The 288,358-nt window shown below is 39.6% G+C and overlaps 8 protein-coding genes, 1 non-coding gene and 1 pseudogene across 13 annotated transcripts; 5 read left to right on the plus strand and 5 right to left on the minus strand.

Moving 5' to 3' along the window:
- Positions 1-279: 279 nt before the first annotated feature.
- Positions 280-60,096, minus strand: jmjd1ca (jumonji domain containing 1Ca). 3 transcript variants are annotated; one of them, XM_022672850.2, is made up of 27 exons: positions 59,661-60,096; positions 49,827-49,979; positions 32,840-32,953; positions 19,180-19,279; positions 18,558-18,682; positions 18,114-18,251; positions 17,946-17,987; positions 17,605-17,731; positions 15,732-17,500; positions 14,381-14,535; positions 11,646-14,200; positions 10,955-11,156; positions 10,410-10,639; positions 9,867-10,019; positions 9,672-9,761; positions 9,434-9,564; positions 8,650-8,761; positions 8,001-8,164; positions 7,059-7,349; positions 6,779-6,947; positions 6,390-6,480; positions 5,875-6,005; positions 5,615-5,737; positions 4,653-4,792; positions 2,928-3,131; positions 2,327-2,458; positions 280-1,309 (listed from the first exon to the last, which is right to left on the minus strand). In XM_022672850.2, the coding sequence occupies exons 1-27, from the start codon at positions 59,814-59,816 to the stop codon at positions 1,211-1,213; spliced, it is 7,896 nt and encodes a 2,631-aa protein (XP_022528571.2). In that variant the 5' UTR covers positions 59,817-60,096; the 3' UTR covers positions 280-1,210. The 3 variants fall into 3 exon arrangements, with proteins under 3 accessions (XP_022528571.2, XP_022528570.2, XP_022528574.2); XM_022672849.2 differs by having other exon boundaries at positions 19,180-19,282; XM_022672853.2 differs by lacking the exons at positions 19,180-19,279; positions 32,840-32,953; positions 49,827-49,979; positions 59,661-60,096 and adding an exon at positions 19,088-19,177.
- A 4,155-nt stretch (positions 60,097-64,251) lies between these two features.
- On the plus strand, positions 64,252-67,878 carry LOC103036382 (dr1-associated corepressor). The gene is made up of 6 exons (XM_007252529.4): positions 64,252-64,413; positions 64,487-64,559; positions 64,696-64,789; positions 64,885-65,001; positions 66,496-66,604; positions 66,794-67,878. The coding sequence occupies exons 1-6, from the start codon at positions 64,372-64,374 to the stop codon at positions 66,833-66,835; spliced, it is 477 nt and encodes a 158-aa protein (XP_007252591.1). The 5' UTR covers positions 64,252-64,371; the 3' UTR covers positions 66,836-67,878.
- Positions 67,767-74,985, minus strand: ahsa1b (AHA1, activator of heat shock protein ATPase homolog 1b). The gene is made up of 9 exons (XM_007252531.4): positions 74,764-74,985; positions 72,414-72,604; positions 72,055-72,137; positions 71,520-71,637; positions 70,510-70,598; positions 70,260-70,385; positions 69,753-69,854; positions 69,542-69,593; positions 67,767-69,433 (listed from the first exon to the last, which is right to left on the minus strand). Exons 1-9 carry the CDS (start codon positions 74,841-74,843, stop codon positions 69,261-69,263), a joined length of 1,014 nt encoding a protein of 337 aa, XP_007252593.3. The 5' UTR covers positions 74,844-74,985; the 3' UTR covers positions 67,767-69,260.
- A 1,285-nt stretch (positions 74,986-76,270) lies between these two features.
- On the plus strand, positions 76,271-82,893 carry amy2al1 (amylase alpha 2A-like 1). The gene is made up of 10 exons (XM_007252532.4): positions 76,271-76,506; positions 77,157-77,303; positions 77,497-77,694; positions 77,807-78,037; positions 78,128-78,261; positions 80,897-81,019; positions 81,161-81,260; positions 81,476-81,597; positions 81,681-81,806; positions 81,909-82,893. The coding sequence occupies exons 1-10, from the start codon at positions 76,339-76,341 to the stop codon at positions 82,096-82,098; spliced, it is 1,539 nt and encodes a 512-aa protein (XP_007252594.3). The 5' UTR covers positions 76,271-76,338; the 3' UTR covers positions 82,099-82,893.
- Positions 82,894-82,990: 97 nt separating this feature from the next.
- Positions 82,991-92,360, plus strand: gpr132a (G protein-coupled receptor 132a). 2 transcript variants are annotated; one of them, XM_007252536.4, is made up of 3 exons: positions 82,991-83,187; positions 85,246-86,300; positions 92,252-92,360. In XM_007252536.4, exon 2 carries the CDS (start codon positions 85,251-85,253, stop codon positions 86,289-86,291), a length of 1,041 nt encoding a protein of 346 aa, XP_007252598.3. In that variant the 5' UTR covers positions 82,991-83,187; positions 85,246-85,250; the 3' UTR covers positions 86,292-86,300; positions 92,252-92,360. The 2 variants fall into 2 exon arrangements, with proteins under 2 accessions (XP_007252598.3, XP_049320037.1); XM_049464080.1 differs by lacking the exon at positions 82,991-83,187 and having other exon boundaries at positions 85,046-86,300.
- On the plus strand, positions 92,256-93,527 carry LOC103037952 (SERTA domain-containing protein 2-like; annotated as a pseudogene).
- A 1,256-nt stretch (positions 93,528-94,783) lies between these two features.
- Positions 94,784-101,837, minus strand: si:dkey-229e3.2 (uncharacterized). Its single transcript, XM_007252537.4, has 6 exons — positions 101,708-101,837; positions 100,596-101,199; positions 98,975-99,132; positions 97,371-97,509; positions 96,146-96,214; positions 94,784-96,033 (listed from the first exon to the last, which is right to left on the minus strand). The coding sequence occupies exons 2-6, from the start codon at positions 100,824-100,826 to the stop codon at positions 95,935-95,937; spliced, it is 696 nt and encodes a 231-aa protein (XP_007252599.3). The 5' UTR covers positions 100,827-101,199; positions 101,708-101,837; the 3' UTR covers positions 94,784-95,934.
- Positions 101,838-105,807: 3,970 nt separating this feature from the next.
- eprs1 (glutamyl-prolyl-tRNA synthetase 1) lies at positions 105,808-129,315 on the minus strand. 2 transcript variants are annotated; one of them, XM_007252538.4, is made up of 34 exons: positions 129,173-129,315; positions 124,470-124,554; positions 124,245-124,344; positions 123,962-124,118; positions 123,602-123,744; positions 123,354-123,454; positions 123,129-123,255; positions 122,012-122,204; positions 121,744-121,915; positions 120,688-120,921; positions 120,498-120,582; positions 120,336-120,395; positions 118,582-118,602; positions 116,845-116,955; positions 116,466-116,602; positions 115,615-115,822; positions 115,379-115,491; positions 115,083-115,194; positions 114,594-114,968; positions 113,131-113,358; positions 112,199-112,444; positions 111,866-112,096; positions 110,682-110,950; positions 110,353-110,404; positions 109,798-110,007; positions 109,554-109,706; positions 109,334-109,435; positions 109,090-109,245; positions 108,391-108,588; positions 108,110-108,283; positions 107,823-107,983; positions 106,696-106,774; positions 106,537-106,601; positions 105,808-106,389 (listed from the first exon to the last, which is right to left on the minus strand). In XM_007252538.4, the coding sequence occupies exons 1-34, from the start codon at positions 129,213-129,215 to the stop codon at positions 106,239-106,241; spliced, it is 5,052 nt and encodes a 1,683-aa protein (XP_007252600.3). In that variant the 5' UTR covers positions 129,216-129,315; the 3' UTR covers positions 105,808-106,238. The 2 variants fall into 2 exon arrangements, with proteins under 2 accessions (XP_007252600.3, XP_007252601.3); XM_007252539.4 differs by lacking the exon at positions 118,582-118,602.
- Positions 113,479-113,577, minus strand: LOC125781149 (small nucleolar RNA SNORA47). Its single transcript, XR_007424279.1, has one exon. It is a non-coding gene; the product is annotated as a small nucleolar RNA SNORA47 (small nucleolar RNA).
- Positions 129,316-131,567: 2,252 nt separating the features above from the next.
- LOC103047093 (GTPase IMAP family member 9) lies at positions 131,568-137,264 on the plus strand. Its single transcript, XM_022672846.2, has 4 exons — positions 131,568-132,139; positions 132,243-132,343; positions 133,619-133,655; positions 134,607-137,264. The coding sequence occupies exons 1-4, from the start codon at positions 132,121-132,123 to the stop codon at positions 135,557-135,559; spliced, it is 1,110 nt and encodes a 369-aa protein (XP_022528567.2). The 5' UTR covers positions 131,568-132,120; the 3' UTR covers positions 135,560-137,264.
- Positions 137,265-288,358: the final 151,094 nt, after the last annotated feature.

Raw genomic sequence — 288,358 nt, forward strand, 5'->3', positions numbered from 1 at the left:
GCAAAAGCACACCTCAGGCGACTCTGTTTGTGGCGTGCTTGCAGAAATGGCTTCTTTCGCATCACTCTCCCATACAGCTTCTCCTTGTGCAAAGTGCAAACACCCAAATATTTAGAACTAAAAATGATTAACATTAATAGGGGTGCCCAAACTTTTTCATATGACTGTATTTGGCAGATATGTGTGTTAACAATGGTTACAAATGGGTAAGAGGTAAGGTTAAAAAGCTATTCAGTGAGTACATATTGAACAAGTATCATTTGTCAGACACAAAACATATACTGACCGATCCATTTTTAATGGAAAATGTAAAACATCTCTTTAACTTCAATGTACATACAGTAGCAAACAACACATACAGCAATTAAAGCACACCATGTTATAGAAAAATCATAATTAATATATTATATATGTATATTCTGCTATTTACATAATATATTTCAGCTGAAAATCTCTCACAAGATCTTTTTTTTAACAAACACATGATATACTGCAAATTCTTTTGTATTCTCCTTCTGCACAGTGAATACCTGCCAAACTATTAATAATTTAATATCGCCATTGAAATAAACAATAACAGCTAACAGCTTGGCGTTGGCTGACATAAAGGAATGCTGCTATGGTTGTTGGGCTAGCTGCTCCCCCACCTGTCTGAACCTTAGCAGACAGAGTAACTAAACTGTTAGCAGCATGATAAGATAACTACTGATTAAGAGTATGTCTTAGAGCATCTTTATCTGAAAAAAAAAAAAAAAACGAAACAAAACAAAAACAAAGAAACATTGCAGTTGTTCTTTTTCAATGGTTTCTTTCCCACAGCCTAGTATACACACAGCGTGTGAGACTGAAAGTGCTGTGCTTAGCAGTTCACTACTCTTCTTGCCCAGCAGCATTACAGCAGCTACTTGCTCGGAAGAGAGAGATGAACTTCCTCTGTCCCTCTGGTTCAGTCATGCCTCAGCTCCTAATCTCACTTCCTGTCCGAGCAGGAAGACATCAGGGAGGAGGAGAAGAGAATCAGATCAAATGAGAAGACAGTGACATCATGGAGGAAGTGATGCGTCTTTGCAATGGAAGCAAAAGTGTGTTTTCGCTTCATTGGTGTGAAGTGTGCAGCTCCAGTTTTGGGTCTCAGGCTACTGGTTTCCTCCATTAAGAATGTGAAGACTCATGCTCCTAGGGACTGGTCTGAGGAAGAGGAGGGGTGCTGTCAGGACTCTTCCTCCTTAAACTCATCCACTTGTTCCTTTAAGTGCCTGCTCAGTGTAGCTACAGCATCTTTCACTGAGTGGTAGATGATGTTCTTCACCTGAGGAAGAGAAACAGATGTTATAGTGAGTCTACTTGTATTGCATTGTTGCAGATTGGTTGTGGATCTTTTCTTAGCTTTTAGTTTTCGTCTTCAGTACGTTGATTATCAACGTAGTTTAGCTCAGGTGACTGACTCTGCCATATAAGAACATTCCATATGTTTCTGTTGGGTGGGTTTAGCTCTATTTTTGAGGATATTTTCCATCTGTATTGTTTTTTTCAGGTCTTAACTGAATCTGAGCAGAGGGTAGCTCTACACCCTACATAATTGATCATATTAGGAATATACTTCTAGCAGTCAAATCAATAAACAACAAGTCAACATTAGAGTGTCTAATCATATATTAACAGATGTTGTGAATGTTGAACAGATAATGATGCCCTTTTTTAATTTTCCATACTTAGATATAAGCTTATTTTGGTACCATGTGTCAAAGGAATCCTGTTATGCAACTTGGCAGCCTTTTCTATGTGTTTTCAAGCAGTGTAATCTAACCAATGGTACCAGAGATTTGCATTCTGAAGTAAACACACTGTATTTACATTGTAAATCTGGTCACTGCTGACATTTCTGCTATCTCTCTGTTAGGTGTATTTAGCTTTTCATCCTAAGAATGACCCTCTTTTTTGTATCAGCACCTCTTAGGACCTCAGACTGAGAAGTTCAACAAGATCAACTCCAGACCTCTCCCTAATTAAAAAAATCATGCAACTGGCCATAAAACTGCTTATCAGTCACTGTCTACTGACTTTTGAGCCTGGTTAAATTAAGGGTATTTGGAGCAGATCACATGTAAATGCAAGAATGTATTGTTAAAATGTTAAAAATTAAATTAAATCTGCATAATACTGACACCACACACAATTATTCACACAATATTATCACAATAATAATATCCTTTATGCCTTCGACTGACATTTTTTTTTGCCAGAAGTATGAGGGTTTTGCTACAATTACTGCCACAAAAGATAAACATAAAAGACAAAAAGAAGGAGAGTTGAAGAGAACTGGCACCTGCAGTTTGTCCTCATAGTTGACTTGGTCTTTGAGGGGGCGGAGCTCCTGGGTCAGGTAATAGGAGTTGTGGGCGTGCTCAGGGGAGACAAAGTCCACATTTACTTGGATGCAACTGTGCAAATTCATAACCTGCACACAGTGAACACAACCAAACACATGAGGAGCTTTCCACCAACTAATGGAAGAAATATGACCAGTCAATGTGAATTGATAAGATATTTGAAATACAAGTATTTTTTTTTAAGTTTAAGTATGCAGTTCCCAGTTAAAAGGTACTCTTTAATTTAAATGTAATATATGCCTTTTTTCTCATGATTAGATAGTTTGTTCCCACTATATATAAACACATTCTAACCCAACAATAATATTTAAAGAATAGTAGAAGCTGTGGTATGAGTCTATGTCAGGGTTAAATTGCCTCAGACCTTCACACACAAGGCTGACCACAGAAATAAGATTAAATGTCAGGGACCTGCAGGTTCTAATATCCCTGCCCTTCCATTGTATTCTGTCACTGTGTCCTTTAATAAAGCATGCCACAGGGTTTGATGAAAAAGCTGTGTGAAAGAGAATAAAGAGGTGGCGGTGTGAAGAGGACCTGGTGTAGTGCCCCAGCCGGAATGATGACGGCGTCTCCATAAAACTGGAGCAAAGTGCGGCTCTCCACGCCATGCTGCTCCAGCAATCTTTGTCGTAGTCTAGGGCTCAGGTACCAGCCGCCTTCTCGCAGGGGGTCCGCTTCACTCTCACACTCTGCATCAGAGTCAGCTTCAGTATCCGCTTCACCATGCTCTGCTGAAAGCTACACACATCCAACAACAACACACAAAACAGACAGATAAGAACAAGCACTGTTTTAAAGTTACATTACAATTCAAAAGTTTAGAAAAGTCAAAAATAATTAAATTATTAGGCAGATACACTATATGAATAAATGTATTGGAGCATCTGTTAATGCATTGTTTCTATTCAGGAGACTGGATTATCCCCACCTCATCAAATTAAATCAAACCAAATGTATTTATTTAGCGCTTTTTTAACTGATGTTGTCACAAAGCAGTTTTATACAAATGTGGTAGCAGGACAGAGACAAAACATTGAACATACAACACTGAACCCCCAGTGAGCAGCAGATGCAAGTAGATCTCCCTCAGAGCTGAAGGGGAGGAATCAAGGTTCACATATACCACATATCATCCCTGACTTCCAAATGATAATTATTGGATAGCGCCCCATCATTCTAGAGAAAACAGATCCACTGCTTCACAGATCCATAGTAAAGGGCTTTATATACCCCTCTAACACAGGCTTGGCATAGAGCCACTAGGTTTATATTATTTTCTACATTGTAGATTAATACTGAAGATATCAAAACTATGAAGTAATGAATATGCAATTATAAAGTAAACAAAAAAAATTGTAATCAAGCCAAACATGTACTTGCTTTAATGCCATCTTTGCCCACTCTTGTCATTCTTTCAGTCGGCTTAATCTACAATGTAGTAAATAATAAAAATAAAGAACAAACATTAATTAAAATGTGTCTCCAAACTTTTTACTGCTATTTACTATATACAGCTCTGGGAAAATTAAAGACCACTTCAGTTTCTGAATCCGTTTCTCTGCTTTTGCTATTTATAGGTATATGTTTGAGTAAAATGAACATTGTTGTTTTATTCTATAAACTACAGACAACATTTCTCCCAAATTCTAAATAAAAATATTGTAATAATATTATTTGCAGAAAATGAGAAATGGCTAAAACAACAAAAAAGATGCAGAGCTTTCAGACCTCAAACAATGCAAAGAAAACAAGTCCATATTTATAAAGTTTTAAGAGTTCAGAAATCCATATTTGGTGGAATTACCCTGGTTTTTAATCACAGTTTTCATGCATCTTTGCATGTTCTCCTCCACCAGTCTTACACACTGCTTTTGGATAACTTTATGCCACTCCCAGTGCATACACTCAAGCAGTTTAGCTTTGTGTGATGGTTGTGATCATCCATCTTCCTCTTGATTATATTCCAGAGGATTTTAATTTGGTAAAATCAAGAAAAAACATCATCATTAAGTGTTTTTTTTATTTTATTCCAGATCATATACACAGTTGTGTCTGTATGCATTAATCAAAAGCCTCTATGTAGCACTCAGATAGTAGCCAGCATGCAGGCCTATTCTATTACACCCACTCAAATAGACAATGTAGCATTAAATCAGTGGTAATAGACTGATGGCCACTGAATGTCTAGGCCTTAGAGGAATCACTGTATTTTGGTTCACTGCGGTTAGCCAGTGTTAAAATTAAAGAGCAGTGCAGTACCGTTTGAAGGAACTCCTGGATCTTGTGGAGGTCTTTACTCAAGAAGATGTGCCACAGTGCGCCTGGAGTTTCATTGGGATCTTTCAGCCTCTTCTTTGCACTTTCATCCAGAACCTCTCTCTCTAAGAGTTTCAATACTCCTAAAACACACACAGTTACAGAAAGATTAACAGAGTGATACACACACTATAGCTAAGAAACACTCAAGCAATGATGTGCTGTCAGAAATACCAGTATTCCAAGATTACCAAGATTTCATCACAGCACCTCAAAAGACACTTTTCAACAACAGACATGTGCTTTAAGTCTGTGTTTTTGTTTTCATTGTTTAACTCTCAGTAGGCTGCAGGGAAAGCTTGTTGCGGGAAAAGCACAATTCTAGAAATACAGAATAAGACTACAAAAATAAGGTTTACCATAATACTGAACAGGTTTGTGATACATCTCTCCTTTCAAGAGCCTTACCTTGCATTATTTCAGTTTTTGCAGAGTATTGGAGGAAAAGTGAAACCTATGTAAAATGTCTTTCTAAATGATGTCAACTGCACCGGTTTCAAAATGTTAGAATCAATTATGAGCAACTTAACCAAATTTTCTCACTAATTTAACTAAGTCAATTATCCCACCCACTCACTCACTCTCAACCCAAGACACTATCATTTGCAATGCTCCTGACACAAGGAGGGTAAAACAAGCATATCTCTTTGAACTGACACCAATACACTAATTATCCACTAATACACTAATAATTTAGTATTTAATTATATATTGATGAAAACAATAAAAACTACAACAGTCATATTAAACTAAATCACTAAATCAAGTTATTACCTGTTTAGAGAAAGATTTTCTTTCCAAAACTATTTAATTATGAGCTTTATATTTTTAATTAACATTTTAATTGAACACATTATTTGATGCCACAGGATGTTCTGAAGTCACATCCACAGTAAAGGTCTTACCTGTTTTAGAGAGAGCTCCTGTGCCTTTGGCTACGCCCACATAGACAAGAATATTCATGGTGTCAGAGATTTCAACATGCAGATTGCTGGTTCCAAAGTCCTGCTCTGGGCATGCTGTCACACCTGCGCACACACACACAGAGACAGAGACAGGGAGATTAGAAGCAATCAACTCACAGGCCGGCTTTCTAGAAACAATGTGCTCAGTATATCATGGTGAAAACAGTAGCTAGAGCTGAGGGACAAGTCTAAGGAGATACCATGAGCACAGCAGAGGCGAGGGCCCAGGTCTGGCCGGATAAAGAATGATGGCAGGCGTGAGGCCAGGTTGAGAGTGCCATCCGGACCAGTGTAATCCGGAACCGGCAGAAAGCTCATCACGTTTTCATACCTAACAAAAGAAAAAAAAATATATATATTTTTATCATAGCTAAGATAACACCAAAGCTTAATAACTACCAAAGCAGCTGAGGTTCACCATATCATCATAGCTGAGACTGGTAAAATTATACACTCTTATCTGGCAAAATACAAATCATCTGAAACTCCTGTTAAACACACCTGTTATAAATACATGTAACTGAAAACTATAACAGTGTCTTTAACTGATTAGACTGTAAAACAGCGAGTCTCATTCTGAGGTTAATGCAGTGGTGTATTCAAATACAGCTGAAAGTGTATTCAAAAACTAGAACAGATATGTCTGAGCACAGGAATTCTATTCAAATATGGAAATATGGGTTAGCTGGGAAATGTCAAAGGCATAACGCCCTACCTGGATGGCATGAGAGCCAGGAACTCCTCCCCAGATGGCCAATCCTTCAGCCTGTATACTGCCGGGTCACCTTTAGCAGATTTAGGCCTCTCTGATGAAAGACAGGAACAAGTGTTTAGTTTAGTAACATAAGAGAATACTAAAGACCTGGAGTCTCTGAAAGCAGGTCAAGCTTTTATTATTAGTGAATACAAAACATCAGACAATTAAAAAAAATATTTACAGATTTTTTTATATTTTATATCTTCCCCCTTTGTGTTTATTGTAACTGATTAATTTAAACTATAATGTAAACATAATTGTAAACATTATTCAGTTAAAGTACTGTATAATGCCAATAACAAATTGAAGAAGAGAAAGTACTATTGACATGATAGTAGAACACTCACTTGATACATCCTCAAATCCATCCCAGAATTCTTTGACACGGGAGTTTGTGATGCTTCCATCACGGCAGTTGTAGATGTCACTGTGGAGAGCGGAGAACTCTTTGCTGAAGTGCTCCGGTTTCCAAAGACTGGCATTCAGACTCTTCTGCAGTCCAGAGACCAGCACCGGCTGCAGCAACAACATCAACATTAAAATTAAGATCCCAACACACACTAAATACCTTTCTACAATTTCTATTGTTAAAATCACTGCTTTCAACTTGTGCGCAGTAACACAAACCTGCTCTTGTGTCCAGTTCTCTTTGAACAGTCTTTGGTTGCCTAGGTGACGGTGATCTTTAAGCCAGAGCAGCCGGTGGCTGCCGAGCCAATCATGAGGGACACTGGCATGGGGGTCAGCCAATGAGAGTTGTTCGGGCTTCGCCTCCTCCAGTCCTAACTCCACCTCCTCTTCCGTCAACAAGTCCTGCTTCAGCCCTAGTCTGGCTATCTTGGAGGCGGGAATCTTGTTCTCTACTACCGAGGCTATGATGTCATCAAGGAGATTGGGCATACGAGCGTTCTGAGTGTTCTTAAGCATAAACACAGTACACAAATTAATGACTTTATAAACTGAATATTAATTAGTGCAATGTTAATGTAGTGCCTTCTCCACCCATATACAGTTCTGGAAAAAAATAAGAGACCACTTCAGTTTCTGAATCAGTTTCTATGATTTTGCTATTTATAGGTAAATATTTGAGTAAAATGGACATTGTTGTTCTATTCTATAAACTACAAACAACATTTCCTCCAAGTTCTAAATAAAAATATTGTCATTTAGAGCATTCATTTGCAGAAAATGAGAAATGGCTGAAATAACAAAATGATGCAGAGCTTTCAGACCTCAAATAATGCAAAGAAAACAAGTTCATATTCATAAAGTTTTAAGAGTTCAGAAATCAATATTTAGTGGAATAACCTGGTTTTTAATCACAGTTTTCATGCATCTTGGCATGGTGGTTCTCCTCCACCAGTCTTACACACTGCTTTTGGATAACTTTATACCACTCCTGGTGCAAAAATTCAAGCAGCTCAGCTTGGTTTTATGGCTTGTGATCATCCATATTCCTCTTGATTATATTCCAGAGGTTTTCAGTTTGGTAAAAATCAAGGAAAAACATCATGATTAAGTGGTCTTTCTTTTTTTATTTTTACAGAGCTGTATGTGCATTACTCTCACCTGATCAGTACTGTTGTAAACAGGTGCAAAGGCTATTCCAGGGCCAGTAGACCCCAGGCGCAGTTTCCCAGCTGTAGAGGTCAGAAGGTCACGCAAGGTGGATCCCTGCTCTGGACTGCTGGACTTCCTGCCTAGAACCTCCAAGCCATCACAGTCTGACTTTCCTAAAGCACATAAACACATAGTGCCATTAAAAAACTATAACACTGATGTACAAGGGTACCAGAAGGTGGATATATTCTTTTGTTACTCCAAAAGAGCTTCTACAATGCAGTCATGTGTTGTGAGTTTATTTTTAAAAATCCCCTCCAAAACCTAGTCAACTAATGGTGAGATTCCATGATGCATTAAAAAGTCTCTTGAGAGTTGCTGTCAAATTGAATCAAATCTTTTTACACCGCTGTGAGCAAATAATTAAAGCTCAAGTCTTACGCACAACACAAACATACAACTACACTACAAATTCCAACTCAAATAATAAGCTTAATTTCCCTAACAAGAGAGTGCACTTGTTTAATCTTTTGTCTCCACTTTAAGCTAGTGTGTGTAAGCCTGGCTTAATGCAGGCTGATGTAATGTGTAGCAAAGAACCAGGGGCTAAAAAGATGGCTGGGGTGTGAGCGACTGTATGCTTGTGTGTTTTTCTCACCTCTCCTCTCTGTGGGGGTCTTGTGAACTGCGTCTTGTGCACTCTTCTGTTGATCAGGGGCTTTTGGTGAGCTATGCTGGCTTTTCGAGTCACACTGTGTTTTCTCTGAAAGCTGAAAGCAGTGACACAGTCACGCAACTTTCTTCACGTGTCACAATTTTTTTTACTATATAGCTCTGGAAATAAGAGATCGCTTCAGTTTCTGAATCAGTTTTTCTGATTTTGCTATTTATAGATATATGTTTGAGTAAAATGAACATTATGGTTTTATTATAAACTACGGACAACATTTCTCTTAAATTCCAAATAAAAATACTGTCAATTAGAGCATTTATTTGCATAAAATGAGAAATGGTTGAAATAAAAAAAAAAGATACAGAGCTTTCAGACCTCAAATAATGCAAAGAAAACAAGTTCATATTCATTAAGTTTTAAGAGTTCAGAAATCAATATTTGGTGGAATAACCCTGGTTTTTAATCACAGTTTTCATGCATCTTGGCATGTTGTTCTCCACCAGTCTTACACACTGCTTTTTATTTACTTCATGCCGCTCCTGGTGCAAAAATTATCATCAATCTTCCTTTTAATTATATTCCAGAGGTTTTCAATTTGGTAAAATCAAAGAAACTCGTCATTTTTAAGTGGTCCCTCATTTTTTTTGGAGCTGTATAGTACAATAAAGTTGCAACTAAAGGCTTGTGTCAATGTAATGTAAATTTAATAGTACAGTTGGTGCCTTTAACTAATAATAATAATAATGAACAATTCAGAAATGAAAGTCACCAGTGAGAGGCCGTTGGTCGTGATGGGTTTGGGAGAGAAGGCTGGGAGAGAACTCCCAGAGCAGGAGCAGTGGGAGGGGATGCCATATTCTCTCCTTATGGTGTGTATGGCACTCTGCAAACCTGTCAGCACTGCAGGACACAAAGCAGAAACATAACAAAATTACAAACTGACACATTCTAATTACTATCACTGATCGTAACGTCTCAGTCGCCGTCAGAAACACACAAGTGTTCACCTGTTTCTGGGATTATTTGGGTGGGCATTAGATTCTTCAGGTCGTGGGGCTGGTTTTTTACACACCTGACCCAGGCATACAGTTCTTTATCTGAGAAATAGAAAAACACCATTAATACACAGAATATCATTTCAGAAACACTATTTGCAACTATATTACAAAGCTGTCATATACAGTACTGTGTATGCTGCAAACCTTTGGCACTCTTCCTCTCGCGGGCTTTGTAGCAGTCCATGCACACTACAAAACCACACTTGTGACAGGCCCAGTGTATGTTGAACAAAGTGGCCTCACACGCATCACACATCTCTCTCACACCTCGCACTGCCCGCTTCCACATCACCTGGGCTGCACACACACACACACACACAGAAAGAAAGAAAGGGGAGGGAATTAAAAGAGCAAATACAATTATTGTTATTATATATGAATATGAAAACGGGTGGGCAATGTGCAATATTTTATAGTAATACATTTTTTTATTTTGATACATATACTTTCTAAAGCATATTGTCTATCATCAGTGCTTAAAATACATTGACCACTTATATTTAAGTAAAAATAATTCATTTAATTCTAAATGTTTTATAAGAGAATGTAAGTAAAGTATGAACATGTCCTGGCATGTAAAAAATATGTAATTCTAGATCTATCCTACACACTCAAAAGTGCACAGCCAAATCTCCTCTCTTTTTTACCCTGAGAACATTTGGTCCTCACTAGCACACACAAACTCACTTTCTTTTTTGACCCAGGTTACAGCGATGTTCTCAGTCTTGACTAGCAGGCAGAATTTGTCTCCTATGAGTGTGAGGATATATTTGGCCAAGTTCAGCTCCATCTCCTTTTTATTCCACTCATCTTCAATCTCAAATCCAGCCATCCAGACCCTCACTGCATCCTCATCCGTGTCCTCGGCAACAGAGAATCCATCCACACGAACCACTCCATTCTTGCTGTATGACAGTCTATGACAGAGGAGAAGAATAATGTAGAATTTGCTTTGTTTCTAAAAATATTCTTTTTGTTTGCTTTTTTTTAGTCTCCCCACTAAGGACAGGTTAATTCTATGCAGGTCCTACACCATTGTGATTGTTTATAGTTGTAATGCTATTGTTGTATGAATGGGTGTATCTACGCTGCTATGCAATTACACCTCCAAAACACTAGTGTTTTAAACATGCCCAACATGTTTCAAACATTACACAATATAGTGATACATGTAAATAACTTAGGGTAAATGAATGCATTTTTGACAAAGTATGAAAATGCATAAAGCTCACCGGCGGAAGTAGTAGAAGCGACAGAAGACTGGAGAGATGGCAGGCTCCTGGGCTTTGCGAGAGCGGTCCAGCCGGCACTCGCGACACTTTTGCACATTGGCACCGATCTCAGCGCACGAATCATCCTGCAGGAAGGCTTCGCCACTTTGCTTCAACTTTTTCACCTTCCTCCAGTCCTTCAGCACTGATCGAGGAATGCCATCTGAGGAGAGAAAGAACACAAGCAAAAGCCTCTGTCAACTCATGGAAGTCATGGAACACCGTGAGATTGCTATTTTCTTCTCTCAATTTGTCAATCTCTTTCAATTGGATGATGTCACAGCAGGAAATAAGGGACTGTTGATGGTGGAAGGCTCCCTGACTTCATATTTTGGTTGCACCAGGTTGCATATTCTGCAGTAAGAGGCTCTAAAATGTGGTTTTAGAATCTAAACCTGAATCTATTAAAGAAAATCTGCTGGTGGCTGAAAAAAGATATGGTATTGGAAATTTGCTTCGCTTACAGGAGGACTGACATTAATATTTTTCAGACTGACATGAAAAAAAAAATAGGTTAAATGTTATTTTCAGTTGAAGCCAGGCCAATTTAATGGTCTTACTCTTACAGCATTATGAGAGTCATTATTAGTGAAGACTGATTTACAGTCTTTAAAGTTTTAAATCAGACTTTATAACAAATATGAAATCTTACTGGTGTTGGGCAGCCGGTGCAGAGATTTCTCTTTGGTCGTTCGGAGATTTACATTAGACTTCCCCTCTTCCTCTTCTTCATCCTCCTCGTTCTCCTCTTTTACATGATCTCCTCTCTTCTTCTGCTGCTCATTCTGCTTCTTTATGTGTATCGATTTCGGCTGGCGTTTTCCACCATTGACAGATTTGCGATTCTCGCTTTCATTGCCCGAATCCCCATGTTTGTCTCCACAATTGCCCTTACCCTTTTCTGTCTTAACGGTGATGGGGGTTGGTTTCTTTTCATCAGCACACACCTTCTTGTTTTGAGAGCTCGGTTTCTTATCCTCCAAGTTACCATTCCTGTCCAAAATGGGCTTTATATCTTCTAGGGTAGCTTTCTTGTCGCCCATGACAGGTTTCTTGTCATCAGTTTTAGTTTTTGTATCACTTCCATTGGACTTCCTGTCCTCTGGTAGGCATTTTCTTTCCAGCGACTTAGACTTTCTCTTGTCCATACAGGATTCTTTGCTCTCTTGGTTGGACCATTTGTTCTCCAGGCCATTTACCTCCTGTTTTATTGGTGGAGTGTTATAGCTTGTGGTAGTGATGGTAGCATCAATCTGACTGCCTCCTGCTACCTGTGGGTTGGCACTACCCCTGTCCTGCTCAGAGTGGCGGGTCAGCCAGGCCTTTTTTAGCTTGTGGTAGTTGTTCTGACCAGACTGTGCGGGCTGGTTTGTATGGACCGAAAGAGCTGGTGGATGACCTTTGGTCACTGAGCAGGGCTTGCTAGTTTCCCCAACACTAGGGACTTCGGAGGATAACCTGGGACATTTTGGAGGGCTAGGATTGAATACTGAGTCTGTCTCTCTGTTCAAAGCATGTGCAGTACAAATGGTGTGTGTGCTGTGTGTAATGTAAGTACTATATCTACTGTGTGGCATTTGTAAAACATTCTTGTTAACATTCAATGTTTGTGTAGTGTGAAGGGGCTGAACTGTATATGTGTTATGTCTTGGTTCTGGGGCAGCTAGTCCAGCTCGACGTTTCTTCACATGGGGTATGTCTCTAGTAGGGCAGCAGGAGACGGATGAGACATCCAGATTTGGCTGAACTACCATGGCCTCCTTTTTACAATGTTCAGTTACTACATCTGCTCGTGAGTAAGGTGTTTCTATATTTGCTGAATATTTTACTCCACGACTGTTAAAATAAGTGGAATTCATATTTTTAGTTGTCATATTTAAGGGTACATTAACATCCTGCTTTGAAGTGACCATGTTGACTGGGTGAACAGTGTCCACAGGGGTCCACAGGACACCCCTCTTACATTGCACACTACTACTTTCCTTTAAGTGTGTAGTTGGCACACTTTCAAATGTCCGCACATGTTCACAGTGAGCTTGGGGAAGCGACCTTTCACTGACAGAGTAGTTCATGGGTGCATGCACGTAGCTGGATGGTCGAACAATAACAGAAGCTGTGGCAGACTGTGGAGTAATCATTCCTCCATTTGTCGTTTGACCTCCCACCACTCTCTCTCGGTTGTGCAAAACTCCACCTCTCTGTAAATCATATGTTTGGCTCGTAACATTTATCGGCTCAGGGGCCATCCTTTTACCGGCAACTGCTCCATGTCTAAGTTCTGGCATTAGTGTGGGTGGTCTCTGTTGATTCTGAGCTTTTCCAGATAAGCTCATTGGCTGGATAGGTGTCAGTGTGGGTGGAGACAATCTACCTTGTCCTGCCTCTTTAGAGGCCACAACGGGTGGAGCAGGAGGGTGGAAGATGGGTGCCCTGTGCAGAGAGTGTACAGCACGAGAAGAAGAGTTAGAGATGGAGATGAGAGAAGTGGAGGAGCCCTTTCTCTCTATACAGCAGTGTTCCACTGGCTCCACTGAGATCATTGATTTGGCTTTACAGGCCAACTGTTCTGCGATCTTGCCCAGGAGCCCTTCCTCTTTCTCAGGGTGGCGCTTTACAAGGGGTGGGGGCCTGGCCTTGACTGTGCTCTGTGTGCTGGCTGAATGGAGGACAGAGGGAGCAGTGTTGGGGCCACTCAGCCTCTCATACAGCTCTTTGCTGGGTGGGGCCCTGCGTGCTGAAGACTTGTTCTCCACACCTCCAGTCACAGGGGTGTAGTAGTTGGTCTGGGTGTGTGTGGGGGAAGGGTGGGCTGATTGTGGTCTGGGTGGCAGACTGTGTCTGAACACATGCATCTCTCTTTCTTGCTCCTTGTCTCTTTCACGCTCCCCCTCTCTCTGTTTGGAATGAATCACAGGACTCTTGGAATACTTTGCTTCTCTGTCTGAACCCAGTTTGGCTGTAAACGGCGCCACTTCAATGCTCTCCTGTAAAATGCGCCGGCTCTCCTCTTGGTAGTGGCTGGTTCGATCGCCTGTGAGGTCGTAGACCACCTGAGGCTGTTTTGGGCAATTAGAAGGCGACTCCGGGGCAACTGGGCGGTAGTTGTGCCCATTCCTCTCCACTGTGGCCCTAACTCTTTCTTGTTCTATCTTTATAGGTGTGTGAATCATGCGTTGGGTCTCTGTGAAAGCCCTCCTCTCAAGCTCCCTAGATAATAAGAAAAAAAAAAAACAGTTTGGTTACATCTAGGAGTAAGTTATGCCCTTTTAGACTACAGTGTTTGTTTTTGCTAATAGTTGTTGCTTAACAGAAAAGCTGCATCTATCAGATAGCATATAATAGAGTGAGTGTCATTTCATACTTGCCACAATTTAAGTGTAAACTCACTCTGTGGTTTTTGAGGTGGGGGTGCTGGGCTGGACAGCTCTGGACACTCTATGCGGGTCAGCACTCGATGGGCGCACAGGCAGTGGTGTTCTTAACCCCTGACCTTCTGCACTGGCTACAGGAGTGGGCTGAGGAAGCCAGGGGCTTGGTGTGTTCTGTAAGCACACACACACACACACACACACACATTACATTACATTACATTACATTTGGCAGACGCTTTTGTCCAAAGCGACTTACAATATTGAAGTGCAAATAATAGAAGAGGTTAAGTACAAAAATAATAGAAGTTAAAATAAGCATCTTTGGATAGGGCCTTAAGGAGGTCAGAGGGAAATAATGGGATAGAGGAGTAGAGAAGAGGAAGAAGGAGATGAGGTTAGAATTAGTTAGTTTGTTAGAGGTGTTAGGAGAGTAAGTGCTCTTTGAAGAGCTCTGTCTTCAGGAGTTTCTTAAAGATAGCGAGAGATTCTCCTGATCTGGTAGTGGAAGGTAGTTTGTTCCACCATTGGGGAACTCTGTATGAGAACAGTCTGGATTGCTTTGTGTGAGTGTTTGGCAAAGCGAGGCGACGTTCATTGGAGGAGCGCAGCAGCCGGGAGGTGGCGTAAGCCTTCAGGAGCGAGTGCAGGTAGGAAGGAGCCTGTTCTGTCATCACCTTGTAGGCGATTGTAAGCGCTTTGAATTTGATGCGAGCAGCAACCGGTAGCCAGTGGAGCTCAATGAGCAGCGGAGTGACATGTGCACGCAAACAAACAAAAAAGACTTACTTATTGTACAACAAGTCTGACAAAATATAAAAGCTAAGAATTATAGCCGTGTTTATGGAAAGAGCAAACAAATTTCTGCAGTAATCTAATAAAGATAGAATAAGACATTAAGAACATAAATCAATCCTATCCCGCCAGAGAGAAAGGGTCAGGAACATGTGTGGGTAACAGAATCCTTTGTTTATAAAATACGCATAAAATGTGAAACATACAAATAGATATCTCAAGGGTGTCTAGGAACACATTTAACACAGACAAATAATCTATCTCCATCTGCAGGGCTTTTATTCACTTGGTTATTATTATTATGATTTTTTTTTGTAATTCAGTGCTTGTGCCTTCTTTCATACATTCTCTAACACTTCCCCCACATGCACACCCTCTGCTTTAGGCACCACTACTATGATTGCAATGCACAGAACTAACATGTATTAACTATACTCATATAAGTCATACCAAACCTTACACTTAAAATGTATGTGCTTCATGTTTTTATACATCTTTATGTATTTAATTTGAGCACACATATTTTTCATATTGAGAAAATCAGGTAAACATCCTTAAGGTAATAGTAATCTTACCCTTCTCAAGTTAGCCTCATACATTCCAGCACTCTCTGGTGGTGCCCATTTAGAGCCCTGGAGGCCCAGACCATAGTTGTGGGCTCCATTGGGGAACGGTGGCCAGAGAAGTGGGTACAAGCCCAGTGGTGCCAGGTGGCTGGTTCCTGCGCTTTGGGCTAAGAGAGAGGGTGTGGGCTGCAAAGCTAGTGGGTGATGGGGGAGACCTAGAGGCCCCAGCCGAGTGTGACCAGCCAGGAGAGCTGTTGAGGGGGGCAGGCCAGGCAGCAGGGAGGGTAACAAGTGGGGATGAGGGATGGAGGGGTGTGGAGAGCAAAGAGGAGTCTGGGAAGGAAGGGAGAGGTGGGGAGTGGGGCTGAGAATCTTAGCATGGGAAGATGTTGAGGTGAGGTTAGGAGAGCTTGAGGACGGCGGGGGGCTCTTCAGGTGGTGTTTGGAGTGGGGGGTTGGTGGTGTGTGTGCAGGTTGGATGTAGGTTGGGTGGTTCTCTAGCTCTTTCCTCACGAGTGCTGGGTCTCTGTAGACAGTGAAGGGCTCGTTCTTGTCGATGATCAATGGGCTCTTAGTTGGTTTATCTAGAACAGCAGAAAGATTCTGTGGAGGAGTTCTGGACCGGGCTGGTTGGTCAGTTGGAAGAGGGGGAGATGCATGGCTACGATTCAGGATTGTGGAGCAGGTTACTTTGGGACCAGGTGTACTTTTAAGGCCAATGAGAGCTTTTGCTGTAGTAACTTTAATAGGAGAACTGCTCTCTTTGATTCTGCTAACCTCAGGAGATTCATTTAGCCTTAATCTGGATGCTTCTGTCACTACAGGTGGTTTGGAGATGATCTCTGGAGAGGAGCAAGGACTGGGGAGCACAGTGGGTTTGTGGGTCATTTCTGAAACAAGTGCAGTTTTGAGCTCAGGACCACTACTAGCTCCCGGAGACTGACTCAGTTTAGCTACCTTCCCAGCTTCTACCTCCGCATTGCATGGCATGATGGGAGACTGAGTCAGAGCTCCCCTAGACTCTTCCTCTAATGAGGCTGCTGATTCACTTCTAGAGGTGGCGGCTTCCGGGTGGTTTAGAGCTGATCCTCTGACCTCTGGATCATTCTGTGGATTCTCCTGGTCACCCTCCACTGCTTCACACTCTGGTGATGATGTGTGCAGCAACACACACGCCGTCTCCATAGAAACCAGCTGCTCACTCTCTTGGGATGCCAGTAAGGCAGACACAGCCTCTGAGTCCTCCTGGGACGCTCCTTCACTCCTGTCCTCTAGTACCTCTCCAGCACCTCTCTCCTCCTCTGTTTTATCACACCCTGGTCCCTCAGTGCACTGTGGGTCTGGAACTCCAGTGCTTTGAAATGTTCCATTGCATGATGGGCTGGGTAAACGGACTTCAGAGTGAGGGCTTTCCCCCACCCGCTGCCCATCAAGCTCCGAAATGTGGCTGGGAGAATGCTCCTTGCCTTTAGGGGAGGAGCGAGTTATCAAGTCCTGCACCGTACGCCCCACAGGAAGACTATGAGCTGTCTCGTGGTCAGCTGGCCTGTTTGAAATGCAGCAGTTTCTAGGTAAGTTGTTTGACCCCACAACACAGGACATTTCCTGCAGTCTGCAGCTGCTATCCTCCGAATCACTGCCATCAGACAGGTCAGAGCCACTGCCGGCTTTAATCCTCTTTAGGCCAACTCTTCTCTTCTCCTTTTCATTCTGCTCTTCCTCCTCCCCCATTTTCCTCCTCTTCCTCTCCACATGGTTTATCCTATTTTTGGAGGAATCTAGTAATGAGCAAAAGAAAAAATAACATTCAAACAGATTGAAGTTAAAAAATGTAAACATTTAAAGGGCTGTTAATATCAGTTTAATGTACTGCTACCCTTACCTGCTCTCACTTCATCAGCTCTCTTATTCTCCCTCATCTCCTCCGCTTCGTCCTCGGCCAGACTGCAGTTGGAGTTCTGTCGGCACAGTTGAGGTTGTTTCCTCTGCACTGGCCTGGAGCTACACGCCTGCAGGAGAGAGGAGGAGGGAGTAGCAGAAATGATGAATATGTGCGTGTTTCTGCACATGTTTGTGTGTTTTTCTGTTTGTATTTGTTTATGTGCATAAGTGAGATTAATCTGTTGCAGTGTATATATGTCTGTCTATACTGAAGTTCCTGTATTGTGAGCCTGATTCTGTGTGTAGAGGGGTATGTGTATATAACACAGATATCTGCAATACCTGGTCAGTCAGTGTAGTGTTGTTTGACCTGTTTATTGTGTTCTGTAGAGAGAGAGAAAGAGTCAAAGAAAGAAAAGAAGCCCTGTTTAGCAGTTATACTCATTTACTTAGAAAATCTAACACAAACCCATAATAAACATCAATGTAAAATGAATTAACTTTCTTTACCAACGTAGTCCTGTTGATCCTGACGTGAGGTTTGCATTTAGTAGTGGAGTTTTCTCCCAGCAATAATGACTGCCTGATATCGTCCAGGAAAACCACCTGTGTAAGTGCTGGGTCTACACTCAGAGGAGGCTCTGATACCTACAGAAACACGAGAGGAGACAGGAACATATATATGACATATGTTTGCACATTAAAACTTTTGTATAGTAATGATTGTTTTCCACTGTGAATTTTCTGATAAAACTGATAATGTTTTGCCACAAGGTGCCACACAGGTGCCAACATAAAAGAAGATGAATCCAAATCGTTTTGTCTTACTATGTAGACAAAGAAAGAAAGAAATTTATTACAAACATCTTGCAAAACTAGATGTTCTCAAACCATAACCTTTACACAGCAATGTAGGCTTAAAAAGAAAGTGAGAGAATGATTATGTTTTCCTACCTGGTCGCTCAAAATAGTCATGGTTCCGCTGTTGTGATCATGGTGACTGACGGTACCATAGAGCCACTGGGGTTTGGAGTCATGTCTGAACACTTTTACCCTAAGGCCTTTCACACAGCCGTGCCCTGTAAAATACAAGCACCAGCTCAAGAACCTTCATTTCATATTGGCCACAATGTCCATGCACAAAAACTGGCATGCACTGAATAGAAACAAAAGTAATACAATTGTGCACTGTAGCCCTGTCTCTTCCCACAGGTTTGTGAAAATCCCATGGTGATTTTTAAAGTTCTGACCTATTCAACACGGTTAGACCAACACTAGTCCAAACATTCACATACAAATATACAAGGGAGAAAAATATGCATTAAAACAATCTGACAGACGAAAAAATGTGCTTGATGGCAGGGGCCCACACTCAACTTTGGACTGAGCTGACAACTTAAACAAACATTAATTGGAAAAACTCAGCCAATTTTTCAACAGCCCTGACCAACAGAGCCCAGACAACACGTCCACCAGACACCCACCATAACCAGCGAATTATCCCCGCCCACAGTCAAAGGATTCAAGAAGAGGAATCCTCCCTCCTTCATGCAGAAGAGAGCAGAGGCCAGAATACCTAGCTGAAGAATGTGCTGGAGCTGCCGCTGTCTGAGCCAGGCTTGGACCTGCTCCCGGCACGAAGTATCTTCTCTGAGGGCTGAGTTGTCCACTTCACTCTGCTACAACACACAGAGAATGTATACAGAGTTTATGGCTTTCATTAAGTCTTAAAAAAGGATGTGGGAAAAATACACACAGGCAAAAACATTCTATACAGACAAAAAATATTGAGAAACCTACACATTACACAAAAATTTGGATAGTCTTCATACACTTGGTTAGTTCAATCCAAAAGTGTTTGATACGAGTTCACAGCTCTGTGCAGGCAATTTAATGTACTCTACACCAAACTAACTTGCCCATCTTTTTCTGGGTTACAGTCATGCTGGAAGAGAAAAGCACCTTCCTCAAGCTGTTGGAAGTTGGAAGTCTATTTGTCCAAATGTCTTGCATTAACAGCCCTAAGACTTCCCTTTACCCCACTGCACTATTCCTCCTCCTCCACCAGGGATTAGAGTTGGCACTATGCAGTCAGGCATGTAACGCCCTCTTGGCATTCGCTAAACCCAGACCATCTCTGTCCATCAGACAGAAAGGAGATAGAGAGTTGTCACTCTACAATGCATGTTTCCACTGCCCCAGAGTCCAGTGTCAGTGTGTTTTACAAGCTTTGCATTGTGTTGTGGTTGTAAGGCTTGCATGCAGCTGCTTGGCTATGAGCTCAGTTTTTGTGCATATGTTAATGCCACAGGAGGTGTAGAAATCTGCACTCAGTGATCCTGCTCTAGTCTGTACCTTTATGTGGTCTGCCATGCTTGCACTTTTCAATAACTACACAGGTAGTGAAATGGGCAGGGCTAAACTGTGGTAAACTGAATGGATATGAAATTAATTCGTTTTTTCATGCCATGAAAGAATTTGCTTGTTTAGATCAGTTTCCATCTGGTATCTATTTATGTCAACTATTTATTGACTTTTTAAGGATTTATGATTTAATGCAACTCTAACAGCATAATAATGCAATTATGCCAATGCCCACACATCCAAATCACTATTCACAAACTTTACTGAAAGAATATGTTGCTGAATTCCAGCATGGAACCATGATGGGATGTCACCTATGCACATTATAAGGACATTATTAAGTCCAGTCACCGTTAGTACTATTATAACGAAGTGGAAGCAACTGGGAACAACAGCAGTTAGCTGATGCTGAGGTGCACTGTGCACAGAGATCGCCAACTTTCTGCAGAGTCAATCATCACAGACCTCCAAACTTGATGTAGCCTTTATAACAGCTCAAGAAAAGTGCATTAAGAGCTTCATGGAATGGATTTCCACAGCAGAGTAGCTCCACCAAAGCCTTTAAAGCTCATCAAAAACAATGCAGCCAAGATGTTTGACAATATAGCGTAAATAAAATGAAAAAAATAAAATAAAATAAAATGAAATTTAACAAAGGTGAAATCCCAGGTCATTCAGATGTATAGGTTTCCCTTGCTAAGAACACAAAATAGGCAGTAACTAGGTCTACAAAAATGACTGAGGACATTATTATATTGCATGATATGTCAATAATGAAATTATTGTGAAAGGTCTAGTTTCTATATATGGATTGTAAAGTCCCAAGGAGAGAACGGTGGGTTTTGAAACTTTAACCTTGTTTACATTTACTAAATATAACACTTCATTTTATTATATAAGGTAATTCAGTTGTCCATGAAAAAGAGCCTTGGTCATTACAGACCAAAAAAATGCAAAGGGTGAAAAAAAAGAAAAAGAAAAAGAAGGGTGAAGTATAGAAAAAAAGTAAAGAAATAAAGTAAATAAATAAAGTATAAAAGGAAGAGAGTGTGAACAGCAGTGAGCAAAATTTAGATAGAGAGAGTGCAAGACAGAGAGAGAAAGAGAGAGAGAGGGAGAGAGAGAGAGAGACAAAGGGGGAGGTTGTTAGTGAAGGATGTTGGGCACAGACACAGACACGCAAATGCAGGCACACATGGTATTACTCATCCAGACAGAGACACACCCCCTCAGCATGTGTATGCACTCACCCACACACACACGTCCACAGACAGACACACAGACAGTCACACGCATTCACAGAAGGCTGGAAGTTATGTAAGAGAAGCTGTAGTGTAGACGGATATTCAGCCGAACTCTCGCTGAACTCCTGTGGCCTTTATTGCTTTTTGCAGTATACACTTAATGCCCCCCCCCCCCACACACACACGCATTGAGAACATATACAAACAACCCTCACACAAAGCTGACCACAAATATCTGCTTTATACACTCACATAAGCACACACAGGCATGCATACAAACATATGTTTTGACATTCACTAAACCAAGACAGCATTACTCCTTTAACTAAATACCCATCAAACTACTTCCACTTACAATAAAACTATAAACAAACACCCACACACACGCTCTGTTTCTCTCACTCTCTCACTTTTCACTCACACAAGCAACCACACACACATACACACACACCCACTAACATTTTCTCATGCTTTCCCTCAGGATTAAGGTTGATCCCTCCAACTCCAAAAGGTCAAGCTTAAGTCAGGTCTTAACACTATTAGCTACTCAGAGGGTTAAAATGTGTGTGTGTGTGTGTGTGTGTGCATGTTCTTGAGAAAGAAGTCCAATTCAATCCTTTCTATTAACATTATCATTTTTCTCCAGCTCTCCCTCGCCCACCTCTCCTTCAGTTTTAATACCTACTGCTTCAAACCTCAGTCCGGTTGCAATGACTTTTAGTGACACGTTAAATTGCCCTCTACATCAACCACACACACACACACACACACACTCTCTGTTGCTTTTTCTGTGTCTGTGGGTGAGTAATCTGGCATGGGCATGTATATTTATAAAGAGTGTCAGATAAAAACAGCATAAAAACATCCTTCCATTGCAGAGCTGTGGTTAGAACACAAACCAACACTGCTTAACACAGAGCTTCTTCTTCATGATTTGCCATTATCTTCTACATGATGTGCAAGAGTGTCTCTCACATGGTTAACGTCTACCAAAAGTGTCTAATTTGTACAAGACTGGTATGCTTAGTTGGCTGTTCACTTGTTCAGATATGCTAATATTTGTTAAAAAGGACTGTTTATTTATTTACTACATTGAACTCAAGATAAATAGGTCATTCCAGTATGCACAGTACTATAAAACCAGTTAACTGCAACAAACAGATGTGGAAGTTGGCTGAAGTAAAAGCATTTAATAATTAGGATGTGGTTTCACCGGTACTTTTAAGTTTAGTTAAACTGGATTCATGTTTGATTGAATCCAGTTTTGATTTATTTGGGAAGGTATGGATACAGTAATGGATGCAGACCAGAACAGCTGCTCCGAAACCCCCTAAGAGGAGGTGGTCTGGAGCAGGTTGTCTTTGGTTAAAACATGATCTGACCTCGATCTGACTATCAGCTATCAGGTGTACATTAGAAGTTTGAACTTAACAACTGCTGTGGCCAGAAAATGACTTTTATTTCATTTTGAATAAATGCCACCTCTGCCGCTGCACCTTTTTAAACTGCACAGAAATCTACATTAGTCCAGAACACAGCGCCATCTTCCTGTATTTACTCTTTTTCTCCATGCCCAGATGGGTCTGATTAATAAGTGGAAAAAGCAAACCAATCCAAAGGTAAAATGTACCATGTTTACAAAACCATTAATTGATTCAGACCAGAGCAAACAAAAATATAGGTTTATTCACATTTTTAGAAAGCATCACAAATATAAGGGTATTTAATCACTTTTTTTCACTTTAAACCAATTAATCTTGTAAATATTTAACCAAGTGTGTAAATTTGTACAATTGGAATGTAATGTGTTTAACACAAAACAAAAAGGTTCGACCAGTGCCTGCAGCAATAGAGTAATAGATTCTTAATCTGTTTTGCTCATGATAATTATCCTGTTTTTTTTGCAACACTAATCATCTACACCTGATTTTCACATTAAGATGCTGAAGGCTGGAACAACTGAAGCAGGTGTGTTAAATTAAGATTTTGTAAATAACAGAGATAATAAACCAGTCACGCATTATCATCAAACTTCTCTGGTTAAAATATACACTACATGACGATTATTGTTTTCCCGGCTGAGCATACCCCTGATACATGACAAAAAGCTCAGCAGCATTTTAGAGCATCTGAGACTGGGCTCTGTACTTTCAGCACACACACACACACACACACACACACACACACACTGGGCAAATTCCTCTGGTTCATTAGAGAGCTCTGTGATGAGCAGCAGTGGCTGGGAACAGAAGCGTCTGAATGGGATGCAGTGGGTACGGCGCTAAATGAAACACATTAAACGCGGCCCTGTTGTGATTAACTGCCTGCGGAGGCCAAAAACTGCACAGCTGATTAATAAGTTGCTCACTAAGAGGTCTTTAGAGAAACCCATACAAAATTGAGACCCAATTAGAGATTTTACCTTTTATTTCTAAAGAAGCCTGTTTGGGTTCAAGTGTGGCAATAATTCTGAACAGCATTATCAGCTGCAATAAATATTATTATCTGTTTAATTCAGCGCTAATCAAAAACAGCTTAAATTCCAGGACAGCTAGGGAATTTGTGGCTAGGTAAAAAGTGAGTGCATGTTTGTGTAGTGGGTCTAATAATCTCAGTGCATGTGTGTGTAAGACAGACCAGGCATCTCTGATTCCTATCTGACCTTGCATATAAGACACATGGTTATGTGAGAGACTGAAACAGAGAGGAGAGATAGAGGAAGAGAGATAGAGGAAGAGAGCAGAAAGAGAGAGATGGGGAGTAGAGAGAGTAAAGACACAGAGAGATGGAGAGAGACAGACAGAAAGAGAGAGGAGAAGGAGAGGGAGGAAGAGAGGGTGTGTGTGTGTGAGAGTGTGTGTGTGTGTGTGTGTGTGTGTATTACTCATCTGTGCCTCAGTTCTCAGGACGAAGGGAAGACATGATTTATTCATTTACCCGCAGGCAGGTTTTGATCTCTCTCTCTCTCTCTCTCTCTCTCTCTCTCTCACACACACACTTTCACACACATACACAAACACACACACTCTCTCTCCCTCCCTCATCTCCTCTCTCTATCTTTCTCTTTCTTTTTTTCTCTCTCTCTGTTTCTGTGCCTCTCACCTCTCACTCCATTTCTCTCTCTGACAAAAACATGCACACACACACACACACACACACACACACACACACAGCTCCAGCACTGCTTCAGTGGCTTTTAGGAGAAGGGGGAGGGGAGGAGGACAGAGGAGAAATGAGAGGAGAGATAATGGTGTGTGTGTGTGTGTGTGTGCGTGTGTGTGTGTGTGTGTGTGTGTGTGTGTGACTGGAGGCAGCACTATGTGGGCAGGGTGAAGGGCGAATGGAGCTAACGATGACAGTAAGGTTAATTAGTGTTAATTAGTGCGTTACACTGCTGCTTCATTTGATTGGTGGGAAACACAGATGCTAACATTTTCTGATCTTTCTATCTTTTAAGCCCTAGCACACACACACACACACACACACACACACAGGTGAATAAACAGTCATTAATTTACACACACACACACACACACACACACATACTGTACACGCAAACATGACAAACACACATACTCATATATATTAGCACTCTGTGCACTGAAACCCATTCCTGTACACACTGGTGCACACTCATACACAAATCCACCTACATGCACACACTTACGTTAACAGCCTCTTTTTCCTCTAACGACCCAGACTAACACACATTCTCATTATCTCACTCAGCACTTGTGTGCGCACCACATACACACACACACACACACACACACACCTAAGATAAACATGCAGCTGCTGACAACCTGACTGTACCCCCCAACCCCACCGCCCCCAACCTGACTTCAGCACACTAGAAATACTCCACCATTTTGGCCTGGAATTAATCAAACTAGCAGAGCTGTGGAAAAAACAGCCCTGCCCACACATACGCTACTCTACTGAGCTAATACAATTTACAGCATGCAGCAGAGCACTAACACTTGCTGATACTTGGCATCAGCTCTGGACTCAAACAGCACTGAAGCGCTCCTCCTTGGCATAAACATCATAATTTAACTCAAATTAGCAAAACATGATATATGAACTACAGAATGATATTAGCAGAGTCAAGCTGCTTTTTAAGGGTGTTTTCACACCCGCACTTTTCTGTCTGATAAAATCTGACTTTTTAGATTTGTTTTAACCCTTGGTGTAATTCGTATGGACAGGTGTACATCAGTACAGTAATTGGCATTAACCAGTAGAGGTTTGTTAATGGAACACAAGTATATATTCTATATAGTATAGAATATATAGTATATATTCAGTAGGACAAACAAGGTGGACAACAGCTGGAGTAGATAATGCTAGGGAAGGGATAAGGCTGGGAAATAAATAAGACACCTAAAAACACTAATGAGAAGGCAGAGACAAGGGAGGGACAAGACTGAAACAAAATAGTGTCATCTAGTGGCACGCATTCGTGTCAGTAACTGCTTCATGGTATCAGTGTATAAAAAAACACTGTTATTGATGCATTGATCATTGTTCACCAGGTACACTTTTCATACACATAGGATGTTGCTACTGCTCACAGACTTCCATGACATTCATTCTTATGTCAACAAACACAAGTAGACACAATGGTTAATACTGATGTCTGCAAAAAATATTGAGGTCATGTCTATATATTTTACTAAAAGTACCCTTGAGAGGAAGTGGTTTCGGTCTGGTAACAGGCTAACTCTGGAGCGGTTCACTTGTGGTGAGAATGTGATCTGATCTTGTACTCTGCAAGTTTGAGCTTCACAACTCTGCAGGTGTAGTTTAATTTGCTCTACTATATAAATGCCATCTCTGCATTTGCTTCATGTTATATCGTACATAAATATGCGTTATATATGCACTAATCAATTATAAGCATCAAATCGAGTTAAGATTTTCTCAGTGTGAAGTGAGCTTTTAAACCTATTTACCCAACATATTCTTCAGATCAACTGCAAAAACGGGGGTTCAAGATCCCAGTTTTTACTCTGTGAACTTTTGGTTCCTACCCTGTTTCATTCCTAGTCTCAAAAATGCATATTTGCACATAAAGAGGGAATAGTTTTTGAATTAGTTTTGTGAAAAAAGTAAAAGCTTCATTAGCCATCATGCTAACTGGCCACGCTCATACAACCCAAAAGTGTCAATGTAAGCAGCTGTTAATATACCAACAAGAGTCAAACTTATAGCAAAGCCCGCCTTTGTGAACGCAGAGTGAAGCAGAAAAAAGTAAACAGAGTTTAGTCTAAAAATCTGATATCAATTTGCTAGTCTTGGCCATCTTACAATGTTTTCTTTTCCAATACACTGCCCCTCCAGGCTTCTGCATTATGTAGTGCACTTAAAATATTAAAATGTGCTTAACTAAAGTCAATCACAAATTCACCGAACTGCGCACTGTGCTCAGGTCTTTCTCGATCAATTCTTAAGCACAAATCTCAAGTCACGTTAAACATGATCTGCAGCGCTAGGTCTGCTTGAAAACATCCACACTGCAACCAGGAAGATCAATGTTCCTCACAGGATGCAAATACCTTCTGGCATGTCTAACCTCAGACGGGGTTATCCGCATTTTAAAATGATTATCTGCCTGTGGAGCGTGGCAGACACTCTCAAACAGCAGAGTTACACCGAGCTTCACACGCTGGTGCAGCTCCATCACTGGAATAACTCTGCAGATTACAGTTTACAGTGTGATTTCAGTGTAACCCACAGCAGGCACAACTGAAACCTAAAACACATCACTGCTGGGATAATCAGTCTAAACAGCTGTGTTCTCATCAGCATGGCCTTATTTTTTAGAGACACAATAGAATAGCAAATGAAAATGCATGTGTTTTTAAACAGGAATATACATGGGTTGTTTGTGTGGAAATAGTTTGTTATTGAAACACCATAATTAACAGAGCAGCATTATGACTTTAATTCACTATCTAAAATTACATAATCCAGTACAGTTTACTAAGCCAGTGAAATAATTACTTTCATACACAGTTAGCTATTTACTATTTAAATTTACCATATGTTTTATTTAAGGTGTTACATTAAATGCTGATGCTTTAAGAGTATACTGTTATATATATTGTTATAGTTTCATTGTATCGTATATCTTATGTAGCCATGTCCCTAAAGTTTTTGTCATATTGCCCAGTCCAATAGTCCAACACAACAGGTTACAACTCTTAATGAAGGGGGGTCAGCAGACCCTGCATGCAGAGATGATTAAAACTGTTTGTTAGTTGTGGTTTTATAGAAGAGATAAATATCTGAAAACTGGACTGGGCAGTGAACAATCTGAGGGTTGCGTTTTTTAATCTTCCCAGTTCCTGGGCAAACACCATTAACTGGCTATGAAAATGATATATAGTGTGATCAATATTTTGAAATGAGCCTGACTGACACAGTTATCTAATAAGTAAATTGCTTTGACATCTCATTAGCATGACTCTATAAGTAACCTTTTCCCAAATGAATCCTGTTTGTATTTATCTCCACTGAGCTGATACATACACACACACATCAGCCTGGAGCAAGAGAAACTGCTGCCAGTGACTCTGAGAGAGATCAGGCAAAAGAGAGAGAGAGAGAGAGAGAGAGAGAGAGAAAGAGAGAGAGAGATGATAAAGTAATATCAAAGAATGAGAATGAGATGACCTCACTCTACCACTCTGCCAAACCATCACCACGGCAACACAGCCAAGAGAGACAGAGCGCTGATCCAACTATTGCATCAGGAGAAAAAGAGAGAGAGAAGGAGGAGAGTGTCTGGAAGAGAAGAAGAGTGAGAAGCAGACAAATACAGGGGAAAGAGAGAGAGGGAGAAAGAGAGAGAGGGGGAGAGAGGATGAGCTAGATTGTCAGAGAGGAGAGAAAGAGAGGAATGAAGAGAGAGACAGATCAGATAGTGAGAGACGAAGAGGCAGAGAGAGACAGATCAGACAGAGTAAAAAAAAGAGTGAGTGAGAGGAGAGGTGTGTCTGTGTGTGTTTGTCTGTCTATTCACATTTATAAGAGAAAGATAGCAAGCCTGTGCACACACACACACATACACACACAGAAACACACATATCTGCAAACACACGTGTGTGATGAATGAACAAGGAAAAGAGGGAAGTGGGGGGGGTGATGAAGCTGTGTATGGAGTGATAGAGATAGAACTAAATGAAGCCTATGAGGCTTCATCACATTTGAAGAGGAATGGGAGGGAGAGAGGGAACTAAGGAGGCTCTGTCCGTGTAGTGTGTGTGTGTGGTGCTGTGTTTTCTAATCAATGTCTGATTAAAATAGAGAAAGAGAAAAACAGAAGAAAAGAAAGTATATAGAGAATTAAACAATTGAACACAAGAAAGAGGAGCAGCAGATGCAGAACAAAAGACAGAAGGAGACACAACAAAAACAGGGAAAAAGAGAAGGACAGAGTGAAGGATGAAGGTGAGAGAGAAGGGGGAGAGGGGGAGAGTGAAGAAGTGGTGAGGTAATGACAAACAGAGGAGGGAAAGTGAGAGACAATTCGAGACAAGAGAGAAGGAGGAAGAGAGATGAAGAGACAGAGAGAGTGCTCATAAAAATCAATGAAAGTGTCTGAAGAGAAAAGCCTGTCCTTCAGTAACCTGCCCCTGACACAGGACTGAACACGGCATCAAAGACACTAACAGAGAGAGAGAGAGAGAGAGAGAGAAAGAGAGAGAGAGAAAAAGAGAGAGAGAAAATTAGATGTGAGATGGAGGGGAGATAAAGTGCTAAAGTGCTTAATGACAGACTTTGAAATGAGAGAGAGATATAGACAGCGAGAGGATGGGAAAAAAGAGAGAGAGAGAGATAAGGTGATTAAAGGTGTAGGTGTCTGAGTGTAATAAGGCTGTGTGAATGTCTGCTGTGTTTGTGAAACAGAGAAACACAGGCAGTTTGTCCTCATAAACACACACACACAATGACTTTTGTGTACGGTAAGTTATTGAATCTGTGTGTCTGGCTCTGTGTCTGCATAGTGCATGTGCAGACATTGTGTTTGTGTGTGTGTGTGTGTGTAAGTATGTGTGTGTGTTTGACTGTGTTAGTGATATCCCAATCCAAACCAGTAGGAACAGCACGTTTGAACCAGAGCAAATCATACCTTCGTTCTTGGCCAAGGCTCACTTTTTTTGACATTAATTGACTGAAGTGTTTTAAAGAACTGGGTGCTGAATGGACAGGTTGGCTGGTCAGAAAAGATTTTATGGTACTAAACTCCCTATAAAGTTTTAAACAGCCATTTTTGACTGTGATATTTCAACTTAACAAGCAAAAATCAGTTTAGAATGTCTCATTATAAGCCTTGTGAACTTTTATGCAGAATGTCCAGTCATTTCATATTAAATGATGTATGTTCATATCGTATTTAAATGTGTCCTTCCGCTAAAATTCACTTTTTCTTGCTCTTTCTGAAAACGAGTCGATCTGGAAAATCACCTGTGTCTGCGTCAACCCGTAAACTAGTATTCACGGCTCGCCCACCTTAGCTCGTGACCGCACAGAGGCAGAGCTGAAGCCAGACAGCGACAACTTCTCGTCATACAGGAGCTAACGGTATTAGGAACAACATGGCAGTTTGTTCCTGTGTTATTTTGCTTTGCCCAGTAATTTAGAGCTAAGTAACAAATGGTATCATGTAACTAGGTTTACATAGGATCTCCGGTGGATTTCGTGTTTTAACTCTGAGACTAGGTCAGAGGCTGCACTGCACTTAGCAGGGCCTTAGTAATTGCAAAGACTGTTACTAGTGTAAAAATGTCTGTTGTCTGTCTCACTGCCTCCTGGTGTTGCAGTGCTGTTAGCCAATCAGAGGCAATATGTGTGCATGTATGATGGTCTGTAAAACCTCATGTTTTCAAAACAAATGAAAGCAAAAGATGAGCAGACAGAGAGGCTTTTGGAGTCTAATGTGAGGTTTGGGAGAAGGTGTAATATTACTTGTTCATAGTAATACAGAAGTAAATGAAGGTCTTCTCAAATATAGCAACGTATGTGTGTCTATGTGTATTAGGGAGGCTGGGTGTGTGTGAGTTTGTGTGTGTGTGTGTGTGTGCTGTTCTCCAGCTTCGGGGTGGCTGACTCACAGCAGAGTCTCTTTCTCACCACAGCCTCAAAAGGGAAAGTGTTCCACACAGGCTAATGGAAACCACTCTGCCTGCTTTTCCCTACACTAAACCTAAACCCTCTCACACACACACATTCCCATTTCCACTCTCTCTAACACATCCACACAAGCACTCATATTCTTTCTCTTTTACTCTCTTTCTGTCTGTTGTTCTCACCAAAATATACACATGTTGAGAGGGAGTGAGAGCGAGAGAGAGAGAGTCAGAGAGACACAGTCAGACACAGAGAAAGTGAGTGTAAGAACAAGAGACAGAAAAACAGATGGAAAGACAAGAGTCGGAGAAGACAGAAAGAGTCTGAGAGAGAGTGAGAACAAGAAGAGAGAGAGTAGGAGAGAGAGCATGTGGTTTCCTAAAAACAGCTGCACTCTTCCCGTTTCGGCTTAACAGGTCAACAGTGCTTAACCCTTCCCTCACACACACACACACACACACACACCATTTCTCACCCCTCACATACACACTCACAATAAACCAGTGTACACTGCTTGCATACCTTCACAAACACACACACACATACACCTTACACAGGCCTCTTACCATGTGCTAAGTAAAAACACAGCTTTAAGTTGTCAAGGAAACGGCAGTAAATACACACAGTCCCAAGCCTGTGCTCCAGCCCCCCCTTCCTCTCTCTCTCTCCCTCTACCTTTACTCTCCCTCTGTCTCTCTTCCTCCGCTCCCTGTCTGTCCTCGTTTCTCCCTCTGCTCAGTAATTCACTCACGCCTTGAGCTCAGAACAGCAATAGTAAGTAGGAAAAGAAGCCTAAAAGAAAGCATTGTGAAGTGCAGCGGCTCTGACAATACAGTACAGCAGAAGAGAGAGAGAGAGAGCAGGAGTGGGAAAGAGAAAAGAGGAGAACAGAATAAGAACAAGAGAGGAAAAGAGAGGAGAGGAGAGGTAAATTGTTATGATTGTTTTTTCAAGGTTTTTTTTCCAGAGCCTTCAGAATTGCAGTGTTCAGAACACATTAGTGTCATGTGCCAGTGCTGTATCCACAGTCACACACTCAAACCTCACTCACTCTCTCTCCCTCTCCCTCCCTCTCTCTCTGCCTTTTTTTCTCTTGTCTTTTTCACTCACAGCTTGCTTGCCCACCACAGCTCCCCCCTCTCTTGCTTTCTTTTCACACATACACAGACACACACACACACACACACACACAGATGAAAGAGCGGGACTCTCCCTTTTATCATCCATCCACAGGCATCAGAGACTGGGAGTGATGAAATGATGCAGCAGTGTGTGTATGTGTGTGCGTGTGTGTGTGTGGTGTGTGTGTGTAAGAGAGGGTGTCAGAACACTGTTTCTGCTCAGCACATACTGTATTTAAACTACTTCACAGTCATGATGTGTTTTCCCACTTAAAAAAAAGCCATTTCATACCATTGTTAAAAATAAACAACAGAATTAGGGTCTTTAAAGAAAGGATGATTCAGACTAAATTCTCCAATGAGATGACACTCAATATTAGTATTAGTCATATAATCATTAGTAAAGTCATTAGTACAATGGATGTCCAACTGAGCAACATGGCTACTACTGGCTTTTAAACAAGGTCCATTTAAAATGTGTTTTAATGTTTAATATTAATGTTTTCATTTTGATTTGCAGCTTTTAAGCTTTTTTAAAATGTGTTTTTACTTTTTGTTTATAATTAACAAGCAAAAACCTATTTTTGCCTCTTTTTTTAAAATAAGAGGGTTTGATTACTCGTTTACACCCGGCCACTTCATATGACGATTATCTAGGTCATTTGCTGATAATATTTTAGCCACATGCATCGGAAGCTAAATGCAGCTGTAGTTAGACTAAAAATTAATGTACATAAAAGTTGCTGTTGTATTTTTGTTTTGAGCTAAATCTCATGATGATAGTACCAAAAGAAATTGCAAAAAAAAATACAGTGAGTTGGCACTTGAGATTTTTGTGTTACAGAGATCAAAGCAGGCAATCCAGTATGTCTCTACAGTCTCTACAGACTCACACACACACACACACACACACACACACACGCGCGCCACAAAAATGCTCCATAAAAGTGTCAACAAGCATCATGCTTTTCTAAGCTCTGCAAGGGTGACACTAATAACTAGTCTCGCCTGATCCAAGATTAAATACTCAGTTAGAACTGGTTTTCATACTGCAGCGCTTAAACAACTATAATATTATATCAACACACAAGAAAATCCTTTCAAATCTGCTAAACTTACTCCACATTAATCAGGCTTATTAACCTGACTTTGGTTGTTTTGATTGGATTGTTTTGATGTGCTTCTTTTAAAATCACTACAAATATAATCACGTACTGTATTTTAAATGTCTACCAGACAGAATCCATGTTTCCATAAAGGAAACTATTTATTCTGTTTTATATTTTAGACTTTTCTTTCAAAACAATCCAAGGCAACTAGACAAACAGACAAAACCATCCCAAATTAAAGCAATAAACCCTGGCACACAGACCTCAAATGGACGCAGCTCTTCTTGCTCTGTGTAGAACTCCAGTTGTCGATCAGACACAAACTCCACCACTGACATCTCACCCACTCTGTCCTGGCCAATCAATGGCAGGAAAACCTGAAAGACAAACACAACAACCAATTGGTCCTTAAGTTCAACAGTTTATAATCACAAAAATCTGAAAAAAAAAACAGATCTTAGCTTATCTTAGAAAGCTATGTTTATTACAGTAGATAAATGTAAAAAAAGGAAAAAGGCAGAGCTTGTTTTTTAAAACAGTAGTCTTAAGGTTTGGAGGCAGGAGTTGCCACAGCAGAAAGTGGGTAGAACACCTTGCAGTGACTACAGTGACAGCAAAGCGAAGCACAGTAACACTTTGATCTTCCATCTGCACATCTCTGTTCTCTCCTTTCCCCATCTTTCTTTCTGAATTTCCCTTGTTAGGTTACTTTTCACTTTCCCACAACACACTCACACACACACTGGAACAAATACAGAGTCGGAGACAGAGAGAAAGGCATTCAATAAACAATAAACAAGTACACACTCACACATACACACACTTCTCTACACCTGCCATTTTGCTGAGCTGTATACTACAGCCTGTACCAGCTGGTGCAGTACTAATGTGTGTTTGTGTGTGTGTGTATGTGTGTGTGTGATGAGGCATAGTGGGGTCTTGGCTGAGTTAAGCAGAGTGTGTGTGTGTGTGTGTGTGTGTGTGTGTAATGTGGGATAGTATTGGAGTAGAGCAGCTGTCTCGTGAGAGATCACAGTCAGATTGTCATTGATTTAATCCCTTTCTGTATGCACAGCTTCTATTTATAGATATAGTAGGACAGTGCAGTCAAACTTTCCATGTCTGATAGCTTGGACAGTGTGTGTGTGTGTGTGTGTGTTATGCAACATAAGAGTTTTCATCTCTCTGAGGTACTCAGAAGTGAAATTCAATCTAAATGAGGACACAGTGGTGTGGGGCGTGTGTGTGTGTGTGAGTGTGTGTGTGTGTGTGTGTGTGTGTGTGTGTGTGTGTATGAGTTACTGTGCTCATGGGTGTGAGTTCATAAACCATGAGCTGGAGGGTAAGGGGACAAACAGTGTGTGAGCTATTTTTAGACCCCTCCCTGCACACGCGCACACATACACACACACGCAGACACACCCACACACACACACACACACACTGCAGTTCAGAGACTCACTTCTGTCAGTGAGCCAGACAGATGTAGACAGAAAGAAAGGACAAACAGCCCCAGCACAGCCATTACCTAACATATCATTCTAAAACTTAACACATTCTCATTGGAATATTGTTCACTAATGCACAATGATGAACTACTTATGCAGAAAAGTAAAACTATTTAACATTTACACATTCATCTTTCTCAGGGATTCAAAATCAAGTAACTAAATATAGGGCAGACAGAATATTAGGATGGAAGTAAACAGATATATAATCAGTGTGGGCAGTACTCAGGGTTCAGCTTAGCATGCATTAAACATGTTTACACCTTCTGCATTTGATCCCCCTTTAAGAGGTGATCCTGGTCCAGACTAACTGCAATTATTCAACTCTCTCATTTGATAACATAGTGTTGTCCGAAACACTCCCACCTACAAATCAATCAATGTCAATTATAAAGAGATGCAGTCCACACAGATGTTAACTATAAGTAATAGCAAAGTTCTTTAAATCACTTAATAAACTGCCGCGTGAGAACTAACCAGACAAAATATGCAAATTGTAACATAACATGAACCTTGGTTCAGACTTTTGTGCAGATTTTCAGGTTTGAAAACACACTTAAAGGAGTACTCCGGTATATAATTGACTTTTGGTGTACTAAAACATGAAATCCAGAAATTTTAACAGTTTGTCCATACACCCTTCAGACTGGGTGACACTGGGCATAATTTGCCCCGATAAATCCTTTCTGCCACCATTATCCAGGTTAAAAATAACTCCACACCTGTTTGCTAGAATCTGGAGAGCCCTATGAGAGGGTATGTAGAGTCCCTGTAGCGTAGCAGCCGGTGCCAGGAGTAATGGTGGCGCTCGGAGCTCAAGCTCGCATCATAGGATGTAAGCAGTGGTTTTAATAAGCTTCTTGTGCATTTTTTAAAGTTATTAATGCCTCGTTTTAAATGTTAGGGCTCTCCAGATTCTAGCAAGGAGGTGTTGAGCTACTTTTTATCATGTTTAGCTACACCAAAAGTTAATTTTACACCGGAGTTATAATATATATACACTTACTGACTAAAAACACCAAGGAGTTGTTGGAATCAAATGAAACTTTGAGTGAATGTTATGTTGATAAAGGTTAATTACATTAGATCAAATGGAAAATGGTAACAACAACATATGAAAATATATGAACAAACCAAACAGCCTACAGCTTGTCCAGGCATATTTAACACATTTTTAGAATGCTCACGTGTGACTATGTGTAGTACTTAATTATGACCATGTCAGTGCTGCTGTTTGGGAGCTAAAAGAGCCAACTCTAATTGATTTGCTGAGCTGACCCAGAAATGCCTACCACTAGCTGAACACACATAATAAAGTAGCAGGTTACTCAGGTCAAAATTAACTCTTAAATGGTACACAAAAATTATTGTGTACCATGTCCTGTCTTGTGTACGTAACATTTTTTTAAAAAGCCTAAATTTATTGCAGTACTTTTGTACTGGCTTTCCATTTTTTTGGTCTCAAGGTAAGTGCTTGTTCAAAGAGAATTGGCCTAAAGATCTAATAAAAAAGCAGCATGCATGCAATCAATTTCAAAATTCTCAATGAAGCGCCTAGAAAAAAATTAAGCACCCTCTTAGTAGAAGGACCACTTTTCCAGCATATCTACTCATATAATTTTAAGCTGATGACTTCATATGGCACTGCATTGTGACACTTTTCACATACTCATACTTTTTTATGATTTCATCATAATTTTTATACATGTTTTCAGGTGTAATTTAAAGTAGGCCTGCCACAATAAATACATAATGGACCATTGCAAAATATATGGAAACAACCTCATTTATTTTTGCTGACCTCAATATTACACAATGTGTTTACTTAGTGAGAAGAGGACATTAAGTATGGTGACTCACAGCGTTTTTATTTCACTTATGTTTTGTGTATTTAGGATAAAAGTGGATGCAAAATATGTGGAAATACATCAAATGAAAGAAGCATATATTTTATATTGTTTATTGTTCCAATGCAAAGCCACTGGGAAGGTGGGAGATGCACCAAAATACCTGCATACAACTGAGAGACACTGCAGCTATATTTAGAATGCAGCCCAATCTCATTCTAATGACATTCAAATTCCTCATGAAGGGACAGCTCAGAGCCAGTGAGAACTGCTCCACCCTGAGTCAACACACACACACACACACACACACACACACTCTCTCTCTCTCTCTCTCTCTCTCTCACACACTCTCCCTCTCTCTCTCTCTCACACACTCTCTCTCTCTCTCTCTTACACACACACACACACAAATGAATCTTGTCACTCAAGTGCATGTTTTATCAGTAGTAAGAGGAAGTGTATGCACGCCAAACTCATATAGGATCATAAAAGCAGATGTGAGAGAACTGAATCTCCTGTGCTTTCCATTACTCTCACTTTCTCTCTTACTATTTACCCTCTCTAGCTTACTCTCTCCTCGTTCCTCTCTCTCTCTCTCCCCTCTACTCCCTGTCTCTCTCTTTTACACACATACACACACACACACATACACATACACATACACATACACACTCACACAATCTAGGTCACACACCTGCTGAAGCATGGCCATACACCCACACTCTTGGCAGAGCTCACAGTGTTGCCATGGTTTTAGTGTGTGTGTGTGTGTGTGTGTGTGTGTGTATGTGTGTGTTTATGTGTATGTGTGTGAGCATGTGTGTATTATAGAGAGAGACACAGGGAGCAGGGGAGAGAGAGCGAGAGAGAAAAAGAGTGTGAGAGAAAAAAGAACAGAGAGCACGCTACAGAGGGAAAAAAGAAAGAAAGGAGAGAGAGAGAGAGAGAGAGAGAGAGAGAGAGAGAGACAGAGAGAGACAGAGAGAGAAAGCAAGATAGCAATAGAAAGAAAGTATGTGTGAGAGAGAGGGAGGGGTGGAACATTAAGACTTCATTAAGCCTTTAAAAGCTGCTTCAATCCATCTCCACACATGCTTAAGGAACAAAGTGTGTTTGTGTGAGAGAATGCATGGGTCAGTGTATTTGCAAGAGAGAACTTTTGTATGTGTGTGTTTGTGTGTGAGTATACACAGCAAAGAGAGGAAGAAGTGTGTGTGTGTGTGTGTGTGTGCACGTGTGTGTGTGTGTGCGTGTGTGATTAGAACAGTCTGCTGAGCACCCGTAATAAAACAGGTTAGAATGAGGGATAAGGACACATAAGGAAACCACAAACACAATAACACAAGCTACTGCTGCTAAACATAATGGCTTAGATTAATACAGTTATGCAGCAAAGTACACATCTATCCACAACCTAGAGAGAGAGAGAGAACCTGGAGAGAGAGAGAGAGAGAGAGAGAGAGAGAAGAAATAAAGTAACAGAGAGAAAGAGAAGGAAAAATAAATAAAGGGTAAAAAGACAACACAAAATAGAATAGAATACTCTCTCATTTTAATAAGTGTCTCAAACATTGTTGTATTAGAAATCTCACAATAGCGATTGCCAGAGAGTGAAATTGTGAGTGAAATCCAGTGAAATTACATCACTAATATAAACACACTCTGTTTGAAAAGTAACAGTGTAAAAGGAACCACTGTGAAACCACACTGTCCACTGTTTCCACAAGCTAGCTGACAAAGTTACAACAGTAAGCTAATGAATAAAGGTGATACTCATGTCTAAAGCTCAAGTAAACAATGTACCCCATCTCGATTTGGGCTGAGAACCCTAACTGGAACCTCTTCCAGTGGAAATGGTGTGGAAAGTCTGACCACAACCGTTTGCAGGTGTGAACAGAGCCTTATCCAATTTGTAGATGTCTGTGTATTGATGATGTCATCAACTGTCTTCAAAGTATCTATACATGCAAACTGCTTTTTGCCGTGATTAGAGTTACTGAGTGGTGCAGTTGTTGTAGCAGCACATTTATTCTGCACTGTCACATCGCTTTGCTCAGCTGCTGGTGGGTGTTCCCAACATTTCTTCTGCTTGCACTCAGACTGGAATTTGGAACCAATTTCAATTGAGTACTACAGATACTGTCAAAAACTAGTGCCGTTCTGTTTTATTACATTTTTGCATGCAATTCTCGCTAGTTTTGGCTTATGTGACATATCCAATTTCCTTAACTTAACATCCATGGGTACACACATAAAATACACACACACACACCAACAACAAACTACAGAAAGCAACTTCAGCCCATAGACAATTTATGCAGAGAATAAGAAGAGAATTGAAAGGAAGCAAAGCTTCATCTCCCTTTCTGTATCTCTGACTTTCATTGTGTGTGTGTGTGTGTGTGTTTGTGAGGCTGTGTGTGTGTGGGTTTGTGTGTGTGTGTCTCAGAACCTTCTTTGTTTTGGCTCTCCAAGTGCCTGACACACAGCCAAGAGCTAGACAGTACCTCTGTGTGTGTGCGTGTGTGTGTATGTGTATGTGTGTGTGTGTGCGAATGAGAGAGAGACAGAGAGAGAGAGAGAGAGTAGAGCGAGGGAAAGAAACACAGAAAAAAGGGAAAAAAAGCGGATGAGAAATAGAAAGAAACAGACAAAGTCGACGGGTTGATGGAAAAAGCGTGAGACAGAATGTGTGTGTGTGTGTGTGTGTGTGTATGTGTGTGTGTGGTGGGTAAATTTATGTCCAGCTGAGTGAGTAATAGCGGCTTCCACAGACACAGCTCTCTCTCTTACATACACGTGACTGCACTCACTCTCTCTCTCTCTCTCTCTCTCTCTCTCTCTCACACACACACACACACACACACACACATCTCTCATTTCCCCTTTGCCACAAATATAAACACACACACGCACACCCACACACTCCTACCTTCAGAAAAGGTGTAGTTACTACACACAGGCACAAGCAAATCAGGTGTAATAAAAATAACTTGCGTGACCTTAACCCTCTGCAGTACACTGTCCATCACAAACACACACACACACACATACACAAATATACACACACTGCTTGGCTAACTGCTGTGGATCTAGGTCAAGTTCGTCTCTCTGGACACTGGTTTTAAACACACACACACACACACACACACACACAAAAACACACACACTTACACACACAAATCACTCATTACCTCCACTACTAAGGCAGCCAAATCACTGGCCTAACTGATGTTGCTAATGGCAACTTGGAGAGACATCCAGAAGGGCAGTGATCCAACCCAGAGAATCTGCTCCTGCACTCACCACTGTGTGTGTGTGCGCGCACCGCACATGTGTGTGTACATTCTGTCCCCTTGTTGTTTGCTCAGTGGTGATGTGTTTCTTTTTTTCAGAGTGGAAAATTATGTGTGTGTGTGTGTGTCTCTGTGTGCGTGTGAGTGAGTCAGTGAGTGAAAGACAGAAACAGTGTCTGTTAATGATCAAATGTGAACAGCTCAAAGGTGTTTTTGAGTACTCTGTCTTGTCTGTCTCTAATGGTTCCCTATCTGACTGCTTTTCTCTGTCACACACACACACGCACACACACACACACACATATTCTCACTCTCTCTAATGGAGTCACTTCCTGCCTGAGTCACAGAGCTGATTAGTCATTTGGCAAAACCAAACCAGTGAGCATGTATGCATGTGTATGTGTGTGTGTGGGTATGTGTGTATGTATGTGCATGCCTGTGTATGCATGTGCATGTCTATGTATACATGTGTGTCTGTGTATGCGTGCGCTGTGGAAATGATCAGGTCTCAGGAGTGAATGATTCTCTTACAGTAACAGGATCATAACAACTATAGCTGACTAATGCACAGGGAGAGAGGCACTGATAGAAAAGATTAAATCACAGCATCTTGTCTGAATATGTCACGTCCACAGCAAACAGAGGGATACAAAGCTGCTGAATAGCAATAATACGAACACGGAAAAAGATTCAAAGGGAGGAATGCGACACAGCTTAGCACACCAGCAATCACAATAATCACAGTAATCAAGGCACACTCTACTGCTTTATTTATGTATACATAAATTTCACACTCAGTAAATTGTCAAATCAACTTGATAATCTTCATGTGGTATGCCTTTCTGTATGCCAAAGACGAATATTAGAAGCGATCATCATACCATCGTATTATTCAGACAATCTGAACACAGGATTGTGCCAATACGGTGTGGTGGTCCGGTTATTTATTATAATGCTGCGGTGAAACCACTTCACTTGTTCCTTTTCTCATTTTAAATTGCTCCAATATGCAGAAAGTCATTTCTTTTATCAGCTTGAAGTGACTCTTACTGCAATGTGTGTTTTCATTCAAGGCAAAGAGCTTAAGTGCAGTCAAAACACAGGTAATGCAAATATTACCTTAAGTGGCTACTGGGCAGTTTTCTTTTTCATATGTTAAATGACTGTTGAAAAGCTCTCTAAAGATAACAACACGTCACTAGTGCCTCTGCTTGCTGGTTGCATATTTTTTTTTCCTTTTATTATTTTATTTCTAGTTTTTCCCATTTTCTCCCCAACTTACATTGGCAATTACCCAACCCACTTATTAGGACTCTCCCTATCACTAGTGATGCCCCATAACACCAGGAGGGTGAAGACTAACATATGCTTCCTCTGATACATGTGAAGTCACTGTTTATTTCGAGCAGCTGCTGATGCAGCATTACCGAGTAGCATCACAGCGCGCTTGGAGGAAAGCGCAACGACTTGGTTCTGATACATCAGCTCACAGACGCCCTGTGCTGCTGACATCACCTTTTAATGATGTGGGGAGAGAGCGCCATCTACCCACCTGGAGGGAGCGAGGCCAATTTTGCTCCCTCTGAGTGCCGGAAGCTTGATGGCAAAGCTGCATGAGCGGGGGTTCGAACCTGCAATCTCCCGCTCATAGTGGCAGCGCTTTAGACCGCTGGACCACTTGGCGTCCGCTAATTGCATTATGATGTGCAGCTCTGCCCATTCCAATATGTTTCAAAAGACAAACCAGTCCAACTTTCATTTAACTTTTCTTCTTTTCTTCACTTTCTTTCTCCAGTGTGAAATTCCAATGGCTCTCTATGTACTAATGGTGGCATATGTTTTATGTTTTTTGCACAAAAATATATTTTTTTAAAGTTATTCGGGTATATCATATGAAGTACAGAGAAATACACTTACTGGCAGTCTGTACTGAACATACCTTCTAGATTAAAGGAAGTAATTAACTTGTCATATTCAAACTTAATGAAGGAGGCCTGAGATGCTTGGTCTGTGAGAAGTTGGTGGTTTTACCAAATAAGTAAGAATCTATGGACTCTAGTTGCAAATTTCACAACATGGTAGACATTCCCTGTTTAATTTCTACAGACTGGAAAGCAATGGAACACTGCATTCATGTTTTATAAAGTCGTTGCTTTAAATAGCTCCACACTGCAGATGATTAAACCATTTGTCAATGTCAGAAAACAGTGCCTTACTGCCGAAATCTGGTCCATTTCGTCACCTTCACCACAGTGAGGTACAATCTTTAACAAAGAATTATAATAGGCAGTTTGCAAATGTTCTGCTAACACTAATCTTGTGCCCCCTATTTATTGCTGCTTTGTCCATCCACCTTTAGATCAGTGTAGGTAATATAGATCACAATTAAGTCATCAGTGTATTTCTAACAAAAAAAATACTTAGAAGGAAAACTATGTTCTGTGTTCTTGGATTAAAGGTATGGTGGTAGAGTTCATTTATGCGCTTATATGTTCTTTTAATGTGAGATATTAAAGCAGCAGTTGTTATTATTTTGTACATATTTTGTACATACAAGTTATGTCTTTTTTAAATGGAATCATAAAACTCTATAAACTGTATCTAAAGTATAGTGAGTTCTTCAGTGTTTTGGAAGTTTGTCTAAATTCTTTTGTGAAAACTCATCCAGGAATTCACTGTTCTTTGGAGGAATTTTGGTCAGTTCTGGAAAGATTCACTACTTAATTAGTAGATAAGAGCTCTCTGTGGTTTGCTGGTGTAGCAGAGACTTAGATATGTCTTTTTAACCCTTTCTAAACCAACACATTGTATGACTTTCTTTTTCTACTGGAATTGCTTTTGATTGTGCCATGGTTATCTGTTTGTTGAGACCTTTTACATTACGAGGCCACAGTAAAAACTGTGGCATATGCCATAGTTGTCTGCTGGAAACATTGGGAAGTATATTAAATTAAATTAACCCACTTTGTCAAGTAAGTACATTTATCTGTGTAACAATCATGGCATAGCAAGTTATCTTGTGAGGGAGGATGAATAGGGTGCTCATAGCAAGGTGACGTCAATTATCAAACTTTGGGTGAGGCCTGATAGTGGGCGCCAGCTTACATTTTTACATTCCTTAACCCACAGTGTCAAATGGAATAGAAGGCATTACTACCCACAGTGGACAGTGCAGTGGGTAGAAACGATTGTGACTATAATCACATCCACATTCAATGCAGGGGATCTCACTTGAATATACCTCAGACCAGTGTGGCATTCTGTAACTTCTGCAGGACTTGAAAAAAGTAATGGGACACAATATCTCTTTAAACACAGTTTGTATGTACAAATATACTGTATGTACATGTAATTATTTATAATTAGTATTTCTACTCATCATGCATTCAGTGGAATCTAACTAAAATAATTTATAATTTTAACATGTGATTGTTTTCAGGCCAACAAATACGAATGCCAAATGAAAAGTGCCATTGTATAATTATGCATAATGGATAGTTACTTTTGATTTAATAAATAAATTTAAAAAAAAAATGTAAAGTAGGTGCATTTTTCCCGTTTTGCTAAATTCGACCTAACAACTAAACAATTTTTTTCATACTTTTTATAGAACCTTAAACTTAAAAGCAAAAATAGCAGCACAGTCTTAATGTTATCCTGTTAATATTTGCTATTTTTGTCTTTAATATGTGTGTTTATGTGTGTGTAAAAGAGACAGAGAGAGAGAGAGAGAGAGATGTAGAGTGGATTATGAGTGTTTAAATCTGATGCATAAGGTCATGTCTCTCTAGTATTATTATGACATCATCTGTACTGGCTGGAGTTTATCACAGACTGAATTATCACACACAAACACACACTCCTTCTCTCTGTTCATGGTGGCGGCATTATCATCCATAAACTTTGTTCCATTTCACAGACTACATGTGCTACTATTAGCACAGTGTGTACAATTGACCGACCTGAAATGGGTTTGCAGGGGGGGGGGGGGGGGGGGAGAGAGAAAGAGATGGAGAGTGTGAGTGTGACACAGTGCAGAGTACAGACACATATGTAAACAGTGCAGGCTGGATGAATAGTTTAGTGTGTGTGTGTGTGTGAGTAAGTGTGGGGAGAGAGAGAGAGAGAGAGAGAGAGAGAGAGAGAGAGAGAGAGAAAGAAACAAAGTGAGAGAGAGAGAGAGAGAGAGAGAGAGCAAGCGTCGATGGAAGATGTCGACATGTGGTTAGGCCGTTACAGGCAAAGAGCCAATAGTAGACTAGAGGGTAGGGGTCTCTCTCTCTTTCTCTCTCTCTCACACACACACACACACACACACACACACACACCAGTGAGGGCACACACACATAAGCACGCACACAAACAGCTAAATATAGAGTCCTGCTGAGGCCTCACTCTCACATGTACGTGTTTGCAGCCGAGTACAAACAAACACTACACACACACAACACCCTACTCACACACGTGCAATGCACATACACACAAATACACACACACACACACACACACACAGACACACACACACACACACACACACACCAACACCCGCAAGATCAAAAAGATAAAGAGATTGAGGCATTTCCTTTGTCAACAGCAAATAGCACCATTCATTAAACTGTGTGTGTGTATTTCAGTGTGTGTGTTTTTACACAATTGTGTGTCTTTCACTTTTGAAGCTTTTCAACAACACTCATTCAGTCCTGAGTAGCTGTGACCAGCGAGAGAGAGAGAGAGAGAGAAGCGGGGAAGAGAGAGTGTGAGAGAGAGAGAAAGGTACAGAATGAGAGTGAGAGTGAGAGAGAGGTAGAGTGAGAGAGAGAGAGAAACACTACACCCCCAGAGGAAATAAATTTTCTATCTCTCTCCCTCTCTCATGAACACACACACACACACACACACACAGTTGACCTGTTATTCTGCAGGGTCACAGAGTAATGTAAGCTCTGCAGCTGGTACATAAATATGACTTTGAGAGCAGAGTCCAAGGTAACTCAACACACATTTACAGCTGCGTGAGAACACCACACACACACACACACACACACACACACACACACGCACCCTACCTAGGAGCTCTATCCTACAGTAAGTCCTGTGAAGCAGGTAAGTAACAAGGGAGCAGAAGAGGTGAGAATGATGAAAGCCTAAATGAAAATAGAGTGCTTCTCCCCCTCACACTGTCGTGGCTGATTAATGTGTGTGCGGCTCTAACAGTGACACGGCTCCGGAGTATACCACAGAAAATTAAACAAGATAGGGAAGTCACAGCTATGAGCTGTGTGGGTCTCGTATGACTTGAGCAACACTGAACATGTGTGTATAAACATACACACACTAGCGCTAGAGTTGCACACACACTGACTAAGGTTTTCATCAATACCACAAAGTTAAAGTCCATACTGCTGTAATTCAATGAGAGGTATAGGTATAAACAAAAGTGTCCAACAGTGATACTGCCTTTTCTACAATAGACATTACAGCACTTTCATTTTCTGTAGTCTAGTCACGGAGTGTAAAAACTTGCAGACTCGCAGCAGCACTGTGTAAAAAAAAAAGCAGGGGCTTGAGGGGCTTAAAGCCCCCAGCACTGAGTTGTGGACCAGTTGAGCTGTGTTCTTTAGAGTGATAGTGCTCCATCCAATACTTGGCATGTGAACATCCAGAATTCTGACCCAACCCAAGCTCTTTATGTTGAATGCAAATAAATCCTAACAGCAATACTGCAACAAAAGCATGATAAACAATTTTTTATTATCTTTTCTTTCAGAAGAAACAATAAACGAGCGGGTACCTCAGTACTATTTGTCCGGATAGTGTTATTGTGTATGCGGACCTTTAAGCTGCATAGTTGAGTACCCCTGCTGTTCTTTGTTCAACTGCTAGATGGAACTACGGAGCTGACTCACAGGTGAATACGCTACTACCATCCAGTGCTTCACTTCTCTGATTCCTTCAGCTCAGCTCTTGCATGTTTTGTCTCAAACTCTACATTTGTAGAATGTGTAAGATTAACACGCTTCATGGAAGAAGCACAGTAAAGGCTTTTATTACGATTAATTAGATACACCACTTGAAATTGTTTGTTTCAGCCCACAGAATGAGTAGCCATTAGTACAGCAATGCAGCAGAGCTTTAACCACATGTAACCACCACCAAAAGTACAGCAAAATCAGTCAGAAAGATAAAGGAATCATGTTTAAAATATTGTAGTTTTTAGCATTGGATAGCAGTCCTTTTTAACAGTGTTTCCACTTAAACTCCACAGTGCAGTTCTGAAGCTATGGGGATTCACAGACTCATGTGGCATTTAGCCTCACCCTAGATTCATAATAGTGATCGGCTGACCAAGCTAAAAGACAATCTGTGATCGGTACATTTTTTAATTTGATTAAAGTACATAAGTAAACACTGCATGTAACAGTACGGCAAATTCACGTTAAATGGTAAATTACAGATGTAGTATCCATGCTCTGGATGACGGCTAATGCAAAACCAAAGCTACACCCAGAAACCTTAAGCAGTAAGACTACACTTAATACATATACTGCAAAGGATATAATATATCTAATAATATATCTTAATACATATACTTAAACAATATATTGTGCATTAAAAATTCACAATATACTTATCGGAGCATATTATAGTCAGAGCTTATATAATGATTTCATTAATTATAATTACAAACACACACACCCGTTAAGTGTGCTAGTGTGCCTGTGCTTACTCTCACACAGACAAAGGCACACACCCACACACACACATACTACCAAGAGCACCAAGCCACAGCAAAAATATCTGTCTGATTTAAAAAAGAAAACAGAGATAAGGAGAGAGAAAGAAACACAACACAATCTGCATTGGTGTGTGTGTGTGTGTGTGTGTAGGTCACTGTGATAGAATGCTGCTGCTGAGTCAGTGATATTCCACAGCTGAGAAAGTCACCAGCATGCTTTTTGTATTTGATCGCTGCCACTAAACATTAGCTTAGCACAGTGAGACTGAGGGAGTGTGTGTGTGTGTGTGTGTGTGTGTGTGTGTGTGTGTGTGTGTGTGTGTGTGTGTGTGTGTGTGTCAAAGGGGGGAGTTGAAGAGGTTTTTGTGTGGCACTGAGTGAGACATGAAAGAGAATGAGGAAAGAATACAGAAAAAAGAGTGTGAATGTAAAAAAGTGAGAGACTGAGAGGCGGAGAAAGGAGTGTTTGAGTTCGAGTTTGTGTGTGTATGTGTGTGTTGGCAGTGGGAGATAAATGAGAACAGAGGGATCAGTAGAAGCTGTAAAATCTGCTACAGAGCCTCCTCTTTCTCTCTCTCCCCCCCCCTCTCTCCCTCTGCATTACTCTCTGTCTCTACAGTAAAACACAGTATTAAAATCACAGTGTAAACATTTTTAACTGCTTGGGGGTCATCTTTTTCTGAGAAAACAACTGTTGTATGGTGATTTTTACCGAGCTCTCCTAATCTAAATAATGCATGCAAGGATAAAACGATTGTTTACCAATTATTAAAACTAACTTGCCTTTTTTCATTTAGTTTAATGATTTTCCTATAAATACTTTGCGTTAATAGTTTTGGAAATGTTTATAAAACGTTTTTTATGTGAACATCCAGAATTCTGACCAAACCAAAGTTCTTTATGTTGAATGCAATTAAATCCTAATAGCAATATTTTTTATTATCTTTTCTTTCAGAAAAAACAATAAAGGAGCGGGTACCTCAGTACTATTTGTCCAGATAGTGTTATTGTGTATGCAGACCTTTAAGCTACATAGTTGAGTACCCCTGCTGTTCCTTGTTCAACTGCTAGATGGAACTACGGAGTAGTATTATTGTATTATTTTTAGTATAATATTTTATACATTTATAAAAATAAAAACACAGAGTGTTATTTTAAATAAACACTATTAAAAGTTGTTTTACCTGTGGAGTAACATTTTTTAACACGGATGAGTGTTACATAGAGATAATATATGACCCCATATGGTGTTGAATTAACTAAATTAACTAAAATATTAACTCCTGATAATTAAGTATATAATACTATCTGTGTATTCTCTCACTCACTGTCTCTCTCTTTCTCTCTTTCTCTCTCTCTCTATCTGTCTTTCTCCCATACGCTGTACTATATACTCAATCTCTCTACCACTCACTGTCTCTGTCTCTTTCTCTCTCTCTCCCTTTACTCTACTCTCTCCATGTACCACTTAATCTCTCGCTCTACCCTACTCATTCTCTTTACCACTCACTATCTCTCTTCTTCTCACTCTCTCTTGCACTCTACACTGCTCTCTCTCTTTCCCCTATCTTTCCTCCCATCCACTATCTCTTCTCCCACACTTGCAAGAGAATCATCAGTGAAACTGACCACCATGTACACACAGCCCACTACTGAACACACACACACACACACACACACTTCTGTTTCTATCAAACAATCCATAAGTACACACAAACAAACACTGAGCAGAATTTAAAGTAAGTACACACATACACACATACACACACAGACAAAACAAGACATACTCTCTTATCTCTGCAGTCCGTTGGCCCAACAGAGCCTGGTTGCTACGGTTACCCCATTTAGCCATGTAAATGGCCGTAACCCATGGTTACTCCCTGTTACGCACAGTAACCCATAGTAACACACGGCTAGCCAGTAGCCACAGTAACACACAAGGTTACATAAGTGAGCCCCAAAATCCAGTACAAGGAGCACTGCGGCAGGACACAGATCCAGCAGAATCCCTTCAGAGAGCCAGGGCTTGGAGCACGAGCTGGAAAAGCTGTTCAACTGAATCTGTTTTTTCTATCTCTACAGCCCAGGAGTGTGTGTGGGAGAAAAGTGTGTATGTGTGTATGTGTGTGTGCGTGTGTGTGAGAGAGACAGAGGGAGAGATGAGTGACTCACTCTTTAGAGCTGAAGTCTGGCAACAGAAAATCTTTTTACACTTTGACAGCGAGTAGTACACACAACCACATATGGGCACACACAGTTACAGTCAGAAACACACACACTCACACACACAGGTTTGTTTTTAACACAATGTGGAGACAATGTATATAACACAAATACCATATGCACTGTGTTGCACACACTTGACAACATCTATTAAAAAGTATGTAATAAGAATACTTTTAGCCTAAATGCAACATAATATACAAGGTTTGACTTTGGATTTACTATATAAGATCATTCTTGCAGAACACTCCTATCCTAAAAAAACATACAAGAACAAATACACATGAAAAAACAAACAAGCTCTTTGTCTCCTTTTTTATTTTAAGTGTCTGTGATGTTCAGAATTGTGACAAAAACTGACAGATAACAGCTTAACTATTAACTATTCTGGATAAGAGCCCTGAAGGAAAACCAGCTCCAAACCAGTTCAAATCAAGCAAAGTCCAACAACTTGGCTGTGAAAACACATTCAATATTTGTGACATCCACTCACATCAATGATTTCTTACTTGACAAGATCTAGATGCTCTCTACTCTCTCTGCCTCACACACAACTGAAGAAGAAGAAGAGAAAAATCTATATTTATCATATCCAACTACTGTCTAAGCAGCTGCAGTAGAAGCAGAAGTGTGATTTAAGATGTGTGTGGGTGGTTAGTATTAACCATTTCATCTTTAAGGATTTATAAATTCCTTATTATAACCACTTATAGGTCTGTAAAGATAATTATATTATCAACATTTAGCACAGACATAGCCTTGGTAATTTTCACAGACCCTGATATTGTCTGTTGTGTTAACTTGTGTGCACTGTAGCCAGTTGCCTATTTATGTTCAGTTATCTGTTTTCTGTTTAAAGCATACATGACATCTATCATGTGTGCAAAGACCAAATGATTAATATAACTCTGATTAGCATGCATGTGCACAACAGATTAACTGCCAAAGTTTAACCATCATAGTGTGACATACAGTTTTACTGCTGCTGTAGTCTTTCACACTGTTAATTCAAACCATACTCAGACATCTGAAGCTTGTATTCCAATGCATGACGAACAGAAACTGTTTTTGCTGCTAGTGTTTGTGTATGTTGTTTACACTGTGAAACATGCATCACAGAAGCACTGTGTCTGACCTCATGGAGCATAGCTGTAACACCATGTTGGATTTTGCTGTACGTCCAATGGAAAACATGTTGTCAGTCTGCCAGTTTTTTTGAAAAATCACCCAATGCATGACTCAAGAATGCTATGTTTTATCTATATACGATATTTAACCATTTTTTATATTCCAATTCCTATTTTCTAAATGTTCTTATTTGTTTAATTAACACCTAGTTACCTAGTTTATCTAATCTGTCTTTTATTTATAAATTAGGTGAGCTGCTGATGAAACTAAATAAATCCATTCAGTGACTGGACCTAGCAGAGCAGTCAGGAAACATACTATTGAATACTAGTTTTAAAAACACTATTTACTGACTAGTTTTAACCCTTTTTTATGAATGCTAAGGGGTTTGCACAGTGCTGTAAATCATAAGATTAAGGTAAATAAAATAAGCATTTAAGCTAATAATAAAGTTTGCAGCGGGAATGGGTGTTATAGTCATTAAATGTCTCATTTAATGTGTCTGTGCTTACCAGTGCAGGTTGCAGAGAGCTGTTCTCCTGCGAGGTGCTGTTTTTCCTCTTGGCCCAAACCAGCTCCTGCTCCACCACAAACACCTCCCATTCCTCTTTCAGCCTCCTCCAGTGACGCTCAGCTCCCGCCTCACCATCCCATTCCACACACACCTAACACACACATGCAGAAAGAGAGAGAGGAGTTGGGGTGAGATGTCAGAGGCGTGAGACAATATCATTAGCTCTCACACAAACACACTCAAACACACACACACACAGGTGTTGGTTGCAAAAATACACACAACCACATAGACACATACATCATACATCACACATCAAACACATCCTCATTTTCACAGCTCACACACAATCTCATTTCACTTGATTAATGTAATTAATAAAAGCATAATGGAGTGGGGTAATTACGAACAGACCCCCCCCCCCCCAACACACACAGACAGAATTACATCCTGCTGTTCAAGCTTCCCAGTCTGAGATATACACACACACACAAAGAGATAAACATTCAGAGATGATTACTACTGTGAAAATAGGCATAGCAGTAAAGGTGTATTTGTCATTTATATCAATACAACAACACAACCTTAAAAAGTAATCTGTTACCTAGGAATGTAATCTGGCTACTGCAGACGTTAACACCAGGGTAATCAGTTAACCACAGGAAAGGAAAAAAAACAATGTCTGGAATTAAGGTGGGGCAGTTGACTTACATTTAAGGTGACAACACTGGTATGAAGATTTACTTACCAACACAAACAAATTCAGTTTTTTACAGTCAGTGTTTTCATGACTTTCTAATGGCTGATTGAGTACCTAAGTACAAATTAGACAATTTGTCTATTTTTTATATAAGCTTAGATAATAGATTAGAACTCTTTAAAGAAGATAAACTTGCAGCTCTTGGCACCAGGCCTAACACCAATCATGGAATAGAGGGGTATAAAGCCCACCATTACTGAGTTGTGGAGTGGAACTGTGTTCTCTGGAATGATGCCACTCCATCCAACACAATCAAATCCTCACAAAAATGCTTAAAATAGAAAAATGCTTAAACAGAAAGCCCTCCCTGTGCATTAGACACAGTTACTCCAACAAAAGGCAAAATAAACGTATGTCTACACAGCATATGTTGCCTAACCACAGCTCACGACAGCTCTCATCCACACTTCAAACCACCAATGCTGTGCTAACTTAAGCCCTCTCGCTGAGCTTTTTATACTCGCTAATCACATTATTCAACAGATGTCAATGTTATTAATAACATGATGTCATGGCTGAAGTAAGGGTGGCTGAGCGAGTCCATAACACATTTCTAAAACTGAAGCAAGGGTAAGAACAGGGCAAATATAAATACATGCTTATTATCATTCCAACCTCATAACATTTATATGCACAACTCAGTAGGTATAAGTGCAGTTGCATCCATGCAGTGTCGGCCTTTTTCTTCTCTTTTTTGTTTTCTTATTAGACAATTTTACAGAAAGTGTAAAAGTTGACCATACAAGCAACAGACTTGTTGGTATACTGCAGAGAAGCCTATCCTCCATGCAGCACTAGTGGTACAGCTAAGGACCTGCTCTGCAAATACAACCATACCTAAAAAAAAAAGTAAGCAGGCTGTATCAGTGTGTGACTTAACACTCAATCGTCACAGTATGGTGGTTTGATTTACATAGTATGCATGAGCATATGTAATGTACAAACAAGTTTATACATTTTTGTAAATGATTATAACAATGATACAGTGACACTGATGTAAAACATCAAAAGCTCTTTAGTATTTAGGTAATAACAGAAGCCCATAGAATATAATCTACAGTTTGCTTGTAAAAAACATTCTAACCTATATTTGTCTGGATACACATTGTGAATATTACACACTTCCTGAATACCTAATGAAAAAAATGGTTACTCAATTGTATTAATGGTAACCGCATAAAGCAAACACTGAGGTACTAGTGTCTCACTCAAATTTTTTTTTTGTCTGAATGATAACCCATGATTTTAGTGTTTTCATCATTATATACATTGTGATGAGGAGGATGAAACAATATATTGTACAGCTCTAAACTAAGATATAGGTATGTAACACTACCTGTTTGGTGATGTGACACTGAATCATATTTCCATGATAAACACATCTAAATAACTAATAACATCAGATATAACAGCACTTTTAAACTAAATTTCCCACATGCAGCAACAAAAAAATCTAATTATGCTATAAAATGTGCTTTTTACTGTGTTTATAGGAGGATTAGAGAAGGAAATCATTCATCATATTATAGCGATATCAAACATTGTAATCATGCATTGTATTTTTTTGCCATATTTTCCATATTGTGAAGCCCTTTTCTAACTGTACCAAATCGAACTGAATTATTGGGAACTTTAAGTTGTGGGGTAAAAGCTTTATACTCCTACATGTTAAAAAGCCAGGGTTTAGAAAGGTTATTGTATTAGTTCCAAACATGACCAACAGGCAGATAACACATATGTGTCTGTTCTCCTTAGCAAACACATGACAGACGTTTCACATTTCTCTGTTTTTTTATTTTTACAATTAGGCCAAGCCAAGCATGTAAAACTAACTTGGACACAGACGATATTGACTGCACTGATAAGGGCTGCCATTACACAGACACTGGCCATTCATAGTCCTCACGCCATTCTGCTTCCTCTGGAACAGCAAACTTCACACATTATTAAACACACTGATAGGTGTGTGCGCACGTGTGTGTGTGTGTGCGCGCGCTCTCATGTCTCAGGCGGCTGATTTGTCTCGCACTTAACTGAGGGAGAAGAAAAAATAGTGCTTAATATATTGCAGGGATGCTGTCATTGGTCAAGATCATCACAGTGAGAGAGATAGGAGAGAGAGAGAGAGAGAGAGAGAGAGAGAGAGAGAAGAGATAGAGAGAAGGAGACTGTGAGAAAGAGAGAAAAACTCAGGGTTTTTGAGTTGCTATGCTACAAACAGCTCCATCTCAGTCTCTCTCTGTCTGTCCCTCTATCTCTTACGCTTTCTCTCTCTCACACTCTCTCTCTCTTTTTCTACACAAACCTATTCTCCTTCCCTCCCTCCCTCTTCTCAGCTTCACTTCATCTGATTCTGTTCACTCCCCCCTCCATGTAACACACACACACACACACACACACCCTGCGTCTCACACCCTCACCTTTCCCCTTCATCTCCTCTCTCTCTCTCTTTGTCTCCCTCTCTCTCACTCACTCACACAAGCACACAGACACAGACACACACACACACTTTCTCTCTGGTGTAAGGATGCGTGTCGGACACAGAAGTGATTTACGTGCTCTCTTGACATTATCTCAGAGGTGTGTGTGTGCCTCTATGTGTGTTTGAGTGTCAGTGTGTGTGTGTGTAGTAGGTGTAAAAGGAAAACAGCAATTATTCATTTAGAGATCATTAGTCATAAGAACCAGTCTGACTGCCATTTGAAATATCACACACACAGACCTTCATCTGTGCTGTGAATTTTAAGTGCAAGCACTGGATTATGTTGTCACTGTTCACACTGAATGTTTTCTGCAGCGTGTGTGTTATTATAATGATGTGTTATGGTTTTATAGCCTATCTGTGTATGAGTTTGTGTGTGTGTGTGTATCTGTGTGTGTGTCACTGTATTTATAAGAGTATGCGAGATAACAAGAAACATTTCCCTGCTTCCCTTCTGTCCAACACGCATGTGTTTGATGAGGTCTGTTTGTGGCTCCCTACTCATCTGTCTATGTGTGTGTGTGTCAGTGTGTGTGTGGCTATTTGGCTATGAACCACAGACAAGCTGTAACAGGTCATGGAAGCCTTTCCTACACACACACGCTCCCACACACACATATATAAATATAAACATTGGCATGTACACACCCCTAAGCCAGCTTCAACACTGTAGGTACACACACACTTACACACACACACACACACTCCTGCAGTATCTCTTATTGACAGACTGCCTCCTTTCTCACTCAGTAAACTCTTGCCTGCAGGAAAGAAACATTACATACATACGCGCGCACACACATACAGACACACACACACACACACACACACACACACACACACACACACACTCTCTTTCTCTCTTTCTCTCTTTCACTCTCTCTCTCCCTCTCTCTCTCTTTCTCTCTGTAAACACTTCCTCCAGGCTTGTGGGAGGGAAACATTCAGAGGCATCAGATTTCAGCTTGGAACATAGCCAACACCAAGGCTGAAAAGTGCTTATAGCATCAGCATTCACACACACACACACACACACACACACACACACACACACACACACACACACATTTACACACACACCCACAAACATTCCCTTACCTTTCTCTTTCCTAATTTACACATACACAGGCACAGTGAGACTCTACATGATTGCAGCAATTGTTAAAGCAATTATTACAGCAACACAATAAGAACAACACCAAGAATAAATGTGTCTGTGAGCAGCTGTTCTGTATATGCATGTGTGTATGAGAGAGAGGGAGAAAGAGAGACAAAGAAAGAGAGACTGTGAGTGAGTGATTGTGAGAGAAAGAGAGAGAAAGAGAGTCTGGGGGAAAAAGCACCCTGCCAACATTAGTAGCATGAGACTATCATGTGACTCACTGGTGTTTGTGTGTTTTGTACATACTGTCTTATGTCCTTAGCTCTGACACCAAACATGAATGCACACACACACACACACACACACACACACAAACACTGTGATCCAGAGAGGCGCCTCTCTGATCAATAATTCACTGAGCAGGAGAGAAGCAGAGTGAGAGAGAGAAAGAAAGAAAGAAAGAAAGAAAGAGAGTATTTTTTCTGTTCCTTCTCTAAGGTTGGTTTAGTGCAGAAACTACAGTGCAGTGTCTGTCATTACTGAACTACAGTATAGAGTGTACTGGAGTACAGGAGTGTAACACACTCTAAGTAAAGTGCAATCTTTTAATGTAAACTTTAAATTTACTTACATTTTCATTAATTAATTACTGTAATTACAGTGTTACATGGGGTCTTCATGCAATGAATGTGGATGTGATTTCTGTTAGAGGTGCTTGTCTCTTTACACTGACAATTCTAGCCACATACCAACCACTGCACTGTTCCTTCTGCGACATATTCTGAAACATGTTACACTGTAAATCAAGGAATGTTAGATGCATGCACAACTTCAGAAATTAAATGTCCCATCCATCTGATACCCACTATCATGCCTGATTCAAACTCCAATAATTTGCGTCACCATACAATGAGCACGCCCATCAGTGTTCAACCTTACACACAAGATAACACCTCACAACATACACAGCTGTAGACATTCCCAAGCTGTCCCATGACACATTATTATCAATTTACATACTGCTGTCCCACAACTTTTGGTATGCAGTCTTGCACTGAGCTTTAATTTAGGTCCTGAATGGTACTATGTAAAATGAACATTTACTCTGTATTTAGATTTTTTTATAATAGCTCATAAAACAATTAAGAGGCTAAATAAATCAAACACACACACACAGTTTTAGCTAGACACCTTGTAAGCATGTAAATCTAGGCCACTGCAACCACCCTCCTCATAACTCTGATTCTGCCATGCATGCCAGTGCTCCAGCTTAAACAAACCTCTCTCTACACACACACACACGCACACACACACACTGACCAAAGCTCTTTGGGCTGCTAACTCAGGCGTATAAAATAATCACACTTCTTGTCTCATCCCCTTCCTTTCTTTTTCACCTGTGCACACACACACACACACACACACACACACACACACACACACACACAAACACTCTCACTCCCTCTTTCACAGACGCACATGCCTTTGTTAGTTGCACATTATTAAGGAACAGGATTGAAAGATTGAAGGCTGAAAAGCTGACAGAGAGAGACTCAATATGTGTGTGTGTGTGTGTGTGTGTATGTGTGAGTGTGCTCCCTCAGCACAGCTCAGATCTATTATCACACTCCCTGAGCTGGACTCCTCATGTCTTTCTGGAGATAAGCTACAGTGTTCACACACACACACACAAACACATACACACACACACACATGCACACACACACACACACACACACAATCTGTCTGGTCTGCAGAATCACAAACGCTTCCCTGGCAGAGCTTCAAACCATCTGCCAAAGGTGAAGGGTCAAATGAAAAGAAACCCATATATGGATCAGTGCATGCACACACTCAGTTTGGTTGTTACACACAAACATTTTTACACACCGCATTAAACACAAACACTTGCAGAGCATACACACAGTCTGCCACATAAATACAGAACCATACAAACAAGCATACTGAGAGACACTTATCAGTTTATAGAGAGAAAGGGGGGGGGGGGGGGGGGGCAAAGTACTGAAGCTCTTTTTTCCTGTTCTCTGCAAGTGAACTGATGAAATACAACCTGTGCCTCTGACACTGCAGAATCATATATCTGTGTGTGTGGGTGTGGAGACTGAGGACACACATGCTTGGAGCTGGAGTACACACACTCACAGATGGGGGGTGTAATGAGGAGTGCTTAAATAGAGCACAGTACAAACGCACACACACACACAGCCGCAGAGAGAGAGAGAGAGAGAGAGACAGACAGAGAGGGAGAGAGAGAGACCGCGTAGGAGTGTGGGAGAGAGAAATAGAGAGAGATGAGGTGGAGTCGAGTCCAAACAAAGACATCTGGCTTTACTTAATGCTGTGCAGAACAAAATCAGAACACTATCAGAGCAAGCTGACAACACACACACACACACACACAATCACGTTATTGTACGATAATAATATGACACAACATATCACTATACAGTAGTTTTACATCAGGCATTTAATAACAGATGATATGGCCCCAGTGTGCCATCACTTCTGTCTCATGCCTGGAGGTGGACAAGAGTCATATATTACACATACAAACACACACACACTCACACCCTTACTGCTGAAACCATATACCCACACACTTTTACTATAAAAACGCACACACCTCTTCACTCTCCACCAACATGGTCAATCCAGACTAATATCACTTACGCTATATACATGTCATCCTGTTGAAAAGACCTATGTCTCAGAATTCTATATATTACTATTACCCCAGCCGCAAGAAAAAAAAAAAAAAGATTTTCATCACCTGCTTACGGACACACCTGTTTAACTCTCCAAACACCTATATTTCTGTGTACATCTCTTTTAATAAATACATTCAGGTGACACATAAGTACAAATGCATATACAGCACAGGGCTTGTCTCTCCAGTCTCTCTTGTAGAGAAGAGAGTACTACCAATAGAACATGACTCTCTGGAGCTTGACATGAACCTATTGGCGCTATGCCTACTGCCAGGTGTGGGCTGTGGGGGGGGTATAAAGCATATGTACATAAATGTTACACATTTTACATGAACATATACTTGAAGCATCTCATGTTCCACTGACCTCTATGTTAAATCAAGGTAGTTTTATCGTGTTCCTACTTACAGACTGCTTCTGAGAGGAAAGGTGTTCTCACAACAGTGATGATTCCCTTTTTTATTGACATGGCACTAATGTATCAAATGCCTTTATAAAGCTAAGCAGGCAAGCAGTGCAGCACTGCAACACCAGTGCATACATGAAGCTGTCAGTGCGATGTGCACTGAAGTTGACGGCTGAGCTGCTAAACCTTCACGAGTAAGGCGCACTGCACACTGAACCAACAGGTCAGAATGGAGATGAGAAGCATTACAAAAGTATGTGAGTTTATGTGTGGGTGGGTGTGTATGTTTGTGCGTGTGTGTGTGTGTATGTGTGGGTTCTCAGCATGCTCTTCAGCACGGCAGGTGGTTGTAACCCAGGGAAAGCTGTCAGTTGCACGGCTAAGCCGTTGTTGCCACGGGGACGGCAGCTAGCCAATGGTGAGGGACCTGATTCCCCAAAGACAAACAAGCACAAACATAATCACACCTTACACATACAGACAAATATGAGCACACACTCTCACACAGAGATAGAGAGAGAAATTCAACTGAGAGAAGAGTTCTACAAACACATTCCTTTAACCACTCACAGATACTCAAACACACACAAGGTGTTGGAGACTGAATGGAAAGCGTCATATGTTTGCACAGCTCATCTGAGCGTGTTTCCCATGACCGTATCAACATTTACTAACATGAGTTCAGCCAGGATAACACACCAGAGTGATATAAAAATCCCCCAGTGAACAAGAATACACAGCACACACAGACACAGGCAAAAGACACATACAAGACATACAAATACATTCATTCGATACAATAGCAAGAAAAGCCTTTCTACCCAGCCTAATGACCTGTTATTAGCAATAATAATGGAGTCAAATTAACTGCAGGGCTATACAAAAGAACACAAAATACACTAGCTACAAAAGTTAGCTAGTGTGTACAGTAGTTAACAAATACCATGATCTTATCTATGTCAATTTATTTCTACAGCTCTGGAGACCACTTCAGTTTCTGAATCCGTTTCTCTGATTTTGCTATTAATAGGTATAGGTTTGAGTAAAATGAACATTGTGGTTTTATTCATATTCAAAACGTTTTAAGAGTTCAGAAATCAATATTTGTTTGAATAACCCTGGTTTTTAATCACAGTTTTCAAGAATCTTGGCATATTCTTCTCCACCAGTCTTACACACTACTTCATGCCACTCCTGGAAGAAAAAAATCAAGCAGTTCAGCTTGTGATCATCCATCTTCCTATTGATTGTATTCCAGGTTGTATTTAATTTGGTGAAATTAAAGAAACTCATAATTTTTAAGTGGTCTCTTATCTTTCTTCCAGAGCTGTAACCTATGTGATTTTACTAAAACTGTAAAAGAGGTAAGAGCACATAGGAGTGGGGAGTTTTCACAGAGTGAAATGATTAATATGCTGTCCATACAGGTACACCTCCGCACACCTCTCCACACACACACACACAAAACACACACACACACATCCTGCTAATAACACCCTCCTTCTGTGTCTCATTTCCACCACCACCACCACCACTACTCCAGCCTACTGTCAGTCCATTCAGAGCTAAGTTTAGATTCCTTCAGCAGATAAAGAGGCCACACACACATACACACACACAGGTATGCCTACACGTAGATGTATACACGTATATGTACATGTACCATATGTGTGTATGTATGTATAGATAGATAGATAGATAGATAGATAGATAGATAGATAGATAGATAGATAGATAGACAGACTCATGCTCTCTTACAGTAGTAGTGTATACTTTAAGGTGATTATGGCTCATGAAGATCTAAGTTAATGTTTAATAAAACGACCTGCCTATAAACACACTCACATTTTTATTGGCAGTCGATCTGAACTCACTGCTTAAGCGTAGTACAGTCATTACGCGCTACAGCAGCAGTGCAGTCAACTGCCTCAAAACAGCTGATTAGTACAGAGTAGTCCCGCTGAGCCATGGCCACCTACACACACACACGCACCCACACACACACACAAGCAAGCAAGCTTAAGCACACATACAAGCAAGCACGCGCACGCACGCATACACACACACACACAGACATGCAAACAGTTGTTTTTTTTTTTACAGTCGTAGTAACACGCCCAGTCCTTAGTAGTAATAGATCCGGTTTACTCGATCATGTTGTGAAAGAATGCGAAACCCAACTTTTGTGTACTAATATATATACAGAGAAAGAGACAGTAACTCTGCCACACAGTAACAGCTCAACTTCACTCAGATGCAATAGCCATAAATAACAAGCTCACGCCATGCGAACTTTCTGCCAGAACTGAAATAATGCCCTCCTCCTCATCCAGCTTCTCTCAGACTCTCTTACCGCTAGCCTCGGGCTCTCCGTGTCGCGCGTGCTCACGCCGCGGATGACCCCGGCTCTCCAGTTCCAGCGCGAGATCTCGCCGAGCTCCAGCGTCCCCGCGCCGCTCGCGCACACGAAGCGCCGGCCCGCGAGCTCCGGACGCGCTTCCAGCGCCATATAGCCCCGCGCGGAAAGTGCGACAGGAGAGAGAGAGAGCCGCGGGATAAGAAACTTCCAGAGGAGCGCGTTCTACCGTATAATCATATTTATCTTAGTATTAAATATTAATTAAAAATAAATACAGACTAATAATCCGGAAACAGCACAGAAACACTTGTTATGTGTGTTAAAAAAGCTGAGGGGTGTTAAATTCCCTGCCCGGGTCCTGGTGCGAAGGTGGGGAAATCGCTCTGATTTACACTGGGAGTAGTAACAGTCATTATGGCTCCCTCTCACTCACTCACTCACTCACCCTCTCTCTCTCTCTTACTTACTCACTCACTCAGTGAAAAACACACACACACCGTCACACAATATCTCTAGTGGGCTATGTGTACACACACACACACATACAGTCACCACACACTCTCAGTCACACATGCTGTATTCATCCGCCCGCGCTGAAGCACGCAGGACAGACCGCAGCGGGCAGGACTTTGTCCATCCGCCAGACAGAGTTCACTCGCAACGGGAGACTCGTTTTACTCCATTACAATCTACAGCAGAAAAACTAGTCCCTCGTCCAAAAGTACATTTCTACATCCCGAGTTTGTCGGGGCTCACCAAGACGGTCTCAAACTAAACAGTGATTCTTTAAATGCCGTTTTTAAAACTGTACACCAGCGCAGTTGAAAGGACTAGATCATGGCAAGATTAGCTCACACTATTAACTCCTAACTGACTGACTAAGACTGGGTTTGCAGTAGCCGCATAAATAATGCTTATTAAATAGCTTGAATAAATGACTGAAAGCTATATGTTCAGTATTTTGCCATAAGCAACTTGTTTTAAACAAAGTGCAGTAATGCAGTGCAGTATCTTTAACATATTTACATTTAACTCTTAACTGACTGACTAAGACTGGGTTTGAAATAGTCGCATAAATAATGCTTATTAAATAGCTAGAATAAGTCGCTTATTAAATAGCAAGAATAAATTGCGTTAAGCAATTGCCTTGTTTTCAACAAAGTTTGATCTGCTCTTAGCCCAGCCATGTGCACAGACAGGTGATAATGATGATAGATACTTTATTAATCCCCACAGGGGAAATTCATTTGTCCAGCAGCAACAACTATACAAAAATATACAAAACAAAACACAAACCACAGAGTACACACGTCAACAAGAGGTGTTGTACAGCCTTATGGCAGTAGGAATGAACGACCTTCTGAACCTCTCAGTTTTATGTCGCAGCGAAAGGAGCCTGTTACTGCGGCTGCTTTTTTGAGCAGCCAGAGTCTCATGTAAAGGGTGTCTGTTGTTGTTAAGGATGGTTTGCAACAGACACCTCACCCTCTTCTCCACCAGATCCCCCACATAGTCTACTTTCCCACCCATCACAGAACCACACTTTCTGATCAATTTATCCAGCCTGTTACAGACTGTGTACATATAACAAGTAATTAGACAAAAAAAATACCTGTAATTATACTTCATTTAAACATTTAACGTGGGACTGGGGGTGCTGGTTTCATGTTAAGTGCTTTTGCAGTGTACCTTTCAAATGAATTGTTTTTTGTGCTAATCACACAATGTAAATTAATCACAGTTTGATATGAGGTCAGATGTGTTTGTAATACTCTCCCTGTTGTGTTTTAGACCTTAGATGATACATGGGAGTAGAGCTTTGACACTTATAACCAGTTATCCAGCAAATGTTGCTAAATGTAATCTTACCAGAAATACTTAAAAAAAAAACACTAAACCAATTTCCTTTAGTTAGCAGTAGCATCCTGCATTACATATGTGTTAGCTGGCTATAGCAGCTTGGATATAGTATTCATGATGTAACTCCTAAACAAGCTTATATGCAATAGGATCCAATGACATTTGGGTGGGGTGTACATGGTACAAAGCATGTCAAATGTGCAGTATTTGTATTTATCACAGGTGATATCTGCAAAATATTTCCAATGATAATAACAGACTACAGTTCTTAGTGTGGATATGGCACATAAATGAGGACATATCTGTAATGATACATGAAACAAGCGTGGGGGGAGGGGGGGAGGGGGGTTATTGGTATGTGGTATTCCTTTACATTTGTCATATACACTTTATGTCCTGTGTGACATTTGTTCTTTAAAAAAACTACTCTGATTGCTTTCATAACGTAGGGTCTTATTAACACATTAAGGACTAGAAATGACACTACCCTACAAACTACATTGTTAAAAGATCTCTGTGTATCATTAGCAACAAGGTTGTTTGGTGAATTTCTGGTAGAATAATAATTAGAATTCAGGGTCTATTTATACTAGATTTAAATGTTTCAAGTGGCCACTGTAAATGTAAACATCTCTAAAATCATTAGGCAAATACTGTCTCAATATGAAACAACTGACCTTAACTTACCAGTATAAATTACTTAATTAAAATTATTAAAATGAGTTATTATGCTGATTTGTGATTGAGCTCTTAAACAGCTCCTCTTGATTTGCTGGGCTGAGTTAAGTTTGAAATGATTATTGACTGGTGCTGGTCTGGCTCATGCTGGTCTGTTAGCTAGGTTGTCATTGGTTTTTGAATTTTAATTTGTGAATGTATCTTCAAGCACATAATCTCTCTGAACTAGCATTAGTTTCTTAAACTATTATAGAGTCATTAGCATAATATTATCTGATATTGAAGAGCCCTGTTAAAAAACATTTCATGATATTTTACAGCAGTACACATTTTTAATTAGCATTGATTTGTAGACAAAATATTTTATCATGACATTGTCACTCCACAGTTTTATCAACAAATTTTCCAGACACACACAGTAGACTTGATGCAGACACAAAGCAATAAGAACATAGTTCGAACATTGTTCTGCAGAGTGCATTTGCACAGAACCTGAAAGTGTTACTGAAAAAAAGCCCAACAGTAATTCCTGCACAGTCATTACCACGACACTCACTCAACACTGCTTCTTAAAAACGCTACACTCACTGAGTCAGAGCTATAACTGCTTACACACACACACACACACACACACACACACACAAACACCTGCTAAATGAAACCTTCGCCACACGTCTCACTATTAGTCCGCTGTGAGTAAAATTTCCCCTAGGGGGTTACCAGTATCTATTTTGGTGCTCTTATACGGCTGTCTCAGCACTGGTCAGTCCATTAAATCACTACGCAGGAGTTTACAGATCAGAAACGTGCTTTATAAAACAATTTATTTGCAACTGCATTTAAAGCTTCAATACAGTATAAGAAACATATGGATGAAGAAAAATATTTCTTATATATTTATGTATTTATTGAAAAATATTTCCTTTTAAAGTTAATTGAAGTGCAATATTTATTTCCAAACGTTTTTTTATATGCTAACCAGTTTGTTGTAATAGTGATACACCAAACATAATCAAGACCGTGTCTTTCAGTTTATGTCCACTAGATGTCGCAGTGTTTGCTCTTCAGACAATTGCGTCATTACGCAGTAATTCTCGACTGATTAATTGAACTCTGCAGTTATTGTGCCATCTAGTGGTGATCTGAAAAAGCAATGCACCTACTTTATCTGAACGATTTATAGATTTGGGCGATGCATGTGAGAGTCCTCTGTTTTAGGGCGGCTGTAAAGGTCCGATTGTAAACAAATGCACGTGCAATGTTGAGATATGCAAGTCGAGCCTTTACTGTTAGCTTATTTATAGAATAAAAACTAGGCTCAAAACTCTTAAAAGACCATCCAATATTATGGATTTATTATGAAAAAATTTATTTCAAAACATAGATGGGATTTGGAGTCACAACAATGCAAAAAAAAAAAAAAAAAAAAAAACATCTGAAGGATTTTAGTGTTTATAGTTCATGGTAAAGCTTATAGTTACAGAGTGTAACATTTCAATAACAAATGCATTCTTTTCAGTGTTCTATGCAGATTTTATTAATGCTTGTAATTACATATCTTACTTTTATCTTACGTACTACCTTGAAATTAGATCAATGCACAAGACATTATGCTTAATAATAAAATGTATTTTTAAGTTATTGTTTGTGTACATTTATACAACTAATTTCCTGGGGACAGAAATGACACCCATTCGGTGGAATGGCCCATATTTATAATGTATACATACAATGTATGGAATTACACGTGTTGAAGGGAAGAAAAAAAAGGAAACCAAAACAAAAAACAAAAAAAGTACCAAAAACATATTTAATACAAAGTTAATAAAATTACAGAATTATATAATCAACTGTAGATAGCTACATAAACTACAGTAACTCTAACTGGATGCTGGACGAGTGAACACACGTTTACGTTACATTCCTTATTTTAAAAAAAGTAAAAAAGAAAAAAAAGAAAGAAAGAAAAATAATAATAGAAATTTTAACACCTTGTGACCCACCTTACGTCATCCGGGGCGTCACCTTTCTAAGATCTCCTGAACTTCTCAGCTTTCTTCATTTCTGCTTCAGGACTTCCTGAGAAAGGTAAACAAATGGCAGACCAAACGCCAAGCTGTCAAACTACCCAAAATGTAACCCGAAAACGGGCATTTAAAGGACCAAAATGCCTGGACAGAAACGAAAATACAACGTTCGCTTTCCACCTGTGAGTAACTTGTTTGTAAATTCGAAGTTTGGTGAGTGCTGTTTGTAGCCTAACCTTTCTCCTTCCCAAGCAGGGTCGCATCAAGAAAATCATGCAGAAAGATACAGAAGTTGGTCGAATGGCCACTGCCGTTCCAGTGATCATCTGTATCCTTTTAGAGCACTGTCTACTGTTACTGCTCTTCTATCACGATAAGTAGCTCATCTTATTTTAGTGAATGCCACAGAGACGTACCCCAATGCTAAAGTGTGCTCAGTTATGTTCCATTACTCTAACGTTTAGCTAAAGCTTTGGAAATGTTCCTGATATCATTCCTCACCAAGACCAGCTTAATCACCCACTCAAAGAACAGCAGAGTCATGTCCGTCAACCACATGTGAGTTCAGTCCATTCATCCCGTCCATTCATCCAGTCATATGTGATTAATCTAGAACCCTAACAGTTCTCCATGCACTTGAATGTTCTCTGTAGGAAGCAGTGCATTGAGTCTGAGAAGTTATTTGACTTTCTGAAAGACCTTGCGGTGCAGGCCTGTGGAGCATCTACACAGAAAGAGGTCAAAGCCAAGGGGAAGTGTCCAGGGCAGAGGTACAGAACAAAGTGCAGTGTAGGTCACTGCCTGTATACAGCTCTGGAAAAAATTAAGAGAACACTTCAGTTTCTGTATTTGTAGAAAATGAGAAATGGCTGAAATAACAAAAAAAGATGCAGAGCTTTCAGACGTCAGGAATCAATATTTGGTGAAATAACCTTGGCATGTTCTCCTCCACCAGTCTTACACACTGCTTTTGATGCCACTCCTATTGCAAAAAATCAAGCAGTTCAGCTTGGTTTGATGGCTTGTGATCATCCATCTTCCTCTTAATTACATTCCAGAAGTTTTCAGTTTGGTAAAATCAAAGAAACACATTTTAAGCGGTCTCTTATGTTTTCCAGAGCTGTAGTTCACTTGCATCCATATTATGTACATGCTTTTTATGTCATTATGCATCACCTCAAAAATAGAGATTGTTCCAGTGTCTGAACTTTATGTAAACCACTTTAGATGTATACATCATGTACTAATTTTCAATATTTCACATGATGTATTTTACTTTAATATTTTAATATCTTTAAAGATTGTGGCATTCTTTACCACTGTATGCTATATTAAGCTGTTTGGGAATTTGTCAGTTGGTTGGCCATAAAAAAATCATCACCTGGATTCAATTTAGTAAAAGATCTGGGGTTGCTGCAGTTGGTCAGGTCTAGGTTCAGCAACAGTATGTGCTGAAAGAATGAGGTCAGCTGACTCCTTAAATATACTGAATATAGTCCAAGTTATTCCATCAATGGATTTTTTCCATCTTCCCTGATGGCACGAGCATATTCCAAAGTGACAATATCAGGATTCATCTGGCTGGAATTGTGGAAGAGTGCTTCAGGGAGCATGAGATCATTTTCACACATGGATTGGCCACCACCGAGTACAGACCTTAGGCCAGGCAGTGTACCAGTGAATTAAAATGACAGACATTTTAGTTAGTGGACCCACCCACTCTGCATCCACTATGTTATTACAGTTTACAACAGTGAGTAGATTTGTGTTACAAATTAAAATAATGATAATGCAAGAGGTATTTGAACAATGGCAAATATCCCATGTAGGGGTGACACAGAAATATCATGATATTAAAAATCCATATCATGATAATAGGGATGTTCTGTCTTAAAAGTAGTCTATTATTTACTGTGAAGCTTTAAGTGAATGTATTGTTTAATTGTTTAAGTTTGCAGTTTATATGCATGCACTAAATATTAAATATATCTGCAATATTTTTTGCGGCATTATATTTTTATTTTGCTATATTATTTATTTTGCCACATTATGATTATACTGTTAAACTATTATACTATATTCGTGAACTTAACAAATTAGTTGTTTTCCTATATCGCCAAGTATATCGTTATCGCAAAAATACCCTGAAATATCATGATATTATTTTAGAGCCATATCGCCCACCCCTAATCCCATGCTATAAATCAGTTAAATATAGGCTATTAAAATTATATACTAACTTCTGAAATCTCTTCTCACCCCAGATGGAAGTGGCACACCAAGCCAATTAAACCCAGATCCCCTGAGAGGGCCAAGAGTGCCAGGAGTGAGCCAGCCAAGAGTGAGCCAGCAATCCACAGTGACTCGTCTAGTGTAGGAAACCCTTGATAATGTTGATTATGAAGAAATCCGTTCCTTGCATATCATGTGTTGTTAGCTGTTATGATCTTATTTTTCAGACACTCGTTGAGACTAGTTTTAATCACAGTCAATGGGTGCTCTCCTTAAAATGATCTATTGTGCTTTGCTATTAACGATCTTGTGTTTGGTTTGTTTTGCCAGGAGTCCGAACTTGTCATCTGTTTGGAGACTCCATCGCCTTAACAATGGCTACTGCAATAGTGAGTCTCATCCAACCGTTCGTTACGAGTTCAGTCCTCTGTATGTGCTAACAAAGGACCATTCAACCAATCATTTGTTGTGACATAAAAACCTGCAAGAAAGTTATAAATGGAAGGTAATCTTCATATGCTGTGTTTGTGATATACTGATTTTATTCTTGTAGCAGTGTGTAGCTCCTACTGTTTACCTGAAATAACATTACAGAAATATTTATGAAGACCCAACAAGTGTTTTTTTTTATTTCCCAGAGAAAACATTTTAATTTGTAAATTAAATTTGTTAATTTTCTTTTGGAGTGAAGAAAGTAAAATATATATAAAAAAAACCTAAATGCCACAAAAGGCCAAAAATTGTTTAGAATGATTAATATTAAAACAGAGTAATTTGTAACATGAGTATATTGTAGAAAAATGTGCGTATGAGTATTTAATGTCTACGTTTTACTTCCCTATATATCAAAAAAAAATAAATTATAATAGGGTATTTGTTTTCTGTTGGATTCATAATTTATTGTATTGTTAATTTCTTAAGTGAGTCAAACATCATTTTTAAGCTGTGGGTTAGACGCATACTGCAAATATGACTGACACTATCAAAGTAGAGTACAGCTTCCATCCGTTATTTAATTACCTTTCAGTATTAATTCACCAGCTTTACCAATTATGTAATTTAGAAGATAAATGAGATTAGTTAAGATGCCTACAGCCCTAAATTAATGTGGTAAATGTATTTTATAGCTGCACGTGTTGTATGTAATGTTTTAAAATGTCCAGTTCACTGAATGTTGAATGTAAACTTGGAGTTTCTGCTCTTAATTAATATCTATGATTAACTACATGAATACACATTACAAAACAGAAAGGTATACCAAACAGGATTAAACAGTGGACTATGAAATAAGTGCATAAAAATGTATAGATGATGCCAGGGCAATTTTATTTTAAGAAAGTGGGTGATGTAAATTCACATGTTTACAAAATGTGGTGCTTATGGACAATAAATAAAATCGGATTTCTAAAAACCTACAGCGTGTCGTCCTTTAAAGCAAGAAAAATAATTATAAATATTTTCTGCATTAATGAACAAGTCATGAATTATTTGAGCATAATCCTGGGAGCCATTCATTTGTGGAGAAAAAAAACCCTACAGTGGAATTCAACACAGTACTTCAAGCCTGAAGTAAATATAAAAGCAGTCTAACGAAGGAATGCCCACTTGTGCCTCTTGACACACATTTTAATATGGTCTAGTCCAGAGCATGTCAAACCCTAGTTATGGGGACCTACTGCACTGCATGGTTTTAGCTATACCTAGGCCTGTCAAAATAATTTAAATTCATTGTACAATAAATAGCCATTACATTAGTAATTTGCCTTAATTACCCATTGTGTTTACTTGCATGTTTAAAAAAATATTTTGGACAGTCACACAATGGCCAATGCATCAATAACAAGAGGTAAAGAAAAATGTATACATCTCTTATTAACAGATAAAGGTTCATTGTCCTCTGATAGGGTGTAATTGCACCATTATGGTATTGTATCTTCATATCAGTGGCATTAAATGGTCAGTGAAATTAACATCAGATTGAAGTGACAATTTTATCATAATTATTTCAAACAAAAATCGTGACAGGCCTTGTCAATACATCTTAATGCAGCTTATCAGCCAATTATCATTAGGTGGATCAGATGTTCAGGGGGCAGAATAATACCAAAACTGTGCGGGATACAGAGTCTTCGAGACATGTGGAAATTTTTTCCCTAAACAATATGAAGGACATTGGGTATTTCAAGCTTGATTCAAGGATTTGCAGGAAGGTAGCAGTAGCATTTACAACAGTCATGAAATGATATATGATATGATGGACTTACAGAAATAAACCAACCTCTGCTAAAAAATACAATGTCATCTCATACACATAGGCAAGAAATTGTTTACTGAAGTGGTATAGGAGTTTCTGTTTATTCTTCTTTTCCCAAACCTCCATGAAATCCTTAAGTGGGGGACATAACTTTTGATAGAAAGTAAAAAAGTTTAGTTCCAAAAAGAAAAAAAGGCACCATTTAACGCTGTACCTCTCCAAGCCAGGGTAGAGTGCCAAATGGACAAGTTACCATGCTACAATAAAACTTTAATTTATTACACACATATGCAGATAACACATCAATACATGACTCAAGCCTCCAGTTAGTCCTTCTCTCTCTGTATTTCCTATTCATTTGTCATTTTCTTTTGTGATGTTTGGATTTTTTTGTAAGCCTCAAAAACCCAAATCTGAAAGAAACATGTAGAGGAAGGAGCAATGCTAAGTCTCTTACTCAGTAGAGTCACATTCCACTGCTCTCATTTGTACATGTGGACCAGAGAAAAACAAATAAAAAGTAGCGAATGGTGTAGCTGAAGCTCAGCAAAGTCGTGCGCCATAACCAAACGTCTGTTTGATGGCCTGGCAATAGTACCTCTGCCAGCCCTCTCGCGTGCGTTCCTCCTCACTCTCAGGCACAGCCCGACACTCTATCTTCAGCTCCGTTTCATTTCCTTTGTCTGTAAAAGTCAGGGTCACTGTCGCATAGTGCTCTACATTCCCACACAGAGAAAAACATTGGGAAAAGAAAGGTAAGAGGCCACTCAAACAAGAAATAAATACTAATTAATGCTGTCAAATACAATATTTTTGTCTCTTACCACTTGGCCATGTGTTGTATCTCCATTTCATAACTATCTTTTCCTCAGAAACCTGCAAAATATCACAAAAGAATTCAGCACCTTCTTTATGACCTTATTTACTTTTGAGAAGATAATATACTACTACTACTACAACTACTACTACAACCACCACCACCTATTAGCAGGTATTAGGGCTGCATTTAGAATGTCAAACAAGAAGACATCTCACCAGCTCTTGGAACTCTCCAAATACATTCCCACCCAAAAGGCGGAATTTTCCTCCCTTTTCCGGCTCAACCACTGCAGCAGTATGCGTAAATGCCTGCACCATCTTCACAAGTCAAAACACACATAAATTACTGCTTTTGAGGATTCACTACAGCAACATCACAAGAAAGATATATTTAAGATAACCGTAACAGATAAGACCATTAAAAAGCTCTTTCCATGTATTGCAGTAGGGGTTCTTAAGCTCTATTCGATCATGTGTAAAATATCTGGGTCTCAATGCAGGCACAGCAAGCACATAAATGAGTGAATTTATATAATTACTATTCTCAAATTTTTAGAAAGCAGCAGTCGTTTGTTTTTTTTGTAGTTTTTTTTAAGAGGGAAAAGTGTGAGGTGAGGAGGGTGTGGCCAGTTTGGAAGGTTGTGTAACATTTTAAACCATAAAAAAGGGGGAGGGGGTCATACTGTAAAAAGGTTAAGAATATAATAATATTACACAACTTACTTCCTGGTTGAGGAAGACTCTGTAGAGATCCTCTGGTGAGGTGAGAAATGTGTCCCTTAGTGAGAACTTACAGGTAGGAATCTTAACTCCAGTAGAAATGGGAGCAGCTGTGCTGCTAGAACCAATCTAAAAACAGACAATTATACAACTGATGTCATTATAAACTGAAATATAAAATGTATTTTATTATTGTTTACTTTGAAATCATACATAATTTCATGCAATAAATTTCAACATGACAAATGCCCACCTGAGTCTTGTCCATTTTGACTTTTGCTTGAGATGTCGGTTGCTTGCTCAAACCGTTGGCTGTAGGCAAGATCATACCCTGTGTGAACTCTGAAAGACAGGACAAGAGAAAGGTCAAAATGTACATAGCCAAGTGTATTTAATAAAGATTTTCTGCATTCCTTTCTAGATTTTCTGTTCCTGTTAAAATTTGTACACATGGTATGATTATGGAAATAAATTGGGCATGGGGGCGTGCGTAAAAGGAGTGTGGACACCACAGAGCAGGTGTTATTTGGGTGGTGGGTCATTCTCACATCACATCATCATGTGGCCATAGTCCTGTGACCAGAATAAGAAACAAAAAATGAACAGAAATAGATGAGCTTCTGTCTCTAACTTTACATCTACAAGCTGGAGCAGCTAGGTAGTAATGTCTACTAGAGTGGACAGTGAGTGAACACAGTGTTTAAAAACTCCAGCAGCACTGCTGTGTCTATCCACTCAAAACATCACAACACACACGAACACACAACCACCAAGTCAGTGTCACTGCAGTGCTAAGAATGACCCACCAAACAAATAATAGCTGTTCTTTGGTGGTCGTAGGGGTCCTGACCGTTGAAAAACGGAGTAAATGTATGCAGAAAAACAAGACTATAGTCTGTCATTACAGAACTGCAAAGAGCAACAAAGAGATGGTCATAATATTCTTTCTTGACTGCGTGAAATGCATTTAAAATGACTGACACTGTGAGTGAGGGGTGAATTAAAAGTGTATGCACATACTTAATTGGAGCACCCATTCAATTAATCTTTTTTGCTGCAGTTGTAGCACCACTTATTCAAACAGCTAAGATAGCAACGTTTATAAAGCATAATTATCAGCCAAGTGTGTCACAGATAAACCACTTTAAGTGTGGAAAACTGTGCAAACATTTAAATGTGCATTGTTTTTACTGAAATCCACAGTGATCACATTTGTAATTTCATTTTGACAGCCAGACTAAAGATTATGAGAATAACCCTTACCTGTTTTGAGAAGACCCACATAGCTGTCAAGTGCCAAGCGGACTTTATCAGCTCCTTCTTTCTTCATCAGGTCAGACAGTGGCGTGTCAGGCTCGTCTTTACAAAGGCTCACACTGATCTGTGCTCCCCCAGAAACAAAAGCCAAAATGAATTAAAACATTAGAAACATTGCATTTTGTAAATACTATATTACACTAAACTTTTTGCCTATAAAAGCTTAATTTTACTTAAAGCTACAAAAAACATATAAACATAACTTTATATAACTTACATACATCACAGTATTCCACTATACATGTTGAATATGTATGTCTTTATATTGAATTCTGGCACAACATTTGAAAACAAAAACTAAGTCTAAGTCTATCTGACTTATCAAGTGCATAGTAACAGGTGTGCTTTCTGTCTGACATGCAGAGAATATCAGATAAAAGTAACATAAAAAAAAATAATTCAGGGAGAAAATCAGATTTGGGTCACTTTACCTGCTCTGTAAATATACTGAATTGTGAATCTACAAACAACATTAACTTACATCAAGATCATCCATATCATTTTCATCTGATAGATTTGGAACTTCAATATTTCCTTTATACTTGATTCCTGAAGTGGATATCCCTACAGAAAAATAAAAAATAAAGAACACAAACGGACATTCAGAAACATTGTTTGTATGCATAGACAGTGTATATAGTAAATGTTAATATATTACTTTGTAATTCACAATAAAATTAATTATTTATCACATGTAAATAATTTAATATTAAAATGTATCAGGGCAGAAGTGCTTGTGTTAAAGTGTCACAGCATTTTTCTCTGTTCCTATAAAATCTGCTACAAACACTTGCATATCTTTTCATTAGATGTTTGACCAGTTAATTGACCACCTCTCACCTTTCCATTTGGCCTTTAAGTTCCACTCGTAGAAAAAGATGAGCTTTCCTTTGCGGTTGTTAATGGAAGCCTCACCTTCCAGCTTTGACACCTCAGTGATCTCACACTTGCCATCATCGTTCTCTACACTCAATCCCACAAGCAACTCTTTTAACTTCTCTGAAGACCAGTTTGTAGCGTCCCTCTCAGTCCTGCCCAAGAAAACGACAACGCTTAGAGTTACCAAACCAGTTCTCATGGAATAGTCCACTGACTACATTGTCTTGACAGAGCAGGAGTATAGCAACTTCTCCAAGCAGTACATGAAACAGATCTTCCCCAACACTTAAATAATGTAAATGTCTGAAATCAACATCATTTCCACACTGGACAATCCAATAGAAACATCTGTGATTTTGGAGATGGAAAATAATTTATCTAAGCCTACTGTAATAGAAAATGAATCTGTTTCAATAATGGTAAATGTTCATTTCAACCACATAAAAATTGCACATTATTTACAGGGGCTGTTACTAAATGTTGTTTGTTAAAAGGAGAATTACATGAACTGCTAATTCATTTTGTGTGTAGGTACAAAAATCTGTTCATATCAACATCGATCAGAATTATATTGTGATACAAATTCTGACATTTTCATCCATCATTATTGTGAATTAAAACAAAACATGTTAAAAACACACACACACACACACACACAAACACACACACACACACACACACACACACAAACAGGTAGTTACTTACATACAGGGACTCAATCAACTTTCAGCTCCAACACCATGCTTTGCCTTATGTAAATTGAGTATATCTATATACTGTAGCTTTACAGTTAAAAAAAGGTGAGCAACCAGCTTAGCTTTGTTCATTTGTATGTGATCTGAACAGCAGCTGCGTGATAATGTGCTACTTTAAGGTTACATTTAACTTAGAGACGTTGTACTTGTGTGTCAGTAAGTGAGAAATTAGTGAATTTGCCAAATTTACACATGAATTATTGAATTAGTTAGCCAATCTACCTATCTTGTATACCTACCTAACTATCAAGATTGGTACATCATGCTACAGCCGGGTTCAGCATGTTAGCTACCGAATCAAGTTTTCTAGAATATTCGTTGAAGTCTGCAGCAGAGAAAAGAAACAACGAGAGACCGCCGCCGGGGGTGTTCCGCCGAGTTATGTTACCTATCGATACGTGCTTCCTAAAGACACTGGGCATGCGCTGAACTACAGTTATTAATTATTTTTCGTGTTTTTTTGTTGTAATAAATATTCTTTTGTGTGTTTTAAACAACATGGACTCACTGTCATTGCACAAAACTGTAAATGGAAATGAATAATAAAAAATGATAATAATAAATACAAAACAATTATTATTATAAAAAATACAAATGCAGTTTGTAATGACCTCTGATTGTCATAACTTTAATAAGATAAAGTGATTTACGATATCTAAATATACTAGCTATATCTACCGGGACTTCGACTGGGAACACGCTCTATTATGGTGCTTCTTTTGTATTTTACAGGTAATTGTCGGTATATCTTATTTTATATTATATTTTATTGTATTATTCTTCTTGTAAACATTGTTCTCTGCACATTGGAGGGAATCTGCACCCACGTTTTTCACTCACATGTACACCTGTACTCTGTGACGTGACAATAAAAATCTTGAATCTTGAAATACACACTAAGGTAGCGCGGTTTGACATGGTAGCACTCTTGGACAGAACACCGACCTCGGCTCTGGACATCACTTCACTGCTGGTAGGTTAGGTTAGGTTAGGTTAGCTAACGCTAGTTTAATCAATTTTACTAGCTACAATCTCTCAGTCTGTCCTGAAACGTGCTGGAAACCACGGATTAGACTCAGTCCAATAATCGGGACTAAGATATTTTGTACTGATGGGCCTAAAATGAAGTGAGGGTCCGTAGCTAAGAAACCCAGAGAGGGTTCATGCCATTATTAATGCTGCTAGGTTAGCTAATAGAGCTAACGCTGCGTTAGCCAACCTAAACTGGCTAGGATAGCAGCGCAACAACACAGCGCCCCGGTTCCGCTAGACTCTCTCTCGGCTAAACACCCAGGGCTACACGACCCTCAGCATCCCGAACATCCAGCGGTTCAGCAGCGCTGACTGAAATATGCCTCTCTGTGGCGGCGGCCACACCACAGCCGCTGACAGCCGTAATCTGACGGGTTTTTAAAGGTTATCCGTTAGCTAGCTCGAGCTGGGTGGTTCGGCCGGTACTCCACCACGCTGCCTCTCTCTCTCTCTCTCTCGATTCATGATGGCTAAAGGCTAATGGGAGGCTACACACACCGGCTCCCTCCGTCCCTCTGTCTCACCAGTGCCAGTTGTTGACATTCGTGGCGTCCGCTCTTTCCTCCACGATCCACCGAGGGTCTCCTTCTCCCCACTTCGCCATACTGTGGCCCGGATGCCGGTAACGGTCGCGGCGCGTGAAGCAGAGCGCACTGCGAGCGGCTCTCACGCGACTTCTGGAAGCGTCTGGTCTGTTCACGCGCCTCCGCTTTTACTGCTCGTGGAAATTACTGGAAGCCGACCTGCGTGTTACCGTCAAAACCCTCCGTACATGCACCAGAGCGGCTGAAGTAACAGTCCGCTGATGTTTTTGTCAATCGCTTAAAAAAACGAACCGATTAATCACAAAAGTATTATAATAGTATTATATTTATATTAGTAGTGGCAATTTTAAGTTCGTAATCAAAAAATGTTTTAATCACGACAATATTCTATGAAGCGCATTTCCGCATCTTGAAAAAATAAGAATCCAACCCTTAAGACATAATTTCTGAGATAATAAACCCGATTTACTATATCATAACTATGACCTAATATCTTTATTAATTATTAACTTACTATATAGTAACAATGATTTTGTATGATAATTATGAGTTTGTTTGTGGAGTAGCATTATTTCTTTTTCAAGTGTCGGAAATTGGCTTCCATAATATTAATCAATATCATGGAAAAAAAAAAAAAAAAAAAAAAAATATATATATATATATATATATATATATATATATATATATATTTATTTATTTTTATTTTTATTTTTTTTTTACCTCAAGTAGTGACCAAACAATACCATTGGAAACAAGGGAAACCTAATTGATTAACCCACAATGATCCCGTCTGGGCAAACCGGTGTAAAACACAAATACACTACTTTCGTGGTTAGCCCAATTGACCCTATTGTTCTTTCTCATTTGGAACCCTACCACATTAGTGAAAAGCCCATGCGGTGTCCAAGCCCAGTTTACGGCCAAATCCCTTGTGGGTCCCAAGTCTTAAGGTCGCTATAAAAATGAAAGTCCTAAATAATTCGTGGTACCTCAGTCTTAAAGTCTTTGTCGGCATTGTTAGCTTTTTTTGAAAATATAATTTATAGTAAAAGCTATCCTACTACTAAGTAAGCGTGACTACTATTAATTATACTACAACAACAACAACTAATAATAATAATAATAATAATAATAATAACAGCCCTCTGTTAATATCCTGATATTAAATTTAGTCTAGAAATGGAAGAACGGCAAACAGCCACTGAATGAATGATTCTGTATGTGACATATGCATCTTCAATCTGTTCCTGTTGTCTCTCAACATTATCAAAAAAAAGTAAAAAAAAATAAAGAGATATATTAATATCTGTAGGCCGAAAAACAAACAAAAAAACAACTAACTGAATGGATAAATTGATTATTCAAATTGTACCACTATGCCTTAAATTCACTGGACCTGAAAATGTAAAAAAAAAAAAGGCGGTTGCACCTTGAACTTAAGATAAGAATTTATTTATTTTTCGTCATTTACTGTCAACCCTTGAATGGTATTTCCAGACAGCTCGTGCACTCATCCTGAAAACATTATCCTCTTCTCTTTTTAACAGAAGGAAAATGAAGCTCGTGGTCTTGGCAGGACTTTTTGGGTTGACCTTTGGACAGAATGATCCTCATATGAAACATGAAAGAACATCTATTGTTCATCTGTTTGAGTGGCGCTGGGAAGATATTGCCACTGAGTGTGAAAGGTACCTAGCTCCAAAAGGTTTTGGAGGAGTTCAGGTGAGGATACTATACATTGATTTTTTTACTTAGGTTAAACTTGAAACTTGAAAGTGAAATGTACTGTTTATTAATGTTATTCATGTTTGTGTGTAGATATATAACCAAAAGCCAATAGCTGGAAGCTGTTAGCTGGCTGGTAATATTTATCTCTGATGAATGCATATTCTTTGTGTCTGATAAATAACATATAGATTATAAAGCAACAGATTTGTTAAAAAAGTAATGAGGAGGAGCTATCTGCCTCAATTTCCCTTTTAAACATGGCCCAATAACACCTAGGTGCAGTTACTTATCACTGTCCTTTCTACCTGCTAGTCTTACCTATGACACCAGTAACCAGTAGAGACACATAGGAGGTCATACCACTTACAAAAAGTCACAATGCTTTGTTTAGAGCATAATACATGGTATGTCAGGAAAAATGCTGAAATGCTGAAAGATCCCACTTTTGTTCTCCAACATAAAAAACAACATAAATGTAAATTTTGCTCTTTCTAAGACTTAAATCTACTTGTTTTATTCAGCTGTATTTTGTTCTTGTAAAAAGTACTAATATTGGAGGTTGTGCTTATGGACTGTGTCATGTAATTGTTGACAGAACATGGTGTTGATCTTTGCAAATATTAATGAGTTTCATCCTCTTGTAGATCTCCCCTCCCAGTGAGAGCATAGTGGTAACCAACCCCTGGCAGCCTTGGTGGCAGAGATATCAACCAATAAGCTACAACCTTTGTTCCAGATCAGGAACTGAGGAGGAGCTGAAAGATATGATTACTCGCTGCAACAATGTTGGGGTAATGTCCCCTAATATCATTATGTAGGCTTTATAAGCCAAATGCACAGGTGGGTGGGGAGTGAGTAGTGCACTAGTGCACTAGTGGCCTTGAAGACTTCTCGGTTTTGTAGCCATTGTATGTGCTGTTTTAAATAAGCATGATTAATACTTGTTGGAATTGCAATCTGAAATTATTTCCTGTGTGCTGTTAGGTGAACATCTATGTGGATGCTGTCATTAATCATATGTGTGGAGCAGGTGGTGGAGAAGGCAATCACTCCAGCTGTGGCACTTACTTCAATGCCCACAAGAAAGATTTCCCTTCTGTTCCCTTTTCATCCTGGGACTTTAATGATGGAAAATGTAAAACAGCCAGTGGTGAAATTGAGAATTATAATGATATTTTTCAGGTAAAACATTTTAGTAAATAACCAGAATTTAAAATGACTGCATTTTGTATTCACTTACAGGGTTTCCACACTCTGATCAATGTTTTCTTGTTTTTTGCTTTTTTCCAAACAGGTAAGAGACTGTCGGCTGGTGAGTCTCTTGGACCTGGCCATGGAAAAGGATTATGTGAGGGTAAAAATAGTTGAATACATGAACAAGCTGATCGATATGGGTGTGGCTGGATTCAGAGTGGATGCTTCCAAGCACATGTGGCCTGGTGACCTTAGCACCATTTTTGATAGACTGAATAACCTTAGCACCAGGTGGTTTCCAACTGGTTCCAAGCCTTTCATTTACCAAGAGGTATCTATTTATGGCATTCATGATAGTGGGCTTAGTGGCTCTATGCTGAATATAAAATATTTTGAGTTTAAATAATTTGCTTTGTTTTAGGTTATTGACTTGGGTGGGGAACCAATCCAAGCGAAGGAGTACTTTGACCTTGGAAGAGTGACAGAGTTCAAATACAGTAGCAAACTGGGTGCTGTTGTGCGCAAATGGAAAAATGAGAAGCTGTGCTATCTAAAGTATGTTGTGAACATCCTAATGGAATACTTGATTGAAAAAAATGTGTTTATCTCTGCATTGTTTAAATTGATGGTCATTGATCATTTATGCTTTTTTCATACTACAGGCAAATTGTTTTGTTTCTTAAATCTCAAAACATTTTGACCCTCTTCACACTCAAAATTTGATCAGAATCAATCCTGATATTAATCTATGCAAAAAATAAAATTTGAACTGGTAGTTTTTCAAAATTAATTTTTAACCCCCCCCCCCCCCTTTTGCTCCCCAATTTGAAAATCCAATTCCCCAATTCCCCATTCATATGAACACCCTCTACCACAAGCAGGGGCGGATCTGGCCCTAGGCAAAATATAAACAAGGGGCCCTCATACTTGAAACACACACATAAACCAAATAACTAGAGATGGAACGATCGATCGGCAGTGTATCGGTATCGGCCGATTTTCAGCCAAAATACGGTATCGGCGATCGGCAGATATTCTTCTGATTTTAGCCGATCTGATTCAGGAGTTTAGGGTTAAGCAGTTTATCAGAGCTGTGTGTGTGGATGAAACTGGTGAAACCGGTGAAACTGCTCACTTACAGGAAGCTGCAGTTCTTCATCCAACCACTAGTCGGAGCTGCAGCAGCACAAGCCCCGCTGTCTTAACTCAGTCCGAGCTACAGCCCAGCCACGGGCTACAGGGCTCAGCTGAGCCAGTCTGGAGCGTTTTTTTTTACAGTTTTCAGTTCATCTGTGTAGGAAATAAAGGTTTTAACCACACTAACCGGATAATACAGTTCATCTTTCAGCCCAATCAGCTAACAGCAGCAGTTTAGAGCATCCGTCACGGAGTCACTGCTCGGATTACATTATAAACAGGTCAGTTAGCGCGCTGCTAACCTCATGATGTTTATAACTACGGAGTTTAGTGGACACACCACGGCTGCAAGGTTAGACTGTTGAAGGCTACTGGAGACTATTAAAGGCTATTGGAGGTTATTGAAAGGGTTATTGGGGCAGAAATCAGTACAGGCTGGTTAGATAAGGGATTCACGTCCTCGTCCTTTGCTGCGGTGAAACTGTGACTAGCGCTGCCACAGTGATGTTTATTAACGTCATTAAAACAGATTTTATCAGGTATTGTCTTATTAATATTTACACATAACGTATATCTCTCCTAAAAGCGTTTATTTTGGTCAGTAACACTCGTGTTTATTTACTATCAGCGTAAATTACCAGTGTTTGCTTAGGCGTGGATGTAATTACGGGAATCTGTACCAGGTTTGTCTGGCACCTGTGTGGCATTAATGTGGCATTTGGCCCCGCCCAATATCGGTATCGACGATTGGAATCGGCCCCAAAAACACTGATCGGTCCAGGAGGTGTAAAAAAGGAGGTGAATTTGTCAGTGCATCTGCGATTCTTTTGCTCTCTGCCCGTTTCTTTCCTTTAGCAGAACCACTTTCATAACAGCGCTTCATTTTCACTGTGACAGCTGTCACTCTTGTCGCATACAGTTCCCGCTGTTTTGGTTTGAAGTCACGTCGTGTGGCACGTTGCTACGTCATCATATTATGGACTAGTTCAATGCAAGCAATGGAGGGGGGTATGTGTGTTTGGACAATTAGTATTTAGACATTAATTCGGTATTCTACTGATATTTCTGTTGTTTTTTTAATAGAAATATGTTTTTTCTTTACTTTACATAAGTAACAAATTAACATTGTTTTTGGTGTATTTACTGTAGCTGGGATGGTCAGATTTGGGGGCCCCTATGGAAGACAGATTTGGTCGAGGCCCTAGGCAAATGCCTAGGTTTGCCTAATTAAAGAACCGCCTCTGACCACAAGTAATGTCCCCAACACAAGCAGGGTACATGTAAAGTCAGCCAACACCTCTTCTTAAAGCTTAGATCAGGTCCGAAACATCCGACCCAATCCGGCCCAAGCCAGTGCACGTTCTGCCTGAGCCTGACCCGACCCGCCCCATAAACTGGCATTATGAGCTCAATCCCGATTTAAAACACAATTTTTTTTTTCCCACCCGAGGAAAGTGGTGGGAAATCTTGGCCCGACCCGGCCTGATTTAGAGTCTGGGCTCACATTAGAAGCGATGTAGGGAGACAGCACCATCTACACGCTGTTTAGAGGGCAAGGTCAATTGTGCTCTCTCGGACTCTGGCTGCTGATGTCAAGTCCTTTTGGGCTCTACCATTTCTTATATTGTAAGCACTGGCAGTTAAGTCTGTATTTATTTACTTTACTACTTTTAGCTTCCTATCCAACATACTCATGTAGGGCTCTTATTGGTAGAATTTGGTCTAGGTGGTTTTCAGGTGGGCATCAACTCTGAGTGGGTTTGTACATAGATTGTTATTAAGACCCGTTTGGACTTCCCAAATATTTAACCCCTCCTGTACCCATCATTGAATCTGGTGGGCATTTATATGTGGGGCCAACATAGAACCTGCGGACAAAATTTAGAGTTCCATGGTCTGCTAACCATGATATAAAATTGCTTTTGCTGTACCTGCTGCTTGTTTCATGCAACGGGAGAACTGGATTTGCTCAATTATAGACTCTCTGCACTTTCAGTCTGCTCTGCCTCAACATTAGTGTTATTAAGCTGTGAGCTCACTTGTTTGTTTTTAGGAATTGGGGAGAGGGCTGGGCTTTCATGCCCTCTGATAAAGCTGTGGTGTTTGTAGACAACCATGATAATCAAAGAGGTCATGGAGCTGGAGGAGCTTCTGTCCTCACATTCTGGGATGCCAGGTAAACTTAGTCTGAGTTTAATATAATCTATTTAAACTTTATTCCAGACAGCCTTAAAAAAAATAAAGTTTTCAGGTTTTCCTACTTTTCTAGCCCATACCTTTAGCTTTGTCATATTGGGATGTGGTATCTTCTTCACAGGCTTTACAAGATGGCTATGGGCCTAATGCTGGCTCATCCCTATGGCTTGACCAGAGTGATGTCCAGCTATCAGTGGGACAGACGATTTGAGAATGGAAAGGTAAACAAAGATATTCAGACAAAATGTACAGTATGCTTGTGGATGGTTTTTAGCATATATTTGAGCAAACTTTGAATGATTTACAGATATAATGAGCTAGCAAGATTTAATATAGGAATGTAGCGTAATTTGGAGCAAAGTAGCATGCTGTGAGTTACCCTGTGACTGTTAGGGCCATGTATGAACACAACGATTACCAACTAACTCTGTTTTAGGACCAAAATGATTGGATAGGCCCACCGAGCCATGGCAATGGATCCACCAAGGCAGTGCCTATCAATCCAGACACCACGTGTGGGGACGGCTGGGTGTGTGAACACAGATGGCGCCAGATCAGGTTATGATTGTTCTATAACTCCGCTAACATCCTGCACTTTAACACTTTAAAATCCACTATAACATTCTGTTCTCACTGTGCAGGAATATGGTGGCATTCCGTAATGTTGTCCATGGACAGCCTCTCTCTAACTGGTGGGACAACAGTAAGAATCAGATCGCCTTTGGCCGTGGGAGCCGGGGTTTCACTGTAATCAACAATGATGACTGGTGTGTTAAACAAAATCCTCGCTTTAGTTCAATCAAAATGCTGCATGTTACACCACATAATACATTACTGGGCCTTTTTTTTAACTGTGTATGCATTACCAGGAACCTGAGTGAGACCCTGAACACTGGCCTGCCTGGAGGCACCTACTGTGATGTTATCTCTGGGGATAAACTCAGTGGTGGGTGCACGGGAAAGCAGCTAGAGGTGGACAAAGATGGAAGAGCCTACTTCTTCATCAGCAATAAGGATGAGGATCCATTCATTGCTGTTCATACTGACTCTAAACTGTAAATTAATGAAAACGTATATAATTCTTTACTGTTCCCAAGAACATGCTTTACATTTCAGAAATTCAAACCATTATTAGTTTCACCATAAACATAATATCAGTATTAAACAGAGTATTGAAACTGAGTAGAGATACAGAGTATCTGGAATTCACAACTAAAGTTGTGGTAACTCTAAAAGCCTGTAAATTAGATGACCTTTTAATGTGTATATGTAGGGTTTCAATCAAAATGGTTCAACCCCAGTGTCAAATTAGGATTGACCAGAAACACTGTTCTGGTCATAATTATCAAGTTTGTTTGTACCTTGAGAAATGTAGCAGAGATGTGCAAGTTGTTATTTTACAGTATACAGTACTGTGACAAAATGTAGGCGCCTACTCACAATTATAAAACAGTGTTTAAGCATTCAGAGTTTTACCACCAGGGTGCGCATTCTTGCAATAATTTATGATTGATAATATTACAATATTTTCATAAGTGCCCGTCTTATAGTTAAGTGTTCCACTATATTTCCATCTTTTTTCTTTATTCTTGCCTGTCTGTTTTTTCATCTCTCTGCCTCTCTGCCTGCCGATCATTAAAACTGCCATTCATTCCATCTGACAGTCTGTCCAACTGTCTGTTTATTTCATCTGACTCTCTTCCTGCCTGTTTTTCAAACTGGCTAACTTTCCATCTGCCTGACAAATGTATGTGCTTATTGTTTTAACTTCCTTTCCACCTTTAGTGTGTGGTTGCTCAAAAAGATGTCTTTTGAGAAACGTTGTTTTATAAATAAACTTGACTGTCTTCTCAATTCTTTGTCTTCTCCAAGTCCTTCTCCTTACCATTAGATACATAAGGGAGTCTTAAATAAGTGAGGACATACATTTGCAATGTCTATGAACCAAAATGCTATTATAATGTTATATTTTCATGTTGACCTATTTAAAGCAGGTCGAAAAGTTCCTGCACACTGTAAAATGTCAGTTGTGAGTTAGAGGGGGAGTTCAGCATGACTGGCTCATAAAGGCGTTTTCCTGTTTCATCAAAATCAAATATCAACTTCCACTAAAGAGCACGTGGTGTTGTAGGCTACACATCTATTGAGGTGAGTAAAAATACTAATTTCAGCTTAATGAATTTTAAGGTTTATAAAATATATTCTTTGTCAAATGTGTGTTAAATGCTTTGTTAATTGTATAAATCATGTGTACATTTGATATGTAAGCAGAATGCTATAACTTCATTGTAAAGTTATGAGAATGGTAGAGCAGCTTTTGACTGCTAAATACTAGATTAAAATCAACACCAGCATAAATCCCATATATTTTATAACAAGTTCGGTAACTGAAAGTGTTGTTTAGGCATGTATTGTAAACTGGACTAAAAATAAGAAAATGGATTGGGTATTTCTGACAAATGTAACCTGAAAATATTTCAGAGAATTCAGGATAGACTTAGCATGCACACTAAAAACAGAGGTAAAATATAAATACTTTTTTGTACTTAAAGGTACACTTTTCATAATTGTAGCAAAGGTATACTCAAAGGTAAAATCTTGGTCTTTACAAAGGTATAATCCGGGTCAGATGTGTTCCCTCTGAAGTATAAAGTCTTTCCTACAGCAGGAAATACATGTTTGTACCAGCTAAAAGGTACATTGGGTATTCTCTATCAAAGTACTTATAAACAATATATATTTTGTTTGTATATTTTTTATTTGAAAGCCAGACAATTAACACATATTCAGTTGATTATAATGTTTATAATCTTTACAGGTACCAAAAAACATGGGTATAAAATAGACTTTCACTGAAAGGTACTTTATTGAACCTCAATATAGGGTACAGCCCCAGCAACTACATGGATGGATAGATAGACAGACAGACAGATAGATAGACAGACATTTAGAAATATAAAATGTTTAGTGCTTCTGCTACTGAAAAGTTGGCGGGTTCCTTGATGACACACTTATATTAACGTTTGACCCCACTCACAGTAAAGATAACGTCTTAACTTTCATTATTACTCATTGCAGTTTTGGAGGGTTTTTCATTATTTCTTTACAAAAGCAACAATTTATTTAATATATTAACCAATTTTCAGTTTTAAAGCAGTACCCAGATATTAAACAACCAGAGGAAAGTGTCGTTGTCCTGAGATTAGTTTTAACTAAACTGTTGGGCTATCAGACCGGAGTAGAGATATTATGTACAGATTGAAAAACATCATTGTATATATTTATAAAATTTTATTTAATAATAATTGTATTATTTATTATTTCCAACGTCTTATACAATTACAATATTTTTTATGTCCAATTGTTATTATTTTCATGTTTATGGAATGTATTTTTAAACAGCCTTTTTATAAATACAATACATTGCTAAGGAAATATAGCATGGATACTCCCCCAAAACTTCCTCTTTGTTCATTTTGCTGACAGTCTGTCAGAGGCCACAGATATAGCTGCTATTCTCACCTTATGAGCCTGTGGACTGTTTCACTTAGTACAGCATTTTGGTGCAGTTAGTTAAACACAAAATATAACAACAATGTTCATAGGATTGTCTTATAATTGCCACATAGTTAATTTACTTGCCAACACAATAATATATAACCCAAAATCAGACAATTTGTGACAGTATGGAAAATGCAGCTTACTTTGACTTTTTAAATATTTAATTGCAGACAGTATGAACTAAAGATATTTCATGTTTTGTCTGATCAGCTTTATTTAATGTATTAATCCACATTAATTTCTGTATTTTAGTGGTAAGTGGTACACATTGTTCATTTTTAATAAAGTTAATTAAATTATTATTATTGTTTTTTTATTGTAGTTAAAATTCTGTTTTTTTTTCATCTATTCTTGCTTGGAAAGGTATGATTTGTCATATTATGCATTATTGCATGCATTACTGATTACATTGTTTTTAATGTTATACTGCTGTCCTTTGATCTTATTCAGATTTTTATAGATGGCATAATGTTTGCTTCCAGAGTTTGCTGTTATTTTTATAATTCTTCCTACTTTCTATCAGTGTGTCACTGGCTGAAATAAGACCAAAAATTCACAATTTCTCCTGGTATTTAATATAATATAATTTAATATAATAAAATAATTTACTCTTTCTCTTTGCTTCTTTTTGTGTCTTTCGTCTAGTGACCATGGCCATGACTAATGGAACCTTTTTACCAAACTCAACAGACAACTGCCTCCTTCCATATGACAGTGACCGACTTCCTCTCTTAATTGTGTACAGCATCGCCCTCATCATTGGTCTACCCGCCAACATTGTTACAGTCTATCTCACTTTTCTTCAGGTGCGCCGGCAGAACGTGTTGGGAATATACTTGCTGAGTTTGTCTGTGTGTGACCTCATGTATTTAGGTACACTGCCCATGTGGACCATATACATAAACAATGGCCACTGCTGGACCCTGGGCTCTTTGGCTTGTAAGGTCACAGGCTACATTTTCTTTAACAACATGTACATCAGCATCTTTCTCCTTTGCTGTGTCTCCCTGGACCGTTATGTGGCAGTAATTTATCCAATGGAGTCTCGAGTTCTGAGAAAGAAAAAACGTGCTATAATAGTCACCACAGTCATTGTGGCAGTAGTTGCACTGGGACACATTCCAGTATTTACCATGAAAGAGGGAGAAACTGAGAACAAGGAGCACAAGCGTTGTTTCGAGCCTGGAAAGACTAATCTGACTCTGACAGGCTTCAACTACTCCCGATTTGTGATTGGATTCTTTATACCACTGTGTGTTCTGGTAGTCACCAACCACGCTGTCCTTACCAGAGTAAAAGAAAGCACTGGCCTTGGGTCAGAACAGAAGATCAAAGTTCGTTATCTTGTTGTGGCAGTCATCTCAATTTTCCTGGTCTGCTTTACTCCATATCATGTCATCCTCTTGTTACGGGCTATCAGTTACCACTACTCAGGATGGGATTGTGGCTTTCAGCAAAAGCTTTACACTCCTTACACCATCTCTCTGGGCCTCTCAACTATTAACAGTGCCATGAACCCCCTTCTTTATGTCCTGGCCAGCGACAACATTCGCAAAGAGATCTGCAAAAGTGTCAGCAGCCTTTGCAGCGGCCGGTTCTTCAGAACTCATCTCAGAGACCACAGCCTCAGGAACTCTTCAGGTGGACGCAGTAAAGATGCAAGCAGAACTGACAGGAAGACTCAGCACTGACAAGAAATGGTAAATATAAAAATTCATCTTCTTTGTTTGAAGAATTTTTTTAACGTTGCTTTTTTCATGTCTAATTTTATTTTACAGCCCTTCCCTCTTTGTGGTGGCCAAAAAAAAATACAGTACAAAGCCAAAACCAAGAGCAAAAAAAAATGTCTATGTCACTTTGAGCCTAAAGGGTCATGACATTTTCTCTGAGGGGTTGCATGGGTGATGCTATTTAAATGGCATTTTCTGCGCAAACCACCAGACATTATCCAGAGTTAATAATGTTTTATTTGCAGCTCTACTTGAGTTTTGGACTGAAGTTGATTCAGGTTCACTCATGTGTATCGCAGGTCTGCACAAACGGGTTGGCTTAAACAATCTAACCTACACTTTAATGGTCTAGGTGGTTAAAAAGCTGGTCACCCAGAAGAAAACATTACCTATTATGGTTAAACTGGTTAAGCAGCTTACCTCCTTAACAGCACAGGATGTGCTACTGAAGGTTACGTTGGTATTTTACCACAACCAACTTAAGCTGTTTTTAAAAAAAAAAAAAAAAAAAAAAACAATAAATAAATAAAATTAACAGTTTTTAAACAGCTTTGTATATCTGTAACCACATAAGGTTTATTTTAAAAATGATATAGTTATTCTGTTAATGAAAGGATAATTAACAGTACTTTTAGAATTGACAGTTACATACATTTACTTTGATTTTATGTTATAGTTTTGCACTCAAACTCTATAGAAACATAAATAAGGGCTACTACTTTTACTGAAATAGTATTTACAGGAACTGTGTCTGGCATTTGCTCTTGTCAGACATATTATATCCACACTAAACAGTCCCAAATCTCCAGATTTAGTACAGTAAATGAGCCATTTGCCATCAGGTGAGTGTCTGACCAATATATAAATATAAAAGCTACAGCCTACATGTTCTCTGGGAGAACATCATATTTTAAAGGTGTTTGATTATATGATAATAAAGATTGCAATATTTAAAGAGAAAGAAGAAGCTTTAAGAAGAAAGAAGAAGTCCATGTAAGAAGATTTTATTCAAAGACAATTAGTATCATGTTATTACATGTTATTAGTCTATTTATTATGTATGTTCTACACAATGTAAAAAATAACAAATATCAGATTCAAATTACATCAAAAAGTGAAAAATGTAAAAACAGAAAGATACTGTAGAAGGTTTGATTTTAAAATAGCTGTTTGACATAGCTGATATGTAGAACACGTGGCTAGACTGGAAAAACTGACATCAAACCACATATTTTGTTACAGTCTAAGAAAAGGAAATGGTTAGAGGTTTGGAAGGTGCTGATAAGTACAGAGAAGAGAAGTTGGCTTTTTTCTTACAGGTGTGCTACCAGACACGTACACAGTCACAGTATGAGTCTGGACTGATACATTAAGAATTGCATTTTGAAACTATATTGTGACAACAGACAATAATGTCATATGAAATAATTCTACTTCTGTGTTGCTGACATCTACTTAACAACATGCTCAAGTCAATGTCTTTGTTGTTATTCTATCTGTGTACATGGTGAAAACAGATCTCTCTATTAGATGTGCAAATACAGAGCAAAGACAATACAATAAGTACAATAAATATGACAGACCTAGTTCATTACATTTACACACATTTCTTGAACTACACAGCTACATGTTTCTATGACATGGCTTGTGTAGGTGGTACTTGTACTTTTAGTTTGGTTATTGGTGGTACATGGTCCAAGAAGATTGGGAAACAATGTTTTGGGTGAAAGTTTTTGAATTTCATAGGTATGGCTTGTTAAGTCAATGAATATTCTATTTTTTTTTTCAGTGTTGATAACTGCAATTTGTTTTGTGCCAGTGTTGACACTGCACTTGCAACATTTTCCACCATTTTGTTTCTAATTTTGTTCCAGATGTGACAAGGTATATTTCCATTTTGCATTAAATTATGAGATAATACTGTCCATTAAAGCTACACTCAAGAATCAGTCAGGTCTAAAGTATGTATCTTGGATATTTGAGTGTACTCAACTTTGACAGTTTTATCTATACTACATATTTCATACCTTCATGTTAGTCTAAAAAATAAGTATGCAATTGAGACCATTGACACCCATGCACTGTTGTTTAACAGATTACTCTTAACTAACGAAACTCTATTTGTCACAGTTCCTGTGTGAAAATATGTGATTAGAAAGCCTCTTCCGTTCATCTCTGCTCTAGATGCGTTGTAGTCAAATGTTGATGGGTTCAAAAGGCAAAAAAAAGAAAGATGTAGACAGCTGATGAGAATAAAGATGTGATCACTGGTGTGCACATGTGATTGATATCTAACTGTGTCAGCGTCCTGCAGTCCCTGAAGTTCTGCTCATGTGTCTAGCAATGGCCATGTGTGTGCATGTCTACAGGCATATGCTGCAGAGGCATTTCTCTGAAACTATTTTGTTTGTTCAATAATTTAACATATTAGAATTAACATATTAGAATATGTTCAGAACAATGAGCAGTGTTACTTTTTAGCCACACAAACCCTTTTGTATTTAGGCCAAAAAGTTCAAAAAACTAAAAAGGTTTCAGCTGACCACAGCACCTTCTACCACGTTTGCTGTACAAACAGCACTTATCTTTCTTTCAACAGTGGCTTTCTTTTTGCCACTCTTCCATAAAGGCCAGATTTGTGGAGTGCACTACTTACAGTTGACATTCTTCCTCCTGAGCTGTGGATTTCTGCAGCTCCTCCAGATTGACCATGGGCCTCTTGACTGCTTCTCTGACCATTTTTTTCATTTTTGGATGATAATAACCTAATAACCTAATCCTGCTTGAAACTTCTCCACAACTTTATCACTGACCTGTCTGGTGAGGTCCTTGGTCTTCATGATGCTGTTTGTTTACTAGTGTCCTCTAACAAACCACTGAGGTCGATACAGAACAGCTGTATTTATACTGAGACTAAATCACATAAAGCTGCACTCTCTTACCTTATTCAGTGACTTCTAAAAGCAATTGACTGCACTGGATTTTATTTAAGGGTTCAGAGTAAAGAAGGCTGAATACTTTCGCATATCACACTTATCAGATTTTTAATTTATAAAAATCTTGAAAACAATGTACCATTTTCATTTTACTTTACAATTATGTGCTACTTTGTGTTGGTTTGTCACTTAATATATATATATATATATATATATATATATATATATGCAAGTCATGTTCAGTGGGGACGTGAAGTGCTGCAGAGTATGATCTACGTAATCTTCACACATAGACCAATAACTTCATCTTTCACATCCTATATATAACTGTAGGCGATAACTGTAGAATACAGTCAAATCAACAGGATGTGTATCTACTATCCATAAACAACCTCCACATATTATAGAAAAAAGTCAAGAAAGTTTTAGCACACCACAATACAGTAAATTAGTTTACGGTGACTGCATTTTGGTTTTTTAAAAAGGGGACACTGCTTGTTGTGGCTGATGGTTTTGTGGTTGCTGTTGTTGCATGGGTGCTTTGAGTAAGCCTAAGGTGAAGAATCATAACAGTCCTAAATCAGATAGGTATCCGATCTATGGACATGCGACATTAATGTAAATGGTCAAATCTGAATTCATGTGTCTTTTTGCTTTTAGGCACGCACTAAGTGCTTCTCTCTCGTACCCACACATCTCTTGGTGCAGCTGTGCCGCTATTGCTGCAAAAACAGCAAAAGCAAGGCATCTGCCCCTTTTTCGCCTCCTCGACCTGAGCATGTACTTCAGACCAGCTGTTTACTCTCCACTCGAGCGAAAGAGGCTCCACATATGAGCTGCTAACACATCCATTTCCCTTTATAAAGCTACGAGTCGTCTCTCAAATATGACGTTTTTGGTGTCGGTGAAGAAGGCAGCTTTTATACATGCATCAATGTGCAAATGTGAGACGGTTCAGGGAAAGATTAGTTCACATTACACACAGATACAGGTCACTTACATTTGGGAATGTGAACCATAAAGATATGAGCACCTATCCGATATGAGCAAAAAATCGGATTTGAGCAATGTGGCTTGTACTGTGAACGTAGCCAAAGTGACTCAAATCTGTTTTGAACAAAAAAAAAATTAAAATAGTATTTGCCATGTTCACACAGCCATGAAAAAATCAGATCTGAGCCACACTGAGCAAAAAATCAGATTTGAGTCACTTCAGCCTTTTTTCTTTTTTTTTGTAATTTTTTGTTGATAATTTCTGGAAAGAAAACAGATAAATTAAATGTATATTACTTAATTAAAACCAAATCGAAGCAATGCTGCATTTAAACCTAGCCTTTACTAAAGTTTACTAAATGCCTTTCCTTTTAAGCAGGAGAGGAAGGCGCACATTCAGAGCCTCGTGAATCCTGTTTACTGCCTACTTTAGGAACTCTAGGGCGTAAACAACTCACGCGCCCAGGGGCACGGACCAATAAGCGACCTCGGAGACGATTACGACCCCATAAACCCCGCCCCCTGTAATCCCAGCACTTGTACACAGACCAGCCCCAGCCTGGGAGCTCGTGAGTTCTGAGCGGTGGGTTGTGTGGGGCTACAGGCGGGATAGCTTCTGTTCTCTCTCTGATAACTGCGTTATTTATTCAGTGCTGAGATTTAAAAGAGGACGCGCTGATAAGAGAGGCTGGTTAAATATGAGGGAGGAGTCCAGGGGTGAGCGTGCTGCTCCTGTGGAGGATTTCTGTAAGGCTGCTGGCGGTGAGTGCAGTATGTGTGTGTGTGTGTGTGTGTGTGTGTGTGTGTGAGACTGTGGAAGTGCTGGGCTCTGTTAATAAGACGGGCTGTAGTGATTTTGCTGAGCCCTCTCACGCACTCGACGCGCGTCAGTCAGAGCTTTAAAGGTCACTTTAAAAGGTAGATAAGAAGAGAAGCTGTGTTACTCTATTGAGCTGTGTATTCAAACGCTTTAACACAATCCAGGTTGTAGTTTACTCAGAGGAAACACTATACCCTCCCAGTTTACATATTAAAAGACCATACTGATACCCAGGGATCCCAACTATTTGTTTTAAAATGAACATAATTGTTTTATTCTATAAACTACGGACAACATTTCTCCCTAATTCCAAATAATATTGTAATTTAAAGCATTTATTTGCAGAAAATGAGAAATGGCTGAAATAACAAAAAAGGTGCAGAACTTTCAGACCTCAAATAATGCAAAGAAAACAAGTTCATACACAAGTTTTAAGAGTTCAGAAATCAATATTTGGTGCAATAACCCTGGTTTTTAATCACAGTTTTCATGAATATTGGCATGTTCTCCTTCACCAGTTTTACGCACTGCTTTTGGATTACTTTATGCCACTCCTGGTGCAAAATTTCAAGCAGTTCAGCTTGGTTTGATGGCATGTGATCATCCATCTTCCTCTTGATTATATCCCAGAGAGATTCAATTTGGTAACATCAAAGAAACTCATCATTTTTAAGTGCTCTCTTATTTTTATTTGTTTTTCAGAGCTATAATGGGCCTGCTGATACCTTAAATTATCTAAAGCAGTGTTTCTCAAACTGTGGTTCAGGTAACACTGAACACAATCTATAAAGTTTCGGTCACCTGTTATATTCCTTACACCAGTCTCATGTGAGACTACCCACCTGGAACCCACCTAGCTCCTTTTCCCACCCATGTAAACATGTGGTACATGTGCCTTATTTTAGGAATCACAGTGCTAGTGTGTGTGCACCGCAGTCCTTATTTGTGTAACAAATTTGTCCATGTCAATTAGCAATTTGTTGCTAGCTAATTTTGCCCTGAAATACTACTACCTCAGTACACTGCATCTGTTCGTATTTTAGCAACTTAAACCTTTTTATGGCTAACCCTGATAAAGCTGACATGATACTACTAATGTATGTTGATAATTTACACTAGTCTAATTCATAGTAAGATTATCTAAACTTCTGAAATGCATATTTATTTTTCAGATTCATGTGCATCAGTGTCCCGTGCAACAGCAGCTTCTAGGAGAAGATGATGGTGGAAAATAAAGATGGCAAAAGCTGAAGCTCAGAAGACTTGTTACCTGCAAGAGAGGCAACAGATGCTTCGTCTGTGCCTGGATAAGCTACATGACAGCAGGATGCCCAGCCTCCATCGCTCTGTCCTCCTGGCCAACACCATGAGGCACATCCAGAGGGAGATGACACAGGAGAAGGGTGACCCACCAGCATATCTCTGCAGCACCACAATACCCCATTCTCAGGTGTTCACCCCTCTTTGCACACCTGAACCTCAAATTCAATCACTTGATTGTATTCCCACTTTAAGTGATATGGACCAAGGGTATGTGGATCTTACCTGTTCCAGGTGTGCAGAAGAGGTGGAAATGGAAATCGATGTGTCCTTTTTTCCTTCAGCTTTTGCCACTTCTTCATCTTCTACGCCTTTCACAGACAGCAGTCTGCTTGGTCTGACATCCCTTCTTGAAGCAGGCAACACTCTGGGCTATCTGACAGATTTGTCTTTAGATGATATCTTTGAGGACATCGATACGTCCATGTTTGACTCCTCTGAAGCAGCCTCAATAAGGACCTGTGTGCTCTGCAGTGTGAGCCACCTGCTTGCTGGGGATGAGGAAACCAAAGTTCTCTCAGATTGCCCCTCCACAAGCCCTCTGCAATGCAGCCATAATGACTTTAATGACCTGGATCACATTATGGAAGTGTTAGTGGGCCTGGTTTGACGTGGAAATAGTATTGAATAGTATGCAATCTTTTATTAGAGATGTGCAGATCTGATACTCAGTATTGGTATTGATCCAATACTGGATTAAGTATTGTGGAAAAACTATAATATATAAATATGATATATTTTGTAGAGTGTATAGGAATTACAATATTGACATTATGTCATTAAGATGGCTATGTTAAGCAATGTGCATTCAGCCCTATTCAGATGGGAATAGTTTTACCTGGAGGAGTTGGAGTAATGTATTTTGTCTGTAAAATTTCAAACTTCAAACTGTATATGAAATCTTGGTATAAATGACAGAGACTGAGGAGTCTCCTTCGGCTCATATTCTGGACTCCTCAAATATTTTACAATTTACAATGAATTTAAATGCCTCCTAGACTGACTCTATACCAAACTAATGAAAAGCTGAGAAAAACTCCTTTCCACGGGATATAATGGAATATCTCCTCACATGTTAATTACTATGAGATTAATGTAACATGAGGTTTTTTATGGCTTGTTTTTTTTAGAATGTAAAAAGAACATGTGGACAGAAATACAAATCACTGAGAAACTGGTAATAGTAACTTCACCCCATCTTCCCATGTAAAATTAATCCTGTCCAAATAGTTTAGTTAAGGAGAGGGGGAAAAAGTAAAAATTATATCTGATTGATCTTGGTATTGTTCGATACACAAGGTTGCAGTATCTGGATCTGTATTGGGCAATCCTTAACGTTTACATTACATTATGTGGAGAAAGAATTTTTTTTTTCTCTATAGCATACGTCTGAAGAATGCTTTTAACTGTGTAGTAAAAGTGTTAATTATTAAAGCATATGTTTTTTAATATATATAATGTATAGATATTTTAGATACATTTTTATAACCCATGATTTTAGATGTAATATAAATTATTTATGTTTATTTTGCAGTTTTTTTTTAAATATATATAACATTATATATATAATACATTAAAATCCTTTTGATTTATCTGCTTGATCTGCTTAACATGTATTTGCTGTTGTTAACACTAAAAAGCAAGTTGATGACATTAGGTGACATACAGTGCCTTAAAAAAGTATTCATACCCCTTGAATAGTTCCACATTCTTTTATATTACTTCCACAAACCTAAATTTATTTTTTTTGTATTTTAAGTGATAGAACAACAAAGAGGAGCATGTCATTGTAAATTAAAAAGAAAATAAAACAATTTTCATATTTTTTTAAATAAATAAAAACCTGAACGTGTTGTGTGGATTTGTATACAGTCCCCTTGTACTCTGATAAATAAAATCAGTGCGAACAATTGCCTTCAGAAGTTATCTATTTAATTAATAGATTCCACCTGTGTGTAATTTAGTCTCAGTATAATTACACCTGTTCTGTGCAGGAACTAGTGGTTTGTTAGAGAACACTAGTGAAAACCAAGGAACTCACCAGACAGGTCAGATGCTGAATCAGTGCAAAACTTAAATCCCAAGCTATGAACATGTGGGTCCCTGATGGACAGGACATTCATTTCTCAAGTTGTGCAGGCATTAAAAAATATGTGTGCCCCAGGAATATGTAATAGAATGCATCATCACCCATGGTGGACAGTGCAGTAGATTATAATGATTGTGACTAGTGTCTCTTTCTACAATTGCCAGTGTGAACAAACAACTTTGACAGAAACCACATCTACATTCAGTGCAGGAAGCCAGACATGAATATTAATCAGGTTAATAGAGCTTTCATTGGTTTTCATGACAAAAGTAAGGAAATGACACTGCAAGAAATATCCAAATGCAAAGTTTTATTAGAATTTTTGTAACATACAATGTAGTGTTTTTTTTTTTGCTTACAGATTTCCATTGCCTGTTTTACCCAGCAGGTGTTGCAAGAGACAAAGTGCTTAGATAAAAACAAGCCTGTTTAAGTAATTGATCACATCATCAGATTTTGTACATTTATTTTACCTTCAGTTCTTTTAATAAAGGATGCCCATTATTAATTTGTCCATAGTAGATATAAAAGTTCATAATTGCATAGTTTTATTCACAGATTTATCCTCACAAAACTTCCAGGCAGCAGTAACCATCACCCTCACGTATATTGACCTACCATACTTAAAATGGTTATAACTTAATACTTAAATACAGATCAGTGTTGCAGAAATATTACATATAACAGTCAAATCATTTCAAGTAAGGAAATACTTCTGCTCCTTCAGTTCTCAGTGATCGTCGACTGAAAAATCCTCAGTCAATTTTCTAAAACAAACAAACATTCAAATACAGTATCTTCAGATTTACATTTTTAACAATGGCAAAACATGTCAGCTTGTCATATACAGAAATAAGTGCAGGCAGCATTGCAAAAAAGTTATATGACTTGTTTGACTTGTTCTTAGCAAATCAGCTGCATACAGTATGGCCTCATGGAAGAAAACATTGGAAACTTATTCATAGATTCGTGCTTGTTATGAAACAAAAGCAATATTTTACATAATGCACACTTCATATCCATACACATTTTAGGTGTAGAAATAAAACATAATAAAAACCAGAAATTTTAGTAACATCCTTTTGGGTAGCAAGACAAGAATTTTGTGCATAGAAATGAAGCCTGAACTAGATTTATCTTTATGTGACTCTTCTTGAAATGGAGTAGTGGATGGATACATTTGATGTGCATTCAGGACATTCTCAGATCGTTGTAACAGCCTGTACAAGTAGCTTGTAACATTGTAAGTAGCTTGTAACATATCTGCAGTGTTTAATTCTTCAAAAATGCTTCATAAAAGCTTGTAACAAAATTACAATAGGAAAAGTAAGAATATAAGTACAAATTTAGCTTTTTTATTGTGTGAAAGCACAGCTTCCCTGAGCTAATACACTGAGTGCGTGGTGCAGTACAGTGTTTTATTGATTACAGCAGGACCTGCTTGTCCTAATGTGGTAGGAGATTCAAGCTGTTCTGGCTGAGCCACTGGCGGGAGATCTGGTAGAGGTATCCTGGTTTATTCTGGCACAGGGTGGGCACCATTAGCTACAATCACAAAAACAAGGTCACAGTGTGAGAGGTAGGCAAAGGAGATCCAAAAGCACTTATGTTTTTTTTTTTTTTTTTTTCAATGCACTAAAACAAAACAGACTCATACCTTAGTCTGGATGAGAGCAGCCGGAGAACTTTCCTGCTCTTCAAAATCCTGATCAGAAAAGTCTGTATTCTGTGAACATAAGACAGTAGGTTACAAATGCTTACTTTCTTGCCTGACGTGTACCCTTCAGTGAACATACAGTACCAGTCAAAAGGTTTGGTCACAGCTTAAGTTCAGTGTTTTTTCATTATTTAAAAATTTTCTTAATACTAAAGTCATCCAACCTTTGAAGAAAAACATATGAAATTATTTAGTAAACAAAAATATAAAGTGTCACCTGGAATAGCTTTTAGTTAACAGCTGTGCTGAACTTGTCAAGAGTTAATTACTTGAATTTCTTGCCCTGTTAATGTGTTTGAGAGCATCAGTTGGGTTGTAAAGAGGTGGAATAAGAGTTGTCTCTGTTGCACAGGATAAGTTCATTAGAACTTACCAGCCTTACCAGCCTCAGAATCCGCAAGTTTACAGCGATATGAAAAAACACTGAATAAAAAGAATACACTACTGCCACAAAATGATTTTTTTTATTGCATATGATATGATATATGATATGGCACACCCCTAACTGAGATATTAAAAAAATACAAGAATTTTATCAGATTTGTAACAAAAATGAATGATCCAGAATGTCATGATACTAATAATGCACTCCAAATATCTCCATATATCCAGGATTTAAGTAAAATAGATTATACTGGACAGATATAATCCATCTCTAGTAGATATATAATGGGAAATGAGAAGAGTGTGAGTTTTTCTTTTGCAAAAACAAAACAGCAAATAAGTAATACCCTGATGTGATAATTAGGGGTGGGTGATATGACACGACATTCAAAAATGTTTGCAACATTATTGCACACGATACAATATGGCACAGCCCTACTTCATATTTGAGTATTTTGGTTTGTTTAACACTTTTATTAAATGATTCCTTATGTATTCCTTCGTAGTCTGGATGACTACGAAGAAAAAAAAGAAAAAGACTGAATGAAAAATTGTTCAAACTTTTGACTGGTACTGTATATATATATAAAAAATTGTGTTCATATTTATAGAGAAAAAACCCAATATTTATCCACTAAATTCTACTTGGTCATCCACATTAATCCACATCTTATCTAAGATCATTATTTGTAACTATTACAGTCAGTCAACTGCTGAACAAACCTCTGTACTGTATATTATTTTATATTTTATTTTAAAAGATGTACATCTCTTCACTCACTTGGAAGATGTTTGGGTCTGAGTTTGTGAGATGGAGTGTGTTGATCAGCTGTTTGTAAGAGTGTAATCTGGGTTTGGGACCCGAGAGGCTCAGACAATCTGGTTCACACAGCAGCCGCTGGCACAGGTTGGCAGCCGCACTAGAGAGAGCAGAGAGCGAGAAAGTGAAAGACAGAGAGAGAGAGAGAGGCTACATATGTGTCAAAGGCAAAATAATTAGTAATAATAAGGATATTAATTAGGTTTCCTAAGCATATGTACTTTCAAATGTGTGTATCATCAACATAACTAATCAACATGCTCCACTCAAACCCAGAGGTCTAAGGGAAACAGGAGAGGGTGCCAAAACACAGAAAACAGTGCACACACGTCCTCCACAAATCAACCTTAACATGTGTTTGAACATATGGCTGCTTGTGTTGGCAGTGCCAACAGCCAGGTAAATGTCAGAGATAATTAACCACGAAAAAGTATCAAAGAAAGCTCTGCCAGACTGTGGTACAACATGCATTTTACTTGTTGACAGTACAATATTACTGTCATAACATCTTATACTTCATTACCTTAAAAAGCAGCTTTACAAAACAGTTGAAACCCCCCCCCCCAAAAAAAACAAGGATTAGTCATAACATTAACACCATTTCCTTGTTTCTACTCTACACTGCCCATTTTATCAGCTCCACTGACCATACACAGTAGCAGTTTAAAATACATAATTACAGACTGTAGGTCTTCTGTATCACTTCTGCATTCTTTAATCCTGTTCTTCAATGGTATTTGGTCCACACCAAAGCCAATATTATTTGGGTTATTTGGGTACTATTTGGCAAATGACACTGACAATGACAGGGGTGTGTTAATGTGTGTTGTGCTGGTACGAGTGGATCAGACAGCAGTGCTGCTGGAGTTTTTAAACACTGTGTTCACTCACTATTCACTCTATTAGACATTCCTTCTAAGCTGCTCCACCATGTAGAAAATCAGAAACAGACGCTCATCTGTTGTTGTACAGTTTCTTTTCTTCTGTTGGTTGTCCTCTAGTCCTTCATTTTTGGTCACAAGACACAGCCCACAGGACAACGTTTGCTGGTGTATTATTCTCAGTTCAGCAGTGACACAGAGCTATTTAAAAAAAAAAAACTCCAGCTGCACTGCTGTGTGATTCACTTGTACCAGTGAAACAAACACTATCACCATATCAGGTGTGACTGCAGTGCTGAGAATAATTCACCATCTAAATAATAATAGCTGCTCTGTGGTGGTCCTGTGGGGTCAAAGCAGGTTACCAAAATCTACAGAGAAACAGAAGAACTACATTCCATAATTATAGAACTACAAAGAGCTAAGAGCTAATTTAGTGCAGAATGAATGAGTGTACAGAAACAAGGAGGTGTTAATGAGTTAATGTGATGTCTGATGGCTTCAATTAGATGCATCTTTTTTTATTTATTAGGATATTTATCATTATAAATGTATAAATGTGAATTGTAATGAAAAATCATTTGATAATGTTTTGTTTTATTCAAATTTGGAAAAAATTAAATACAACAAAATAAAAAAGAGAAGTATAATGTTAATATATTTAAGGATTCTCTGCAGGTGTACCTTGATAGTGCTGCTGGTTGAGGAGGTGTAGATGCTGAGTTGAGCAGCAGTTGGGACAGTGGTGGGATCTCCATTACAGCCGTATCTTTTATGGTCTCCTCAGCATGGAAGCAGTCATAGAACACAGACGAGGATCTGAGCTTGTTACTTTTCTCCACCTGCCCAAATAGCAGCTTTAGTCACTTTACTGAGACAACATTTACACTCATTCAAACTTATAGGATATTTTGGTGTGGTGGACAATCCGACAAGCCATAATACATATCTAAGCTGAAGCAAGGGTGAGAACAGGACAAATACATGCTTATTATCATTCCAACCTCATAACATTTATATGCACAACTCAGTAGGTATAATTGCAGTTGCATTTATGCTGTGTCAACTTGTTTTCCTTTCCCTTTCTTTTCTTATTGACCAGTTTTAAAGGAAAATATAAAAGTTAAACAGCATATTTGTTTGTACACTGCCTGGCCTAAAAAGGTCTACACCTGAATGTAACGAAGTAGATGATCTGGAGTTGCTGCAGTTGGTCAGGTCTAGGTTCAGCAACAGTATGTGCTCAAAAATGAGGTCAGCTGACTACTTGAATATACTGAATATAGACCAGGTTATTCCATCTATGGATTTTTTCTTCCCTGATGGCACAGGCATATTCCAAGATGACAATGCCAGGATTCTTTGGGCTGGAATTGTGAAAGAGTGGTTCAGGGAGCATGGGATCATAATTTTCACACATGGATTGTTCATCACAGGGTCCAGACCTTAACCTCATTGAGAATCTTTGGGATGTGCTTGAGAAGGCTTTGCGCAGTGGTCAGACACTACTATCATCAGTTGGTAAAAAAATTAATGCAACACTGGATTGAAATAAATCGTGTGATGTTGCAGAAGCTTATCGAAACAATGCCACAGCAAATGTGTGCCGCAATCAAAGCTAAAGGCGGTCCAACAAAATGCTTAAATTATGTGACCTTTTTTTTGTGGCGACTTTTTTTGGCCAGTGTAGCAGCAAAAAACTACTTTCTGGGAAAAGATATAGTGAAGCAATCCTGAGATTCATTACATTTTTGGTCTTATTATAGCTGGTCTACCCAGGTGTGCATATTAACTTAAGCCCTCCCCAAGAATTCCCCTATACATGGCAGAGTGTATTACAAAACATTCACATTAAAGTGACCATCCAAATATACCTCCACCTAAAAACTTCAGCAGCCAGGATCCACAGGGTTGGATCTAGTTTATCTAGGCTTGTTTTTTTTAAGTTGATGTGATTAAACTGCAGTGCTATTAGCTGGCCTTGGCAGGGCTGAAGACACAATGTTACCAGATACAGCATATGTGCTCAGAAGGTTTTGGAGAAGATAAATCTGTGATACTATTCTAGTTTTAAAAAAGTGCAGGGTACATTAGTAGTACTGATAAGAAATTCTAATTCTAACAAAAATAGGTGACTTCGTAGAATATTAGGGACAAATTCTGTCTCATTTTTAAATGAAAAGGCCTCTAAGGGGTGTTTGTGTCCATGTACAACACCAAATGATGGTACACAAAGATAACTTTCTGAATACTTTACAGCTTGTCTACTGGACAAACAGGTTTTACATCATGGTGGCAAAATTACCTTGTGTGTGTGACCAGAACGTCCCTCTTCTGGAGGCGATTCTGAGCTTGCAGGTTCTTTGTCTTTGCTGAGATTACTATTAAAAGTACTCCAGTCCCCAAAACTGTTGCTGCTGTCCTCCTGATTCCCATTCCAGTGTACAGGGCTGTAGGAGGACCAATCTGCAAAGCCCTCACAGCTGTGAAAGCCATCTTCACTGAGGTTTTCCAGTACGGCACACTCGCTCATCATATGGTTAGTGAGTTAATGAAAAGTTTTAATCCTCCAATACTTCTTTACTGTTTAAACAATATCTTGCTCATGAAAGACTGTCTGTTTCCAACCAAAGCTCCTCAGTAGACTGGTAGAGCCTGGTTCTTTCTGTTTGACCTATTTAGATAACTACTGCTCATCTCTTCTCTGTTCACACTGGGAGTGGATTAAGTGCTGTGTATCTGGTGTATCTCTTGTATCTGAGAAAAAGCAGGAAGTTTCCATTGTGCTTCAGCTGGGAGTCTGACAAAAAACACTTCCTTCCACTGGCTGGGTGAACCTCTGCATTGCCTCCTCTGGTGTCGAGGCTGGATTTCCAGGAATACAATCTCCTGTAGAGAATCTGGAGAGTCTGAAGGACATGACAGTTGTTGACAGTTAATGTTGGTAGTGTCAGCTTTGACTCGACAGCAGATATTAGTGATTAGTGATTAAGGTAACAATTATTAGAACAATATGAATCTAAACTAGTCTACCTGTCAAATGTAGCTAACTTAGCTAAGCTAGCTAGGTTACTACAATGAAGCTAAGCTGCTCCAATACCAAAACTGACAGCAATAAATATCTTCTGAATATCTTCCACAAAGACTGAGGAGAAAACAAAGTAACGTTAGCTAACAAAACAAGAAAAGCAGATAACGCTAGCTTTATAACTTTTACAGTTACAGCTATCTAGGTTAGCCTAGCTAAATCACGGAAACTGCCTGTCAACAAATTAACTTAGCTAGGTTGGCTAATTTAACTAACTAAGCTAGCTAAGGTTAATAACACAGGAGATAAGGCCATAACTGCTGGTGTCTTTCTACACTATAAAATCAGAACGTATAAAACCGATAAGGAAAAGAAAGAGTTAAACCCACTTCTTCTCTGTCGATGAGATCCACAGGTGTGTATCCAGTGTGTAGTATAGTACTGAACACAGAGCCGCTTCCGCCCTGCTGCTGCTGCTGCTTTAGCTCTGACGCAGAAACAGAGGGAGGAGGAGGAAAAACAGAGGGAGGAGGAGAAACAGATGGAGGAAGAGGAGTGTACCTGACCTGGCCTGACCTCCACACACACTCACACCCAACACAGGCATGACAGACACCCCTGCCTCACTGAACAGACACAAACATTTAAAAACTTTTAAAAGTCTTTTAAAATTGTTTAAATTCTTAATTTGTGTTGATTCTAGATTAAATATTATTACAAAGATGTATAGTAAAAAAAGTAGAACTAAGTTACTTGTACTGTGCTAGTTATGAACATATTTATGTTGTAAATACCAAGTACTTAAAAACTCAATAAACAAAGCTTAAAACATAAAATATGAAGTAATCCTCCTAAAATTTCCTGTTATTTAAATACATTTTTTCGAACAAATTGTAAATTTCACTTGTATTTGCGCTATAGTTCTTTTTGCTCACATGTACTAATTTTTGTTACAATATGTTTTTTTAATTGGTGCAAGCTGATTGGTCCAGTTGCAGCCTGAGTAGTGGGCGGGGCTATGAAATAGCGAGAGAGAGAGAGAAGAAAAAAAAAGAAAAAGAAAAAAAGACTAGATTCGTGCCCAAAGCATGTCCCTAACGGACAGTTAAACCTCCGGTGTGACACTTTAAATCGTGGTAAGTTGTATACAACAAGATGCACTAGTGTAAGCTTTTTCAACGTAAAAAAGCTATCCAAAATGACGAGTATTCAGTTGCTTAGCAACCATGCTAGCTATCTCAGTATGGTTAAAGTTCGCTGTGTAACGTTAGCTGCTTGTGTGTTGAAATACGGTTCAAGTTTGGGTAGCTAAGCATAATTGTGTAAGTTAATTACACAGTGTTTCTGGAAAACACAGTGAGCTGCACAGAGCTTTTAAAAATACACCAAAATGCTCCACTTATGGTGAAGGACCCACACCATTTTAATTTTTCCGAGTCAGTCGCTGATGTGGACACTGCACTGCATCAGTCAAATATTGGACTTCAATACTTGACAAAAGTATTAGCTTGAAATATAGCATCCTACAGCTAAACCACAGCAACACTGGTGAACTGCACTCTGGTTTATTATGTGTGCTTTTTACCTTGTACTTTCAGATTTTAGGGATTCCTGAAATACTTTATCCCTCGGGAACACCATCCCACAAAGAGAATAAATGTCCTTGATTCTACTCTGCACTTCAGTTAAAGCCAGGCGGACACTGTGCGATTTTAGCCCGATTTTAAGCCCGATCTGGTCGGATGCGACTGAATTTCATGATCGGGCCGAATTTTAGCTTGATCGTGCGTCGTTTGTCGTGCAGTGTGAGAGGGGAAGCGATGTCCGATTAATTGCCCATAGGAGCTGCGAATGAGCAGTCGGACGCGACCAGGGATTTCTGACATGCCAGAAATTTTGGTCGCTTGTCTCACAGTGTGAGCTGTTTTGCGGGCCGATTTCTTAACGTCACGACCTGTTTTCCCAAAAATCTGCACAGTAACTATAAATAATTATTAGTCATATTTATTTCTGTCAGTTATAAGGATTTATATTTATGTTCGGTACACAGACTTATAGCTTAATATAGCAGACACAGGCATTCTGCTGTTTAAGAATTTCAACAGATGCTTATTCTCAGTCAATAGCTGGAGTTTTTGAAAAGAAAAATTAAAAGAGAAAATATCTTTGACAAACATAAATTTATTTTATTTCACTTTGCTATTATATCTGAAAAATAAAGCACATTGTCAGCCTCTGGTGCTGCCCGTCAATTATATAAAACTTAAAACATGCACAGAAATATAAAGCTATATTTTATAATTCGTTTCTTTTCGCCAGGGCAAATTTATTAAAATTATAAATATGTTAATTTATTAATTAAAATCTCGTCCAGTGCTCCAGAATATTAGCCACGCAAAGCCAGCTTAGCGCAGCGCGTGGCATTGCGCGCGGCATTGCCCGCATAATAACCTCTGTCTTCTAAAATAAACGTTTTAATAAATAAGGTCGGAGAAGTGTAGTAAAATTAGTGCTATTAAACTTACTAAAGCTAATAAATGTACTGATAATTAATCAAGATAAATCAGACAAAATGCGCTGCGCCTCTCTCTCGCTCTCTTTCGCAGCGCGGAGCTGAATTCAGCGCGAGGCTACAGGAACTCAGTTCAGTTGAATAAAAATAAGTAAGGGCCTGTAAGTACAAGCAAAGGACCTGTAAGTAAATATAGTCAAATATAAAGTATAGTTTGAGGTTTTGGTGAGCTGTTTTCATGATTTGAAACTGAAACTAACTGAAACTTTGATTATTCTGGAGAAAGCCTGGGTTATTTTAAACGAATTTTTAATGAGTTTATATTTTATATTTTTTATTTATTAATTTAAATTATTTTTCTTCTTTTATTAATCAAATCATTAAATATATATCTTCATAAGATATAATTTTTTTCCCTTTTATGTCAATTTTTATGATCTTTTTTTAAGGTCCTATTTTTCCTTTTTTACGTATATATTTTATTCGTCTATAATAAATGTCAGTTTTTATTCCTATTTTTTATATATATTATTAATCCCTTTTAAACTGTTAATGCTCAGCGGCACTGTAAATGAGGGTCCCTATCCAGTGTGAATAACCGATTGCTTGTTTAATATTCAGTGTTGCAAAACCAGTTTTTACATAAACAATAAACAGAATAAAAAATACAATTATTTTATTTTATTTAAGCTGCTGGTGTTTCTTTCGCAGCCTGACGCGCAGTCATTTTTCTATGCGCTCTCCTTCTGTAAAACGGACAACCCGTAGAGTCCACGTCGCCTCAGCCACCTGCGAGTCCATGTACGTTTCTTCCGTGGACTTTCAGCGCACAACAGGGCACAAATAAGCAAAGCTAGCGCTTTCTTTTGCAAGGCGTTGTGTTGAAGCGAGAGTTTGTACGCAAAGAAAGCTCCGCCTACGGGCTGCGTTTAGACGTGCAGTGTAAGCTCCCCCGTCGCAGCAGGTCAGTCGGACCGTACAGTATGTGCAGATGAATCGCAGGCGTTGTTCATACACGACAAACGATTCAAACGTGCTGTTTGAGCTCTCCAGAACGCATCCGATTAAAAAAATCGCACAGTGTCCGCCTGGCTTAAGCCCTACTCCCTTGGGGGGACATTTGATTGGACATATCTTTGCTTAGCTGGAACTCTGTTTTGCACTTTCATAAACTGCAGTCTGGTTCCCCCACAATATACCATTCACCCACCAGCTCTGTTCTCATCTCCAAACGGTTGGTTGTTCTGTGTAAAATATGTTCTCTTTATTAGAAAGGGTGACATGTATTAGATAATGTTTGAGACAGAAATCTGTGTTATATTTATAAACACCATCTTCTCCACAGTTTTTTTTTTTTTAAATCAAACCATTCAAATTTGTTCTCTTTATTTGAAAGGGTGACATTTATTAGATAATGTTTGAGACAGAAATCTTTGTTATATTTATAACACCATCTTCTCCAGTTTATTTATTTTTTAATCAAACCAAATCACATATCAGAGCCTCTTTCCCTTAAACATGTGGAATGCTTGCTTGCTGTGTAGTCTCTGTGTTTCTGTTTATACAAGTTAAAAGCCTTCAAATCAGGCATATGGTCACCCTACATTAAGATGAATGAACACCAATTCACAGTTTTAGCACACCAAGGATAATGCTTTACTCTTTCTCTCTCTAGTATCAATTTTACTGATGAAGCATTAAGTATGATTTCTTAAGCTTGATCAAGGGATTTTCAGTCTTTAGAGTCCTTAGGAGAATGGCCAGAGTGAATGGATTTTACAAATAGACTAGGATAAATGTGCACTGTTGCACCCCAAAACCATATTATTTATCTAAATCTCTAATACATTTGATGTTGAACCAGGATCTTGAGAAAAAACATGGGTCAGGTTTTTACCTCACAGTTATATTAGTTATATTAGACAGAATTATTAAACACAATATGAAACAGAAAATGAAAGCAATCTGGACGCAAAACATGGTAGAAATTAAGAATCCCTTTATTACAGATAAAGTTCTAGTTGGATTGTGAATTACCTCAAGGTTACAAGGTTACAAGTACCAGACTTTGAGGACTAAGGACAGATATACAGGTTTATGCATTTTAGTAGAAGTCACTGTAACACCAGCTGAGTATTTCCCTCTAAATCTGACAGAGTAACTAGAAACAAGTACCCGTCTCTATATTACACCTGTATGTCCTGAGAGTAGCTGAGAAAAAGTGGGAGGGGAGCTTTTCTTAAGAGCAGCAGAGGACTCCAGTGTGGTCCTGTCTGGAGGTTAGAAATGGCAGGTGAGGATATAAGTTACAGCAATTCTTTTTAGTGCTTTAGTCATGATGGCTAAAATGGGTCAAGAGCAAATTAGGCACTGGGCACAGATGAGGACATCTAGCTAGGTCTTCCCTCTTAGTAACTGCGCCCAAACAAGGTGTAGAACTGGGCTGGTTCTTTGCCGCTGATGCACATCTGTCCTTCCTTGAGGGTCTTCAGAGGCTGGAAAGGAATGCACAGACTCTTGGCTCCCATTGAGGGTGCGCCCGGCTCCAAGTCCTGATCCCTAAACGCAGGCAATAGAAAGAGTTTGTGTTAACAGGGTCACAATATATCCTTCTGCCAAAGCAGTAACTTACATAATGTCCATTAAGGCTGTGATTAAAGACTTCAGATTGGTGTTGTTTAAAATAAAGCTGTAAAAGTGACTTACTTAGCGGTGGTCTTCTTTATCCAATCCTCACACTCAATGCCTCCGCAGAAGGGAATCTGCACGATCTGTAGTACACAAGTAATGAACAGTTACTTCTACACAGCGCAGGAAAAAAGGCCAATAGACAAGCTTCTCAGACAGTGCTAGTTAGTTTCATACCTTTCCCTGGTCCAGATCCTTCTGGAACTGATCCATAGTGTCTGCTGCCACCATATGTTCCTTGAGATCAGCAGAAGCCCTACAACCAGAGAAAGCTTTTTAGGACAAAGTCGCTGAGAACAAAGGAAAAAAAAATGGTTGCAAAAATAGTTGCCCCAGAAGGAAACGCGGGACTGAAATTATATTTTGAAGATAAAGGTTACAATATATGTAGTTTTCGAGTATACCCCTTCCCCTTGGAACAGAGTTACGAGGGGAAAGGGTTAAATCCTCCCCCTAAGAATTGGGACAACCCTTCAAGCATCCAATATGTCATCAGGAGCGCTAAAGTTCAGTAACCTAGCTAGCTGCTGATTAACTAGTTAACTTTAGGTCATTGAATGTTTTTCGTAAGAAGAGAGATGTAGAAATTAAATATTATTGTCCATTCCAAAATTCCTCTGTGATGGGAAGCTGAAATTAGCTTTTATTTTATTTTTCTGTTCCGCCTTAAATGTTGCAGCCCCTGCTGTCTGTTGCCCTATTTAGGGCGGAACGTGAAAGCTAGCTAGTTAGCTACTGAGGCAAACTACTAGCGATTTTTTATGTTTGTTAAGAAGAATTCATAAATAAAAACATTGTAACTACACACTAAACTCTGGTAAAATAGTGCTAAGAATCACTTTGTGTTGCCATCTTACCAGTGATTCTCATACCCCTTTGTTTGAAGTGTGCCTCTGTTTAAAGGGCTCCCCCTACACCTCTAGCCTAACAAGAACCGGGACACCCCTATCCCTAGGTGTGCACGCACAAAACAGAGGGGTACGGGTCAGGGGAAGACGAACGGGTGAAATGGGATTGGCCTTAGACTAATACAAGAAACTCAGCATAAAGTTAAAGAGGTTCCTAGTTGTGTCTCCAGCAAAAATCCACCTCATGCCGCATAAATATTCATCAAGTTCCTTAAGTTCAATTGGAGTGAAGTGTTTATTGCATGTCAAATAGCATTCCACAAATTTTCAACTGTTGAAAGGTCTGGCAATGTGGCTGGCCGTGGCATAGTATCTGCGTCTTTAAGCCAAACTCCTAAGACATCAGCAGCATGCGAACTATCATAGTCATATTTACACGCATGTCTGAATGTGTACCTTTTGAAGAGATTCTCCTGGATGTCCTCAAGCAGTTGTTTTATTCTTGTTTCCACAGTTCCACCAGGCAGAACAAGCTTTTCTCCAGTGTCTCTTCTAACTGCCACACACTGGCCCTGCTTCAGATCCTTAGGTCCAACCTCCAAACGAATTGGCACACCCTGGATTCAAAAGATACAGTCAATTGTTTACAGCACTACACAGAATAAGAGAAGAAATATTAAAAAGAAGGTATGTGTAATTCAGTTAGCATCACTGTAGACATGCTCTTAAAAATGTATATGTACCTTCAGCTCCCAGTGGTTGAACTTCCAGCCTGGTGAGTAGTTGTCTCGGAGGTCAGCCTTCACTCTGACATCAATCTTCTGCAATCTGGAGAGGTACTTGGAGCACTGATCTAACAGCAAATCCTTCTCAGACTCGGGCAGAGAGGCTGTAATACCACAGGGAATGACGATCACCTGAGAAAATGTACAGGTGAATTGGTGAGGTGAAGCTGTAGTTCATAGCTCAAATTTCAAAGCAGAAATACTGAGATAAGCCATTTTGGACATAATTCAGTTTGTACCTGAAGACAAGCCACCCTGGGTGGCAGCACCAGGCCCATGTTGTCTCCATGAACCATGGTCAGGACACCGATGGTGCGGGTGGTGAGACCCCACGAGTTCTGATAAGCGAACTGCTTCTCACCAGGCTTCTTGGGATCTTCAAAAATGATCTCAAACATCTTGGAAAAGTTCTGGCCAAGGTGGTGAGATGTGGCACCCTAAGGAAACAATATAAAAAAGAAGGTTTAAGCTCCATTTCCTACCTTTAAGACAGCAGTTTTTAAGTTCTTCTTTAATGATACTATAATGGAGAATTGTATCGTTCAATACATTTTGTGTATATAAATAAAGCAAAATAATAAAAATATAAAAATGTGTCAAGGGCATGCAAACCGTTTCAAACATTTTTCACTATAAATATCTGCAAGAACTGTGAACAACCATCAGTTTTTGTATGCTTTTTGCTTTTTATCATCATTATATAAGGCATTATATGAGCCCCAATTCAAATACACCCAATTCTGGCATTCTCTGACATGCTTAAAAAGTCTTGATAAACTAAACCAGGAGCCTTTTACATTAGAGTAACTATAAATTGTATTGGTTACACAGGCCATAAACAAACAACTGCTTTTAGGGAAAATAAGACCTGCTGTAAACACAAAGAATACAATGTATTTGACTCCTTTCAATGGAGCACATTGTGTGTGAACACAGACCTGAATGGCTCTGCCACTGGCTGAGATGAATGCCTCCACTGTTGTGGTGTAATCTCCTCCTGCAAACTTCTCCTTCTCTGTCTTCCTGCCTTTAACCACCGGAATGGCCATTAGCTCCTCATATACCCGTGCATAGAGATCCAGGATTTGAAGTACCTGTTCACACAAATACATAAAAACTGAGTAAAAAAAAAAGTTTTAGGTAAAAAGGTCACTGCTGTAAAATATTAGGTTATTGTCTGACCTCCTCAGCAGCCTCTTCCTTGGTGGCAAAGGCTGTGTGTCCTTCTTGCCAGAGAAACTCTCTGGTCCTCAGGAATGGCTGGGGATGTTTGAACTCCCATCTCTGAGGGACAGAATGGAAAATGAGATTAACATAAGGAGATTACATTAGAGGGATGTACAGAATAAGTATACAGTATAGTACAATTATTGGAATGTATAGAGCTAGAGCTAAGACTGACCACAACGTTGCACCACTGGTTGAGTTTGATTGGGAGATCTCTGTGGGACTGGACCCATTTTGCATAGGCAGGGTACATCACAGTCTCGCTAGTGGGCCGCACAGCGATGGGCTCGGCCAGCTCGGTCTTCCCAGATCTAGTCACCCACGCGACCTAGACAGAAATGTCCGGTAAAGAAGTCACCTTTCAGACATCTATCTTTACATTTCAGACTTCACACATACTCATACTTGAACCTCCATACCTCAGGAGCAAAGTCAGCGATATGAGACTTCTCTTTCTCCAGAGCAGCCTGAGACACAAACATGGGGAAGTAGCAGTTCTCCACCCCCAGCTTTTTGATCTCCTTGTCGAAGAAGTCTTTGATGCTTTCCCAGATGGAAAAGGCCCAGGGTCTCAGCACGTAACAGCCACTAACATCATAGTACTCAATCATCTCGGACTTAGTGATCACCTGGAGACAGAAGCAGAGATCAGACTTGATATCTGACAGGATATGAAAGCATTTCATTTTGCACAGTTAAAGTGACATTCTGAATGTTTTGGGGAAATGGAGGCCTCTCTGGTGAGAATGTGTAATTGCACAGAGCATGTGGAGAGTACTTTTAATGTAGGCCAATGTAAATAAATTTTGTTCATTAATGAAAAATTACTAAGGAATACTAACAGTTGAATAAAAAAACCTTATAGGCTACTGCTTTAAATTACACACCTGTAGGATATACAATGTAAATAAAAAGAGCATTATTTAGACTATAAAACACCCGCAAATTGCTAAATACATCATATAGCATAGTACCTGTGAGTACCAGTCAGCCAGATTGTCCTCTTTCTTTGCCTCAAGTCCTAACCTATGTTGTAATAACAAAAAGAGAAAACAATAAAAAGTCAGCTTTTTAAAAACTTTTTTTTGTAATTATTTTATGTAGTTATAACCACTAAACCAAGTTACATTTTTAAGATGTACACAAGCACATCACGCAGCCTGAATCATAATCAGGCATAAGTGAAGTGATTGAGATTCAGTCTCGGAGGTCAAAACCAGTTATGGCTGCACTAATCCTACAGCAAAACTTTCTCAAGCCTCCATTATATATCCAATAATCATGATCTCTCTCTTTTCCTCACCGTGTTTGTTTCTTGGGACCCTGGCCATCTCCTGCTCCCGCTGCTCCACTCTCCTGACCCTGTTGTGACTTTTCCCCGCCTTTCTGCTGCTTGCGGCCTCCTCCCCCTTGTTTCTCAGAGGCATTCTCCCGTTCCTTGCGGCTCTTGTCCTCTGATCCAGTGTGCCCCGGAGCTGCTGGGGTAGTCACTGGTTTGTACTCCTCACCAGTAAGTGCTCTGTACTGACCCTTTAACTCCAGTAGGGTCTTCACTGCTGTGTCCACTTGTTCCTATACAATAAAAGCAAGACATTCTTTAGGACAGGGCTTTGCCTATTTGTATCATTGTGACACAAACACAATGTGTATGATGTAAATTAAACTGTTTCTACGCAAAAATGGTCAGTGTGAAAAACCTGTATGCAGCTTGCACCACGCAATAAAAATGAACAATTTGGAGACGAAGCCGCGTCGATATCTTAAAACCAGCCAAAAACAAAAAGAAAAACGTAAAAATAATAGGGCTGTTACAATAACTATATACAGCTCTGGAAAAAAATAAAAGAATTTAAAAATTAAAATTTGGAATATAATCAAAAGGAAGATTGATGATCACAAGCCATCAAACCAAGCTAAACTGCTTGAATCAGAGAAACCGATTCAGAAACTGGTCTCTTAAATATTTTCCAGAGCTGTATGTGGACGATGTTGTCCTAAAAATCAACTGTGATATTTAAGAAACAACAGTATTAAATAAAATTTGATTTATTTGTATACATAGTATTGTATAACTGCTATTACTGCAAAGCTGCTTTATCAGAAATAATGAATAATCACAACAAAATGGTCATAGTAAAAATACCATAGCTGCAACTATGGAAGTGCCACTATTGATGGTTTTGTTATTGGGTGATCTAAAACATTGGTGATGCACATTCTTATGTACACAGACACAACAGTACTTGTTGATTTTAAGCCAGCAAATAGCTCACATTTATATATTGTTTGAAGTTGACAATGCAAATGTGACAGATCTGAGAATAATACAACTCAGAAAACAATATAGCTTGCCTTGACATTTTTTAAGATAATAATTACATGTACTCTTTAAGTGCAAATACAAAATGAAACAACTTTTCAGACATTCATTTTCAAAGGGGAAATTTAAAATGCAAAAGGAAAAAAGAAAAAGAAAACTACACAAACCTTTGGAGCTTTCTGTGATTTGAGCAGTCTCACTTGCTCCCCCTGCTGAGCTACCTGAGCATACAGTGCCTGGGCCTGAGGAGAAGAGCAGGACTGAGGGGGAGCAGAACTGGCCTGAACAGGAGCTGGTGCAGCACTGGGAGCCACGCCTGGTTTGTACTCCTGCCCAGTCTTCTGTTTATACTCCGCCTTCAAAGCCAACAGTTGTTTCACAGCAGCATCCACCTGATCCTTCAAAAGAAAAGGAAGAACAACAATGTAAACATCCTTTTATGCAAGACAATTCTCACTAACTCTGAACTGAGGAGATCTTAAAAACTAGAGAGAACAAACCTTGGGAGCTTTGTCAGTTTTCAGCTTTCTCACAAGGTCACCTTGTTGAGACACACGTTGGTAAATGTCTGCTGTGGCGTTGTCTGGAGAGCTGGTCTTGATGGGTTCAGGGGCAGATTGTACTTTAGCTGGTGGAGCTGAGCCAGCACTGGCTGGAGGAGCTCCTGGCTTATACTCTTGGCCTGTCACTTGTTTATACTCTGCCTTCAGAGCTAGCAGCTGCTTCACCGCAGCATCAATCTGGTCCTGTGAGAAAAGACAGACACAAAAAGGCTAAAACATGAAATCTGTGGTAATTGGTCATATATAATAATTGAGACATGGAGAAGCAGAAACAATCTGACCCACGACATACAGAATTCTTTCAGATTCTTCTAATAACAATTACACTACATGTCAAGAGATAGCAGTATGTAAATTAATTGAAACCTCTAAGTTGTGAGGTGTTTTCTTGTGAGTAAAGCTGAACAGTGGCCAGTGTTCATGGCATGGCAAAAAAATTCTCAAGGTTTCAGCAAGGCCATGAGTGGAGTGTGCTTTGTCAGTCAGTGCTAGATGAATGGGACATGCCATTTCTGACATTTTGTAACCAACAGTCATGTGTGTACCAGGAATACACCTAGAAGGCATTACCATCTACAGTGTGCAGTGCAGTTGGTGGTAATGATCATGACTGTTTACACAAAGAGTTGTAACCAAACACAACCAGAAAGTAACCTGGCAGAAATTACAACCACATTCAATGAAGTAGGACCAACAGGCCAGTCCAGTGTTGCTTAGCTACCACAGGACATGGCAAAATCTTAAGACATGATAGTAGTGCCATTTTCCACAACATTCGACATGGCAGTGCATTTTTCCGCTTCTCTACATTTCATCCTATTATTGGTCTAGTGCAGAAAAGCATATACAACTCAAGTCCAGTGACTCACCTTCGAAGCTTTCTCTCCTTTAAGCTTCCTGACCACCTCACCCTGTTCAGCAACTCGCCCGTGTAGGTCAGTGGAGGACGTGTTGGAAGAAGGTGCAGGCTGTTTGGGTGCAGGCTGTGCTGGAGGTCCAGAGGGAGCAGCCATGCCCGGTTTATAGTCCTGACCTGTGAGTTGCTTAAACTCAGCTTTTAGGGCCAATAGCAGTTTCACAGCTTCATCTATTTGATCCTGTAAAACAAACCAAAAAAAAAAAAACACTGATATAAAACTTTTCTGACATTCATAATGTAATTCTTTAATTCTATTCTTTGTTAAAATATACTCAAAGTACAGCATATGGTCTGAATGAAAATGTCAGACATGAAGGCAGTGATTGAGATTTAGTCTAGGAGGTCAAAACCAGTTGAAGCTGTACTAAAGCAACAGCAAAACTTTCTCAAGCCTCCATTTGTATAATTGTTAAGCTTTATAAAACATTCTGCAATGGGAATATTTAATGTAAATTAGTCTACTACATTTACTTCGTTTGGGCTCTTTTTTTTACTAATTTTTACTGGATGTAAGTGGCGTCCACTGATCCATATAAACGCCAAACTGCCAAAACTGCTTACGTCTACGGAAGGGACTCGTTTCTCAGGGGGTCCTGGGGTAATGTTTTAACGGGGGGTCCTTTGTGATTTTATTCTCGTCCAGACCGATCATGTATGTGTTTTTCTTAGACATCCTCTGAGAAAATTACGAGCTAAATTACCTGCCGTTTTTTGCTGAACTCCGGTCCTCCGGTCCACGCACTGTAATTACACTTCGGATGTGTGTTTCCACGGAGATCCCAGTAAACACAACAGCAAGTGGAAATGGAGGAGCTACTAAACGCGATGTCATGTGATCCAGAAAGCCAAAAAAAAAAAAAAAAAACTTATTGGACCCCCTGTTTTTTTTTCAATTGCAGTCCGGATGCAAGAGTTTTATCACTGAGTAGAAGTGTGAAATTTTTTACCGACGTCCCCCTGAGAAAATAATCCTGTCCAGACAGGGCTTTTAGGAAAAGTTACAACTAGAAAATCCCACTTAAAGGAAATGCAGATATGTGCTTTCAACATTTAGACAGTTGCTATATGGTCACATAACTGGGTGGTCAGATCAAATAATCTGCAGTCAGACCGGTCTTTGGCTTAAACTGCAGGATGAGTTTGGCAAATTGCAGTTTGGCAGAATAATAGAAAAAGGAAAAAAAAAATCCTATTGCAATAAACCACAGGGAGTGTAAACTACAGAGAGTAAACAAAAACTGATTTATTTAAAACCTGTAAGAATATTGCTGTTTACTATGATTGTCGTAAAATCTTAAGACTAATGCTAACTGACACAGACTGCGCTCAATAAAAAAAAAGAGAATTATTAATTGATGTATACATTTCATATCTTGTGCACCATTATACACCTCCAAATAAACCCAGACTTACCTTGGGTGCTTTCTCAGCCTTCAGTTTCCGCACAACCTCGCCTTGCTCAGCAACACGTGTGAAAGGACAGGATGAAGAGGAGGGGCTTGGGCTAGGGGCTGGGCTTTTTTGTACAGGGGATGAAGTAGGTGGGGCCATGCCAGGTTTGTACTCCTGCCCAGTCAGCTTTTTGAACTCCACTTTCAAGGCCAAGAGCTGCTTCACAGCTGTGTCCACCTGCTCTTTTGGAGCCTTGTCTGTTTTCAGCTGCCGGACCAGGTCTCCCTGGGCAACGATGCTGGAGAACATGACTGAAGCATCTCCTGAGGGAGCTTGTGTGGTGCTGGAGGACGGAGCTGGTTTGGATTTACTTGAAGAGACAGGTTCATCCTTCACCTAAAACACCATAAGCAGAAATGTGAAAAGAACCACCATTTTCACAGCATAACTGAAAGGGTAGTGAGAAAATCACTAGATAATTTATGATTGATATTGATTGATTGCACTTACAGTTTTAGCAGTTGGCTTGCTTTTGTCCTTGGATCCAGCAGTGGGCATTTCTTTGGTGTGTCCATCTGGGATGTACAGCAGGACACAAGGACTCTCCTTACAGCTGTGAGGACTGAAATAACAAATAGTGGAGAAATAGTGGAGAAAATCTACAGCTTAGTACAAAGATTAAGGATTTGGGTTTATTAGTACAGCAAATGTGAAAATAACAAAAAAAAACAGCTAACTGGTAAAACAACAACACAAAACCATAAAAAATAATAAACTAATCTACATGAAACAGGTAGAGAATTTACCTGATTGGCTCATAGGGCTGGTCACAGATGTAGAAGCCCCTCCTCTGCAGCTGGATGATGTCACCCTTCTTCAACTCCTTCAGGCACGGGTCTCCAAGCATCATTTCCTCTGTCTGACAACATACAACAGAGCACATTTCACACATTTTTTTTAAATACATACCTCTTCCTGCTAAGCTAAGACAAGACTAATACAATTTTAATTGAAATCATCATATAAAAAGTCCAGCACTCACCTTGCTCTGCTTGTTGATAAAGTCCTTGAAGTTGTCGTCCTTACTCAGCACTGGTTTGCTGATGAGGTGCTGGTAGGTTACACACACTGTGGGGATAAGCGGGGCTTTAGGGGTGTCAGTTAACCAGGTGATTTTAGTGGTCTTCTTATAATCGGTGTTTTCCAGGTTCAGTCGGCCTTCCAGAGATGTGATTGCTCCACTGCTGTCTCTGCAGAAAACAGGGAACAAGAGAAATGTCAGGGCATCAGCGCCAGCTTACTCAATATTTCATTATTTTATGGTTTTAGGAATTTTGGAATTCAGGATTCACTTTTTGTTTTCAGGACTTTCTTAACTGGATATATAAGAAAAATCTAACTGCAAAAATAAAGATACAAGCAAAAATATGTGGACAATAAAAGATAAAATATGCAAATAGCTCAGTCTCTACATAGATCCAAGATATACCCAATATAAAAAGAGGACATTTTAACAAATTTAGTCTTAGTTTTTATGAGAAAAATAATCCCAAACACAATCATGAGCACAGTAGTGGATGTGCACTATTACTTTACACTGTCTATGTTCAGGCAACAATATGTAAACATGCACGGTCAAGAACAACCACATGAAATCAATGAGGACTAAGTCATATCCAGACAATTAATATGAAATCAGTAGAAACTTGAGGCTTAAATCTGAAGAAAAAAAAAAGCAGAAAACTTTCCCTGCTCAAATTGGACATGGCAAAAAATCTGATATGATCTGCCAGTCTGAACAAAGCCACAGTTACCACTGGTGAATTCACTAGACCAGTAGGTGGCACTATGAATCCACACACATGCTACTTAATTTCATCTAAGGGATTTTACTTATTGATTTTGGAGATGATGATGTTTCCCCAGTTGATGAAGGTAACAGTTTCTCCCTCAGTAAAGGTCTCAGCGTCAGCCCCCTCCACAAACACCTTCGGACCGTACCACACGGGTTTCATCCCCACTTCTGCATTCTACACAGGAAAGAGAACATGATAAACATTTGCAATGATCGTACTGGCCAAACCTTTTTACCTAGACTAGAAAAACTTCTTGGATCTGTAGGTTTTCTTTGAAAAATAATACAAACTGCCCTTTACCATCAGCATTGTTCTATGTCAGTTATGACTTTTGACTACCCATAAACCACGCCTGTGTTGTGGGAACCTTGATAGAGCTGGCAACCAAACCATTTTTATGTGTTGCTGCTACTTACCTTGGGGTGCTTGGCAGCTTCTTTCATCTCCTCCTTGGCTTCAGGAATGGAAATTGGAACAACCTGTTGTTTTAGCAGGGCAGAGAACCTTGGCGCTACTGGATCAATGACCTAGAGTAGAGAGAGTGAACAAGAAAGAGAGAGAGAGAGACAGAAATAATAGAAAGGGGGGAAAAAATAAAGACCAAGTTCAGGTTGCTGTGAAAATTTCAAGAAAAAAATAAAATAAATAAATAAATAAAATAAAGCGAGTTACCAAAAAAAAAAGAAGAGGGGATGGTGGATAAAGACAGAGAGAGAGAGAGACATGAAGGTCAGGAAAGGCTGAACTACTTTATAATTTCGATCAAATCAAAAAGTTCTCTACAAAACCACAGGATCAAGCAGCCTAGGTTTCACAAGGTTACATCAGCAGATTGGCATCATAATAACACCCAGGTTCTCCTCAACCAGCTCAGTGTTAATGTAAGACTGCAAAACCAATGCTTAAGGCATAACACCTTTGTGCGTGCAATAAGTAAGTCAGAAAATAACTAAATGGGTATGAGTGAAAACAGTTAAGTGCTATGAGGTGGAATACTGTGGTGCACAGAATCTGCCAGAAGCTGTATGAAGGGAGAGAGCCACACAACTAGGCAAATACAACAGGAGAAGCCAGAAGTAGAAGAAAAAGGAAAAAAAAAAAAAAACTGCGTCATAACAGAAAACTGTGCTGGTACGTGCAACTCAGGTTTGAAACGCCTGAGAACAGATATAGGGCCCTATGGTTTCATCGACGCAGAGAATATACACAAAATCACTGAATTCAGCCATAAAAACAGGAAATGCAGGAAATTAGAGCAAGTAACAAACACTGTCTATTAAACAAAAAATAAATTTGTTCTTTTAGCTCCTAAAGTTCTATATACTACACATGCTGATTTGCTTCTCTTTCTTTCTTTCATTTTAGCATGATAAGTGGTTGAATGTGTAACATAACAGATAATCCACTGTTGAGGACATGTAGGAAATGTGAATTAAAATGCTAAATTTGAACCATAACAGTGTGCAATTTAGTTTTACTCTGTTACTTTTTAACAGCAATAATTCCATCACTAATTACAACACTAACCAACAACTAGACCAAACAGAATTGGTAAAAAATAAAAAAAAATTAAATTAAACAATACAAATAAAACTTCACTAAAACAAAGCCATAACCCCAAATTTTTCCCTTTTTTCTTTGCTGATCCAAAAAGTGATCAAAACTGCGACAGAAACACCTTGATATGATCCCAAACATGAGATTTACAGCACTTTTGCACAATGTAAACATAAAGGCACAATGCCATAAAATTCTTGGCTATATTTCAGACATCAACATTTATTCTAGTATATACAGTGCTTGCTGCTACGGTTCAATTTTGCTATTGCCTGTGTAATTGTAGTTAATGGGTCATAAAAAAAAAAAACAGAATTTGGGGAAAAAACAAAACTGCCTTCATAGGGCCCTACCGATAATCACTTCAATCATAACACAGGACAATGTAAAATCTCATAAAAACAAGAACTATACAATATTTGCTGTTATAGTTATATAGGCTTCAGTGACAGAGATAATTATGTTTTGGGAGAGGCAATGGTTTCAGAAAGTCAGAATGAAAGGAACAATGAAATGAAAAATAAACAGAAGATAAAGAGAAAATCACAGAGAGAAGTGAAGGGGGTGAACAAGAGGAGAACGAGGACAAGGAGTACCTTTTTACAGCTAACTGGCAGCTTGGAAACAGAAGAGTGAGATGCACTTTAATGTAAAACACTCATGTAGAGCTCAAGAGGTCAGAGGCAGGTCAGGTCAGACAGAATGGGAAATGTTTCTCCAGCGGTATGACTAACTGTAGTAGTCTTCAATTAAAGGCGTGTGTTAAGGGTCAGAGTGCTGTTTAAAGTGGGCAGTTACAAGCACAGCACAATGTACAAAATATCTCCCATTCAGAGCCTTCCCAGTCCTTCCAAAACAAAGTCTTTGGTACAAGCAACAAATCAACTAAGATGCCAGAACTAATGGAAATGAAAGAGCCAAGAAATGACTGCCTAACTGAGGTAAACACAAAACGGCTGAGGAGAATAAAATAAAGCCAATGAGCAGAGCATCTGAGCCCGAGGCATGCTTTGTGTGTGAAATGAGAGGCAGATGATGGAAAAAACACCTCCTAGAGTGAACTGTCTCTTTATAGCCTAAACTAAAAGGCAGCGATTCTAAAAAGTTTAGAATCAAAACTGGTCAAAGAGAGCAATTGTTTATGTAAAAAAAAAAGCAGCTGCAAACATACTAAACTACAACAAATTGGGGGAAAGCCCATACCTAAAAAGGTGCAAATCATACCATGGATGGTTTAGGACAATGAGAAAGAATGACAGAAAATAAAAGAAATATGCAGGAGCCATGCATGCTGAAAGCCATGACTGAGGAGAGTATTGGGACAGGTACAACATTTAAAGAACACACGCCCTCTATAAGTAAATATATCGCAGTGACTGGTCTTGAAAGTCTTGAAATGTCACATTAAACAAAAACAGAAAAATAGATGAAGCCTTTTGTAAGATTGAATGTTCATGGCAAGCGGCCAAAACACAAAATTACGTCTGAAGAAAACAGGTCTGTAATGTACTGACACAAGCAGTCAGACAAGCAGAGAAGGTCTGGAATCTCTGGCTCTGCATCAAATGCCATACCCTTGCCATTTTAGCTCTAGGCATTAGGTGCTAGAAGTTATTCTAAAACCAGCTCACACATACTGAAGCAGGGATACACTAACATGGAAATTGTGGGTCTATACTGATATTCAACACTAGTGCTGGGCGGTATATATTGCATTATATATGCATTTTTCACATACCACCATACCACTAGAGGCGCTGCAGAGTGCCGTGTAAAACAGCACCGCCAAAGAAGTACACAGCTCGCTAGATAATGCTAGACAGTTAGCATAACAAGCTAACACTGCAGTGACTGGAGTGAGAGGAATGGAAATGCACAAACGATCCACAGTTCGGAGAAAAGTTCCTCTCGCCCTCCAGACGAGCCCAGAATCAGTCCTGAGTGCAGAGTTATTTACTTAGCACAAAAAATAAAACTCCCTAAAACTCTGGATAACTCTGAAACTCTGGAAGTAACTGTAGCCCTTTTAAATATATGAATACTGTAGCTTTTAGCATATTTAATGCACACTGAATTTTATTGAATTTGTTAACTAGGGAAAGAAGAAAACTGTGGCTGATTTTAACACCTCCAATGGCTTCAATAATAACATACTGCAATTTGATATTAAACTTGAAACTGTAAGAATAAAAAAAAAAATACTGTGTGATGTACATATTTGGTCATACCGCCCAGCACTAGTCAACACCTTTCCTGACATTATATGCTGATGTCGGTTTTGAATTATTTTAAGATCACTGTGTATCCCTACTGTAAGGTCAGACTCCTTCTAATGACTGTGGATCTTTACCTTTTTGTTGAACGCCCAGATCTTATCCCACTCCATGTTGACCACAGACCTTGACCCACCCTGTGTGAGAACAGGAGGAAATATGAGTTAGCTGAAACAATCCCAATAATATGAAATGCAAATTGCAAAGATATTAATGAAGATGCATTAACTTCCACTTGCCTGAGCAGCAATGAACTGTTTCAGTCCCTCCACTGTCATTCCTCTGCGCAGGACGCCTCTGACTGTAGGGAATCGAGGGTCATCCCTGAAAGAGAAATAAGCAATACAATTTATAGTAGTATTTTTTTTTTTATTTAAAGCTTCTTCAAAGTTATGTTTGACAACAAAGAATGTTTCTGGGATAACTCACCAGCCATCCACATAGCCCTGGTCCACAAACCAAGTGAGCTTCCTCTTGGAGAGCACAGTGTTGTTGAGATTGAGGCGGGCGTACTCCCAGATGTAAGGCTTGCGCAGTCGCAGAGCATTGATCACCCAGTAGAACTGCTCATCTCTGTCATGGTACTCGGTGGTGCGGAGTGCGTGAGTTACGCCTTCTATGCTGTCTACGATAGGGCAGGCGAAGTCGTATGTGGGGTAAATTCTGTAGGAAAAGAGCATTCGGGAAACTATGAGGTCAGATATGTGGTCAATACCATTTCATGAGATGCAGAAGAGAAAATAAATAGAACTGCAAAAAAAGTCTGTGTGAGATTATTTTAAACACACTGGTATGCAAACATTAGGGTTCTCTGGGTTTACTTATTGCACCATTGGCTGTTGTCAGTTCTCTGTTCTTCACACACACAATATTTTTTTATATATACAGATCTGGAAAAAAAATAAAAGACCACGTAAAATAATGAGTTTATAAATATTGATATTACTAAATTAAAACCCCCTGGAATACAATAAAGAGGAAGATGGATGATCACAAGCTATCAAACAAAGCTGAACTGTTTGAATTTTTGCACCAGGAGTGGCAAAAATGTATCCAAAAGCAGTGCGTAGGACTGGTGGAGGAGAATATGGCACGATGCAAAAAACTGTGATTACAAACCAGGGTTCTTCCACCAAATATTGATTTCTGAACTCTTAAAACGTAATGAATATGAACTTGTTTTCCTTACATTGCCTTTTATTTATTTCAGCCATTTCACATTTTCTGCAAATAAATGCTCTGAATGACAATATTTTTATTTGGAACTTGGAAAAAATGTCTGTAGTTTATAGAATAAAACAACAATGTTCATTTTACTCAATCATATACCTATAAATAGCAAAATCAGAGAAACTGAAGTGGCCTAATTTTTAATTTAGAGCTGTATATTTCTAAAATTCATCATCAATCTACAAGTTTGCCCCAAAATTCTTCAGAGATTTAAAGGATCACGAAGTATGCGCATGTATAAATGTGTAAACTCACTTGTAAGTGCTGCCAGTGCGGGGGTGGGGGGCGTTCTTGCAGCGGTACAGCGTGGGGTCACGCATGCAGCCGTTGTTGGAGCCCATGTCAATCTTGGCCCTCATACAGCAGGTCTGACCGTACTCTGAGCCTGCCTTCATCTCCTCCCACATCTGCATGTTCTTCTCCACAGCTAAAGAAAGAGGAAAAAGAGTGAGGTTAGAAACACTAATCACCTCTCTGGGTCTAAACCACAGCTTCTATTCACAAAAGCAGTCAGCAGGCTCACAGTTGTCGCGGTGGCGAGACTCGACCCTCTGCTCTCTCTCCTGCTTCATGACGTCGGGTGGTGTGTCATCAATATAAGCCTTGCCCTCCTGCAGTAGTTGTTCAGCCAGCCGCTGGATGGTGGGGAAGTGGTCACTGGTGTAGGTAAACTGGTCTGGCTTGATTTGCAGCATGGCCACGTCTTCCAAAATCACCTGCAGAACATCACAGTACAGCTACATCAGCGCTTCTAAGAGCTAATTAGTTATTACTATATTTAAACAGCACACCAATACTTAAGTACTAGGAAGTAGTGCTGGGCAATATGGTTTAAAAAAATCCGATTTTAGATCTTAAGTGATTTTTTCCCCCGATAAAAACCAAAGTACAGATGTCAAAGAAATAGTTCAAAACCATGTTTACCTGTATAAAAAAAAAATTAATAAATAAAAAATATGGCATTTAAAAGCTGGGCCACATATAAACTCATAATATTTTGAGAAATAATCATGTGATCTGTGATCAGGTGTTCAGACGCTTTGGGTTGAGTCGACTCATTAAGGGAATCGATGATTCAAAATATTATTTACAAGCCCATGCGTTCATATCACGCGCTGACTTTCTATAGTTGCAGAAAAACTCACAAACTGACATACACTGGATTATAATTTAGAAAGCGAGTTTGTGACTGAAATAGATGAGAAATAATAGAGAAATAATGCACAAAACAAGTCACAAAAAAACTTTGAAAAAGCGATTATTATTGTTTTTTTTTTTCACAATTAATCACGGATCCTCACAGTAGGGCGATGATGCTGCAGTTTTTAGAAACGCTAGGATTTATTTCTAGCTAAATATATACTTTTTTCGAACGGGTGTTTGTGTGGGAAGTGCTGGTAACCAAGGTAAAACAGTTTATCACTTCAGGAATGAGTAGCATTTTGGATATTTTAGATTAAAAAGATAAAATATCTGTATGTAAAAGATGTAAAATCGCAATTACATCATTTTGAAAATTGCATTAAAACTGTAGTAATTTCAATTAACCAAATTAATCATGAAAATCACCCAGCACTACTAGGAAGATAATCATTATCAATAATTCTGCTTGTGGACAACAGCAGCATAAAGCTTCATACCTTCTCAAAGTCCTCCTTCTCCTTCTCAGGGTTAGTGTCATCAAAGCGCATGATCAGCTTGCCTTTAAAGTTGACCTGGTAGTGCTGGTTGAGCAGGGCAGCCTTGGCATGGCCAATGTGTAGATACCTACAGGCACAAGAACACCAACGTAAATAATAAAGCACGCATCTAACAATGCACATTTCTTCAGCTTCAAAACATTTGAAAGGTTTAGTGTAACTTACCCACTGGCCTCAGGTGGAAACCGAACCACCACTTTGCCCATCTCAGCCCCGGGCAGCTCCACAAACTTGCCGACATCTTTACTCTTCTCCTTCTCCCCAGACTGAAATAGAAATACAGTGAATTTAAGAGGTGCAGAATATGATTTTGAAAATGACTGAATGATGATGATTTCAACAGTGATTGAACAAAGCATGAGAATAACAGAGTATAAGCATCCAATGATTGTCAGGGGCGTTGTATGACTTACAGCAGTCTGGCTGGCAGTGACCTTGCTAGCCCACTTGCTGCCCACTTCGCTGAAGGGCACCTGAGAGCTCAGGAAAGAGTACCAGCGGGACACATGAGGAAAAGCCCCTGGCTTAGCCTGTGCTGCCTGCCACTCCCCACTTCCTGTAGGCCGAGGAAATAATTTTTAAACATTTTATAGCAACTTAGCAATGTAAACTATACCTTCATTAATTTGCAATGAGCAAATTAAAATAAAAGCAAATGTTGGATACTAACTGTGTTTTAATAAACTTTATTAACTGACAAAATTTTGTCCAAATTGTCATTTTAAAAGCTCTTTTTGGTTACGAACTAGACATATATCACCACACCCTCTCACCTTTGAGAGCAGCCCAGACACAGAGGTCAGCTAGGGTCAGACCACGGCCCACCAGGAAGGTACGCAAGGCCAGCGCTGCATCCAGCTCCCCAAAAGCAGGAGCCAAGCCTGTTTGTCCACTGAGACGTCGAGCACTGAACTCAAGCCAGTGGTCCACCTAGAGAGGACACAACGTAAGGAGGTAAAAAAATAAAAAATAAATAAATAAATGCTAATTTTATTAAACCCATCACACTGTTTTTGAAAGTGATAGTTGTAAAAGAAAATAGTTGCATTTTCTGACCTCAGTTTGTTCCATCATGTTGGAGCCATACAGACCCAGACTGGGAGCTACACGTGCAAGGTAACGCGTGATGGAGTTTACATCACTGAACTGCACGCTCCTAAAAAAATTTATTCATAAAAAAATGTCAAATATCTAAGACAAGCTTTTTAGGCAATATTATTAAATACTGTATGTTACACGTGTTCATACTAGAGTATATACATACACCAAAATAGTACTTACTCAGAGACATGGAGCTTGGTGTCTTTGCCTTCCTGCACAGACACACTGACACTGCTCTTAACGTGCTCTGCTGCCAAGAGCGCCCCTGCAAATAGAGAGTTGGATTAAATATACAAAATGTTTTACATTCCTTACAACCTGACACTGTTGCAAATAGCTTTACAGAAATCGGGAAATAAGACAAGACGAAAAAAATACCACCATAAAAAAATTAAAAAAACCACACATATTAATCACTATCTATCGTTATCTTCCATATCAGGATCTCCTTATATCTGGAGCAGGGGTGGGCGATTTGGCCCTAAAATAGTATTGCGATATTCCATGGTATTTCTGCTATAACAACACTTGATAAAACACTGAATTAAAAAAATTATTTCAAGAATACACAACTGCAGCAAAATGAAAATGAAATTGTATTATTGCATACAATATGATATGGGACACCTCTAATTAATTAGCAGATTTGTAACCGAAGTTAATGATCCAGAACGTCATTAATCTAATAATGAACTCCATTTAGCTCCAAATATCCAGGAATAAAGTGAAATTAATGATACTGAACAGATATAATCTGTGTGTAGTAGATATATAATGGAAAATGAGAACAATGTGCATTTTTCTTTTGCTAAAAACAGCAAAAAGTAGTGCCTTGATGTGATATGGAACGATATTTCAGGATGTAAAATCTTTCACAATATTCAAAAATGTTGGCGATATTATTGGATAACAAGCTGTTTTGTGCCAAAGCATGTGACTCCTGACCACACAGTTTTTTTTTAAAAACTAAAAAGTTAATCTCAACTTATTACAACTTTAAACACTTAAATGTTAATCTAAGACACATTCCACATGCAACATGCTGGCCAACTAGAACTTTTCTACTGTTGGGTGGAATCGACATCTGACTTAACCAACCAGACAAACTGAAACATCCAACAGCATGTGCATCTTATTAATGCGAACAAATTAAAACTGAAACAATTCTCCCTAATAAAAACACAGAGCAGAATTACTGGCTCTGCTTGATTCCTATAGTCTATTATGCCCCAGTGTTTTTTGTCATACAAAGCATTCAATTAATAACATATAATTATCTACAACAGAGGGGTGTTGGACATAGAAGAAAAACTTTGCCTGCAAATGACAAAGCAGCAGCTGCATCTGCACTGCAGCAGAGGGAGGTAGTTGGGGAGTGACTCTGCCACATAACCAAAGCTCTAAAGGGCAATCTATTAAAGGCCCAATTCATTGTGCATCATTGTGTGGTCACATCAAACATAAAGAAGATCTCATGCGATCATCCATGTGAATAAATGAAACCAAAAGTAGCAAAAGCTTGTTTTTCAAGGGAGGACTGAAAGCAAACAGCTGTTTGTAGCCCAATAGTCTGACAAGCCCAAGACCAGTTCTATGGTTCACAATAGAAGATTAATTCAGAATTCAGGCATAAATATTACAGCAAAGTAGGCTATTAAGTTGTTCAATTACAAACTACGTTCATTACATATCCAACACCTTAATGTGTTAATAAAAAATGTATAAAAATTTATTCAATCAATATCACAATAAAAATTTTGACTTATTAATTACTTACTTATATTTCTTATATATTCTACAAAAATATATTATATGCAAGGTTATAGATTATGAAGTAAGATCTACAGTGCCCTCCATAATTATTCGCACCCCTGGTTAAGATGTGTTCTTTAGCTTCTCATAAATTGAGTTTTGTTCAAAATAATATAGGACCACGATGGGAAAAAAAAGTAAAATACAACCTTTAACTCAAGTAAATTTTAAGGGGGAAATAAAATCCCTGACTAAGAAATAATTATTCTTCATAAAATCACCTGTTCCACAATTATTGGCACCCCTAACAATTCTTAGGAAATAAATTTAATAAAAGTATTTCTGTCACTTCTACAGTAGTTTACGAAGTTGATCAGAGTATGTAGGAACATTTAATTAGTAATTCACAACTTCCTGTTTCCCTGGGGTATAAATATGACGTGACACAGAGGCCATTTATCTTCAACATGGGAAAGACAAAGGAACATACCATTCAAGTGAGGCAGATGTGTGTTGACCTTCACAAGTCAGGCAATGGCTACAAGAAAATCGCTACTCGCCTACACCTGTCCATATCTACTGTCAGAGGAATTATTAAGAAGTTTAAAACAACTGGAACAGTGGTAAACAAGCCTGGACGAGGACGCAAGTTTATTTTGCCACCACGCACAGTGAGGAGGATGATAAGAGAAATAAAAAGTTCTCCAAAGCTCACTGTTACAGAATTGCAACAAATGGTAGCTTCTTGGGGTCACAAAGTCTCCAAAACAACCATCAGGCGCTATCTACATGCCAACAAGCTGTTTGGGAGGCATGCACGGAAGAAACCATTTCTCACTCACACAATCATAATCTCTCACTCACACAATCATAAACGCAAACGTTTGGAGTTTGCTAAGCGGTACTGGGACTTCAACTGGGACCGTGTGCTTTGGTCAGATGAAACAAAGATAGAGCTTTTTGGCAACAAATGCTCTAAGTGGGTCTGGCGTAACACAAGAGCTGAGTATGCAGAAAAGCACCTCATGCCCACTGTGAAATACGGCGGGGGATCAGTGATGCTGTGGGCCTGTTTCTCTTCTAAAGGCCCTGGGAACCTTGTTAGGGTGCATGGCATCATGAATGCTCTAAAATACCAGGACATTTTAAAACAAAATCTGGTGGCTTCTGCCCGAAAGCTGAAGATGGGTCGTCACTGGGTCTTTCAGCAAGATAATGACCCTAAACATGTGGCCAAATCTACACAGAAATGGATCACCGCACACAGAATCAAGCTCCTCCCATGGCCATCTCAGTCCCCAGACCTCAACCCCATTGAAAACCTGTGGGGTGAGCTGAAGAGGAGAGTGCAGAGGAGAGGACCCAGGTCGTTGGATGATTTAGAGAGAATGTGCAAAGAGGAATGGTCAAAGATCCCTCTTTCTGTATTCTCCCATCTTGTGAAACATTACAGGAGAACATTAGGTGCTGTTTTGTTGGCAAAAGGGGGTTGTACAAAGTATTAACATCAGGGGTGCTAATAATTGTGGCACACATGATTTGATGTTAAATAATTATTTCTTAATGTGGGATTTTTTTCCCTACTGAATAAATTCACTTGAGTTAAAGGTTGTATTTTACTCTTTTTTTCCGTCGTGGTCCTATATTATTTTGAACAAAACTCAATTTATGAGAAGCTAAAGAACACATCTTAACCAGGGGTGCCAATAATTATGGAGGGCACTGTATGTTCACTACATATCCAACACCTTTATGCGAAAATTAAGGTGTTCCCACCTTCCTCCATATTGTATTTTAACTATATAAAATATATATAGCTCAGTTTTTCCACACTAAATAATTTACGTTGATACACACACTACCGTTTCTATATATATAAAAAAATGAAAGACTCAATAAATATCACAATAACAAATTTGACTCACTAAATTATTAAATTTACATATTCTACAGAAAAAAATGACTATATTGTCAATCCTTTGAAAAATGAAAATGAATTATTTAATGTAAAATTTAAACTAAGCATATGACTAAATTGTGCCTAAAATATACATCAAATATATATATATATATATATATATATATATATATATATATATATATATATATATATATATATAAAAAGAAAGATTCAACCAATCTCTCAATAACAAATGTGACTTACTAGCTTCCACAGAAATAATAAAATATTAAATACAATCATGTAAATTATTTTATGTAAATTTTTTGCTGAGCAAAAGACTGAATTGTGGCTAAAATATACATCAGGCATTACCAACAGTTATTTATTGTTTTTAATTAGGTAGTAAGTATATTTATTCAAATATATTCAATGTAACTATTTTTGGGGGGAACAAATTAGCTACAAAACCAAGAAATCTGCGAGACACAAAATATACCACAAATTCTAGATTTGACCAAATACTTAAAAAAAATAATGTGCATTATTTTGTGCTTGATCACATGACTTTTTAAACATTATAAAATCATTAAAGTCACATCCACGATACTATTCTTTCATTTCGCTTGCATCAGCCAGTAATACCGTCTCTTAACGAATGGTGGCGCCCTAAGCGGAGAACAGTGTAAACACTAAATATAGAAGTCACAATCCCTGCAGAAAATTGAGGTTAATGAAATATGCATAAAAAAGTTATTCAAAATAAAAGCTAGCTAGCATTTTTCAGCATGATTAGCTATAGAGGCAAGCTGAGCTCTAAACCCAGCTAACATAACCTAGCTTACTCAGCCTGCAATGAATTAATCCATCCAAAGAAGAATAGAAAGCTAGGTTAGGTCATTTTAGTAACATTTACTCTTCATTACTGACGACAGGTAGAGCTTCTTCAGTATATAAACAACCTGGTCAACATTTAGCTATCATTGTTAAAACGTGGAGAGCTTGAACAGAGGTAAAACCAGGCTAAATGTAGTAGTTAGCTAGTCAACAAGCAAAGCCAGCGATGCCACGACGGCACGCACTAACTCTCCAGCTAGCTTTAGCTGCACGCGCCGCCTGTCACTCCACACAGGAGCACGAGGCTCGATCACTCCGACATACCAGCACTTTCTACAGGTCGCTTCCAGCAGCTGCTGCTCTGATTATAATGTGTTAAAATGTGCTGAATTACCCAGCGGCGGGTTGTTGGTGTTGATGGTGAGATTTAAAGCCATGCTTCTCCTCCCGGCTGCTGCTCCTGCTGCTGCTCTCTCTCTCCTGCACTGACTGAGCGCTGTCCGGCCCGCTACCAAACTCCGACCATAACCTGCTCCGCCGCTACAAACTCCTCCAACAATGGTTCCGGTGTTCTGTCGAGTTTAGCAACCTTGTCAAATTATGCTACCCGAGTGTATATTTAAAGGTAAAATACAAAAAATAAAACATGCTCGCAGTAGAAGTCTCTGTGTGTGGTATTTGAATAGCCTAACCGCTGTATCAGTATAAAGTTCAGGCAATATATTAGGTAATTAAAAAACGATTTTATATTTTTTTGTATTCTATTTGTATTATATTTTTATACGTTTGTAACACTCAAGCAAACGATGACGGTCAAAATAGTAAAATGCACCCGAGAAAAAAACTAAATTATCATGAAAAACACATGAAAATTCACACAAAAAAATGAGAGTTTAACGCATGAGCAAAGCTGCTAAGTAGCACAATTCGATGGGTAGCATAACTCGACAGAACACCCCGGCACAGACTTCAGACGCGGCCTTTGCAGCTGTTGTGGAAATTATGCATGGGAACAATATTACAGTCTCATTTTAATACGTTTAATACAATATAATATGACATAACATTAAAAAAAAAATATATATATATATATATACAGTTGTGGTCAAAAGTTTACATACACTTGTAAAAAAACATAATGTTATGGCTGTCTTGAGTTTTCAATAAGTTCTACAACTCTTATTTTTCTGTGATAGAGTGATCGGAACACATACATGTTTGTCACAAAAAACAGTCATAAAATTTGGTTCTTTCATAAATTTATTATGGGTCTGCTGAAAATGTCACCAAATCTGCTGGGTCAAAAATATACATACAGCAACAAAATTTGTCAATTTTGGTGATGTAGCGAGTTGTGTCAATCAAATTAGCTTCATGTCATGGCCTCTTCACTTCTTGTAAGTGATTCTGATTGACTACAGCTGTTGACTTCTCATGAGCCCATTTAAATAGGGCTCATTTGACCCAGTGATTAGACTCAGCTACAAAAGCTACAATGGGAAAGTCAAAGGAACTCAGTGTGGATCTGAAAAAGCGAATTATTGACTTGAACAAGTCAGGGAAGTCACTTGGAGCCATTTCAAAGCAGCTACAGGTCCCAAGAGCAACTGTGCAGACAATTATACGCAAGTATAAAGTGCATGGAACAGTTGTGTCACTGCCACGATCAGGAAGAAAACGCAAGCTATCACATGCTGCCGAGAGGAGATTGGTCAGGATGGTCAAGAGTCAACCAAGAATCACCAAGAAGCAGGTCTGCAAGGATTTGGAAGCTGATGGAACACAGGTGTCAGTCTCCACAGTCAAGCGTGTTTTACATCGCCATGGACTGAGAGGCTGCCGTGCAAGAAAGAAGCCCTTGCTCCAGAAAAGGCACCTTAAGACTCGGCTGAAGTTTGCTGCTGATCACATGGACAAAGATAAAACCTTCTGGAGGAAAGTTCTCTGGTCAGACGAAACAAAAATTGAGCTGTTTGGCCACAACACCTAGCAATATGTTTGGAGGAGAAAAGGTGAGGCCTTTAATCCCAGGAACACCATGCCTACTGTCAAGCATGGTGGTGGTAGTATTATGCTCTGGGGATGTTTTGCTGCCAGTGGAACTGGTTCTTTGCAGAAAGTAAATGGGATAATGAAGAAGGAGGATTACCTCCAAATTCTGCAGGAAAACTTAAAACCATCAGCCCGAAGGTTGGGTCTTGGGCGCAGTTGGGTGTTCCAACAAGACAATGACCCAAAACACACATCAAAAGTGGTAAAGGAATGGCTAAACCAGGCTAGAATTAAGGTTTTAGAATGGCCTTCCCAAAGTCCTGACTTAAACCCCATTGAGAACATGTGGACAGTGCTAAAGAAACGGGTTCATGCAAGAAAATCATCACATTTAGCTGAACTGCACCAATTCTTTCAAGAAGAGTGGTCAAACATTCGACCTGAAGCTTGCCAGGAGCTTGTGGATGGCTACCAAAAGCGCCTAGTTGCCGTGAAAATGGCCAAGGGACATGTAACCAAATACTAATGTTGCTGTATGTATATTTTTGACCCAGCAGATTTGGTGACATTTTCAGCAGACCCATAATAAATTTATGAAAGAACCAAATTTTATGACTGTTTTTTGTGACAAACATGTATGTGTTCCGATCACTCTATCACAGAAAAATAAGAGTTGTAGAACTTGGTAGAACAGCCATAACATTATGTTTTTTTACAAGTGTATGTAAACTTTTGACCACAACTGTATGTATATATATATATATATATATATATATATATATATATATATATATATATATATATATACAAGACAAGATAGGACAAGACATTAATTGTAATTAACTCTTCAGCACAGCAGTTAAGTGAAAGCCATTCCAGGAGACTCTACCTCATAAAGCTGTTATCTAAGCAAGAGGTGCTACTTTGAATAATCTAAAATATAAAGCATATTCCTAGTTTGTTTAACACTTTTCTTTACTAAATAATTCATTTTTTGTTTAGTTTGAATGACTTTATTATTAGTATATAATGCAGAACAAAAAAAACTCACTGAATTTGCGGGTTATCCAAACGTTTGACTGGTACTGTACTATAACTCAAAGCTGAATCAGCGGAAAAAATGAAACAAGATCAGGCGAAAACAAAAGGCTGGGCTGTGGCGCCACCTGCAGTCTCATTGGCTCGTCTTACATTGGGGCTGTAGTATCCTTCTCTTCTCTGTGTGTGTGTGTGTGTGCGTATGTGTTTGCGCGCGCGCGTGTGTGAGTGTGTGTGTGTGCGCGCACGCGCGGGTGTGATGTGAAGGAAACGAAACTATAACTCAGGAACCTGAAACTCGCCTCTGACACAATGGCATTCGCTGTGGCAGGTAAGAGCCTTTATATTTCCATTAAATATATTACAGTGCCACTGTTCACACAACACTGACCATTAAACCCGTTTATTTCCATTAAATCCCAACATCCGAACAGCTTCCAGTATCCAGGTCAGGACAGGGCGGTGGGCGGTGGGCAGCTCCTGGCTGTCTGTTCTCACAGTGCTGATATGTTTTGTTGTGTCGGCTGAACTGCAGGTAAGTGTTGAGCAGCATAATTAAAGAAAAAAAATCTCTGTCAATCATGAAAAAAATATTTATCAAACACCTAAAAAATATAGATAACTTTTAACTGTTTCTTCTTATTATTTATTTATTTATTTATTGTTTACCATAAAACTGAATGGTGGTACTTACCTTCTGCATTAGTTTTTTTCTGCGTGAAATCTACCTACTACTTTAACTTTGAGTAATATTGTATTCATAAAGTATCTCTATATATATCTTTTTACATGATATGTAAATGCCATTATCGATTGATTTTCTTTTAAATTCTGGAGATCTTTGATTGTTGCTCCAGCAGGCACGTAAAAGTATTAGTATAAGTTATCCTTACGTAAAATATTTGTCATCTGACGTCATGACCAACATTTAACCTGAAATTAACGTCTATTGACGTTTGTGGCCAGCTGGGGCATGTAAATAGCCATTTTCTTTTATTTGGCACCTATTTTTTTGATCCAGCTGGCTGTACTAAATCCCTACTTTCAGTGTCTCTCCAATAATATTACTCCAGTGAAGTACAGACACAACATTTGTTTTGTAAAGTAGTTCTACTTTGTTACTGTACATCTATGCCCATCATCACGGTTTCAAAGAGTTAATCCATTAACTAAATTTAGTAGGATCAGGAAAATGGGCACAAAATTATATTATTATTACTATTATTATATTATTAATAAGTAATATAATACAGGAAATTGACAAATCCTGCACCTAACAGCTGGGGTTATGCATAGGGCTCAGCCAGGATCTACTATTCACTCAACTAACAACAATAGCAAAACCACCACAATCTGATACTGGCTCGACAAGAATCCAGAAGCACAGCCTAACACTATGTTCATGGTCCATTGCCTCAACTGCCAAGTAACAGACCTACCAAAAAATAACCTATGAACAAACAGAATCCCTCCTTAATCTAAGCTCACTTCCTTTAACTATGGCAACAACACACTTACCTAAGCACAATCACACACAATAAATCACATTATAAGTTGCGTGAGCAGAACACAGCAACCACTACCATCTGATACTGGCTCGACAAGAATCCAGAAGTATAGCGAACTATGTTCATGGTCCGTGCCTCAACTGCCAAGTACTCAGACGTCTACAAAAACTCATGAGACAAATTATATATTATAATATAATATAATTATATAATATATAATTATATAATAATATTATATATTATTATTCTATCACATTTAAAGACTATTTTTTTGATTGAATATATATATATATTTTTTACAGATGTCTAAACAACAGAGAAGCCCTTACAGTGAGAAAGGTATGGAATTTATAAAATAAAAAAAGGCTCTAATCCACTTAAATATTCAGACACACCTAAATACACTGACTCAAGGGCGTATGCTTACATAGAAATTAACTTACAAGCCAAATGCAAATAGTAACATTTATACTTACGCACAACATTATTTACCAAGGAATTAAAACAAAAAATGTTAAAAAAATATTACATAAAATAATTCAATAAATTACCCACATGTTTCCAGGATATGTGTCTTTTCCCTTAGTCCTGATGGAATCACATCATAAGCTGCTTCAAAAAAATACCTAGAATGTATTAAGGATTGTAAAACACAAGACAATGTAAAATCTTTGTACCTATGACTGTAGCTAGGCACAATATTTTTAGCAAATCATAATGCACAACATAACAATAAAACCTATAAAGTTTGTATTGTATTGTATAATGTATTAAGATTTTTACATTTCCAAGCTTTATACAGTGTCTGACTTTCAAAGCTTGTACTAACACTTATCTAACATGGGCTCCTCTAAGCAAATGATAAATTGATTTTGTGAATCGAATATCAGTTTGTGGTTACTACAGTGCAAAATATTTTTGAGGAATTGCAGTTCAGGAAAGCTATGTGTGTTATGTGTATGCTAAGATTATCAACATTATTAGCTTTATCTATGAGTGATCATAAGGACTTTGATGAAAAAAACTTTATCTCCGATATGAGATCTACATTGACAGTAGATGTCAATGTAAAAGTCTGATGGAGCATTTCTGTTGGTTAATTTATCATTGAATTCTGACAAAATGTAAACACAATCTTTACAAAATCCTCCCATATTCGGTCACATTATTTTAAAAATGTTTTTGCACGACAGCAACAGTGCACTCTATATACAGTATATAAAAATATATACTGTGTTAATTAGAACAATCAATGTAAAAAGAAATAATGCTAATTTAATGATCCAACAGTGCAAGAATTTGATGATGAACTTCGGATTCTGCTCATTGGAAGGACCGGTGTGGGCAAGAGCGCAACAGGAAATACCATCTTGCGAAAAAAGGCATTTGAATCTGTTTGCTCCTCAGCCTCTGTCACCACACACTGTGAAAAAGTTCATGGAAATGTGAATGGAAGGACAGTCTCTGTGATTGACTCTCCTGGTCTGTTTGACACTAATTTGAGTCCAGATGAGGTGATGAAACGAATTATGCTGTGCATTCCACTGTCCTCTCCTGGTCCACATGCCTTTGTAGTTGTGGTTACATTAGGCAGATTTACAGAGGAAGATGAAAAAACAGTTGACCTATTTCAAACCATTTTTGGTAAAGAATCCTCAGAATACACTATCATCCTCTTTACTCACGGTGATCAACTGAAGGGGAAAAGCATTCATCAGTTTGTACGTCAAAACCAGAAACTTATGCATTACATCAGGATGTACAGCGGACGATACCACGTGTTCAATAACGAAGACCAGGATGAGCAGCAGGTCATCCAGCTACTGGAGCAGATCGATAAGATGGTATCTGCAAATGGGGGGAAACACTACACATCTGAAATGTTTCATGAGATTGAGAGATTAATAGAAGAAGAAAAACAGCGCATCCTGAAAGAAAATAAAGCTCAGATACAGAAACAGATAAAGAAGCTGAGGACTCAGCTAGACGGGAAAAGTGCAGAAACGGCAATCCAAGTTTATATAAGGGACAAGGAACAAAAGGCAAGATGGATAGCTGAACGAGAAATGTCACTGTTCGAGAAAATCCTAAAATATCTTAAATCAGTCTTTGATAAAATATACAATTTTACTTTATATGAGTATATTTTTAAAAGTTTCTATACTCCAACCGTACCTCCAATTATCTTCAACTTCAGGAAAAACGATCCCTGCGATCCAGAGGGGCATGTAATATGCCTGTAAAAGACTATACATTAACCAATGTCAATGTTAAGAAGACAGAATAAATAAATAGAGACCTACTGCATAAAGTAGATGTAAATGTGGAAATAAGGTTCAGAGAGGAAATTCTTTTTTCAAATTTAACATTAGCATTTGAACTTAAATTAAACGTCTACAGCAAGCTCCGTTTTGCTGTTACATTGGTTTTGCTGTTACATTGGTACTGCAAGGTAGTGGTCGATGCATGTTGTATGACAGAGATTTACATATAATGTATTTTACTTTCATGTGTTCTTTTTTTCCCTATTTATTATATCACGTTTAAGAAATCCAATAATAACCTTTTTTGCATTTCTGGGCTTTGTACTATATAATTATTAATTGTACTAGTAATGACAAAACATACAAACCTTATTCTGGGAATTTGCAATGTTCCTTATGCTTTATTTATTGTTGGTTGATGCAAAATTGAAGTTACTGCAGATGCAGATGCATGAGACAAAACTCAATTATGCAATCAGAAATTGTTATTGTTTACTGTATTTCTGTTAGGATATGCACTTCATTGCCAAATGTCGTTAAACATGGGACTACTACATACCTGTCATGTCTCCCGTTTTGGGACCCCTTGTTTCTGTCTTCCTCCTGAATTGGTATTTTCCTGTAAATTTCCCGTATTATATTATTATAATAAAAAAAACATTCCTGTGCCTCTGCAAACTGAAATGCCACTAACCTTGCGAGAACTGCCACCTAGCTGTGCTCGCGAGGTTAGTTCCGACAGTGGGAACAACTCTGGAACAACAAATCAGAGAGATGGATGGATGCAAAGAGAGAAAGGGTATCCAAAAAAGTGAAGACTTCATGTAAATATCTAGAAAAGCATTTTATTTAAGCTGTATTATAAGAATTAAATAAGTAGGAATGTTTACAGCATTTTAATGGCAACAAAGGTAGTTGTAATTGTAGTTTGTAATTGGTTCACTGGTGGTTATTTTAGATATCTTGTAAACCTGTCTTAAAATGTAGGAGATACTGAACCTCGGTTAGTCTGGTGGAACGGCTCGAAGCGTGCGGAGGAAAATTTCCTTTATTTTAAATCCAAAACTTGACAGGTATGCTACTATAATGTCTCATGATTTTGCCATGTCCACTGGAAGTTAAAGAACCCTATATTGACCTTTGGGACATGCATGTGGGGCCTCCTGCACTGAGTGTTGTTCACTTGCCCGTTTGCTCAGTCATTTCTAGCCTGTGTCTAGCCAGATACCACCAGTCAGGATCATTACTGTCCACTGTGCTGGTGCTGGCACCCACTATCAGGCCATGCTTGAATTCACAACATAAGGCCTCACAACGTATGGAAACACTTCAAGATTTGGTCAGGGTAAGGAACTGCTATCACCCACGATGTTTAGCATGCAGTATAATGTATTTGCCCTATGATTCTCAGCTCCTGTTATGGATATTCTTGATTGTACTTCACTATGTAATTTTGTATTTTCTTTTGTTCGATTAAATATTTATGTGTGCAGGAATATTCCAGAGTTGGATCCACTGTATAATTGTGGCATAGAGCATTTAAAATAAAGATAAAAAATATCAAAATAAAAGAATGCTAACAACACATCAAAAATTAAACCATTCATTTTATGCTTTCTATACTGTTTCTGTACTCTACTTTTTTTGTTCTGCCATGAGATAAAAATAAAGACATAAAATGCCACCAGATCAGTATAGTGTGTTTGTGTGTGTGTGTGTGTGTGGCTGTGTGTATGTAAGCCACTCTTGCACTAACAAAAGTGTCCCATGCAATGCCTCTTGCTATGGCAGCTGTTGGAGCCTGGCAGATTTGCCAGAGCATTAGCATTCAAGTCGAAATGAGAGCAGCACTGAGATAGCCCATCGCATTTATCTTTTCAAAAGGCAGAGACATAAAACCTAATAATGCCTGACGCTTCAGCAGGTAACACCTCAGTCTGATGAAATATGGAAATGCCGCTTGTTTGTTCAGTGAAGTCTGCAGTTGGGTGCTGACATTTTCCCACATTAAGCCAGTGTAAGCCTATTAATCTGCAAAACAATTCCATATGTGAAATCCAGAGGCAGCAGAGAGGAAAAGAACCTCACTGAATTAGAGCAAAGTTTGGGTTTGATGAATATGTAAAGCTTATCTTACAAGCAGCCTGTGTTCAACTTCTTTGTTGAACACTGAACTTCCTTTTCTCTCTTCCTTTTCATATGCTTTTGCTCTCATACCTTGATCGTTGTATTAAAAAACAAATGAAAAATACCAATTTCAATTAGTTTAGCATTTTTGTTATGGAATGTACACTGACATGCCAAATGTTTTAGAACATGGTACTAGTACCCTGTTCCACAGCTTTCCATGTACAAAAAAAAAGCTAAAGACTGCTGCACTCACTTGTGCACAGAGTATGGGTTTGGGGCCTCCTGCACTAAATGTGGATGTAACTGCTGACAGATTCACTTTACTATCTGTTTGCATGGACAATTCTAGGCAGACACCATCATTCACAATCATTACCACCCACTGCACTGTCCACTGTGGGTGTGGCAGTGCCTTCTATGGTGCATTCCCGTACACTTTGGTGTTCTAAAAACTGTCACCTGAGGTAACACTTTATCAGTGGGAAGCCATCAAGGCCCTTTACACCCTAAAATATTATTAAAACATTTGAAACATTTAAGATATTAGTTCCAATTTTATTAATTTCTATTTAAATACAATCAACATCTGAACAATTATCAAAATACAAGCAAATACATTCTTTAAACATCCCCATTTTTCAATTGTGTTGGAACAAGAGGGGTTAAATTAAATGTAGTCTATGTCTCCTCCTCCACTGAATATTGTTGTTATTAATACTGTGGTGTCTTCTCTTGATGGATGGTTCTTGAAGAAATGAGACTTAACACACTGTCTTCTATTTTATCAATCAGGTTAAGTTTATTATAACAGAATTTCAGAAATGACAGTGGAGAGAGTGGAAGTTCCTGATTCTTGGGTGTCTGAAGATTCTCTCCCTACCCTCTCTTTGTTCTCCCAGGGTTTTTATACGTTAAGATCAACGCATATCACATTTCTTTACCATAAACGGACATGTATGTTTTCAGGCGTGAGTCCAACAATTTAAGGTAGAAACAGATGTGGGGTGTTTCTCATTTCTCGGCCCCCGGCCCAATGAACCCCAAGACCCCTCACTCTACAGGCAAACCCAATGACCCAGCATTCTACTTGTATGGACAGTATTCCATATGAATACACTTACATATGAAACACAGCGTTTTCTACCATTTTAATACACCACAATACAATTATTTTTAAAATGTTTGGGGCATAATTATTTAAAAATGAAAGCAGCACTAGGTAGGATTTCCTTGATTTTGTATCTTTTTAAAGAAGTAAAATTTCAGCTTAAAACTCACTGCAGCGCTCCATTGAGGTGTAAAAGGAGGAATAGCGGTGCTCTTGTGTCTGTGCCGGGCTCCTCTGAGCTCAAACCAGACTCTGTAAGTTTTCCGAGACGGCCGCGACCAACGCTCGCGAGAACTGCGCCCTGCTTTCCGACCTTCAGTTCTGACTTCTACAAGGACTACTGGTTCATTCTTTACAAACTAACATACAGACACTCTGGCACAAGCTGGAAAGAGACCGAATATGTCTGTGAAAGCCAGAAAACGAGAAAGAGAAACTAATCCGCCTGAAACATTTATTACACTCAGCAACTGCAGGGGGAGCCCACGAGCACAAAATCTCAATCCTACCTAGTGGAGCTTTAAGTATTTCTAACACTGAATCTTTTATTACTATTTAAGTACCCATTATTAAAAGCTTAGTCTTAGGGAAGAAAAAAAAATTCTGTTGTCATTATTGTGACCACAATATATATGTTAATCTTGTTTATAAGCAGTCTTTTTTGTTGTTGGACAATTGACTTCTATTCCTTTTGTTCTTACACCTATTAATTGTCACATCTTTGGAAAATTTAAATTGCTTATTCTTTTTGGGCAGCTTGTTTCGTTACATTAATGTGTGTACTTTTGTCTTCCAAATTACACAACCGAAAAACTTTGACTTACTGCAAACCTATAACTATAGAAGTATGCAAGTATGCAGAAACTCAAGTATGCAAAACCTTTCACTCCATAGAGGCATTCAGACATCATACAGGCATTCAAACACAGCCAGCCACTTCCTGGTTTCTTTCTTGCTTCATTTTTCATTCCATTCTGTTTCTTCAGTTGAACACAATGGAGACCTGGCCGTATCTTAATTACACCCATGTCATGTATATAATTGTTATAAAAATGAAAAAGCTCTTGGCTCTATCAATCTCCATGAGGTAATTGTCTTGTCACATCACCTAGATGGCAGGCCTTCGGTGAGAGAAGAGAAAAATTTGCTTTGGACATTTATACTCGGTCATATTCTCGTCTGGGAATAAAAGGTACAATTGAAGAAATTACTGCGCTACACCTGCCCTCTGCGGCTCCTCTACAAAGACGGAGCGTGCAAGTCTAATTTACAGGCTGAATTGTGCTTTGAATAAACTGAATAAATGAAGTAGGAGTACATTTATGGCTCAATGTGACCAGCAGATGGAGGTGTGTGTCTGCAGAACGTCCTAGTTTGGAGTGGATTTGTGTGGAGTGAGTGGTGCTCTTGCAGGTTAGGGGTAAAAATGGGCATCAGAATTGTGGTGGAACTGTGAATATGTGAATATGGAAGTATATGGAGCATTCCTGGAATCAGATAGACGGTCCTCCTCACTATATGGACATGTGCTTATTATTAATTGTTGAGCCAAAAAAAATAAAAAGCATTAAAACAAGAGTCTCTCATACGTGTCTCTTCTGTACAGGGAAGGCTTTGCTTTGAGGTTTGATTGCACTCAGTAAAAAAAAAAACACATTAGTGAGAACATGATTCAGGACATTGATTAATAACCACCCCACCTTATCCCCCAAAAAATGCATAGAGCCCCATTATTCCCATTCTCTTGAGCTCAATGTTGGGATGCCTACACTTGGCATTAAGCATAAGGGCAATAGGTTTTATTTTCTTTGCTCCAATTCTATTGGAAATGTTTGTCTACATGGCCTAGACAAGCTTTGTGTGTGCATTTGCGTATCAGTCTCAGCTGAATGCATTCATTAGAACAAGTATTCACAATTATGAATTATTTCTCAGCACTGCAGTGACACTGACATGGGGGTGGTGCGTTATCCGTGTTGTGCTGGTATCCGTGGATCAGACACAGCAGTGCTGCTGGAGTTTTTAAACACTTTAATTTCACTGCTGGACTGAGAAAGGTCAACCAACCAGAAATATCCAGCCAGCGTCCAGTGGGGAGCATCCTGTGAGGATGTCTAACACAAACTGTTCAATACACATGAACTTTCTCCTACCTTACGTCTACATGGTGGAGCAGCTAGGTACAAGTGGACAGTAAGTGGACACAGTGTTTAAAACTCCAGCAGCACTGCTGTGTCTGATTCACTTGTACCAGCACAACACACACTACTCACACACCCCCATCATGTCAGTGTCACTGCAGTGCTAAGGATGACAAAACGTCACCTACTTTTGAATCCACCCAACAGATTTCAGTGTACTCCCACCAGATAATGTGTTGAAATGAAGCCAATATGTAAAAAAATAAAATAAATAAAAACGCATAATAATGTAGTTTAATTGTTTCCAAGTCCAGATTTGGACCATTTAAATTAGTCTATTCATCATAAAATATTTACCCAATATAAAGAACAGCTGGTGTTTTCAAATGAGGTTTAAATAAACAAGCCAAAAAATAAGTGTTGTTATCCATGCTTTATGCTTTAACATTAGCATCTTGGCTGCACACAGCTGTGGGACACAAACTCCTAAAATGTTAAGCAGAAGGTGAGTTCAGCTCAGGGTCAGCAGCTTAACTAATCCACTTCATACCTCACCTGCGTAAGAAAACCTTGTATCTCCTAAACCGGATTGTTTCGTCTTGACTGCGCAGGACCGGCATGGGTGGTAGGGGTGGTTTTCTTACCAAACATGCTGCAACACATCTGACTCCATTGGTTTAATCAGGTGCTGTAGTCTTCAAACAGCAGACCATATGCATTAATGCTTTGCTGGAATGAAAATCAGCAGGTACTGACATCTCCCATTTTACCTGCATCTTCTTGTCAAATTTATATTGTGTTGGTTTATGTAACAAAAAAAAAAAAATCACATTTTCAACCCCTCTGCATTTCTTTTTAGCATTAAACAAGTTGTTTTTTGTTACTGTGACTTTTAAGACTTGCTTAGGGGTAAGCATATTTGCCTGTCAGCATTGTGTTTTGGGTTCAAGTCCCTGCCTGTGTGAAGTTTATATGTTCTCTCAGTGTCTGCGTGAGTTTCTCTGCGTGAGTTTCTTCACTGATAAAGTAAAGCTAATATGTAAAAAAATAAATTAAATAAAAACACATAATAACGTAATTTAATTGTATTCTAAGTCCAGATTTGGACCATTTAAATTAGTCTATTCATCATAAATGATTTACCCAAAAAGAAAGAACAGCTGGTGTTTTCAAATGAGGTTTAAATAAACAAGCAAAACATAATAAAATAAATAAATTCATGACAAACACTGAGATACAGTGTTGTTATCCATGCTTTATGCTTTAACATTAGCATCTTGGCTGCACACAGCTGTGGGACACGAACTCTTAAAATGTTAAGCAGAAGTGTTCATATCCCATAAGAGCCAGAACCCTGTTCCTGTTCAGTTTCTTACTGTAATAAAGAGGGCACATATTGTAGGATTAACATTTTAGGGTTAAAATCCTGATGTAACATAAATAGTACAACAATTATATAACTTTTTTATTTAGATCTTAAAATTTTGTTCTAGAAATTATAACTAGGTTTTTTTATTAAAGCATTTTAAATTGTTGAAATGCTTGAAACAGAGCATTTGTGAAAATCAGCTAGTTTAATCCAATACACGTTACACCTTTATTTATTATAACGTCAAATAAATAAGCACATATTTATACACTGTACTTTTAGTTAAATTAAAGGCCAGAGTGCTGTAAGTGCTGTACATTTTAAACAGCTTTTAAAGGGTCTGTGACGCATACGTCACAACGGGTTCTTTTTGGATGTAATAATGAATTCGTTTTTTATTTAAAAAAAGAGGAAAGATATTTTTTGTATCTCAACTCTTGATAAGCGACAATATGCTGAGGGTAGCTGAGCTAGATGTTTGCCTGCCAACCACTGAGGGTATCTTTATGCTCAAGCCACCTACCAATCCAATTTCAAATCTCAGGTAAACAAAGCACTTGACAGGTTATCACATACCGTGAAGCGCTCTGCAGTGTCTTTGCCTCCACTGCTGGAGGCCTCTGTTACATAAAGCTTTGAATTTTTATCTGTCTGATCAGTGCAAGTTCTTGCAATTCCAGTCCATTATGGCACCTTAGGAAATGCTGCACTACATAGAGGTACATTGTTGGCCTGTCAGTTTTTTTTTTCTTCTTCTTTTCTTTGAAACTTGCTGTGAGCAAGAGCAGGTTGGTGTTCTCTAACAGAAGCACACAGGAAAGCTCTTAAAGGACACAGTAGCCCAGTTGGCTGAGATTTAAAAAACAGCATAACGGTGAACGCCCAGCGCCTGCCTTGTTGCCTGAGACCCGGATCACAGACACGCCTTTGCCAAGTCAACCATTAGAGACTGCTGCTTTACACGGAGCATTGCCAAGCTCTTCTACTCCGATTACACACTCACTTATTTACCTCACACGCCACGGCGAGACTAACACATTTTGTTGATTCAAATTTTGCCAAGTGAAGATAAAATATTGAAGTGCTTGATGTTTGCCAGCCTGCATTTGGGTTGTTTTCATCATTGTGAGTTACATTATGGGAACTTTAAAGCCGACATGATTGTAATTGCACTGAGTGCCACAGAGAATAAGACAAAAAGTATTCAGAAGTAAAGTTTACCGTGAGGCGACGATTTCTATTCACAGCACAGAAGCAACAATCCATGTGTGAAATGTCATTTGTATTAGCTGAACCAGAGACCCCAACCACCACCCCACCGCCAAGCAGCATCACCTGCACCAGAATTGGTCAACAGGCCAAAAAACAGGAGCAGTCTATGCAGGGATTTGTTTTAAACCCAGTAACACACCGCTTGTGGGTAAGCAATCCTCCAGAAATGGGATTATGGACCTTCATTCTTAGCAGCCGGCTGCTTCTGGAAAAACCTACCGAGCATGTATGATGTATGAGAGCTGAATCCGCAGGCTTATCGTGCCATGTGTCACTCAGATAGCACAGACCTGCCAGCCACAGCAATTACAGAAAAACCTGAATTTAGACCCTTGAACGTGAGGGGGCAGTTGAGGCTCAGCGTCTCCTATTAAAACACCATAACCTGAGATGGATTGAAGTAGTTTCCACCAGGTTAATGGTCCGGGTGTTATTTTCCGCAGCAAATATCGGTAACTGAAGGCTAAGTTGCCCTTGCTTGAACCCCCTTTCACCACTGAGAAGATTTTGCAGGGAAAGGATATTTGTTTTCATAGTGCATTCTTGTGGGCTTTTTGGGGGAATCACTGCAATATATTACTGACATCAATCCAGACAAGAATATTTTTCAGGCATGTCAGCTTCACAAGTGCCTGTCCACATGCAAGATAAATTTGCAGGGCTTTGAACGAGCCTCTCCACTGCATACCCAAAAAAAAAAAAAAAACACTAAAAACAAAATAAAAACCCAACACAATACAAATAAGGCTCACCATCACTGCTAGGAAATTCATAGAAAATGAATAAAAACTGAAGGAATCAGAATCTCTACCTGAATAAATCTTGACCATATTGGTTATAACATGAATAATTCATTTTCCATTCATGTAGTGTTCACATTAAAACATGACTACCCTGTTCAGTCTGCTGCATTAAAAAACAACATGGAGGATAATCATTCATTTTCCCTTTTAGAGACAAAAATTTTATGTCAAATAATCGTGATATAGTTTTCTGGTCATTTCACACAGCATTACCATGTGCTTCAAAGGATAATGATATAGCTTACTTCAATAATCTTTTGTTTCTGTATTAAGAACTATTTTATTGTAAATATGTCTGTGAATTTATTCTTAAGAGAATACTTTTGCCCGTCTCATTTTCACCAGGCTGTTGGTGGCGTACTATTGAAAATCGCATTATATGATTCAGTAATCGCATTAAATGGCTCTGTTATGGGATTTCTCCTTAATAATTTCTGGGCGGATAACAATGGATAATAATGCTCACACATATCAATGCCACTGCTAATCTTTTGCCTGTCTTAATCTATCTTTATTCTTTTTTCTCTCTTCTGAAAGAAGACAAGGACAGAGGAAACCTCCTTCAGTGCTTTTGAAATGAAGACATTTTAGAATTTCAGAAAGTCCCACAAAATTCACACAATACTTTTAGCCAATCAGGAAATAAAGCTGAATTCATTCATTTCTTTTCAAATCTAATAACCTAATTCATAAATGATTTGGCCTGTGGGAAAATCAGCACTCCGAACAAATTACACTTGTATTTAATCAGCACTGAAAACAGTTTGCTGAAATCTTTGTGGTGCGTTGAAAAATGTACAGCACTGCTCGCACATTCCCACTTTTACAAATACCTATTTTGCTAGTATTGACCCACGCCCTTCACTGGGCAGAAAAGAAGAAAAGAAGGGGAGCGAACTCAGAGTATTTGGGATGGAGTTCAGGGCAGCTTCGCTGTAAAGCGTGAAGCCGAAGCTCCCCCTCTCGTGAAGAGAAACATGAGAAGAGAATAAAATTAAAGAAGGAGGAAGATGGGGAGGAGGTGGGTGCAAGGTTTGTTCAATGAGCAGGTAGACAGGAAGTGACGGTTTAAATAGGGAAGGAAGTGTGAGGAGTGAGGGCGTGGTTCACTCCCAAAATTTAGTTATGATACATAACTCCACTTTATGATTTTCTTTCAACCAAAAAAAATAAAATTAGCTAACAAAAGTGCAAAGCTTATTGATTATGCCAGATAGCTTTAGATGCAGAACTTCATATACAGACCTGGAAACAATTAAGAGAACACTTCAGTTTCTGAATCAGTTTATCAGATTTTGCTATTTATAGATATATGTTTAAGTGTTTTATTCTATAAACTACTGACAACATTTCTCCCAAATTCCAAATACAAATATTAGGGCACTTATTTGCAGAAAATGAGAAATGGTTGAAATAACAAAATCAAAGAAACTCGTAATTTTTAAGTGGTCACTTATTTTAAAGCTATATATTCTCCACCCTTTCCTGTTCTAGTATTTTAAACTATGGTCTTTTAAGAAATGTGTGGGAAAAGGATCTCTCTTTTTGCCAGGGTCTGCTAGGGACTTATTAACATATTTGGCTACAAATGCATTTTACATTTGTGGATATCCACAGATTACAGTTTCATCATGTAAGATTTTGCTGACATGGATCTCAATCCTTCTTCTGACCTACACGTGAATTCTCCCATATATTAGATATTAAAGATTTTGTAAAATCTGTACACCAGTTTATTTTATATTAACAGTTTCATACTTAACATGTTTGCTTTGACTTTTATTTAGTTGTAGAACGTATGAACCCAAGATATTTCATGTTTTGTCTGCTCAACATCTTTCATTCCATTTGGTAATAAAACATCAATTCAAACACATTCTTAACATTCAAGCTCCCTTTGCATTGTGCAGGTGGAAATGCTCTTACTTTCACTATTAAACATAGGCCTGAGTTCTACTGTTGTCTTTTTTTTTTAAGCGATTTCCGATCTCTGAGGACATTTTTCCTGCCACATTTCTTCTTCTGATTGGTCTGCACTATCCTAATTGCCCATGCAGTAATTAATTACATTACATTACATTACATTTGGCAGACGCTTTTGTCCAAAGCGACTTACAATAGTGAAGTACAAAAGTAATAGAAGTTAAAGGTACAAACATCATTATATAGGGCCTAAATGAGGTCAAAGGGAAATAATGGGATAGAGGAGTAAAAAAGGGGAAGAAGGAAATGAGGTTAGAAGTAGTTAGTTTGTTAGAGCATTTTTATTTAGCATAATTATCCAATAGGAGGCTCCTATTTCTATTTGCTTAGTTAAATCCAGGTGGCATTTTTTTGGCCAGGCAGTGTAGGTGAAACACTGAAAAAACCCAGCACTTTTAAAAACAGCCACATGCTCTGATAGAAAGTTTCAGTACAGAAATAAGCACAAAAAGACAAAAGTCAGCCACCCAGTGACCGAAGTGGGTTTGCTGAGTGCAGACAAGAACCTGAGCTTGCCTCGTCTCTCTTGACTTTTGTTCTGCATAATATCCTAAAACTGTCACTGGGGAGCAGAGCAGCGGAGGTCTCTAGAGGTTTCTTTTTTGGATCAATCATTCGCAGTAAAGGCACTTTTGCCTAGCAGAGTAAATGAGCCGGGCACTTTCACTGACATGTGCACTTTTGCCCCACCTGTTCCAGCTCAGCTCCACCTGGAAAATCACTGTCCTCTTCCAGAAACCTGCAGCCGTGTCAGGAGAACTGATCAGATAGACAGACAGTAAGAGAGACAGACAGAGCACATATTTGGAATATTCAGACTACGATCACCACCATCCAGTCCCCACCATTTTTCACACAGCAAACTGAACGAAGCATGCAAAGTCGCTTCCTGTCACCAAGTTAATGATGCAACTCGCAGCTAATCATGATGCTAATTTTAAACAGTAGACCTACATTTCAGATTGTTTCCCACACCTTCTCTATCTGTGCAGTGCCAACTTGAGCATCCAGCCAGAAGAAGGCACACCCCAGAAGATTTAGAATGGTGATGTTTGCTCGCTACACCAACGATATCATCAAACACTCATGCACCCCCTCTCACCACTCACATTTATTTAAAGCAGCATCATGTAGAATTTTAACTAATTTTAAAATAGAAGCTTCCAAATCCTGTACAAAACAAAAAATGCTGGCTTCTAACATGTAGAGCAATTTTCTTTGTTAATGAAGAGTAAATTAAGGTTGCAATTCTATTGTTATTGAATACTGTCTATTGAAGAGCAATTCTATTTTATACTACTCAGTGTAACTCCGATGAAGTGGACAGGACAACCCTTGGGAGAATAAAAAAATAATAATTGTATAATCTGAGGCAGAACCAAGAAATGCCAAGTTGACGCAGAAATGCTGCTTTAAAGACTTCATCAGCTTTTACTAAACAAATCCAGAGTATTTGTATTTTTTCCATGCTAACAAAAAATATTAGCAGCATCAACTCAAGATCTTAAAGTTTTAAGTTAAATTAAATTGGATTTACGTACTATATACTTTAACCCAAGACATGATGTCTGTCAGATTTGGCTTTGGAAGTTTGAATACATAACACATTTTAACTTGGCAATGCAAGTAAAAAAAATACAAATAACTTAACTAAGTTATATTCTGTTGTTCCAGTAATTTAGTTGAAGTTAACTAAGTTCCTGGGGAATAGAGTCATGCATGGTTTGAGTGTAACAATGAGTTTTTACACAAGTAAAACTCATCCATGCACTAAAGAGCAACTCTCTTATAGCCATTAACATTGAGACTGGCTAGTTAACCCTTTAATTAACAGAACTATGTCAATTATGATGAACTGATGGTGAGTGAGGGTAAAAGGGAGACACAATCATTGTGTATATTACATTCCATGGTTGCAGGAGCCAATGGGAAAGATGTGAGCTTTAACTCACAGTTTCAAGTTCAGTTAACTCATTCCAAATTTCCACTTCTTTAAACTAACATAGAACCTGAGTTGAAAGGCCGACAACTCAAATTCTTTTAAAATCAGAAAACTAAATTTCATATAGCTCAAGTATTTTTTAAAGTGCAATTACTTTGAAATAAATAAGACTTGTGTTTATCTGCCACTTCTGGGATGGACGGATCTCAGGTCTCTCAACTGGAAGCACGAAGTTTGAACTTTGTACAGTTCTTATAGTCACCAGACTTTTTTTTTTTAAATGTCAACCAAATTGCCTATTTTGACAGTTTGTGGTGACAAAACTGGGAAGCCATACATGCTAGAACTACTATTTCACTATTTACACAATTTTTGTGTAGTAAAACATGATTAAAAGTTCTTACCTTTGGGCGCCGAGTGGTCCAGCGGTCTAAAGCGCTGCCACTATGAGCAGGAGGTCACCGGTTCGAACCCCAGCTCATGCAGCTTTGCCATCAAGCTGCCGGCGTTAGAGGGAGCAAAATTGGCCCTGCTCCCTCTGGGTGGGTAGATGGCGCTCTTTCCCCACATCACTCCTATGGTGATGTCTGCAGCACAGGGTGTCTGTGAGCTGTTGTACCGGAGCCGAGCCGCTGTGCTTTCCTCCAAGTGGCTGCTTGGCAATGGCTGCTTGGCAATGCTGCATCGGCAGCAGCTCGAAAAGAAGCGGTGGCTGACTTCACATGTATCGGAGGAAGCATGTGTTAGTCTTCACCCTCCTGGTGTGTTGAGGTATCACTAGTGATGGGGGAGTCCTAATGAATGGGTTGGGTAATTGGCCGTGCAAATTGGGGAGAAAATGGGAAAAATTAGAAATAAAATTTTATATATATATATATATATATATATATATATAAAAAAAAAGTTCTTACCTTTGATGAATAGCACACCTCCGTTCTCCCACAGCGTTCTGAGATCAGAAATTTTAACACTTTGTCCAAACAGCCCTTTAGACAGAGTGACACGGGGCATAATTTGCCCTGATAAATCACTTTTTCCACTGTTATCCAGGTTCAAATTAGCTTCACACTTCCTTAAGTTATTAATGCCAGGGATTTCACATATTTCTTGGTTATTTATACATGCAGAAGGCAGAACAGGAGCACACATGGTCTTCTTATAAGACAGCCTAAAAGCTGGATTTACTCAATGATAGGGCAGCTTCATCAATCCAATGTAATAATGTGGTTTTAGGATGATTCATAACATTTTTTATAACTGTAATGAGTAACAATGCAGCACATATAATGTATCGGAGTAAAAGTATTTATGGAAAAACATGGAAAAATATGTAGGGAAGTGAAAGTAAAAGCAGATGAAAAAAAATACTCCAGTTGATGCAGATACAGCCTTTTGTAGTTCTACATTAACACATATGGCAAATATAGGTATTCTATTCTAGGTGGGCAGGTCTGTACGTATGTAAATATACCTACATATAATGTAATTTGGCTTGAATTTAATTTGGTTTGCAATGGTTCTTTTATTCTCCTTTCAAGTGCTGAATTTACATTTGTCTTTGTATTTGTATATGTGACCTCTGAGGCTAATGCATGTTTGATGGGTGTTCACCCAGGTACAAACAATGTAAATGTCCCCATAGGCAAAGTCATGTCCTGTAAATGAGAAATGTGCATATTTTTACCTTTCCATAACAAAGCAAAAAGCCTGGAGTCAAGACAGGATGCACTGAGTCAATGCAACGTACAAGAAACAACTTCAGTGCAATATGGTGCAGCATGACTAAACATACTGAGGATGTACCCTTGAGGATTCTGCCCCAGTCACTTGAAGGGACCTTCTTATTTTTTTGCAAAAAAAACTATTATAGAATACTATTATATGAGTTTATAGAAAGGACAGAAATGACAGGGCTGTTTAAGACTGTTTTGCTCTACAAAAAGGTTAACACAGAGGAAAAATCCATTATTGCAGAGGATCAGCAGTGGAATGTCAGGTTAATTAATCAGTGTATGGAAATCATTATCTTAATCAGGCTACAAACAATGGAGAACAAGTTTTACATTGTTTTTATCAGGGTTTGTTCAACTGTACACTTTCTCCTGCATGCGTCATCCACAGCTCTCATTATCGGTCTGTATAGATTTGTAATCAGAACTGAATAGGGATCATTAAAGAGGTGTACATAATATCTACATACATTAAATCACTTGCACAGGCAGAAAGCAGCTGAGATTTCTATTTTTGAACTGTACAGGTCACTTTCAACATTTTTGTCTGCAAAAACTAACAAGCATCTTTTAGGGATGCACACTATGAAGGAGAAAACCAGCGTAGATACAAAGATACAGATACACCAAACAGTCTGCTCACATCTGTATCTCTGCTCTGCATCTGTCTCTTATTGGTTCATTTCTCTTTTAGTTCTCTCTCCTTTATTATCGTTCTCCAGCTACCCTTATGAAAAAAAGTAGATTCAAGTATACTAAGCATATTATGCTATAGTGCACTAAAGTGTTCTTGTAGCCACATTATTAATCAGTATATTTAAAGAGTGCTAAAGTAGAACAACTGAACAACTATTTTTGTACTTATTATACTTTTATTGCATAAAAATAGTACAAAAGTCTTACTTAAATTGTGCTAAGTGTACTTAATTGTACTAAAATGGAACTATTTTTAATATACGTAAGTAACATTTAAACATACATACTTCATGTATGTAACCCCATATTTTAAATATGCTTACAGTAAAATTATAATGCATTTAATGAATATTACAACTGAATCACTATTATACACCAGGTATATTAGAAATTTTAAATATAAAAGTTAATGTTACATATATTCACATTAGAAAAAATCTATATTTTAATATACTGTCTACAATTTTTTAGTACTAGTAGTAAGTTAATTGACTTTCTAAAAAGTTACATAATACATTGTACTTTAAGTGAACAACTGTAACATTTTTAACACACTTTGTTTAAAATGTACAAAAGTATATTTGTAAATAAGTATGTTAGAAGTATATTGAATTGCGAGAAAATAAAAGTGCACTTTAAAGTAGTCTATTTTTTAAATACACTATATTGTACTTTTTAAACGGTATGATCAAAGTTTACTTTCACACATTTGATGAAAGCATAATATTAATGTATTTTAAATATATTTTAAGTAAGTACATAAATCTGTTAGTATATTTACAGCATATTTACATTATTTCTTCATCAGGGTAAAAAGCTTAACTATGCTGTTAGCTGGGTTTTGGGCCTATTAGAGAGCCTTGTGTGAGAGTAAGAGTTGGTGTTAGGGTGATGATGCCTCGTCATCCTTCATATACTAATATATTAATAGAGTGGAGCGAAAATCACACACCAGATTTGTTTGTCTTTTTTTAGCTGAAGGAATGTGTTTAGACATTCTGTCGGCATTTCAAAATAGTACAAACCTGGAGCGAATAGATCTGATTAGATTTGACTGTTTTTTTCAGTTTCATAACATGCATTTATGAACAGACTAGACTTGTGGATTGATGTGGAAACCATCAGATTGCAGATTAAATCTAATGTGTCAACAGAATGCTGTTGGATTGCTTGCCTGACTCAACAGACGTTTGACACATGTGAGCTGGCAGAGACTATTGTGGAATCTGTTGTGCTTGAGCCACCATTCACTTTCAAAGATAAAGGGGTACCACTTTAAAATAATTTATAAATGGTTTACAATTAGTTTATTAATGGTTACTAATCAGGTTGTAAATGCTTTATAAATTATTAATAATCAGTTATAATACATACGTAGAAAGCGCTACAATATAGATGGCTTTGGGTTCACTATTTGGCAAACAACAGGTCATTGTTGCCCTGTCTACGTATGTGTTATAACTGATTATTAATCATTTTTAAGGCATTTACAACCTAATTAGTAACCATTAATACTAATACTAATTGTAAACCATTTATAAACCCTTTATAAAGGTAGTCTTATTTTAAAGTGGTACCGATAAAGGTACCAAACTTTTTTAGGGTGATGCCACTGTAGAACCACTCTCGGCTTCTGGATTTATACCGCAGCTCCTGTCATGAGTTATATAATTCATGAAAATTAGCAGAAGCCGTGCCATGCAAGTCTTGACACTACCTACACCATGCTTGGATGAAGTGACTGCATGTTTTAGATCATTATTAGATATAACAGATCTTACTTTATCTACCCTTTGGCCTTTCCATCACTTTTGTTGGCCCAAATCCAATCTTTTTAGACGTGTCATTTATGTCCCAGTGCAATTGACAAAATACACAGTCAGGGAAGTTGTAAGTGGTAAGGCAATGAGGTAACAGATTTAATAATTATTTGGCATGATGTTTTTTTTTCAAACTAAATTAGAAGGCTTGTGTCGCATCCAGTGGCTGTACATGGCCATGGGAGGACATGACTGCAGCATCAAAGGGAAATAAAAAGCTTAAAAATGAAGTATAAAGAAATCAAGGATGTATCGTATGTAGTTTTTATAGCAAGCTCGAACACATTCTCAGTAAAAAGCTCAGCTGTCAGCTACTGAAACAGCTTACTAGCTTTTGTAATGCTAGCAAAAATGAAACAAAACCTCACATTAAATATTTCATTTTTGCACGTGCACATTAGTTTATGAGCACAAACTGTTTAAGATGACTGTTGTATATACTGTAATTCACATTAAAAAGCTTTATATAATCAGCGGATTTGGTGTTACAATCAGATTTGGGCCACTTTTACCTTCTGTTTGAACATACACAGCCTTTGTGACCCGTTTTTGTGTTTCCAAATTGACCCTCCTTTTTCTTTCTGTCGATAAGTGCTTTGCAGTTTGCAGGATGGCCTCTATATTTTTGCTCTAGTCTTTCTTTAATGGTATACTATATTACCTTCACCCCTGCCCTGTTGTCTCTGATGGTTGTTGTCTCTGAAGGATGTCTCTGATGGCTGTTTTGTGAGTTTTTCTTTACAGTTCGTACAATGTTTGTCATCAACTGATGTTGTTTTCCTTGGCTGGCTTGTTCAATATCTGATTGCCTTTAAACCAGTGGTGTTTTTTAGGACATTGTTCATTTTTGAATGGTTATGCCAAAAAGCCAAAGTTGTGCAATGTCAAAGATATTGCCCTTACCGACGGTTTGCTTTTTTCTCCCATTATCTTTGGGGTCAGTTTGACCCAGTCAGTGTTTAATGTATCTGAAATAATATTTTTTGTGCTTCATATTTTATTTTTATTATTTTATTATTTATTATTTTTTCTTATTTTATATGATTTTTCTTAATTAAACAAGGGTAATAAAATAAACCAAAAATAAACATATGCACCAGTGTTCTTTTACTGATCAGTTTTGACCCCATGCTTGTTTTAGCAGTTTAAGACATAAGAAATATTAATATTTTGTACATTAGTGTTGGATAATATTCAGATCACTATGATATGTACTTGTGCTGTAAATGTTATCTTTAAAAAATCTTTTCTCTACTTTAGGCCCTAACCATTTTTTGAAAGTTTAAATTTCTGGGGTCAAATTGAGCCCAATAATGGGTGTGGTTTATGGTTTATATTTGTATATGTTGTATTTGGATGTAACAATTCCACTGGTGAAGCATTGTTCACTCTCCTGGTATTGGGGTGGAGGGTGAACAAGATCCCAATCAGCAGTCATTTCTGTGCTCTCTCCTTTTTTTTTAATAACTGTCATTATCAGGACTATGGCCCTGTCTTTTTAACCTGTCCCTGTGATACGACAATACATTTAACACAGGCAAGAAACACCTGGGTTAATGAAAAGGGGCAGGGCTATAGACAGCTTACAAAAAAAAACATGTGAATCACAGAAAAACATGGAAGGCAAAAAGAAATATCACCTGTGCTCCAACTCCAAGGTTGCAGTTAAGGTAAGGCAGGTCCTTGGTAGAACTATTTCATGAAGTCTCTTTCTTAGTAGCCTATTGGTTACACATGGAGAACAATCTACCAAGGCTTGGTGTCATGGTAAAATCTCCAGAAGATCCCCCACCTCTTGGAATTGTGCCACCTAACATGTTCTGCTTTCAATTGCTTTACTGATTCTTTACAGAACTATAACTACAGAAACTTATATTGTAAATCAGACCCTGCCCTGGAGCATTTGTTTCTCATCACTATTGTGGTGCTGTTTTTCCCACTTTGCATTATACATGCACAGAGGATTGCGGGTAACCAAGGACTGCACTTCTAAGCTGTATATGAAGGGTCCTTCACTTTAGAATCGCCTTCTATAAAGTAGCAGCCAAGAATTGCAACATATTTCAGATGCAGCCTTGGGTTTGGAACACAACACTACAGATACAGAATAGGTGAGAACTGGATCTACAGCATGTGTATGTTTTAGACTGTTTGAGTTATTAGTGTAATAAATAGTCAGAATCTCTGTCAGAATCCTTGTGCCCACTTTAAGGTTTTAGTAGGATGTCCAAATCTGAGCGTATGGGTAACTCTTTATAATATTATAATAATATTTAATATTTTTATTATAATATATAATAATATTTGAGTGACACAATAATATACAACATTACAACACTACACTTCTACACTCCATGTTGTAGAGGTTCAGTAGTAGTGTGTAATGCAACATGACTAGAGGTGGAAAGTAATGAATTACATTTACTCACCTTACTGTAATTGAGTAGATTTTAGGAGTAATTTGTAATTTTTAAAGTAGTTTTTAAAATAGGTCATTTTACTTTTACTCAAGTACATTTTGACACAAGTAATTGACTTCGCTATATTGGAAAACTCCCCGTTACTGAGTAAAAAATGAAATGCTGTGGAAATTGTCTGAATTAAAAAAAAATAAAAAATGGCGCAGATGCACCGGCGCACGGATGCTCGAAAGCATGTGGTGGTAAGTACATATAAATAGCAGTTAAAGCATAGCAATGGCAAGTTAAAATGTAACAATGACCTGTAAAACTATAAAAATACGGTTTATATTCACCTATATAACCATAACCTTTTAACAGTAAAGAAAAAAAATGGATCATAGAAACCTATGCCACTTGCCTTCTTGAAAATGTTTTATGGTGTGGTCTGAACAAATACTGCCTGAAAGGTCCCAATTATTATATGGAATAATAGTTAATTAAAATAAATGGAACCCAACATTATGACACCAGGCATTACCAATTAAATACCAGTCAAATATCCATAAAAAGTTTTCATGAGTCAGTATCTAAAGTATTTAAATGCCATTATTTTAAGAGTATGCATAGCCTTCAGCCTATTTTAGTAACTGTGCGTGTCAGTCGTGCAGTGAAGTGAAGTATTCCCATTCTCCTCCTGTCAATCTGCCTGCGCTGAGATTCACTGATAAACTCCTCGCTTACACCCTTGACTTTAAGGTATGCTTTCATCTGCGGTGAACACTACAACACCCAACAGATCAAAGATCTTCAGTCCAGGGTGAGGATGTGTGTGTGTGTGTGTGTGTGTAAGAGGGGGGTGGGTGAAGGAGGTAAGGATGTACAGCAGGGCTGCAGCACAATTACCATGCTGGACAGCTGACGTTATCATAGAAAAGCCACCAACACAAAAGCCAAGGTGAACCAGGCTCTGAGCTGCATATTCATCCCAGTCACTCCAAAGAACCTCGTGTCCTTGACGTGTGCTCCGGTCTACTGCAGGACTCACGAACGGTGCAAATTTATAAGGCCAGCGCTTTCAAGTGTGCAACACTGCTTTGTTCAAATCAATATGCAGGAAACACTCGCATTAATTATACTCTTGGCGATACAGAGAAACTGAACACTGTCGGTCTGAGCGGTTATGATTTTGAGATGTAATCATGTTTAAATGTAACAAAAATCAATGCAGACCCAAATCAATGTAAATAAATACCTGCTGCATACAGCCTACTGTAAATCAATAAAGAGTCACCTAAACGACCCATATCGTGGACAAAAACACATTTTTCTAGCAGTTAGGAACAAGTTTGATGCAGTATGTGAACACAGTTAAAGTTTCAAAGTGGATCATTTGTTCCCCAGTTTTTGTACAGTCCATATCTACCTAATTTTCCATTAAAGAAAGAAGAGGGGGGGGGGCATTCTCAGTGTCACCTTAAACAGATAATGAGACTGGATGAGAGTGCAGACAGAGTTTATTCCAAACACAATTCAAAAGACAGGCAAGGGTCGAATTATAGTCAAACAGCAGGGGCCGGAGATCATGATACCACAGAAAAAGCAGAATTTCTAAAATAAGCTTTTATTTTGAAAGCGTGCCGAAATCTGCACTCCCACCATGAAAAGCACCCCCTCTCAGGAGTGCATTTCTAATTAAATTTAAAGGCAATTATCTCCGCTTTTATCATGAAGGCGAAAGGGGGTGCTTTTCATTGTGGGAGTGCAGATTTAGGCACTACTATGGTGCCGAATTCAGCACCCCCGCCAGGAAAAGCACCCCCTCTCGGGAGAAACTGCAGGTGATGTTTCTTTTTCCTTATTTTTAATGAGTCAGCACAGCTTGGAAAAGTATCTTAGGCATTTTCATTTTCTACGTAAAGTTAAAGCCAAGAAGACGTGAGTGCGTGCTCCTGAGAGGGGGTGCTTTTCCTGGCGGGGGTGCTGAATTCGGCAGTGATGAGAGCAATGAATCGCAACAATAACAATATAATGCAATACTAAAAATATACCAGAAGGTCAAACACGCTTCTACGCTTTTGATATTGTGTCTCAGTTTTGAGACCCTCTTCTGTTTGTTTTGTGGATTTACAGTAAATGAGCCAATAGATATTTATTCAGCATACAGCAGCTTAGCCTTCCCATTCATCTTTACATTAGGAGGACTTGAAAGAACAGAGATCATTTAATATACAGTACCAGTCAAAAGTTTGGACACATATTTTCTCATTTAATGCTTTTTTCTTTTTTAAAGATTTTTTTTACATTGTAAATTTAATATTGAAATTAATTTTGAAATCCGAGCATTTTTTTTAACTCCATTACTTTCCATAGAGACATGTGGCAGTTGTGCATGGCGACAGCAGAGTGTAGGAGGCCAGAGGAGCATAAAACCTTGAGCTCTAAACTTTATGCAAATGAAAAGTGAGGTTTCCAGGTGGCAGCTTTTCAGGCTGCTGCGTTGTGGTGTGATCCATCATGAGTCACCTCTATATTCAAATTACATGCTGGATTCAGAAGATAAAAGAGAAGTTAGTGGGAGATTTCACATTGCTTGACATTTTTATAAACTCACTCTTCACTGGAACACTGAGTACTATCCTAGAACGTGTTCACATTTACTCTGAAAGCGAGTAATTCTGCTTCACTGTAACGTAATCACAGTGCAAGGGGACGCTAACAATAGCCAGCTATATTTATAAAGGGAGCCAGGGAAATTTGGTCATGTAAAAGTAATTAGAACTCGTATCTCAGCATTTCATCATTGATGTCCCTCATCACCTAAAGATCAGCCTCAGGTACCACAGTCTTGCCAGCACCTTCGAGAACTTGAGAGATATATACTGCTGTGACACATGAGACAAAAACACAAAACTTTACCATGTCCCATGACTTTTGCCAAGATAAAAAGTGCCGCACTGACCTGTGGGATATGCAGGCAGGGCCTCATTCATTGAATGCTGATGCAATTTCTACTAGAGTTGCTTGTCATGATCATTTCTACCCACTGCACTGTTCACTGTGGGTTTTAATATTAATTAAAACTACAATATTTGTAAGGTGCAAGTAATTTTATGAGACTGATTACTTAATGAGATTTTATGTCACCAGCACCTACAACACCCATCACAACATCCATTGGTATGGGGTCAGACAGGTGGGCAGTCAGTAACTCGAAAGGAAAGCAGAGAGATGGAATTAGTTTTGACTGGATTATATGATATAAAACATTATCAGAGTGTGGCTAGCTACGTTTGCAGATCTGAATAAAACAGCCTAACTAAGGGGAGAGAGCCAGAAGGTAACATAGACACGGAGGCTCTCTGAACACCGGCATTCACCCACTCCACCGTCCACAAACCTGAGTGACTGAGTGCACTGGATGAACAACAGCACCAGCATCTCAGTTTAATACAATTCTCTATGTTCATGAACCCCTGGATCTGCAGCCTTATCTTAAGGGAAAAACAATAATTACTAAAAGCTAAACTAAAAAAGTTTTTTTTTTTTTTCCGAATTTTTCCCATTTTCTCCCCAATTTACACTGCCAATTACCCAGACTCCCCCAATCACTAGCAGTGCCCCAACACACCAGGAGGGCCAAGACTAACACATGCTTCCTGTAATACATGTGAAGTCAGCCACCACTTCTTTTCGAGCTGCTGCTGATGCAGTATTGTCGAGCAGCATCACAGTGCGCTTGGAGGAAAGCACAGCAGCTCAGTTCCGGTACATGAGCTCACAGACGCCCTGTGCTGTGGACATCACCCTAGGAGTGATGTGGGGAGAGAGCGCCATCTACCCACCCGGAGGGTGCAGGGCCAATTGTGCTCCCTCTGAGTGCCGGCAGCTAACAAGCTAGTTTAATCTAGAACATTTTTGGAAGGTTATTTTTCTTATTATGGTAGAAAGAACTTTCCCAGGTTGTTCAAATTGCGCAGTTGGAGAAAGGAGAGAGAGTCCTCTTCCATTTTTAGAAGGAAAGAAACATGTCTCAGGCATTGCAGCAGTTGTTGTTTGTGTTTTTGTGATTGTTTCAGGTTCCTTCCAGTGAAAAATCTTGTAATTAGTGAGCCAGTGTTGCTGAGCAGTCTTGTCATGTAGTGTGCAAACCACAACCCCAACCACTACCGATTACAAGACAGAATGGTGTGTAGTGTTAAGAGTACAACAATCTTACAACTTTGCAAGGTAGTGTGTTCTTGGCAAAAGCTGCTGTTTGTATGTAAATGTGAATGGATGACTGTTGCTACTTAAAACCACAGGAATCTCATAAGTGGAGTTTAATAAAAAACAAATAAATAAATAAAATCATAAATGATGCAAGCCATGGGAACCTCTCTCTCTTTATCTCTCTCATCTTTTTCACTACCTTCTGCCTTTTCCTATTTCTCGATAAAGCTTCCCCGTGCATCAGCCTGGTGTGAAAAGCAGTAGAGGATTTTTCTATATGTGCTCTATGTGCTGTGAAAACACAGGCACATGCCAGGGATATCAAACAGCTTTGAAGCAGTCGGGAATCTCACTGGTTGTCTGCCTGCAGGCTTAGTTGAGCTCCTAATATCAAGCTGGCAGCGGACGGGCGTCCGATCCCTCCGAGACAAATCTAAAAGCTCTGTCTAAAGAGGAGAGGCTGAGCGGATGATTCGGACGAGGAGACGACTGCCTGTATGTTTATGGGCGGGAGTGTTATGATGGATAGCATGGTAGATCCTGATGAAATGCGTGTCATTTGTTGTCAACTGTGCTTTGCTGTTTACTGAGGCTATTTTTTTTACTGATCGCTGTGTGCCTTGAACAGTGAAATCAGTTCTAGTTGATGTAACAGAGAGTGAAGCAAGATAGCTGCCAATCAACAAGTACAAACAATAAGAGGGTCATAATATACATATCAATGCAGTTATTAATGCAAAAACAGCTATATTATACAGCTCTGGATCTGAAACAGTTTCTCTGATTTTGCTATTTATAGGTATATGTATAGGTGCATGTTCTCCTCCACCAGTCTTACACACTGCTTTTGGATAACTTTATGCCACTCCTGATGCAAAAATTCAAGCAGTTCAGTTTGGTTTGATGGCTTGTGATCATCCATCTTCCTCTTGATTATATTCCAGAGATTTTCAATTTGGTAAAAATCAAAGAAACTCATAATTTTACTGATCTCTTATTTTATTCCAGAGATGTATATAGGTTGTTTTACACTCAACAATATTTTAGGTAAAAAAAAAAAACTTTAGTAACCTAGCTACTGACCATTATTAGCAAATAACCAAATAATCATTATCTGGGCACTCCCTTAGTACATGCAATTCATGGTCACAGTGACCAGATATACAATTTCAAAAGCTTTTCAACTACATTTTAAGTCTTTTAACTCCAGGATCAACTCATCAACCAATTAGCACACAATAGCAGCAATGCTAGCGTCTCTATTATCCAAAACCCAATTGCCATGAAAGGATATATCGTTGCTGTCCAGTGAAAAACAAGCAACTTTACAGGAGAGAGAAAAAAACCTTCTCAACTTTTAATGGTCAATATGAAAATTGAAAGTCAATATAAAAAGAGTTTATTTCAAGTAATTTTAAGTATTTTTATTGGTCCATCCATCAAGACATTTTGGCACAGTGTAAGGAACAGTTTGTTCAAATGATGTAGTAAACTAAAAATAGACAAAAATGCTTTACAAGAGATACTTGTAGAAAATTTTTCATTCTAATTACCAAAATTAAAGGAATATCCTGGACAAATAGTTAGATGCTATTTTTTATTTGGATTTTATTTTTTTTAGCTCTATTCACCCCCATTCATTGGCAACTCAATCACAGGCCTGGGACGTTCTTGAGGCCTCCTACCAGCTGGCTGTGGTGGGTACATCCCAAAAAAGTGCCTGAAGCTTCAGCTTATCTATAGCAGCCTTTTAAAAGCTGTGTGTCATTATAGGAACAACTACAGGGCCAGTTTCCAGTCACTGGCCACCCGTGCCAACTAATAAGAGAATCACCATTGCTTTACACAAGCTGTTCATTTGTATGTGAGTTAACGGTAGCGGTGAAACATTGGGTATGCTGTGCTGTATGCCAAGAACTCAGAATTAAACCAATTAAACTTAAGGGACCTATGGCTTAATACATCATAATTTATTTGTAACCCCATTGTTTTTTACATTGTGACTTATGAGCTATAGAAATGAGAGTTTTCTTCTTTCAAAACTCCATACTGGCCTCTTATTTGCCGCATTCTTATTGTGATTTTCTATTCTTAATTAATTATTTTCACACTTAAACTGCAGTAAAAATGAACTTTTATCTTCTTAATTCATGTCCCTAGTCAATTAAATAGAATAGACTGTAGGAAATTTGTTTTGCTCACATGATCTTTGCTCAAAATGATTTTGAGTGTACAGTGTCTCCTGCTGTGGAGACAAGTAACTTCACCTTCATGTAATACTTCCCTCCTAACACCAAGTGAAATCACACAGTCTACTGAGATATTCACCTTAATACCATGTTTAACTGGAAAATGCATCCTAAAATATAGTAGAAATTATAAAAATTTAAGATTAATATTTATACATTTGTATTTTTTTATTGGCACATGCTATTTGCACCCGGGTGTATGCAGCAGTGTGTGCTATTTGCACCCGGGTGTACATAGCAGTGTGTGCTATTTGCACCCGGGTGTATGCAGCAGTGTGTGCTATTTGCACCCGGGTGTACATAGCAGTGTGTGCTATTTGCACCCGGGTGTACATAGCAGTGTGTGCTATTTGCACCCGGGTGTACATAGCAGTGTGTGCTATTTGCACCCGGGTGTACATAGCAGTGTGTGCTATTTGCACCCGGGTGCAAATAGCACACACTGCTGCATACACCCGGGTGCAAATAGCACACACTGCTGCATACACCCGGGTGCAAATAGCATGTGCCACACAGCAAGGCTATTTTCACCCCTTAATTAAAAAAAAAGAAAGAAAACTCATCTGCGCATGTCTCCCAATGAATGCGAGGGAGCGAAAAGGCGCAAATTCACAGATGGGGAAACGGAGACCATAGGAAATGGTAAGCAGAATTTGGTTATTATTTATGTACAAAAGGCCCATCACTCAATTTAACTCTACATTTTAAGATAAATATTTAAGACAGAGTGTGAGAATTATTATCTATCGAACACTGTTGACTGAAAACGAATAAGCTATAGCTTATAAGCTAGTGTTTTGGTGGATCTCAGTTTAAGTTATTTGATTGAATTAAAGTTTGAGGCAGTTAGGTAACTTGTATCTAACCTTATCTTAGTTATTAAGTAAAAAGTTTTGTATTTTGTTGCTTATTCTGATTAATTTAGCTAGCTAGCTAGCTTATTGCTGGCTAGTACAGAGCCCGGGAGGGGCCGTGGGTAAAAAATAATAATTAAATCGAGCGAACGATGTAGCAGTTCATGCCAACAATTTCTCTAATTCGTGCGAACGATTGCTTTTATTCCAGCGAACGATTAAGCCAACTCTTATTTCTAGTTCATGCATGCACAGGCAGGATAAACACAGTCTCCGGCGATGTTCATGCCTTCTGCGGTGGCGTTTTAGGGCAACTCTTAATTAGAGAATAAAGTCTAATATAACGAGATTAAAGTCGTAATATTACGAGATTAAAGCCGCAGTATTTTGATTTTAATTGTAACTGCTTGGCCTGCAGCGCAGGGCACGGAGGGAAAAGAGCACATACCGTCAGTTAGAAACGTAGATAAATGACGGTGATCTCAGGATCTCATAACAGATCATGCATGATCACCGTCAGTTATCTACGTTTCTAACCTGCTTATTATTAATGTTCTAGTGTTACAGCTTTCGGCTCTGCGCTGCGAGATTCCTCTGTGCGGGGAGAGCGCGCGGCGCGACACGGAGGCTTTCCACCGCATTTTAGTTTTTGCTACCAAACGAACATAAATACAGTAAATTCCAGTCATGAATAAAGGAAATAAACCTTTTACTGAAACAAGACGACTGTCTCTGTGTGTTATAAAAACCATATCAAATTCAAATATACTGTGAAGCATGATATGCACGTCAAAGTTATGATCAATGTGGAATAGTTAATTTCTCACTATTTAGTAATATAGGGCTAATGTATTAATTAAATAAACATAATTCATATTAAAATATTCCCAATATTTCCCAGCAGATCTACCTTATAAAGCACCCCCTATAACTGTACACCCAACCAAGAAATACTTTTAGTGCTAGATATTCAGTCAGCCTCCAAGGAAATGCACCCCTTCTTAAATCTGGTTACATCATTATTACATTCATGGTATTTACACCCTCTATATGGGAATCTGTGTAGCAAAATATGGTCACCTTTTACAGGTATATAATGATGGAAACACAAAATTGCATTTCATGTATAACATATGCTGTTTCTAGCTTTTATGTCATATAAAAAGACATAAAATCCAAATAATTATAAAGTAGTTCAAAAAAATATGCACATGAAACAGTGTGATAAAACGGTTTATGTATGTTTCTGAGCTTATAAGTCTGCATTATAATTCTGATAATGATGTATCAGAAAATAGTATGTTTAAATGGTTTCATTTTCATATAATTATTTGCATACAAGTGTAATTTGTAATACAAATTAGTTGGGATAATTGTTGTATGAGATAACAGGATACCTGTTTTTGGTGTAATATCAGGATATTAATGTCCTACATCTTACAATTACATTTGGTCACACATTTTTATGACATACTGGAATAAATTATCAAATTGATCCAAATTATAATATATACTGCCCACTCAAATAAACATCTTAAAACATTGTATTATTATTATTTTAGGCCAGCTATTTTAATTTTATATAGTGTTACAGATTTAAAGTAGCCTAGTACATTATATGACCCATTCATAGACAAATGTCACACACTGTATTATATAATTTTTTATATCATCTTTATTTCCTCATTATTACAGTGTACAATATGAATATACTGTACTAAGTAAAATATACTTATTTACGTTATATTATTGTTGAACATAAGGAATTAATAAACACAATTCCACATTGATCATAACACGTGATTTATAACACACAGAGACAGTCGTCTTGTTTCAGTAAAAGGTTTATTTCCTTTATTCATGACTGGAATTTACTGTATTTATGTTCGTTTGGTAGCAAAAACTAAAATGCGGTGGAAAGCCTCCGTGTCGCGCCGCGCGCTCTCCCCGCACAGAGGAATCTCGCAGCGCAGAGCCGAAAGCTGTAACACTAGAACATTAATAATAAGCAGGTTAGAAACGTAGATAACTGACGGTGATCATGCATGATCTGTTATGAGATCCTGAGATCACCGTCATTTATCTACGTTTCTAACTGACGGTATGTGCTCTTTTCCCTCCGTGCCCTGCGCTGCAGGCCAAGCAGTTACAATTAAAATCAAAATACTGCGGCTTTAATCTCGTAATATTACGACTTTAATCTCGTTATATTAGACTTTATTCTCTAATTAAGAGTTGCCCTAAAACGCCACCGCAGAAGGCATGAACATCGCCGGAGACTGTGTTTATCCTGCCTGTGCATGCATGAACTAGAAATAAGAGTTGGCTTAATCGTTCGCTGGAATAAAAGCAATCGTTCGCACGAATTAGAGAAATTGTTGGCATGAACTGCTACATCGTTCGCTCGATTTAATTATTATTTTTTACCCACGGCCCCTCCCGGGCTCTGTACTAGCCAGCAATAAGCTAGCTAGCTAGCTAAATTAATCAGAATAAGCAACAAAATACAAAACTTTTTACTTAATAACTAAGATAAGGTTAGATACAAGTTACCTAACTGCCTCAAACTTTAATTCAATCAAATAACTTAAACTGAGATCCACCAAAACACTAGCTTATAAGCTATAGCTTATTCGTTTTCAGTCAACAGTGTTCGATAGATAATAATTCTCACACTCTGTCTTAAATATTTATCTTAAAATGTAGAGTTAAATTGAGTGATGGGCCTTTTGTACATAAATAATAACCAAATTCTGCTTACCATTTCCTATGGTCTCCGTTTCCCCATCTGTGAATTTGCGCCTTTTCGCTCCCTCGCATTCATTGGTAGACATGCGCAGATGAGTTCTCTTTCTTTTTTTTTAATTAAGGGGTGAAAATAGCCTTGCTGTGTGGCACGTGCTATTTGCACCCGGGTGCAAATAGACACTCCGTTTTTTATTTTAATCATCTTCTAGATTTCTTTTACCAGGTGCTGTTCTCTCCAAATTATGTTTAAATTGTGTTCCGAAAATGTAACCATAATGATATCAAATTGTGACATATGTGTGTCATTACACCTAAACTAAATGGAGGCAATAGCATCAGCAAACAACGTGCATGGCTGGAGCAGCAGGCCAAGTTAGAATGGCAAGGCGGGCGGCGGGGAGGCAGCCGTGATTTGTTTGCACGGTGAGTCGGAAGATTAGTGTCAGACGGAGCTGGAATTTCCCTCACCATGGGACACATTTGCATATTTCCTCTCATCTGTCCTACAGTCGGCTCCATCCAACCTGCAGCTTTGGGGAGGTCGAGCACCAGCACACCTCCTCTTCCCCCCACCGTTTCTTCTTTTCAGTCACGCGTAGCGCAGGAATGCGTCTGGCGGTAGGTGTTCCTGAGGGCAGCACGAAACTGCCTGCAGCTCTTTAGCTTTGAGTCTTTGTTGTCAGTTCATTTTGATCGGAGTCAGTGTCTATCAACGTCAGAGCCAATCAGCGTTCTGGCACAAAGCGCCCCGTTTGCACGGGCCACACTGCGCGCTCCATGTGGAGAAAAGTGTATGTGTGTGTGCATACTGGGGAAGGTAGGCGTGATGTTTAAGTTTGAGGAACTGGCTCTGATCCAGGCACGTTCATGGAATCACTCTTCAGAGCTTACGCTCTTGGGATGCCGAGCAATGAAAGCTTTTAAACGCTTCGGCCCCGGCATGCTGTTCCTGACTGAATCTCTCCCCACCATGTGCTCTTTTCCATTCTGAAACACACTCGGCTCCCGCTGCTCGCCAAAGGAGCATATTATTTCTTTCTTTCCGCCATCACCTCGGGGCTTGCTTTACCAACATTAAGAGAACTTGGCTGAAGGGAGGCTTAGGTAGAAACTGCTGCCGCCTCACCTTCTGTAAGAATAGCCTCCAGTCCATTATTCCCTTTAATGCACTTTTTATCGAAAGAGAATTTTTTACACTCAGTAGGTAGAGGGTCTGACTTAATGGCTTTAAGTGCAATCTTTAGCTCTTAATCGAGATATGTCAACGATATGATCAATAGAAGCTCCATCTAAGAGGAGACAAGAGTTTTTGGTGAGTAGCAAAAAAGAATTCACTTATTCTAAGAGTGCCTCCGAGAGGTACAAAGGGTCAAGTGGTGCATTTTGATGCTTTGTGCCTCTACTTACTATGAACATTATATAACAAGTGCCACTTATACTGAATCTTCTTTCCAATAAAAGTGAATATCAGCTACTCTTCATAACAAAAACTATTCAGTAGGCCCTTCTAAGCAGGAGTATGAGCATTCCATTTTTTTGTTGGACAGCTTTGGCAATTTGACAGACTAGCCAACACTGAAGAGCTAAATGACCAAACAGCGATCAGTACAATGATAAAAATGAGGTCTATTCTTTTAGTTCTTATTTGAGGACTTTTCATCCATTGTTCCTTGCAAAACAATCTTTTCAGATCAGGAGACAGTATGGGCCATGCGAAAACCTTCAGCTTGCACCTATTAAGGTTGTATATAGTGGATTTTAAGGTGTGTTTCGGATCATCATCCATTTTTAGAACGATATTATACCCTAAAATAAAATTTCCCATTATATATCTACTAGAGACAGATTAAATCTGTCCAGTATCATTTATTTTACTTTATCCTGGATATATGGAGATATTTGGAGTACATTATTAGTATTATTACATTCTGGATCATTGACTTCTGTTACAAATCTGATAAATGTCTTGTATTTTTTTAATATATCTCAATTAGAGGTGTGCCATATCATATCGTATGCAATAATAATTAAATCATTTTGTTGCAGTAGTGAATTCTTGAATGTTTTTGTTTAAATTCAGGGTTTTATCATTTTGCCAAGAGTATTGTTATCACGAAAATATCATGAAATATTGCAATATTATTTTAGGGCCATATCGCCCACCCCTACTCCTGATATACGTTTTCTCATTGTGCCCAAAGAGTTTTCTAACTATTTAACCTCACCTGTCCCCAGGACCTGTTTCCAAAATGCATTAGACTTGATAAGATTTCATGATTCTTGATAAGACTTCTGATTCTTAATTTTGTGTTGAGGTCGCTCCATAATCTGTTAAATCTTCCTGAAGGTCTTTTGCAGTCAAGCGGGGGTTCTGATTCACCTTTTAGCAATACTATGAGCAGCTGGGATGGCAGATTTGGCAATCTTTAAGTGAGCAGAATCTCCCTGTTCAAGGTTGAGGTTGGTCTAAAATTATGGCAGGAAGGTGAGGAAACCCCCAGGACCGTGCACCAGTCTGTCTCTGGGTAGCAAACGTATATACACAAGTATTCATCACAACTAGAGGAAATTTACTATAGCCAGTTCACCTACTGGCTACAGTAGAGAAGAAAACCCAGAGAGTACCCAGAGTAAACCTGTGTGAACATGGAAAGAAAACAAAATAAAATACTGCAGGCTACAAAAAGTGTTTGCAAGCTGTAATACTTGTCAAAGCAGGATGTTAATAAATGCTAATTATGAATCGCCATTCCCCCCCCCCTTTTTTCCTTGTTAAGTGTTACGGGATACTCTGCTGTAAATTTTAGGTTAAGTGAAATCGCTTTATGAAAAAAAGCACACACATAAGGAAACTAATAAAAGTAAAGCGCCACAAAAAGCATAACCAATCATGCCATTTCCTTAGAAATGACTCTTAAATCATGTGTAGACATGTACCTAATAATTTAAATTTAGGCTAATTGTAGTTTTGTTTCACATTATGTCCCTCACCTACTCACTGTAAACTAACTATTCAAATATGCCGTCAAACATTTATTTGCTTTATTGCTACTGAGCTCAAATACCTTTTGAATTTAAGGAGTGCAGACAGTGCTTCCAATAGCAGGGCACAGTTGCTTAGCAACATCTGACAAAAACGCAAAGGCTAGCAAGCTAACTAGCGTAGCCACCTAAAGCTACTGTCAGTGGGTTTTGATTTTGAAAGCGGACACAGTGCTTTAGGTTCACTGTATGTTATTTTTACGTCATTTTATCATTCTTACTTTAGAGCATTAGTGCAATGATGGGGGTTTGAACATATATTAACATATGAATTAAAGCTTACCGGATAAAACATTATGCATTATAGTGTCTGCAATCAAGTCAGGAGATATGTAACTAGGACAGCATAATAATACTAGAAATAACTTCTCTTACATCAGTGATAGAATGTTATTTCCATGTCATTTTAGTTTTTCTTATATTAATACAGAGGTGCTTAAATGTTTGTGAACCCTTTAGAATTGTCTATATTTCTTCATAAATATGATCTAAAACATCATCAGATTTTCATGCACATCCTAAAAAGTAGATAAAGAGAACCCAGTTAAACAAATGAGCCACAAATATTATACTTGTGTCTCATATTTATTGACGAGGATGATCCAATAAAACACATTTATAAGTGGCAAGAGTTATGTAGACTTTTGCTTTCAGTATCTGGTGTGGTACTGGTGTAACTTCCCCTTTTGATATAGTTAAGAATCACAGTGTTTCACAGATAGCATGAGGTTCCTATGCTGTTCTTATGTTTTCCTTTCTCCAAACATATCGCTTTTCATTTAAACCAAAAAGATCTATTTTGGTCTCACAAAACTCTTCATAAAACAATTTTTCCAACAGCCTTGTGGCTTGTCCATGTGATCTTTAGCAGATTGCAGACAACCAGCAATGTTCTTTGTGGAAAGCAGTGGCTTTCTCCTTGCAACATTGCCATGCACACCACTGTTATTCAATGTTCTCCTGATGGTGGACTAGTGAACATTAACATTAGGCAATGTAGAAGAGGCCTTCAGTTGCTTAGAAGTTACCCTGGGGTCCTTTATGACTTCACTGACTATTATAGGCCTTGCACTTGGAGTGATCTTTGTTTGTCAACCACTCCTGGGGAGTGCAACAATGGCCTTCAACTTGCTGAATTTTTTCACTGTTCAAAGTCTTTAGAGATGGTTTTGTAAGCTTTTCCACTCTGATAAGCGTCAACAGCTCTTTTTCTGAGGTCCCCAGAAACCTTCTTTGTGTGTGGCATGACGAACTTCCACAAACATGTGTTTGTGAAGATCAGACTTTGATAGATCCCTTTAGATATAATTTCACCTTCAAACTAACTGGTAATCCTAAAGGTTCATACACATTTGCCACTCACAAATATATAATATGTATGTTTAACTGGGTTCTCATAATCTACTTCTAGGACTTTTGTAGAAATTTGATTATGGTTTAGATACTTGTTTTGACATTTTATTTATTTATACAGAAATCTAAAGTTCTAAAGGGTTCACAAACTTTTAAGCACCACTGTAATTCGATACACTTTTCATCACCGCATGCACTGAGTGAAAATTGTGCTAATGTGCATGATGGTCTACAGAGACTAGAGGAGTGCGTATATTGTAAAAAAGAGCCTGTTTTTGTTCACCCATTTTATCCAGCTTAGGAAACAACACAAATGTTTAATAAATAATAAAAAAAAATATTATGAAAAAATAAAAATTAAGCTATTGTTTGCTTGGCCTGCTTAAACTTGAGACTGCAACTAAACTCAACGAATTATTGCCCAACATTGGTGACCTACCCTACTAATCCTCTTATGCCTGAAAATAAGTGCACTCCTACTGGCTGGTTTAAATCTAGTAGAGAGCCTTTCTAGTAGAGTGGGGGTCTTTATAGCAGCAGGGGATTTTACAAACACCATATTAACATTATGGTTTTGAAATAATGGTGGATAAGTACATATTGATGTGTGAATGTCCATGCAGAGTCCATCGCTATGCTACAAATGGCTCTACAGGCTTCTCGGGCCCGCAGCATGGTTGTGAGTGGCAGCACCATGAACAAACCCCCACAGCAAACAAGCTACATGAGGACCACTTCCAGTTCATAGCTCCCCGAGCGAAGGAGAGAGAGAGAGAGAGAGAGAGAGAGAGAGAGAGAGAGAGAGAGAGAGAGAGAGAGCCTGAAGACATCCTCCCTCCGGGGAGCTACACTGAAGCTGCACCTTCTTCAGCAGCACCTGATATCCTCCTGATCTCTCTCTGCTCCCCACAGACCCCAATCCTCCAAGCTGCTTTCCAGACAGCATGCTGATGAGCTGCCACGATCACAATCACCACTCTCACGCTCTTTCCCTACCTGCAGGATACAGATATACAGCACCGAGTCAAAAGTTCAGAGAAACTGAATGTATAGCCACTTTCACACTGGGGGTTTTAATTCGGTATTTAATAGTAATTAAACAGAAGGTGTGAATGCAAATTGCATTAAAAAAAGGTGACAATTTACCTTCTTGAATCAATTTTTAATTTAAAATGTGAATCCCACAAAAACCTTTTTGTTAAGCTTTTGTATTTAGTATTTAGATACTTTGAAGGTGTTGGTCCATGTTCAAGTCCCCTGGACGTCACGGACTAAGCATAAATCCAGATCTTTAATAAGCAAAACCGTATTCACAGTATATTAGTATTTTGTTGGTACAGTCTTTGCAAGAATCTTTAATAAAGCCTATAAGTCCAGACCATTGGACTTCTCAATTGTGGTCTGAACCAAAAGAGCAGGTGTAAAAGGTGTTGCAGACCAAGGTCTAGTCCAAAATTTGGTCCAACCAGAGGAAGTAATCTCTGTCTTTATTTACCATCTAAAGAGTTAAAACACTCTTTAGATGGTTTAAACTTCTAAACCAATCACATGAGGTTAAGGAAGATTACCGGCCCATAGTGAATTAAATAGTTACTGCTGTATCTACTGTTATGGTAGATTAATCCTTAGTTCTAAACAGAAGTAAAATCAATTTAAAGGTAATTTGTTATATTTATTACAACACATTGAAAGGCAACTCACTGGACTAATAAAACAATACTAATTTTACAAAGCAATCAATGTAAAGTATAGAGAGAGGTAGTTCATGTAACTGATGATGAGAGGACATAACAAACGGTGAACAAACGGACCAAATGTGTACAGTGCACACACTGTGGCGGCCCGGTGGCTTAGTGGTTAGCAAGTTCGCCTCCCAGCACTGGGGTCCTGGGTTCAAATCCTTTGGGTCTGGGTGGAGTTTCCACGTTCTCCCCGTGTCTGTGTGGGTTTCTTCCGGGGACCCCGGATTCCTCCCACAGTCCAAAAACATGGAGATCTGGGTAAATTGGATACACTAAATTGGTGTGTAAATGTATGTGTGACTGTATGCCCAGATATGGATTGGCCCTCCTCTAAGTGGACGGTTGTTCCGGTTGAGAGTATGCTGTGTGCGATTGGATGTCGGTGTGTGTTGAGTGTGTGTAGAATTAAATTGTTAGTGACCTTAAGTGGCTAAAAGGTGCTAAAGAAGTGCAATTGTAATTAAGTAGGTGCAACAAACATATGAACCATGACTGGGGCGCTTGTCTTGACTTTTAGGCGTAAAAATGTCCTCAATCATGAACAAAGTATTGGTGAAATGCATTAGGAACCTAAATGAAACGTACAAATTTAAAAGTCACTTACAAAGTTAGTATAAACAATTTAAAAAAATATTCCAAATTCTAAGCTTTCAAAATTTGTAATATCAATTTCACAGTATTGACGTGTTATTATATTATTTTAAGTTATGTTACAACTGCAGTCAATTTTTTTTTTCAGTAAATCTTACTGAAGAGCCATTTAATGAGTTTGTTGTTAGTGGCGGCTGCAAGTGAGCAAGTGGCAGATGTTTTTTACTCATTTTAAGAGGTAGTTTTTTTTTTTCTTGACACACAACCTCCCAAAATGTGTCCACTAAGACTCAAGACTAAGCCAGTTGAATTTAATATTGTAGCCTCTGCAGATTGGTTTTGTATTGTTTGTATCTTAAGAAAACCCTACATAATGACTGAATTTTCCCACATTTATGGCTCATAGCCTACTGTATACGTATATAATGAGCACAGGGGAGGCTGTTGCTGCCTCCCAGAGACAAGACACAAAGGACTATTGATGCGTACTGGCTTTTAAATGTACTCCCTTACAGTGGGAAATCATTCACGTCACTTATGGCGACCGGGGGAACTTTACTCAGAGGAGTGAGGCATTAATAAGTCATGAGTAAGTGTTCTGATGAAGAGCAGGTTGGCCTCACTGACTATTAATGCGATCTAAGGCAGCTTCATGTATGCTGGATGATTATTGAGTTTAGCGAAACACTCGAGTCACGTCAATCTCTGCAGAGCACCGGAGCACTTAGATCAATAGCACTGAGGGAATAACTCCTTAACCTGACCTGTCTCTCTCTTTCACTGTCTCTCTCCATCCTCTCTTTAGCTCATAGCCTATGTATTGCAGGAATCATTCACTCCCTCTTTCTCTCTCTCTCTCTCTTTCTCTTTCTCTCTCTCAGTTTATGCAGCAGGGTTATTTTAAAATTGTTCCTTGACTCGGTATACTCTGATTAGGTGTTTTTCATTGGAATGTTCCAGGTTCTCATGGTGTCTGCAGTTCCGCAGCATCGTCACCTCTGGCTTTTAAATCCAAAATCGCTCCAGAGGGCTTTTCCACTTTATCCACTTTGCCCCCTCTCACTGATAACTGTCTCACAGAGGTGTTAAACAACAGCTTCACAGACACGTTCTCCTTGCTTCATCCCACTGACTGTGGCGGTGATAACAGTGCTAACATACTTACCTGAAAAGATACACAGGAGCAGTGGAGTAAATCATGGAAGCTGAGCACAAGGGCATTCCTTCAGCACTAGCTTGTAGACCAGGGGTGTCCAAACTTTTTTTGTTGGGGGCCAGAAGGAGAAATATATTTGAAGTCACGGGCCACAGACTCTGTAATAAAACAAATAATGAAATATACCACTTTAAATAATACATTTTCCTGATTACTTTCATTTACACATCATTTTACTTGACTTACTATCTTTATGTTTGACAGTGTTGTGTAAACTAAGATTTTTCAAATTGATGTTTAATTTCATGATGTCTCTTAATATTAAACTCCTTAATTACGGCAACTTTTAGACTCTTTGCCCTGTTTTTCTGCGCTAGAAATGTGCACCCTCTCCGCTTTTAGACTCTTTGGCCCATTTTTCTGCGCTAGAAATGCGCAATCTCTCCGCTTTTAGACTCTTTTCCCCCGTTTTTCTGCGCTAAAATTGCGCACTCTCTCCGCTTTTAGACTCTTTTGCCCTGTTTTTCTGCGCTAGAAATGCGCACCCTCTCCGCTTTTAGACTCTTTGGCCCGTTTTTCTGCGCTAGAAATGCGCACTCTCTCCGCTTTTAGACTCTTTGGCCCGTTTTTTCTGTGTAGAAATGCACACTCTCTCTGCTTTTAGACTCTTTGGCCCGTTTTTCTGCGCTTGAAATGCGCACTCTCTCTGCTTTTAGACTCTTTGGCCCGTTTTTCTGCGCTTGAAATGCGCACTCTCTCTGCTTTTAGACTCTTTGGCCCGTTTTTCTGCGCTTGAAATGCGCACTCTCTCTGCTTTTAGACTCTTTGGCCCGTTTTTCTGCGCTTGAAATGCGCACTCTCTCTGCTTTTAGACTCTTTGGCCCGTTTTTCTGCGCTAGAAATGCGCACCCTCTCCGCTTTTAAATTCTTTGGCCTGTTTCTGACACCGAGCGTTCAAACTTTAAATCTCACACAAAATTCTGAAATGTGACACAGCAAGGAAACATAACTTTTATTTTTTAAATCACTTATTGGCCATTTGCCAGCTTATATCACTTCTTTTATCTCAATGAGTAACAAGACTAACAAGAGTAACAGACTCGCTCCAGTGGCTGGATTACCTGTCAGGTACCAAGAGTGTTTAGTGAATTGAAAACATTGCTGAATCATTTACATTTTTTTTTTGTTTCTAGACACCATCAGAAAGCCTTTAATTGTTTTAAATTAGTTTTACAGTAAATGAGTTTATCTTTTTTTTAATTGTTTTATTATTTCTATTTATTTATTTATTTATTTATTTATTTATTTTATTCTTATGTTTTATTTTGATTCCTATGTTATTAGTTTCCAGGTTCCCCTAGTTATCTATAGTTAAAGATGGGTAGATCAGTGCATAGGCCTAGGTCGTATTGTAGTCAACCACATGCCTGTATAAAAACTCTGGGTCTAAGGTGAACATTTTTTCTGATTTTTCAAATTTGACATTAGACACACATAAAGATTTTAAACATTTTGAGTACTGAGGAATCCTAAAGTCTTAAATATCATGCTAATGTACTTCAGTTCACTAAAACAGCACACATGGTTGTGCTTATATAGTGCCTGTCATGGAACACTGCAGCAAAGAAAGGAAAAAAGAAGTCCAGTACTGGCGTCTCACTGCTCTGCACAGTGTATTCCTGCTCATCATACCTGACGGAAGGATGTGATGATTAGATGATGACTTGTGTAAGGAGTTCTGGTGCAGGACACTCAGCTGACTGTTTGCAGGCCTGTGAGTTCCCAGAACTGCTTTATATAAAGCCAGAAGGCAGTGATGGATTCTCCTCAACTGTTCGCTGTTGGTCCAGTGTGGTGGAATTCACGGCACAGGCCACAGCGCAGAGTGAGCTGTAACGAGACGCTACGCTACTGGTAACTGACATAAGCAGCTGTTCTGGGAATATTACACACTTTAGGAGCGCATGTCACCGGTGGAGGGTTTGAAGCTTGAAAGGACTTTGGCAATGTTTCCACCCCATCCCCCATCTACCGTTCCCTCTTTCTCTCTGTTTTTCTCCTCGCTGAGTTATCAGTCTCCCTCAGGGGAGCAGAAGACACCGTGAAGTGCTTGATCTTCTGCCACTCTTTCAAGTCCACAGTTCTTTCTCCAGTGAGGAGAGTCTGCACTGGCATGACAAGTCGGACAGCCGACTATGCGAGGGCGCTTTCTGCTGATGGCCTGTTTGCAGGGCCGCCGCTCTGCATACGCAGACAACGCAGCCAGCGTTAGGCCTCAACCATTTTGCAGTTGCAGGGAGCCAAATTGACTGAGAATGAAATGTGTTGAAATTATGACATTATTAAATTTAAAACCCAATGTGAATTATTTATGATACGCTCATCTTTTTTGTCTTTAAACATTGCATGGGGCACCTACTCTACTACTTAAAAGCGGCACGTTATTATTTTTGTGCATAATATAATGCCCCCACCCCTATTGCCTGAAATGGCACGGCTCGGTTTGCTCTGTTGGTTGTTGCCAGATGTGACATTTTCCAGTCAAATAAATAATCAAAAAATGCATGGAGGCGCTAAATCTTGCGCATGTTTAACCATTTTTAAAGTGTATGTGGCCATTCTATACAAAAACTTGTCCAGTGCAATATTTGTGTAAGTTAAAAACTTAAAATAAAATAAACAAATAGGATGAAAAATCGTAACTTATCTGGCAACCTTAGTCCTAACTAAAGTAGCAACGCTACTTGAGTTTGGCAGGAGACAAGTTCACCGCGCGAAGTTGCTACTAAATGGTAATTCAACTATGAAGCGACGGTTTGAGTCTGGAGCTGAGAAGAAGAAAAAGAAGCAGAAAGATGAGGCCCATGCATCCCTTTCTGGTGAGTAACTTCGATGATAAAGGTTTAAATAGTTTTGATTACTTCATGTTCAGTGGTGTTGCCTGAGCTAGTTACGTTGGCTTTGCTGATTTGGTAGCTTTAAACGCTTAACTAGAAACTAATCTGGGTATTGCAAGGCACGTGGCACGTTTGCAAATAGTAGTAGTGTAGTTTGAAGATTTTTAGTGACTTTAATAAAAAAATTATAAACAGAGTAGCCTACCTATTGACTAATGCCGTCAGTGCACTATCCAAATGGTCTGTATGACAGCAGGATCAGACAGCTCTATAGATTTTGACAGGCTGATATAAATACACCACGAATATAAACGATAATTTCATAACCTTTAAGGCTGGCTTGTGTAAATGACGTGTCCACTGCTTAAAATAGACATGCATCGTTTCATTTATTATTTATACATTATAAATAGTACGCTTGTGCTGTTCTTCACTGTTATTGGCCTTACTTATAACGTTGTAAATATTCACAGTTACAGGGCTCCCTGACCAGTTATGCTTAGGGCCTCCAAAACCTTAGCAGCGGCCCTGCCTGTTTGAGTTAAGAGAAAGAGAGAGAGAAAAAAAGAGGAAAGAAAAAAAGAGGGAGTAGTGAGAAAAAGGGAGAGTGACCTCACTGTTTACTTGAACAGTAATTACATTTACAGTAATAATTTTATTTGCAGTAAGTATTATTTCAATTTTCAGTATTGTGTATAGAAATAAATATCTTTGTAAAATATATGTTGAGACTTTTTTATGTCTTTTTAAAAGATGTACCAGTCTTTAAATGTTGATATATTTATATTAATTACTTTTTTTCTATTTAACAGAGTAGGAAGATAGAGAAAGGAGAAGAATGAGGGACTGAGAAAAAAAGGTGGAGCTAAAGACAAGTGTGAGAAAGGAGAGGAGTGAAGAAAAGAGTGAAGGACAGAAAAAGGCAGCATTAGAGTAAAAAAAAGAAAAAAAAAACATATGATGGTATAATAGATAGACAGACAGACAGACAGACAAATAGATAGATAGATAGATAGATAGATAGATAGATAGATAGATAGATGGATATGAGGGAGAACAAGTGTTGCAAAGAAACAAAGAGGAGAGAGAAAGAGAAAAGAGGGAGAATAAAGAGGGACTAGGGAATAAAGATGGAGTAAAAGAAAACAAGTGTGAAAAAGAAAGGAAGTAATAAAAAAGAACAGAACAAGGGAGCATTAAAGAGAGAAAAACATATGAGGTACGATGAATGGATGGATGGTTGGAAGATAAAGAAAAGAGAGAGAAAGGAGAAGAATGAGAGACTGAGAAAGTGAGAAGAAGAAAAGCAAAAGAAAAGTTTGAGAAAAGAAGGAAGTGATGAAAAAGTATCATTAGAGTGAAAGGAAGAATATAGATAGATAGATAGATAGATATAAGGGAGGACAAGAGTTGCAGAGAAGCAAAGTTAGAGGAGATAAAGAGAAGAAAGGGAAATTAAGAGGGGGTGAGAAATAAAGATGGAGTACAATAAAACAAGTGTGACAAAGAGCGGGATAGATAGAAAGAACAAGGGAGCGTTAGAGTGAAAGAAAAACTGGTGTACGATAATGGATGGATAATGGAAATAAAGTTAGCAGAGAACAAGTTAAAGAACAAGTGTGAGAAAGGAAGGAAGAGATGGGGAAATAGGGGGTAAAGGAGAAATAGGAAGCAATAGAAGACATGAGACAGGATAAGAAAAGCAGGAATGAGGAGACAAGAGAGTGAAAGACAAAGAAAAACAGAGAGATGGAAGACACACAGAGAGAGAGAGAGAGAGAGAGAGAGAGAGACATCAGGTGGCTGTGTGAGTGATGCTCAGTCCCCCGGCTCTTTCCCCCCTGCTGGGTGAGGTCAGGCGGCAGGGTGTGTTTCACTCTGTTCACCCTACAGGATGTATTTTAAAGAAGGGTGCGTGTGGTTGTGTGTGTGTGTAGTTGTGTGTAGATGTGTGTGTGTGTGTGGTTGTGTGTATGTGTGTGTGTGTGTGTGTGTGTGTGTGTGTGTGTGTGTTAGCTCTGTCTCCAGCAGAGCCAGACAGACAGTGCAGTGATGGGGATGCAGTAAACCCTGGTGTTGCCGGTGGTCCTGCCCCGGGGGAGTGTGTGTGTGTGTGTAGTGAGGATGACAGGGAGCAGACTGGGGAGCCGTGCCCCAGCAGGTGAAGCCGCAGGCGAGGTGTGGCCACTGCAGGCATACCAGGTGCCCGTGTGCTCAGGCTCAGTGGAAGCTAGGGTTCAGTGCACTGTTGTGGATCACTGCTTCATCTCTCACTATCTGCCATCACTCCCTCCCCTCATCTCTCCTCATCACCTGACTACAAAATCCATACAAAACTAAAAATGCTTTCCTGCTGCAGTGAATTTAGAGTTCATACCTGTGAGATTTATAAAAAATGGTTTTCTTAAAAAAAAAAAAAAATCCTGGGAAGGACTTAAAAAGAATATTTTATGGTTCTACTTCCATATCACATGTATGAACGCATTGCTTTACATCTGTAAGTTTCTGTGTGGTTTGAAATATGGTACAAATTATTGTATATATTCTTAAATACAATAATTGGCAGACGATTTGGACAAAAGCGTCTGCCAAATGTAATGTAATGTAATGTAAATTAATGTAAAACAGCATGTGTTTGTCCCAACATACACTCTAAAATGTACAGAAAACAACCACTTTAAAGTTTTAATTCTGTTATACTGCCAGGTTGAAGCAGGGAGAGGACGCAGAGGCGGACCCAGTTGTGAGTAATTTATTTACAAATGAAGAAAACAAACAATAAACGAAAAACATGAACAACAAAGAAACACTAAACACAAAAGGACTGAAAGAAAACAAAGAATAACATGCAACCTGAACAGCTGTAATAACGTACAAGAACTGACAAACTAACACTGAGACAAAGGGACTAGCTATACACACGGAAGTAACGGGAAACAGGAAACACCTGGGGACAGGTAACAAGGCGGCGGAGCTACAAATGAACACAGGTGAAAACACTTAAGCAGAGACACAGGAGGAACACACAAGGCCACATGCAGGGGGAAGGTGAATAAACAAACAAACAGGAGGGCAGTAAAAACACAGAGACGGACAGGAGAGACACAAAACAGAACGAGAACGTGACATATATTACGGGTCATTCTCCATTTGAAGTGTTTTTGAAAAAAATTGACATCTATGTATTCAAGCACTTTAAACAACATCTAAAAGTCAAGTCAAGTAGTTTTATTGTCAATACTGCATATGTACAGGACATACATAGAATTGAAATTACGTTACTCTCCTTCCCAATTTTACAGCAAGTACAGATAATGGATAATAAAGAAAAATAAAGAAAAAGGGGAGACACTATGTGTACAATACAGCAGCAGGGACACAGACATACATGAGACAGAACAAGGTGCAGTAGTGGTGGGGGTGAAATAGATATATAAATAGAAATAAAAAGAAATAAATATAAAATCTAAATCTAAATGAGTGGGAGACACTATATGTACAATACAACAAAAACACAATAGACATTTGTGAGACAGAAGATAATAGTGCAATATTAATGGTGATTAAGATCAAGTGACAATATAAATAGAACCCGTATAACAGTAGTGCAATGTTGTATCTAGCTTAAGGCTGGTAAAGTTCTTAAAGTTCCCAGTTCTTGGGGAATTAAAGAGTGTATGACAGTGCAGCGTAACAGTAGTGCAGGTATTGGGTGTGTAGTGCAGGTCCTTTTACAAAAGTTACAGTACTGTGTGTGTTCTAGTGCAGAGTTTCAGTACTGTGTTGGTGGGAGGATGTGGGGTCAGGATGATGAGAGTGTGTGTGCTGTGGGCAGGATTGGGATGGGGGGTAGAGCAGGAAGAGAGTTCAGCATCCTCACAGCCTGATGGATGGGGCTGTCTCGCAGTCTGCTGGTCCTAGACCCGAGACTTCGCAGTCTTCTCCCTGATGGCAGCAGGCTGAAGAAGCTGTGTAGTGGGTGGGAGGGATCTCCTGCCAGACGGAGGGCTTTCCGCGTGAGGCGGGAGCTGTACAGGTCCTGAAGGGAGGGGAGAGAGGTGCCAACGATCTTCTCAGCTGCTCTCACGATGCGCTGGAGGGTCCTGCGGCAGGATGCTGTGCAGGCCCCGTACCACACGGTGAAACAGCTGGTCAGGATGCTCTCGATGGCCCCTCTGTAGAAAGTGGTCATGATGGGGGTGGGGGCTCCAGCTCTTCTCAGCTTGCGGAGAAAGTAGAGACGCTGGTTTGCCTTCCTGGCCAGTGATGCTGAGTTGGTGCTCCAGGAGAGGTCCTCTGTGACGTGCACACCCAGGAACTTGGTGCTGCTCACCCTCTCCACAGCAGTTCCGTTGATGGACAGAGGAGTGTGCAGTGTGTGAGTTCTCCTGAAGTCCACAACAATCTCCTTAGTCTTCTCTGTGTTCAGAGAGAGATTGTTGTGTTTGCACCAGGAGGCCAGGCGGCTCACCTCGCTCCTGTAGTGTGACTCATCGTTGTTGCTGATGAGACCCACCACCGTCGTGTCATCCGCAAACTTGACGAAGAGGTTGGAGGTGTGTTCTGGTGTGCAGTCGTGGGTCAGCAGAGTGAACAGGAGTGGGCTCAGTACACATCCTTGGGGAGCCCCTGTGTTCAGTGTGGTGATGCTGGATGTGTTGCTGCCAACCCGCACTGCCTGTGGTCTACCAGTCAGGAAGTCCAACAGCCAGTTGCACAGGGAAGTGCTCAGCCCCAGACTGTCCAGTTTGTGTATGAGCTGTTGGGGGATGATTGTGTTGAATGCTGAACTGAAGTCAACAAACAGCATTCTGACGTAGGTGTCTTTCTTGTCCAGGTGTGTGAGGGCTGAGTGGAGAACAGTGGAGATGGCATCATCGGTCGAGCGATTTGACCGATATGCAAACTGGTAGGGGTCCAGGGAGGAGGGGAGTGAAGACTTGATATGGTGCATGACTAGTCGTTCGAAGCACTTCATGAGGATGGGGGTGAGTGCAACCGGACGATAGTCGTTGAGACAGGATGGCGATGCCTTCTTAGGGACAGGGATGATGGTGGTGGCTTTGAAGCATGTGGGAACCACCGCCTGACTCAGAGAGGTGTTGTAGATGTCCGTATAAACCTCTGCGAGTTCCCAGGCACAGTCCTTCAGCACACGACCAGGAATGTTGTCAGGTCCAGGAGATTTTCGAGCATTGATCCTGCTGAATGCTCTCCTCACACTGTCTTGGGAGAGCGTTAGCACCTGGTCACCAGGAGGAGGGATGGATTTCTGGGCGGGTGTGTTGTTGAGTGGCTCGAACCTTGCGAAGAATCCATTCAGGTCGTTCAGCAGAGATGTGTCGCTGTTGCAGGTCTGTGGATGGGGTTTGTAGCCTGTGATAGACTGAATCCCTTGCCACAGGTTCCGTGCGTCTCTGCTGTCGCTGAAGCGTTGGGATATCTTCTTGGAGTACTGCCTCTTAGCTTTCCTGATGCCGCGGGACAGGTTGGCCCTGGCTGTCCTCAGGCCTGCCTGGTCTCCAGCTGTGAGGTCGGTTACATCATCAATGCACTTGGTGATGTAGGCAGAGACAGTTTCTGTGTACTCCTGAATGTCCGTGGAGTTGTTGTGGGTGGCAGCCTCTCTAAACATGTTCCAGTCTGTTGTGCTGAAACAGTCCTGAAGTGCCTCTGAGGAACCCTCTGGCCACACTCGTACCTGCTTCAGAACTGGTTTGGAGACTTTAACCAGTGGTCTGTAAGCTGGCATTAGCATAATGGTGAGGTGGTCAGACGCTCCGAGGTGGGGGAGGGGGGAGGCTCTGTAAGCCCCTCTTTTTGTAGTAAAGACCTGGTCCAAAGTGTTGTTACCCCTGGTTGGAAAGTCTATGTGTTTAAAAAGTCCAGAAAACACACTCTTTGGGTCTGCATGGTTGAAATCTCCAGCCAGAATGAGAAAAGCATCTGGGTGTGCTGTCTGCTGCTCACTGATGTACTGGTACAGTTCATTCAGTGCTTCACTCCTCACGCTGTTGTTGGAGGTCGGAGGGATGTAAACAGCAGCGATCAGCACGGCGGAGAAATCTCTCGGTAGATAGAACGGACGGCATTTGATAATCATCAGTTCCACTACCGGTGAGCAGTGTTTACAGACCACAACAACGTTCCGACACCAAGCATCGCTGATGTAAACACAGAGTCCGCCGCCGCGGCTCTTACCTCCGTCAGCTAGCGCGCGGTCCGCCCGATAGCATGTTAGCCTCTCCAGCTGAACGGCATGGTCCGGGACGCTGTTGTTGAGCCAAGTTGAGCCAAGTTGAGCCAAGTTGAGCCAAGTCAAGTAAAATATAGATGTTATACATGTTATAGATGTTATAAATATAGATGTTATACACTTATATGGAGTGAATTTTGTGCCAAAAGTTTTACGTAAAAAAATAAAATCCACAATCAAAATTTTAAGAATCAAAAGTAAAACGTATGTTGCAAATTCAAAAGAGAAAAAATATATATCAAATATATATATTTAAATATACTTGGTTATTTTATTATTCTTTGCACTTATTTGAAAATTATTTTAGTTTGGATTTTGCCAGTCTTTGCTTTCATTTTTGGATTTTTTTGGATTTTCTGTGGATTTTTGTGGATTTTGCTGCTAAAGACTTTTGCTTCTGGAATCTCTCCTTTGCTTCTGCTTCATTTTTTTGGTTCTGATTTTTGGCACACTTTTCACGGGTGGGCGGGGCTTAGAAGAAGGCGTTCCCCTTTAATCTCTATTGGTCACCTACCCTGAACCCTCGTCTGAGACAGACCACGCCCACCCCGCCAGCTTCAAGCGCTCTTCCAAACAAGGCAGAGCGAACGGGGTTCAGCTCACAGCAGCACCAGCAGGTACTTTTCCAATTAAATTTCATACAGACGTTATGTTTAATGTTATATAATATCCATGCTTAAATTATACTAGTTAGTTAGTGAACACTAACCTACCTAGTCAGTGAGTTAGCTAGTTTACCTAGGTCATCTGGTCAGTGAGTTAGCTAAGCTAGTTAGGTTACCTAGTCAGTGAGTTAGCTAGTTTACCTAGGTCATCTGGTCAGTGAGTTAGTGGGTTAGCTAAGCTAGTTAGGTTACCTAGTCAGTGAGTTAGCTAGTTAACCGTAACCAGCACTTACTTGGCTTTACCCTGGGGCATAATAACTAGCTTAGCTAACCCACTAGCTCACTGACTAGGTAACCTAACTAGCTTAGCTAACCCACTAACTCACTGACCAGATGACCTAGGTTAAGTAGCTAGCTAACTCACTGACCAGATGACCTAGGTTAAGTAGCTAGCTAACTCGCTGACCAGATAACCTAGGTTAACTAGCTAACTCACTGACTAGGTAACCTAACTAGCTTAGCTAACCCACTAACTCACTGACCAGATGACCTAGGTAAACTAGCTAACTCACTGACTAGGTAGGTTAGTGTTCACTAACTAACTAGTATAATTTAAGCATGGATATTTAGCACACCCCGCTAACATGAGCATCTTAATAGAGTTAAACACTTACTTAAAAAAGAAATATAACATTAAACATAACGTCTGTATGAAATTTAATTGGAAAAGTACCTGCTGGTGCTGCTGTGAGCTGAACCCCGTTCGCTCCGCCTTGTTTGGAAGAGCGCTTGAAGCTGGCGGGGTGGGCGTGGTCTGTCTCAGACGAGGGTTCAGGGTAGGTGACCAATAGAGATTAAAGGGGAACGCCTTCTTCTAAGCCCCGCCCACCCGTGAAAAGTGTGCCAAAAATCAGAACCAAAAAAATGAAGCAGAAGCAAAGGAGAGATTCCAGAAGCAAAAGTCTTTAGCAGCAAAATCCACAAAAATCCACAGAAAATCCAAAAAAATCCAAAAATGAAAGCAAAGACTGGCAAAATCCAAACTAAAATAATTTTCAAATAAGTGCAAAGAATAATAAAATAACCAAGTATATTTAAATATATATATTTGATATATATTTTTTCTCTTTTGAATTTGCAACATACGTTTTACTTTTGATTCTTAAAATTTTGATTGTGGATTTTATTTTTTTACGTAAAACTTTTGGCACAAAATTCACTCCATACACTTAAAGTTACAGTATATTCAAATCATATTTTGTTTTATTGAAAAAGACTGTTGTACAATAAACATGAAAAAAATAACTAATGAGAGAAGAAAATTCTAACTTTTCATGCAATATATTTTTAATGAGGACAAAATAACACAAAAAAAACAGAAAATCCCACATGATAAATCTGTAACACAAGTGACAATGTAGCCCCGGTGACAGTGTAAAGCTAAATCAAGTATTACATTAATTTAAAGCGCACCACATTTTATAATTTCTTTTCAAATAATTTAGTTTAATTTTATTTCATCTGTGATATAATGGTGTACTCTACACTACTAATATTTCATAGTAATCCTTGTGTTATTAATCTCAAAGTGTCACTTTCTCTGGTCTCGTGACTAATGTACCTACCTCAGAACTCTCTGTCATGTGACCACCTTCATCCAATCATTAAAAATCCCCACAGTCTCTGTCACCAAAGATTTAGATTGTATCATAATAAAATATTTGCAGAAATGTGAGGGGTTTACTCACTTTTGGATACTGTTGGATACCTTACTTGTTTGTTTGTATATGTACTTTGCGAAGTATTGCCAACAATTCCATTATATCTTTTTCGATTGCTGTTTAATTTTTATTAATGATTGGCTTGTTTCTCTGTCCTGGCATTTACATTTACTGGGTGTCCAGACAGGAGAATCACTATCACTTCTGAAAATAAAGTCTATCATTTCTGAAGACTAAGGCTCATCATTTTAGAGAGTACTTCAATTAACACTTCTTCTAGGCATCTTCATTTAACAGTATCTATGCTTGTGGTATCTTTTTGATCATAGCCTCTACAAACTAGCAAGGATTTATTCAGAGTAAACCTCGAAGCACTTTTATAAGTCTCTCTAAATAAGAGCATATGCTAAAGGCTTTCCATATAAATATGTATGTACTGTAAATGCATAGCCATTTAGGGTCTCTGAACACGCTGTGAGTTACAATGAATCTACTTCTAAAAGTGGAGGGTTGGAATGGGTTGTCCTCAGACTGATTGTAGAGGCTCTGGGGGTTGGAAATGGAAAGGGTGAATGTGCATCTTGAAGTGAAAAATACAGGCCTTGCAGTAATAGAGCTCAGTGGCTGGAAGACAGCTTGAGATTTCTGTCCTCTTCTTCGCCCGCTCCCCCATCTTCCCTGTTAATGCAGTCAGAGCGGAGGAAGCTGCCATTCATCTTCCCTATGCTTAATTTCACAGCTTAAACGCTGCAGATGCACTTCTTACACTTCTTCCACATTACACAAAAGTGGAGTAATTACACCCTTCATTTGAAGTCCTTTATCAGGCCCTAATTGCCCTGTCTCTGCCAAACAAACACTTCTTCTAGTCTTCTGCCTCACCACTGCAACTGTGGGATATACCAGCTCACCACGGGTGACACTAAAGTACAGGGTCTCTCTTGGTTTAGATCAAATAGAGTGTGAGGAAGTCAATAGGAGTTGACCCATCACCAACATTTTTACATATAACCCTAGAACTGGATATTAAGGGTAAAAGTCTCAAGTACTTCCCTGTCTGATAATGTCTATAAGAATTAGGGTGCTGCTGAGTGGTTCCTCTTCTAGGAGACAGCAGGATCCACGGTTAACCTAGGGGAGGAGGGTCTCACTGGTAGAGCCTGTAAAAGAAGAGAAAGGATCATTAAAACATAGCTAGCTAAAACATACTTACTGGTAAAACAGTGTCTCATGGCCATGTTTATGTATTTTAGAGCATTGTGTATATACAGTAATTATTGGTTGTTGTTTTGTCAAGTGTAATGATCGAAGGAACCTCTGCTGTGTGATCCTCAATAATGGTATGGCCCAGGCTAATTAAGGGAGGGGCCTGAGGTTTTAAAGGACTGTGTTAAGAGGTGAGAGGGGCCTGCTTTTGGACCTTATATATTGGTCAGAGATTGACTGGGTAGTCAGTAGGGGTCACAATTTTTTTTTTTCAAATTATCTCAACTTGAATGTAAATATTTTTTTGCCATTTTTTGCAAAATTAAAATAAAATCCTTGTGACAAACCTTCACTCCATAACTGATCACGCCTACACTACCACACCACATAGAGCCAATTTTTCTAATATTTTGCTTTCTGTATTTCTTGTTCTGGCAATTATGAAGTACGGAGAGGTAATATTGTTGCATGTTGCAGCTGAAGGATTAATTGACAACATGTAATTCCCTCCCTGTGAGAAAACAAAAATCCATTTGTAGATTTTTTATGAACCCAAAGATCATTATCACAGGATGTACCCGTATTCTGTGAGATAAGATAGTATAAGATACTAAAGACTAATCCAGTGTGAAATCCAAGCAGTCTGAACCAATTGGATTCTTCAAATCCGATGTACAAATGAATGGATTTTACTGCTAATGCTGTCAACCCATAGGCCCATATGGTGGCGGTTCAGTCTGAACGTCCCTTCCCTTGGTTACGCGTGAGCTTATTTGATGTGGCTGTTTGAAAATAGTATAAAAATATGTGTGTCCTTGTGGTAATTACGCTCACGTCGAAACGAATCTGTATTATAGAAATGAAATGGTCTGTAGACCGATCTCGCAGGAGCATTGTGCTTGTGCTGAAAGGCTTCTTACAGCATTGGTTGAGTGGAACAAATGATTTTAGGACACATGATAATTGGTCTCTCTGAGTGGGGCTGATTAGTATTACTGGCTGAAAAGCCTCCGTAAAAACAGGCTTCTCTTGATGCAGCGAAAGATTGCACTGCTTTTGCGCTGCGGACTTAGCATTTAGCACCGTTGCCAACGTGTGCAAAAGCTAAGATCAGGCCAGCTCTAGGTATGGTTTAAAGCAAATGAGGGTAATGATGATGAAACCAAAGGACTCCTGGTGAGCACCTAATTAGACAAAGTGGATATTCTGTACAGATCAAACTCTCGGATCGGCAAGCATTCTGAAGAAGAGGCGAGGGAAAAAAAAAGTAGAGGCAAAGCAAAGCATCTTGGCTGCGTGAGAATACCGCTGCGTTAGAATCGAGTCGGCAGCACTAATGAAAGTCGCTGTGTTTGGGGATTTAATTTCTTTCTGCTCAGTACTGTTGTGAGGCAATTTAAATCCCTCTATTTGTTACCAATAAGATTTCTGTCAGTGGCTGTCACGGTCCAGTTGTGCCACACATGCAATTATTCCTCTACTGTAATCAGACGCCTAATGGAAGTCAATGGAATTGATCACAGATCTCCATTGGACCGTCTCACCTGCTGTTTTATTCCAACTGCAGTTGGCCGCTGCAGACTGTGCGTTTGCTCATAATGCAGAGCACTCACCAAATAGTGCCTTCTTCATTAGAATTCAGGAACCTGCATTGGCCAGCACTTAACCTTAATTAGCCATGACAGATAAAGCAGGCCATTCTCTATGCAGTATTAGCACCGAACTGCCACAAGTGTTAAGGTGTTGTATGTTCGCAATGTACACCGACACCTAGCTTACAGTCACATTTTTCCCCTCCCCTTCATTTTTAAATTCAATGCCAGTTGGAAAGTTACACTCTGGTGAGGCCCTCTTTCTCTCTCCCTCTCATTTTCCTGCAGATAGAGGATTACCGTCGTCTGATGCCCGTCTGAGGCCAGGCCTCATCAAAACTGTTCGTGCATGCCTTTTTTCCCATGTTTCGCATCATAACAGCTCGAAGGCAAACATCTTCTCTAAGCTTTTGTCAGGGTCACTGTGAAGAAACAGCATCTGAATATCTGCCCGTTTCAGATGCTCGCCAAGAATCAAAGACTGTGAGAGAGAGAGAGAGAATGAGAAAGAGAGAGAGAGAGAGAATGAGAGAGAGAGAGATTCTCTGCAATTTCAACTTGGTCATGCCTCATAACCAGATTTCATGACTTTAATGAGCTCATTACAGCAAGCAGGCCTCTAGAGAGACACAGCCAGCATCGCTGTGGGCTCCCTCAGACGTGCAGCAGGACCACCACCGCTAAACCAAACACACGATCATCCTAAATCACATGCTAACACACCATTCTTCAAAGTGGATTTGGTCAAGTGAAAAATATTAAGCTTTACACAATAGTTATATTTTATTGACACACTCGCACACAGAGCTTGATCATTACAGAGGCCATACTGAATATGTTATTCGACCAATAATGAGATATTAAACCCCTCTCCAGGCTGTGATTATAACCTCTTTCTCTAATATGAGGCCTCCAGAGAAACGTAGCTTCCACTCCACTTCACCTGAACCCCGGCAACTGCAAGAATTAGCAACGGCAATGTAATTGGTCTGAATGAATTTAGATTTGCTGGCTAAGTGCTTCATCAAATCATGCAGCTTTTGAACTCATTTAGACATGCAGGAATGTTTCTCATCAGTGTGATGGAATCAGGAGGAAAGAAAGAGCAAGCCGAACTCACTCGTAATCGACTGATTTGTGCATTATCTATTCACAAGGGTTTCTTTCCCAGAAGTCTGCGTGGTGTCGTTTCAAGAACGCTTGCTAACAACATCAAAAAAGTGAAAGTTTATTTTTACAGGCGTATTTCCTGCTGGTTCCATCAGGGATAAACTCAGCTTTGATCTTTGTTCATATGAGTGATATTCCACTCATTCTCCAATTTCTCTGTCCCCATTCAACCACCCATCCAGGCTTAATTGCTGCATTACTAAGAAGAATCATTTCCTGCAATCTCTATCTATCATTTCCTTTCCTCTGTGAATTTGACCCATTTTAGACTAGGATTCACTCACTACTAAGCAAGACATGAATGGATTTACCAAACTGGTAAACTGATAAAATACTTGCTTTGTTCTTTACTCTTGCTGGTTCATGCCTATATTATAGCTATACAGGACAGTCAAACTACTAGCATATGGTTTTCAGTCAGTACTTCTATTTTGAACACTATCTTGCTAAAACAGCCTGGTTGACTCAAGCTGGTTAAACTCCTTAGGCTCTTTGTAGCTCTTGACCAGCACAAGGTATGTTTTGGAGGTTGATGGCTTTGCTGTTATACAAGCACAATCATCCTGACCAAGCTAGATCACCAGTATGACCAAGCTTGACTATGCTGGTTCACCACATGACCAAGCTGACTGTCCAGAGTTACCACAGGTAACTCCTAGTCTTCCTTTTTAGGGGCGGTCCCTACCTACTCAGTGGAACTCCCCCCATCACTAGAGATCCCCCAACACCAGGAGGGTGAGGACTAACACATGCCTCCTCTGATACATGTGAAGTCAGCCACCACCTCTTTTCCAAATGCTGCTGATACAGCACTACCGAGTAGCATCACAACGTGCTCGGAAGAAAGCACAGTGACCGATTCATCAGCTCACAGATGCCTTGTGCTGATCGACATCACCCTTTGGAGTGATGTGGGGAGAGAGCACCATCAACCCATCCAAAGAAAGCAAGGCCCATTGTGCTCTCTTTTGGGGCTCCGGTAGCTGATGGCAAGCTACATGAACAGGATTTAATCTGGCGATCTCCTAAACATAGTGGTGCAGTGCATCATAACGTATTTAATGGTCTTAGAGACCAGTTCTTGAAATTTTTCAAATTGACTGACCTTAAGTATTTATTTTTCTTTACTCATTTAAGTAGTTCTTGCCATAATATGGATTAGAACATTACTCAATTATGGCTATTCACTGTATATCAACTCTACCTCTTCACAACTTCACAACTGATGTGGGCAAGAAATTAAAGTAATTAACTCTTGACAAGTTTAGCAGCCTCATACCTTATAAGTGGATTATATACTGAGTGAGAAAATCCAGCCAAGATGTGCAAAACTGTCATCTAAGCAAGAGGTGCTACTTTGAAGAATCTAAAACACCTTTTTGTTTACCAAATAATACCATATGTTTTTCCTAGTTTAGATGACATTTTAAAATACTAAAAAAAAAAACACTGAATTTAAGGTGTGTCCTAACTTTTGACTGGTATTGTAAATGGGCTACAGTTCACAGGTTGGAGCTTCAGGTGTGCTAAACCTCACAATGGAGTTTTACCTTCAGGTGAACACTATGCATAAACTCACTTGAGCACAACAGCATCGCCTGCTGACCAGCAGTGTTGACTTTCACCACCGTCCCTTCAGCTGTGCTGACCTTGCCAACAAAGTCTCTGTGGGTTAATGCCTGTGCAGAGACAGAGTGCAGACGACTCTCACGGGAGTTAAGCTAAAGGGGGTTAAATCCCAGAGGCCACTACAGAATGACAAGGAGAACAAGGTGAGACTAGAGCTTGAAGTGAGATGAAGTGGTAAAGAGAGCTCTAGATTTAAGCACAGGGAAGCTTAGATCCTGCTGAGCAGAAAGCGCTGATAGCAATTCAGTGATATAATTCCATGCTATTTCTACTGCAGGCTCCTATATTAATATTTCTGTATTACATCTATATAATTCTGTATTAAGTCTGATTATCATTCTGTTGGAATTTTCATAGTTTGATTTACTCATATAGAAAGATAGAAGAGTATGGAATGCAACACAAATTACTCATACCGCACATATTTGGCCAAACACGTCATAAAGTGTATTGTATATTCACCTGCACGCCTGCTCATTCATGCAATTATTGTATCAAATTTGCCAATCATGTGCCTGCAGTGCAGTGCATCAAATCATGCATTTACAGGTCAGCGGCTTCAGATAATGTTCTCATCAAGCATCAGAATGAAAAAAAAAAATGTAACCTCTGTAATTTTAAATGTGGAATGATCGTTGGTGCCAGACTGGTTTGAGTGTTTCTATAAGTTTCTATAGTCTTTAGACAAGGCAAGGCACGTTTATTTGTATAGCACCTTTCATACATTGTGGTAATTCAAAATGCTCTACATTAACAGGGTTAAAAAAACTAAACAAATTAGATGTGGAAAAATACAAAGACATACAATGAAAAGCATTTAAAATTAATTTAAAGATTTTTAAAAGCAAGAAAATGAAACAATGAAATAAAAACATGTTCTGCGTCCGAGTACAAAAAACACTTCAGTTTGGTCTGCTAACTGACATAACTGTTGAATCATTCCTGATAATTAGACTATTAGCTTTCTCCTACAAGCGTCTTGAGCTGTCAATTGATATGGCATTACCAGCAGCTCCAAATGATGTGGTAGAGCTTATAGAGGAATAGGGATTATAGGATTGGATTATAAAAAAATGCTTTAAAAAGTATTTAAGAATAAAATATCGTAAAATGAGCAATTAATCAGCCTGGATTTAAAAGTGTCCAGTGTTGGGGATCTTCATATGCTTTCCATTAATTAAGACTAACTGACTCATTCCTATTGATCTGAGAGCTCTGCTCAGCTCATCACATCAGATAAATATGCTTGTCCTAATACACGTTCTAAAAAATTAAATACTCTATATTGATTTGAATATGTATGTATAGATATGTGTATTGTATATGAAAATTCGCTCTGCTCCCTCTGGGGTTGAGTAGATGGCGCTCTCTCCCCATCACACTTAAGGTGGCGCTGGGCAGCACAGGGCGTCTGTGAGCAGATGAATCGGAACCTGGCCGCTGTGCTTTCCTCCGAGCGCGCTAGCTGCTCAGGCAATGATTCATCAGCAGCAGCTCGAAAAAAGGGGTGATTGACTTCACACGTGTCGGAGGAGGCGTGTGCTCATCCGCATCCTCCAAGGGTTACGGGCGTCACCGGTGATGGGGACGCACAAAGGGTGGGACAATTGGATATCCAAATTGGGAGAAAATAGGGAAAAATCAGAAATAAAATTTGAAAAAAAAAAAAAAAGTTAAGTAATGGGTAATGAAACCTTGAGTTAGCTTAAATTAAAACATCAAGTTATTACAACTAAAGGGCAACTTGATTTATTTCTGGACGGTTGTTTCCGGTTGAGAGTATGCTGTGCGCTATTGGCTGCCGCTTTTCACTGGTGTTTGGATGAGTGCTGAGTAGGAGTGGTTGTGTGTAAAATGTGTAAATTGTGAAGCGTCTTAGAGTTTCTAGAAAGGCGCTATATACGTTTAACTTCATCCGGTAATACATTAAAACATTTACAGACCAGTAATAGAACCTTAAAATCTATTCTGTAACAGACTGTTATTTAGTGTAAGGATTTAAGAATAGAAAAGATGTTTTCGTGACACTTGGCCTGTTAAGATCAGTAATTCATTGCTGGAATGTCACAATGTGTTTTAGTATTGGTGTTAACCATGTGTAGCCCTTCATGGCCACAATTTACCATCTTGTAAAAGCTACTTCCCAAAAATAAGTTAAAAATTAGAAAGAAATTGAATGTGTTAAATGTGCTACTATTACTATCATGCTACTATCATGTTATTACTATAGCATTATAGCAATGTTATTGCCATGTTATTATGTAGTTACTGTGTTATTACAAGCTATTATTATAAGCTATTATTACTAATACAATACATTACTATTGTGTACTTACGAGGCTATTATAAGCAGGATGTTATTTCTATGTGATTACACTGTAATTACTATTCTGTGATTACAACGTTATTACAATGCTATTACTATGGTGGATTACTGTGTTATTGCTTTTATATGTCGCTTGTTTGCTCGCATGGACAATTCTAGCCGGAGACCGGGGGTCACGATCATTGTCCACTGTCCACTGCTCTGTCCACTGTGTTTTTTTAATACCTTTTATGGGGTATTCTTGGCACACATGTGACACTGGGTATTGAAAAATGTTAAATACCAGCACAACTGTTTAGAGAGAAAAAAGGAGGGCATACTCTAACAGTGTTTCTAGAGTGTTTGTATAGTCTTCCTAATAAAATAACGGGTAGCAGTACATCTCTACCTTTCACTCTGTATGACTCACTGTAGAGTTGTGAGTTGATTGTATAATTCTGAGAGTTTTTTTTGGTGCTGTGAGTGATGGCACTGTGCACCTGCACGGTGAAGTGAGCTGAATGCTGGGTAGTGCGTTGTTGTGGGCTGTAGACTGAGGTAATGACCCATTTGAGCTGCTATTCCCCTTCACTGCTCCTGCTGGCCCGAGTGGGAACTGGACTGCTGGTCAGTTATGGGCAGAGCAGCGATGCAGGAGAGGGAGTTTTAAAAAAATCCACCACAACAATCATTTCATCCCCTCTTTCTTCCTCCCTTAATCCGCCTTTCAGCTTACCTCCACACAAATCTCTCTGTGCTTCTGGTTCCGACTTCCTTTTTTCCATCTCACTCTATCGTTCTCATCTGTCCTTACTTTATGTTTTCTCCATCTTTCACTCACCATCCCTCACTACAGCAAAACTGAGGTCCATCACACACCTGGCACACACCAGGCTTGTGTGATATAACACCCAGACCCAGGAAATCACATTTTATTATGTACAAAACAAAACAAGAGTGTATAGATTACTATACACTCTTACTAGATCAATAAAGTAAATCATTTTAATAATGATGGCACACTCACCTTTCTATGCAGTAAATACAAGATTACTGTATATGTTTAATCAGTTAATTCTGATCAGTGTCAGAAAACAACAATAACTCCATTTAGTCTCCCAAAAGGCTGTTTTTTTTCCAGATGATAAAACAGCATCAATCTATATTTTACCCCCATTTGTCCAGAATAATACTACCTGGTGTGAGAAGATTAGATTATTAACACTCTTTTACAAGCAAGTTAAGATGTCAAACGATACTGGATTAACACCAGCTCCAAATCATAGGCGGCCAGCATGAAACATCTGGTCCGTGAGGTTGTTTGAACTTTTGTGTACGATAGTAAATAAAATGCTTCTCTGGCGGGCTTTTGTCTGTCTTTCATGCTTGGCATGACTTTAGTTTCTGTCTGTTCTCAATTTTCGGCCTGTTCTTGGGCTCCTTATAAGGGCGTTTTTTTCTTAAGGCATTTGACCGCGTCCCTGACGACACGGGTGTGTTTATTTATTTATTTTTTCATTTTCTTGGGGTTACCTGCTTTGAATTCAACTGTTCTGCAATTGGGTTCAACAACCCTCTGGGCTGGAGAGCTACTAGTCTGTAGCACTCCATCCCCTTACACTTAATTTTCCAAAACAGCCACGTAATGGCTTGGAAAATATCTGGCCCATGGCCAAACTTAATTGCCAACCCCTGTGGTAGAGCTTCACCAGGCTGATCTCAAAAAAGTCTAAAGTTTGTACCTGTAAATAAGGATTGTAACTTATTTACAGCGACAAAGTTTTCTCAATTTTTCTTCAAGTACACAGCACACATGTTGCTTGGTGTTTTTTTTTTTTCAAAACAGTACCACTAGTGTATTGGGGCTATTTATACTTCTAGTCATAAATGTAAAAACGTCATAGGATCTTTTTGAGTTTTAGCAAGCTTGGAAGAAACATGTGCTAGACTTTACCCTCCCAGTGCTCGTATCATTATCAGGGCCATTCAGGGACGCATGGATAAAATAAAGAGGCAGCGAACGTATCAAGTTGAGACAGTCCAGGTCAAAACACGACAAGGCAGTATCAGTGGGCAAGGCAAAAACATAATAGTAATATCATAAAAGGTCAAACACAGAATAAACAGAAACAAGGGCAAGAGAAACACTTTGTAAGTGAGGGACGTAACCATATCAAATACTCGGAAGGGTGTGTGTATGGGTGAAGTCAATATTCAGGTGATTGTGCTCTAGGAGGTGTCATGTGATGTGTTGTGTGAGGGTGATGCAATCTGGGCAATGGAGTCCACAGCTGTGAACTCTGGTGCTGGTAGGCACAGGTGCAGGCGTGACACTCATCATGTTAGAGTTGAATAGGGATTAGAAATGAACCAAATGCTGTTAATTTAGTGACGTATTTCACCATGTCACGTGGTCCCTGTCTGTTCTCGTGTTTCTGTGTTTATTTACCTTTTCTGTGCCTGTCTGCTGCTTGTGCCTGATCGTGTGCCATGTGACCCTGGTTCCTTAGTGTTTCTTGCCCTCACCTGTGTTCATTTGTAACTCCACCCCTTAGCCCCAGGTGTTTTCTGTTTCCCGTGTGTGTGTTCCACTATGTATAGTCCGTGTTCCCTTGTTCTCATGTCGGTTCTTGTACTTTGTAAGTCTGTTATGGTTGCGTCTCTCTTCCCCGTGTTTCTTGTTTTCGGTTTATTTGTTTATTTTTGTCTTTTGTTATATGTTTAATAAATTCATTCGCATTTGTGTCCGCTCTCCTCGTCCTTCCTTGCTGCACCCTGACACACCACAACACCTTAATGTATGCATAGATAATGTATAATCTGACATGTTTAATTAAAGGTTAAAGTTTAAAAACTACAAAGTTATTTTTTGTCCTGCACTTTACATTGTTTACTTCCTCAAAAATATGGTTTGTTATTTGTTTATTTTACATTTACTTTATATTTAGTGAGGCATTGAGTTTTTACCACATATTTATTTTTCCTTATAGTTTCAGTTTAGTAGCTATTTTTTTTGAAGTATCCAATTTATTTAAGGAGCAATCATGACTTTTGACACTTACCGCTGTGCACTGTTGAGAAGTTCAAAGCAATTCAGTGCACTTGACCCCAAACACAGTTTAACTCACTTTAACCCTGTTCATGCACTGCAGTGATTGAAGTGTTTTGGTTAATTACCTCATTGCAGGTCACATGAAAAATGTCTCTTTTTTTACCAATCCCTTTCCATTTATATCAGAAGCTAAAGCCAATCTTTGCTAAAAAAAACAAAACATGAAAGAACATGAAATTAGTAGCATTTTAACATCTACAATCATCACAGGAAATGGCTGAAAAATACTACATGATGCCACATTTCTCTACAATTTCCGGTCATTCATGGCAAAGTTGCTCACAGATGGTATTATCCATGCTTTCTCATTGTGTGTCACCGGTGAGGTGCATGCTTTTACAATAATAAGGCTACCGTGGAGAGCTTCCATTAGGCATAACCGCTTGCTGTAAAGCCGTCAGCCTGCCTGTGTTTTATGGCTCTCTAAATATGGCTGCCCAATTCCCCCACTAACAGCCCAATGAGGCTGTAATCACCGCCTCCATGTTCTGTGCTTATGACACCGGTGCTGGCACATTTTAGTGTCTGCCTCGGTGCTTCATTTGCCACCTCATAAAGCATGCGGCCTGCAGTCGGCCAATAGCCCTGCGCCTGACACCTGGGACAAAGTAAAGAGTCGGGAGGCTTCTTGGCTTTGCAGAAATGGCTAGACCAGTCAGAAATGTGCTAATGAGTAGCTGAAAGGTTTAGATAATGACTGTTTATTTAGAGCTGTTTTAACCATAATTGTAGATCTGTAATAGATTCAATATACAGCTCTGGAAAAATTAAGAGATCACTTAGATCATTTAGAGCATTTATTTGCAGAAAATGAGAAATGGCTGACATAACAAAAACAGTGCAAAGAAAATTTCAGAAATCAATATTTGCTGGAATAACCCAGGTTTCATGCATCTTGGCATGTTCTCCTCCACCAGTCTTACACACTGCTTTTGGATAACTTTATGCTACTCCGTGTGCAAAAATTCAAGCAGTTCTTTAGTGGCACCCAAATAACAGTACAATATAAAAGTATTGTTTATGGCCTTTTAAAAAATCTACGTCCTTGCAGGAAGGGCTTTGACCTAGGAAGCTGACTAAAGTGGCACCTCAGCAATTATACCTGAATGTGTGAGTTATTGCTCAGTCTGACCCTAACCTTGCCCCCTCTCTTCAACAAATACCGCCATGTCCAGTGGGAGCTTAGCAACTGTAACTAGGCAAGAGCATCTCAGAGAATCTTAGTAGGAAATCTATAAATTCTTTAGACGTGAGATTGAAACGAGTCCTGTTTTCTCATCTGAAGATACTAGAGAAGTGTGGATAAAATGCTACCTTGAAAAAACTTGAAAAATGTTAGTTTAGTTTCACTGAAATTACAGCCTGTTGCTGTTTGTACAGTACCAATCAAAAGTTTTAGAACACTATCATTTTCCCCCCTTTATTTTATATGCCATTTAAACTCTTCAGGTCCAGTCAATAACCTGGAAATTGTACCAAACCTAGTGTACAAAATTTTGCAGAAAACTTAAACTTAAGGTTACCTTTAATAGAAACAAATGAACTAAAAACTGAAAAAAGTACTTTTAGTATTGTAAAAAAAATTATAATATAGATATTAGTACAGTGTTAAAGAATACTGTAAAAACAATGAAAAATCATATTGTCACATCCTTGCCCTGTTCCCTGTCGTCTCCCTTCTGTGCTCGTGTTTCTCTGTGTTTGTTTACCCTTTTCTCTCCGGGTATGTTCCTCCACGTGCCCCTATCTGTGTTCGTTGGTAGCTCCACTTAGTTTTTCCACATGCTCCCATCTGGGTGCTTACCAGTTCATTTGTAGTTCCGCCCCCTTGTTACCTGTCCCCAGATGTTTCCCCTTTCCTGTTTTGGTCTGTGTGTATTTATAGTCTGTGTGTTTCCGTTCTCCTTTGTCAGTCCTTGAACTTCTTAAACATCTGTTAGGTTGTTGTTTTTCTTAGTTCCATCTTCTCAGTGTTTCTTTGTTTATCTGTTTTTTTTCTCTTTTTTCTTTTTGTTTTCTTACTCGCATTTGGGTCCGCCTCCGCGTAATCTCCCTCCTCCTACAGAATCCAGACACATATATTGTTTAAAAAAAGAGGAGGTGATTTTTAGCAAACCATTTATTGGTTAACAGCTTCCAGCTGAAAAAAATAAACTGAGTTTTGGAAATGTTTTTTTTTAATTGTCAATGAAACAGACGGTATAACTGCACTCTCTACTGCAGCATTTAAACACTTACACACAGCAAATTCACACTTTCTTCAAAATAACTAGAAAAAAACAAAAGTATGTTTTTTTTTCTTTAGAGAAATTACAGATGAGGTTTTCTACACCTTCAAAAGACTCTTGGAAACTGGAGAAAATTCGTACAGGAAGAGATCTCAGTCTGGCTGACCCACATGGCAACAGCTTTAGCCTTTAGCTCAGCATAACATAGGACTAAGCTTTAGTTTCAGCAGTAAACAGAAGACTTTGAGAGAAGTTCTGACAGGTGAAGTGCAGTAATAAAGTCCCTGCTAGGATGAGAAAATAAAAAAACAGCGTTTTGGCTGGATGTGTATTTTAAATTGCATATAATCATGTTTCATATGTGTGATCAGCAGACTACTGAGCTCATCCAGGTTCTGTTTGCGAGCGCTGCACTGTCACTGTAAGGCCCTGTGCTCCACTCCAGCCTGAACATGGATTAGACAGGTCTGAGTCACCTGGGGGCTTTTCCCTCTGTGTGCCAGAACAGTGTGCAGATCAGTCAGTCAGAAGCGCCTGTCAACAGACATAACCGTCAGGAGCGTCTTCAATCACGCAGGGCCTGCGAGCGCGGTGCTGGAGCTGCTCTGCGGCTCCTCTGCGTCCGCCAGCGTGAGAAGTGATGATTTATACTGTAGAGCTGGGAAAGACTGGGGAGCACGTGCTCTCTTCAACGTGGCGTCACACTCCAACAGGCGCCCATCATCACCATGGTGACAAGGTTAAGCGTGAGGGATTTAATTGGGTACTGGCGTGAAGTGTGACTGAGATACTGCGTGAAGAGGAGCAGAAGCTGCCACTTCTCAGCGTGACAGGAGCCGATGATGGCAAATCAAAGTACAATGATCAGCCAGGCTATTACCGGAAACTGTTCATTTTAAACATAGTAAAAATGATAATATTCAGATATGACAGTGAGGGAAAAAACAGAGGTCAGTAATTCTTGTAACAGGTTAGATTAATTAGCTCCAGAAACATGTAGCCTTAATGTGAAACAATGTCCTCCACAGACGTAATTCAAATTTTGGTTAGTAGAACATTCTGTATACGTCACAATACACATTCTTAGATAGTTAATGTCTTTAAGGTTTAAGTGTTTTTAAGTTTGGAAATATTACTCTCTCATACCACCCTCTCATGCCCAACAGTGCTCGGCGTCACCGGAGTTCTGATCACCAGCAATGACCTTCTCAACTGAACACTATTAATATGCTTTATAATAGAGCCCCAGCCAAGAGACCCTTTGTGAAGTCTTAGCATTTCTTTTGAACTCTAAGCACTGAGCGTTATATTTCTAGCGTGTATTCGGTATTCTGACCTTTTGCTTTGTTAATTGACTACGTCTTAGTTTTGTACTCTGATAACCCTGTTTGCCTGTGATTGTGTTGTAGAATAAACTGCTGTCTGCACTTGCATCCAGTCTCATTTCCTGTTTGAAGTGACAACTCTTAATGTTTCCATTGTATTCATCCATCTAATATCTAATATAATATGTTTCCTAAGCTAACCAATGCATTTACATGAACCTGGCTAGTCAGATAATGTGAAAACTCCAAGTTTACCATATTTTTCACACTATAAGGCGCACTTAAAATATTTAATTTTCCCAGAAATTGACAGTGCTCCTTATAATCCGGTGGTCCTTATGTATGAATTTTACCACTTAGGTTGTAAGGAGCAGTAAAGCCACTCCACTGAAGGCTAAGCTCTTTTTTTGGTTCAGAGGTGAGTATTATCTGTAGGTGAGTATTAGCCTGTAGCCTGCATGTTTACTGTGTTAAAACAAACTATGTAGGACAATACACTCACATTTTTATCGGGGACAGGTCAGGGCTGCAGGCTGGCCAGTCCAGTACCTCTACGCTCTTCTTATACAGTCCTGTCTTTGTATTTTGTTTGCAGAATGTGGTTCTGCATTGTCCTGTTGAAAAATGCATGGGGATCCCTGGAAAAGAAGTCTTGATGCCAGGCCCTGGCTTTCAACTGGTCAGGGGTTTGCAGCATCCATTAAAAAAAAAGTAAAAAGATCACATATACACGTTTTCATGTTGTGATGAACCAAAACGTACCAAATTATGATTACAATCACCTGTTGATATCATCTGACAATACATTATTTAGTCATTGCAGCTGTTCCAATTTTCGTGGAATGTGTTGCAGGCCTGGAATGCAGAATTTAATGTACATTAACAATAGTTAAATGAAGTTGAGACTTATAGATCTTTCTCCAGGAGAGTCTAGGTCCAGGAGAGCTTTGTTGATCTTGTTCTCTCTGAGCAGGTGTGAAGTGTTTCCAGCTGTCCAATGATGTTGTTTTATCATCAGCTAAAGAAAAATTACTTCCACCCCGACTTTCCACCACTGGTAGCATCTTGTGATCCATCAAACTCCAATTTTAGGGGATAAATCAGGGACAAAAACAACAACACGATGCACACCAATAACTTTTGCCATTAAAATCATAATAAAATATCCCAATTTGTGCTTTCTGCCACAGAAACAACACTTTTAAGACTTTGGACATAACTTAGCTGGGATCAATGAGCTGTGAGCCGGAAATAATTATCACTGCGTGCTTTGTTAGCCATGGTGAGGACTGCAACTTTTTAATGGTAAAAGCTGACCTGCTGGGTTTGAAGTGGAGAGCTGTAATTATTGTCAGTGTGTTAAATGAACTACCACTGTAGATTCATAGGCTTCCAGGACTCGCGCTGAAAGAGCACGGCTCAGTGGCTGAGCGAGGCAGAACCCAGCTGCTGAATTGCAGTCTTTTAAACAGGCCTGTCTTCGGGCTGCTGGGTGGCTATGCATTGACATTTCAGATTACAGGGCTGTTTTTGCAGCTGAAGCAGTGAGGTTTGGTTCACTGCGGCCTGCGTCCCCTCGCACTGGCTTCATTAATCAGAGCCTACACCCACTGGAGCAAGGCACAGACATTGTCGGGTTGCGCGCCGCCTTATGGTGCACCAGCTGTGGGCAGATGAACCTAGCCATCATATTAACTGGAGCACACATGCATGCAGAGACCCCACCGCAGTCCCCTACACTTCACCTACTGTTCCTGATAGGAATATAAAACACGGTAATGTCATGGAATGTGCGGCGTAGGCATAAAGAAGCCTCCCGGTGGAGTGGAATGAGTGGAGTGTTTGTGACCGTGCTATGCGCATCGTTTGGAAGTAAGTTGCTTGTGATGTACCGGAGACTGATCATATAGCAAAGAGAGAGCTGTATGAATTCCCCAACGTGGCAAGAAGAACAGCTTGAAGGATCAAGTGTAATGGATTATTTCAACATCAGATGTGTTCTTTCCATGCTCTCAAGAAGCACGGCATAAAGGCACAGGGTGAGCCGCAGAGCGAGGAACCTGAGGTGCATGCTAAAGCGCCGGCGTTGAGTTATGAAGTCCGGCCCTTCAGCAACATGTGCGTCTGAAGGAAGGGGCCCATAATCTTTATGAAACGCTTCCGACAGTATTTGAAACAGTCCATTGCCTAGGGGACACATTATGAATACTACTACACATTTATCATATTCTTCCCTGGCAGCTCCAGGCTATTTCTGTTGCATCATGGCTTTTATGACCATCTGTTGCAGAGTGAAAATTTTAATTAAAAATTACATTCTGTCGCTCTCGAGTGCCAGCGTTTCAAACCCGTTCCCAAAGTTTCCCCCCTATCTAACGACGAGGCAAAGCCCAGGCTGAACTAATCAATAATCGCCAAATATTTACTGGTGTCAAAAGTCTATTGCTGAGTAGCAACTTCAAATGAAATGTAAATAGCTTACTCTCACTTACTCTCAAGCATGCGCGCGGCGAGCCAACGAAAGCAAAAAAAAAGATATAGATGCAGAATACGTGATGAAGCGCACAGCTGCACAATACAGATAGCCATGGTAATGTCAGTCTCACAAAGTCTGCTTTACACTCAAGTCTCTGAGCAGATAGAGATTCAGACAGCAGATTGCAGAGATGAAAGAAAACAAGTTATTAGGCTTGCGTCTTTGCATGCTCTGTCTTTTTTAGGGAAGATGTAAAAGGATGTGGTAAATATGTGCACATAAAAGAAGGGAATAAGTTGTCAAGGACAACATTTACAGCAGTTGATGAAAGGCCTGGTCCTAAAACACTAGTCTCTTGCATTATTTTGGAGTTTTGGAGCTATCCCTGCTGTAACACAACCTGAACCAACCAACCAAACAAACAACAAACCAACCAACCAACCAACCACCTAACTGACCAACAGACAGACGTTCCATTCACAATCAATCACTCAATTAACATTTATTTTGACCCTTTTTTAATGTAACCATGCAAAGTGTTAAATATAGGCATATGTAAAATGAAAGTAAAATGAAAAGTAAATGTTATAAAATGATCAAATTAAAATAGTTTAAGAAAACTACATAAATTAAATAGTAAGTTTTCCTCAACAAGCCTTTTAGTCTGATTAGTTTGTTTATGTGGGTTTTAAAAGTAAATTTATAATCCAGCCATGTGACAAGGTATTCACAGTACCAAAAGTTTGGAAACACCTTAAATTTAAATTTTCTTTTATTTTAACTTTTTTTGCATTGTAGATTAATAATTAATAGTAATTAATTAATATAATAAAGTCATCCAAACTATGAAGAAAAACATAATACTTAATCATTTCTTTAAAGTAGCACCTCTTACTTAGACGACAGTTTCGTACATCTCAGATATTTTCTCAGTTAATTACTTGAATGTCTTGCCCTCTTAATGTGTTTGAGAGCATCAGTTTTGTTTTGTGAAGAGGTTGAGTTACAGGTATACAGTGAATAGCCCTATTTAATACAGACCTTCATAAGTAATGAAGAAATGGTCTAAATAGTGTAAGATTATAAAAATCCACACACAGAAAAAGTGATAACTGTAGAAATAATTGCAAATTTCTGAGCATTTGATGCATTTTAAATATACTACATATCTCAAACAGAAGATGTGGAAAAAGGGAAAAGGATGATGTTTGAAAGTTAGCATGTTGGCTAGTTTTTTAATAAAATATTTGCTACACATTACTTATCCAACCTCACAGTAGTTGCTACAAATGAGCATATTTTGTGAATGGAGCATTAATAGATTATTTAAAGCGCTCTGCTCGGCTTACACTGTTTTCTAAGAAACACAAGGTATTCAGTATATATATATCTGTGCCTAGTCTGGATGAGAAGACCTCAGATAATCCTGTGTGGACAATGGAAGCACCCTTACAGTATATAGAAGGGGAAAAAAAGCTACAGGAACACAGAAGAATACAGTTATTACCAGGTTAGAGCTGGCTGACCCAGAATCTCTCATATGCCAATTCACAGTGGAAGCACAGGGTGTTCTGATGCTCCGACAGCGTGACAAATCCATCTCACTCGTGATCCAACATGCCAGGGCGAGATGGATTTCAGGGCTTATGAAACGTCTCTGAGATGTAGGTTTACTACAGGGCGGCATTTTAAAGAAAGTTGTCAGCTGTTTTAGTGTGTCATGTGGGAATACAGCTTCATCACTGCTGCAGTTTGATCATTTCAGCAATGCTTTATTGTAATACCTTCTGTGGTCTCTAAAATTGAATGGGTTTACATGAAGTTCATATTCTGATTACTGCAGACATTGGAGTTTTTCAGGAACCCGTATTAATGTGTTTACGATGGTAACCAGATCATAGAAAAACAGGTTTTCACAGACTGAAAAATCTGAGAATACTTTGCTTAAAAGTATACATGAGCTGAGAAATACAATTTATATTTATATTTAATTTATATTAATCTCAAACTTTTACAAAAAGATATTAGAACATACTAGTTAAAGGACCCAACCTTACACCCTGCACAAGGTGTGCCTCGACACTCAATGCTATCCCGCCAACAGTCTATTTTCACGTCCTGCCCCTGCGTTGTTTAAATAGCGACAGAGCATACGAATACTGTATATTTAGTGAGGTGTGTTCAGGGTAAATTTTTGGCATATTGCTATCTTGGCAACGGAAAACAAAAAATGTGCACCACTGACTGATTAAAATCCTGACAACAGTCAACCACCAGACGTTCATTGCTATCTTAGCTGCGGGCTGTCAACGTGAGTATTACCCCCTGCTCGTTCCACACAAAAGGATGTATGAAGGTGTTGCTGAGAAGCTCAGAAGTGCTGTGCTATTAAAACAGCATCCCATCAAATTCAGAGCACACCTGGCTCTTAAAGGGATTGGCAAGTGACACGCTGATTGGTTTATTTCATGTTACTCTAAAAAAACACCCATGATTAAATTAGTTTTGAGCTGTACAAGGTGTATTTTTCCTGATGTTACGAATTTTCCATTATAGTGTAATTTTATTTCGTTCCTTCCAGTTACTTTTAACTAGTTTTTAGAGTAGGTTTGCTAGTTTTTATTAGTTTTTATATGTTTATTTGTGCTTAGTTTTAGTTAGTTTTTTAACATATCTTGGGTTATTTGTGAGGTGCAGAAGAAACCATTTAGAAATATTCAGTTTTTTTGTCATTATTTTGCAGCTAACGCGAGCACTATAAACAGAAGTGACATCATGGACCGCGTGGTGCTACGCTTTGCCGCCCGCTGTAAAACTGCTTGAGTGGAAACAGTGCTTATAAATAAATTAACAAACACTAAAACAAAGGGTATTCTATTTTTAATTTCACTTTGTTTTAGTTAGTTTCTCAATTCAGTTCCAGTTAGTTACCGTTTATTTTTCTTTTATTTACCGTTTCTTTTAGTTTCAGTTAACAAAAATCATTGTTCACTTTCAGTTTTCGTTATTTCGTTCAATTTTGTTAACGGCAATAACCTTGGTGGGAAGGAAACAATGTCACATCTGTAAGAAGCAAAAGGCATGTAGAAGGAAGTGATTGGTTGAGATATGACATAACATAGCATGGAGATAGAGTCTACTGGTAGAACTTTCACAGTCTTTCATTACTAAACTAAAATCCATCTCTCTTTATCAGATTTTCTAAACAGATTTCCAGATCTTACTCTGATCTATAGTATACTGTATATATGTCTACTTGAATGATCAGATAACTACAGGAATCCATTAATAATTGGATTATGAAGTGCATCCTTGTGGGGTTAGTTAAACTGTAATGACCCTGCGCTCGTTGTTCTGTCTCATTGCTTTTATTGATTAAAGTGCCACCAATCTTCCAGATTTCCCTCAGTGGTAGACCTGTACTGCACTGGTGATTACAGTCAGTGAGACATATTGTTAAATTTGGACTTCACTGGGTTTAAGTGAACATGCATTGTTGAAAAGGCAGCAGGCGTATCATTTAAGCTCTCTTTTTTTTTGGTCTGCTCACTGAAGGAGTAATGGAAGTGTCGGAAAGGCTTCAGATGAAGGTAATTAAATGATTCTGAGTAGCCAGAGAATTACACACCAGCTCACAGCAGTCTGTCCACAGCAGGGTTCAGCTGCCATTTTGAAAACTCAAACGTGATCTTCTTCATTTCTGACATCAAACACGCACCCCGACACACACAGTCCTAAATAAAAGCATCTCCTGCAGAGCTGGGACTAAGAGTAAGACCCAAATGCTAGAGCTTTAAGTGTTACACAAATAGATGATATAAAAAGATATAATTGACTTAATGGCTAGCTTTTATCTTTAAACAAATGAAAAAAAAAACTGTATTTATCATTTTAATGTTTTAGGCAGTGTGTCTTAAGAGCAGGGCTGTTTGTGCAGCTCTAATAGACCAGAGTCCAGCAAAACAAACAAGTATAAGAGAAAATCATAATATATTTTCCAGGAATTCTAAAAACAAACTGCGAATGCATAACTGTGGATTCTATCCATTTACCTGATTTATTTATACAGTAAAAAAAACAAAACAAAACAAAAAAAAACCTTTGGATTTATCTGGATTTCTGCATTGATTAGTAATAAAAACGTGCTCAGATTGTCATCTAAATCACACAAATAGACAAATACAATCAAACCAGGGGCAATTCTAAAAAAAAAAGTAAATCAAATTGAGGCATCCCCAGGAGGGGTAAGGGTCTCATATCAGAAGAAATAGAATCATTCAGATTCAAATCAGGGACGCAAGCTATTATTATGTGCAGGGGACACGTGTGTTACTTTCATTTTAAATATCTCTTCAGCAGAAAAGATGAAACTGTCGGAGGCACATTTTTACATATTTTAATCAAAAATACCTCCCACAGCTGCATTCTCCGTTATCTCCGTTATTTTTTGACTTACTCTCATCTAAACCTGAACCTGCTCTTTAACTTACAGAAACAACACAATATCTATGGCTGACTGGCTGGCCCCATACACACACAGGCGCATCATAAGTGGGACATCACTTGTCTCACCGTAGCTTCTAATATTCTGTATTATTAATTATCTGATACACATACAGACAGTACTAGTCTAGCACACCGTCTTTAATATCAACACACAACCAACAGCACCACAGCTAGACACTCTCACCAGTTTAACCAGTTTGAACACTGGCTGTTTATTAGAATTAAAATAGGTTTTGACAAAAAAACTATTTTAAGAGTGCTGTTTGTGCTTGTTTTGTGCTTGTTGGGGAGCTTTAGCCCCCCTAAAATGGGCTAGCGATGCCATGAAATAAACTAATAACACAAAAACACTTGTATTATTTATCCAGCATACAGTATAAACCCTTTGTGTGTGAGAGATAGGCTGTCTGGTTTCTAAGTAGATGGCTTCTGCCACTCCTTAAACTGGACAAAAGGGTGTGGTCCTGCTCCTCTATAGACAAATAGTGGCCTTAATAAAAAGAAGCCTCTCTCTGTGTCGTTGTCTCTCTTCTTGTGCTGTTCACCTTTTATAGGTGATGTGGCTCAGGTATGTGCAGTTGGCGCTGTGTTTATTGTGGAAAATATTTTTGTTTGTTTGTGCAAGTTGACTGTAACTGTGAATGAAGGATGAGCAAGTAATATTTAATAAACAAAACAAACAAATAAACAATAAACCAAACAGGAACTAATATAACAAACTGGGGTACCACTTTAAAATAAGACTTCCTTTATAAAGTGTTTATAAATTATTTACAATTAGTTTATTAATGCTGACTTATTAGGTTGTAAATGCCTTAAAAATCATTAATAATCAGTTATAACACATACGTAGAAAGGGCAACAATGACCTGTTGTTTGTCAAATAGTGAACCCACAGCCATCTATATTGTTGCCCTTTCTATCTATGTGTTATAACTGATTATTAATCATTTTAAAGGCATTTACAACCTAACTAGTAACCATTAATAAACAAATTGTAAACCATTTATAAACCCTTTATGAAGGTAGTCTTATTTTAAAGTGGAACCCAAACTGGAACAGAACAGAAACGCAGCCAAGACAGACGTATACACGCACAAGAACCGACAACTAACACGGAAGACAAAGGAGCTTAAATACACACACAAGGCAGGAAAGGGAACAGGTAACACTTGGGGCTGATTAATGAAGGGCCGAGCTACAAATGAACACAGGTGAGTGGAAAATTACTGGGGAACACACGGGGAGACGAGAAACACAGGGAAAACAGGGCAAGGGCATGACAGTAACCAGTTGAGGTAAATTTGAACTGTGTCTTTGTCAATTTGTAAACTTTATTGATAAAACTTTGCCTCGGTGTAATGTGGTCTGATGGTAATTAAAGCAGAAATCTAGGTATTTTTTAAATAGCCACTAAACCCTAAACCATATTTTTTACATTAACAGCTAAAATGTGGTTCTTTAGCATAATGAAACAGTCCTGCTTAATTTTTTTATAAATATTTCCTAACCTCTAAAAAACGCTTTTATTGTGGTTATTTCTGCCTCTGCAGTGCCCTCACAAGTTCAACTGTGCTGTACGTGTACTTCGGTACGCAGACCCATCACAATATGAAAATCAGTCAATCAATAATACCGCCCCCCCTGCTGACATCCAACCATCTGCGTCTCACCACTGTAAGAGGCACTCTGCTGCAGCTCAGCCAATCAGCTCTCTCTCCTGCCCTGCCTCTAAACCCATACATCACCCAGTGCCTCTCCCAAACTACTCCTACCATTTGTTTGCCTCTTTCCAATTTCAGCTGAGGGTGGGGTCAGCAAACATCAGGGGGTTTAGTGGCACTTTAAGGGTTTACTATATATAGAAGTTGTTAACTATCTAAAAATGTAAATATAAAGCTAAATAATTTGTAAATGAGGAGATTTATGTTACAGTAGTCAAATCGTATTGTGTAAAGAGGTAAAGAACATATGCTGGGGAACATATGCTCAGGCCTTGCAGGAATGGAGTGTGTGATGAAACAGCTTTGCAGACGACCTATTTAAGAACCCTGTTTGCATGTTGAAGCTTGCTTCACTGACTTTACTTCAGAACATTATTCTATGATAAATTACTCAGAACAAACTCCAGTGGGGCTGTAAATAAATGTCTGGGCTGAATCAAAAGATGTAGTAAAAGATCTTTGAGAAACAGTTTTCAACCATTTAAAAAAACAGCGACACATATTTTATATTCAGATGTTCTCTATGGATTTTTTTTATTTGATATGGACTTTGATAGCATATTCAGATTTGTTACATTTTACACAGAATCCAAACTTTTTTTTAAATTAAGGGGGTACTAGCATTGCACAAAGTTGTGAACAAGACTAACAAGTCTAGTAGTGATTAAGATCTTACATTGCTTTTCTCCATTTTCTGTGGCTACTCACCTATAAATAGCTCTACATTTTCTTTTCATTTCTATCTTTCTCTCCAAACATTTGCCCTTTTTTTCGATTCAAGCCTGTTCTGTTCAGCATGGGAGGTGATTCAAATGGCCCTTGAGAAGCTTTATCCCATTTTCCAACTTGAAGAAACACTTAATGTGCCCTGCCCGTCTGGTAATGTGCCGCGTTCGCTGAGGTTTCACACCGCCGCCATAAGGTCCCATTGAATTTGATGATGCCGAGGGGGCGTTAACCTGCAGGAGGGGTCCCATATTTGCCCTGGCCTGCACCCTCTTCATCCAGTTGCAGCAGGTGGCATGGTCCTCTACTGCCACTCTGGGTGCTGTTATGTGCTCTTTCGCATTAGCCACTCTGTGGGAGTAATTACCCGGCCTGCGAGAAGAGAGGGGAAATTGCGGCTCGCGAGGTCAACCCCGTGGCTCCGGGAAGAAGGAGCGAGGCAGACTCATTCTTGACACGTCGCTCTCTAAATTGCCCCCTCCGCTGTTTTTTGTACAGGTGAGGCAGATTAATAAAGCTTACAGCACATACAAGCCTCAGCCATTTATCCCTGACTGCCGGTAATGCCCTCGCCGCTCCCTCCTCTCCCCGCCGCTCCCTCCTCTCCCCGCCGCTCCTCAGCTTTCATTAATCTCCACTGTAGGCCCAGCCCGAGCCTCCACCACGCTGGCCACGGCCATCCCCATGCTTCATCCTGGTAGCGGTGAGAATCCCTTACAGTGTGTTCAAGATATCTCCCCTGACCACATTCCTCAACATGCCTACCTGCACATGTGAGCTAAGCTCGGCGAGATGGGGTTCACTATGTCGAGAGACAGAGAGAGAAAAAGAGAGAGAGAGAGAGAGAGAAAGTGAGAGAGTGAGGGAGAGACAGTGTTAAACGATGTACAATGGTGGTGTGTGGCTAGAGGGATTTGTTTAGGCTCAGGGGTATCGATTCCCCGGCTGCCCAAAACTAAATGAGACAAATGCTCAGACTCTCAACAAAACGACTGCTATAGAAAAAGGTGGCAAAGCAAAGCTATCCAACTGCAGACAGTAAAAGCCCTTACAATTCATTCCACACTGAACCAGTGCTGCCAATGGGCCAATCAAGCCACCCTAACGAATCCTAAAGAATCCTTCTGCTAATTTTAGACTCTATATTAGGAGGGTTTACGAGTTTTTCAAACTCGTAGTCTAAATAAACCTGTAACATCTCACAAGACACATCACAGTTTGGATCTTGTGAAAATCACTTAAATCTATAAGCTTGCTCAGTTTGGCACCGTGTGATCCAGCAGGCTAAGTGCTGCCACTATGATCGGGAGATTGCTGATTCGATTCCAGGTCATGTAGCTTGCCATCAGCTACCGGAGCCCTTAGAGGGCACAATTAGACTTGCTCTGTCTGGGTGGGTAGATGGCACTCTTTCCCCTAATCACTACTAGGGTGATATCGATCAGCACAAGGCATCTGTGAGCTGATGTATCAGAACCGAGTCGCTGTGCTTTCCTCCAAGTGCGCTGTGTTGCTACTCAGCAATGCTGCATCAGAAGCAGTTTAAAAAGAGATGGTGGCTGACTTCACATGTGTCGGATGAACCCTATACAGTTGACTAGCAGCTGAATGTGTGGGACAATTGGCCTAGCTAAATTGTGAAGAAAAATGGGAGAAAGTTAGAAATAAATAGATCACCAACATTTTTTGAATATCCTGAATGATATTATACCCTAAACTAGCGTTCCATATCACCTTTCTTGCAAAATAAAAATTAACATTGTTTCTCATATATCTACTAGGTAGAGAAAGAAGAGAAAGAAAACAAATCCAATGAATGAAAGAAAGCGTTAACAATATCCAGTATAAAAGCACAAATATAATAGACGAAGCAAATGTACAAAACCAAATAAAGGGATATAGCCCGAAATGTAGTATTTTTTTTCCCTTTTTCCTTCTCCTGCTTCCTTCCTGCCCCAAATCCAACCTTATTCTTTCCTTCCCTCTCATCCTCCCTAGATTTTCTATTAATTCCCCCTCTGCCTATTTTAAAGCCCATTATACACATCCCATCTCACATCACCCTAAAAAAAATACATTTTATGGAAATACAGAGAAAGTATATTTAATGTGTATTTTCATAAAGTTTATTAAATAAAAAAAAAGCACTTTTAGTATTCTTTACCTAATTTAAACAAACACAAAACTAACTTTAACGTTAGGGTTCATTAGTATATATTTAAAGCACCAAGCATGCTTTAGAAAAGTGTTCTAGTTTAAAGCAGAAGGCTCTACTCCTCTAAGTCAATGACGTCCAGCAGATCGGTGAAGTCTGAGGGCTTTTGATTTAGAGTAGTCTCCAGCTGTTCCTATTACACCTCTAGACAGTGTGTGCAGAGAGGCTATATCGGAAGTACAGGATATGCTTTCACTAGCCAGCAGTTAAGAGCAAGCGGACCTGCGGCATTGTCAAAGAGCAGAATGCGGTGTCCCCGCTGGGCTTTCTCAGGCTTTAATGAGGACAAACGTGAGGTGATGAGACGCTCTCTGATTTCCATCCTCATCTTCTGTCCATAAGACCAGCCTTAAAACTTCTTATCTTTTCAGATAACCTGCTTATGATTGGGTGTTTTCTGTCTTTATCCTGCTGTCTAAATGAATAGTCTTTTTCAGTAAGCACATCTGGAGAAAAGAACAGCTCGTTACGCACAGTTGATGACAATTACATGGTGCTCACAGCTGCCATTTTGTAATGAGCAATGTCTTTGTGAGTGGTGCGAGGATGCTTTTGTTGCCACTGCGCTAATGCAGCGTTGTCTGAACAGAGGGGCCAGCGTAAGAGCGGTTGATGCTCATGCTGGGGGGAGTGGAGCTATTCCTCTGCCTCATAACTCACTTAGTCAGATCCATCTGACCTTTAGGAGTGACGTCAAGACTCACACATCCTCCTGAGGAGAGGAGGAGGGAGAGGCAGAGAAGACAGCTGGCTCTGACCAAAAACACAGTATCAATCTTTCTCAATCTCTCACCCTCGATCTAAATCTGTATATCAATCAATTCACACTATTCGTCCTAATGTTTGCGGACAGCTCTACTAATAAATGCATTCAGCTACTTTAAGTGGATCAGATTGCTGGTGAGGTGGAGTGGTGATCATCCTGCATCATGACCTCTACAGCTTAGCATCTCTAGAGTCAAGTGAAAAAAAAAATAGTACCCCCATTAAATCATCCATCCCTACTTCCATACATATATCCATCCATACATCCATCTCTCCATCCATCCAATAAACACAAAAGTCAATAACGATAGCATGCACACAGCAATAATCCACCTCATGCATGTATATACAAATGCAATATCTATCAATCCATCCATGATCTACCCTTCTTCTACCAAAGCTACTGGAATGCTTTAGGCTGTGAGCTGAAGAATATGTATTAAAATCTTCCAAAAGTTATTTGCTATTCCATATTGATGGTATTTCATACTAACGGTCTACTAACAGCTAAATAAAAAGTTAATCTGGAATTTAGAATCAGTAATGTGTTATTATTTTATTATGCAAATTAAATATGCCACCAGAATTGATCCTAAATTCTGCCATAATCTGCCCCGCCCCACACTGCTGTAATTGAGAAATCCTTACAAACAAGCTGAGATGTTTTCAATAAAGTAAAAAAAAAAATGTTTCCTCTATGCAATTTATCATGCATTCTTTATTCCAGCGCCCCATTGGCTTTTTCTCCCCTGAAACATAAAAGTATACAATAGTATTTTAATTGATGCCACTAGTATAAATTTAATTGCATTTTACATTGCTTATTCATTCTTTTATTTACATTTAAATATCCACTATAAAAACTTGCATCTTAGAAAGAACAAGTGTGATTAACCACAGTTAATCATAGAATATTGTAGTGATTAATCAGATCAGTTGACACCACTAATATTACCCTCTTGAGACCCTACATCCTCATATGGGGGGCATATGCTTTTCTGCATGCCTCTACTTTTCTGCATCATGATATTTTTTTTTTTTTTAAACATTAACCCTTTGGCCTCAGATTGGGACACTACTCGTACCATCTAGGGTTCACCACACAACATTACACTCAATTGTTTGAAAACACATTGGCGGGAATTCCTGTCAAAAGTTTCTACAGTCTGCAGAGAGAAACATGAACCAGGTAAATATTCTCATCAAATGTTATGTCTGTTTACTTACTATAGGAAAATGATTTTTAATAATAGGGTCCTTTTGATCACAAATGACAAGAATCATTTGTAAAGTTAAAATAAACTACTGTTACCATATGAGAACCTTGTTTTTTTTGCAAAAATGACTTCCTATACAAGTTTATTGTGTACACTTGTTAGCTCCTACTAATTCTAAACAGCCAAGTGAAAGAAATATGCATACTAAGCAAAAGTCCGGACCTCAGAAGATTAAGTGGGTTTTTAGAAGAGAGCCCTTGATCCAGCTCCTTGATCTCTGTCCATCTGTTTATTTATCAATTTTGTAGTGTCTATCTACACTGACATGCTGGATGACTTTTCTCTGTCCCATTGATGCTAAAGAATGCTGCACTGACCTGCAGTATATGCATGGGAGGCCTCCTGAGACACTTGTGATTCACTCATCTGTTCACATGGACAATTTTAGCCAGATGCCACCGGTCGTGATCATTACCACTGCGATGTCCACTGTGGGTGGTAATTCCTTCTTTGATGTATTCCCAGTACACACGTGACACTGAGGATTGAGAAATGCTGAATCGAACATCCCATCCACCATCTGGCAGCCACTATCAGGCTTCATTCAACCTTTAATAAATACTGTTGACTTGTCATGAGCATGCTGGTCAGTGTTTAGCTTTACACACAAGATAACACCTCACACCCTATACAGGTGTGGCCATTCTCAAACCTTCCATTGTGGTAACACTTCATGATCCATTTATATATTTCAGTGTAGAGTAACTGTTTATCTATCTGTCTAAATTTGTGCTTTAGCCAGAACACGGTGATGCCGTTTAGTCACACACATGTTGGCATGTGACAAATGTCAAACGTGACAGATATTCTCATTTTAATGCAGACACACATACAGTACATTCCCTAGGGTGTACACACTCACGCGCGAGCGCACACACACATACACACACACACACACACACACACATTCGTTCCAGCGCAGTACACAGTAAACACTAATGAAATCAGTCAAATTAAATGTAGATCCAGAGAAGCTGCGGGTGTTGGCATTTCCGTTCCTGTTCCTGCAGCACCTCCAGTCACATGACTAGAATTTTACTGTTGGATTAGCGCCAATAAATGACAATTATGTAGATAAATTTTAGGAACACATCCAGTATGACCTTTTTAATAGACATCATTACTTTTGGAATCCAATTTGGAAAGGATTAATTTACTAAACTAAAAGCCTGACAACTGGTAACAAACTTTATAAATGCGATTTTATTAATAATATCTTGAGAGCAAAGTGGTAATTACTTTTCCCCACAGAGGCACTTTACATGTGAAATGAGCACCTAAATTAAAAGTTAGGTTAGTAAATGTCACATTCTATAGCTATACATATTAATGAGGCCTTGCTTTCATCCCCATGGTAAATGTGCATTAATAAGACAAATTGTGCTTGCCACTCTATCATTCTTTCTACAGAAAATATGTCTTTTGAAATTAGGTACCTATGAGGCTTGATGGAAGATGAAGCGAAAGAAAAACATTAAAAAATCTCTCAAGCTCCATCAGCATCAGTGAAAAAATCCCCCCGAACATTCAGCCTGTAGCCTGTAGCCCACCGGTGCCCTTTCAGCCCCTCCGCTTGATGTACGTGAGGACATCAGCTCAGTGGGAGGTGGGAGGTGTTTGGTGAGGTGAAGGGAGACCCCCTGAGGGTGTGTAGACTGGTCACAGGCAGCGGGGTGTAAAGCATCAGCTCTGTCTCGTGCTCAAACACCTCTGCCCCCCCGCACGGCAGCGCTGGCTGGGCTGTTGTGCTCTGAACCGACGTCCACACGAATGAGCTGCTGATCATTAATCAGTCCATCTCTTCTAATCTGTACAAAAGCAATGCATTGAATTTTCTTTGATTAAAATTGATTGATGCACATCATTTCCACATGAGTAAAATATTCATACTTTTCTTGTTTGAATAAAGAAGATTTTGAATTAATTTCATGTTATCCACACACTGCAATACACTTCATATTATCTACACACCAGTGGTGAACCGTGACCATCAAGCTAAATCAAGCTAGGCAGCTTTCAGATCAGGACACACAACAGGACACAGATTTGAGCTAGCACGCCTGTGCGCTTCTAGTACTATGATGTTAGCATTAAACTAACTGCAGCACATTTGTTGGGTCATTTACGATTTAAGATAACACAGATTTTCAAAGCTTGGGAAAGACATTCAGAGTCTGAATTGAAGCCTATTGTACATACTGATATATTAAGAGACCACTTTAGCTTCTGAATCAGTTTCTCTGATTTTGCTATTTATATGTATATGTTTGAGTAAAATAAACATTGTTGTTTTATTCTATAAACTACAGACAACATTTTTCTCAAATAAATATAAAAATTAAAATATTGCCATTAGAGCATTTATTTGCAGAAAATGAGAAATGGCTGAAATAACAAGAAAGATGCAGAGCTTTCAGACCTCAAATAATGCAAAGAAAACAAGTTCATATTCATAAAGTTTTCAGAGATCAGAAATCAATATTTGGTGGAATAACCTTGTTTTTTTAATCACAGTTTTCATGCATCTTGGCATGTTCTCCCCCACCAGCCTTACACACTGCTTTTGGATAACTTCATGCCTGCACTCCTGGTGCAAAAATTCAAGCAGTTTAGCTTGGTTTGGTGTTTTCTAATCATCCATCTTCCTCTTGATTAAATTCCAGAGTTTTTCAATTTGGTAAAATCAATTTTTAATTGGTCTATTATTTGTTACTCTTGTATTTCTTTTTTAGAAAAGAGATTTTTTTCTATCAGCCAATGGAATCTTAGTTAGTCGGCAGCTCATATTCACTACTGATGTGTCAACGAATTCCAAAAGGCCTTGAGTGACCTTTTTCAGATGAAACACATCTTATTGTTATTGGTCGACTCCTCTGTCAGTTACTAATAGACCACTGAAGTCATGTGTCATTGTAAAGTCCTCATTATGCCTGTGTTTGGTATTCTGAGTCTAACTTTGATCAGAAATGGGAGGAATGGCTGTGATTAAACTCTGCAAGTATTATAGAATTATTCTTATTCTGTTGACAACAAAGTGTTTGTCATGAAGTACAAAAGAAGAAACTATCCAATCAGGAATGTGTTTTTTTATTGTATATTATTGTATAATTAATATTATTTATAATTAGTACTTAGTTTGTAACACTGAAAGCCCAACATGTTGGCATTTTGTAGTTGGAATTATGTTGTTATACCTATATTTGTCAGTCTGGGTCTAACTTTTATTTTTAATGGGTTTTTTACCTTTGTAATCTTCTGTGTTTAATAAATATGTTCTGGACAATTATTTTCTGTTTACATTTTCTGCTGCGCTTCACCGGATCCTCTTAAATACGAGGTAAATAAAGAGTCAAAATGTAAATATATTGCGACTGGTCCAGCGGGCTAAGCACTGCCACTGTGATCAAGAGATTGCCGGTTCGAATCCCGTTCATGAAGCTTGCCATCAGCTACCGGAGCCCTGAGAGAGCACAATTGGCCTTGCTCTCTCTGGGTGGGTAAATGGCGCTCTCTCATTCTCTCCTCTCATCACTCCAAAGGGTGATGTCACTCAGCACAAGGCGTCTGTGAGCTGATGTATCGGAACCGAGTCGCTGCACTTTCCTCCGGCAATGCTGCTGCAAATCAGCAGAAGCTTGAAAAGAGGCAGTGGCTGACTTGACACATGTATCGGAGGAGGTATGTGCTAGTCTTCACCCTCCTGGTGTTGGAGCATCACAAGTGATAGGGGAAGTCCTAATGAGTGGGTTGGGTAGTTGGCCATGTAAGATGGGGAGAAATTGGGAAAAAATGAAAGAATTAGAAATAACATTATAAAAAAGGAAGGGTATAGGGTATGTTTTCTTTTTCTGGATGTGCAGATTTTTGCACCTTGACAATCAAGGAACACTAAAGTCTTCTTTCCATTGGTGGAGCTTACTGATGTATAACTTATGTGCAGCACCATGTAGCAATATGAATAGTATATTAGTATATGAAGTCCTAATTATTTAGCGTTGTCTACTAAGATTCCATAGAAAATCTAATCCTATATATTTTTTTTATTTTGTGATAAGCACTTTGATGTTAACACCAAATTAGAATTGTATTAAAACTAATATCTTATGTAGAAATGTTGGGGTTTAGGAAAGGTGTGCTATCTCCTAATAGTGCTTCCTCATATTAAGCTCTAACTAATGCTAATAAACTGGAATTAGGTTGAATTGACTATATTACATCAATACATTTCAGGTTTTCAGCTCATTTACTTTCAGCAGTAATTGTGTTGATATAATTTATATTTTATGAGGAAATGATGTACATATTTGAAAGACAATTCAATGCATCCCTTTTTTTTTCAGCGAAGACCAGCTGTGCAATCAGAGCAGTTGCCTCTAGACACATTCATTAACACCTTCATTAAAACTGTGACCTTCAGGGAATTATAATTACACATTTCTTATTCACATTTGTATCAAAATGGACTTATTGACTCCAGCGAGCTGAACCGACTGTCTTAAATAGCTGATTTTTTTACTTTCAGGGAGAAGCCTGGAATTGCAAATGAATTTCTCTTAACAGCACACTATTGAACTCTGCAACCTTTAGGCCAATTATCTCAGAATAGGTTTTTATTCAATTTCCCTTAATGCATTAGTCTGTTTGTTTATACTGTGAGCACCATCACAGCATTAGGAGAATAGCAATACATGTAGCAGTCATTGGAACCAATCCTTCATTCTCCAAAACAGTTTTATATTTTATAGAATGAAAAAAAAAAAAAACGTTCTTGACTTTCAGTAGAAGATAATTTAAGGAGGATTAGCTTTAAGTGGTTTAAGTGCATTTTACAGAATGTTTCATTATGATACTTTAAAAATGTTCTAAACAGAGACAAATAAAAAAATATGTTTTTTTTGTTCCCACACATTATGGATGGAACTGAATATATATATCAAGTTATCCAAAAGCAGTGTGTAAGACTGGTGGAGGAGAACATGCCAAGATGCATAAAAACTGTGATTAAAAATCAGGGTTATTCCACCAAATATTGATTTCTGAACTCTTAAAATTTTTTCTTTTTACTTTATGAATATAAACTTGTTTTCTTTGCATTATTTGAGGTCTGAAAGCTCTGCATCTTTTTTGGTGATTTCAGACATTTCTTATTTTCTGCAAATACATGCTCTAAATTATGTTGTCTGTAGTTTATAGAATAAAACAACAATGTTCATTTTACTCAAACATATACCTATAAACAGCAAAATCAGAGAAGCTGATTCAGAAACTGAAGTGGTCTTTTTTTTTCTTCCAGAGCTGTGAATTTAGAATGTTTATTAGCTGTGTGAATTTGTCCAAATACCTTTGAGCCTTTTGAAGAGATTATGTAAAATTAGGTGTAATTCCAAACAGTTGATGCATTATTTTTTAGCACCATGAATTAATGCTAAAAGTCTACACTTCCGTGTTTGTGGTTTACAGAGACATAATTAGAACAGTTGTCACTTTCCTGATACTTTTAAACCAAACTGTGTAGAGCCATAATGTGCTGTAACATAGTACATTTGTATTTACATTTGAATCAGTGTGCATTTTCTCTAATACACTGTAGGAAATATTGAACAGATATGTACAAAAAAAAACTACAGGTGAAACCAGTATACAGTGTCCTAGTTGTTGAATTGTAAGAAGCTGCCAACTGGAGGGATTAAAAACTGTTCTTACTAAAAGCTTTTCATCTGTTCATGTGTAAAGTTGATGGTTGTGTATGATTTACAGAATCAATTTTTAAATGCTTTAATTCCTAATGATGTGGGTGCTGTTATCCTGGAGGGGACTATTCCCATCAGGTGATAAGGTGATCAGAATGACTGTATATTGATTAGCAATGATCTTTCCTTGGGTCACTGCCAAGACAAAGACCTAGATGTTGGGATTTTAGCTGTCGGCCACGATTACCAGCCCTGTTTACAGATGTCTTGGCCATTTATCTGAATGAAGATGTCTCTTTAGGCTCTGTTCCTATTGAAACACCAGACAGGTGATCCGTCTTTCTGAATAAAGCTCCTGCCATCTGTGACCTAATAGTGAACCCTCCTCTGAAGTTACTTACATCAAGTTTGCAGTACCTGATTTTAGTCTTGATGTTTGAATTGTTTTTCAGACTGCAGACAAAAGCCTCTGGTCTGAGGTCTGGTTTGATTTTTATGGATATCCATTGTGGAAAGAAAGTTTTTTGCGTGTTTGAGTGTTCCAGTGGATCGCTGGTTTGAATCCTGAAACATGCTGCATACAATCAGCAGCCGGAATCCCAGGAAGCAAGCAAGGGTAATTAGGAATAGGTAGATGGTTCCCTTCCAGTTCTGGGGGCATTGTTATAGTGTATAGTATGTATGTGATAGTGGGAGTTCATATGAACGGGGATTGTGTGGAAATGGGCTAAAAGCTTAGCATGGCTTTCTCCTGGTAAAAGATTGTGTTATTTATTTGTCATGCTATCGATGTGCCACGTCAGATGCGCCTATGTTTATAAAAGTGAGAGGAGACTCCAACTGCGTGGCTTCTGAGAAGTAAGACACACGAGAATTAAAATGAGAAGTAAGACAGACACCAAAGAGATTTGTTAGGTACGTGTGGAACTGGCCAAGAAGCTCCACTAGCCAAAACAGCTCCTTGGCCAATTCCACTCAAACATCTAAATCTCGGCTTTTTAGTCTCTGTCTTTTTGTTTTTCATTTTACTTATGTAGCTAAATAAAGCGCTTTATTTTATATTTTAACTGCTTTAAATAACACTATATCTAAACATTGTTTTAATACACGTCAAACAAATAATGCTTATTATTGTTGTCCTTGTAATTTTTTTTTTTAGATTTCAATGGAAATTATTAAAATTTTCTTGCATGAGGTATGCCACTTTGAGGTAAGCCACTTTGGCTACCCATTTCCATGGGTATATAAAGCATTATAAAGCCTATTGAAATGTGTAACTTTCTATATACATTACACTTGTTAGCCGTAACATTATAATCACCTGCTTGTTTCTGCAAACCTTGTAGCTGGTTTTAATAGTACCCTAACTACATTAATCATATATATTTGTTTTAATAATTTGCTTAATTGAAATAACTATGCTTTTTTTTTTTAAGAAAATAGAAATAGCGGGATTCATTATGATCATTACAGATATTTGACAGATAAGTACCAATAGTGATGCAATGAGAAAAAGAAATCCTCTAAAGAAAAAAAGATGCATCAAGGTGCATCGATAATCGTTTTATAACTGCATTGCAGAACTTAATCAAATCAAAACGTGAGGTGTCTAGTGATTCCCACCTCTAGAACCTGGCATTAGATTGTTTTTCCTTTTGCCCAAAAATCAAGGCCAACTGGCTTTACTGACCATTTTTATCCACGGCAAAGATCATCAGCTGGATGTTATGTGTCTAATTGTGTCATGTAGTACAGTACCTGTCTGAAAGTATCTGCGCTCTCCATGTTGTAATGAGTGGAGGGAACATTGACTCACAGCACAGTAAATGGTGTGTGCTACAGCTGCTGAGATCTGAGTTAAATCCTCTCACCTCTCTTCACTTGGACGCTCCTCACTGTCCAAGACACGCTTTAACAGGAAGGAGCTGCTGAGTAGCGGAATCAGATTTGATTTGTGTTTTCCGTTTGCAGGGCTTGACTCTGCCATTATAACGTCCACACAGACTGTTAGATCACCTCTCTGCCAGCAAGAGAGAGAGAGAGAGAGAAAGAGAGAGGGGGAAAAAAAAGGAAACTGGGCAATTTCACCGCTGTCATCCTCACTGAGAGATGAAGGCCACTGTTCCTGGAGAAAAAGCAGAAGAAAAACATCACTGTCTGATGAATAAATATATTCCCCCCTTTTGCCCCCCTCCTCTGTGTATGTGTGTGAGTATGAATCTCTGGGGCAGCCAGACAAAGCTATACACGCGCATTTAAAACACATTGTAATAAAGAGCAATTTACACAGCAGTTATTTCTGAATTCAAACCCCACAAGTGTGGGTCCCTCAGCATTCGCACATTTGTAATAATTACCAGCCCGCAATGACTGCGCTCGGCGTCAGACGCTGATGCTCATTCAGTGCGAAACCACTCCCACAGGACATGGTAAATCCTTATTTTACCCTTTTTGACGCACTAACAAATGCCACTGAATGTTATTAAATGTAGGCATGGGAAGCATTGTGATCTTTTTTTTTCTTTCTTGGTTGCTGATTTTCATTCCGTGTCCATTATGACAGGCAGTTGTTGCCATCGGCTGTGGCAGTGCAATCAGGCAGCGGAAATGGAGAGCGCTCGTGTGTTTATTGGAACGTGGGACATCGCAAAGCGACTCCGTCAGCTGTAATGGGCACAACACTGGATCTATGAGCTGCCATTTAAAGGCGTCTCAAACGCCTCATGCAGACTGCAGAGTTGCAAGCATGGCGTGTTTTCACAATTCACAACACGCCAAGCTGATTCACTTCCAGCATCAGATTTATACAGAGGTGTAGCAGCCCTGTGTGATATCCAGCCAATATGAGAAGGAGATGAGAAATTGATTATTGATTTTGATGTTAATTATAAAGAGTATAGATCATTAATTATATCTGTTTTACTGTATCTGTCATTAAAGGACATGCACCTGGTCAGGAGTTGTACCAGTCCAAAACATATTCATTTTAAATAACAACAGTTGTTGCCTCTCAAGAATTGGAATTTACTAAAGTGAAACTCTGGCCAAAATGAAGCAATCCCTATTAATATTCATATTACACTGCTGTCACGTTTGTTGCTATTTTTCTACCCAGTTTCATAATTCATTGCCCAATTCTCATTCATATGAACTTCCCTATTACTAGTCACCCCTAATACTCACAACACCAGGATGGTGAAGACTAGCACATGCCTCCTCCAACACATGTGAGGCCAGTTAAGACTCTACCATGGCATTAGTTTGTATTTTAGAGTAGTAGCTAAAACTAATAGTCAAGATTTCTTGACTACCTTAATGATTTCAAATTGTTATATTATGAATTTGTTACGCATCTTCTAAATATGTTACAACAATTACACAAATTAATAAAAAAAAAGGCCATATAAAGTTATAGGGTGGGGTTTCTGAACTTGTAAAGTGTGTGTCTTGCATGTCTATACTTGTGTAGGTGTAGCAGCCATATAGTGTTTAAATGCTTTTGCCAATATAGTATTTATATGTCTACCTTATTTTAGTGCAGCTTGCAATGCATGGTGGGTAAATAATACATAAATTTAGCACTTGGCATTGCCACCTAGCGCATAAAAAATAGCAAATTATTAGGGTTTTTTTTTCTGTTAAACCAAATAATTATAAAAATAATTTATGAACATTTATTATTCATTTATTAATTTCATTTAAAATTTATGCTGGAATGACCCTTTAAATAACTGATGCTTTTGCACCTTAATGATGCACTTATAGTCTGCTGTTAAAAAAAAGCTGGTCAGTCTGTACATAAACTCGTCTACTGACCAAAGGGCCTTGGGGCAAATAGGTCATAACTGCCTGCTGTCCCTCCCGGGAAATGCCACGGCTCAAACCCTCCCATGGATGACTGGTCTCATTTGGAGCGTGACCTGCAACTTAGCTGTCATTTTATTAGTAGCTGGCGTGCCGGGCACTGCCGGCTGAATCGTGACCCCTGGAACCGCGTGGTTAAGAGAAATACAATGCCCTTTCCTTCTGACATGTTCGCCTTTAAATGCTCCAGTGGGTGTCCAGTGACAGCGCTCTTATGAGCTTTCAGGGGGAAAAAGCTCCGTAAATTATAACGCTCCAAACACCAGGGGAGGAACCTGGTTGCTGAATGCTTAAGGGCAGTGATGTAATGGAGAAGAGACGTATGAAGAGCATGGTGTTTCTCCAGGGGGGATAAATGGTCCTCATGCAGGTGATGAAACAGGGAGAGGAATCCAGACTTTATCTTCACAGTGGAAAAGAAGTGAAGTGGAGAAGTGAAGCGGAGAATAGTGAAAAGAGATGAAGTACAATTCCAGTCTTTACTCAAATCTTTACTCATGTTAAACTAGAGAAGATCCCTTAGAAGGTATACTAAAAAAAAATATGTGTAAAATTTACTTTAAAAAAGCTTTGCAACTTTCTGCATTTGCTTTTTTTAAGTAAATTTAATTTCATGTAAATTTAATTAACTTTAACTCTTTCTTTTTAGTAAACTTTACTTAATTTCTTGCAATACAATATTACCTAATTACAATTACTTAATTTAAATTACCTAATATATTATAATTCTGAAATCCTGAAATTTAAATATTTTAGTTAAAACACACATATTACACAGTCTCAACACATGGATGGCATGAAATACATTCTTTTTAGTACAGTAAAAATAATATATTACCTGTCATCAATGTGTTGAGAGAGTGAGACTTGGTCTGTTTACAAAATAAATCTTTGAGATTATGTAAATATTTGAATTTGTGTTTTAACTAAAATTATATTTAGTAATATTGTATAAATTAAGTAATTGTAATTAGGTAATATTGAATGCAGACATGAAGTTTAATAAAATAAAGGATTGATTCTGCAAAAATAAATGAAGTAAAGTATACTAAAAGAAAAGATTGACTGAAGTTTAGTTCACTTATTTACTCTGTCATATTTAAGTCTTGAAACTTGAGTTGAAGTCACTTACATTTACATGAAAATAAATTTACTTAAAAAAAGCAAATGCAGAAAGTTGCAAAACTATTTTAAAGTACATTTTACGCATTTTTTTTTCAGTGTATAGCATTTATTTAAATAACACTTAAAAGACAGTTCTTGCTGTTTTTTTTTTTTTTTTCAGAAATTAAGGCTATGAAATGGTAATGATGTGTGATTCTGTTGCTTCTTCCATTATACTGGCGCCTCACTTTTGAACTAAATATGTACAGTACCAGTCAAACATTTGGACATGCCATACATTCATTGTTTTGTTTAGTTTTTTTCATTATTTTAAAATGTCATCCAAACTATAAAGAAAAACATATGCATTATTATTAAGTCAATATTAAAAGGTGTTGATGTAACGCCACAGACGGGAGTCAGACGTTCGCGGTAAAAACAAAACGAGGCTTTTAATAGAATGCCCGAGTGAGCCGGTTGGCTGAGTCCGAGCGCGTGGTGTTGACAGGGGCATGCTGGGAGGTGTAGTTCTGGACCGGGGATTGTCCATAGACGGGAACGGCAGAGTCAGAGAAAGGAACTACAGAGTCTGTGGCAGGCGTGACAGTTGAAGAAACCAGAATATGATTTGTATTTTAGATTCTTCAAATAGCACCTCATGCTTAGATACAAACACCTTTAAACATCTTGGGTGAATTTTCTCAGTCAGCTTTATGAGGCAGAGTCTCCTGAAATGGATTTCAGTTTTCAGTTAACAGCTGTGATGAACTTGTCAAAAATTAATTGCTTGGAATTTCTTGCCTCTTAATGTGTTTGAGAGCATCAGTTGCAAAGTTGTGAAGTGGTAGAGTTGGTATAAAGTATTTGAATAATTTGAATAATGTTCTAATCCATCCCTTGATAAACATAATTCTTGATAAACAGAAATCCCACACTGCAAAACCTCATTTTAGGGTGGTAGCACCAAAGCACACAACAATTTATTACATTCCTCCATTTCTGTTTCATTTCGCATTGCATTGTGGGATGATTGTGTCCAGTGTAACCGTGCTCAAAAAAGCAACGTCTTCTGAGTACGTATTGCAAATATTTGAGTATACTCCACTTTTATCATTACTTTTATCTATTCTTGGTACTGCTTACACAAAACTAGTTGGTATTAGTAATTAATACACAGGTGGGACGCACCCTGAGAGTAATTCTGCTGTCGATTTACTCTGAAGTCAAAGTTCAACACTTGGAATGTGTAATGTTACAGAGCAGACTCAGACGCAAGCGGTAAAACTAGATGAGGCTTTAATAAAAGGGGCAAAAACAGAGAGCATAGTCTCAATACAGAACCAGAGAGACAGTAAACCAATGCATTAGAGCCAAATCTCTAGACAAAAGAGTAAACCTGAGCCAAAATACAGAGTCAGAAAACCGTAAGAGCACTAAGACAACAAAGCAGAAAGGGCGAGACATAAACGGAGTCAAAAAGGAAAAAAATGGGTCATACACAGAGATACAAACAGATATAGAATGCTCGGTATGTCGCTGGATAACAGTGGCAATACTTTACGGAAAACATGTGAAAATAGACTGACTTATACACAGTGATGGGAGTAACGGCATTTAAATAAACAGCGTTACTAACGCCGTTACTTTTTTTTGTAACGAGTGATCTAACTAATTACTCTGACTGTAACTCTAACACCGTTACCATTTCCGACACACCGCTACAACACGTTACTTTAGCAGCTGAATTAACTTTTTTTGAACATCAGCATACAGACAAAGGGCCCTATCATACACCCGCAAGGCATGTAGCGGCACGTTGCCATCGTACACCCCGTCAATAGTCTATTGCCTTGCACTTGTCCTTAAAATAGCGTTGGACTTTTGAAATATATTAACGCCGATGGGCGTGGTGGTCTGGAAATGATGTGTGTTCAGGGAAATTTCTGGCGTGTTTCTATCTTGGCAGTGGAAAAAAGCTTTGCGCGATTGATCACCCTGCGCCCTGCGCTCCAAAATACCCCATACCATCACAGAAAAATAAACCTCACCCACAGCCTTCAGCAATCAACTATAAATATAAACTATACTTTAAAATCTGCACATTAACTATAAATTATTATTAGTTATATTTATTTCTGTCAGTTATAAGGATTTATATTTATGTTTAGAACACAGACTAAATAACTGTAACTGTAACTGTAGCAGACAGGCATTCTGCTGTTTAAGAATTTTAACAGATGCTTATTCTCACTCAAATGCTGGAGTTTTTGAAATGGAAATTTAAAAGAGAAAAGAACTTTGACTAAACATAAATTTATTTTATTTAACTTTGCTATTATTTAACTGAATTTCACTTTTATATCTGAAAAATAAAGCACATTGTCACCCTGGCGTCTGGTGCTGCCCATCAAATATATAAAACTTAAAACATTTGAAATACACAGAAATATAAAGCTATATGTTAGCATTCGTTTCTTATCACCAGGGCAAATTTATTAAAATATTAAATATATTAATTCATGAATTAAAATCTCGTCCAGCGCTTTAAAATGCATTGCGAAACGTTTTGATAATTAAGGTCGGACAAGTGTAGTTAAATTCATGTTATTAAACTCACTAAAGCCAACAAATGTACTGATAATTAATCAAGAGAAATCAGGCAAAATGCGCTGCGCCTCTCTCTCTCTCTCTCTCTCTCTCTCTCTCTCTTTCGCAGCATGGAGCTGAATTCAGCCTGAGGCTATAAATAATATAAAACTCAGTTCAGTTAAAAATAATAAAGTAAATCACAAACACTTGAAAACAATCCCAGAATTCCGGAGATAAGAAGTAAGAGAAAGCGTGCTGATTGGTTGAGTCTGGACACGTGTCAGAGACAGAGTTGCAATCTGGGGGTTGGAGTCCTGAGGTGAAGATTGTCCATTGACAGAAACGGAGGAGTCTGGGTTTTGGACTACACAGTCTGCAATAGGCGTGACAGAATGATGTCACTCCCACATTAACACCATTCCCATTAAAAAAAGATTTTCTACAACTTTTTTATTTTTCTATTAACTGGTTTGATTTTTTTATATAGTGAAGCTAACCAAAATATATACCATTTTTTTTAACCAAGGTCACCACGGCTAACATTGTTCCAGGATTGCATTACTATTAGCATTATAAATCCTCATTGCTGGTTTATTTAGTGTGATATATATGTATATATATATATATATATATATATATATATATATATATATATATATATATATATATATATATATATTAAATAAGGAGTGGCCATAGACTCTTTGCTAATGATGCTGGAGATGTGACTTCAGATAAGCTGGTAGAGGAGAAGAAAAGAGAGAAAGTGGAAATGACTTGGAGATAAAGCGATGTGTGATAAAGTGTGATTAAGCAGGCCGTGTAGAGAGGAGATGTAAATATATAAATATACTTTCAGCTCACAACAAACTTTAGAGAAAGAAAATCTCACCTGGAAGTGCTGCGGAGAGCTGGAATGTAAACAGCAGAGGAGAGCTTACAGATAAAGCGTTTAGGCCTGGCAGGATACACTATATCATCAGCACACACCGGTCTCCACACACATGATTCTCCACACATTTTCATATAACACACAAACCCTCAGCTCACACTCGCACAGATGCAGCAGGATTGAGAAGTTGCAGCTCGTAAGATGTTGCTTATCAATGCAGTAGAATGGATCCCCCGCCGGGCTGCCACCTCTTATCACTCCACTCACTTCTGTTCCACTCGGTTCCAGACGTTTCACTGCATTTCAGGTGCCTTTCTTACAGATCCACAGACTAAATTCCATAATGCAGTAACTCAGTGCTCTAATGCTGTATCTGAGAACTTGAGTCTAGTCTTGGTCTTTAACCAGGACCATAATCACGCGGTCTTGGTCTTGGTCTTGGTCTTGTCCATAGGCGGAAAGTAATGAATTACATTTACTCACATTACAGTAATTGAGTAGATTTTATGAGTAATTTGTCATTTTTAAAGTAGGTTTCAAAATAGGTAATTTTACTTTTACTCAAGTGCATTTTGACACAAGTAATTTACTTTGTTACATTGGAAAACTCCCCGTTACTGAGTAAAAAATAAAATGCTGGGGAAAAAAAACTAATTGTCTGAATTAAAAAATATATATATTTTGTTCTCCATGGCAGCGCAGCTGAACTTTTCCCAGCAGTGTTTATTAGGGTTAGCGGGAGAGACGCTGTGTGAATCAGCTGGGGGGAACCGGTGTTCTGTCGAGTTATGCTACCCATCAATATGTGCTTCTTTACGGCACTGCGCATGCGCCGACCAACAAAGTTCATTTTAAATTGAGTACTTTTTTACTTTTACTCGATTAGATTTTTAGATGGGTACTTTTACTTTTACTTGAGTAGAATTTTAGCAAAGTAAAGGTACTTAATTACAAATTTTCAGTACTTTTTCCACCTCTGGTCTTTTCTCACTCTCTGAGATTAGGGCTGTGCCATAACACATCATCCCAGCTAAAAGCTAATGTGTGGTTAATAAAACATTTTCTGAACATTACAGTTAACATTGTAAGAACGCTCAATCTGTGAAGTTTTCTGGATCTTAGAATGTTTAAATTTAACATGTTTAAATGTTTTTTATAAAGTTTTATTTTGTATAGCTAACCTTCCTGGGACCTTTACAATTTTTTTCCTAAATGTTCTTATAACATTCTCTGTTAGCTGGGGGACACAATAATATTGATACATTTTATTTAAATGTAAAAAAAGACAAGATCTAGATAATAGTGATATTGAAAGCAATCTTTTTTTTATTTGTTCTTCTATTTACTGTGACGTTTTAGGGGTATTTTTATACATGCGCTAAAGTGTAAAAGTCTGCACTTTAGTAAATGTAATATTTACAGTACCAGTCAGAAGTTTGGACACAATTCTTCTCGTTTAATGTGTTTTCTTTCTGTTTATGATTATTTAAATTGTTAATTTAACATTAAAGAAATTAATTCTACACAGGAATACGTGTTTTTTTTCTTAACAAAAAAAAAGAAAACCAGAATATGTTTTCTACTACTAAAGTACCACATTTAGCTTTGATAAGAGATCTGCAGACTCGGTGTCTTCATGAGGGAGAGTCACCTGGAATAGTTTTCTCAGCATCTTGAAGGAGTTCCTGGAGGTGCTGAACAATAGTTACTGCTGTTTGTTTCTGTGAAGCTCCATCTCATCCCAAATCACCTCAAATCACCTCAAATCACCATATCAGTTGGGTTTAGGTCAGGGAATTTTGGAGATCAAATATTTTTTTGTTTTGTTTGTAATTCCATATGGTTCTCGTAATAGTTTTTTTTAAATCTTTAATATTACTCTACAATGTAGAAAATAAAAAAAACAAAAATAAAAACTTAGTTGCTTTAAGGCCAAATCCCGTACCCCTAGCCAAGACCAGCCAGCTCCAGTGTGTTTGTCTGAGGTAATAATAATTATAAACAGAAATAAATATACTACAATGGATTGCAAATAAATGTGTTGTGCCTTATGGCTCAGTGCTGTAATCTCTCCTGGAGATGCATTTCTTTTGCACCCCGCAGTTCATAAAAAACCCTCCATATCTTTGCAGCTTTGATCGCAGTGCCTTCCATTACAGCAAATACATAACACCTGACACCACCTTTCAGACTCTAGTTCAAGCCTAAAAAGAAGGCACTTTATATTTGGCAACAAAACTAATGCAGATACATTGACTCGGTATCTGTGAGCCAGTATTGTTTGGGGTGTGCTCACCATAAATCTTTCATAATGTATGTTTTTCAGTCAAGGAAACGACAGGGTAGATATTTCTTCTCATTCTTTTCATGTGGGGAGAATTGCATTGCAGGTTATCACGCAGTTCTGCTGCCAAATTACCAGGAAAAGCTGCCTCAAACTATTTATTTCTTAATCTTTGTAGGAAGGAAAGAAACATTCAGTCAGAAGGAACATTTCAGCTGTCTGCAGTGAAGAGAGGAGATTTCTGCTTTTATTTTTTTTTTCAAAAATAAAGCTTCTTAGCAGTAAGCCTCCATGGTCATGAGAACATGAATTAGCCACTATGAAAAGCACATTTTCACGTTTTGTTACAGTTACTATTAAGAAAGACAAGTTTACAAATTCAGATATTAATGTCTTTCCGTGTGTTTTTTTAGTAAACCATGTAACCAGTTAGCTTTTAGCTCTGCCCACATTCACTCCTCAGGGATTTAAGGCTAATTCACACAGTCCGTTCTATATTAGCAATAAATGTTCATTAAATTCAAATCAAGTCTGAAACTTAGAAAGTCCAGTGCTACGTATTTTTACGTATTTACGTAATTTCTGCGTTTTATGGTTGCATTTAAATTAAGAGCTCTGTTGATGCCCTCATGGTTAACACTTGGCGGGAAGTGAATGAAGTGCAAGGTATATATATATATATAGTGAGGTGCAGGTGAAATCAATACTCAGGTGATTGTGGTCTGGGAAAATCATGTGATCAGTTGCAGATCAAGCATCCAGAGGGCAGCAGAACAGCTCATTTTGCTTGTAGCAGAAAACAAAAACTTACAGGACAGGCAACACCCTGTCTATAAAAATGTAAAGGTTAAAAAAATATGACTTGGTAAGGCTGAAAGGATGGGTAAATTCAATAATTTATCCCTACACAATACAGTTCTCAGGATCTGACACAGATTTTTTTATTATTAAAGATTGTGTCAACATTGCTTAAAAAATATATTCTTTAATTATTTTAGTTTAAACTGATGTTTCACTGATTGTATGATCATGAAAATTTGCCTTGAAAACATGGAAAATTCATGACAAATTCATAGAAATGTACTGGTTAAAAAGTGCATGAACCCTGTAAAATGATAACTGCTGTGTTAAAGACTTGGGGCCCATTTTAAGCGATCTACTGTTCAATTTTGCATCATGCAACTGGATTAAGGGTGTATCTCAGTGTGTCTTTGGTATGATCAGGGCTCAAAAAAATGCCTTGAGTGTCTCGAAAAATGCGCAAAAGTTATGTATTTATTCCTTTAATTTATCATGGGTGTGTTTAAATCAATCAGTGTGCCACCTACCATTCCCTATAAGATGCAGGTGGCACGTTTTTTTTTTTTTTATCTCAGCTGAGGATACTGACCTGCGTGTTCACACTGTGAACATAATTTAAGGCATGAAGGCATTAAAATAGACTGTTGATGGGGTTTAACATAGAAATGAGCATCATGACGCACCTTGTGCAGGGTGTACGATAGAGCCCTTGGTGTAAAAATGAATTTAAGGTTAAAAATATGGTGTTTTTTGTGATGTGTGTTTATATAACTGAGGTAGCTAACAGTTTTATTCTGAAAGAGAATATAAGACACAGAAGAGATTGCAAAAGCTAGACTCACTAGCATTAGCTTTTAGCCTAGCATGGATCACTGTTTTCTCCTCCAGATTTTTTGAGTAATCATGGTTTAATTTTTTTTTTATCCTTTACTAAAAACGCTTGACAGACTCTATAAGAACCCTTGTAAAAACAACGAAGCAACTAAATGCTGAGTGACCCTAAACTAACACCACAATCCCCTAAAAGAAGAAATGAAAAGTTCATCACTAACTCTTTCCTCTGAGATGCCTGTGAGTCTTTTGTCAGCTAAATTCTCCCTGTAAAGGTCAAACAGAGCCAGCAAGGCAGTTTCTGACCGCAGAGGAGTTCCCACTGCTAGCATGAAGCTACATCCCAGTCTTATCTTAATGAGCCTCAGAAAAGAGTCTGAAACTGTGGCTTAAAAACAGAAATGATAAGCATGTAAACTCACACACTGACATATATATGACATATATGCTGCACACAGGTTTACGCATTGGCTTGAACACAGAAGTACACATTTATGAGCAAGTATGCATTTAATTTTTTTTACCCTAAAATGAACATGGGACAGCTAACTTGTAGCTATGGCGGCGCGCAGTAGTGCAGCGGCTTCTCACGCTCCTAGCGAACACCCTATTTTGAGCTGTTTTTACATCGGTTCTGAACCCAACTTTACTTCTGAGCATTAAGGACAGTTTGGTCAGTAAAACAGCAACTATGGACAATAATATCCGAGCTACGCTGGGCGAGCTGCAGCTCCTCCGCGCTCCGGCGTGGGGGAGCGGATCGCTGCAGACAAAGGGCAAGAGGAGGAGGCGGTGCGAGCGGCGCCAGAAGAGAGGAAAACGCGCTGGGGTGCTAGCCAGGCTAAAGGCTAATGCTAACGACCCCCGATTCCGTCGCTTTTCCTCTCTAAGGTCCGCTCTTTGGATAAAAGCTGGACCTGCTGCGGCTGAGGATGAATGTTTCTGAGGAGATGAGGAACTGCGCTGTGATTTGTCTCACGGAAACCTGGCTGAACCAGACCATGCCGGACTCAGCCTTCCAGCTCGCCGGCCGGCAGCTCTTCCGAGCGGACCGCAGCCAGCTATCCGGGAAAGCCCGGGGGGGCGGCTTGTGCGTCTACATAAACAAAGGTTGGTGCACAAACTGCGTGTTGGTAAACAGCCACTGCTCTGAGGCGACAGAACAGCTGACTGTGAAGTGTCGTCCCCACTATCTGCCTCGTGAGTTTTCGGCGGTGTTCGTGATTGCTGTTTACATAGCACCGGATGCTAATGCTAACAACGCGCTGAAGGAGCTTTATGACAACATCAGCTCGCTTCAGAACAAGCATCCGGACGCGTTCTACATGGTAGCGGGGGATTTTAACCACGTAGAACTGAAGAACACGCTGCCGAGGTTTTACCAACACGTGAACATTCCAACGCGAGGTAATAACACGCTGGACCGTGTTTACTCCTCTGTGAAAGACGCTTACAAAGCCTTCCCCCGCCCCCACCTCGGGATATCGGACCACATCTCCATCATGCTGGTCCCCGCATACCACCCCCCACTGCGACGCTCAAAACCCACACAGAAAACCATCACGGTGTGGCCCAGTGACAGCGCCGCTGTGCTGCAGGACTGTTTCGGCTGCACAGACTGGCAGGTCTTCAGGGAGGCTGCTGAGTGTGAGGGGGAGCTGGATCTGGAGGAATACACATCTGCTGTTCTCGGGTACATCAGCAAGTGTGTGGAGGATGTCACTACTACCAAGACTGTGACTTGCTACCCGAACCAGAAGCCCTGGCTGAACGCACAGGTGCGTTCCCTGCTGAAAGCCAGGGATGCTGCCTTCAGATCTGGAGACTCGGATGAACTCAGGAGGGCTAGAAGAGAGCTGACTGCTGGAGTTAAGAGGGCAAAAGGTGCATATGCTCAGAAAATCCAGGGACACTTTTCCTCCCAGGATCCACAGAGCATGTGGAGGGGCATCAAGTGCATCACGGACTACAAATCTAACGTTGCACAAAGCTCCAAAGACCCATCCCTGCCTGAGGCTCTCAACACGTTCTACGCCCGCTTTGAGAACCCTGACACACCCCCCAGCACCAGACTCCCACACTCACCAGGAGAGGAGCCCCTCAGCGTGACACCAGCAGAAGTAAGGAGGACGCTGAGGAGGATTAACCCCCGGAAAGCTGCCGGCCCGGACAACATCCCCGGACAGGTGCTAAAAGACTGCGCAGACCAGCTCTCGGACGTCCTGGCCGACATTTTCAACGCGTCCCTCATCCAGGCAGCTGTCCCCACTTGCCTGAAGACCGCCACCATCATCCCGGTCCCCAAGAGCTCCACAGTGACAGGTCTGAATGACTACCGGCCAGTAGCCCTCACTCCGATAGTCACAAAGTGCTTTGAAAGACTGGTTCAGACCCACATCAAAGCCACCATCAACATCACTGTGGATCCACACCAGTACGCATACAGGAAGAACCGATCCACAGAGGATGCCATTTCCTCCGTGGTCCACACTGCCCTCACCCACCTGGAGCAGAAGGATTCCTACGTTCGGATGCTCTTTGTGGACTTCACATCTGCTTTCAACACCATGATTCCTCAGACACTGATAACCAAACTCTCCTCACTTGGACTGAGCTCTTCCCTGTGCAACTGGGTCCTAGACTTCCTGACCAACAGGCCGCAGTCTGTGAGGATTCACAACATCTCCTCCCCCTCCATAATCCTCAGCACTGGCTCCCCTCAGGGCTGTGTGCTGAGCCCCCTCCTGTTCACACTGCTCACATATGACTGCTCACCTCTCCATCCAGGCTGTCATATTGTGAAGTTTGCGGACGACACGGCAGTGGTTGGATGCATCACGAACAGAGATGAATCCAGCTACAGGCAGGAGGTGGAACACCTGGAGGATTGGTGCAGAGAAAACAACCTCTGCATCAATGTAAAAAAGACAAAGGAGATGATTGTGGACTTCAGAAGGGGCAAGCATGCCCACCTCCCCCTGCACATTGGAGGATCTGCGGTTGAAGTGGTTGACAGCTACAGGTACTTGGGTGTGCACCTGACCAGCAACCTCACCTGGAGCAACAACACTTCCACTCTGGTCAGGAAGGCACATCAGCGGCTCTACTTCCTCAGGAGGCTGAGACGAGCTGGACTCGGGAGCGCAGTCCTCACCTCCTTCTACAGATGTGTGGTGGAGAGCGTCGTGTGCTCCAGCATCAATGTGTGGCATGGAAGCTGCTCTGCTGCAGACAGGAAAGCACTGCAGAGGGTGGTGAAGGCTGCACAGAGGATTGTTGGAGTTAGCTTCCCCAGCACCACAGACATTTACACCTCCAGGTGCAGGAAAAGGGCCACCTGCATCAGGAAGGATCCCACCCACCCAGCACACGCACTTTTTGTCCCACTCCCCTCAGGCCGGAGGCTGCGGAGCATTAAGTGCAAAACAACAAGACTCAGAAACAGCTTCATTCCGGAAGCTGTAAGACTCTTAAACTCCACTTAACAAACACACTGCACTGACACCAAGGACAAATTACTGTTTACTGTTTACCAACATGGTCACTTTACTTGCACTGAGACACTTTATCTCCACTGCTCTAATTCACATTATCGTGCTGCTATAGCACACTTGCACTCTGGACTTCATGTTGCTGAACCTTTCTACTCTCTATTTATTTTTTTTATTCTTTGGGATATTTATCTATCTATTTTGTATATTCTATTTCTTTTATTGTATTATTTTTTTTATCTATATATCTATTAATAACAGCTCTTTGGGTGTAAAAACTGGATCGTGAGATCACAATTTCGTTCCACCTCATGTACCACATGTGATGCGAATGACAATTAAAATCTCCTTGAATCCTTGAGTTCATTTGTTAAGTTAGTACTGTAACAAAAATAAAGATGCATATGTCTCCAACCATTCAGAATAAAGTTATGAGCACAATCATTTTTTGATGAGGTTTAATACAGGGCAGCCAATCAGAACAGAGGTTATTTATACACAGCATAACATTTTTTAAGAAACCTTAACAAAAACTAAAAATAAATTGTATTATTAATTTTATTATTATAATTTATTATTATATATAAATTTTATTATTAATATTTTAGTTTAGTTGTTTTTATTGCTTTCACTATTTCTGACAATATTTGAGCATTTTTGGTTTCTTGTTTTAAAACCTTACTATTCATTTTTATTTTGTATTTTACCTTCTTATCTTTCCCTTTTCATCTCTTGTTAAGTCTTAATTGAATAATTGTCTGTTAGTTACATATTTTTTCCTTGTTTTATGTCTTAGATTGCTTAATATTTTTCTCAACAATAGTCATTCAGAATATGAAGAATGTATTATATATATATATACATATATAATAGAAATATAAGAATACTAGAAATCACGTTGTAACTCAAAAGTATTAAACAAACCAAAATACTTTGTAAAACATCTTGGTCTCTCTTTCCTGGGTCAGTCCTAATGAGAGCCAATTTCATCATAACATTTTTGATGGTCTTTGCTACTGGACTTGAGGATACTTTCAAAGCCTTTTTTAATGACTGACCTTCATTTCTTAAAGATTTTTTTTTTCTTTTTTTTCTTTTCTACTTACTTAAGTAGTCATAATATGGTTTAGAACATTACTCAAGTAGAGCTATTCACTGTATATCAACTCCACCTCTTCACAACTTTACAACTGATGCTCTCAAACACAATAAGAGTGCAAAATGTAAGTAATTACATGAAAGCCATTTTCATAAATCTGAAGGAATTGAAGAATCTAAAATATAAAACATATTCCGGTTTGTTTAACACTTTTTTATTTTTTTATTTACTAAATAAGTCCATATAAGTTTTTCTTCACATTTTGATGATGTTTGTATTAATCTATAATCCAGAACATTTTAAAACAATAAAAAAAAATACCACTAAAATTCTGTCTTTCTATATTATATATTTTTTTAACCCCTGTTTACTGGAATTTCTGTTCACGTTAAAAATGAATGTCACCCACAGTGTACAGTAGCTCTGTTAAAAATAATGGTTTATTGATTGATGCCAGAATATTTCTCTGTTAAAAAACTTAATTACTGAAAAATAATAATAATTAAATAAATCTGCTATAATTGAAAAGTCATTGGTTGGTATCTGTTTGACTCATTCTCTCTCAGCCCAGAACACTTCTAGGAAAAAAAAAAGCTGAAGGCCAAAATGTAATGGAAAGGTAACCTACTACTGCATGAAATACTGAGCGTGTCTGTAGCACGACAGCGGCTGTAATTTTCAGCTGCTTTGGAGAAAGGAAGGGGCCTGTTTCTGTGAGATAGTCTAATTTAAGCTCTATTCCCTGAGATTTGATTTTTTAAAATAGCATTGGTGATTAATCACTCAGCGCTTAAATGACAGTATTCACTAAAGCAGAGCTAGCGGCGGCTCTGGAGGAACAGCCGTGCGGCAGCTCATACCCTCGCTCCCCGCACAGAGCATATGAGCATGTGAGGTTGTGGAGGTCTGGTTTGGACCCCCTCAGAGCAAATAATCCTTAATTTGGCTTTACTAATTCCGCCACCTTCCCTATCTCACTGGAGCAGGCTCTGGCATCTGTCGCTCTTAATATGGAAATGAAAGGTGAGGTAGAGCTAAGTGCTTAATAGATTCTCCCTTTGGGCAGACGCACGGGGCTGGCCTCTGCGCCTCTGCACTGCTCTGCTATTCACTCACCATCCACTGAATAATAAATCATACTCATAACTCTGAAATGGACCAAGCCTTTATTACCCAAAATGACACTTTCTCCCCCAAACTAGTTAGGCCTCGGGTTGGCTTTAGGGCGCTCCATTACTGTGTAAGGCATGATCTTAAGCAATAAGATTACTGATCTTCTACAGCTGCAGTCATAGTTGATGGAGTTAATGCAGAGGAGCCTGTGGAGTTAAATCAGAGAGGCAGGCAGAACATTATTAGTATTGATAATATTGTAGTAACAAGATCAAGCCATAGTCCAATCCAGCAGCTTTATTTTCACAAGAAGAGAGACAGAATTAAAGATAATGAGCAGTGGCAGGGCCCTTGTTCACCCTCCTCACTAACACCAGGAGGGGAAGTAACTTTCACTACATTATAAAATTATAAAAACTCTTACCAACTTAAATTTAATTTCTAGTGACATGTTGAACCTATTTTATTTTAGTTTGTCTCATTTGAGTTCTGTTAGATGCATACTTTATGTTCTGCTGACAACCCCAGAATTTTGTCCAATTAAAAAAAAATAAGTTGCATTAATGAAATACTGTCTGTGAGCCAAATACAAATACACACAAGTTGGTCCAACTGCATATTTTGCATTGTGTCAGTTACTGTTGTTTAGTTCAGTTCAATTATTAAGCTTGAAAAATCAAACATTTTATGCATCAAGTGAATGTAAACTATATGCAATTTAATTAAAGGTAACACTGAAAATTAAACATTTAAACTTTTAACAAATGCATTTTAATAAATGGTGTTACGTGGCCTCATTTAGGTTCTATGAAATGTGTTTTGTAAGTTCTGCTGACTATCCTTTAAAATCAACTAAAACAAATAATGTTTTTCATAAATCAAACTCACATAATTTTCTTTGTTAATTTAGGTTAGCAACTGAGAGTTTATGATTACTGTCTTATTGTCAATTATATAAGCGTGCAGTAATGCAAATATGACCAGCTGAACCCAGCCAGCATATACAATCCCACTGAGCAACACAAAACACAGTAACTTGCTCTTATAGCCTTTAACACTGAGACCAGTCAGTTACAATTATATATAATATATATATATATATATATATATAAATCCAAGAGAAGCAGTCTGTAGAGAGTGACTACACACTGATGGTGAGTGAGAGGCGGGAGGACACGCCCAATATGCAAATAGCATGACCAACATCAGGTGAAAACCGCTGCAGAATTGTTTAGTAGACCCTGTTTAACTAAAGAGTAAAACTGAGCATGTGCAGTAGTGCAGAGTAGTTGGCTTGGCCTCAACTAGAGTTCAACTTCAATTTGTAAAATTGAATATGATTTAGTCAGACCAACTTTTAACAAGAAATTTGTTAATATTAGTTAAGGCCATTAGTTTACTATAGTTAAATATTTCTTGTCAGCTAACTTAAAAATCCTATTGAGAAGAACAATTTTAAATTTATTTTTTTTACAGTGTAAACTAACTAACTAAATAAAAGAACAACATAATCCCCCTACATAATGCTTTAAGAAAGGAAGGGTGTCAGGTCCTTGGTCTGTCTGCTTCGTATGTCTGTGTTATTCTTAGGTCTGTGTTTCATCTCCAGTGTTTTTCCACTCACCTGTGTTCCTTTGTAGCTCCGCCCCTTCGTCCCAGGTGTTTCCTGTTCCCTGTGTGTGTGCACCTCTATTTAAGGTCCGTGTTCCATTTCCCCGGTGTCGATCCTTGTACGTTTTTCGTCTGTCAGTGTTCTTTGTTTCCCCCAGTTTCCTCAGTCCTGTTTCCAGTAAATCCCGTTGTGTTTTGTATTTGTTTTCATTAATAAATCCCGTTTATGATTGCATTGGCGTCCGCCTCCTCGTCTTCCCTGCACCCGCACCCTGACAGAAGGATCGACCAACTAATGGACGCAGCAAACTCGTGGACCGGCTCCAGGTTGGCGATTCGCCACGCTCCATGCGGGACCCCGGCGTTGGAATCCCCGAGGCCTAAAAGACGCCACAGGCCTCGGGGTTGACGTTCTAAGGGGTCCCGCCAGCCGAAGGAGGATCCCTTTTCCGGGGAGGATTTGCTTGGGGGGGCGCTGCAGGTGTGTGCGGGGAGCCTCGGGACTCGTCTCAGGTTGGGTGAAACCCGAGTACCCGAGGCTCGTGGAGCGGAAGCCGTGGGACTTCCTCGGTTGCGCTCCCAGCAGCTCCGAGGAGGACGGGGGTGACGTGGATGCAGGCTGTGAGGAGTCCTTTCTCTGGGACTACTCCGATCTCCTCACACCTGCGTCCAGCGAGGACGAAGAGGAGTTCTACACCGCACCGGCCAGAACCCCCTTACCGTACCCCACAGGGGCGGTGCTCTACACGGCTCTCGGACGCACAGCTCGAGAGGCCGCCCAGACTCCCGTGTTGCCCGCGGCTGCGTTTCCACGCCATGAGACCCCCGCAACTCATCCGCACTCCAAGAAGCACGCGGCTGAGGCTCCACGCCCCGTGACTCCCGTGGCTCAGCCGCTCCCCGAGACTTCAGCGGCGGCCGCGCCGCTCCCCGAGACTACAGCGGCAGCGGCAGCGCCGCTCTCTGAAGCTCCAGCTAAGCTAGCTAGCCTGCTGGCTTCACCGCGCTCCAAGAAGCACGCGGCTGAGGCTCCACGCCCCGTGACTCACGTGGCTCAGCCGCTCCCCGAGACTTCAGCGGCGGCCGCGCCGCTCTCTGAAGCTCCAGCTAAGCTAGCTAGCCTGCTAGCTCCACCACGCTCTCCAGCCCGGCCGGCTTCCAGCTCTCCAGCCCGGCCGGCTTCCAGCTCTCCAGCCCGGCCGGCTTCCAGCTCTCCAGCTCGGCCGGCTTCCAGCTGTACAGCCCGGCCGGCTTCCAGCTCTACAGTCCGGCCGGCTTCCAGCTCTCCAGCCCGGCCGGATTCCAGTTCTGCGACTCCTGCTCCAGTAACAAGCTCCGGTCCGGTTTCTACAGCCTCGCCCACTGCTGAATCTGCGGTTCCAGTCCGGATCTTGGCGGCGGCCGCACTCTCAGCTCCCGCTGAATCGGCGTCTTCGCCAGCTGTGCCAGCCGCTTCCAAGCCCGCGGTGGCAGCCGCCTCCACCGCAGCAGGACCCACCGCCTCTGTATCAGCGCTGCCCGCGGCTCCCGCCGCCTCTGGATCAGCGCTGCCCGCGGCTCCCGCCGCCTCTGGATCAGCGCTGCCCGCGGCTCCCGCCGCCTCTGGATCAGCGCTGCCCGCGGCTCCCGCCGCCTCTGGATCAGCGCTGCCCGCGGCTCCCGCCGCCTCTGTACCTGCGCTGTCCGCGGCTCCCGCCGCCTCTGTATCAGCGCTGCCTGCGGCTCTGGCCGCCTCTGGCTCTGTGCCCGCGGCTCCGGCCGCCTCTGACTCTGTGCCCGCGGCTCCGGCCGCCTCTGACCCTTTGCCCGCGGCTCCGGCCGCCTCTGACTCTGTGCCCGCGGCTCCGGCCGCCTCTGACCTTGTTCCCGCGGCTACGGCCGCCTCTGACTCTGTGCCCGCGGCTCCGGCCGCCTCTGATCCTGTGCCCACTCCTAGAACTTTGTACACCCCCAAGCCAACTCCAAGAACAATGTTTGGCCCTAGGCCCCGTGTCCCTAGGCCAGCTAGATCTCCTGAATTTGCCCCCAGTAATGTGCCCAGGCTAACCCCACAGACTTTTGCTGGTCCTGGGCACCCTCTTGTGTTTTTTGTGCCCCTGTCTCTCCCTGTCATGGTTCCCGTGTCTGTCCATGTTCCAGTTCCTGTCCCCAGTGTTTTTTCTGTTCCTGTCCCTGTTACTGTGTTCGTGTCAGTTCCTGTTAATGTATTTGTTCCAGTTCCCCTGTCCAGTTTTGTCCAGCCCCCTGTCCAGTCTCAGCCCCGTGTCCAGCCTCCTGTCCAGCCCTGTGTCCTGTCCCCTTTCCAGTCCCAGTCTCCGTTCCCTGTCCAGTCTCCGTCTCCTGTTCGGTCCCCTGTCCAGTCCCAGTCTCCGTTCCCTGTCTTGTCTCCGTTTACGTCCCCAGCCCAGTCCAATGTCCAATCTCCTTTCAAGTCCCCTGTTCAGCCATGTGTCCTGTCCCCAGTCCAGTCCCAGTCTCCTTTTGTGCCACATGTCCAGTCTCCGTTCCCTGTCCAGTCCCCCGTCCAGTCTCTGTCTTCAGTTCCGTCAATTTCCCCGTTTGTGTCTAGTCTCCAGTCCCAGCTTTTCTTCCCTGTCCAGTCTACGTTTCGGTTTCCTGTCCCGTCCTCTCTCTTCTGTTCTTAGTCTTGTTTGGTGTCCTGTTGTGTTTTCCACCCCCTCTTGCCCGGCTCCCGGAGATCTGTTTTTACGCGCCCCGGGAGTTGCGCGTTAAAGGGGGGGGGGGTATGTCAGGTCCTTGGTCTGTCTGCTTCGTATGTCTGTGTTATTCTTAGGTCTGTGTTTCATCTCCAGTGTTTTTCCACTCACCTGTGTTCCTTTGTAGCTCCGCCCCTTCGTCCCAGGTGTTTCCTGTTCCTGTCCCTGTTTCCTCAGTCCTGTTTCCAGTAAATCCCGTTGTGTTTTGTATTTGTTTTCGTTAATAAATCCCGTTTATGTTTGCATTGGCGTCCGCCTCCTCGTCTTCCCTGCACCCGCATCCTGACAAAGGGTGGCTACATTTTAACTGTAGATGATGACAAGGAGTTCTCCCTGTTAATTAAACAGTTAATTACATAAATAAAAGTACTTAGTCAATAACCAGATTGCAGAACTTCCTGTCAGTTTCCTCAGTACATCCAGTGTATGCGAATCTAAGCCCCCCATTGTAAGGCTTCATTACGACATTGCTATTAATATTGGTTTTGTCCTTGTTTGTCTAATTAAACTCTATTAAACACTGGAAGTGTCAATCATGCATAGACAGTATAAGGAGCACTGAGCTAGAAAGACGAAGCACAATTTTAATATTCATTAATTTAGTTCTGTATTAAATTATGAATAAATAATCAACAAAAATGTTGAGTCACAACGATACGGAATACATTTTTAAAGATCAGTCTTCATAACAGGAGATGAAAAAATATTACAAATAGATTATGCAAATGATTGGTTACAAAATTAAAAGATGTTATGCTTAGTAGGTTTCTATGAACACATTATAAATAAGGTCAGAAAAGAAAACAGTTTGTAAGTATTATATGACATTTGATGATTAACACTAAAATTATAATTTTCGCAGGACGTTGAACTGGATGGATAACTCAACTGCATTTTTAACGGCATAATCAAAGGTACAACCATTCCTCAATTAAAATGATTTTTTTATTTTATTTGAGGTATCTCAGACTATGCTGGCCCATGAAGAGAATTGTCAGTTTACCAGATAAGACTGCTTTCTCTAGTGATCTGAGTATGAGCACAGTTTAGGGGTGTAAATAACAGATGTGACGGCACTCATAAATCTCATAGTACACATAAGAGCCGCCCAGTATAGCGTCCAACAGATGCACATATGACTACTCAGCCAGTGAGTGAGCGAACGAGAGAGAAAGAGAAAGATTTTTTGCATTTTTTTTCTTACATTTATTAAACTTTTACACAATGTCCCAATTTTGTGGGACTTGTAATTACATCAGCCATTCTTTTGGCTTAAATGCATCAACAAAATAAACTTGAATTGTTTGTGGAAAATGTCTTTGGCTAATGCAACCTGCCTTTACATTTTATCATATAGAAAAATATATATTTTAGAAGTTCCAGGAATTAAGGTTATTTTAGAGGTTTATGAAAAACTATAATGATGACATATGTTCAGATATTTATCATAATATCCACCACCGTCTGAGCTGCTGGTATTATATGACTGAGCAAGTTAGCTTGAGAGAGAGTAATTCAGTGTTTACCTTTACATGTTACCGATACACCAACACTCTAATGCCATTATGCCACTATGATCCCAGGATCGCTGGTTCTAATCCTGGATCATCAGCAGCCAGAGTCTGAGAGTGCACAAAAAACCTTGCTTTCTATGGGTGGGTAGATGGCGCTCTTTCCCCACATCACTTGTACAATAGTGTTGCTCAGCACAGCCACCTGTTAGCTGATATATCAGAGTCGAGTCGCTGCGCTTTCCTCCGAATGACCTAGCAACTTGGTAATGCTGCCTCTCAGGCAGTTCTAAAATGGCGGTTGCAGGTTTTATAGGTTTTACAGGGAATGGGGCACCACCGTTCTGCACATTTCAGTGTATTCACTGCTTCCATACACTTGTTTTAGCAAATCAGTTCATTAACTACCCCTTTCTGAGTTTAATGAGCATGTTAAGCCAGGCATACACTAAGCAGTTTTAGAAATCTTGCTCTTTTATGACACCTCCAACTGCACGTTAGAGTCAGCCATTGTGTATGAACACAGCCTATAATTAATATGCTGAAGCTGATCCATTTGACATGCTGGCATGTGGGTGCCTACACCGTACTTAAAAAGCAACCCCAACATACACTCTGCTTATGGACATTTTTCAATAAAGCTGCTTTATTTAAAACAATTTATTGCATGCCCGCGCACAGAACGCACGTGTTCAAAAAAACCTGCAGCAGCTTTGAAAACTTCTGACACGCTGTGCACTGAAAGTAAATCCATGAAAAAACATGATGTACGTGGGAAGGCCATGAATATGTGGGCTTTGTTCTGTCTGTTTTGCAGAAGGTAGATACATTTACAGCTCACTGTTACATTCAGTCAAACTGACTGTATTATTCAGACTATACACAGACAATTTGCCTACATTTAAGGCCTGTTTACACCTGGCATGAACATGCACTTAGTATCTGGATAGTATCTGGATATATTGTGAGCTGATTCTTTTGACACTTGTCATTAAAATCTGTCCCCAGTGAGTCCACACGAATCCGGATATTTTTAAAAACTGAGATTTTTGTCTCTGTTTTTACAAATATCTTTGTTCACTCAAGCAGCGTTTTAAAAAGTATCCCCGTCCACATGGAAATGACATACCACTTAAAATCAGTAAAATGAATATCTGCAAGCAATTTCAAAACAGTTGTTTTTCCGTTGATGCAAGATCAAAGTATTTTGCTCTAAGACACAAGGGATTCTCAAGACATATTAGGTAATATTAGGTAATGTGGACTGTATATAAATTTTGTATATATACAGACAAGGCCTAAAATTTAAATATATATATGGATGGGGTCTTAATTTTGTATGTGTACAGGGCCTTAATTTTGTATGTATGTATATATATATATATATATATATATATGTACAGGGCCATAATTTTGTATGTACTGAATTGTGGTCATGCTGGCAATGCAAGGTCACATTGGATCAATCAGCATGACCACAATACAGTACATTCTGCAGAAACACTGTCCACATGATCACCACGACTCAAAGCAAACTCACTTAATAATATTAATCATTAAAAGTCTTTAAAAGATTTCCCCCAGACATGTGTGTATATATGTGGCAGCAGGTGAGCAGAGAGTCCTTAAAGTGGAATAGTTAGTAGCATGAAATGTGCTATCATGTTGGTGCCAGATACCACAAAACACCTTCAGCTGTCTTATGGAGTCCAGGGTCAGAGCTTTTCTGGCAGCACAAGGTAGACCAATACAATATTAGGCAGGTAGTTTTAGTGTGTACAGGTGGATTCTGGACATTGTGGAACTCTTTTGAATGACTAAATCAGGGTTGGAAGGCTTATATAAGAATGAAAGTTGTTACGCTCAGCATTTCTTTGTCTCCTGGGTTCGACAGGCACTTCTAACGCAATAAGATGATGCTTTAAAACAATACAGAATTCAATTGAAGATAAAAGACAGAGCTGAGATGCTGCACAGTAGTTTATGATTTTAGAAGTGAGTATTTTTGTTATGCCCTCTGAATGCTGGGCCGGTCTGATTCGTGTTAGTAGAAATTGCTTCTGATACATTAATCAGACCCCAGCACAGCAGAGGGATTTGTTATGGCTAATTATGCTGATGGAATGAAGATGAATCCTCTTGTTTGCCTGCTGTTTTCCCCCTATGGAACATTGGTAATGCCCCTGCATGTGTTCTCTTAGGTTCCTCCATGCATAAAGGGGCAGTGCATAGGGGGCATTTACATGATATACTGCTGCATTCCAGCGTGTCAGCGTGTCCTTCATTGTGAAATTGGGTGTGTTTAGTAAAATGGCGTAATGGGCTCGCTCAGGCTAGATGAGTTAATATAGCGAGGGAAATTGTTTTGGGGTAGTGGGCTGATCGAGCGCAATCTGTTCACTGCTGTGTTATTTAACATGCGTGTCATTCAAGTCTGGAAGAGAATCAAAGTCTTCATACGGAGCTGATTAGCATGCTGTATGAGTATCTGTGGTTGTAAGTTAATATGGGAAGTGCGTTGGAAGACAATTGCAGACTATTCCATGCTATCACAGATAATGCGACAGTAAGTTGAGGGTACGAGATTTGATTAGTTCATAGTTCATGGAACAAGTGCAATAAAAATAATAAAAAAGCCACCAAGCAGACAACTGTTCTTCACTATAGCTGAGCCTGGGTAACATGTTTCTAGAAAAGTGTAAAAGCATATTTAGATAAGCTGAAGTTGGACACCTGTCGTTCGTTTCCCTTCACTGTAAGCCCGGATAAATTGAATTTACTTAAAAAAAAATTGAGGAAATTGAGGTTGCCTTAAAAAAAGTTAAGTAAAGCTAGCATAACTTAGAACAACAAGTTACTACAAATAAGAGGGAAGTTAATTAAACTTTTTTTTGTTATACTCTAAGACCAGATAAGTTGAATTTACTTAACTTTTTTATAGCAGCCGGTTTGCTCAATGTTTTTTTAATAATGGGGAACGAAAATTTTAGTTAGCATAAATTAAAACATCAAGTTATTACAACTAAAGGGGATCCTGATTTATTTCTAAGTTAGCTCAGGGGGAATCATTACACACTGATGGTGAGTGTCTATCAGAAACTGTTGGACACACCCAGTATGCAAATAGATAATGGCAACAGACTAAACTCAGTTATTATTTGAGTTAGTTAAACTCAAAGATCTCAGTTTGAATATATAATATATGCCCACAAATGTTCAACTAACTCAAAATAGTTGAGTATTATTTAGAAATATCCAATTTTATATAAAACAGGCTTAAATCATTTGAGTTCAAACAACTTCTGTGTTTACAGTGTGGTTTGAATCGGTTGATGAGTTTGTTTAAGTATTTCTCTCTCAGTCTCTCTCTCTCAGTGCAAGCATGTTGTCTACTCTGATTGGTTCGAGCTGTCTGGTACAGGAGTAAGAAGATAAATATGACAAAGAAGGTTCTGTGTTCCAGATCAGCACCTGGATTTAACTAAGTAGATGATCTGGGGTTGCTGCAGTTGGTCAGCAGGTCTAGGTTCAGCAACAGTATGTGCTCAAAGAATGAGGTCAGCTGACTACCAAGCTGCTTGCTAGTTGTGCCACAAATAGGGGACCAACCCTCCAACACACACAACAAAAAATATGTTGGTGCCTTCTTTACCCAAACACTTATGCATGAATATTCACAAGGTTCTGGTCAGATTTTGGCAGTAATTTAAAATAAATGTTTACAATGACTGTCTAGTTACACATTAACAATGCTAATAATAACACAAGTGTCACTACTGGTGAAGTACACATTGCTACAGGCTCATTACACTTGTACAGGTTATGTAATTGCATGTGTAATTACACATTTACACATTTAGTTGGTGTGTGAGTTTTTGGTAACACTTTACTTGGATGGTCCATTTGATGGCCTCTTTGACGCTCAACTGACATTCAACTAACATTCAACTGCATGTCTATTAAATGCAAATGAACTAAAAGGTGAAAGTAAATGATTCTCTATTGAATATAACCCTACATTCAACTCTAATCCAAACGCTTAACTTAATATTTTAAGATTGGGTTTAGGGTTAGATTTGAAGCTTAGGTTTAGGTTAGGGTAAGTGTTAGATGTAGGGTTTGATTTTATGGTTGATTTAGGGTTAAGGTTAGGGTTAGGTGTAGGGTTAGATTTTAAGCTTAGGTTTAGGTTAGGGTAAGTGTTAGATGTAGGGTTTGATTTTATGGTTGATTTAGGGTTAATGTTAGGGTTAGGTGTATGGTTAGGTTGTATTTTGAATAATTTACATTCGACATAGGGTTAAGTTAAATTTAATGGACATTCAATTCAGTGTTAGTTGAATGTCAGTTGAGCATCAACAAGGCCATAAAATGGACTATCCAAGTAAAGTCCTACCCTTCTGCTTTGTCTAACTGACCTGGTCTAACTGACATGTTTAATTACATAACCTGTACAACTGTAATTCATCTGTTAACGTGTAGTCTGTTCCTATCACCACAACTGTGAATAATTCTAACTCAACAAGCTTCTCAACTAATGTCTTTTTTGTTCCTGACATTTCATCTTTTCGGGAGGAATGTAAAAAAAAAATCTGATCAGGATTTTGAAGATGTAAATGCCTGACTATTCAACTTAATTTAAGACCTGAAATATTAAAATGTAACTGTAATTCATGGGATAACTGACAGTGTGAATAAACAGATTCTATTGTAAATGCATTTGATGGTAATAGTAGTAACTTTATTAATTACTCCTGCATGATAACTAGTGATGGTAACAGCTAGAGTTGAAGTGATAGTTATAAAGTGATTATAAATGTGAATAGTGGGGAAATGGAGGTGTTATCTGTAGATGCTGGTGGCTACAGTAACACTAGTTATAAATAAAGAGCTGTTAAAGCAGGAGACATCACATCCACCGTACTCTGTCACCTGGGAACTACTGCATGAATACAGATAGAGAATTAGTTCAGCTTTGACAGCAGGTTGGATGTATAGTTGGACTGTGTGTGTATATGTGTGTGTGTGTGGGGGGGTGGGTGCGTGTGTGTGTGTTATACACCAATACTCCAGTGTCAGCATGTTCTGCCAAACGTAAAACTGCAGAGGCTTCAGACGCAGTGGCCTCATTTAAACTGAAATCCTGGTAGCAGTCACTCTTCTGACTGACAGCATATTTCACATCACACACATACACACACACAAAGAGTGAGAAAGAGAGAGATAGAGAGAGAGAGAGAGTTTTAGTAAGAAACAGAATAGAGAGTAAAACAGAAACTGTAAGATAAGGAGAGTGTGAGTGAGTGAGAGACAGAAAAAAAGAAAGAATCTATTAAAGATACACTAAATTGCCAAAAGTGAACTCAGGCTTCAATCACTTCCATGGCTACAGTTGTTTAAAACCAAACACCTAGGCATGCAGACTGCTTCTACAAACATTAGTAAAAGAATGGGTTGCTCTCAGGAGATCAGTAAATTCCAGCATAGTACAGTGATAGAATGCAGCACCAGTGCAACAAGTGTAGTTGTAAAAAATTCCTTACTACTAAATATTCCACAGCCAACTGTCAGTGATATCTTAACAAAGTGAAAATGACTGGGAACAAAGCAATTCACCCTGTCAGCATGAAATAACAGAGCAGGGAAAGCAGTCTGAGGAGTCTGAGGAACATAGTGCACAGAGGTCACCAACCTTCTGCAGTGTCAATCACTATAGACTGTGGTAGGCCCCTGGGGTTAGGGGCGTGACCACTGTGACCCAGAAGGAGGAAGCACTCAGAGATACACAGACACGGGGATTAAATTAACTCAAAACGTACCTTTATTGGCTTTGAAAACGCCCTCCACCACACCCAAAATAACTTAAATAAACATCTACGGCCCAATGGGGCTCTAGAGTCGGTAGACTTAACGTTAGTTCAGTTTAAAGGTCCGTGCAGCCTCAGCCCTCAGCTCCTCAAGAGTTCTCTCCCCTGAGTGAGCTGAGGCAGAGTTTTTAAACCTGTCCCAGCTGGGTCAGATTGGGCTGTGCGCTCCGGCGTGGGGCGGACCCACAATTCCCCCGCTTCCTCACGCCACAAGACCTTCAAACTTCATATGGCCTTCAGATTAGTCCAAGAACAGTGTGTAGAGAGCTTCATGAAATGGGTTTCCATAGTCTGACTGGGAACTAAACTCGACCCTGGACATTTTCTTAGACAGGCCCACTACCATAACAACATGTCCAGAGTAAAAAAAACACCCAGTTCCCCCATCAGCCCTCAATATCCAGGCCTAGGTATATGCATAAAAGTAAATTATCAAACATTATTAAACCTTATTAACCCTAGAACACTAATGTTAAAACACCATATTAGTAACACCATCATTTACATTGGGTATACACTGTTTGACAAGTTTTGGAAACCTTTCTTTAATTTTACAACGTACAACATCACATAAAATAAAAAAGGTACCATGAATGACCCTATAAAAAAGCAGAAAAATCAGGTAATCCTTAACAAGTAATGTATTAACAAAAAAACATTATGCTGCTGAGCACCTGATTTAAACACACAGACACTAACATCAGGTAAATTACACCCATAAAATATCTTACTCTCTATCATTAACGTCGGATGAAAAGCACCTGAACGCATGCCTCTTGAAAAAAAAAACATAGATGGGAGGAGGGAATCAACCATAACATTAATGACATCAATGAGTGTCCTAAAGCTACCCAATATGTATATATACCATATATACCAAAAAAAATTGTCTTTTGTCTTACTTATGTTTATTGTGTCTTGTTGTTTTGTACATTTAGTGTCTCCCACTCTTTTAGATTATATGTCTTATTTCTTTTTACTTATATTTATATATTTATTTCTCCCCCACCACTACTGCACCTTGTTTTTGTCTCATGTATGTCTATTTGTGTCCCTGCTGTATTGTACACATAGTGTCTCCCATTCTTTCTTTTATTATATCTATTATCTGTACCTGCTGTAAAATTTGGGAAGGAGAGTAACGTAATTTCAATTCTCTGTATGTCCTGTACATATGCAGTATTGACAATAAAACTACTTGACTGGACTTGACAAAGTCCCATGCAACTCAGACACCAGCAACACAATGAAAATCACATGAAAAAATGTGTGTAGGAAAATCACCTGGCGTTAGCGTTCTAGAGTTAATGGAGCTTACGTTTTTTTTGTAGTTATGCTTTATGTTGGAGAGGTGGCATATCCGTCATTGGCTTATGGCCATGTACTTAGAATACTCTAGACCAACGCACAAATTAATATTATATTTCTTAAATCAGATTCTGTTTTTAGCTTTTTAGTGGCCCACACACAGAAGACCCACCGGGAATTGTCCTAATACTACCTGTGCCCAGTCCATCCCTGATACAGTGAAACACATGAACCATGGTCTGGAATTTGATCCAGACTTTCAGGTGTAAAAAAGGTGTGTGTGTGTGTGTGAAAGAGATAGAAATTAAATGAGTGAGAGTGAAAGAGTGTTACGAAGGAGGGAGGGATGGAGGAGGAGGACGTAAGTGCAAAGATATTTATTTTAAACAAACAAGATAAATCAAAACAAATAAAACGCGGGTAACGCAAAACAACAAGACTTGGAATAACAAACTAAGAAACAAAGACTAAGAAACTAAGACTAGGAAACATACGGGCAGCAAGGATACATACAGACTAAGGATATCGGATACAGGATACAAAATACAGGATACAAAATACAAAAGACTCGACACTGAACATTCAAACAAAGGGGCTTAAATACAGGAGGAGAGTGAGAAACACCTGGGCTTGGAAGACGAGGGGGCGGGGTTACAAACAGGACACAGGTGAGAACACTAATGCTATAGGGCAGGGCTGGGGCGGAGCTAGGGTGGAGACAAATACTAAAAACAACAATAGCACATGGCTGGGAACACTGACAGGAAAACAGAGGGGCAGGAGCACAAAAGACCAAACGAGGGAGAAACAGAAGACAGACAAAGGCTAGGGTGTAACATAACCCCCCTTCAACGGCGCCACTACCAGGGGCGCCGAGAGAGAGGGAACAGAGGAAGGGAACATAGACGGGACTAACGACCGAACAGGGGCTGAGACTGGACACGAAACGAGGACAGGACCTGGAACAGAGACGGGACAGGGGACTGGACAGGGAATGGAAACTGGACAGGAGACGTAGACCGGGCAGGGAACTTGACATGGGACGGAGACTGGAATGTAGACTGGGACGGGGACAGGACACATGGCTGAACAGGGGACTGGACAGGAGACAGAGACTGGACAGGGGATCGAACAGGAGACGGAGACTGGACAGGGAACGGAGACTGGACAGAGGACAGGACACAGGGCTGGACACGGGGCTGAGACTGGACAGGGGGCTGGACACTAGACAGGGACGGAGACTGGGCAGCAGACCGAACAGAAGACGGTGACTGGACAAAACTGGACATGGGAACTGGAACCAAAACAGTGACGGGGACAGAAACAAATACAGTGACTGGGACGGGAACAGAAAAAGAGACTGAGATGGGTACAGGGACACAAACTGAGACAGGGACCAAAACAGGGAGAGACACGGGGACCAGATACACAGGAGGGTGCCCAGGACTGGCAAATGGCAAATGTACGTTTTTAACCACGTAGAACTGAAGAACACGCTGCCGAGGTTTTACCAACACGTGTACATCCCAACGCGAGGTAATAATACGTTAGACCGCGTTTATTCCTCCGTGAAAGACGCTTACAGGGCATTCCCGCGCCCCCACCTCGGGCTTTCAGACCACATCTCCATCATGCTGGTCCCCGCATACCACCCCCCGCTGCGACGCTCCAAACCCACACAGAAGACCATCACTGTGTGGCCCAGTGACGGCGACGCTGTGCTGCAGGACTGCTTCGGCTGCACAGACTGGCAGGTCTTCAGGGATGCTGCTGAGTGTGAGGGGGAGCTGGATCTGGAGGAATACACATCTGCTGTTCTTGGGTACATCAGCAAGTGCACTGAGGATGTCACTACCACCAAGACTGTGACTTGCTACCCCAACCAGAAGCCCTGGCTGAACGCAGAGGTGCGTTCTCTGTTGAAAGCCAGGGATGCTGCCTTCAGGTCTGGAGACCCAGACGAACTCAGAAGGGCTAGAAGAGAGCTGACTGTTGGAGTTAAGAGGGCAAAAGCTGCATATGCTCAGAAAATCCAGGGACACTTTTCCTCCCAGGATCCACAGAGCATGTGGAGGGGCATCAAGTGCATCACGGACTACAAATCCAACGCTGCACAAAGCTCCAAAGACCCATCCCTGCCTGAGGCTCTCAACAAGTTCTACGCCCGCTTTGAGAATCCTGACACCCCCCCCAGCACCAGACTCCCACACTCACCAGGAGAGGAGCCCGTCAGCGTGACACCAGCAGAAGTAAGGAGAACGCTGAGAAGGATCAACCCCCGAAAAGCTGCTGGCCCGGACAACATCCCCGGACGGGTGCTAAGAGACTGTGCAGACCAGCTCTCGGACGTCCTGGCCGACATTTTCAACGCGTCCCTCATCCAGGCAGCTGTCCCCACTTGCCTGAAGACCGCCACCATCATCCCAGTCCCCAAGAGCTCTGCAGTGACAGGTCTGAATGACTACCGGCCAGTGGCCCTCACTCCGATAGTCACAAAGTGCTTTGAAAGACTGGTTCAGACCCACATCAAAGCCACCATCAACGTCACTGTGGATCCACACCAGTATGCATACAGGAAGAACCGATCCACAGAGGATGCCATCTCCTCTGTGGTCCACACTGCCCTCACCCACCTGGAACAGAAGGATTCCTACGTCCGTATGCTCTTTGTGGACTTCACATCCGCTTTCAACACCATGATTCCACAGACCCTGATAAATAAACTCTCCTCACTAGGACTGAGCTCTTCGCTGTGCAACTGGGTCCAAGACTTCCTGACCAACAGGCCGCAGTCTGTGAGAATTCACAACATCTCCTCCCCCACTATAATCCTCAGCACTGGCTCCCCTCAGGGCTGTGTGCTGAGCCCCCTCCTGTTCACACTGCTCACATATGACTGCTCACCTCTCCATCCAGGCTGTCATATTGTGAAGTTTGCAGACGACACAGCAGTGGTTGGATGCATCACAAACAGAGATGAGTCCAGCTACAGGCAGGAGGTGGAACACCTGGAGGGTTGGTGCAGAGAGAACAACCTCTGCATCAATGTAAAGAAGACGAAGGAGATGATTGTGGACTTCAGAAGAGGCCAGCATGCCTACCTCCCCCTGCACATTGGAGGATCTGCGGTGGAAGTGGTCGACAGCTACAGGTACTTAGGGGTGCACCTGAGCAGCAACCTCACCTGGAGCAACAACACCTCCACTCTGGTCAGGAAGGCACATCAGCGGCTCTACTTCCTCAGGAGGCTGAGACGAGCTGGACTAGGGAGCGCAGTCCTCACCTCCTTCTACAGATGTGTGGTGGAGAGCGTTGTGTGCTCCAGCATCAATGTGTGGCATGGAAGCTGCTCTGCTGCAGACAGGAAAGCTCTGCAGAGGGTGGTGAAGGCTGCACAGAGGATTGTTGGAGTCAGCTTCCCCAGCACCATGGACATCTACACCTCCAGATGCAGGAAGAGGGCCACCTGCATCAGGAAGGATCCCACCCACCCAGCACATGCACTTTTTGTCCCGCTTCCCTCAGGACGGAGGCTGCGGAGCATCAAGTGCAAAACAACCAGACTGAGAAACAGCTTCATTCCGGAAGCTGTAAGACTCTTAAACTCCACTTAACAACACACTGCACTGACACACAAGGACAATTACTGCACAAACACGGTCACTTTACCCGCACTGAGACACTTTATTTTCTACTGCTCTAATTCATTTCATGCTGCTATAGCACATTTGCACTCTGGACTTGTTGTTGCAACCTGTCTACTCTTTCTATTTATTTCATTTGGGGTATTTATCTTTAACTATTTTGTATATTCTATTTTTATTGTATTCCTTTATTGTACTTTTATCTATATATCTATTTAATAACAGCTCCTGGGTGTAAACTGGATCGTGAGATCACAATTTCGTTCCACCTCATGTACCACATAAGATGCGAATGACAATAAAATCTCCTTGAATCCTTGAAATGTCCAAGGTAATGTCTGTGGCAAAGTCAGGGGAGCCAGCCTGGGCACAGTGCTAGGGGAACAATCCGGAGGCCTAGGAGCAGGCCTGGGGGCAAACAAAGTTCTGGGAGCGGGTACAGGGTCAGAGGCGGACGGGGCCGCGGGTGCAGGGTCAGGAGCAGTGGGTACCACATGGGTGGCAGGCACTGCTGGTGCTGGAGCTGAGGCTGTAGCAGCGGGAGCTGCTGGCACTGGAGCTGAGGCTGTAGCAGCGGGAGCTGCTGGCGCTGAAGCTGAGGCTGTAGCAGCGGGAGCTGCTGGCGCTGAAGCTGAGGCTGTAGCAGCGGGAGCTGCTGGCGCTGGAGCTGAGGCTGTAGCAGCGGGAGCTGCTGGCGCTGGAGCTGAGGCTGTAGCAGCGGGAGCTGCTGGCGCTGAAGCTGAGGCTGTAGCAGCGGGAGCTGCTGGAGCTGAGGCTGTAGCAGCGGGAGCTGCTGGCGCTGGAGCTGAGGCTGTAGCAGCGGGAGCTGCTGGCGCTGGAGCTGAGGCTGTAGCAGCGGGAGCTGCTGGCGCTGGAGCCGAGGCTGTAGCAGCGGGAGCTGCTGGCGCTGGAGCTGAGGCTGTAGCAGCGGGTGCTGCTGGTGCTTGAGCTGGGGCAGTGGGTGCTGCTGGTGCTTGAGCTGGGGCAGCGGGTGCTGCTGGTGCTTGAGCTGGGGCAGCGGGTGCTGCTGGTGCTTGAGCTGGGGCAGCGGGTGCTGCTGGTGCTTGAGCTGGGGCAGCGGGTGCTGCTGGAGCTGAGGCTGAGGCCGGAGCAGCGGGAGCTGCAGGAGCTGGAGCTGTGGCAACAGGTGCTGGAGCTGGAGCTGTGGCAGCAGGTGCTGGAGCTGTGGCAGCAGGTGCTGGAACTGGAGCTGTGGCAGCAGGTGCTGGAGCTGGAGCTGTGGCAGCAGGTGCTGGAGCTGGAGCTGTGGCAGCAGGTGCTGGAGCTGGAGCTGTGGCAGCAGGTGCTGGAGCTGGAGCTGAGGCTGTAGCAGCGGGAGCTGCTGGCACTGGAGCTGAGGCTGTAGCAGCAGGTGCTGCTGGTGCTTGAGCTGGGGCAGCGGGTGCTGCTGGTGCTTGAGCTGGGGCAGCGGGTGCTGCTGGTGCTTGAGCTGGGGCAGCGGGTGCTGCTGGAGCTGAGGCTGAGGCCGGAGCAGCGGGTGCTGCTGGAGCTGAGGCTGAGGCCGGAGCAGCGGGAGCTGCAGGAGCTGGAGCTGTGGCAACAGGTGCTGGAGCTGGAGCTGTGGCAGCAGGTGCTGGAGCTGGAGCTGTGGTAGCAGGTGCTGGAACTGGAGCTGTGGCAGCAGGTGCTGGAGCTGGAGCTGTGGCAGCAGGTGCTGGAGCTGGAGCTGTGGCAGCAGGTGCTGGAGCTGGAGCTGTGGCAGCAGGTGCTGGAGCTGTGGCAGCAGGTGCTGGAGCTGTGGCAGCAGGTGCTGGCGGTGCTAGAGCTGAGGTTGTAGCGGCGGGTGCGGCTTGAGCAGGCGCGGCGGGTGCAGCTTGAGCAGGCGCGGCGGGTGCAGCTTGAGCAGGCGCGGCGGGTGCAGCTTGAGCAGGCGCGGCGGGTGCAGTCTGAGCAGGCGCGGCGGGTCTAGGAGCTCGTGACCTGGGAGTAGGCACAGGAGCAGAGGCTGGACCCCCAGGCACATGAACTGGGGTAACAGCGGGCACAGAGTCAGAGACGGTCGGGGCCGCGGGAACTGGGTCAGAGGCGGCCTGGGCCGCGGGAACTGGGTCAGAGGCGGCCGGGGCCGCGGGAACTGGGTCAGAGGCGGCCGGGGCCGCGGGAACTGGGTCAAAAGCTACCGGAGCCGCGGGCACAGAGTCAGTGGCGGCCGGAGCTGCGGGCACAGAGTCAGAGGCGGCCGGAGCCGTGGGCAGCGCTGAGACAGAGGCGGCCGGAGCCGCGGGCAGCGCTGAAACAGAGGCGGTGGTTCCTGCTGGCGTGAGCGCGGCAGGCACCGCTGACGTGGAGGCCGCTTCAGCGGGAGCTGAGAGTGCAGCTGCCGCCACGATGCGGACTGGAGCCGCAGATTAAGCAGTGGGCGTGGTTGTAAACACCGGACCGGAGCTTGCTTCCGGAGCCGGAGTCGAAGATCTTGAAGCCGGCCGGGCTGGTGAGCTGAAAGTCGGCCGGGCTGGAGAGCTGGAAGCCGGCCAGGCTGGAGAGCTGGAAGCCGGCCGCGCTGGAGAGCTGGAAGTCGGCCGCGCTGGAGAGCTGGAAGCCGGCCGCGCTGGAGAGCTGGAAGCCGGCCGAGCTGGAGTGCTGGAAGTCGGCCGGGCTGGAGAGTGCGGTGGAGCTAACATGCTAGTTAGCTTAGCTGGAACTGGGCCGACACTCTCCACCCCGAGAAGAGGCGCCGGGAGCGGTTCATCCCCCCGAATTAGCTCCGCGAGGAACCGGAGATACTCCAGGTCCGCCTTCCTCGTGGCATTCCACTTTGCTACGTCCATTATGGTCGAGTCTTATGTTACGAAGGAGGTAGGGATGGAGGAGGAGGACGTAAGTGCAAAGATATTTATTTTAAACAAACAAGATAAATCAAAACAAATAAAACGCGGGTAACGCAAAACAACAAGACTTGGAATAACAAACTAAGAAACAAAGACTAAGAAACTAAGACTAGGAAACATACGGGCAGCAAGGATACATACAGACTAAGGATATCGGATACAGGATACAAAATACAGGATACAAAATACAAAAGACTCGACACTGAACATTCAAACAAAGGGGCTTAAATACAGGAGGAGAGTGAGAAACACCTGGGCTTGGAAGACGAGGGGGCGGGGTTACAAACAGGACACTGGTGAGAACACTAATGCTATAGGGCAGGGCTGGGGCGGAGCTAGGGTGGAGACAAATACTAAAAACAACAATAGCACATGGCTGGGAACACTGACAGGAAAACAGAGGGGCAGGAGCACAAAAGACCAAACGAGGGAGAAACAGAAGACAGACAAAGGCTAGGGTGTAACAAAGAGAGAGAGAGAGAGTGGGAAAGAGAAAAGGAGAGAGATGAATAAAATAAAATTTCAACAGAAGTTCAACAGAAAGAGAGAGATAAAGTGTGTTAGAGTGAGACGATATGACTGAGAGAAAAAAGAGATAAAAATAGAGTGAGTGAGTGAGCTAGAGAGAGACAGACAGACAAAAAGAAAGACAGGCAGCCAGAGAGAGAGAGAGAAAGACAGAGACAGGTAAAGCGAGAGGCAGAGAGCTGGAGGGAGAAATAGAGAGCTTTAAATTCTGCAATTTTTTTTGTTTGTTTTTGCTTTTGCAGCTTGTGCTCTTTGGCTTTCAGGTGTTGAACAGTTTGGGAAATTGAATGGCTGGCAGGGTTTTGGCTGTAAAAGCCAGCAGCAGTCAGGGGATCTCCTGCTCGCTTTCTAACGACCTGTGTGTGCCGCAGGAGGATAGGGTTGGTAAGTACTCTAAAAAACACAACAACAGCTACATCAACAAGAAAGCATGTCTGCATCAGTCTGAGACTGAAAAACTGTGAGCAGACAGAAAAGACCCCGGGTAACAAATATGCACCTTCACTCTGCAGTGCTGACATCCTGCACTCTGTCCTCTCCTTAAATAATCCCGCATTTAGTTCAGTTTAAAATACAGAGTCAGAGTGACTTTACAGAGATAGTAATGAAGTATTCACCCACCCAACCAAATCATTAAACTCAGGTTCCAATCATTTCCATGGCCACGGGTGTATAAAATTAAGCACATGGACATGCAGACTTCTTCTTCAAACATTAGTGAAAGAATGGGTCTCTCAGGAGCTCAGTGAACTCCAGCATGGTAATATAATAGAATTCCACCTGTGCAACAAGTCCAGTCGTGATATTTCCCCACTATTAAATATTCCACAGCCAACTGTCAGTGATATAACAAAGTGGAAGTGACTAGGAATGAAAGCAACTAACTCTATCAATGTAAAATGTCAGAGTGGGTTAGTCAATCACTCAAGACCTTCAGACATGGTCTTACATCACCAAACACAATGCGGATGAGTGGATATTTTTGCCATTATAGACAGTGTATGTCACCACTACCCCAATGTATTATTAAGACACTGCTAATATGGTCCTAGACTTGTTTAATTGCTGTTTTTAGGCATACATTCCATTACTCATCAAAGTTTAACACTTTAATTTGAGTTCTTCTTTGTGATAAATAATATCACATCTGGCATGGAAATAGAGATAACCCTCTCATGCATTTATGTTCCTAAAAATCTCAGTGTCACGTCCTGGTTCTGTTTCTTGTCTGTTCTCATGTCTCTGTTTAATTTCTCCACGTGACCCGTGCTCCTCTGTGTTTCTTCCCCAGTAATTTTCCATCACGTGTGTCCCATTTGTAACTCTGCCCTTTCCCCAGGTGTTCGTGTTTAGTGTGTGTTTCCTGTTTGTATTTATAGTCCCCCTTTGTCACTTTGTCCTCGTCGGTCTTTGTATTCATAGCCCTAGTTCCTTGTTTATCTTGTTAATTTCTTGTTTATTCTTTATTTTTCTAGTCCCTCGTTTATTTCCTGGTTCTGTTTTGTTTTCTTTATTTTGTTTTAGTTAATTGTTTGTTTCCTTCTCTTAGCCTCCCTGTTTGTTTGTCATTAGTATCTCTAGTTTGTTTAGGTTTATTTTCTCTTGTTTTGCTCGTTTGTTTTGGTTTGTTTTTTTGTTCTTTGTTTATTTGTTTGTTATTTATTTAATAATTTTTTCATTACCTGCACATACGTCCGCCTCCACGTCTTCCTGCCTGCACCATCCTGACCCTCAGCTAAGTTTCCATCATGATGGTGTTGACTTAAAACTACCCAAAAACATCCAGCCAACATCACCAAAACATCTCTTACAACAATAAGGAACTCGACATCAAAGCTGAATTAGTGCTTAAAGTCCTTTTATTCAATCTAAATGCTAATGCCAAATGAAACCCTAAGAATCATGGAAACACTGCTTTGTCACAACATTTTAAAATCATAAAATATAACAGGATATAGATATTCTCTGTCTGTCACAAAACAAAACGTTTCTGATGTATTAGAACTATTTACAGGCGGTTTTCTGTCACTCCTCACTGCCAAATAACTACCCTTTTACCCCCTTTACATTTCAAATAAAAATATTGTTATTTAGAGCATTAATTTGCAGAAAATGAAAAATAACTGAAATAACAAAAATACCTTAAATAATGCAAAGAAAAGAAGGTCATATTCATGAAGTTTTAAGAGTTCAGAAATCAATATTCGGTGGAATGACCCTGGTTTTTAATCACAGTTTTCATGCATCTTGGCATGTTCTCCTCCACAAGTCTTACACACTGCTTTTGGATAACTTTATGCCACTCCTGGTGCAAAAATTCAGTTCAGTTCAGCTTGGTTTGATGGCTTGTGATCCTTCATCTTCCTCTTGATTATATTCCAGAGGTTTTCAATTTGGTAAAAGCAAAGAAACTCATCTTTTTTAAGTGGTCTCTTATTTTTTTCCAGAGCTGTATATTTATGTAGTTAAAACATAGTTGTTGTATATAGTTGATATATTAGCATTACAATAGTGATTATGTGTGAAATTACAGATGTTTTTAAATCAAGTATTATTTGTGTTTGTCACGCCCTCGCTATGTTTCCCTGTGTTTTCCCCGTTTCCTAGTGTGTTTTTCCAGTAGTTTTCCGTCACGTGTGTAATTTGTAGCTCTGCCCCTCGTTATCTGTCTCCCCAGGTGTTCATTGTTTCTTGTTACTATATATATAGTACCTATTAGTCCATGTTTCTCCATACGTCTTTGCACCTTCCCGTGTTGTCTGTCTCGCCACGTTCACTTTATAGCTTTCTCCACGTTTCTTGTATTTACTGCTATTGTTTATTTCTAGTCTGTTATTTGTCACGATTATTTTCAAGTCACGTTATTTCTTTGTTTTGTTCATATTCACGTATTTATCCCTGTATATATTCCCTAGCCCTGTTTAGTTATTATCTGTTTTACGTTACTCCCTGTTTGTTTGTTTGTTTATGTACATATTTATATATATATATATATATATATATATATATATATATATATATATATATATGTTATTCCCCTGTTTGTTTATTTGTTTATCTGTTATTTATTAAAGTCTGTCTTACCCGCTTATAAGTCTGCCTCCCGTCTGCTCTGCTTCCCCGTCTCTGCACCCTTTTGTTACAGTATTATTCTATATTGTAAAACAGATTGATTTATATTTAATTTATAATTATTTATTTATATTTTTTTTGTAGAGTGACATGACTCATTTTAATAAAGAGGTTATTCTTGTCATTTTATTAAGGTTTTCCAAGTGTCACACCCGGTGCCAAAAGTCCTCCTGTTCCTCCTGCACCTGTGGCTTCCAGTGATCTCCCAGCTTCGGACCCCGTTGCCAAAATGCACCACACACCCGTTCACCTCCTCAAAGGACTGCCGAGTATTAGATCTGGTTCTATCCGTCTATACAAAGTGTTTCCCTTACCCATGTAGAGTTTATTCTGTGTTTGATCCATTTTATTTATTTTTAACGCCAATTTTGCCATACTATACTGCCTACCTTGATATTGACCTGGAGTGTCTCATCATAATTGGTACATTCTCTTCCCTTCGAGTTTGTTTTTTTAGTTTTGACCTTGCCTTTTTTGACTCCGGTTACCTTTTTTAATACATTTAAAATTAAATTAAATTTAATTTAATAAATTAAAAAATTAAATTTAATAAAGGCCTTTTATTGTATCCGTGCCTGACTCATCCCTGCCTGGCCCTGACACCAAAGCAGGTGTCTGGTATTACTGAATAAAAAAAAAATGACTCTAAGAACACTGTTCAGTTCATTACAGGTTCCCTATTGGTTTGCTGTTACTACAGGTAGTCCACTTACCTCCCATCTAAAGGCCCCGGCATACTTCCAGCGAAACGAATTTCATGAGCATTGCACGAAGTCAAGCGCGCTTTCGCGAGCTTTCGAGCTGGCATACTTTCTGCGGCTTCGCTTTGCCTGTCTCGCATGCTCCACAACTGCAGGTGGTGCTGTTACGTTAGTAACGCTTAGTTTCATGACTACCGGAAAACCATCGCGCTCTGTCTAAACAAGCTCCGGTATGGCAACGTGTGAAATACTCGAGGTGTATAAACATACCCTAGAAGATTTCTTCAAAATCGTCCATGTTTGTTTTCTTGGCACGCCTCTTTTTTAACGACCAATCACAGCCTTTGTCGCGTTGTGTCTTCGGCCATGGAGTTCGCCCAGCTTCCATGTGCACGACACGGCGAACGAAGCCCCTGTGCGACGTCCGCGCCTGTTCGTTTTCTCCGCAATTACGTCACATTGTTCGCTAGAGCCACACGAACGTCGTCTCCGCATGAAGTATGCCGAGGCCTTAACACAGTGAGAACAGATGTGACTGAAGTTCTTCTTCACTCCTTCACAAGGTGTTCAGGGTGTGTTTAACAAGTGAAACGTGGAGAAGAAGCTCTAGGAAACTTTATCAGCAGTACTGGCTCTGGATGTTGTTTTGAAGGGGAAGGAAAGAGTAGTTAAAATGCGTGAGAAGCAGCACATGTGGTTGGAATGAGTGTGATAAGAGCTAATTGTGTGAGTCTCGCTGCCAATGTGTGAGAGTTGGCAGCTCTGCTTGTAATCACATTACAGTTACTGGCTTAATAAAATTGATGTTACTTGTTTAAATTAAAAGTGCTTGTATTGCTTATTTGTACCAATACCTCCTTTTCCAGGATTACCAGGAGCTGGAAGAAGGGCGATATACAATATACAGCTCTGGAAAAAAATTAAGAGACCACTTCAGTTTCTGAATCAGTTTCTCTGATTTTGCTATTTATAGGTATATATTTGAGTAAAATGATTTTTTTTGTTTTATTCTATTAACCATGAACAACATTTCTCCCAAATTCCAAATATTGTCATTTAGAGCATGTACTTGCAGAAAATAATAAATGGCTGAAACAAAAAAGATGCAGAGCTTCTAATAATGCAAAGAAAACAAGTTTATATTCTTAAGGTTTTAAGAGTTCAGAACTCAGTATTTGCTGGAATAACCCTGGTTTTTCATGCATCTTGGCATGTTCTCCTCCACCAGTCTTACACACTGCTTTTTGATAACTTTATGCCACTCCAGGTGCAAAAATTCAAGCAGTTCAGCTTGGTTTGATGGCTTGTGATCATCCATCTTCCTCTTGATTATATTCCGGAGGTTTTTAGTTTGGTAAAATCAAAGAAACTCATCAAGTGGTCTTCTTCTTTTTCTTGAGCTGTATATCTCATTTTTTTTCATCCTATAAGGCAATAAAAAAAGATACTTCAGAGAAAAAGCTACATGTTCAAGATGTACACAGGCACTTTTATTATTCAGCGCCAAATCCTGTATATTAGAGTAGCCTAGTAGTTCTAGCAGCATTTTATTTTGAACTGTAAGAAACTTCAAATTACATATATTAATTAAAAACAACAGATTATTTAAATAAATGTAGCCTAAAAACAAGATACACATAAACAACACAGATTGCTCCTTGAAAAAGTGCAAACAAATCCTTGAATTAGTAAATAGGTAAATAAAAAGTGAAGTTTAAGTTTTCTGTAATTCTTGGCAGAAACAGTGTCAGGTCTCAGGTAGCTAACTAAGTTAAGTAAAGCTAAGGTAAGTAAACAAAACTGTAATTCTAAAAAAAAAACTTTCTTTTGAAGCCAAACGAGCACTGAATATTAATCCACACAGATTTCTCTCCTAAAACTATTTATGTTTATTTGTGTGAGAAAAACACTTCCATTTATTTACAGTTAGATTAAAATTTAGAGATTTCCACTAAGGCTGGGTGCAGCAGAATTAGCATTAGCATTAGCAGCTAACTGCTGCTGTGGTTAGCGCTAGTAAATGCCGCCTGGCTACACTGTGGAACCCTGAGTGTTCCGGTAAGCCAGGGAGATATTAGTTAGCGTTTTGTCCCATGTAGCTTGTTTTAACGCGGTAAACACGCAGGCTAGAGTCAGATATACTCACCGCGTTGAAAGAGCTAGCGCTTAGCGTTAGTTAGTGGTTGATGCTAATACTGCTCTCTCTGGGTGGGTAGATGGCTCTCGCCACATCACTCCAGAGGGTGATGTTGCGTCATTGCCCTTTTCTCCGAGTGCGCTGTGATGCTACTCAGTAATGCTTTAGCATTAGCAGCAGTTGGAAAAGAGGCGGTGGCTAACTTCCTGTGTGTCAGAGGAAAGATGTGCTAGTCTTCACCCTCCTTGTGTTGGGGTATTACTAGTGCTAGGGAGGTATGAGTCCTAATGAGTGAGTTAAAGCAGCACTAGATAGGATTTCCTTGATTCTTGATATTTTTAAAGTAGTAAAATTACAGCTTGAAACTCACTGCAGTGCTGCATTGAGGTGTAATAGGAGGAATAGCGGTGCTCTCGTGTCTGTGCCGGAGCTCCTCTGAGCTCAAACCAGACGCTGTAAGTTTTCTGAGGTGGCCGCGAACAACGCTCGCGAGAACTGCAACCTGCTTTTCGACCTTTAGATCTAACAGTTCTACAAGAACTACTGGTTCATTCTTTACAAACTAACATACAGACACTCTGGCAGAAGCTGGAAAGAGACCGAATATGTCTGTGAAAGCCAGAAAACGAGAAAGAGAAACTAATCCGCCTGAAACTGTAGGGGGAGCCCACGAGCACAAAATCTCAATCCTACCTAGTGGAGCTTTAAGTAATTAGCTCTTTTCTAAAAAAAAAATTAAATAAAATGAAAAAAAAAAAAACTTTGTCTATTATGTTTCACAGTCTTTTTGGGGACATACATTTTTTCTATATGCTCCTGGCATCATTTTTAGTGGGTGTGTCCTCCATGCGTAACTTACCATTTGTTTTTTTGTCTTCCCCTCAATGGCTACCTTCAGGGCTGCAATTCTTTATAACATAATGGGAGGTAATCTCAAAAGTAATCTAGTTGCAGCCTTTTTTGTGGTTTTATTAACAAATAAACAATAACAAGATCCAAGATAGCCCCTTATCTCTTAGTTATTAGTTTATTTTTAGATGCTTTAGCTGCAGTCTTGTCTTATAGTTCTCTCTGTAAGAGTTTCAGTCTCTTCAGTGTGAGACAGAGAGAATTTTAAAAGTCTCCTAGTGTACTGTTGGCGTAAAGCGTTTGTGCTAGCTCAGGAACGCTTCTATAACTCTTCTGCAAACCTTTTTTAAACTCACACCTGAAGGATTTACTCCAGATCAAAGTCCCACCTCCACTAATCAGAGACAAACTTTCTCCAAAACTATAAGCTGCCTGCTTTAACAGTCTGCCACTTTCTCCTATATCATCAAACAGCACAGCCATCTGCTTCTTGACAGTGCTGTAGGAGAGACGTGGAACCGGCAGCGCAATTTCCATGTGATTTAACTCAGACTTTTTCCCATTTAAATGAGACATTCATTAGAGAATTACCAAATGTTTATTTCTTATTCCATATCTGCACACGTCTATTAGTCAACGTCTTGAAAGGCACTTCTAAGCCGGCCCAACTTCAATGCGACATAATTGCATTTTTCGAACCGGCGTCCGATTCCCATATCAACCATCCGCCCACTTTTCTGCCCAAACAAAAACACATAATGATATCTCTAGGGGAGCAGCCTAGCCGGCGACGAGTGGAGTTTGCCAACAGTATTCGACCACTGAATCAAGCTATTTTATTCCTCTATTTCAGAGAGCGTGCCAGCCGTGCTGAATGAAGGCCAGATGGGCTGAATTATGTTTACTTACAGTGCAGCTTTGCTTACAGCTTCAGCAGTGTTGCATGTCACTGAGGAGGAGCACAGGTGAAGAGTGGTTATTATACACAGGCAAGGCTGGGTGAGCTCCCTGTCTTCAGTGACAGTATATGGGTGTATGGTTTAATTTTTTTCAGCTCACTGCTCTTTCCTCGCCACTGTGTGAGCGCCCGCACTGCGATAAGGCTCTCAAGGGAGTGCGCTGGCACACACTACCCGCTACCCAAACAGAGATGTAAAACATTTTATCCAGTTCAATATTTTTTCATATGCTGGCAGAGTGGAATTTTGGCTCCAAGGCTGCGACTATTTGAGCAAATAACAGCTAAAAGGGTGCTTAACTGGCTAAGAAATAATGTGTTTTAGATGGAAAATGTGGCATTGTTCTTTTTGGATTGCAAGATGCATTAACTAGCCAAAACCAACCAGACCAGCCATGCCAAGAAACCAAGCATTATTATGCTCCACATTAAGCTGAACATTAAGCTGTAATATAGCAAACTAACCCCAAATTCTAATCATAATCTAAAAAAAAGAATTTTTATCTAAATCCCTAATAATGGTCAAGTGATTAGAAACATATTTTTTTATTACATCAGTCCCTGTAAAGCAGAATTATGCAGAATTAATACTGCTGGCTCCTGGGTTCCTCCTGCAGAAATGAATCTCTAAAATGTGTAAATTTATGATTACTTTTATTACACTGCAACCCAAGAGAAACAGTTTTCTATAATATTCTCAACACTACGAAAAAAAAAACAGTGTTAGTTTCAGTGGTAAGTAAGTGGTAAAAAGGAGCTACTTACACATTCAATCGCAATAAAGGTGTTGAGCTGACTTCTGGAGTCTAGATTATTACTATCTACTTCAGTTGGTTGATCGTCTTCTCGTCATCAGAGTTTTTTTTGTAAGAAAGGTGAGACTTTTGCAGAACTGTATGAGACTCTATGAGCCAGACGACTCCAACTGACTTATTACATACTGGAATTGTTGCACTTCATGTAAATTTTAGATCAGAGGTCATATACAGTATTATAATTTTTTGTTACGTACTAATGTAATAAGGAAAAATACCATGTGGCCTGCAGACCACATAATTGTTCTAAATTTACATACTATATCAGTTAATACTTGTTTTATTAAATTAAAACTTTTAAACACTTCTTGATTAACGTCATGACTATAATTTGTGATCAAGATTCATTGGTGTTAAATCCAGAAATGGTTATTACATTTGGTGACTTGATTAGGACTTAAAGTAATTGACATGTATTGGGACTTGACTGTTAAAACCTATTTGTTATTTGCAATTTAGCAACTTGTTCCCACCTCTGTTTAATAGTGTAACTGAGATTGGCTTTTCATGATTCATTTGAATGGGGCATTAAAAAATGACTTGCAGTTTCTAAAGTTCACCTACTAAACAATCATGGCTAAATAACATTTTACCGTAATTGTCTGGCAAAAAGCCACTACTATTTTCAAACGCTTTGAACACTGTGGCTTATTTAACAGTGAGGCTTAAATATGTTTTTTTTGTTTTGTTTTTTATGGGCTAACAAGCTTCATGCCACCGCCTCTTTTTGAACAGCATTGCTGAGTATCATCACAGCGCACTCGGAGGAAAGCGCAATGACTCGGTTCTGATACACCAGCTCACAGATGCCTTGAGCTGATGGACATCACTCTTTGGATGAGTTTGATGTGGGAGAGAGCGCCATCTACCAAGGCCAATTGTGCTCTCTCAGGGTTCTGGTAGCCGATGGCAAGCTACATGAACAGGTTTCGAATAGGCGATCTCAAACACATACAAGATATATCTTTTTTCCTGTGTGGAAAGTACAAGCTATTTTATTTTATTTCAGCACTGCATAATGGAAGGTTTTTCAGATTGTAAAGGCTTGAGCTGGGTATCACGTACAGAGCCACAAGTGTGAAGAAGCTCATGAAGAGGATTAGCTTGCTAAGGCAGTGTGTTTGGCATCTCCTCCAGTGATGGCTGTGATTTGTAACAGCTCACTGCAGGTAGTCCCTCCCACTGAACATCAAGCCCCCATCAGCAGCCAAGCAGCTCCTCACACTCGCACTTTTAGAGCAAACTCAATTTACCCTGCTTTTCCTCTAAACTCAGTAAGACCTCTGGCTCTGCATGGTCCCCTCTCCGGCTCGCTCTGACAGCAGCTCTGCGTGGTGTGCACGGTGTTCTTCTCCTGCACAAAATCAAAGACAATATTTCAGGCGGAACAAAAACGACTCTGTATTATTCATGCATGAAGGTTAAAGTTACAAGAATTTTCTTTTTATCATTTGTTGTATTGATCTTGAATTAAATATTAGCACACTCAAATGAATTAGACAGTTTTAAGCTGTGTAAAAATTAACGAAAATCAGAGGAGCCAGGCTTTGTACGAGAGGCTGTCCATTGTTTGGAGGAACACACTCTCGCCTTAGATGGAGCGTTTACAGCTTTCTAATAATAGTAGAGAAATTGCAAAACCATTGTTTTGCAGCAGAGACATGTACGCGATTAAACTGCATCCTTATTTGAGCTGAATTTGTTTTCCCAGAGGAGACTCTGTAATGCAATATGTATGGGATGTGATGGGCTGATTTGCATGGGCTAAAGTATGTGTGTAATTTACCCAGATAGTCATGTCAGATGCCACAATCAAGCTGTCTCTCAAATCAAGCACTTCTATAATGTACTCACCATTACTAGGAGTAGAGTGATCACGCTGAAAAATGAGATGAAATGTTGCCGGTTGAACCCTGCAGATGTGCCAGCTGCAATATAGCTGAAATTAACAACACTATTGTTGAGACCAAGTCAAGATTATGCCGTTTCTCAATCTGCGTACTTGTGTTCTTGTGGACTCGGGAAACGTCATCAGTCGCAGCCCAAGAACTGTTCCAATTCAGAAGATCACATTTGCCAAGTACACAACAAATACCCGGATGTGTTCTTGCTCCTCCCACTTTATCGAGGATGCATGGAAGGTGACTTGTGTGGACTTCTTACAGCCCGATAACCCAGAATGCACCTCGCAGCAGTATCAGCGTAATGCAGAAGGAGAACTTACATAACTGTAAGCACCTGTATGTTTTTAAAACAGTACTGATGTGGGCTAAAACAATGTTTTACGTTATTTTTAGGCGAGAATGTAGAGGTTTAGACTTCAGAGATGTGGTTTATTTGTTAAGAAAGCGGCTAGGTAAAAATGTTTCAGAACAACGCTTTCCGCTCCTCTAAGACGGTTCCGTCATCAAGTACACAGCTGTTCCAATTACAGAACAACCGTCCCGCATCCTCCCGTCCTCGGGAGTCCGCATTCGCAATCCGAACTTCCGAAGTCCGTTCTTGACAAGTACGGGAGTCCAGACTTGTGTACTTGTGTATTGAGAAACGGCCTATGAGTATCATATCTGTAAGTAAAACATCATTACGTTTCATTACTGTGTCTTTGCCTATATACCAGTATATCACTGCATTTTTAACTGGTAAATCTATGCATTTGAATATTTTGTAAAAGGCAAAAATATATTTTTAGAAATAGGTTTTGTTCATTTCTTCTCTAAAATCATGAAAACTGCGGTCCATTGTTCTATTCAGAGTAGATACAGTACTGTATTTGGCCTCTCCAGCCTACAGAGTGAACACTGTACCACAGTATATCCACACCATTTTTATTCTAAATATAGGCAGAGATCGAGGTATTTAAATTTAGTTCTACCAGGAGACTCAAGAGGTGAGCAACCAAAAGAAGAACTTTTAATGTAGACAAAATCTTCACATGGCATTAGAGTCTCCTGGCAGATTGACGCTGAGCCTACATTTTTTTTTTTAATACAACTTGTTTTAGAATTTGTGTTTAAGGCTTGGAAAAAGAAAGCTGATGATGAATGAAGATTAATGAATTCTTCATCTTTCCTCTAATTCCCATTCATCTTTTTTACCTACATGTCCACCTACATCTATCTTCTTTTGCAGGTCTGGGGTCTTCTTGAAATACCCCCTAGATAGGGTGGCAGTTAATCTCTAGTCAGCTGTATATTCCCCATTACTAGTGATGCCACAACACAAACAGGGTGAAGACTAGCACATGCCTTACTGGTCATATCATGTTATGGAGGGAGAAAGCGAATGTGAAATGGTAAGGTAATGTTTTATTTAAAAAGAAATACATGGGTAGAAAAAGGAGAACACAAACTTTGCTACATATAGTAGAAACAAGGGGTCAAAATTTGAAATATGAAATTTGAAGGTGAGACTATTCACAAAAGACAAGGAAGCACTGAGACAAACAGGTTACTTATACACCTACACTGAAAAGGAACATCTGGGGAAGATAACGAGAGGGCGGAGCTACAAAGGAGGAACAGATGGGAGTCCTAAAGACTAGGCAGACAAAAGTGAAGACAGAACCAACTTAAAAAAGCCAAAACTAGCAGACAAAGGAAAATTCAGACTGTAAACAGGATAATCATTATATTCCTTAATGATTTATACTTGGTTCAGTTACATACCTGTAGATATTGAAGAAGTTTTTGTTCCTGGGCTCCCTTGTACAGGTAGCGATCTAGTGCCTGTCCCACTTATGTTACGTAAGGGCAGTAGCTGGCGTGCCTAACCTGGAATGCTAATGGTAGAGAGGTGCTATTATCCATGTTACACAAGAATAAACCACTATAATGATTTTTAAACTGTCATTTTAAGGATAAAAATGAAGTATTTGATATAATTGAGTCCTGAGAATATTACCATATGAAAAGGCAAGCTCTATGTGGTGAATTCAAGCAAATGTAGTGTAAAGGTAAAAAGTTGACAATAGCAACAAAGCATGTGGCCTATTATCAGGATTTGTTGTTTTATTACTTGTTGGGTCAGAAAAACAAAATACCACTGAGCGTGTTGTGCGTTGAGGAAAGTACAGAAGGTGATTGACAGCAGGATTATTGTTAGACTTGTCGGACATCACAGATTTATTCTGCAAAATAATTATAAAATGCAACACAGAAAAATTAACAGTCGATTTTTTGATTGTTTTGTGTTAAAACAACAACAACAACATGGATTACAATGAACCTCATTTTCAGTACATGGCAATGACAAGTACTCCATGATAAATGTTTTTAATTTAGGCTTAATGACATGTTCAGGTGCCGATATTTCATAAAAGTGAAACTGAATTGCATTGATATGTTCTTTTCTCTGTGATTAAGTGATTTTATTATTGTGTTCTGCTTAAATTTCTTCTATGAACTCCTATTCCACGTGGAGATGAAGGTAAATATCGTTGGAGGCTGTTCTCCAGAGTGTCATTTGTCTTGATAGAGGAGTGGATGGGAGATGACAGCTGTACTAATGCTGTATTGCGCAGAGGATTTAAGAGAGAGGAGGCTAAAGAAGCCCACCACCGGCTGCCTCCAGCCTCTAAATAAAAAGCGTGGTACTCAGGGAATACAGCAGCTCCAGCAGGAGTGAACAAAGGAAATGCTGTGCTTATAGAGGCTTAGGATGCATTATTCTGTTTGGAGAGCGTGAATGGAAGAACAGAAGAGGAAAATGGAACAGGCAGCTCAACAGTGATCTGAAGCTCTCCTCAGCCCTGACAGCAGACAGGGAGCAGAAGAAGGGCAGACGCACATGAGAGGGAAGTGATGTCATCCCCAAGGCGACGTGAGCGACAGACTGACAGGGAAAGTGCGAGCAGCCAGAGACTTTTTGAAGGCGTTCTGCAGTGAACCACCAAGGCCAAGTGAGCTAACAGCATTTGAAACGCTTCACAAACATATGCTGTTATGCATGACACTCACAAAGCATGCTAAACCACAGAAGAGAACTGCCTGTATGGTAATCTTACAAATCCCGCACCAATAAAATGCACATTAAAAATAAAATGTGGATTTCGGTGCTGGCTAATGAAAGCCGTGTATCTCCAAAACAGCCACTTTACAGGAGAGAGATAATACCTTCTCAACTTTCAATGAAAGTCAATGTAAAAAAAGTTTATTTCAGGTCATTTTGGAGAACGTCTATTGGTCCATTCATCAAGATTGTTTTACAGAGTGTAAGGGACAGCGTGTGTGTTCAAATAATGTTGTAAATTAAAATGAACAAAAAAGAATATACTTGTTTGTCACGGAGGGTGGATGACCCAGGCAGGGAGACGAGGAGGCGGACACAAGTGCAGGTAGGGTGAGAAATGAATAATTTAATAAATAAATATAAATAAACCAGGAAACGAGAAACAAGTAAACACTTAAGCATAAACCAGGGAGATATATACAAGGATCAAGGGAGTGAACTAAATAAATTAAACTAGATAAACAAATAACCAAAAACCAAAACAAACGAGAGAAACCAGAGAACATAAACTAAACCAACAAGAGATAATAAATAGCAAAATAAACTGGGAGTAAATAAACAAAGAAACAAACGAGGGACTGAATAAATACAATACTAAACAAGGCAGGGATATATACAAGGAAAACTAACAAGAGGCTAAACTAGACAGGGATAAATAAACTAAGCACGGAACTAAAGGGAACAAGAAACAAGAAGATGTAAACAAGGAACTAGGGCTAGGGCTAAGGCTGAAATCACAAAGAGACACGGAGAGACAAACAACAGGGGTTAGTGCAAAGACCGACGGAGGACAAGGTGGCAGAGGAGGGCTATTTATAGTAACATAAAACACACTATAATTAGAAACACCTGGGGAAGGGGCGGAGCTACAAATGAGAAACACATGGTGGAAATCTACTGACAAGAGACACAGAGGAGTACAGGTCACGTGAGGAAAACACACAGAGACATGAGACAGGGCTAAGACATGACATTGTTTTTCATTGGTCAGCAACAATTTGCATTGCCTTGTTAAAAATTCTTAACTGGAAAAGGTGGCTTAGGGTGATTTTTACGCCTTTTTCTTTGGACCGCTTTCCCCGGTTTGTTAAATGTGAAAGCAGTTTTTGAGCTCAGAAGAGGTTCAGAGTGGCCTGGGATTCACTTTAAACTGACTTGTGTGCAGACTGCATCTGGTGTGGAAGCTATTAGAGCCCAAGTCCAGGTTGGGGCTCCTGTGATTGGTTAATTTTCTAACATAGCGTTTTAACATAATGTGATATTTCCCTTTCCATCAGGTAACAATATTTGTGAACAGTTAGTGTTAAATGAGAGTCAGTGTGAGTCCAATTTCCAAATATTGAATAAAGTTTTCTTCCTCACTCTCTATGCTCCAGAACTCAACACAGGTTGCCAGAGTAACACATAATGGCAAGCGACGATGAGTCTTACTGTGTTGCTATTAAGTAAATATATATATATATATACGTTTCAGGGTCCAAAATGCCAGACTCTTCTATGCTAGTGGCGATGATAAATTGCCCAGCTATGGTTAGCAACCTTACTGAAGCTGAGTGATTACCTGTTCAGCAGAAAAATAGCACACTGTTCCAGCCTGAGTGTGGAACTGTGACTGGGGCAATGGCGGTGGGCAAATTCGGAGGCTACAAACCACACAGATTTCCGTGACGTATCTCACCCTTCAAATAAGAAAATACTGGCTATAGCTCTGCTGACAAGAGCTCCCAGTTCTTAAACTCAAAGAGCATGTTTCTTAAGATATGATGGTACATCCTGATCATGTTATCAAAGAGAATATTATCTGTAACGGTCCTTTAATTCTTAATAAATCCATGCTTTAATAGGACAGGAGCGAGGGAACGCTCACCACAGTGGAGTGAATGTGTTTACTGCCAGAATGGAAAGTTATAATCTACTATAAGTGAATGGGTGCTGGTTTGGAGGAGCTTCACGGTGGTTCGCCATTTTCCTTACTCAGACAAATCAAGTCTCCCTGAAGCTGCGGGAGTCATTTCGGTAGTGGCTCCCTGATGCCCGCGAGTCACATATAATCTCCCGGAATTCAGAACGAGTGTGGGAAGGAGAGAGAGAAAACAGAGAGGGCTCTGATTTTTTTTTTGTTTTTAGTGTGGGCGGGCAGTGTTTTCCCCCCCTCCCGGACGGGATTTGTTCAGAGAGTGAGAGAAAGCAGATCATGGCGGAAGCAATATTAATAATTATTGTAATATGATATGAAATGTTTTTGATGTTGTTTTTTGTGATATTGTAACTGTCATTTTTTGTCAAATAAAGGCTTTTTTTCCAAAAAAAAAAAAAAAAAAGGAAAGCAGAGGCAGGGCCTTCCAAAAAGAAAAAACATAAAACTCATTTCAACTCTGAATACTCTAAATTTAATTTAAAATAAGTAAAATTAATTAATATAAAAGTAAAGTTTCGTTATCCTTTGGTGTGTGTGCAAGTTTTTTTCCTTTTTTTGTTTTTTGGGGGGGATGTAACCTCCCTGAAATCAACTTTTGCAGCTTGGGATGTCTGCTTACTGTTCCTCACCACTTAAGTGTTTTTACACCAATAAAAATTCTAAAAAGCAACCACTAGCCAAACAAAAGTAACCTATGGATCAGTTCGCGGTTCAGAAAACGTTCTTGAGTGTGAAAACAAACCAGTGATATGAGCTCCAGAATCAGTACTGGGTGTTGACCCATTTAGTCCAGACAAGTGTAAAAAAAATGCCCTTAAAAGCAGCATATGTTTCTCTAAGACCTTAATGTACTTTTCTGCATTCATTCTTCCATCACAGGTGTACTGAAACACCCCATATCCCGCATTTGCAATAAGTTAAGTAAGATTTCATGATGCACAGAATGTGACAGCTAGTGTGTATGCACTGCATAGCTCCTGGGACCTGTGGTTGTGGGCTCAGTTCTCGTTCCAGTCTCAGTCTGTGAGCACTATGGTGGGTTTTCTCATGTCTGTGTGGGTTTCTTCTGGGTATTATGGTTTCCCTCCACCTCCAGATTGCCTGTGCTAATTTGCCCCCTAGATGTGAGTGTGTGGGCGAATGGGTGTGTATGGTATACAGTAATGGACTGATGCCCTGTCCAGAGGGTATTCCTCCCTTGAACCCAATGATTCTGGGAAAGCCCTGGACCTACTGTGACTCTGATTAAGAAGATGGATGAGCAAAGGAATGCACTGGGACTTCAGAGAGCCAAAAGTCTCAATTTCCATTCAGGAACCCCAGATAAAACTGGTCAGTCTATGCTTTTTGAGTGTCTGGACTGTAAAATTTAATTCTACAGGAACAACAACACAATGACAATGGTACAGTAGAAGGAATAGCCTTCTTAACTTTGTTTTGTGTGTAAAAATTTGCCCAAAGTCATTAACATACCCTCTTATGTGAAAGCTGTAATGGCTGGCATTTTGAAAAGAAAGTCTTTATTCCCTGATGGCCACACCCCCCACAATTGGGCCCTCCAGCACTGATTGTCAATGAGAATTCTGGCAGAATTCTTTACATGTTTGCATGGAAACATCTAGCCTATTGCTGCGCTGTCCACTGTGGGTGGTAAAGGCATGTTCCCGATACATCTGTAACACTGTGAAAAATGCTAAATGCAATCACAACTTCAGAAAGTAAATGTCCCATCCATCTGGCACCCACACTTAAAGGAGAACTCTGGTGTAAAATGGACTTTTGGTGTAGTAAAACATAAAAAAGTACTAACCTATGTTTCATAGCCCACCTCCGCTCTCCCACAGCTTTCTGAGGTCCAAAAATATTTAGCTTTTTGCCCAGAACTCTTTACAACGTTCGCTTCATTTTTTACATCATTATTTTTCTGTCTTTGTTAAAGAGCACAATACAAAGTATTTTATCATGAAAGCATGTTTTTGTAATATGTAAAAGTGTCCTGTATCATTACTACATCTCTGCTGTTTGTAACAAACCAAACTGTGTGAAAATCAGGCTCTCTGGATTTTACCAAGGAGGTGTGGAGCTACTTTGAGACTTGATAACGGTGTAAAAAGCGATTTATCTTGGGAAAATATGCCCCGAAATGGCTGTTGTAAAGAGTGCTTGACAAAAAGCACAACATTTCTGGATCCCAGAAAGCTGTGGGAGAATGGAGGTGTGCTATTCAACAAAGTCTAGAACTCTTTATCATGCTTTACTACAGCAAAAATCCATTTTACAAAAGTCCAAGGAGTTCTCCTTTAATCTGTCAGCCTGAACTCAAATTTCACAAACTTTACATCACCATGCCATGAGCATGCTGGCCAGTGTTTCTCACTCTCTCACATGATAGCACCTCAAAACTTGCACATACTGTTACCAGATGACACAGTGTACTTTGTGCACAGAAGAAGTTATATTAAACAAAGTGGCAGTTTGATCAACCTCTGCTTTGCATTGACGCGATGCAGCACATTATTTATTATTATTGTAACGCATATGGTAAATTATTTCAGGAGGCTAATTATGGTAAACAGTTGTTGTAATCCTCTTGTAAACATCAAATGCAAGTGTAAGAAAACGAACAGCAGCAGGAACAGTTGTGATTTCTCTGGCAGTAGCCAGAGGTGTTTCTAGAGAGCTGGGTGTACTGGGATGCACCCAGCATTCTTAAAGTCTACATATCCTACATTTTCTCTTGTATTTACATTTTCTTCAAGTTATGAAACGTAATTCATTACAAAACTCTTTAAAACTGTTTTTCTGTGTCTCTCTGTACTTCAACTCTCTACCTAATCTGACTCTGATCTCTCAAGTCAGACTCTTGTCTCATCAAATGATGGGACATGCAGTACAACCCACTAGTTTGAAGTGCAGAAGGTCACCGCTCTTGTGATTCTTGGGACAATCAGCCAAATGACTGAAGCTGAAACTACACTTCTCTGACATCAACCCAAGGACAAATATTAATGTTAATATGGAGCTTTTTGGTTTTGCTATCTATTACTCCTGTATTTCACCCATTGCTTAGTTTTTAAACTCAATACATGTTCCAAAGATGCAAAATGAATCATTTATCAAAGAAAACTCTTTGAGAACTATGCATGTATTAGAGTTTGGAAGGAAAGTAAAAGTTCTGACTGATATGGGAATTATTTATTTATGGAGCTACACATTCAGAAGTAGTGTGTAACGCATGTGTAATACAACATGCCAGCTGTCTCAGCATGGAGTTGTTGGATAATCCATCCCATGCAGCTTGAATATTTTTACACAGCTCCTACAGATTTTGCGGCAGGGGTGAGAGAGTGTTTATAGCACGTCCAACAACATCCAACACATTTTCTGTCAGGGATAGGTCTGATGATGCAGCTGTCCAGGAAATAGCATCCTTGTATTCACTGCAAGCTCTTAAGATGGAAGCTGTATGTGGATGAATATTGCCCTGTTGGAGTAGAGCACCAGTATGTGCGTTACTGACAATAAATCTGGGCATTGACCACACATAGCACTTTTTCAACAGATGTGGAACTGGCACCAATATGGTTCACCCCCCCTAGTTTTGAATCATTTCTTATAATTCCTCCAAGAAAAGTAGGTTCTCCCAGGAAAATTCCCAGGAAAATTCCAGAGGCAAGCAAGCAATATTGACAGCTTTAATTTTGATAGTATTAAGAATGCATTAGATAACAATTTATGTAAATGAATGCCTTATGTAGGAGGCATTGGCGGGACCAAACTGAAGGCGGTGAGGAGGAAGCAGGGGAAGCAGAGAAGGGCATTTAGGGGAGGTCTTATAAAGACAGGTGGAAGCTGGTGATTGGTTGAGATACGAGTGGCGAGCATGGGAGTTTCCTGCTAGAACTAGTGCTGAAGCTTGTAGTTCCAGAACCAGGAACGTTCGTTTTCAGTGGGAACCAAAGAATGCTAGGTTCTTTATTACAGGCGCAAACCGCAATCGCTTCTGTTAATGGCAAATGATGTAACGTTCTGACGAATCCAATAAACCTGGTGGAAACATGGGCTGGTTCACTGAAAAGCACTGAAAAGTTCTTATAAGTCCGAACAGAACTAGTTCTAGAACCAGCGATTCGTTGGTCGTCTCCACCAACGTAAAAGCAACCCAACTCTAATCTCACTGAAGACGACCTGCTGTCATTCTGGTTTTATCTATACCCTGCCACAATCAAACACCACCTTTGCCCAAGGAAAGACGCGATGCCATTTTAAACAGACAAGCACTCTGACTCTGACTCCTCCATGACGAATCCATGGAGCGATCTGAAATACGTCTTAATTAGCGCAAAGGCTCGGGTTGCTTGCTCGACTGTTTTCCTCAGGAGCTTTGTAGACGCCTCAATCTATCAGATAGAGGAAAACATAATTTATTATTCAGCTTTGAGATTATTAGACGTAAACATATGCAGTGTCGTTGTTTTACAGACTGCATTTGTCTGCAGTGTGATAAAACTGGGTCCCAGAATGAAGTAAACAGTTTAATTAGAGAAAAAAAAAACGACGGGGGCGGCATATTTATCTCCCCCCCCCCTTTTTCCGGTGTATGTGTCACAGTGAATCCACCCCTCCTCCATCTTCTCCTCCTTCTTCTTCTTCTGCTTACACTTAGACACCGGCCTCACGCGGAGCGCCACGGCGCAGCCCTGACTGATGAACACCACGCTACACAGCGCTTCACCTAAACCTGCGCAATCTGCATCACAGCCACAGCAGGAAGCGCTGAGGGAAGAGCAAACACGTGCCGCGCTGTATCCCACCACAAATGCCACAGGAGTTGACGCAGGATCAAACGGTGGCGTGCGAGGCGGGCTGTGATCCTCCAAACGTTCATGTTCTGTGGCTTCATCTCATCATTTCAGAGGAGCCACACCGCATAACTGTGAAATGGGGAAATAAGATCTGACTTCCGCAGCATCGCTATGCTTTTTTCCCCCTGAAATGTGGAGAGAGAACCACAACCAAGCTGGAAAAAAAAAACTAGGAGTGTAAAAGATATTAAATGGAACATGATATTTCCGCTATCTTTGAGGAGAGAATCACTCGAGAGGAAATAGGAGCGAGAGGCCTCGCTTTTGATATCATCAGATCTCAAAGATGTGGAAAAAGTTGCAAAATTCAACTTTTAGTAGCACTCCATAATTCATCAATGGTAGGTTGAATTCTGGGGGATTTCAATAATGCATCCTTTTAGCAGGCTACGGCACTCTCCAACGATGTCTTCTGCTTTGTACCATGAATTATCCTGAACTAGAACTGTCGTTCTCTATTAAAAGAATCAGAAATATGAACGCCCGAAAGTGCCTCCAGCTCAAGATGATACAGGTGAAATATTCATGCGCAGGTTATATATACACATCATGAAAAAAAAAAAAGCATTAAACTCTAATGAACCTCCTCCTTCCACTCGTTAAAGATCGGCCGCAACCGTTCCCGGCGCCTAGCTCGTGATCTCGTGTCACTGTGCCATTAAAAGCTGATTAGTAAATGTCATCTGTGTGCGAGGGGAATTTTTGCTGCTGGTCTGGGATGCAAATATTGACAAGCACACGCAGAGGTTGGAATAGCTGTGGGTTATAAAAGAATACTGCGATGTGCGCGAGTGGAGAGATGGCACTGGCGAGCGTCCCCAGGGAGCAGCTCACCTTGAATTATGCATGTTGCTGCTAATATGGGAAGACAATATCTATTTGCTGGAGGTGTGTGGGTTTGTATTTGTGTGTGCACTGCTTAAGAAATGCAGAATCTATCCATAGAAATGCCACATTATTAAACGCACAATACACACGTGTATCAGCATCATGTATATTTACCCATGATATACAAGATTAAATATATATAATACAAATATATGTGTATATCAGCTCTGATCCCATATGGACTCCATAAGACCTCTGAAGGTGGGATGTGGTATCTGGGTTGGTAGGTACTGACCACTGCAAACCAGGACAACCCACCATGTCCTACTGTTTTGGAAATGTGATCATCTGACCATCCGACCATCTATCCATCACATTGCAGCCCTTGTCAAAGTCACGCAGATTCTTGTGCTTTTAGATCTAATCTAAATACTGTAGATAACACCTGGAGAGAGCTGGAGCAGTTAGCAAATAAAGACTGATCTAAAATTCCACTACAGTTTTAAGATTAACAGTTAAATTTCTGGCACTTAAGGCTGTAATCCGTCAACAGAAAATTGTGTCTAAAACTTTATTTTAAACATTATTTTGTATGTTTTTTTTTTTTTTTTCAATTTTCTAGTTTTTCAGAATTTCAGGATGAATTCAGCTTAATTTTCAATAAAAATCAGGTCAGTGTAACATTTTTTCAGTTTGTTTTTCTGATTGTTAAATGCTAAATTAAAAGGCCCTATTTTATTTTGTATAGTTAAATATATATTTTCTTCGCCTCTCTATCTGAATCAAACAAATGATCTTTAATTGATTTTCATACCTATAATATATGCTACCTATGTTACCTAAATCTGTTACCTTATGTTTTATAATTTAGCTTCACACAGTCTGCAAATGTAACTGTTAAACTGACCATTAATGGTGTCAATCGTTTTCTTCATTTCTGGAATTATTTAAAGATTAGACTTGTTTTCTCTGATTTCTTTGTTGTTTGTTCCAAAGCAAACATGATGAAATAACTGGAAGCTAGTTAAATTAGTTAAACCAATAAAATAGTTGATATTATCTTTGTGCTCCTCTGTAAGTTAACCTCCCACTAAATTCCACATGACATGCCTAAAAACAGAATGTTATGCATTTGCATAACATAAAATAAAAATTATATTAAAAATGACATTTACTCAATATCACAATTAAACAGTTTACCTATAGTTAAAATACTGCTTGCATATCCTCAACAGTTTATCTAAAATATTGAGGTTAGATGTTTTACATATCTTCCTACTTTTCACAAGTTTTAGATGAAATAACATTATTGGGTGCAGAGTTTATGCATGTTTATACTCTGGGACAGATATAGGACATATTTTTATTTCACAAAATTAAAAAAAACAGACATTTAGTGCAATTGATTTCATAAGAGTTAATAAAACAACTGGTATTAGACCAAATTATTTAATGTAAAATTCAAGTTAAATGTATTTTTGTCATTTTGTTCATTCATTTTTTTGCTTGTAAAAATCATGTTAAATATACAGAAATAATTTTAAAAGTGGAAAATACAATAATACAGTTAGTATTGCTATTCAAAACTGATGCAACAAAGATTTTTGGATGTAACAGAAGTTATTTATATATAAAGACTATATATATACCGTATTTTTCGGACTATAAGGCGCACTTAAAAACTTTTAATTTTCACAAAAATTGACAGTGCGTCTTATAATACGGTGCGCCTTTTGTATGGATTTTACTCGTCAGGTTGTAAGGAGCAGTAAACACACACTCCGTGCAGCGTTATAGAGAGTTTCAGTGCTATACAGAGTCCAGAGCCGTGCAGCTCCGAGGCTGGAGCAGCAATAGCATTAGCTAGATGCTAACCGCTAAGCTAGCTAGCTTATTCACTGTTCAGAGATCAGTATTATCTAAATTTTACTCGTCAGGTTGTAAGGAGCAGTAAACACACACTCCGTGCAGCGTTATACAGAGTTTCAGTGCTATACAGAGTCCAGAGCCGTGCAGCTCCGAGGCTGGAGCAGCAAATAGCATTAGCTAGCTTATTCACTGTTCAGAGATCAGTATTATCTAAATTTTACCCGTCAGGTGTAAGGAGCAGTAAACACACACTCCGTGCAGAGCCGTGCCGCTCCGAGGCTGGAGCAGCAATAGCATTAGCTAGATGCTAACCGCTTAGCTAGCTAGCTTTTTCACTGTTCAGAGATCAGTATTTTCTAAATTTAGTACTTTTAATACTGCTGGAGCAGTATTATTAGAGTTAGATGCTAATCGCTAAGCGTTCACCGTTCAGAGGTGAGTTATCGGCCTGTAAGTCTGTGCTGCTTTGCCTGGCTAGCATTAGCTAGATGCTAAGCGCTAACTCTCTCAGAGGTGAGTTTTATCAGCCTGTAATCTGCTTGTTTACCGTGTTAAAACAAGCTACGGGGGACGAATCGCTAGCTAATATCTCACTGTCTTACCAGAACACGCAGGATTACTCAGTGTAACGCTGTCGTTTAAGTTTGGGTTAACTTTACTAGTTTAGGTGACTAGCTAGCGTGCTAGCGGATAGCTATGCTAACGCTGGTGCAGCAAGCCTTAGTGGACATCTGGAAATCTAAGCTTACTGTAAATAAACTGAAGCACGTTACTCACCCAAATAAACAGTTTTCAGGAGAGGAATCTGTGTAGATTAATATCCAGCACTCGTTTGACTTTGAAATAGCTAGATTTATATATACTGAGACGCTCCACCGGCAAGCGACCACCCCCGGTGGGGGAAGGGAAACATGGCGCCACCCCTGTTCACTTTGATATAGGCACCCTTTCTAGTGTCACTTAACGCGCCTTATAATGCGATGCGCCCTATGTATGGAAAAATAGCAGAAAATAGGCGTTCTTTGATAGTGCGTCTTATAATACGGTGCGCCTTATAGTCCGAAAAATACGGTATATATATATATATATATATATATATATATATATATATATATATATATATATATATATATATATTTTTTTTTTTTTTTTGGCACTCTCTAAGGAAATAGAGTAGTTCCATCATTGCAGTGCACTTGACACAGTGGCATCATGCTGTGAAAGTGCTTCTTCTCTATGTATTAACATGCGTGGTCTGTTCTGAGCTTAGAAAGGACAATTCTTTGGAGCTTCGGTGACAAGGGCAGGGCTTTCCAGCATCTCAGAGGACCAAAGAACAGCATGAATGAGCCTCGGCCTGCGTGCAGAGGTTCAAGGGCAGTCCGGTGGGTGATTGCCTAAAGGCCTGCGTTCCCATATATCATAATACGCTGCTTTGGAGATGAAAAAACGGCTTTAATGGGGTTTCGGCAACCAGGCTGGCACTGCGTTCCACCATCTGTCTTCATCAAATGACTTTGTCAAAGAGCACTGAAGCCCAGTGTACCTTATCAACCCTGCTGTACTGTTAACAAGAGGTAGAGCACAACTGCTTCAGCTTGTTTTTGCTACTAAGGATTACAGTAAGCAACTGTGTCCTTGCAGAATGACACTCCATGAGTGACTTCTTGATGTGGAGCATTTTTCCAAATTAGTGGAATGGCAAATATATAAAATCTGGGATTAGTAAAAAATGTTGCATTCACTTTTACAGGAATGTCATTAATTAACCTCTTTTTTGTGGCTTTGCACAGTAAAATCCGTAGTAAAATTCTATCAAGCCTCAGAGTTGCGGTGTGTCTTTTGCTCGTACTCTGCGATTCATGCTGGCATAAAATGTGCTATGTTATGTTTTAGTGTATATTTAATATGCAATTTAATATTTCTAAACATATTGCCATGGTGAGGGGGCTTAGGAGCTCCCAGCATGCTCTGTGGGCCCCTTCTTCTTTGTTTAGTGTTTGTATGTTTGTTTATATAATTTGGATTTAGTTGTGGTGGTCCACTGGTGGAGCATTATTCACCCTCTTGGTGTTGAGTTAGACGGTGGATAAGGGTAGATATAGTAAGCTGACATTTTTAAAAAAACCTGCTTTTTGTGGTTGTTTCATTGCTTTCTCCCTGTTTTTAATAGGGAGTTGTTGAATGTGATTATGACCTGGCCGTGTTACTCCACCCCCTTATGATGCTACAATTTCAATTAAAATGAAAATGTATTTATTAATTAATTTCTATTACTTGTTATATATATTTATTTCTTTAAGTTTTTACTTTGTTTTATTTACCTATTCATTGTATTTAATAAAATGTACTGATATTACTTTTATAATAATTGCTATTATTACTATTTACAGTAGTGGTAGTAGTATTATTGTTGTGTGTACGTGCTTACGGATATATGTGTATGCATACATGTGTATAAATTGATTCTGACAAAGTAAAAAAGAAATAGAATATTAAATAAATAAATAAATAAATGAAAATGAACAGTAAATTTAAAGCAACACTGCTAATATCTGCAAAAAAAGTGTTAAAAAAAGAGTTATTCTTCCTTTGAAGTATTTTTTTAACATGAAGGAGTGTTATATATAGTTAATATATGACTCCAAACAGTGTTAAAAATAAGAGTTTTTTACACTGCAAATGCGAATGCACTAACCTCACGCTGAACTGAAGTGTTTTTGAGAAATCTGTTGTGAAGAACACCTAAAGAATAGGCTTACCTATATTTAATACTATATTTCCATGCTTTATTCTTGTCTCCAAACACCAAAATCCGCATGTTTACTTTCACTCTGGGGTCTGCGGTAAATCTCATGACGTCATTGCTGGCATTATGAAAATAAAATAATAATAATAATAATAATAATAATAATAATAATAATAATAATAATAATAATAATAATAATAATGAAAAAAAAAGTTTTTTTTCAGACGATTATTTTTACTTCTAGTGCTTCTAGAATATTTATATATCAAATAACATTCGAATAAACCCAGTAGTGTCCAAAGAAACAGCTTAGAAACTGCCAGCACTCAAACAGAACTTAGATACGGTGCACACGCAGCTTTTAGGTGCACTTTTTATTATCTTTAACAGTTTTGTACTTTTTTATTTTTTATTTTATTTACATTTCAAGTTTGCATATTTTTACACAGTTTATAATTGTGTGTATTATAAAAAAATCTGCATTTATCTGATCCTTTTGTTGAAGAACTCTTTATTATAATAGTTACTGTTATTATAAACAGCTAATAGTAAATATCCAGTGTAGGATAGAAAGGTAGAAATATTGGCCATATTGGCCCAAATTACACAAACTCTTAGCCTGCTATTATAGTTAAAGTCTTAGCAATCTGCATCCTATACTTTCAACTAATGTACACTCTTATCTAACTATTACTGGAAAGAAAACTCCTGTGTGAATGGTTTGAAGTCTGTGTGTTCAAACATAAGTTAAAAAATGTTTGATCAAAACATGATCAATTCCATGAATCATGATTTTTTGAAAGAGAAACTGACAAAAACGATAAAAAAAACACACCAAAACAGGCTGGGGTTCAAAGGGTTTGGAAGTGATCATAACAGCTACTAACACATCTCAGGGTAAGAAGAACAACAATTTTACCACATGGCCAAAATGCTGTGTATCATAAAATATACATCATAACAATACACAATTGTACACTCTTATAAATTTATTGTAAACTGTAATTAACAGTGTAACCCAGGGATCTAGCTTGGAGAGTGAGCCAGCGGTTCACCATGGGAGGAAGCCCTGTCTCTCCTACCTGCACTTACACACACTCACACTCACAGGCTGCATTTATTCACTGTAACGGTCGGCAAAATATTGTTATCTGGGACAGTGTTAAATTCTACTCTTTAAGTTCAGTTAATTTAACACTTCCAATTTTACTGTGTGGCAGAGAAGGCATTTATTTCCCCCCGGGTGCTTTATCTTGTAATTTGAGCTGCTGCTATTTGGTGTCTGTTTGTTAAGTGCTTGATAAATAACAGCCAGATTCAGCCAGTAGCACTCGACAGTCTAAAGCAGCAGAACATAATAAATGACAGTGTGAAACTCTAGAGACCAGAAGGAGATGATAGTGTTCTGAAAGTGTTTAAACTAGGACTGCACGATATTGGAAAAAAAATTACATTGCAAATGTTCTCTTTTCGGCGATATACAGTATATCACAATATTAAACAATAGAGGGCCCATGACATCACCAGTCACGCCCCCACCTGTGTGCTGTTTCGCGTCGGGACTCATCAAGAGCTGAGTTAGCGCCGAGCACTCAAAACCCGAGGAAAACAGCAAAACAATAGTAATCTGCCCTTTAATCAGGCATTTAAATGGCTTTCAAAAAGGTTTCTGGGATTAAAAGTGTGAATTCAGCTGTAACTGGAAATATCTGCACTACAAAACTGTGCTGGACTGAGGTGCACAGCTTTCCACATGTGCATTTACAAGCACGTGCCCAACCATGTGGATGAAGGCCATGCGGTTACCTCATGTTTACTCCTGCCTCCCCCTCCCACATCTCAGGCAGCAGCAGCCTGTCGCTTATACAGACACAGAGACATCACTGTGTATCTACTTCTTGTTCCTCTCAAAACTTTGCAACATGACGTGTTTGATTTAACTGCCTTAATTGACATTGCACGTCCTGCGATGTGACAATTGCGCATGCGCACATTGCAATGACGATGCTTAAAAGATATTTCATTGATAAACCCTACGCTCTGTATCTGCGAGTAGGCGGTCGTTTCTTCCTCAGGATGAAGCGCAGGCTCCTCCAATCTCAGCGAACTCCACTTTGTTGGTGTGGCCTTGTTTGCGTGTGAGAATACGTACTGACAAATGCAGTGAGCTCATCCTGCGGTCTACTTTTCTAAGAGGAACCATCTGGCTTCTGCTGAACCCACAGCGCTGCAGCAGTGAAACAAAGGCCCAGATTTGCAGCATGATTGCCCTCTTAATGCTGCCGCCTTTGTGTGGAGCCCTTTTTTCTTCCGTGCCTTAAATATCTTTGCGATGAAGGAGAGAAACTTCAGAAAGCTGACCTCTTTTTTGCACACTGAACTTTGTTTGATCAGCATTACCCTCTGACAGGGCTCAAGGGAATCCTACAGGAACGCGAGATAAAAAAAAGTCAAGTCTTTGCTCACATCAGGCTTACCGAAAGACAGAAAAGAGCAGTGCCCCACAAACTCCATATGCCCTTATTTAGCCATACATGGAGGCTGACCGGTATCTAGAGCAGCAGAATATTAGTGAGAGATCGTATTGAAACGTTCACAATGTGCAATTAGAATGCACGATATGTGTGTTGCATCAGAGTAGTCAAGTTTGGGCTTGATGGTGAGCACATTCTCCTATCAACTCCAGGGTCTTGGGTTCAAGTCCCTGTCTGAGTCTCCTCATGGCCGTGTGGATTTCTTTCAGTAACTCTGGTTTCCTCGCATACCCAAAAAGCTGGTGATCAGATGAATGGGTGACTAGAAAAATAGTGTGTATAAATGTATGTGGCAGGTGCAAGTGTGAGTAAATGTGTGCATGATTGTATACCCAGACATGTTTTGGCACTCTGCTGATAGTATGCTGTGTTGTAAATGGTAAAGTGTCCTTGGGTTCCTTAAAAGGCGCTATACAAGTGTAACTTAATTCAATCATTCAAATAAATGAACCTAGGTTAATTCATTGGTTATTATTGCAATAAATAAAGTAAGTAAATAGTGAACGAGTCAGTTAACTCAATGTAAGCGATATCAATTGAGACAACTCTGAAATAAAGTGTATAACAATATTTACAGTACGACTACACATGGCTAAGGTCTATTCTGTAAAATGAACTAAACTAGTTTTATTCTCAGTTAATTCCCTTTAAGAGCCAGATGCACTTTGACTTTGGCGGATTGCTATTTCAATGGCACAGATATCTGTTCGTGTCCAATGCTTCTCAGCAGAGAAAACTGACCTGCTCATTTAGGCAGTTATATTATATACAAGTAATATGACGATGACCTACAGTATTTTGTGTTGATGTAGAATAATGTTATTTTAGTTTGCATTGTGTTTAATATTGATGTAAAAGTTGGGTTTGTGTCTTGCTGCGTGTCCATGTGTGCATAACAAGTGGGGATGTACACTCATTGGATATATGGTGATGTCATGGTGATGTCCTATTGCATTTTTCTCACTCACGCTTCCCAGGACTAGTTTAGAAAAATAAATAGAGCGCGAGAGGGACGCGGTTAACTCACTAAAACAACTCAAAAATTTTATTTTTTTAGAGAAAAAGAACTACAGGAAAATCGAATGCGACGAAACTGTTTATTTGGATGTCGCTTCTATTTTTTTTTATTATATTTTTTTCTTCATTCTTTCTCTTTCTCAACCCCAGAGTCATGGAAGACAACCTTTTTTTTGGGAAACTACTTTCGTTCTTATTGTCACGTCTTAGCCCTGTCTCATGTCTCTGTGTGTCTTCCCCACGTGACCTGTGCCTCTCTGTGTCTCCTGTCAGTAGATTTCCACCATGTGTTTCTCATTTGTAGCTCCGCCCCTTCCCCAGGTGTTTCCAATTCTAGTGTGTTTTATGTTACTATAAATAGCCCTCCTCTGCCACCTTGTCCTCCGTCGGTCTTTGCACTAACCCCTGTTGTTTCGTCTCTCTCTGTGTTTCATAGTTTCTCAGTGTTTCATAGCCTCTGTTCTTCACGTCGTAGTTTCTATGTTTATCATTTGTTCATGTTTCTAGTTTCTTGTTTATTTCCGTCTTCCTTGGCTCCTTGTAGATACCCCTGCTTTGTGTTTATTAGTTTATTCCCTTGTATATATTTCCCTAGCCCTGTTAGTTTATTTCTAGTATATCTTGTTTGTTTAGGTTTATGTTATTTTGTTTCACTGTTTATTTTGGTTATTGGTTTATTATCTTTGTTACGCATTTTCTTGTTCCTCGTTTCCTTGTTTCTTTGTTATTTATTTAATAAATATTAAATATTTATTTCGCACTTACCTGCACTTGTGTCCGCTTTCCTCGTCTACCTGCCTGGGTCACTCCGTGACAGTTTTAAAGCCCATCCATTTGTTAGAGCTCGCCTATTAAGCCAAAGAGCTTTTTACACCACATTTTCAGCAGTAGTTTACTGCAGATTAACCCTGAAATATATTCAGGGGCTTGAAAATGGTATCTGCTCCTTTACAGATTTCTTTTGGTTTTGCATTTTGCGTTTGTCATACTTACATTTTTCAGATTATCAAACTAATTCTAATATTAGACAAATATATAACCTGAGTAAATATAAAAAGCACTTTTTAAATGATAATTTTATTTATTATCTTGTAAAATATACAGGGCAAAAATAACATGAAAAATCCTGTATTTTTTCTGTTTTGACAGTGTATTAGTTAATTGGATTAAACTAATAATACCTCCTGAGGCTGAGATTATAGACTTGACACTATGAGTAGCGAAATGCGCAATATGAAAAGTGTGACCTTCCTGCAGCCGTCTGCATATATGTATCATACACAACAGCCGCCTCCTCATTATCAGGCCAGCGTGATTATGTGCTGTGAGTAATTATGCGCTACTGCGGCTAAAAGAGGAGGGCGGCGTAAATGACCTGGGGCGACGGCTTCAGAACCTCTCGCCTCGGCCAGGAGAGGAAATGTGAGAGGAGTGCAGACCAACTACGGGAGTTCATCTCTTCCACTTCAACCTGTCAGTCTTGAAGAAAAACTGAGGTTAATTGGCCTTGGGCTGCAAGAACCGGCAAGGTCCAGCGCTGCTTGCAGTCGGAATCTGATATGTTGTTCATCTTCCATCCTTCTTCTATCCATCTCTCTCTCTCTCTCTCTCTCTCTCTCTCTCTCTCTCTCTCTGAAGACAATCTCGCTCCTGCTATCAAACCCACATCCACAGTATGAGCAATCATCTCCTACTCTCTGACTGAATCTTTGCTGGGTGTCAGAGAAATTCGTCTGGCAAAAAAAAAAAAAAAGAGGGAAAAAGGGACATTTGAGAGAGCGAAGAGCCTCCTCTTTGTGCGCTCTTGAGCACAGCAGGTGAAGATATCCTGAGAAAGCTTGTTCAGGAGCTTCTGTAGAATAACTGAAAGCATCTCTCCCCAAGAGGATCACTGGCCAGGGGTCACACAGTCATCAGCGGCTGATTGAAAAGAGCGCGTGACACCGGCAGATTATCCACACATAGGCTACAGCAGCAGCAGCAGCAGCACGGAATCTAGAAAGCAGAGGGTGTCTAATTCCTTTGGGTGAGGCCATGTCTGAAATTGATTAGCATGGTGCAATGGCTATGCTCACAGGAGCTCATTACAAAACGCATATGCTCCATACTGGGGGAACTGTTTCTTTGTGCGCGCTTCTGCTTCCTTCCAAGTCTTTGTTGGTACAGATGCCTCTGCGCTCCAGACAGAAGGGGCTATTTTAAGAAGAACTCTTCTCCGCACACGCAATGAGATTCTGAGATGATTTTCCATCCGAGGCATTACACTTTCTTATTTCACACTAGAGCGGTGGCAAAAAAACTACTCCCAGCCCAGAGGAGCTTGACATCTCATAAAAGATTAAGATTAAAGCTGGCCTATTTGTAGTAGGTTATTCGCAGGCTCTAATACTCCGTATCGAATGTGATGAGACTGTTTATTGGGATGCCGCTTCTATTTTTTATTTTTTTATTTTTTTCTCAGTCTTTCTCTTTCTCAAGCCCGGAGTCATGGAAGACAACCTTTTTTGGGAAACTACTTACGTTCTTAT

Source organism: Astyanax mexicanus, chromosome 14 (assembly GCF_023375975.1).
Source record: "Astyanax mexicanus isolate ESR-SI-001 chromosome 14, AstMex3_surface, whole genome shotgun sequence".
In the NCBI taxonomy this organism is placed as follows: domain Eukaryota; kingdom Metazoa; phylum Chordata; class Actinopteri; order Characiformes; family Acestrorhamphidae; genus Astyanax; species Astyanax mexicanus.

Bases quoted from the DNA above. Each gene is read 5' to 3' on its own strand.
- jmjd1ca (XM_022672849.2), bottom strand. From the start codon at position 59,816: ATGGCGCTGGAAGCGCGTCCGGAGCTCGCGGGCCGGCGCTTCGTGTGC. The intron at 14,536-15,731 runs GTAAGATTACTA...GTGTGCTTACAG, and splicing joins ATGAGGCTAACTTGAGAAGG to AACACACCAAGCCCCTGGCT. The intron at 6,948-7,058 runs GTTTGTGTTACT...TTGTTGCTGCAG, and splicing joins AGAACTGGACACAAGAGCAG to CCGGTGCTGGTCTCTGGACT.
- LOC103036382 (XM_007252529.4), top strand. From the start codon at position 64,372: ATGCCTGGACAGAAACGAAAATACAACGTTCGCTTTCCACCT. The intron at 65,002-66,495 runs GTACAGAACAAA...TTCTCACCCCAG, and splicing joins GGGAAGTGTCCAGGGCAGAG to ATGGAAGTGGCACACCAAGC. The intron at 66,605-66,793 runs GTAGGAAACCCT...TTGTTTTGCCAG, and splicing joins TCCACAGTGACTCGTCTAGT to GAGTCCGAACTTGTCATCTG.
- ahsa1b (XM_007252531.4), bottom strand. From the start codon at position 74,843: ATGGCGAAGTGGGGAGAAGGAGACCCTCGGTGGATCGTGGAGGAAAGA. The intron at 69,855-70,259 runs GTAAGTTGTGTA...TGACTTGTGAAG, and splicing joins GAGTCTTCCTCAACCAGGAA to ATGGTGCAGGCATTTACGCA. The intron at 69,594-69,752 runs GTGAGATGTCTT...GATATTTTGCAG, and splicing joins TTGGAGAGTTCCAAGAGCTG to GTTTCTGAGGAAAAGATAGT.
- amy2al1 (XM_007252532.4), top strand. From the start codon at position 76,339: ATGAAGCTCGTGGTCTTGGCAGGACTTTTTGGGTTGACCTTTGGACAG. The intron at 81,261-81,475 runs GTAAACAAAGAT...ACTCTGTTTTAG, and splicing joins GACGATTTGAGAATGGAAAG to GACCAAAATGATTGGATAGG. The intron at 81,807-81,908 runs GTGTGTTAAACA...ATGCATTACCAG, and splicing joins GTAATCAACAATGATGACTG to GAACCTGAGTGAGACCCTGA.
- gpr132a (XM_007252536.4), top strand. From the start codon at position 85,251: ATGGCCATGACTAATGGAACCTTTTTACCAAACTCAACAGACAACTGC.
- si:dkey-229e3.2 (XM_007252537.4), bottom strand. From the start codon at position 100,826: ATGATGAGCGAGTGTGCCGTACTGGAAAACCTCAGTGAAGATGGCTTT. The intron at 96,215-97,370 runs GTGAGTGAAGAG...TTATGTTCACAG, and splicing joins CAGACCCAAACATCTTCCAA to AATACAGACTTTTCTGATCA. The intron at 96,034-96,145 runs GTATGAGTCTGT...TTGTGATTGTAG, and splicing joins CTGCTCTCATCCAGACTAAG to CTAATGGTGCCCACCCTGTG.
- eprs1 (XM_007252538.4), bottom strand. From the start codon at position 129,215: ATGGCTTTAAATCTCACCATCAACACCAACAACCCGCCGCTGG. The intron at 124,345-124,469 runs GTAAGTACTATT...AAATTTTTTTAG, and splicing joins ACCAAGCTCCATGTCTCTGA to GAGCGTGCAGTTCAGTGATG. The intron at 115,492-115,614 runs GTGAGTGCTGGA...GTATGTTGTCAG, and splicing joins TTATCAACAAGCAGAGCAAG to ACAGAGGAAATGATGCTTGG.
- LOC103047093 (XM_022672846.2), top strand. The intron at 132,344-133,618 runs GTAAGTGTTGAG...TATTTTTTACAG, and splicing joins TTGTGTCGGCTGAACTGCAG to ATGTCTAAACAACAGAGAAG. The intron at 133,656-134,606 runs GTATGGAATTTA...ATGATCCAACAG, and splicing joins AAGCCCTTACAGTGAGAAAG to TGCAAGAATTTGATGATGAA.